At 41.0% G+C, this 285,284-nt stretch overlaps 12 protein-coding genes, 52 non-coding genes and 2 pseudogenes across 66 annotated transcripts; 61 read left to right on the top strand and 5 right to left on the bottom strand.

Annotated features, from left to right (window-relative positions):
* The first annotated feature begins 1,585 nt into the window (after positions 1–1,585).
* On the top strand, positions 1,586–6,351 carry LOC146380116 (cell adhesion molecule 3-like). Its single transcript, XM_084939922.1, has 5 exons — positions 1,586–2,023; positions 2,465–2,725; positions 5,681–5,768; positions 5,926–5,965; positions 6,136–6,351. Exons 1-5 carry the CDS (start codon positions 1,630–1,632, stop codon positions 6,349–6,351), a joined length of 999 nt encoding a protein of 332 aa, XP_084796048.1. The 5' UTR covers positions 1,586–1,629.
* A 23,024-nt stretch (positions 6,352–29,375) lies between these two features.
* Positions 29,376–33,421, top strand: LOC146380115 (myelin-associated glycoprotein-like). Of its 2 annotated transcripts, none has more exons than XM_084939007.1 (6): positions 29,376–29,421; positions 29,670–30,053; positions 30,378–30,683; positions 30,787–31,062; positions 31,379–31,460; positions 33,340–33,421. In XM_084939007.1, the coding sequence occupies exons 1-6, from the start codon at positions 29,379–29,381 to the stop codon at positions 33,419–33,421; spliced, it is 1,173 nt and encodes a 390-aa protein (XP_084795133.1). In that variant the 5' UTR covers positions 29,376–29,378. The 2 variants fall into 2 exon arrangements, with proteins under 2 accessions (XP_084795133.1, XP_084795132.1); XM_084939006.1 differs by having other exon boundaries at positions 29,379–29,421; positions 30,787–31,056.
* Positions 33,422–48,914: 15,493 nt separating this feature from the next.
* Positions 48,915–53,100, top strand: LOC146380114 (B-cell receptor CD22-like). Its single transcript, XM_084939004.1, has 7 exons — positions 48,915–49,241; positions 49,450–49,515; positions 49,703–50,086; positions 51,051–51,356; positions 51,476–51,736; positions 51,924–51,999; positions 52,124–53,100. The coding sequence occupies exons 1-7, from the start codon at positions 49,229–49,231 to the stop codon at positions 52,242–52,244; spliced, it is 1,227 nt and encodes a 408-aa protein (XP_084795130.1). The 5' UTR covers positions 48,915–49,228; the 3' UTR covers positions 52,245–53,100.
* A 4,221-nt stretch (positions 53,101–57,321) lies between these two features.
* On the top strand, positions 57,322–64,892 carry LOC146380113 (myelin-associated glycoprotein-like). The gene is made up of 8 exons (XM_084939001.1): positions 57,322–57,390; positions 57,684–58,067; positions 58,364–58,669; positions 58,749–59,009; positions 63,725–63,985; positions 64,184–64,271; positions 64,423–64,462; positions 64,605–64,892. The coding sequence occupies exons 1-8, from the start codon at positions 57,348–57,350 to the stop codon at positions 64,851–64,853; spliced, it is 1,632 nt and encodes a 543-aa protein (XP_084795127.1). The 5' UTR covers positions 57,322–57,347; the 3' UTR covers positions 64,854–64,892.
* Positions 64,893–73,277: 8,385 nt separating this feature from the next.
* LOC146380112 (myelin-associated glycoprotein-like) lies at positions 73,278–76,157 on the top strand. Of its 2 annotated transcripts, none has more exons than XM_084939010.1 (6): positions 73,278–73,317; positions 73,439–73,822; positions 74,556–74,861; positions 74,971–75,231; positions 75,887–75,968; positions 76,076–76,157. In XM_084939010.1, the coding sequence occupies exons 1-6, from the start codon at positions 73,278–73,280 to the stop codon at positions 76,155–76,157; spliced, it is 1,155 nt and encodes a 384-aa protein (XP_084795136.1). The 2 variants fall into 2 exon arrangements, with proteins under 2 accessions (XP_084795136.1, XP_084795135.1); XM_084939009.1 differs by having other exon boundaries at positions 74,971–75,252; positions 75,899–75,968.
* Positions 76,158–91,534: 15,377 nt separating this feature from the next.
* Positions 91,535–106,352, top strand: LOC146380111 (B-cell receptor CD22-like). The gene is made up of 8 exons (XM_084939921.1): positions 91,535–91,607; positions 91,960–92,343; positions 92,704–93,009; positions 93,079–93,336; positions 93,561–93,630; positions 93,778–93,817; positions 93,944–94,182; positions 106,163–106,352. Exons 1-8 carry the CDS (start codon positions 91,535–91,537, stop codon positions 106,350–106,352), a joined length of 1,560 nt encoding a protein of 519 aa, XP_084796047.1.
* Positions 106,353–109,622: 3,270 nt separating this feature from the next.
* LOC146380110 (myelin-associated glycoprotein-like) lies at positions 109,623–121,788 on the top strand. The gene is made up of 7 exons (XM_084939920.1): positions 109,623–109,734; positions 119,153–119,536; positions 119,870–120,175; positions 120,286–120,546; positions 120,647–120,734; positions 120,884–120,923; positions 121,078–121,788. The coding sequence occupies exons 1-7, from the start codon at positions 109,623–109,625 to the stop codon at positions 121,318–121,320; spliced, it is 1,434 nt and encodes a 477-aa protein (XP_084796046.1). The 3' UTR covers positions 121,321–121,788.
* Positions 121,789–132,591: 10,803 nt separating this feature from the next.
* Positions 132,592–264,874, top strand: LOC146380052 (myelin-associated glycoprotein-like; annotated as a pseudogene).
* Positions 139,527–144,384, bottom strand: LOC146380109 (sialic acid-binding Ig-like lectin 6). Its single transcript, XM_084939003.1, has 7 exons — positions 144,118–144,384; positions 143,504–143,887; positions 141,500–141,805; positions 141,159–141,419; positions 140,914–141,001; positions 140,714–140,753; positions 139,527–139,787 (listed from the first exon to the last, which is right to left on the bottom strand). Exons 1-7 carry the CDS (start codon positions 144,188–144,190, stop codon positions 139,527–139,529), a joined length of 1,413 nt encoding a protein of 470 aa, XP_084795129.1. The 5' UTR covers positions 144,191–144,384.
* On the bottom strand, positions 155,972–157,849 carry LOC146380108 (myelin-associated glycoprotein-like). Its single transcript, XM_084940389.1, has 4 exons — positions 157,768–157,849; positions 156,950–157,333; positions 156,313–156,615; positions 155,972–156,225 (listed from the first exon to the last, which is right to left on the bottom strand). The coding sequence occupies exons 1-4, from the start codon at positions 157,847–157,849 to the stop codon at positions 155,972–155,974; spliced, it is 1,023 nt and encodes a 340-aa protein (XP_084796515.1).
* Positions 168,814–171,265, top strand: LOC146380107 (uncharacterized; annotated as a pseudogene).
* LOC146380106 (cell adhesion molecule 3-like) lies at positions 180,180–181,224 on the bottom strand. Its single transcript, XM_084939011.1, has 2 exons — positions 180,729–181,224; positions 180,180–180,652 (listed from the first exon to the last, which is right to left on the bottom strand). Exons 1-2 carry the CDS (start codon positions 181,183–181,185, stop codon positions 180,231–180,233), a joined length of 879 nt encoding a protein of 292 aa, XP_084795137.1. The 5' UTR covers positions 181,186–181,224; the 3' UTR covers positions 180,180–180,230.
* On the bottom strand, positions 184,705–188,193 carry LOC146380105 (myelin-associated glycoprotein-like). The gene is made up of 3 exons (XM_084939012.1): positions 187,813–188,193; positions 185,691–185,996; positions 184,705–185,607 (listed from the first exon to the last, which is right to left on the bottom strand). Exons 1-3 carry the CDS (start codon positions 188,138–188,140, stop codon positions 185,306–185,308), a joined length of 936 nt encoding a protein of 311 aa, XP_084795138.1. The 5' UTR covers positions 188,141–188,193; the 3' UTR covers positions 184,705–185,305.
* trnag-ucc (transfer RNA glycine (anticodon UCC)) lies at positions 197,487–197,558 on the top strand. Its single transcript has one exon. It is a non-coding gene; the product is annotated as a tRNA-Gly (tRNA).
* On the top strand, positions 198,134–198,215 carry trnas-aga (transfer RNA serine (anticodon AGA)). Its single transcript has one exon. It is a non-coding gene; the product is annotated as a tRNA-Ser (tRNA).
* trnag-ucc (transfer RNA glycine (anticodon UCC)) lies at positions 199,581–199,652 on the top strand. The gene has a single exon. It is a non-coding gene; the product is annotated as a tRNA-Gly (tRNA).
* On the top strand, positions 200,228–200,309 carry trnas-aga (transfer RNA serine (anticodon AGA)). Its single transcript has one exon. It is a non-coding gene; the product is annotated as a tRNA-Ser (tRNA).
* On the top strand, positions 201,668–201,739 carry trnag-ucc (transfer RNA glycine (anticodon UCC)). Its single transcript has one exon. It is a non-coding gene; the product is annotated as a tRNA-Gly (tRNA).
* Positions 202,315–202,396, top strand: trnas-aga (transfer RNA serine (anticodon AGA)). Its single transcript has one exon. It is a non-coding gene; the product is annotated as a tRNA-Ser (tRNA).
* Positions 203,755–203,826, top strand: trnag-ucc (transfer RNA glycine (anticodon UCC)). The gene has a single exon. It is a non-coding gene; the product is annotated as a tRNA-Gly (tRNA).
* On the top strand, positions 204,402–204,483 carry trnas-aga (transfer RNA serine (anticodon AGA)). Its single transcript has one exon. It is a non-coding gene; the product is annotated as a tRNA-Ser (tRNA).
* Positions 205,842–205,913, top strand: trnag-ucc (transfer RNA glycine (anticodon UCC)). The gene has a single exon. It is a non-coding gene; the product is annotated as a tRNA-Gly (tRNA).
* Positions 206,489–206,570, top strand: trnas-aga (transfer RNA serine (anticodon AGA)). Its single transcript has one exon. It is a non-coding gene; the product is annotated as a tRNA-Ser (tRNA).
* trnag-ucc (transfer RNA glycine (anticodon UCC)) lies at positions 216,358–216,429 on the top strand. The gene has a single exon. It is a non-coding gene; the product is annotated as a tRNA-Gly (tRNA).
* Positions 217,005–217,086, top strand: trnas-aga (transfer RNA serine (anticodon AGA)). The gene has a single exon. It is a non-coding gene; the product is annotated as a tRNA-Ser (tRNA).
* On the top strand, positions 218,452–218,523 carry trnag-ucc (transfer RNA glycine (anticodon UCC)). The gene has a single exon. It is a non-coding gene; the product is annotated as a tRNA-Gly (tRNA).
* On the top strand, positions 219,099–219,180 carry trnas-aga (transfer RNA serine (anticodon AGA)). The gene has a single exon. It is a non-coding gene; the product is annotated as a tRNA-Ser (tRNA).
* Positions 219,441–219,512, top strand: trnag-ucc (transfer RNA glycine (anticodon UCC)). Its single transcript has one exon. It is a non-coding gene; the product is annotated as a tRNA-Gly (tRNA).
* Positions 220,088–220,169, top strand: trnas-aga (transfer RNA serine (anticodon AGA)). The gene has a single exon. It is a non-coding gene; the product is annotated as a tRNA-Ser (tRNA).
* Positions 221,535–221,606, top strand: trnag-ucc (transfer RNA glycine (anticodon UCC)). The gene has a single exon. It is a non-coding gene; the product is annotated as a tRNA-Gly (tRNA).
* trnas-aga (transfer RNA serine (anticodon AGA)) lies at positions 222,182–222,263 on the top strand. Its single transcript has one exon. It is a non-coding gene; the product is annotated as a tRNA-Ser (tRNA).
* Positions 223,629–223,700, top strand: trnag-ucc (transfer RNA glycine (anticodon UCC)). Its single transcript has one exon. It is a non-coding gene; the product is annotated as a tRNA-Gly (tRNA).
* Positions 224,276–224,357, top strand: trnas-aga (transfer RNA serine (anticodon AGA)). Its single transcript has one exon. It is a non-coding gene; the product is annotated as a tRNA-Ser (tRNA).
* On the top strand, positions 224,618–224,689 carry trnag-ucc (transfer RNA glycine (anticodon UCC)). Its single transcript has one exon. It is a non-coding gene; the product is annotated as a tRNA-Gly (tRNA).
* On the top strand, positions 225,265–225,346 carry trnas-aga (transfer RNA serine (anticodon AGA)). The gene has a single exon. It is a non-coding gene; the product is annotated as a tRNA-Ser (tRNA).
* On the top strand, positions 226,706–226,777 carry trnag-ucc (transfer RNA glycine (anticodon UCC)). Its single transcript has one exon. It is a non-coding gene; the product is annotated as a tRNA-Gly (tRNA).
* Positions 227,353–227,434, top strand: trnas-aga (transfer RNA serine (anticodon AGA)). The gene has a single exon. It is a non-coding gene; the product is annotated as a tRNA-Ser (tRNA).
* Positions 228,793–228,864, top strand: trnag-ucc (transfer RNA glycine (anticodon UCC)). The gene has a single exon. It is a non-coding gene; the product is annotated as a tRNA-Gly (tRNA).
* trnas-aga (transfer RNA serine (anticodon AGA)) lies at positions 229,440–229,521 on the top strand. The gene has a single exon. It is a non-coding gene; the product is annotated as a tRNA-Ser (tRNA).
* Positions 230,880–230,951, top strand: trnag-ucc (transfer RNA glycine (anticodon UCC)). Its single transcript has one exon. It is a non-coding gene; the product is annotated as a tRNA-Gly (tRNA).
* trnas-aga (transfer RNA serine (anticodon AGA)) lies at positions 231,527–231,608 on the top strand. The gene has a single exon. It is a non-coding gene; the product is annotated as a tRNA-Ser (tRNA).
* On the top strand, positions 232,967–233,038 carry trnag-ucc (transfer RNA glycine (anticodon UCC)). Its single transcript has one exon. It is a non-coding gene; the product is annotated as a tRNA-Gly (tRNA).
* Positions 233,614–233,695, top strand: trnas-aga (transfer RNA serine (anticodon AGA)). The gene has a single exon. It is a non-coding gene; the product is annotated as a tRNA-Ser (tRNA).
* trnag-ucc (transfer RNA glycine (anticodon UCC)) lies at positions 235,054–235,125 on the top strand. The gene has a single exon. It is a non-coding gene; the product is annotated as a tRNA-Gly (tRNA).
* trnas-aga (transfer RNA serine (anticodon AGA)) lies at positions 235,701–235,782 on the top strand. The gene has a single exon. It is a non-coding gene; the product is annotated as a tRNA-Ser (tRNA).
* On the top strand, positions 237,148–237,219 carry trnag-ucc (transfer RNA glycine (anticodon UCC)). The gene has a single exon. It is a non-coding gene; the product is annotated as a tRNA-Gly (tRNA).
* Positions 237,795–237,876, top strand: trnas-aga (transfer RNA serine (anticodon AGA)). Its single transcript has one exon. It is a non-coding gene; the product is annotated as a tRNA-Ser (tRNA).
* On the top strand, positions 239,235–239,306 carry trnag-ucc (transfer RNA glycine (anticodon UCC)). The gene has a single exon. It is a non-coding gene; the product is annotated as a tRNA-Gly (tRNA).
* trnas-aga (transfer RNA serine (anticodon AGA)) lies at positions 239,882–239,963 on the top strand. Its single transcript has one exon. It is a non-coding gene; the product is annotated as a tRNA-Ser (tRNA).
* Positions 241,329–241,400, top strand: trnag-ucc (transfer RNA glycine (anticodon UCC)). Its single transcript has one exon. It is a non-coding gene; the product is annotated as a tRNA-Gly (tRNA).
* trnas-aga (transfer RNA serine (anticodon AGA)) lies at positions 241,976–242,057 on the top strand. The gene has a single exon. It is a non-coding gene; the product is annotated as a tRNA-Ser (tRNA).
* trnag-ucc (transfer RNA glycine (anticodon UCC)) lies at positions 243,416–243,487 on the top strand. Its single transcript has one exon. It is a non-coding gene; the product is annotated as a tRNA-Gly (tRNA).
* On the top strand, positions 244,063–244,144 carry trnas-aga (transfer RNA serine (anticodon AGA)). Its single transcript has one exon. It is a non-coding gene; the product is annotated as a tRNA-Ser (tRNA).
* trnag-ucc (transfer RNA glycine (anticodon UCC)) lies at positions 245,510–245,581 on the top strand. Its single transcript has one exon. It is a non-coding gene; the product is annotated as a tRNA-Gly (tRNA).
* Positions 246,156–246,238, top strand: trnas-aga (transfer RNA serine (anticodon AGA)). Its single transcript has one exon. It is a non-coding gene; the product is annotated as a tRNA-Ser (tRNA).
* trnag-ucc (transfer RNA glycine (anticodon UCC)) lies at positions 247,604–247,675 on the top strand. Its single transcript has one exon. It is a non-coding gene; the product is annotated as a tRNA-Gly (tRNA).
* On the top strand, positions 248,251–248,332 carry trnas-aga (transfer RNA serine (anticodon AGA)). Its single transcript has one exon. It is a non-coding gene; the product is annotated as a tRNA-Ser (tRNA).
* Positions 249,691–249,762, top strand: trnag-ucc (transfer RNA glycine (anticodon UCC)). The gene has a single exon. It is a non-coding gene; the product is annotated as a tRNA-Gly (tRNA).
* Positions 250,338–250,419, top strand: trnas-aga (transfer RNA serine (anticodon AGA)). Its single transcript has one exon. It is a non-coding gene; the product is annotated as a tRNA-Ser (tRNA).
* On the top strand, positions 251,785–251,856 carry trnag-ucc (transfer RNA glycine (anticodon UCC)). The gene has a single exon. It is a non-coding gene; the product is annotated as a tRNA-Gly (tRNA).
* On the top strand, positions 252,432–252,513 carry trnas-aga (transfer RNA serine (anticodon AGA)). The gene has a single exon. It is a non-coding gene; the product is annotated as a tRNA-Ser (tRNA).
* On the top strand, positions 253,872–253,943 carry trnag-ucc (transfer RNA glycine (anticodon UCC)). The gene has a single exon. It is a non-coding gene; the product is annotated as a tRNA-Gly (tRNA).
* On the top strand, positions 254,519–254,600 carry trnas-aga (transfer RNA serine (anticodon AGA)). Its single transcript has one exon. It is a non-coding gene; the product is annotated as a tRNA-Ser (tRNA).
* On the top strand, positions 255,959–256,030 carry trnag-ucc (transfer RNA glycine (anticodon UCC)). Its single transcript has one exon. It is a non-coding gene; the product is annotated as a tRNA-Gly (tRNA).
* trnas-aga (transfer RNA serine (anticodon AGA)) lies at positions 256,606–256,687 on the top strand. The gene has a single exon. It is a non-coding gene; the product is annotated as a tRNA-Ser (tRNA).
* A 199-nt stretch (positions 264,875–265,073) lies between the features above and the next one.
* pck2 (phosphoenolpyruvate carboxykinase 2 (mitochondrial)) lies at positions 265,074–277,687 on the bottom strand. Its single transcript, XM_084939000.1, has 11 exons — positions 277,224–277,687; positions 271,107–271,319; positions 270,821–271,005; positions 269,884–269,954; positions 269,556–269,691; positions 269,259–269,446; positions 268,936–269,098; positions 268,640–268,855; positions 267,487–267,624; positions 266,736–266,831; positions 265,074–266,613 (listed from the first exon to the last, which is right to left on the bottom strand). Exons 1-11 carry the CDS (start codon positions 277,253–277,255, stop codon positions 266,144–266,146), a joined length of 1,908 nt encoding a protein of 635 aa, XP_084795126.1. The 5' UTR covers positions 277,256–277,687; the 3' UTR covers positions 265,074–266,143.
* Between the last annotated feature and the right edge of the window lie 7,597 nt (positions 277,688–285,284).

The following is a 285,284-nucleotide window of genomic DNA, read 5'->3' as shown; positions in this document are numbered from 1 at the left end:
ACGTCTTATCTATTACAGGATATCAGCAGAACTGAAGAGTTTTTCTCAGAGGCATCGAGTGACGCCTCCAGCAGCTTTGTGACAAACCGACTATTTTGCACTTTCTTAAACAAGTTCTCTTTCTGTACTTCCTTCTTTCCAACATCGGCTGGGCGACACGGTCCACTGTAATTCTTCTAAAAGTGCAAAACAATAATTCTACACTTGGGATTGTTTGGTAAGGAAACTTTTATTGCTTTTATTCAATAACTTTTTACTTTTCTTTCACTGCACTGACAGGCACATGTAAAGTAATCTTATTTACTGATGTTCAAGTTTTATATGAACTGCTTTGTGTTACATTTTTTATATTTCACCATGTTTCAAAGCAAAATCCTACAAGAAAATAAAAACAAGAACTGTATGAATGAAGAAGAAACATTTTTATGATAAAACAGCTTTAAAAATATTAAGTACAGTGTTAGAGCTCCGTACATGAAATTGTCTTTTTTTAATCCAGGCAGTAGAGTAGTCTGTGTGTGAACATGGAGACAGTCAGCATGTTACTGATTGTCCTGTTTGTTTCAGGTGAGTATTTCAGTATTTCAGTCATTATTGGAGTTATTTTGCAACGTAAACTTCATTTACTAACAGAGTGAACATAGACCTACTTTTTGTACTGACTTTAAGTTAAAATGTTTTTGTACAAAATGTTAACACCTAAGGAACAAAAAACTTTGGTGGCACTTTCAAGCATTACACTAGACAGTTTTTGAAACTCTGATTATGAAGATTTCCATCTTACATCCAAACAGCAGATGGTGGTGGAAATGTTCCTACCATCTCTGGAATATCAGCTAAATGTTTAATTTAAAATGAAAATATGCAAATCATTTTTTTTTTCATGCTAACTAAAGTGTAGCAAATAGTTTAATCAGAGATGAGAGTTTTGTTTGGGAGTAGAAAAACATGTAGTTATTTTGTTTAATACTGATGTGTGAATGGATTAATCATTAAATGTATTTACAGGTGCTTTGGCTGGTTATTCCTATAAAGCACACCTTTTCATAACTGCACCAAAGCAGCTGGAAGCACTGAGTGGATCTTGTTTGCAAATCCCATGTAGGTTCAGACCCAAAGAAGAACAGAAATTTAACAGCAAAAGTGAAATTTTTGGAGTATGGATTAAAAATAATCCCGAATTTGCCAACGAGGCAAACAATGTGATCTTCAACAGTAGTGGAGCAGTTAGCATCTATCCAATAAGTATTACTGGGAACCTGAGTCAGAGAGACTGCACCACTCTGTTTTCTAATTTAACCACCACAAACACAAACAAATACTTCTTCAGAGTAGAGAATGAAACATTCAAGGCAACAGCTGCTTGTGATCCTCTTCAAATAACAGTCAGAGGTAATAGTATGTTTGTTTGTTTATTTTTTGTTTATGTATTACATTAACATTAAACTAACATTTAGTACTGACTATCTAATCTTTGATCTATTGTTTGATTATAATCAATATCACTTGAGCAAATCTTGTATTAAAGTTGTAATGATTGTCCCAGCATGACACTCAGAAAATTGTTTCTTATTATAACGTCTGCTCCACTTTTATGTTCAAGACTTGATTACATTTATAAATCAAAGTATGAATTTAGAACAGGTTTTGAAAGCATTAGGTTTGCAGATTTTAATCAGTGGTGCAAAGAGTAGTGTGATTTTATGTGAAACCACAGATTCTCCTTGGAGACCAAATATCACCATCTCAGGTGACCTGAAGGAAAAGAAGTCTGTCACTATAACCTGCTCAGCTCTCACTCCCTGTCCACACTCCCCTCCTCAACTCACCTGGAATCTCCAACAACACTCTCACAACAAAATAGAGGAAAACACAGATGGAAGCTTTACAACTAAAATCCAGCAGAACATCACTCTGTCAGACACACATGATGGAAAGAAGTTCAGCTGCTCTGCCAGATATCCTGTGAACCAAGGAAAAGACACCAAGACAGCAGAGACAGAAGAGACTCTCAGTGTTTCATGTAAGACAATCAGAGTTTGTTGTTGAACTGAATCCTTCAAGACACACGTGTCAAACTGCAGTCCCGGAGGGCTGGTGTCCTGAAACCTTTCCATGTATCCCTGATGCAACACACCTGAATCAAATTAGTAGGTCATTTGCAAGACTATATGGAACTTGACTGCATGCTGAGGTGGCGATTCAGCCATTTGTTTCATGTTACAGCAGCACATGAGTGAATGAACATGGTGCAATAAAATTACTTTTAGAAGTACATTTTTCCAAGCACTTACATTTACTTAAATTTACTTGAGTAGGGTTGGGATTGCCACCTCAGCATTCAGTCAAGTCTTGCTAATGACCTACTAATTTTATTCAGGTGTCTTGCAGCAGGGACACGTGTAAAAGTTTCAGGAGACCAACATGATTTATGGGATAATTCTTTCCATTTTTGTTTCTCCAGATTCTCCTAAAGACACCTCAGCATCCATCAGTCCATCAGGTTTGGTGTCAGCAGGCAGCTGGGTGAACCTGACCTGCTCCAGCAGAGCCAAACCTCCAGTCAGCAGCTTCACCTGGTTCAAGAAGAGCAGAGATGGAGCTGTGAAAGTATCTGAAGGAGAGATTTACAGCTTCAATGTAACAGATGGAGGAGTTTATTACTGTGTGGCCACTAATGATCTGGGTAATCAGACATCAGCAGAGATTCGTTTGACTGTTGGAGGTAAAATTACTCAGCACTAAGTTTCAAAAGCTGTTTTTTTAATCATTTTTTGTCGTATTCGTTAAAAGTGAGTTGAGAAGGAAGTACATTTAGCTTGATGAAGTTCAAATCTTGTACTTTATCCTACAATGTGTGGTTGTTCATGCGTTAGACTTGAAAATATTTATTCACCTTAAATTGTCTTACTTATTATTATTATTATTATTATTATTGTTATTATTATTATTTCTTTAGGTAATGTTGTCTTCTCTTTGTTTATTTATTTTTGTTTTCCCTTATTTTGTTTCTTTTTTTCTTAACAGAGCTGTTAAGAACCGATGACTTGCTTTTCTCCTCTTTTGTCATGGCTCTGAGTCATTTGTCCCAGCATTTTGATTTTATTGTGTTTTGTGATTTCTTTGTGTTGTCATGTTTTAGCTTTCTATTTTTTAGCTTGGAGGTTATTGGGGTTTTGTGCCTTTGCATTTTTAAGACAGGTTACGTTTTAGTGTTACAGTCAGCCTAAAGTTTAGTTGACTCTGTGTCTGAAAATTTGTCTTCCCGTTCATGTATGTTTCTCTCTCATGTAGGTGTTCCCCTTTGCCCCCGTCTCCTGCATCATATATCTTCTCCCCAGCCCATCTTGTCTCTCTCTCCCTTAGTGTCACTCACTCTCTTCCTCTCTCTCTCTCTCTCACACACACACTCCTTGTGTCTTGTCTTTCTTAATTGTTTCCATGTTTCCCTCTTTCCCCAGTCTGTCTCGTTCCCCTGTGTGTTCCTTCCTCCTGGCCCGGTGTCTAGTGATGTGCGGATCGATCCTTTAATATCGATTCCTCTGATACCAATCATTTATGTTCTAGAATCGATTCTCACATTAAAATATCGATATTTTAGTAGTTTAGGGTAAATTTGTAGTTTATCATTAACAGGAACACAGTGGAAAGAAACTATATCATTCGGATTGTCTACATTCAAAGGAACTACTTCCTCTTCCGCCTTTCATAGTCATGTGCGAAATACGGCCGTATAAATGTCTGGCAGCCGCTGGCGTGCGCACTCACAACAATGGCTGAGTGTAATTGGAGTAATTTGTGGACATATATTACATCCACAAACAGCCGAGATGTGGTTTGCGATACATGTGGCAAAAAGTGAGGTGTTGTGGGCATACTTGCCAACCTTGAGACCTCAGAATTAGGGAGACATTCAAAAAGGCTGTTGGGGGGGTTGATAAATACATTTTACAGTGTTTATTTATCGGATAAAATACGTTAAATATCACCATTATTATTGGCCAGCCCGGAAACAGCAGGGATGTCCAAATTCAGAGGCTGCTTCCACTTGAGGACCCGGCCTTCGGGGTCTAAAGAAAGCCGGGTTGTACGTCGCGAGCTCCCTCGGTGGAGTGAAACTGCCGTCTGCTCCTTGCTATCTAAAATATAACCGGGCGCTGACTTAAACTCTCGACCGTCTCACACTTCTGTTAAATCAGTTTTCTGTTTGACGTTTATTCAGCTGTGTGAAAACCCCGGAGGAACCCTCCCGAGGGATTAATAAAGTTAAATTTAGTCGAATCTAATAACTTAGATCTAATAACTCAGCCAAACCGATTTACTCGCGAACAAATAAAACACTGAAAAAGCCAAACAATAACATTTTTAAGTTAGCAAAGTGACTTATCTATGATGTTTAACCCGAGTAGTGAAAGACCGCGGGGGTTTGAAAACGATGTGTCGATCGGCTCAGATATTTGAAGTTTACACAGCTACATTCTCACCTGAAAATATGTTAAAAGTTTTTTTCGACCCAGAAAGAGAAATAAGAGTAATATTAAAACTAAGTATCTGGAAACTGGAATTGGCTGGGCTGCGTTATGAATTCTGCGACATGGTTTTTCAATTTTGTTGTCCGGGTGGAAAATCGGGAGAAATTCGGGAGAATGGTGGCTCCGGGAGATTTTCGGGAGGGGCACTGAAATTCAGGATTCTCCCGGAAAAATCGGGAGGGTTGGCATGTATGGTTGTGGCAACATCACTAACCTCGTCAAACACCTCAAAGTAAATCATATCACAGAATATGACGAGCGTATGTTGAGGCAAACTGAAGAGGAGGAGAGGGACAGGTGACGTCTCTCACGGAGTTCTTTAGTGCTGCAGGCTGGCAAGGTGTTCAAATAGGCACAACTTCAGTTTTTTTATTTCTATATGATGAACTCTGCATTATTAAGTGATAAGAACAAGAAATCTGATGTCCTGTAATCATTATGACGCTATAACTTGAGATCCAATAAATAAAATAAATTTTTGTACAAAGTATCGGTATCGGATCAGTATCGTCGATACCACCCTGAATATTACTTGGTATCGGATCAGAAAGGAAATCAGTGGTATCGCACATCACTACCGGTGTCTAGCCACGTGTTTTTAGTCTGCATCTTAGTGTTTCCTGTTTTACTTTGACAGGGTCGTGTCAAAGTAAAACAGGACTGTCTTGTCATTATGTTTCATCACCCCGGCTGTGTTCCCTGTTTGTTTCCTTTTCCCTCATCACCCTCTTTTGTTTTTATGTTGTAAGTTGTCACTCATTCTTGTCTTTCCTTGTCTCTCCAGGTTTCATAGTTTTCTAGGTTCCTTGTAGTTTTCCAGTTTAGGTTACTTTTGTGTTCTAGTTTTCTCTTTAGTTTGTGTTCTTGTGTTAAGCCTAAATAAACGTCTCACCCTTGGTTAAATTTAAGTTTGTTTCCACACCTCGTTTTGTCTATATTTGGGTTCTCATCAAAAGCAACACAGTCTATAGCCACAGACCTTGGCGCCCTTTTCTTCTTGACTGGATGCTTTTACTTATTTTTCAGTTACATTGCTACACTGAAACTTAAAGATGATGTGAAAAAACTTTAGCAATGGCTGTATCTCTGTGTCTAGATTATTATACAATGTTTGACTCACATGGTGTTTCATATTTATCTTGTGCCAGGAGAGCAGAATGATCACTTCACACTGGGCCTAGTTCTTGGAGGAATCACTGGGGCCATCTTACTGATTTGCTTGACAATATTTCTTTGGCAAGTATCACACATGACAGTAGGAAACATGATATTTTGTCACTCATATTTTAGCTGCACAATAAAATGTGTTTTTTTCCCCCCATCAAGCTTAGATTTACTCACACATATATTTAGTATAAAAATATTTTATTTTATTGCCTCTTATGTTGTCCAGGTGCTTAAAGTCAATGCGTCAAACTATACAACACACTCAGGTAAGAAGATACTAAATTTTTTCAATCACTTTACCTGCCTGTTTCCATGAATATTTACTTCTGTATTTCTATAACAGCCACAGTCACATGCTTTCAAATTTCTAAAAACATGATTAAGAATGGACTCAACAGGTCTACATCACAGATTTTCTTATTTGTTTTTTTAATAGATTCAACCTCATGAAGAGCAGGCTGTTGAAGGGCCAGCAAATAACACAGAAAAAGAGGAAGAAAACATCCATTATGGAGAGGTCGGCTTCTCTAAGCTGGGATATGAAGCATCCTCTGACTCAATGCAGGACAGAGGGCAGCAGCAGGATACGGTGTACGCACAGGTGAAAGTCAACAAGCCAGAAAACAGCTTAACACAGAGAGTTAATGGCTAAGAGGAACTCTACGCTGAGGTGAAGAAAAAATGAGAAGTATCTGTTTACAGTCTATGAAGAATAAAATATAAATGTGGAGCATTTACATGAAAATATGTCGTTGTGACTGCCAACAGTTCCTTTTCCAACTTACCAAGAATTTCTTTAATAGGTCATCTGGCTTTTCATTTAAGTAGACACAGACAGCTTTTAGAATGCATTCCCGTCAAACATCAATGCTAGTATTCTGGTGGAGATAAGAACTCAATGTGAGACAAGATTTTGGTTCTTTTCCACCTCTTTCCAAAACAAAGTCAAAACTATTAACGGATGCGTGATTAATGATGAGTAATTACGCAATGTTTGATAACTCACTTTAGTGACATTCAGTGAGGCCCATGATTGGTAAGACACCGACTCTTCTGAGTCAGAGCAACAAATATATGAACCCCAAACTAGAAGCTTTTCAATTTTGACAATACATGAAAGCTTTCACTTTTGCTTTAATCAATTCTAGACTGTTCAACAATATAATTAGTAATCGTACCCCGAAAAATATTAAAATTAAATAGAAGATTAGAACTGGGCAATATGGACTTAAAATCCATTCACAATATTTTCTGGTATTGATAACAATAACAAGAGTTACGATAAAAGATAACCTCAACCACATCTGAGCCACTTTTATTGCATCTATTGACAGACAGAACGAGCTGACCAACCTAAAATGAAGGAGGGAACACACAAATTGCCACTCTGATAATCACTGGAAACTGATACAAGGAATTAAATACATTACATGTAACTGTATTACACATAATGCCACACTTTAATTGCAAAAGACGAATACATGTCTTATATTTTACAAATAAAATTGTTAACCGCCTAAATCAGTGACATTGACACTAAACCAGATATCAACAAAGGGTAGAATTCCATCAAACAATGTAGCAACTTATTTGATGCATGTTTCTAAAATACACTATACATATATTTCATTCTTCAAACGGACAGGATTGCTGGGGCTCCCAGTGGTCATTCCTGATGCCAGGGAGCATGCGCGGTAGATGTTGGGAGTAATTTTAGAACTGTCGTTCTTAGTAGGCAAGACTAAGCTTAACATGAATCGTAAAACATTTTGGGAAATTACACCGTGGGCCAAATAATATTTGTTAAATGCCTGAGATGTGTGAGAGGTATACAAGCTAGAGTGTTAAAAATTTACCAGACATCATTTGTACTCCCGAAAAGTGTGGGGTGTTTATTATTTAGTATACATTAACCAAATTTGTCATTCTTAAATTGTTGTACTTACCAAATAATCTACAAATGGAGACAGATTCTATCCAGGCTACTGAGCACGATGCAAGAAAATGAAAATGGCAGTTGTTCAAACTTCCATACTGCACATGTGCAAACTCAGAAGTACGGAGAGCCTATTAGGACAATCCTATTCAAATTAAAGTACTGTTCATTTTAAATGAACTTTTTACGTTGGACTTAATGTACTGCATTTTGTTGTATTGAAATATCATGTTGTTAATTAAAATCAAAACAATATCCTTGTGTTTAGAGTTAAAAATCAATTGGTGACATTCATTTTAACACAAAACGTTTACAAAATGGTACCAACATCAGTGTATCATTTCTCAAAAAATATAATATTTTTAAGTTTGAAGTTTAAAGAAACGAAGTGTGTAAAATGATCACTCTTTATTCAGGTTTGTACATATAGATGCCTTTTTTATGTCTGAATGAATCAGTTCTAATTTGTGTGTGACTCTGGATGTGCATTTGTAAAGTTACTCACAAATTCCTGTACATATTTCTATATCTTAGTTTACACTTGTGAGTCATATACACATTTATCAACCTTTGGGGACAAATTTCTCTCCATATTCATTCCTGTTTTCTTGTTTGTGTAATTATTACCAATTTATTGGTGTTGGTGATCTAAATCTTGTCCTCCACCCCAGCTTCAGCATGTCAAGAGGCTTTTTAACTCTCTCCTTCACTTGCTCCAACTTTCTGAATGAAGTGGGATGTCAGCTCCATGAGCATGTTGAATATCTGTCTTTAGTTTTGATGTCACTATCTTGTGGCAGCAAGTTGCATTTAAAAAAATAAAACGTAATATAATTAGTAAGTTGTAATTATTCTGCAGAAAAATGCTCTCGATGAGTGTTAAACAGACTATGCAAATATTAAAGGTGAACACATTTTAAACACTGTATAATCTCTTAAATGTCCACCATCATATTCTACAAATCCTATTTGTGTGGTGGCTTTCTTGTAAGTAATGCATATCTCTTAATAAAAACAACAATAAAAAGGTGACTTCTATGGGTTTTTTTTAAACAATCTTTTGAATGAATAAAACAAATTAAAGTGTTCTGTCCTGAAGTTTTGAATTGTCCAGCCTGAATTCTCCTTCAAAGTTTGTCATAACCCAAACAGGTGTACTGTAGGGTAATTGTCAGTGTGCAGACCCTTTTACCTACTATCCAGGTAGAGCTCTCCACTGTAGTATGGTTTGCGTCTGGTAATCTGGTGAGTAGTCATGAAAGAGCGATAAAAGGTGAGACAAGGTAGTTTGCTATTAAAGTGTACAAAACACAGTGGTGGCCTGCACTAACTGTAGTTAGCTGAGAATCTGGCAAAGAGTGGTTGAGTGTGGTGGCCTTTAAAGTCCACAGCTTAATTACCCACAGGTGAGAGCAATGAGCAGGAACACGGTGGCTCCTCCGAGAAGTTGAACTGCCGGCTCAAGAGATAAACACTGGCACTCACCCAGACCATGACAGAAAGAATATCAGCTGCTCTATCAGATATTCTGTGAACCAAGGAAAAGTCAGCAAGACAGCAGAAACAGAAGAGACTCTCAGTCTTTAAAGCAGTTGTTTTTTGATGTGAGGCACAGAGGGACGTCGTAAGCCCTACAATAAATTGGGGTTTTCACCCTCAGGATGCCAGCATCCTGGCACCTCCAGCAATATCTCCTTAGATCTGTTGCATTGCTGCCAAAATAACATGGCATGCAGGTGAGGTTAGACAATGGTGTTGGTGGTGGTAATGCTGAGGCAGCAGCAAAGTCCAGCATCTCCTTGGCAAGCTGCTCCCGAAACATTTTTTGTGTCATTGTCTCCTTACCTTGCCTCTTGCATAACTCCATATGCAAAAGAAAACTGTTAACAACAGCAATGTCTAAGAAATGATAAAACAAAGTTTTATACCATTTCATAGTTTTATGGAGGACAGTGTAATAACCAATCAGAGCATCGGACAAATCAACACCACCCATGTTCTTGTTGTAGTCCACAACACAATCTGGAACAGGTACAGCCTTTGTTGTCCAACCTGCAGCCTCCTTCACTTTTTGCTTCACAGTCTTCCCGCTGAAGGCCTTGTGCACTGTGGAGCACATTGTGACCTCTCGAGTGTCAGTCCACTTCACAAACGCCAGTTCGCCTTTCCTTATCCAGCGCACATCTCCCCTCTCAGCCTTCTTAGGAAAGTCATTTTTGCGTGTGCGCAGAAAGCCAGTCCGTTTTTTTCTAATAGTGCCAAAACAGCCATATTTTTCTTTATATAGGTCACTGAAGAGTGTAGGGCTTGTGTAAAAATTGTCCACATACAAAATGTAGCCCTGCCCAAGCAATGACAGATGTAAAAGATCCATAACAGCTGAGTAGCTAAGCCCATATGTTGTGCTGACCTCACTCTTACTGGTGTAGCCAGTGTCTGAATCAGCCAAGACAAACAGTTTATATCCCCACTTTGTGGGCTTGTCCTTCATAAACTGTTTCATTGATATCCTACCCTTATATGCCACCATTCTCTCATCGATGCAAATGTTTTTATATGGCTGGAAAAGGGCTTTGCAGGCAGTCACAATCTGGTTGTAGAGTGGCTTTATTTTGGAAAGCCGGTCGTATTCTGGGGTGTTTCTTTTATTTTAATTGTCCTCGTCATCTTTTGGGCTGCTAAGGTGCAATGACCACAAGATGGCTTCAAAATGGTTTCTTGACATAGTGTCACGGGGGAAGTGAAAGTTATAAGGCCATTTTTTTCTCCAATAGTCAGCTCTGTGGTGTACACTTACAAGGCCTGTGTAAACAAGAATTGCCAAGAAGATGTAAAATTGCTTCACCATGAGAGCAGTCCATGGAAACTTGCTGCCAGCCCTCCTTTTCTTTGCAGCATTGGCATTTGTGTTCTCAATAATTTTTCTGACAACGTTCTCACAAAAGAATAGCTGGAACAGCAACAGAGGAGACCATGCTGTTGTGGTGTTAAATGTAGGGCCTGGGTCCCTTGCTGGCTTAAACCTGAAGGGGTTGGGATTTCTGTCCTCCTCACCCCTGTCTTTCCACAGTTCTTCCACCTCAGGAGACCCATTTTCCTTGAACTTTGGTTTAGCCTTTCCAGTTTTCACCTTTTTGGCCTGCTTGGGTGTGAGAGCTGCTGCATGTCGCCATGTAGAGGATGAGGGCCGTCGGGGCTCATAGTCTTCATCCTCAATAAAAAAATAAACAAAATAAAATCAGTGAGAAGAAGATTTTAAAAAATGTGTGTGCATATAATAAATACAATTATAACATATAATAACTCAAAGCATGCTCAGTCATCCAGGTATGGTTGTGTTTTCAATGGGAGAAAGTTTCATCATTTATCCAAGTGACTTTGTCAGTCTCAGATCACAAACAGCACCACCAACAGTGGGATGTGGTCAGTTTCATTGGCATTGTTTATTCCATACCGTCAATATGCAAAGCTGAGACTGAGGAAGTCATCTAGATGAGTGCTGAAATTTTATAACAAAAACGTATGTTTTTGGTAGCACACACAGCAGGGAATGAGGGAGAACGCAACGACGAGCAGAGAAAGAGACAGACACTAAATAAGAGAAGGGAACAGGGCAAAGAGGAAACCCCGGGAAACACAGCGGATGCTAATCACACAGGTGAGACGGTAGTGATGGGATTTCCGGCTCTTTTTAGAGAACCGGCTCTTTCGGCTCGCCTCACTAAAAAGAGCCGGCTCTTTCGGCTCCGAACCGGCTCTTCATGTTGTTTTGTTGCTTTAATTAATTTATTATTAACAATAATATAAAATTATGCACAAAAGGAATTACAAATGTAAAAAAAAAAAGTGGTTTTATTTATATATGTTTATATATAAATATATGCGGTGGCCCCTAGAGACAAAACACATACAAACTCCAAAGCACATTCCCAGAGTTAACTGAACTTCCAAAACAGAGCTACCTAGATCACTTAAATTACACAATTGAAAGCATATGTGTATTTATACACAAGCACTCATATATATTCAAATAATAATAATAAAAATGTTCATTTGTCATTGGTACTTGCTGGCTTGTGTAGCCACTAGGTAACAAAAGCTCAACACTGCGCCTAGCATTCTGGAGAACTTCTGTTGTGTTTTGTACGCGCTTCAGAGTTTGTACGTGTTTTGGAGTTTGTACGTGTTTTGGAGTTTTTACGTGCTTTGTCTCTAGGGGCCACCGTAAATATACTTTTATTTATTCACTCCACATAAAATGTAATAAATATTCATATAATACAAAAACCAACTAGTCACAGTTCAACTTTTAACTATTTAAATGTTCAGCTTTTTCCTTTTAAACCAATTTAAAGTGAAACAACACAAAACACTGCAAACCACAACACAATTAAATATAAATTAAAATATGAAAAAAAAAAAGAAGATGCATATTCTCTGTCATATGGAGCTGCATGAATAAACTTTCTGAATCCTTTATCATCTGCAACTGAAAATAGTTGTGGATGATTACTATACCTTTCTAATGTGACGTTGTTGTCCCAGACTCCCCGGCTCTCTCTCTCCCGCTCTGTTCCTGTGCTACTGCCAGTGTGACTACCGCCCCTCCCCCCTCTGCCCAGTGCAAAGCACAAAGCTCGCATGCGGAGTGAAGCGGAAAAAAGTGTGAGAGAGGGTGAGATAAAGGGAAGAAAAAAAACAAAAACCCACGGCTCGCGATAAGGAGCCGGCTCGCGTTGTTCAGGTCAAAGATCTGGCTCTAAGAGCCAATTTGTTCGTGACTGACACATCACTAGTGTGCAGTATGTGGCGAGGGCATACGACAGCCAGCGAGCGAAAGGCAGAGGAAGCTGTGCTGCTGCTGGAATAGCTGGAGGCCAGAGGACGCTACGGTGGGGAATTAGTTGGCAGCAGGACAGCGCCCTACCTCCCATGGCGAGACCATAGTGCTGGCGTGCTACAGAAAAGCAACTGAGCCACTGTAAAAAACAATGACCGTCGCTGCCCCTCTCTGTCCAGCACCTCCTAGCGGAGAGACTGACAGGACGGCCGAGGTCGCCGCCGGGTTTTCCTTGCCCCGCCCCGATTGGCTGGATTTTAAAGTTGTGGCTGACGCCACCAGACTTTTAATGTTTATGTTTTATTGATTTTAATTGTGTGTTCTCCCTGGCCAGGGTTGTTTTAATTTCTTTTGCATTTTTAACTGTTTTTGTATAATAAATTACATTTTAGTGATACAGTTTTTATATCCTTCTATTCCCTTGGCTTTTTTGACCGTTTCCCTCCTTACGGTGTGTTCACACCGAACGCGATGGACGCGAATAGAGCGTCAGGTTTACATGTAAAGTCAATGGAAAAGCGCAATGACCCGCGATTGCGGCTCCCGCGAAAATTCGGAAGCAGATTTGCATCACGAAAACGCCAAAACGCCTGAAACGTGCGTCAGTCTAGCGCGTTTGGAGCGTTTGACTCACGAAAAAAACCACGCGCGTGAGTTTTTGTGTTGCATTTTGTGCATACGCGCGTTACGCGTCTACCGCTCGAGTTGGAAAAATCTGAACTCCAGCGTCAAATCGCGCCGCGACAACCAATCAGGAGCCTGGTGATGTCACCAGTGACCAATGTTCATGTTTGTGGGGAAAAAAGTGTATAAAGTGCGTGGCAAGGGGCTAGTTATTCTGAGAACCCCTGCAATAAATGAGGGACCACTGTCTACTCTATGATTATTATATTCAACCTGTTAACATTTAATACTGTATTGATAGAGCCAACTGATTCTGCAGCAGAGCATCCCCTGTTGCTTCTCCTGGCTCCCCAGTCCCTGAGCTCCTGCTGCTGCACCCACAGGTATGTACAGCAGCACTGATAGCTTTTTACTCGGTTGGATTCCCTTGTGATCACCTGTACTAAATATCTACAACCAATCTGATTATATCCTGTTTTTGTTTTTTTCAATGTTGAAATTAAAATCTAGTAGCAGCCTTCTCATTTCTTTGTGTTTTGTGCTGTTTTACAGGCCCACAGAGGAGGACCGCTCCGAGGCAGATGACGAACGGGTCCCAGGACGGTCCATCGGCGGTGGAGCTGGCCATCCTGGAGTCCCTGAAGAGGCCACACCAGTCTCCAATGGAGCATTTCCTCCTCAGCCTTGTTCCTGCTCTGGAGAGCAGCTGGGTCCTTTTTATTCCTGTCTCTCTGTAAATACTTATATTTTATATATTTATGTTTAATGTTTTTCTGTTTGAGAATGTTTATATTATTTCAAATAAATTTTTATAATGACTAATGTCTCAGCTCTACTACACAGCAAATGTTGGCACACAACTTGACACATGTAGAATTTATTTCATATTATACTAATGACAAAATATACTAATACAGTGGGATGCAAAAGTTTGGGCAACATTGTTAATAGCCATCATTTTCCTGTATAAATCGTTGGTTGTTACAATAAAAAATGTCAGTTAAATACATCATACAGGAGACACACACAGTGATACTTGAGAAGTGAAAAGAAGTTTACTGGATTTACAAAAAGTGTGCAATAATTGTTTAAACAAAATCAAGCAGGTGCATAAATTTGGGCACCACAAAAAAAGAAATGGAATAAATATTTAGTGTATATCAATGTGTGTGTCTCCTATATGATATATGGGGTGCCTTTGTCTGGACGTGCTTCCCATCCAGAGCTCCACAGCAGAGAGGAAAGTTCCAGCGCTCCTGGAATCCCTCTGTGATGGACCGCCAGTCTCCAGGTGAAGGCACAGCCATGAAGTCGTCCACTAGACAGTCCCAGATGGCCGTCGCTACCTGGGGGGTGATCTGGCACACCATGGACACACCGACTCTGTAACTGAACGCTTGGTCCTGAAGGAGTCCCCGGTGGCAAGGAACCTGGACAGAATTGTTCAATATTAGTATTATGTGTACTGCAGTTACAAAATACATTATTCAAATTCCAAAAAACTTTTGTGATGTCAGATTTAAATTACAAAATCGTACATAAAACATTTTGTAATTATAAGGATAATTACAAAGTGTATATTAGATAATATCTAAAACAGTTGTGTTTTGTTTTAACTTTAACATATCATAATTTGATTGGTAGCAACTTTTACAACTACAGTGTGCCAATCACTCATAATTCCTAAACATGTCAATCAGGTAGGAATGAAGTAAGACATTAATAGAAATAAAGAGTTGTATGTTGACATGTAGCCCTTTCCTTGCTTAAATCATTAATATTTTTGAAAAATTAATCTGTGATAAGACATAGCTTATCAAGATAGAACCATGTAACTAAAGATGAACCAAACTGTTCACAGTTTTATCTAACTCTGTTTTAATAAAGGCTGGTGACCCCTGTTATAGAGTCTGACAGCTGCAGGGATTATATACAAATATTCAACTATCCCAGAATTAAACCAGGTCTAAATAAAAAGGAGTGAGTATCACTACAAAGGTTAACTCAGTGGTCCTAATGCTACAGTTTGATATCAGCAAACACCGAGCGCATACATTGATGTGACACCACAGCCATGCTATCATTGCAAACACTGATAACAGCATAAATCGAATTAAATCGGGACTTGATGAGACCTTCTGAGTATCACTAGAAATATTATAAACAGTCGTCTCCGTACCACAGTTTGCTATCAGTAAACACCGAGAGCATTCACTGTTAGCATAGCACATCCATGTTAGCAGTGTTTAAATGGATAGTTTAGCACAGCGGTCCCCAACCTTTTTTGCGCCACGGACCGGTTTGTGCCCGACAATATTTTCACGGACCGGCCTTTAAGGTGTCGCGGATAAATACAACAAAATAAAACTAGTACCGGTACCGAAAAAAATAAGATTTATTCATAACACACGTGAAAAGACCCAGGAAAACTGAGTTAACGAAAAAACGATAACAAAATAACGCTAAAAACCGATAAAACCCCTGAAAACCATACATTTCACACCCGAGTCTCACTCTCACGGCCCTGTACCGGTCCGTGGCCCGGGGGTTGGGGACCGCTGGTTTAGCATATATTAGCACAGGTATCAATAAAGGACTACCGTATTAAATACTTTTACTAACCTCAGGCAGATGGACAGGCGCTCTGCAGGTGGGATTGAGCGCCTGTAATTGGTGTCTAGGCGGGCGATTCTGGGACCGACGCGGGAAAGCAGGTCCTCAAACTGGCCGAGTGAAAGACGGCAATATCGCTGGAATCGGCCGTCATCCAGGCGATGACTTTTACGCCGCTGCTCTGCTCTCCACAGTACATAGAGAAGGGAGACTCTCTCTTCAAGTGCTAGCTCGACAGCTGCCATCTTGCAAAGATACTGTCTGGCAGAACTTCCTCCCACATTTCCGGTTCACTTTGACGCGCTATGGGCGTTTTGTTCGCGTCCATCGCGTTCGGTGTGAACACACCGTTAGAATAACACCTGTTAATCCACCATTACAACTGCATATACCTTTGTACACTGAAAGATGAAGGACAGGAGGACAAAGATGGATTCAGATTGTTGGGCTCAGAATTTCTGTGGAATGATTTGGTGTGTGTTGTAAAGGAGTGGCGTATCTGCCTTTTGACTAGCAGCTGGGTGTGGTGCCAGTTTTCTGGGTGAAGGATCTGTGGATTTTATAAATATTAGTTGTTATTATAATAGATGATTACTACTGATTGATGGTGCTTGTTTTTGTTGTTGGACATTTCAGTGTGGTCACATAGTTTATGCCTGAATTGGTTGAGATTTGAACCAACTGAGAATGAAAAACTTTGATTTTTGGGATGTTGATATTTATATTGTGTGTGTGTGTGTGGGGGGGATTTTTATTTTTTTTTTAAATGGACAACATTTTGTTTGTGTTCAGCAGTGACTCTTTCTTCTTGTCCTTCAGCTCAGCCATGTAGGGCTATCACATCAAAACATCTGGGTGCTTATCTTGTAAGGGCAGAGTAACTTCCTTTATTTTGATCACTTCCTTCAAAATCTGCTTCATGTGATATACATTTCTAATTTTGCTCGAGTATTGATGCCTAACTTGTTTGCGGTGGGTGTATGTGTGAACTGAATGTAGTTCCTTCAAAGCTTTGGTGTGATCATTTACATTGCAAAAACAGTTATTGTTTGCTGATTTGAAGTTACAGCTTAGACATTTACTGAAGATTAGCCCTTTTTATGTCCTGGTGCTGTTTGAGGTGTGTGTGTGTATATATATATATATATATATTTATATATATATATATATATATATATATATATATATATATATATATATATATATATATATATATATATATTAGGGCTGCACGATATTAGGAAAACCTGCGATGTGCGATAACTGTGATCAATACTGCGATAACGATATGACTTGCGATAAAATAAATAGTAAAAAAATAAACAAAAAACGAATACATAATTTCCGTTTTACTGCAACAGTTTTATTTAATGAAAGCTGCTGTATTAGCAGTGTAACAACAAAGTGCACTTTAACATTGAAACATTGCCCCCATAAAAAAATTTCTGAGGCTTGAATTCTGAAAGACATCCTTCATGGTCTCTAGAATTAGTTTTAAATAAACATAACTTAAATTATACTGCAAATTATCTCAGTGCAGCTGTTCATCATTTTACCACTCACCAAGTAGTTATGATGTAAGTCTAAACTGGAGAGGAAGCTTTACTGTAGTGCTTGCGTAGTTTTCAGCTTGGCTCAGTTCAAACGTGATGGTCTTCCGGCATGTTTCGTACATTTGTGGAATGGCGACATGGGAAAAGTAGTTTCGTGAGGGGATGCGGTATCTCCAGTCCACTTTATGTATCAGACTGGTGAAGCCCTCTCTGCTAACTGTATTTATAGGCATCATGTCTTTGTCAAAATTGTGTAATGGCCTTTGTTATTTCTTTGTACCGCTTCGACGTTTTCTCATAAGGAGTTCCACTTGAAAATTTCGGATACAGAGACGGCTGTTGGACTGCTGCGCTCTTTGTCTTAACATTAGCAACCTTTGTTTGGCTAGCCCTGTCTTTCTGGAACTCTTCAAACAGTTCTCTGTGGTTGTATTGAAGATGATGGTGGAGATTAGTCGTGTTTCTTCTGGTGGTTGCCACGAGTGTTCGGCAAGTTTTGCAGAGTACCTGTGTTTGGAGAACGTCGTCTTTATCAAATCCAAAGTACCTCCAAATAAGCGAGGTACTATTTTTTTTAGGCACGAGTTCATAGTCAGTAGTGTTCTCGTTATGCGTCTCGCTCTCAGCCTTTACAACTCTGACTCGTTGCTGCAGCGTTGTTCGCTCCCCACCTGCGTAGGAGGCGGGCCTCTAATCCATTTGATTGGTTAATGCCGTGAAGGGCTCTATTCGACTGGTCAAATGTATAAAGGGGTTTCTTTGATTGGTAAATTCTTTAAAGCACATGTGTAAACATTTTAAGGTACGCAATTATCGCAGTTTACGTCGTCTTTTGCGATGGGCCCATCGCGCAGGCTGATATCGCGATGACAATAAATTTTCGATTTATTGTGCAGGCCTAATACATATATGTATATATACACTAGGGGTGCAACAATACTCATATTGATATTGAACCGTTCGATACGGTGCTTTCGGTTCGGTACGCATATGTATCAAACAATACAAAATTTTTTCATTCATTTGATCAACTTTCCTTTTGACGATGCTGTTTGTGTTGAGCGCTCAGTGGATCTGCGCTCGACAGTGCAGCCTAGGCGGAGTAGTCGAACGCAGATTCACTGAGCGCAGGGAAAGCTAGCGAGACAGAAGTTAAGCTCTCCTTGCAACATGGCAAATTGAACCTCCCCCACCCTCACTCAGATGTGGCGTTTGGAACTATTTTGGTTTTCATGTGACGTATGACCCTGAAGGTAAGCGCGTCATGGACTAAAGTAAAACAGTGTGTCTGATGTGCCACGCAATGCTCAATTACATGGTTGGGAACTACTGCGTTAGCGCAGTTGGCTTGTTAACGTGTTGACGCCGTCCAGCCCCACGCACGGGGCGATCCGCGGTAGCTCGTTAACGGAGATTTGCCGTGTTGTGGCGTTAACATCATTTCAACGAGATTAACGCTGACAGCACTAGTGGGAACACAACGAATATGAATGCACATTTACTCCGACAGCATCCTAGTGCAAAGACAAGTGGAAGCAGACAAAAACAACAAGCACGCATGCTACAAACTTTACCCGAGTCATTTAGACAGCCGTTAGCACATGATTCTCCTTATGGGGACCTGATATGTTTAATATGCTGCTGAGAATATAGCCCAGAAGAAGCGTATAGTATAGCTTTTATTTTGGAAAGAGCCATTTCTCTGTAATAAACTCTCTTTTCCAAAGATGAGTGATTCCTCGATCAGATAGATTTATTTATTTTTATTACTTTGTTGTTTCAGCAACATTAAATTTAAAAACTGTACTTTTGAGTTAAAATATATATTTATAATTTTAATAAATGACAAATTAAAAAGGCATGAACAAATTCACGGTATCGAATCGAACCGAACCGAACCGTGAATTTTGTGTATCGTTGCACCCCTAATATACACACACACACATATATATATATATATGTATATGTGTGTGTGTGTGTATATGTAGCGCTTTGTTATTAAATGTATCAGACTCACTCAAATTGTATCCTCAGTAATTGGTGCATAATACTCAGAAAAGTATTTCTGATTTGAATTATTCTCCACTGCTAAACATGAAGTTTCCTTATGTATAACACTTATAGATCCTAGGACCTGCCGGACATCACATCGTCATACGATTGTTGGGTTTCTCTCTGTTTGTATTACTTTAGGGTCTATGATACAATATAAAGCACCTTAAGGCAACTGATGTTATGATTTCATCAGTGTTGGGCAAGTTACTTTGAAAAAATAATGAATTATAGTTACTGGATGGAAAACATAGTAGTATAATGGCAGTGTTGGGAAGGTTACTTTTAAAATGTATTCCACTACTGATTACAGAATACATGCCCCAAAACTTATTTTGTAACATATTCCATTACGTTAGGCAATGAGAGTAATGTATTCAGAATACTTTGGATTACTTAATTCTGGTGCTGTCAATAGAGTTAAAAAAACAAACAAAAAAAACCCGTATTAATCTCACAATTTTCTGTAATTAATCGTGATTAATCGCATTTACTTGATCAATAGCCTGGTTGCAATTACATTTTCTCAACTTTATATTTAAACTTGTAACTGACATTTATGCAATATAATGTAGTAAATGTAGAATAAACACAAAGAATGTATGCTTGAATTTGAATAGGTCTTTTTCTTTCTTTTAACACAGGTTCGCTCCTGTGAAAATACAACTTTTTAAAAAACCTATATATTAATAGGTACTCAGGACCTCAGGCTAATACACTAATATATAATATATTAGTGCTGTCAAACAAATGGTAAATAGCCTGCATTTGTATAGCGCTTTACTTAGTCCCTAAGGATCCCAAAGCGCTTTACACATCCACCAATTTTTAATATTTTATAACTATAACTATTTTATTTCATCACAGGGTTACTGTGAATTAATTTTGATTAATCACAATTAAATATAATTTATTTTATATTATATATTAATCGCATTTCATTTTCCATGAGCAAACAGACTCAAGGGAAAAAGGAAAAATGTATGCACTTAACTCTCTTAACATTCATGTTAACAAAAAAACTTTAAACATTTATCTACTCTCTCTCTCTGTCACTATTGGGGAGGCCCTTCAAGTCCTTGAAACAAGGAACCAAAGCTATGTAAAGAGCATGTTCTCAATGATATTAATAGGTCTGCAGTTTGTCGCAATTGACTTGGCAATTGGTTCAATCAATATTTCCGAGGTAGACTTACTGAGTTCCCGATGCTCCTTGAGTGGTTTTTCGCAAGCTTGGTGACGTGTTAGCCAAAGTCCTAGCAGCATCCCATGCTAACGTATGCTTTGCGTCAATGTGATATTTTAAGCTGGAAGTGCTTCGGTGAAAAGAAAATTCCTTCTTGCACAATGTGTCGTTGTTGGCCGACTGGTCCGTCTTGTTAATTTCTTTTTTTTTTTTTTTTTTAAATACTCAAATTTCCCATCAAGAGGGCCAATCTGCATTTATCATCATATTGAGTTGATTGGTTCAGCTGCCCATCACTACCAGATCAACTGCCCGTTTGCGCATGTACGAAGGTAACTCTACTTGGACAAACTGCCGAAATGCATTGACAGAAACATTTCAGGGATTTTGTGTCACTCTGCACTCCAGATGCATTAATTGCATTAAAAAAATTTAATCGTGTTGACCGTGATGGCGGGCTAATTTGGGTTAATGCGTTAATTTTGACAGCACTACTTAATATATTATCAAGCTTTTTACAACTACATGAATATACTATTGCTGTGTGATGTATTACTATTACTGAAGGATACTCTATACCACCATACCATTAGCAACTAGATTTTTAAATCATAATATAAAATGAGTAACAGTAGGGTGGACATTAGGGCTGCCACAAACGATTATTTTGATAGTCGACTAGTAACGGTTATTTTTGCGATTAATCGACTAATCAGATCATCAGAATCAGAATCGTGTTTATTGGCCAAGTATATGTGCAGACACATACAAGGAATTTGGTTCCGGTAGATGGAGGCTCTCAAGCACAACAATGTAAATCTCACACACACACACACACACACGTGTCTATATATACATTACACATGCATACACATACATACACAAAGCTGTGTAAACCAACTATAAATAACTAATCTAAACTTATATACATAAAATACAGAAATGAATGAGGTGGAATGAATACTACAGAATGTACATAAGGTGCAGTTGCAGTCTGGCAGTGGGAGCAGTGTGACAGGTCAACTGTTTAAGAGGGAGATGGCGAGGGGAAAGAAACTTTTCCTATGTCGGGTGGTCCTGGTCTGCAGGCTTCTGTACCGTCTGCCAGAGGGCAGCAGATCAAAAAGTCTGTGTCCAGGGTGTGAGGGGTCTGTGATGATTTTCCCTGCACGTTTCCTGGTTCTTGAGAGGTACAGATCCTGGATGGGGGGCAGGGGGGCGCCGATGATCCTTTCTGCTGCCCGTACAGTCCGCAGCAGTCTGTTCCTGTCCTGTTTAGTGGCTGCACCATACCAGACTGTGATGGAGGAGCGCAGGACAGACTCAATGACTGCAGTAGAACTGGATCAGCAGCTCCTCTGGAAGACTGTACTTCCCCAGTTGTCTCAGGAAGTACATCCTCTGCTGGGTCTTTTTGAGGATGGAGGAGATGTTGGTCTCCCACTTCAGGTCCTGGGAGATGGTGATACCCAGGAACTTGAAGATCTTCACAGTTGACACAGGGCTGTCTGATATGGTGAGGGGAGCAGAGTTGAATGAGGCCAATGACAGTGGTGTCATCTGCAAACTTTAGGAGTTTAACAGCCGAGTTTTTGGAGGTGCAGTCGTTAGTGTAGAGGGAGAACAATAGTGGTGAGAGGACACATCCTTGAGGGGCACCAATACTGAGGGACCGAGTTTCAGAGGTGATCTCCCCCAGCCTCACTTGTTGCTTTCTGTCTGTCAGGAAGCTGGTGATCCACTGACAGGTAGCTGGTGACACGCTGAGCTGGGAGAGTTTGGAGGAGAGAAGTTCAGGCACAATGGTGTTAAAAGCCGAACTAAAGTCCACAAACAGGACCCTGGCATAAGTTCCCGGGCGGTCGAGGTGTTGCAGGATGTAATGCAGCCCCATGTTCACTGCATCATCCACCGACCTGTTTGCCCGGTAGGCAAACTGCAGAGGGTCCAGCTGGTGGCCTGTAATGTAAAGATGGGAGCCAGCTGTTCAGCACAGGTTTTGAGGCAGGAGGGTGAGACACAGTCTGGCTTTCCTGGGCTTCTGTTTCTGGAATAGTCGGCTCACATCCTGAGTGTGTATTCTGAGTTTCAGGGAGGAGGAAAGGGGGGTGAGAGGTGTGGTGGAGGTCGTTGAGTCTGGATTGGAGAGGGTGGTGGTGGTCGTTGGGTCTGGATTGGGGAGGGTGGGGGTGGTCGTTGAGTCTGAGAACTATAGTGAGGCGACTGCCTGATGTTTAGCAGTTGATCTCTAGAGAAAGTGATGTGGTCTGAGTGACCAAAAGCGCAGAACATAAACAGAAACAAGAAAAGTGCGAGAGAGCGCTGTACCGAGGCTGCCATCCGCAGCGCCATCTTGAATCATGCATCCATTGGACATAAAACGTACAGCTTATTGCACCAGCATGCATCTGCTCTTATATAACTATCATTAGCTTACAACTTTAAGTGTTTAAGGTCTGTGCTAACTAAAAATAAAGACAAGATGATAGTTTATTAAATTTTAATGAAATTTGCACATTGTTTCAGTGAAGTTTAATAAACTCCTTGCTATCTAAAATATATCAGGACACTGGAGTATATTCTCGAGCATCTCACACTTCTGATAATCAGTTGTCTGCTTGACGTTTATTCAGCTGTGTAAAAACTATAACTTTAATCTCAGCCAAACCGATTTACTCAGGAACAAATAAAATACTAAAAAAAGCCAAACAATAACATTTTTAAGTTATCTAAGTGACTTATATATGTTTAACCTGAGTAGCGAAAGACGGCTGTGGGTTTGAAAACGATTTGCCGGAGTCCGGTGTTCTCACGGCTCTAGTGAGCCTCGCCCCCGGCTAGCTATCGAGCTAGTGGGTAACAGACGTCTCCGAAAACGTAGAAGCGCTTTTGCAAATATGCGATATTTTGATAAACCGAGCAGATATTTGAAGTTTACACACCCACATTCTCGCCTGAAAATATGTTAAAAGTCTATTATGTGACCCAGAAAGAATAATAAGAGTAATTTTAAAACTTAGTAGCGGCCGCCATTGCCGGAAACTGGAGTTTGGCTGGGCCACGCTATGAATTCTGGGATATGGTGGGCCACGAAGGACACACCCGACCCATCCTTCAAATTTGGGGAAAAGGAGGACGCATTGGTCAGCCTTCGGCGCGTCACTGTGACGTAATCGGTCTACAAATACGTCCCCGGGAGGATGCAGCCCATGAATTTGGACACCCCCAGTAATTACAATCGCGGTCTTTGCAAACTACTTTCCTTCCTTGATGGAAAAGAAAATGGACGTCAGACGATTTATTATTATTATTATTATTATTATTATTATTTTGAGAAATGAGAGCGGCAATCCTTAAGTTGTGGTGGCTCTGCTTCTGGGTCAACACATAAAGCAGGTAAACAAACTTAAATCCTGTATGTCTTTGAAATTCTATGAACACTGGGCAGATCATTCCCAACAGCCGTGTTTTAAAACTCTTAAAAAACAGCTGTTGCATCCATCTGCGTCTCCCCATTGATCTTCACTGTAGCTCATCATCCCGGAGAGCTCACTGAAAGCTTTCTCCCAGCTGTAACTGGCGGCTTTGTTTTAGCAGCACCAGAACTTTCTGAAAAAGCTCTGAAGCATGCTTGCTTGTATTTAAAAATGTGCGCGGCAGTAGTCGCTTGTTCTGTCATGCAGATACGCTCCCGTATCTGCTTCATAATCCACTCAGCTGTTCGCACTGCGGGGAAACACTGGGACACAGAAGCATCATGAACTCCAGCTATAGGGAGATTTTTCAGCAGCAAAACAAATAAAGCCAACGTGAAACGATCAGTAAAAAACAAAGACTGCTCTGAGAGTTTGAATTATTAACTGTATTTATTGATGTGTGGTTAAAGAGTATGTTACGTATCAGTAAGTAGGGGCAGGTCTCGCCTTCCTCACCTCTGATTGGATAGAAAGTCTCTCCTACTTACTGATGATTATGATACTCGCTCACGGGGCGGGACAAGTGTGTCTGAGAGAGGGAGGGCGTCTCATGAGACCATTAGTGTTGCCAACGGTCTCTGACAGAAAGTAGCTGAAGTTGCCCCAGGGTGTCACACCAAGATAAAAGCAGGGGGGGTAAAGCTCCCAGCCTGAAATGTTGTCCCAGTCCAGGCATGTGCATGACTGTCTGACTGCTTGTTTTAAGTTTAAAAATTAGTCAATGCTAGCTTTTTCTAAAATATTGAAATGGCAGATGTTAAAAAATAAAACAAAGTACTACTGTATCCCACTAGTATGTGTGAAAATACCCACTGTTGCTGCACCTAAGTTTTTTTTTTTGGAATTGTGGGATCAAGTAAAATATTTTTGAATTTATTTCATATTATATTGGGTAGTGTTAGAACGTCAGTGCTTAATAATTGTTTTCATAATCATACGTCCCCAATTATTCAGCGGGCCACATATAGCAACCTGGTTCTTTTAAACACCTGGGGTCCAAATTAATTTTGAATATTATATGTCTGGGCTATAATTTGGAGAAATACGGCATGTTCTGTGAAGCATATTACATCTCTGAATATGATCTATGAAGCTAATTTCATGAAGCATGAATATTAATCTATGCAATTGCAATGCCTTTATTTTAGTGAGGTAAGTACACAATCTGTGATTTCTGCATAACAGACCCTTGTTAAGTATAACAAACAGACAGACTTCTCAGATAAGAGGAGCAAAGAAAAACTGAAGAACAATATTCACCTTATGTTTAATTTCTACCTTCATTAAAGAGACTCAGGTTGATAAATAACTTGTAACCAGGTACATGTCTGAAAATTTATTTTGTGTAATGTATTTTCTTATTTTTGTTGCATGAAGAATCTGTGTATGTGGACACTCAGTATTTGCCCTCTTTTTCAGGTCCTTACGTGTGTCCTTTACAAGCAGAGACTCACTGATAGACGACTCTGTTACCAGTTCTAGGGCTGACGCACCCACCCACGTCCCCACCCCCGGTGTATCCTTTACAGGTATGCAAGTTTCTAAATGAAATAAATCACATTGACCTTGAAAATGTGGTTAATCTTAACCAAAGTCCTCAGTTATGTGAAAATGAATTGGAAATGCAAGTTGTGCAACTTCACAACCACAAAAAGATTAGACCTGCTGAAACACATCAGGCTAATACATGGGCATTTTGCTCGAGTCCACTCCATACCCTGCCTTCATGCAGATTGCCCTTGCACTGTCAAGACATGGGGTGCATTGAGGACATATTTGTCAAGGCATCATTCATAGTCATCCTAGCCAGGCAACATCCTTTCGTTCACATGTATTGTCTGTAATTCATGCTCTTTTGAGAATGAGAGGCAGTTTTTTGAACATCTTGGTGCCCATCTAAAAAAGTTTGAAACTGTGCCATGTGTTTTTGAGGATTGTGATTATCTTTTGCAGCTTATGCATGCCAAAGGAGGAGCTGCTGGTTCCAAGATGAGACCTCTGCTGGACACTTTGAATGACCTATGTTATTTGACTTTTTTCACAAATATGTAATTATGGAGGGCTGCAGTGGGTAGCAAGAAGGTCCTGGGTTCAAATCCTGGCCCAGGGTCTTTATGCATGGAGTTTGCATGTTCTCCCTGTGCATGTGTGGGTTCCCCCCGGGTACTCCGGCTTCCTCCCACAGTCAGAAAACATGACTGTTAGGTTAATTGGTCTCTCCAAATTGTCCTTAGGTTTGAGTGTGTGCGTGCATGGTTGTTTATCCTGTCTGTCTCTATGTTTCCTTGTGATTGACTGTCCAGGGTGTACCCAGCCTCTCACCTGTTGAAAGCTGGAGAGAGGCATCAGCCATGTTTTTGTTTTTAAGTAATTCAGTCTTAACGTATGTAAATCACTCCACTTAGTCTTTTCACTAAATGGTATCTCCCTACAGACACAGAGCATTGAGAAGAAAAGGGATCTCCTTATCTGCTGCCTCATTAGCTACCTCGGGGAAAGACAAGAAGATCTTTTTCATGACGGCCAGGTTTGTCATATTGATAACAGATTACTTATTAATTCAAGGGATCCTAATGTTCTTCTCTCCTGTCCTCTCCTATCCCCTGTTCTCCCCTTCTCCATTCATCTTCTGTCCGCTCCCCTCTTTAGATAAACTGAAATATATTGAAAAAGCATCTTAAATAAAATAAAACGTGTATGCTTTTTCTTTCTTTCGTTTTAACACGTAGGAATGTGAGGATTACACAGACAATATGATGATGGTGATCGTGATCCACAACATCATGGCTGAGGAGGATCCATCAGATGTGTTCATTGTGATTGAGGGAAACCAAGTGATGGAGGGATGTGGAAGCCAAACAAAGGCACGTGTACTGCTGATGGGACTGATATATGTCCTCAACCTCGAATATCCGAAGGAGCTGAAGAACACATCTGACACTTTTCAAAAACTTTTTTTGGAACTTGACGGTACGAAACTACTGAAAAGGGTCCACGGCCTCAAAAATAAGCTTATGCAATGCACACACATTTCCCCTTTTGTTCCCAGAGGATATTTTGTCCAGACATAGCTTGATGGAGCTGACAGCAAGCACAGAAACTATTGAATGTTGGTGTTAGTGTTCTGTTCTATCTATACATATGTTTGATAACGTACATGCACAGAAACAACCTCGTAGAGTTTCTGTGCTTTTGGCTTTTAAAATGGACTAAGTGGCCTTTTAAAGTGTTGTCTGCATTAGCTGTTGTGTTGCACTTTATTCTGTGTTTTTATGGAATAAAAACATTGAGATGATGACCATTTGAATATTTTTTTTTTTTTGGGGGGGGGTACATTTTACCTTATATGAATAGGTAATGTTTATCAACTGATAATAATTAAATTTTATTAGTAATTATCAGGTATTACCAACTAGCAAACAAGAGATAATTTTACCTAATTTCAATGAGTAAGTAGCTGTTGAATGTATACATAAATATGGGGTAAATTTTACCCAATTTAATTAAGTATTTCATAGCTTTTTATTGAAGCTATTTTATACACAATATATTGAACTAAATCTACCACAAAAAAGTCTATGCAAATTGTTACCTCAGATTTATTGGGTAAATTCTATAGATGACTTCTTACAGTGCACACAACCCAGGATTCAAATCATGAATAGACAATGGGCTTGGATTTACATCACTATGAATGAAATGTGCTCTATTTGGAAGCAGCCCCCCCCCCCTTTCGACGGGTTGTGTGTGAGACTTTAAATCAGCAAACTGTAAATTATAAAATTTAAATTGTTATTGATCCCTTTACCCCGAGTCCTAAAGTGTATATTTATTTTCTTACTCTTCTTATATTTATTGTTTGTTTACTTGCACTACTGTAACTGGAGCCTCGTCGTCTCGTCTCTCTATATACTGGACTGTATGTAGCGGAGATGACAATAAAGTTTACTTTGACTTCAGCAGCGAGCAGGTGCACCGAGGGCTCTCGCGCTCACGTTTCGCGTACAGAATTTCGAAAAAACATCGGTGCAAATTATAAATCTGTATCATGATGTCTGGTGTTTTCGTGTTTATTGTTTTGTTTTTATTTTGTTTTATTTTGCGAGTTGGTTATTAGATGCTGCTCCAGCCACCAGTGAATCCCTCACCGCCCCGCCCTCTCCTCCCTGTGCCGCAAGCAGCAGGCGCACCTCGCAAACGGAGGGCGCCCTTACGCCCAGCAAATGGGCGATAGAAAACCGATAGGTGCCTATGACATTCCCAATATGCGCTGGCTGAATGAGTATGAGCAATTTATTTTTGTTTTTTTGCCGATGCCCGTGATGCCGCCCCCCACCACGATGCCGCCCCGGGCAACCGCCCGTGTTGCCCGTATCAAAAACCGCTACTGTTCTTAATTTATAAGAACATATTTCACTTTGCATCCCAAAAAAACTGCACTTTTCTAAACAGCATGTACGTTGTCTGTTACTTTTTGTGCAGTTCTGTTAAAAGGTTAAACTTACAAATGAGTGGCAGAAAAAAAGACTGCTACAGTGACTTCCTCTTTTGCTGAACATAATCAGGAAGGACAAGAAACTTTTTACATTGTTTTAGTCTTTGGGTGTTTCATTAGTTCTTCTTCTGACATTGGCAGCAACTAGTTCATGTTTTATTGTAATTCTGCTTCATTTCATTCTACAGTTACAAGACTTCACTTGAGCTCCTTAGGTAAGAGATCCTTTCGTGTTTGGTTTTTTCCTTCTTAAATTAAATTTTAAATTTGTAATTCATCTAATACAGATACACAGTATCGTTAGCCAGAAATCATGTTTAAAACAGTAGTATTATTTCAGAGGAAGAGACATTTATGACTGCAGTATATATTGAAAGCAGGGAAACACATGTCTTTTTTTTTTAAATACATTTGATTCACAACTGATTTGGTTACTAAATGGTTGTTTGTCTAAAGATAAACACTTTAAAATCATTATTGATTATCTACATGCAGATTCTGGGCCTTTTTATTAATCGGGCCTTTTGTTTAATGGTGAACTTTACATGTATGTAGGAAACTTTTTTTTTTAATCCAGTTTCATGCACCTTAATGAAGCCACTGTCACAAACACCACCTGTCTCTCAGAATAAAGATTTACTTTCAGTAACATCCAAGAAAAGTTACAAAAACATGTTAAGCAGACATTAAACTTACTGCTGTGCTATTTTGGTGTCGGCAAAAGTTTGATTTTGAAGCTGTTTTTCAACCAAGACAAGAAACAAAAGAGGGTCAGCTGATGGCTATTCAGCATCAACATGTTTAGTGGGTATTTATTGGTGTTTTGTTATCTGTATGAATTCAGTTTTCTGTGCTTTGTTATTGTTTTTCAACGCACACAGCTCCACTGAACTTCAATCTGAACATGATGACAGTTGGTATGTTACTGATTGTCCTCTTTCTTTCAGGTGAGCTGTTTTATATATGATCACTGTCTTTAATGTTTGTTACTCTGAGTTTTTACAAAGAATCCAAAGTTTTAAATGGTGGAGGATAAATGCCTGTCACCTCAGGAATATCTGTTAAAACTTTACATTTGAAAATCTCAGTGACTTACTAGGATGTATAAGTGTAGTGTACTTTGATGAACATTTAATAATGTTTAAAGAAGAAGAATGAGGGTGTTAATGTAATAATTATTCAGTTGTATTTACAGGTACTTTGGCTGATTGTCCTGATGAAACAGCAGTCTTCATAAATGCATCAAAGAAGCTGGAAGCACTGAGTGGATCTTGTTTGCAAATCCCATGTAGCTTCAGACCCAAAGACGAACAGAAATTTAAGAGCCCAAGAAAAATCTCTGGAGTGTGGATTAAAAATCGACCCAAATTTGGCATTTATCCAAACAATGTGATCTTCAACAGTAGTGGAGCAGTTAACATCTATCCAATGAGTATTACTGGGAACCTGAGTCAGAGAGACTGCACCACTCTGTTTTCTAATTTAACCACCACATACACAGACACATACTTCTTCAGAGTAGAAAGTGAACCATTCAAGGCAACAGCAGAATGTGATCCTCTTCAAATAACAGTCAGGGGTAAAGAATTTTCAAGTTTATTTTATAAGATAATTATACAATATAGTTACACGCATTTAAAAACTTACTTTTAATAGTTTAATTTTCATTAATATTATCAATGAAAATTAAACTCAATTTGATAATTGTATATTACACTTTAACCTGAGTGGACATTTCTACTTTCTTATTTCAGTTTGTGCACTGTTATTATTCTGAGTACTTGATTACATTTCTAAACATCTGAATTTAAGAGTAACATTTTACAGATTTTTAAAGATTTTAAAAGCTGGTATGAGGTGCAGTCTGCTCTGTAGTATTGATGTTTGTGTTGTCAAACCACAGATTCTCCTTGGAGGCCCAATATTACAATCCCAGGTGATCTGAAGGAGAAGGAGTCTGTCACTATAACCTGCTCAGCTCTCACTCCCTGTCCACACTCCCCTCCTCAACTCACCTGGAATCTCCAACAAGACTCTCCCAACAAAATAGAGGAAAACACAGATGGAAGCTTTACAACTAAAATCCAGCAGAACATCACTCTGTCAGACACACATGATGGAAAGAAGATCAGCTGCTCTGCCAGATATCCTGTGAACCAAGGAAACGACACCAAGACAGCAGAGACAGAAGAGACTCTCAGTGTTTCATGTAAGACAATTAGAGTTTGTTGTTGGATCCTGTCAACATATCATGATTTATGGGAAGTCAGCTCTTTGTAACAAATGTAATCTGTGTCACTCCTTTTCTTCAGATGCTCCCAAGTACACCTCAGCATCCATCAGTCCGTCAGGTTTGGTGTCAGCAGGCAGCTGGGTGAACCTGACCTGCTCCAGCAGAGCCAAACCTCCAGTCAGCAGCTTCACCTGGTTCAAGAAGAGCAGAGATGGAGCTGTGAAAGTATCTGAAGGAGAGATTTACAGCTTCAATGTAACAGATGGAGGAGTTTATTACTGTGTGGCCACTAATGATCTGGGTAATCAGACATCAGGAGTGATTCATCTAACTCTTACTTACTGTGAAGGTAAAAGTCAGTCACAGCTAACATTTAGCTTGATTTTTTTTTTAAATGAATTCAATCATCAAAGTGTATAAAGTGTTTATTTCCCCCCCCCCCTTCTTGCTAAATTGTCTTTGCATCATACCTTACCACAGTGGAGAGAAGGAAATGTGTTTAAGTGAGACTGAATTTAGTTTAATGAACTTTAAAGATCCTTCTTCGTGGGTTTTTTCAGCCTTGTTTCAAAATTATGATTTTGATTCACTTTAAAAACTTTTATTTACTGTTAATCAGTTATTCTGTCAATTACAGTTTTTCTTTGCTCTACAATCCTGTTGCATTACAGCTGAAACACTGGATGGTATCTACACTATAGTGAAGACTGTGGGAATCATAATGCTCGTGAGCACACTGGGCATGTTTGAGTGGTAAGAAAAATGTTTCTATGATACACCAATTTGCAGAGGTGTCAAAAGCACAGAGATTCTTTGCTTATGTAGACGTAGTAAGAAGTACTCAAAGTAAGAATGTAAAATGAACTCCTAGAAGAACCTTTTTACTACCTATTTTTATGCAAAGCTAAATGAACCATGTGCTATATTAATGTAATAATAAAATTATATTGGTAAATAGCAATACAAACTTTATTTCAGTCTTGGTATTAGACTGAAATAAACTATCTCTGCTAGTATCAGTTACGTAGAACATGAGCAGAGAAAAAGAAGGAAAATTAAAAATAACTCAATTTTCAGTTGATCACATTGTAACCGGTGGGTTTACCTCTAAACAGGAAAATGAGCACATTCAGGGGTTAAAGTCAGATTCAGAGGGTGGGGGAACCCTAAGGAGTGGCTCAGTGTGGGGGGAAAAAAATCATCAACAGAATAATTTCTATTGAGAGCTCCAGTAGATTTAACTGCTGCTCTGAGGTTTACTGTTTTTTGTGGATTTACACAACTAAATTTAAACAGATGTATGTCAACGTTTCATGAGTTGTCCTGACTGATTTCCATCCTCTATACTGACAGTACACTGTTTATGCTGTATTTATATTATGCCATATACTGTTGGTATGAAGGTGGAATTCATTATCAGCCATAATTCATATTAATCTCGGCTGTCCTTTATGTAACCTAATGCTGACCATGAGTACTGTAGTCTGTGCTGTGCACCAGTCACACATACTTTAAATCCATCACAACACAGCAAACTCGTCAGTTTATCTTGCACTGAACTGAAGAGTTATTCTGCCATAGTTTGTTTTGTATAATATTGTTACGTCCCCACGAAGGAGGTCTAGGGGTGTGAGTGTGGGGACCGGTAACAAATGGGTCCGGAACAGAATGAAAAAGAACCAGACAGAGGCTTTCAGTACATAATATGGCTTTATTACAAATAATCGTAATCTAAAGAGCCGGCAACGCTGTTTTATCAATAATGCCAAAAAAACAAAGGAAGCAGTCGCAGCTACGGAGGACGAAAGTCCCAAACAAATAAACGAGGCACTTCCCACTTCACTCCTCACCACGGGGAGACACTTACGGAGCCCACAGGCCCGTCTACTCACTCAATTTAACGCCACAGGCAGACCAAACATGTAATTGGACCTTTCCGACACCTAGAAAGATAGTGTAGAATCACAGGACAAAAAACAACCCGCACCACACAGTTCTTCCCCAGCCTATATAACTTCCGAGGTGATTGCTGACTGGGTCGAGGTGCCAAACGAGGGTGATGAACAGCAGGTGCGTCCTGGAGAGATGGCAGAGTGAAAGAGAGACAGAAGGGTGGGAGGAGCAAGAGAGGAGGAGGCATGGAGAACAACTAAGTTGCAGCCTACTTTAACCTCTGACTATGCCACGTGGTTTTATAGTAGTAGAAAGTACAGATATTTATTGTAAAATTTAGGGAGTAAAAGTAAAAAGATTTAATTAAAAAACTACTTAAGTAAAATACGCACATACATAAATAGTTGCACTTCATTATTTCCCACCTCTGCTCATTTAATCAGAATCAGAATACTTTATTGATCCCTAGGGGAAATTATTTTTCGTTACAGTGCTCCATTATAAACAAACATTAACAGAGACAGACAATACACTAACTAAGAATAGCACAATATATACAGGCATATATATATATATACATAAAAGTCACTTATTAATAAATAGCTGAAAAAGAACATATGCAAGAAGGGTGTAACTGTTGCAGTAAACAGTGTGTTAAGTGCATGAGTTGTACAAGGGAGATTTAAAACTATATACTAAGTAGTTATTGCTTCTCATTTGTTTTGTTTTTATCCCTCAGCTGGTTCAGATCAAGACGCTCCAACAATCCAGAGACAGAAAGCAGTCAGATGAGTAGAGTCACATCACAACACATCAACTAAAGTGTCTGCAGGACAAACTCCACTGTAAAATATCACTTAATTCACTGCAATGTTGTAGAATTAGTAGAATCTTTTACATGTTTGGATATTTCTTTATAGTTTGTTTGTTCAACAGCTGTACATGACCATCATACTCTGAGTACAGAGATGGTGCTGTCTTCCCAAAATTGAACTGTTCAGTTTTGCATCTTTAGAGCGAGATTTACTAAACAGAGCAAAATATCATGCCCAAATGTTTCTGATAGGTCTGGTTAGTTTTACAGGCACATTCAGTTCATTTCAGTATGACATGTCTGATCTGCCAGTCACGCAACTTAGCTTAAGCTCATAAACTAACTGGGGATTAATCCTTCAGGGAGAAATTAAGATGTAGCTACATTATAACAATTATCTGGAGATCATGAATCAAACAATTTTATAAGTCCATTTGTGTACTTGATTCAAATATTGTACTTGCTATTTTACGCTTTCAGTAAGGAATTCCCTGAAATTAATATTCAAGAGGGTTGGTGTAGAAAACCACTGACCACTCTTTGTCTAATAGTCTATGTTCATCTTTTCTCTTAAAGCTGTAATAGTAATATGTAATTAATCCTTTCTAGCTGTCATCTTTAAACCACATATTGATGAATAAATTATCATTTATACACAATTTTCTGAATGTATTTTGTGAACATGGGAGGTAGATACCGTCTCTCTGTAAATATTCCACTTGCTTTAAAAAAAAAAAAAAAAAAAGCGCATGCAGACTGCTGTCTGTGCTGTTGTTTGACCTCTCTGCAAAGGTAAATAAAACTTATAAAGACAACCTGTTTGTGTGAACCTCAGTTTAATTTAGATTTCAACAACAAGCTTTGAGTCAGAGTAATCTCCTCTCTGATTGGAAATTGGATGTGAGATGGAGAGTGACTGAATACTGGAGGGGGAAAAAAAGAAAATTGATTGTTTCTTTGTCTTCATGTCTGATCTAGAGAATATTCATTACAATTTGATGAAATTGGTCCACCCCAAGGATCGGTTCCCCCCGTCACAAACAGAGTAACATAGTTTAGGCTGTGAAGTACCAGGAGGATTGCCAGGATTTATACGTCGGGGAAACCAAACAGCCTCTGTAATGGTCTCCAGTCAAGGAGGCCAATACATGAAAACGGAAAGACCATCTCTGAATCGAGGAGGGGGCCTAAGGGTACATCTTTCGCCATCTTTCAATGCTGTGATTGCAGCCATTCTCCAACTCTCTGTGAATGGTACTCATGGCCTTTGATCAGTGGGCTTTGGTCAGTGGTTGTTGATCAATAGTCATGAAAATTTGCATAATTATGCATAGGGATGGGTATCGAAAACCGGTTCTTGTTGAGAACCGGTTCCCACTGTTTCAATTCCTTGGAATTGTTTGCCATTTTTGCAAACGATTCCCTTATCGATTCCAGTCGCCCCGAATGATGTCACCACGTTGCGGAGCGTCATTTATCTGGCAGGAAACATGGCGGCTCAAACGCTCAAAAGTTTGATTATACTTTACGAGAACGGATGACAACAGGGCAACTTGCAATACTTGCAAAGTGGATAGTTCATTTAAGGGAGGAAACACTACGAATATGCAAAAGCATTTGCTCACAAAACACGTGATGACCTTAAATGAATGTCGTGTTTTTAATTCCGCTCCGGACTCATGAATCTCAACCCAGCAGCAGCGGTAACGTTTGCACGTCCTCTCCCGTTAATGCGGCAGGTAAATAATCAACTAACAGTGCATATTATGTTAGCGCGATCTGCCTTATTACAAAACCTGCCATTACTGTGCATTTAGGTGACCATGATGAGAGAGACAGACAGAGTCTGGCTGGCTCAGATGCTGGCAGTTCTCACTGCAGTCTACCGGTAGCGTCTCCTTTCAGGCCAGGATAGACGAATGTCACCGAGCAGTGACTAAGTTTGTGGTCAAAGCCTTGCACCTATTTGCCACAGCAGATGCCCTCGATTTTCGGTAAGTGAATGTGTTTAATTGTAGGCAGGGACATTACTGGATATTCTTGTGTAATTGCTACAGAATAATTTATGTTATACTTTGTTATTGCTACAGAAGAATATTTATTTTATTATTTTACATTTACAATTTTTTTTCCTGGGGACCCTGTGACACCCCATTGAAGAGCCGTAGGCTGGATCTCTTAAGATCTCACTGTTGGGTTTGTAAGGCCATGTTACTCCTAAATTTCTATCTTGTTCAAAGAGAAGATATAAAACAAAGTTCTAAGCTAATCGACCTTAGTGTTCACCTTTTTTAAAAACAATCGATAAGAGAATCGATAAAGAATCGAATCGTTAAACAGAATCGAAAATGGAATCGGAATCGTGAAAATCTTATCAATACCCATCCCTAATTATGATGAAGGAACTGACCTCCCAGCCCATTGTTCCTCAGTGGTGATAGTTTCAGTCATTATGCAAATGTACTGTTTATAAGATTGGGGAAACCTGCAGTCAGCTGAGACTGAAGAAGTCACTTGGATGAGTGACGAAACGTTTCTTCCACTGAAAACTCTACGTCCAGATGAACAGAATCATCTTTTGGATTTTATTTACATGGATGATTGAGAATGCATCAAGAAGATTTATTTATTATTGATATTGTGCAGTCTGATGGTGAGTAAATGCACTGATATTTCCCTCTGATGTGCATTAACTGGTGTGTGTTCTGAATGGAAAAAAAAGTGGGTATTCTATTCTTTTTCTAAAACATGCTTATTTTAAAGGGTACATATTTTAAAGGGTACATTTTTTTAACTGTTTACTGAGTCTGATAACTTTAAAATGCAGTCCCAGCATTTCTGTAGTATTTAAAGCACAGTAGAAATCCTACCAGGATGTAGCAGAAATGTATTATTATTATTAATCGACTTAACAAGTCACCATGATACACAGAAATACTGTGCCACCTGGTCATGGAGAGTGGTGTTGCCTCTCCCTATACCACTACGTGCTGCCCTTTCCTGGGATTCGGGTACTTGTTGGATTGGGGGGCGTGTTGCTGGAAGTTCTGGCGTGACCCATTGTCTTTGGCGTGGTACTTTTCAATTTCCCTGCTACATTCTATTTTTTGTTGTTGTTGTTGTTGTTTTTTGCTCCTGATTATGCCCCAAATTATGAATCATTTTTATTTTTAGTGTGTGGCTCCTGGTATTGGCAACCTTAAAATAATTATGCCAGATGTGTCAAGGGCGGTGTGGATGCAGGACTGAAACACAGGACTCTGAATTTATTTACAGTGAATGACAATGATGATAAGTAAAACAATCCTCCATGTGTGAGTTTCTTTTTCCCCTTGTGCTTGCTCCCTATTCCTGTGCTGTGACTTCTCTAGTGTAAGTGGTGAGTTTCCTTCCTCCTCGTGGTGTATATGTACAAAGTGCTTAACTCCCTCTACTTGTGTCGGCACACTCTGGAAAACAACAAGCAACCGGTAAGTACATGCCACACTTCACTCCGGAAACACTATCACTCACTTGCTGGGAACTGAACTAAATGATTTCTCTTAACGATCCAGCATCGACTGAGGCTCAGCTCCTCTGTTAAGGAGCTCCTCAGAAGAGGCTGATCAGCAACAGATGACTGTCATGGTCTTCCACGTGTGGCTGGTTTAATGGCAGGAAACCCTCAGAGCCAGATACCTCTGGGAAACCCCAACACCGCAGACGGCCACAGTCCACTCATCCAAGCAGAAACGAGAGACAGGGAGAGAAACGACAACAAAAACAAACATGGTCACACAGCAGGGACTGCTTCCATGACAAGATGAGTGTTTTTTTCTTTCTTTTTTTTAAATAAAAAAGTTAACCTGCAGGGGATAGGACCAGCAAACCTTCCACCAAATAAGTATATGAAATATATTTAATAACATATATCTGCACTTTTAATATATAAGGAAAGTGAAATTGAAAATGTTAGTTTTCAGGAACTCTGAATCTTACTTATTTCAACATCATTTGTGTTTGCATAGCTTGAAAAAAACTCAAGTGAGTAAAAAGGTCTTTGATAGTGTGTAGGTAATTTGCATCTTTAAATATGTGTCAGATTTCCTCTTTCACAGAACATTAACAGAACTGAAGAGTTTATTTCAGCAGCTTTGTGATAAACTGACTTCAATGCACCTTCTTAAAAAGCAAGTTCTGTCTTTGTATTTCCTTCTTTCTAACATTGGCTGGCCAACACAGTTCACTGTAATTCTGCTAAAACTGTTAAGGGATAAGACTACACCTGGCCTTGTTTGGTAAGCAAACATTGTATTGCACATATTCAATAACTTTGATAAAGGTAGCGTGGCAGAAAGGAGTGATTCCGAAGGCTTGGCGAAGAGCAGGAGGTATTCTGATCCCTAAGGAGAAGAACTCCTTAGCCAGTTATCAGCCAGTTTCGCCAGATCAGCCTGCTGAACGTAGAGGGAAAGATCTTCTTCAGTGTCTTGACCCAAAGGCTATCTACTTTCCTGCAAAGAAATGACTATATTGACACATCAGTGCAGAAGGCTGGCATCCGGGGCTTCTCGGGATGTCTGGAGCATGCCAGCATCATCTGGCACCAGATTCAAACTGCCAAGAAAGAACGAAGAGACCTTCATGTGGTCTTTTTAGACCTTGCCAATGCCTTTAGGTCAGTTCTGCACAAGACCTTGTGGATGGCCTTCAGCTATTTCAGCGTACCAAACCACATTACAGGACTGGTCAAGACCTACTTTCAGGATTTACAGTTTTGTGTGACAGCTGAGAACACCACCACAGTCTGGCAGCACCTGGAAATTGGAGTTATGGCAGGCTGCACGATTTCCCCTCTGGCATTTATCACGGCAATGGAGTTGGTCATGCGGGCATCCCGGTGGGTAGTAGGAGGTGAGAGACTCAAGAGTGGCCTTCGTCTTCCTCCCATTAGAGACTACATGGATGACATGACCATCGGTACAACAACAAAACCATGTACTAGGCGATTGCTACAGAAGCTCCAGAAAAAAACATAGAATGGGCAAGAATGGAGTTTAAGCCAAGTAAATCTCGCAGCATCTCCATCGTAAAAGGAAAGCTGACAGCCGAGCAATTCTATATCAGTGGAGAACCAATTCCAACAGTCTTAGAGAAGCCCATAAAGAGCCTGGGACGGTGGTATAATGCAGACCTCAATGATACATGGTAACTAGAACCACTAAGGCAGAACTTGGCTGATGACCTCAAGTGGATTAACAACACTGCACTCCCAGGGAAACTGAAACTCTGGTGCTTCCAGTTTGGGTTATTACCCAGACTACTGTGGCCGTTGACAATGTACGAGGTCTCACTCAATCATGCCAATCGACTAGAGAGGCTAGTGAGCTCCTACGTTAAGAAGTGGCTCGGACTTCCCAAATGCCTCAGCAGTGTTGGACTCTACAGCAACGGTATACTGTCATTGCCTGTCCCTAGCCTGGTTGAGGAGTTTAAATGTGCAAAAGTGAGGCTTGAGATGTCACTCACGGACTCCCGGGACCCCATAGTGAGAGGCACTGATCCCACCCTAGCAACGGGGAGGAAGTGGACCCCAGCCACATCTGTGCTACAGGCGAAATCCGCTCTTCGGCATCTTAACGTGGTGGGTCACGTCCAACAGGGCAGAGGAGGATTTGGTCTTGGCGCAGTAACACCTCGGTGGCAACAGGCATCTGTACCCGAACGTCGAAAAATGGTGGTGGAGGAGGTGCGTCGACAGGAGGAAACAGCCAGACATGCCAGAGCCGTGGCACTGGCCAAACAAGGTTGCTGGGTGAATTGGGAGAGTGTGGAAAAGAGGAAACTCTCATGGAGTGAAATCTGGGGCATGGAGTCTAATAGACTAAGTTTCATCATCCGAGCGACATACGATGTGCTACCTTCCCCAATAAATCTGCAGCTGTGGTTTTGAAAGGACCCATCTTGCCCCCTGTGTACAGTCCCAGCAACATTCAAGCACATCTTGGTTGGTTGTAGGACTAGCCTTACTCAGGGCAGATACACATGGAGACACAACCAGGTTCTCAGGTCTCTAGCTGAGAAAGTGGAGTGCAAAAGAAAATCCATCAACTGAACCTTTCAAGAACCAAGAGGAGCGTCAGTTTTCTTCAACATTTGTCCGGGAAGGAGACAAGCCAAGGACAAGCCCCTCAACCTCAGACCTGGGCCCGCTGAAGGTTGCCAGGGATTGGCAGATGCAAGCGGACTTGGAACAGAGGCTAATTTTTCCCACAGAGATCGTAACAACAACTTTGCGACCAGACCTCGTCCTTTGGTCTAACTCCCAAAAACTCATTAGCCGTCATTGAGCTGACGGTACCATGGGAGAAAGCAATTGAGGAAGCGTTTGAGCATAAGAAGCTGCGGTATGCCAACTTGGCAGCTGAGGCAGAGGACAGAGGCTGGAAGATCAAGGTGCGCCTGGTGGAAGTGGGGTGCAGGGGCTTTGTTGCCAGCACAACAGCAAAGCTGCTTAGAGAGATTGGGATCTGAGGACAAGTGCAACGGCAGGCTATAAGAGAACTAGCTAACACTGCTGAGAGGACCAGTCACTGCTCCATAAATGCTAAAGAGGTAAGTGTTATATCTCAGTTGCAGTAAATAGAAAAATAAACTGTAGGAAACTAAACAGGAGAAAGAAGAAGAGAAATAACAAGTTAACATAAACCAGTGACACACTCCAGGGCCTGATCAACCCTGGCAGGGCCTCCTTGGATGAGGGTGTCTAGTGATAATGGCCGAAACACCCGATGAATCGAAGGTCCACTGCTGACGATGTGTCCCAAACTGGTAAAGTGTCTGGGCTGCCTTTCCTCATAACAGCCATCCCTCAAGATTTTCTCCATTTAAAGCAATGCATTATCAGGGACTGTAACATCTAGTCCTTATTACTGAATTAACTTTTCTTTACTGCGCTGACAGGTACATGTAAAGTAATCTTATTTACTGATGTTAAAGTTTTGCATAAACTGGTTTGTTTTATTTTTTTTTATATTTCAACATATTGTAAAAAGAAAGAACTGCAAGAAAAAAGAATGTATGAATGGACAAGTAACATTTTTATTATGAAATTGCTTTAAAAATATTAAGCACAGTGTTACAGCTCCATACGTGAAATGATCTCTCTTTTTTTAATCCAGGCAGTAGAGTAGCCTGTCTGTGAACATGGAGGCAGTCAGCATGTTTCTGATTCCCCTGTTTGTTTCAGGTGAGTATTTAAGTATTTCAAAGTCATTATTGGAGTTATTTTACAACATGAACTTTATTTAGAAACATATCTGGCATGTGTTACTGTGTGCGGCAGGCAGGATTGTACCCAAATGCTAAACTCAAAGGCAGAACTAAACTCAAAACACAGCTTTATATCTGGATGAAAAAAGAACTAGAAACTAAGGTACAGGCAGAAAACACAGTAGGGAATGAGGGAGATCGTGACGCAGGACAAAGGGAGAAGCTGACATAAATACACATATGGGCAAATGAAGGGACGCAAACTCACAGAGAGGGACACAGAGCACAAGACACAAGGGGAACCTAATAAACAAGGAACTAAACTGATTACAATTAAACTCAGAGACTTAATAAGAATTAACTCAGAACTAACCAGTTTAACTGAAATCATAATACACAACAGTCACCAAAACACAAGTAAACTCAAAACTCTGGGTCAAATGACCCGGAACCACGACAATATCCTGATTTTAAATTAACATGTTTTATGTACAAAATGATAACAGCAGCGGAAACATGATGTTTCTTGGCACTTACAAGCATTACAATAGACATGTCAGGTTTTGCTGTGGCTGGCAGGGCAGAAATACAGTCTTAAGAGCTTGGAAAGAAAAGCATCTGGACTTCTTTAAGTTGCTTAAAGATGTTTCACCTCTCATCTGAGAAGCTTCTTCAGTTCTAAGGTCAAATGGTGGAGAGTCCCAGATTTAAATCCCCGCCCCACCTTCTCACTAACTTCTCACTTGTCCTCCTGCCAAAAATAGCAGGTGCAAGGTCAGGTACCGGCCATGGGCCGGTCAGGGATCTGGCGATATGCAGATTGACCATCTGCAGAGGGCAACCTTTCATTAACCCAGGTGCTCATACAGCAAGTGGCATAATCTTATGATATACGTGTGAATAATACTTGACCTAATGATATAGATCATTCAAATATATAGGTTAAACACTTTTTCTCGTGTATACCAGTGTAGGTTTATAGTGTATGTGTGTATATATAATTATATAGTATTGTAATGATACTTAAGTTGACTTTATTGTGATGTGTTCAGTATCTGTGTTACAGTGTTACTGTTTTTTTAAGAGACATGTTTTGGTAGTGCTGAATGAAAAGTGTTGTGTGTACTCTGGGGGAGTTAGTTACTGGAGCTGGAGAGTGAGGTGTTTGGAAGGACTCTCCCTAGCATTAACTGCCCTGGTACTGTACTACCTTAATAACCCATGGTAAGGGCAAAACATGTCGTGCTTAAGAGTCTACGGGAACGTTATAGTATGTATGTTCACTGCAGATAGATATATAGTGTATACAGGTATATAGGTATACATGTTATCCAAAAAGGACGATCTGATATCCTCGTGTTGGTGTTGTTCCCACATCATCATAATAAATGTTGTTCCAGGTTCAACATTGCAAGTGACCAATCACATTGTTGTGACGTCCCCCTTTTGTGCCTTTGAAAAATACCGCCTTAAAAAAATATACTTCACTTGCGAGAAGAGAAACCGCTTCTGTCCGCCGATCCAGGAACTTGAATTCTTTGCATTTCAGGATACCTTTCTTTAATAAATGGTAAGCATTATACATATTGTCCTTACAGAGGCGGTTTCTCTTCTCGCAAGTGAAGTAGATTTTTTGAAGGCGTTTGTTTTTTTCGAGTTAGCAGATGACGTCAGGAGAAGGTGATTGGTCACTTAATAATAATAATACTACTACTACTAATAATAATAATAATAATAATAATAATAATAAACTTTATTTATAAAGCACACTAAAAAACCAAGGGTATACCAAGGTGCTTGACAAAAAATAAAATAGGAAAAAGGAGATGGAAGGGAAAAGAGAAAGGACCTGGCATGTATCAATTATAAAACCTTGACAATCATAATATATAAAAGTAGTTAACAAGCATAACGGATAAAAATGTACCAACGCACACCAAATGTTAACTAGGTGGAAAAGCAAGATTAAATAAATAAGTCTTCAGCCGTGATTTAAACAGTGGCATAGAGTCAGACGCCTGGATAGCAACAGGAAGATTGTTCCATAAGACTGGGGCAGCTACAGCAAACGCACGGTCGCCACGAGATTTCAGCCGAGAACGAGGTTGCTCCAGAAGAAGTTGGGTAGCAGATCTAAGTGCTCTGACAGGAGTGTGTAACCTAAGAAGCTCATTGAGGTAGCTCGGCGCCAAATTATTAAAAATTTTGTAAGTGAAAAGTAGAATTTTAAATTGAAAACGGTACTTAACTGGCAGCCAGTGCAAGCCAGCAAGAACAGGAGTGATAGAAGAAAACTTCCTGCTACTTGTCAAAAGGCGTGCCGCCACATTCTGGACAGTCTGCAATCTAACGAGAAGGGAGGAGGAAAGGCCAATGTAAAGAGAGTTGCAGTAGTCCAACCTGGAAGTCACGAATGCGTGAATAAATTTTTCCAGGTCATTGTGCGGAATATAGCGCTTTGCCTTAGAAATGAGGCGCAGCTGATTAAAACTAGACCTCACAACAGCAGACACTTGCTTGTCAAATTTAAACGAGCTATCCAGTAATATGCCCAAATTACTGGCATAATCAGAAGGGGAGCTAGCAAAAGGCATCAGAGCAGCACACAATTGGTCGCGGGGGATTTTACTATCGAACACCACGATCTCCGTTTTCTTTTCGTTCAGGACAAGAGAATTACTCTTGAACCAATCTTTAACCTCACGCATGCATTCACGAAAATAGTGAATCTCAAAATCTCAAAATAAATCTGTATATCATCAGCATAGCAATGAAAGGCAATATTATACTTCTCAAAAATTGCTCCAAGAGGGAGCAGATATAGTGAGAAGAGAATAGGTCCTAATACAGATCCTTGAGGCACACCACAGCGTACAGGTACCGAGGAAGATGAGAAGTTGCCCAAATTAACCGAGAAACCGACCTGTCAGCAAGATAAGATTTAAACCAGTTGAGGGCAGCGCCTCTTATACCCACAGTATGCTCAAGTCTTAGTAAAAGAATGTTATGATCGACCATATCAAAAGCAGAGGAAAGGTCCAATAAAACCAGGACCACAGAGCGTCCAGAGTCAGTGCTTACAAGAAGGTCATTGAGAACTCTAAGCAAGGCCGTTTCAGTGCTATGCCGTGGCTTAAAGGGAGACTGAAATTTCTCTGCAATGTTGTTCGCGTCTAAATACGCCTGAAGCTGAGAAAGAACTAGTCGCTCCAGGATCTTGGACAGAAACGGAAGCTTAGAGATTGGTCTATAGTTCAAAAGATCATAACAATCAAGATTCTTTTTTTTTCAGAATAGGCTGGACTACAGCATGCTTAAAGGCCAGTGGGACAGATCCAGAGAGTAGAGAAAAATTCATTAAGAATAGAATGCTCAGTCCAATTACATCAAAGCAGCCCTTAATAATGAATATCAAACACAGCATTGGTGTTTTTCAGTTGATCAACCAGCTGCTTCAGAGTCTAAAGTAACACGGGCTCAAATTGATGAAAAGTTGAATTACACTCAGAGGAAAAGGCGGGATAAGAGGCAGACGAAGAGGAAAGCTTAAGGGATGAAACCTTATCTAAAAAAAGAATTTGAAAACGCTCACAAAGAGCTTGTGAATACAGTAAAGGCATATCAGGACAGGGATTAACAACAGAATTAAAAATTTTAAATAGCATACGGGGGTTGTGACCATTAGCCAGAATGACTTTGGAAAGAAAAGATGCCTTAGCCATTCTAGCAGCAGTTTGAAACTGTGAGCGGCTAGTCCGTAACATGTCATAACATACTCTTTTTTCCACCTCCTCTCATCGCGGCGACAAACACGTCGTAAGGCATCATTTTGATGGGAGCAACAGAATCAAGAATAGAAGAACAAAAAGATAACAAGATATTAGCACAACCATCAACTGAGCAGAAAGAACAATCATCAGGTACAGCCAAATCAGGGGTAGATGAAAATAATGATAACAAAATATCAGCATAACCATCAGATGAGCGAACTGAGCAGCAGTCAGGAATCATAAACGCCAAATCTAGAAAAGACACAGCAAACTTTGACACAGCTTCAGAGCTGAGTACACGTAGCGGACGAGAAAGAGCTCCAGACTGCGGTCCAGCGGCAGATAAGCCAATATCAAAGGAAATAGGAAAATGATCTGAAATCCCAGCGTCATTTATATCCTTAATACAGATATCCAGGCCATATGTAAAGACCAAGTCCAAAATATGGCCTTTAACGTGGGTTGGTTCATTTACCCACTGAAGGAGGTTAAAAGAGTCCATTAAAGCAAGAAAGTCTTTAGCAAGTAGGTCATCCTTACAACAAATGTGTATGTTCTGTTTATTTCACGTGCTTGTTTAAAAGAAAACAATATCCTCTCTCTTATCATAATTTTTGATGTGGATTTTGAAGACCAAGATAAATTATCCAAGCATTTAATCACTGGAATCCAAAGTGTAATCAATTCATCAATCAAATATTATATAGAAATAGCAATAATATATAAATACCTATTTTGAATGTTTACTGGCATAAAGATGAAAGAAAGCGAGAAAGAGAGACCAGTAGGTGATCTCCATTCACTCATATCAGCAGTGAGGGAGCAGTACGCTGTGCTGTGTGCTCATTAAAATAGCTCTATAAAAATAAATACAGGTGACCTATTTCTTATCAATTTTCATGGTGTAGTGGGGTAGATTTGGTAGAGGTTGGTCCATACATGGTGTCTGTGAACACAGCATGAACATTCACCCATACCTTAGCTGTTAATCAGAGGTTATTATAAGGAACAGCTGTGCTCCACTCTGCAGCTTTCGCAACTTGCACTCATTCTTGTTCAAGGTGGCAAAGATCACAGGCTGTATGGTGTTCTAATTATTTTATGTTTTAATTTAGAATGTGCAAGACTGTAAAGGTATTCTTCTAGGACCTCCGAAGTGGCAGGCGGCCACGAGGTAATTTTTGTTGTTAAAGCACAAGTGTTACTTTTGATAGACTGAAGCGCTTAAAGCCTTTGTGTTCTATGTTTGTAGTTTTCACGGCGTTCAATAAATGCAGCGAAGCGCCCGTCTTGAAGAAGCCGTGCCTGTGTTGTCATTTCAGAGTTACACACACACATATGAAGAGAGAGAGAGTATGCAAACGGCTACCAAACTGCCATCATAATTCATCATACAATGAGAACAGGACAAATCAACAATTGCCAATGACTAATTAATATTAAAATCTGTAACATAATGTATTGTTTGGAGTTTAGTCTGTTACTGTCGCTATTTTTACCATTTCTTCTTGGAGCAACTGTAACCCACATAATTTCCTTAGGGATTAATAAAGTATTCTGATTCTGATTGTTTCAGGATGACCTGCCATTATCCAATGACACATCTGCTTACCTGCATCTTTTGCTCGTTTCTTCTCCTCTTCTTTTCTATTTTTTTCTAAACTGAGCACCTGATGGCTTTGAACTTTTCTTGTCCATCTTCCATTGGTTTTAATTTTGCACTCCAGTATGAACACAAATCCCCCAACTTGAGGATCACCACAACATAACCTAATAGACCTATACCTTAGTTCTCAGATTTACTTTGTTGAGGGTGTATTTCAAATCATGAATACATAATGGGCTTGGATTTACATAATTATGAATGAAATGTACTCTATTTGGAAGCAGTTGGTCTCCCTCACCTTTCGACGGGTTGTGTGTGAGAATTTAAATCATCAAACTGTAAATTATAAATTTTTAAATCTTATTGATCCCTTTACTCCGAGTCCTAAAGTGCATATTTATTTTCTTACTCTTCTTATATTTGTTGTTTGTTTACTTGCTCTGCTGTAACTGGAGGCTCGTTGTCTCGTCTCTCTATATACTGGACTGTATGTAGCGGAGATGACAATAAAGTTTACTTTGACTTTAGCACAGCAGCAAGCAGGCGCACCGAGGGCTCTCGCGCTCACTTTTCGCGTATAGAATTTTGAAAAAACATCGGTGCAAATTATAAATCTGTATCATAACTGGTGTTTTCATGTTTGTTGTTTTGTTTTTATTTTGTTTTATTTTGCGAGTTGGTGCCGCCCCAGCCAGCCAGAGAATCCCCCGCCGCCCCGCCCTCTCCTCCCTGTGCCCGTGATGCCGCCCCCCATTACGATGCTGCCCCGGACAACCGCCCGTGTCGCCCGTATCAATAACCGCTACTGGTCACTATAACCTGCTCAGCTCTCACTCCCTGTCCACACTCCCCTCCTCAACTCACCTGGAATCTCCAACAAGACTCTCACAACAAAATAGAGGAAAACACAGATGGAAGCTTTACAACTAAAATCCAGCAGAACATCACTCTGTCAGACACACACGATGGAAAGAAGATCAGCTGCTCTGCCAGATATCCTGTGAACCAAGGAAACAACAAGACAGCAGAGACAGAAGAGACTCTCAGTGTTTCATGTAAGACAATCAGAGTTTGTGGCTGTAGTGCCTGATGCCTTATTACTCTTATGACCTACAGTTGTTTTCAAATGTGAAGTTCATTTTTACCCAAAGATTTTGTTTCCAGCCCATTGTGGTGTGAATGCAGGCTCCAGGCAGAGCAAGGAGTTAAACAGACTTGACATGAAAACCACACTGATTTCATTTCCTAACACAGGTTTACAGGCCTGGAGCGAAGCTACTCCAGAGGATAAGCTCTGATATTGCCTGACAAATAACAGAATAATAATGGAACGGAATAACTTTTGTTATTTTCCTAGTTATGGTGAAGTGACACATGGGAAGGACCATGTGTCAAAAGGAGGGATATAGTCTAAAACTATTTAGCTATTTCGCTTTTCAATGATTTTTCTATGATTTGTGTGACTAAAAACCCTAATAATAATAATGGATTGCATTTTATATAGCGCTTTTCGGGGCCCTCAAAGCGCTTTACAATTCCACTATTCATTCACTCTCATATTCACACACTGGTGGAGGCAGCTACAGTTGTAGCCAAAGCTGCCCTGGGGCAGACTGACAGAAGCAAGGCTGCCATATCACGCCATTGGCCCCTCTGGCCAACACCAGTAGGCGGTAGGTGAAGTGTCTTGCCCAAGGACACAACGACCGAGACTGTCCGAGCCGGGGCTCGAACCGGCAACCTTCCGGTTACAGGACGAACTGCCAACTCTTTGAGCCATGATCACCCTACAGGTGGTACACAGAAGCTTTTGATGACCCATAACTAAAGTTCACGGAACAGAAAGTAAAATGTTGTTTGATGATGGTTGATATGCTTTCAAAGTGGCTAGATTTTTCCTTCCAGTCAAGTGACAAACTATGCTGGCTGCCCCCTGTACCGCTCAAAATATTGGCTGTCACCCCTCCCTGTTTATCTGACCGGATGGCTTAACGACGCGGTGCCACAATAACACAGATGGAAGAGGGTGGAATCTAACTGCGGCTGTGCGTGCATGAGCGCAGGTCGGCTGTCTGCGGTCCGGGACAGTGTAGTTCTGTCACAATGTCAATTGGACCTCTTGGGTTCGATGGGTAATGTCAGCTAGATGGGTGCCATTTAAAGCAGCCACGTGCAAAGGCTCAGCGGGAGAAACTAACAGCACACCCAACCTTTGAGCTAGGTTCTCTTCCAAAAAACTCTGGAGTCAGCCCTGGAGTCAATGAGAGCTTGGCAGGTAAATGTGATTAATTGGTGGGACAATTTAGCTGAGCAGGCTGGGTGTGGAGAAGCATTTTGAGTCCCACACACCTTTATATCTGCGAGGAGCACGTGTCAATGACCTTTTTTGGCCACAGGCTGAATACTCACCCGCCTGACGTCTTCTTCTCTGACCTGATGGGCTGAGACGGGCCTGTTCCAGCTGCATGGGCTCCACCTCGTCTGCCTGCGTGCTCTCCATCCGTCTCCACTTCCAGGGAGGAGACTTCGCCCAAAACCCCCCAGACTTTCTTCCATTCCTCCATACTTGTGCATGTGGTCATCTAACCTAATACACATATTAATTCATTCATCTAATTATTTTGGTAAGTCCTTTATTGCCAACTCACATTTCAGGCTGTTCAAAAAGGCTCCTCGGAGCCTCTGCCTGAAAATGAGAGCACATTGTGTCAGAAATCCTCCGCTCTTGTCCAGCTCTTCAGAAAACTTGTCTGGAGCAGGTACAGGGTGCTCGTGAGGCAGAAGAGGAGGGGAGGAGGGAAGAGGGCAGGCAGCAGCGGGGAGGCGTGTTGCTGGCAGCCCCGAAAGAGGATAGCAACATACATTTTAATTCACTCACAACCTGTAACAGGGCTCTCTGCACCTTGGTTTTATGCTGCAGCATCTTCAAATGCCGCTCCAGCAGGTCTGCTGTAATTATAATTCCCGCTGCACCAGGTTTAACTTAAGGGCATTTAAGGAGTCTAAAATGTCTTGCAGGGTGGACAAGTCATTTTAGACTCTGACTTCCTCTTTTGCATGTTAAGCAGGAAGCATAACACTGACTGTTTCACACTTGTTGACAGTGAGTATCTTTATACTTCCTCATTTCTGACATGACAAAAAGTAGTTCACTTGGGTTATTAGAATTCTGCTAAAAAGACCTGACATGAACTCGTTAGGTAAGAAAATATTTTATGCTTTTATTTCTTAGTTTTGTGATACTGAAACTTATTCTGTTGTTTTTCTTTTACCGTACTGACAGAGACATTATTGTGTTTACTAGTGCTTTACTTGTAGTCACGAAAACATGAGTTATTATAGTTTCATTTTTATTTATAGTTTTTGTGTAGTTATATTATTAAATTAACAAGTTTTTTGCCAACCCAGGGAACAAGATTCTGTCTATGAACATGGTGAAAGTTGGCATGATACTGATTGTCCTCTTTGTTCCAGGTGAGCTGTTTATTCAGTTATTCAAAGATATTATACGGGTAATTTATACTCTACATTAATTTAGAATTATGCCGAAAGACCATTATAGATGGAGCCATCTGCTCATTCCCTGATTGAAAAATATCAGCACACACTGTTAAACAGAGGGGAAAAATGTCTGCTGCTAAATATGATGCTGTATTTACAGATGCTTTGGCTGACTGCCCTGATGAAGCAGACCTCTTCATAACTGGACCAAAGAAGCTGGAAGCACTGAGTGGATCTTGTTTGAAAATCCCATGTAGCTTCCGACTCAAAGAAGAACAGAAGTTTAAGAGCACAAGAAAAATCGTTGGAGTGTGGATAAAAAAGGATTCCAGAATTGTCATTTATCCAAACAATGTGATCTACAACAGTAGTGGAGCAGTTAACATCTATCCAATGAGTATTACTGGGAACCTGAGTCAGAGAGACTGCACCACTCTGTTTTCTAATTTAACCACCACATACACAGACACATACTTCTTCAGAGTAGAGAGTGAACCATTCAAGGCAACAGCTCATTGTGATCCTCTTCACATAACAGTCAGAGGTAAAGATTTTTTTTAATTAGTTTATAGTTCAATATTTTAATAATCGCTCTTCATGAACTGGCATATATGTCTGTGGAGACCAAAATTAACAATACTATCATAATGAGTATCCAGACTGACAGCTGAATATACATATATTTATATTTCCATAATTCCATCAAAAAGCTGTAAATAAAATTAGAATGAAATGATCTGCAAAACATTTACATCCTTTATTTAATTAATGTGACGAGAGGAAAAAAAAGTTACTTTAAAGTAATATTCTTGGGTTTTTGGGTTTTTTTTGGTTTGTTTCAGAACAACACAGGCTTAAACTGTAGCAGTTAAGCACTTTTTTGCTACAGAGACATTCTGTTATTGCACTGTTTAGACACTGTGGTTTGACATTTTCATGCTGAAAAGACCATTTAGTGCAACCTATGTTTCTCCAAAGAAAGTTAAGCATGTGAACAGGTTAGAGTGTAGCACAATTGTAGTCTGTACTGGTAGGGCACCTATGAAGAGTGGAAATGTGGCCGGTTCAGATACCTGTGCAGGTATGGAGATGTCTAGGAGAAAAGACAGCTGAATTTTTAAACTGATTCTTTATTACAATCATGGAGACTGAGAGGATGCCTAAGGAGAACAGGAGATAGAGATAGGTGAAAAAGATAGAGCCAGCAAAATAAAGTGGTTTTCAGAAGTGTTCCTGTGCCTATGCCATTAATGATTATTAGAGAAATTAAGAAACTAGAAAACCTTCAGTATTTAAAGTAAAGATTACTTCCAATTCATTGCATGGTGTTTTTCCTTTGCATTCTCTAGAGCATTTCTGTTTTTTTGGAAAAAGGTTTGTGATTTTTCTGCTGCTGTTATATTCATACCCACAGACTTCAGTGTTCACATGTCTTACAAGAGCTAAATTACCTCTTCGTGACTTGATGATCTGTGTTGTTTATATAGATATATCATTTCAAACCACAGATTCTCCTTGGAGGCCCAATATTACAATCCCAGGTGATCTGAAGGAGAAGGAGTCTGTCACTATAACCTGCTCAGCTCTCACTCCCTGTCCACACTCCCCTCCTCAACTCACCTGGAATCTCCAACAAGACTCTCACAACAAAATAGAGGAAAACACAGATGGAAGCTTTACAACTAAAATCCAGCAGAACATCACTCTGTCAGACACACATGATGGAAAGAAGATCAGCTGCTCTGCCAGATATCCTGTGAACCAAGGAAAAGACACCAAGACAGCAGAGACAGAAGAGACTCTCAGTGTTTCATGTAAGACAATCATAGTGTTTTTATGGATTCTGTGAGTAAACAATGAGTAATGGAATATTGAATGTTTATAATGGATAATAGGAATCCGTGTTAGAGCTATTTCCCCCCTTTTTTTCCAGTGCTTCCCAAAGAAACCACAGCATTTATCAACCCATCAGGTTCAGTGCCAGCAGGCAGTCAGGTGAACCTAGCTTGTTATAGTAAAGCCAAACCTCCAGTCAGCAGCTTCACCTGGTTCAAGAAGAGCAGAGATGGAGCTGTAAAAGTATCTGAAGGAGAGATTTACAGTTTCAATGTAACAGATGGAGGAGTTTATTACTGTGTGGCCACTAATGATCTGGGTAATCAGACATCAGCAGAGATTCGTGTGAATACTGAAGGTAATGTTAACCAGTATTCATTCAACTGAATGCAAAGAGGCATTTTGCATTCCTGTTTATGAATTATTGTTGTCTTGTCTATGACACTCTTAAAGAATCTTTGTGATTGCTGATTGTTCAACTTTTTTTACTTCACACAGTATTCTTCAGGAAGGCAAACTTTAAAATCTTTTGTTTGAACATTCAGGTGGTATTGGTCTCTTTGCTCTACTGCAGACTGCAGGAATCACATTGCTTGTGATCACACTGGCCATCTTTGAGTGGTGAGACAAATCTTTCTGTGATATTCCCATTTTTAGTGTGTGTGGGCTATATCTTTATCGTTCATCACTGCCAAACCAAACAGCAACTAAAGCTTTTTTTATTGTTTGTTTGTTTTTATTTCAGCTGCTTCAGTTCAAGACGCTCCAACAAATCAGAGATAGGAATTTGCCAAATGAACACTTACTTAACAACTGAACAACTAAAGTCTATGCAAGTCACAAGAGGAGGGAAAACTCCAGTTTAAAATACAATATGAAACTATTTTTTAACGCTTAAGAGTTGGTTAACAAGAATTTAGGATGTTTGTAGATTTCTTTATAGTGTGGTGTTCAAATATTTTTAGTCAAATTATTAAATAAAATAATGGCCATACTGGCTCAAAATGTATACCACCAGAGCTTAACCGGTTGCTTGTCTCACTCAGATTATTCATATTAGGAAAGCATGCTTTTAGACCAGATCATACTAGAACTGCCTCAGCACATATAAGGGATCACTGGTTAATAAATATAGATGATAGGAAACTAGACAGGGTTGTGTTTTTAGATGCTACTGTGTTCAAGGTCACTGACAACAGTGTTTTAATAACAAAATGAAATGTCTATAATGATGTGTGTGTGTGTGTGTGTGTGTGTGTGTGTGTGTGTGTGTGTGTGTGTGTGTGTGTGTGTGTGTGTGTGTGTGTTTATGGTTGTGTGGATTTGTCACGTGTGTTGTGTTTTACTTTTTTGTAATACTTTTATGATCTTCTGCATGTAATCTGCCAGGCCCTACAGATGCAAATGATCTTAAGCTAACTCTGGTACAAAACATTGAATCACAACACTTGTGTTAATATTGTGCATTTTTCCTTTTCAAATAAAATCAATTAATAATAATAATTGAACATAGGTGTTGTTGTATCTCAGATGAACAACTGTCTTTCTGGGTGATGGTGAGCATTTCTAAATAGCAGCTTTTCTGACAGTATGGAAAAATCTTGTGGCGTTCCAAAAGTGAATTGTTTTTTTTAATGATTTGCCAGCTGAGGTGGTTATATACACTGATGATCCTTTTTTTTTTTTGAGCATGACTAAAAATAGTAGAATTTCAATGTTGTGTTGAATAACATTACAAATGTTGTAATAAACAAACTAATTACACAATTAGAACTCAAATAAACTGTTATTCTGGGTCGATCACACCAATTACCTAGATCATACTAACTCCATGATGGCAACCCCCCCCCCTCCCCCCTAATTTAACACTTTGAGTATAAATTAGATTCAGGTCTTCTCTTGTTCTTGCACAACTTGAAAGATCTGGCATACTTCTTTTGTCATAAACCAGTGCATGCGAGGGTCCTTGGCTTTCTGGCTGATCAGTGAGGTTGAAAATGTAAGTAAGTTGCACATGAGCTGCACTGTGAGTGTCACAACACATTTGTGATGTTACTATAGGAGATACTAGCAAGTCCAAAGACCAGCCAAGGATTGGTTAAGGCCCAGCTGGGAGCCCATCACAGATCTGCTGTCCATTTTAAGTTGCTGTATCTGTACTATAGTAGCAAAACATGACATGTAATGCATGTGAGACAAGGTGGAAGCTGGTCTTCTTCTCAATTATATGACTATAAAGCACCTGTTAGCTCAGTGATCTGCCATCAGCAACAGGAAGCAACTATTAAAGATAACAACAGGCTACAATACAAGGGAAACAGCACTGACCAGTATGGACTTAATGAGTAAATCCTGGTATATGTCAAAAGTCATAACTCCAGTGAACACGTCTCCATTGCATTGAGTCCAGTGGTGGTTTGCTTTATGCCACTGTAGTCCATGCTTTGCATTGTGCTTGGTGATGTAATGATGAAGCTGCTCAAGCATGGAAACCCATTCCATGAAGGTCTCTACATGAATGGTGTCAAACTCATTTTACATCGCAGGTCACATATAGCCCTCTTTGATCTTAAGTGGGCAGGACCAGCCCCACGCCCCTGGTACGGGGGGCAAAAGGGAGAAGATCATGTTTAATCGGTTATAACAGCGGTCCCCAACCCCCGGGCCTCGGACCGGTACCGGTCCATGAGTCGTTTGGTACCGGGCCGCGAGAGTAGAGGCTCAGGTGTGAAATGTATGGTTTTCAGGGTTTTTATAGGTTTTCAGCGTTATTTTGTTATCGTTTTTATCGTTCACTCGGTTTTCCTGGGTCTTTTCACGTGTGTTATGAATAAATCTTCTTTTTTTTGGTACCGGTACTAGTTTTATTTTGTTGTATTTATCCGCGACACCTTAAAGGCCGGTCCGTGAAAATATTGTCGGGCATAAACCGGTCCGTGGCGCAAAAAAGGTTGGGGACCGCTGGGTTATAACATGGGGTCAGAAACAGTCCTGACATTTATGGTATCCACAGAAACCTCTGAACCTCAGCTAAAATCTCATATAAACCATATAAAAGAGCAGTTACGGAAATGCACAAAAGTCCACTGAACAAACAAAACCAAACCAGAAATTCTCCAGACTTAATGTAACTGGCTAAAGAAAGCCTAGTTAGCTATCACGGATTCCTCACACCAAGTTTTGCCACGCTCTGATCATAATTCACTGAAGGAGCTGCAAAAGACAACCACAAATGTGCTAAGACAGAAATTGGCTTACAATCTCGATTTCCTCCGTCATTTTTGCCGGTTGCCGATAGCCTTATTATTATCACCACCTACCATGGCTAACTAGCTGCATCAGAGCCACTTCCGTCAACAAACTCCATTTTAGACCCAGCTACAGACACGTGACTGGATAGATGCCACATGCAGTAAATTTGGGCCCCCGTGGGGTTTGGCCTTGCAACTTCTAATTGGTTGAAGTGACGTGAACCTGGCATTATTACTGTGATCCTATTGGCTCAAACGATTAAAAGGAGGTGTCAATCATGCAAATTGGCCAAAAGAAACCAAAGTTACAGCCCCTCAGAGTTTAAAGGGCCAGAGGCCAGTTAATTGCTCTATGTGCACGGCACAAAAGGCCCATTGCCAAGTGAATGTGTAGTTGTTGGAGTGATTTTGTTAAAAGTTGTGATTGTTGTGTTTACAATTTGTAAACCTTGTCTTGAACTGCACGATTAGATATTTTTCGGTTAATCCCTACATGTAGGATGTTGGGGGAAGCTATTATCTATAGTGTTTAACTGCAGGAACATTGCATGAAATATTCTGGTTTCCTTATTTAGTAAGGAATGTTTACTTCCTGCCATTTATGGGCTCACCTGTGCTTGTATATGGTGGACCGTTAAATGGGTTAAGCCATATATTGGGTGAGGGCAGATGACCCTTTTATGACTAGAGATGTTGTTAAAATGGTTGTAACCAGGAAGTCACGCACATAGACACACATGCACACACGCATGCACTCACATGCTCGCACATGCATGCACACACACACACACACACACACACACACAGTGGCTTAGCTTTTACGACACACCATATTTGTTTTACAATGGGGTGTTTGTGTAACTGTTGTCACTGAATAAAAGTTGGAGGGGGGGGGCTGTTTTTTTGAAGTTGGCTTGGATCACCTGGGGAGCTTGTAGCTCCAAGATCCTGATAATAAACTTAAATCATTTCTGCTCTTTAATACCTGAAAAATTCAACTGACATGTTGTCCATTGTGTGCCGAAACTGGTCATTTCTGTACAAAGTCTGGGTATTTATGTATTGACAGTGCTGTCATTTTTCACTGTTTCACTTCAGAAACATAAATCTTTGAACAGATGATGTTTATATGTTAGTTACTGAATTTCTGGACTATGTAATGTAAAGTGAAGAATATTTTTAAAAGGGTTATATGCAAAAATAAATAAATAAACAAATTGGGTGAGGAAAAAATTGACTTACTTTTTCTGTGTTCCAGTGTTAGTAGCTTTGACACACTAACATCTTCTGCAATATTTACACCTCTGATGGAATTTCACAAGTGTTAGCTTTATTTTGATACCAAGATTATAGACACAGGGATTATAATTGCAGAGAAATAATCAATTAATTTTGGGTGTTTCATTTTTGAGCAGGAAGCTCAGAAAAACCCTTGGGGGCTTAAGAGGTTAAGACAAAGACCATTACATTCACTGAGATCTGATTTTGAGGAACAAACCAATTCTGTTTTAGATTCTATTAAATAAGTCTACTAGATGAACTAATTACAGGTTTATAATCATTTTGCATTTAGACCAGTTAAATTAGAAATGATTTCTCGTTGAGTGTATCTAGAAAAACTTCGTTATATTAGATGGTGGGGTTTAATAGCTTATATTTCTTATGTCATATTAATTATTATTTTAGCATCTATATTTGAATTCATGGCTTAATTAAAAATGGCTGAACATTTATTGAGCTATAAAATTCTTTTTGTCCACAACTAAACTCATGTGTCATTTCTCACACTTTGTGGTTTATTTTAGTTCTGATGCAGTTGCTGCAGATGTGCTACAAGATAAATGTAAATGTAAGTGCTTGTGACAGAGGGACTTCACTGTGACTGGATTTTGAGGAAGTTGGTCAACAAAGTCTTTTGTGTCGATTCATGAGAGTAAATATCAGCTAAAAATTTCCACCAAATGAATATATGAAATGTATTTAATAACATAAACATGCATTTTTAATGGAACAAGGAAAGTGAATAAAAAAAATCACTTTTCAGGAAATTGTTATCTTACTTATTCTTTTCAGCATAATTTGTGTTTTCTACACACATGTGTATATAATTCCTGGTAATCATGAATTATTTCATGTTGATAAATATATTCAAAGTTTGCAAGCTTGAAAAAAAAAAAACTAAAGTGAATAAAGAGGTCTTTGAGGGTGTGTAGGTAATTTGTGTCTTTAAATATACTGTCTGCCTTCCTCTATCACAGTATGCAGCAGAACTGAAGACTTTTTCTCAGAGGCATTAGGTGACGCCTACAACAGCTTTGTGACTTTAATGCACTTAAACAGCTTGTTCTCTTTCTGTACTTCCTTCTTTCTAACATTGGTTGGGCAACACAGTTCACTGTAATTCTTCTAAAACTGTAAAGTGATAAGACTACACTTGGGCTTGTTTGGTAAGGAAAAATTTTATTGCTTTTATTCAGTAACTTTTTATATTTCTTTTACTACACTGACAGGTACATGTAAAGTAATTTTATTTACTGATGTTTTAGTTTTACTGCTTTGTGTTACATTTTTCTTTATTTCAACATAGCACTACAAGAAAAGAAAACAAGAGATGTACAAATCGAAAACACTAAAAAAAAAAAGGTACAGTGTTACAGCTTCATACGTGAAATTGTCTTTTTTTTTTAATCCAGGCAGTAGAGTAGTCTGTGTGTGAACATGGAGACAGTCAGCATGTTACTGATTGTCCTCTTTGTTTCAGGTGAGTATTTCAGTTATTTTAAAGGCATTATTAGAATAATTTTACATCATGAACTTCATGTAGTAACAAAGAAAACATGGAGCTACGGTTTGTGCTGACTTTAAATTAAAATTTTTTAAGTGGAAAATATTAACAAAGTGTTGGCACTTTCAAGCATTACAATAGACAAGTGTATTCACATACAAAAATATTAACTCATTAAATTGTTTGTAAAGTTGTGTTTGGGCATAAAGAAACATGTAGTCAACTAAGATTAATTTGTGAATTGATTAATAATTAAATTGTATTTACAGGTGCTTTGGCTGATTGTACTGGTGAAGCAGCACTCTCCATAAATGCATCAAAGAAGCTGGAAGCACTGAGTGGATCTTGTTTGCAAATCCCATGTAACTTCAGCACCAAAGACGAACAGAAATTTAACAGAGCAAGAAAAACCTTTGGAGTGTGGATTAAAAATAAATCCCAATTTGGCAGTAATCCAAACAATGTGATCTACAACAGCAGTGGAGCAGTTAGCATCTATCCAATGAGTATTACTGGGAACCTGAGTCAGAGAGACTGCACCACTCTGTTTTCTAATTTAACCACCACATACACAGACACATACTTCTTCAGAGTAGAGAATGAACCATTAAAGGCGACAGCTGCTTGTGATCCTCTTCAAATAACAGTCAGAGGTAATAGTGTTTTGTTTTTGTTTTTCCAGTATTTTGTTTTGCCTATTAATGAACCTTCATTCAGGACTTTGATGTATTGTTTGATTATAATCAATATCTGTTGAGCAAATTTTGTGTTACAGTCGTAATGACTGTCCCTGCATAACACTCAGAAGATTGCTTGTTTTTTATAAATTATTTTAAGGACTTGATAACATTTATAAATCAAAGTATGAATTTAGAACAAGTTTGCAGATTTGAATCAGTGGTACAAATGTCAGTGTGATTTTATAATGAATATGTATGTGAAACCACAGACTCTCCTTGGAGGCCCAATATTACAATCTCAGGTGATCTGAAGGAGAAGGAGTCTGTCACTATAACCTGCTCAGCTCTCACTCCCTGTCCACACTCCCCTCCTCAACTCACCTGGAATCTCCAACAAGACTCTCCCAACAAAATAGAGGAAAACACAGATGGAAGCTTTACAACTAAAATCCAGCAGAACATCACTCTGTCAGACACACATGATGGAAAGAAGATCAGCTGCTCTGCCAGATATCCTGTGAACCAAGGAAACGACACCAAGACAGCAGAGATAGAAGAGACTCTCAGTGTTTCATGTAAGACAATCAGAGTTTGTTGTTGCTGAACTGAATCCCATCGGACAACATGATTTATGGGATATTCTTTTTTCTCTAGATGCTCCGAAAAACACCTCAGCATCAATCAGTCCATCAGGTTTGGTGTCAGCAGGCAGCTGGGTGAAGCTGACCTGCTCCAGCAGAGCCAAACCTCCAGTCAGCAACTTCACCTGGTTCAAAAAGAGCAGAGATGGAGCTGTGAAAGTATCTGAAGGAGAGATTTACAGCTTCAATGGAACAGATGGAGGAGTTTATTACTGTGTGGCCACTAATGATCTGGGTAATCAGACATCAGCAGAGATTCGTGTGAATACTGAAGGTAATGTTAACCAGTATTCATATAACTGAATGCAAAGAGGCATTTTGCATTCCTGTTTATGAATTATTGTTGTCTTGTCTGGGTAATCAGACATCAGCAGAGATTAACATGACTGTTGGAGGTAAAATTACTCACCAGTTATTTTTAAAAAATTAATTTCATTTATTTATTTAGGACAGTGCATGTTAATGAACATACATGTAAAAAAAAATACATGAATGTAAACATACCAGATTATAGCCAAGGGCTAATTTCCATCTGTTGTCAATAAAACATAAAAAAAATAGACATAATAATTCATAAAAAATCATAATTCATTCATAATAAAAACTCCATCACCAAACTCACACATACACACCCTTCTATTCCCAAATAAAACATTAAAACTATAAAACTTATACATGATCACACACCTGATTTGTCCATAACCAGTTTTTAACCTGTGCCTTAAACAAGTTGAATGTCAAGCATTCTCTAATGGGTTGAGGAAGACTGTTCCACAGATGGCCACCCTGGACAGAAAGGACGTTCTGCCCAAATGATGTCCGTCTGTGGGGTATAAACAAGTCTCCTCGGATTGTAGCTCGAGTGGTCCTGTCTGAGCTTTCTTTATGCCTAATGAACTGCTTTAGTGGTGGTGGAGCAAGGGAGTGTAAGACTTTATATATTAAACACACTCTTTTAAGTTTCACTAAGTTATTGAAGTTCAGTAATTTATGTTTTTTTAACACATGACAGTGGTGGTGGGAAGTCGGTTTTTTGTCAAGTAGTTTTAAACTTCTTTTATAAATGTTTTCAATAGTTTTAAGTGTTGTTGGACAAGCAAGTGACCAGGACGTCAAACAATAGTCCATATGAGAGATGATCATTGAGTAAAAATAAGTTTTTGCGACATTCATATTTAAATTATTACGTATATGATTAAAATTTCGATTATTAAATTTAAGTACCTGGGACACTTTATTTATGTGACTCTTGAAGGATAATGTTGGGTCTAGAATGACCCCAAGATATTTAAGTTCTGGAGGTAATTCAAGCTCTACTCCATCCAGGAATGTGTTTGACTGCTTCAAGTTTAAGGGGCGTTTTGAAAAATACATGCAGACAGTTTTTGAGGTGTTCAACATTAGGCATGAGTCCTCCAGCCAGCTATGCATTAATGCTAAAGCAGCTGTAAGATCTTTTGCCACCTGCTGGACACTATTTGCAGTATCTGTGGAGTGATGTGCTCGAAAGCCAAACTGCAGTGGATGTAATGAGGGTTGGGTGTTTTCTAGGTGAGCAGTGAGGAGTTTAACCACCCACTTCTCAGCTATTTTAGATATGACCGGGAGTATGCTTATGGGGTGATAATTAGCCATGTCAGTCTTCACACCTGCTTTGAAAATTGGTGTAACTGCAGCAATTTTCCAATCTGTTGGAACAATGGAGTGTTCGAAAGACATATTCAAAACATGAGTTGCTGGACATGCAAGCAAATTCATATGTTCCTTTAGGAAATTTGTGTTAATACCATATACATCAAGCGCTTTAGATTGTTTTAAACCTGTAATCAGTTTAGCAACTTCAGTGTCTGAAATATGAGTAATGGTGAACAAATTTTGACCAGCATCATTCATACTATCAGAGCACACGACTGAGTCAAAGCTCTGACTGAGCTCCTTAACAGATGAAATAAAGAAAGTGTTTCAGTTACTGGCAATAGATAGAGGCTCTCTAACAATAGAGTTATTTACATAAAGTTCAATTGTATTTTTGCTTTTGTTTGAATGACGGCCAAGTAATTTATTTAGGTGTTGCCAGATAATTTTACCATTACCTTTGGCTCTTTCAATTACATTTATAAAAAAATTTGCTTTGGCTTGTCTCAAACTTCTTGTTACTTTGTTCCGCATTGAAGTAAATCTCTGTCTATCCAGAGTTAGACCTGTTTTCAGGAACTGTTTTAGTAATTGATCTCTTGTTTTCATTAGATTCTTGCACTCTTTGTTTAACCCTCTCAAGGCAGGCGTTGCAGATTTGCAACAAGTAAAAGCTAACAACCTGATTACCCCACATCCATATTTTATGAGTTTTTTTTACTCAGAAGTACCACTGCAGGTATTCTTTTGTGCATTAGCAACAAAAACTTAATTTGAGCCTGAGAGAGTTAACCAGGGCAGATTAGATGTTGTCTTTATTTTTTGTCGACCTCTAATGGAGTATGTCGATATAACATCCTTGACAATGTCAGTGAAGTGACTGCTGCAGAATTGTGGATCATCACTACACAATAAACGCTCCCAGTTAGCTGATGCTAATGCTTCTGCTACTTTTGTTACTGACTTCTTGGTATAAATTCATAAAAGGATCTCCTATTAGATGAACTATAAAAGTGATTCTTAACCCGTGATTTTAAAAGTTTTCTAGAATATAATATACAATTGTGGTCTGAAATACCAGTGATAAAATTATAAGATTTAATAATTCGCTTGGGCTTATTGCTGAAAACCAGATTTATTTTAGTTCTAGAGTGTCTCGTTATTCTTGTGGGTTGTTCAATGTGTTGAGTAAAGTTCAAAGTCTCCATTATGTCCTTGAGTGTTTTTCTGTTCTTTTCACAGTCCCAGTTGACATTAAAATCTCCCATTACAATTATTTCATTAGACTTATTATTTATAGTATGATATTTAAGTAATATCTGTAGTTGTTCATAAAAAATATTCTTTGCGGAAGGAGGGCAATATAAACAGATCAACGTAAATGACATTTCTGGGGAAAGAGTGATTTTAACAGAAATATGTTCTATTTCAACATCTATTGGTGAACTAAGTAAAGAGCAATCCAGGTGTGTTTTTTACATACATAAGTATTCCTCCTCCTCTTGTTCCAATTCTATCCCTTCTGAATACTGTGTACTCTGGAAAGACAACCGCAGACTCAGGAGAAGAACTTGTGAGCCAAGATTCAGAGATACCCAAAATAGAAATATTGGAATTGCTTATAATATGTTCCAGTTGCTCATGCTTTAGTAACATACTGCGAATGTTAATGTGTCCACATAGAAGCCCCTTTGGTTTAATTTTAGTGTCCCAGATTACTTTAGCCTGATTAAATGTCTTGCAAATCTTTGTTCCTCTGTAACTTTTAATAGCAGGATTTCTTGTCCTTTTGTTGACAATGCTATGAGCATTTAATGATGAGAAACCCTTTACCGGAGACTGTAGTTGGGGTACAGCAGATGGGGGCCCAGGCAGCCGAGGTGGAGGCAGGTAGCTGAGGTGGAAGCCCAGGCAGCCGAGATGGCGGCCCAGGCAGCTGAAATGGAGGCCCAGGCAGCTGAAATGGAGGCCCAGGCAGCCGATGAAGAAACCCAGGCAACTGAGGCGTAGGCCCAGGCAGCCGAGGCAGAAACACAGGCAACTGAGGCGTAGGCCCAGGCAGCCGAGACTGAAACCCAGGCAGCTGAGATGGAAACCCAGGCAGCCGAGATGGCGGCCCAGGCAGCTGAAATGGAGGCCCAGGCAGCCGAGGCAGAAACCAGGCAACTGAGGCGTAGGCCCAGGCAGCTGAGGCAGAAACCCAGGCAACTGAGGCGTAGGCCCAAGCAGCTGAGGTGGTAACCCAGGCAACTGAGGCGGAGGCCCAGGCAGCCAAGGCGGAAACCCAGGCAACTGAGGCGTAGGCCCAGGCAGCCGAGGCGGAAACCCAGGCAACTGAGGCGGAGGCCCAGGCAGCTGAGGTGGTAACTCAAACAGCAGAAGCGGAGGCCCGGACAACAGGGGCGTAAACACTATTAGTTGCAGATGTAGCCTTACTAACTGGGACGGTGGTTGGAGCACAGTTAGTTGAGGTGGGAAGCAATGCAGAGATAGCTGTGCCCATAGGCTAACTAGCCTAATTAGCTGTAGCCAGTCCAAATCACTGATGTTTGAATTAGGTCCAGGATTTAGTTCTATATCACCAGCCAAAAGTACCATCAGAACAAGTTTCAGAATCTCCAGCGACAATTGTTGTGTATTTAATTGTTCATGTTTACCTGGGGGTGGTCTAGCATGACCAAAATCCAAGAATCTTGTAAACAAAAGATGTTGACTCCATTCGGCTGGGAAAATGGTATAATTATCCTGCTTTCTTGGACATGTCGAACTCCACAGAAGATAAAAATGTATAAAAACAAGTTGATGTCAATATCCAGGGGTTTTTAGATGGTTTTTTTTTAGATGTTTTTTTTTTTTTTTTTTGGAAAAAGCACCGGACCTGCCAAGCTGTGTGTCTGCACCCTAGCAGCCATCTTGAATGCTCTAAATTCCATTTTCCTTCTTTTCTAGTTTTCTTTGTGATATACTTTATGAGAGAGGATAAAAAGAAGTTTGCTTTATAAGATACTGAATTTTATTTTATAAAAATCAAGATTATACTTCATCTCTCACAGTGCATTAATTCAGCTTTTAAACATTAAAGATACAAGTTTTTTACTGCAACATCCTTCATACTGTTGTTTAAAAGTAAACATTTCCATCACTTTGATTCGTTTTAAATGGTCTTATTTATTATTAAACATTTCTTCTGTTACTTCAAAAAGTTTTCTTTGCTCTAATTTCTTGCATTACAGAAATCTGGTTGGTGTCTGCACTATAGTGAAGACTATGGAAATCATAATGCTTGTGAGCACACTGATCAGTGTGAGTGGTGACAGTCAGAGTTTGATCTATGGAATATTCTTTTTTCTTCAGATGCTCCTAAAGATACCTCAGCATCCATCAGTCCATCAGGTTTGGTGTCAGCAGGCAGCTGGGTGAAGCTGACCTGCTCCAGCAGAGCCAAACCTCCACTCAGCAGCTTCACCTGGTTCAAGAAGAGCAGAGATGGAGCTGTGAAAGTATCTGAAGAAGAGATTTACAGCTTCAGTGTAACAGATGGAGGAGTTTATTACTGTGTGGTCACTAATGATCTGGGTAATCAGACATCAGCAGAGATTCATGTGACTGTTGGAGGTAAAGATAAAGGCTGAAGCCACTAATGCCATGCTTTTCTCCCATTTATCTTTTAGGTTTTCCTTGTTGATCTATTAATAACATTGGTACACTGAAACTTGACGATAATGTAACCAAAACAACTTTAACAAGGGTATCTTTAACTCCACATTATTATATATTGTTCGACTCACACAGAGTTTATTTTTCATGTACCAGGAAAGCAGAACAATCACTCCACACTGGTCCTACTTCTTGGAGGAATCTCTGGGATCATCTTACTCATTTGTTTGATAATCTTTCTTTGGCAAGTATCAGACATCACATTAGAAGACATGATATTTAACTGTGATATTTTAGCTGCACTTTAAAATGTTTTTTTTCCATCAAGCTGAAATCTACTCACACATATATTCAACATAAACAGATACATTTTTATTGCCTCTCATGTCGTCCAGGTGGTTAAAGTCAACGCGTCAAACTCAACAACAGACTTGGGTAAGACAATACTGAACTTCTTTGTAGCTGTTTACATGATTGTAAACAGCCACCTAGTCACATGCTTTCAAATGTCTAAAAACATGATTAAGAATGGACTCTATAGGTCTAAATCACAGATTTTACTTTGCTTATTTTATAGATTCAACCTCACAAAGAGCAGGTTGTTGAAGGGCCAGCAAATAACACAGAAAAAGAGGAAGAAAACCTCCATTATGGAGAGATGAGCTTCTCTAAGCTGGGATTTGACGCATCCTCTGACTCAGTGCAGGACAGAGAACAGCAGCAGGATACGGTGTATGCACAGGTGAAAGTCAACAAGCCAGAAAACAGCTTAACACTGAGAGCTCATGACCAAGAGGAACTCTACGCTGAGGTGAAGAAAAAATGAGAAGTATGCGTTTACAAACTGTAAAGAATGAAATATGAATGTGGAGCCTTTACATGAAAATGTGTCATAGTCACTGCCGAACAATTCAGTGAAGTAAAAAAAAAAGCTTTTTTTATGTTCACCCTCCTGTAGTAATTTCATACTGCTGGTTTCAGATTTTGATCTCTTATGATATTAAATATGCGTAAATAGAAGTTGCAGCAGTTCAGCAGGGAATGGTAAAGTCACTGGTACTTATATACAGTGTTGGTCAAGTTACTTGAAAAAAATAATTAGTAACTAATTACTGATTACTTCCCCCAAAAGTAATCCCATTACTTTACTGATTACTAATTTTCAAAAGTATTTAGTTACTTAGTTACTTTTAAAAAAATTATACTCAACCTGAATAAAGCAACAGAACTTTCAGACCAATTATGTTTTTTATGCATAATCTATCATATAAAATTGAATCAAATGGAAAGCCTCTTTTTAAAAATAGTTTTATGAGTTTTAATCTTTTAATCTTATGCACATTGCATTAAGCAAAAATTTAATTATATGCAACTGTCGTTGACTTAAAGACATTTAAACCCATTTTCTGCATATTCTATGTCATGATCCTGGTCCATGTTGGCCCAGCATTCTTAGTTTCATGTATTTTTGTATTTTATTCCTTATTTGATTTCCCCTTGTGACTTTTACCCCCTGTGTGCCCCTCTGTGTATCTGTGAGCGCTCGTTTCCCCTCGTGTTTTATTCCATGTTTTCCCCAGCCCGTTATGTCTGTGCTCTCCCCGTGCTCCCTCTCTCCTCCTGTCTGCGCCTCTGTGTACTTCCTGTTTTACTTTGACAGTCTCCCGTCAGTATGTGTCATGTTGTGTTGCTCCTGCCCTGTCTCGTTATGATTATCTGTGTCAGCTGTGTTCCCCGTGTGCTCCCACCTCCCTCGTTAAACCTCTGTGTATTTATGTCCGCGTCTCCCTCTGTTCAGTGTCGCATTCTCCCTCATTCATGGCCGTGTGTTTTTCTGTGTGCTAGTGTATTGCTTCCCAGTGTAGTTTCTTATCAGTTTGTTTCGCTGTTTCCCTCCAGCAATAAAGCTGTGTTTTGAGTTCATTCCTGCCTCTGTGAGCTTGCGTTTGGGTCCACTTCCTGCCTGCCACACAGCCGAATCATGACATTCTAGCATATAAAATAAAATAATGTTTTGTGTCTACATGCGCTCTTTCTAGTAGATGCAAGTAAAACACAGCAAAAAATAAATAAAATCAAAGATTGAGTGGCACTAAGTCCTGTCACTCTTAAGTCTGTTTTCACGTGTTTAGCAGGAGTGGGGGCCAGTGGAGGTTTTCCCAGTGCTGCAGTGGGGATGTCAGCAGGAGGATCCGGGGGTTTCTCTGTGAATTCCTTGTGCTTGCTCAGAATTTAAGTTTAATTTTTGCTGTAGAAAGAAGTTTTCTTCCCACACGTGTACAGTGGATGCTAATGTTTTTGTCACTTTTTACGGACTAAAACTTAAAGTTATGTCAGTACTTCCACGCTTTAAATCCTGCACGGTCGTACTCTCTCCCGCTCTCCATATTATCCATTGTTGATACACACTTCTGTTGCTGCCACAGACGTCACATAATAGTTTCAACTCTTTAGTGAAGGCTTTCCACAGGTTTAGGAGTGTCTTCTTCCAGACACACATTTGTGAGGTCAGACACTGATGTTGGATAAGAAGGCCTGGCTCGCAGTCTCCACTCGAATCCATCCTAAAGGTGTTCGATAAGGACTCTGTGCAGGCCAGTCAAGTTCTTCCACACAAAACTCGCTCATCCATGTCTTTAATCCACGATTCTCCTTGCAACCACCAAACCCAGATTTGTCTATCAGACTACCAAACAGAGAAGCGTGAATTGTCTCTTCAGAGAACACATCTCCACTGCTGTGGTGTGCAGTGGCAGCATGCTTTACACCACTACAGCCAGCACTTTGCATTGTACAAATGTTTGGAAACACAGTCTGCTTGCCTAGGTGCTTGATTTTTTACACCTATCACCATGAAAGTGATTGAAACACCTGAATTCAATAATCTGGATGGGTGAGTGAATAATTTTGGCAATATAGTGTACATATATAGCATTTCTCTATGCACACAGTTACATATATTCAGGCTCTGATGGATGAATAAGGAACAACTTGGAGTCGAGCATCTTGGTCAGGATACTTTATCATGTGGAGAAAGCAATCAATCCACTGTCCTTCCAATTGGTTGATGACCCACTCCTCGACCTGAGCAAAGCGATCTTTTTCATTACTATTATTTTACTTGTTACCAAATTAATGCAGTATTGACACATTGACATGCTCTTGTGCGATTTGTTATTTATTTAGCAGGCTTGTTAAAATCAATGTCCCATGTAGGGAAGCTAACACAAAAACACATCTGCAAACATTTTCAGTTTATAAATTATTTATTTAAATATAAATATTTTATCTTAATTGATAAAAGTGTCAGATTTTCAGATTATTTGTGACGCAAATTATTTTGCTCTACATTATGTCTGATATGAAACAAAGAAATTGCAAAGATACAGTAGGAAGTAAAAAAGATCATGTTTGAAGTTTAAAGTGTGTGAAATTATCACTGATTGTTCAGCTTTGTACATATAAATGCATTTGTAAAATAATTTTATGTGTGATTGAATCAATTTGAATTTGTGTGTGGCTTCAAACATGCATTTGTGAAATTACTCACAAACATTTGTATATCTCAGTTTAGGCTTATGGGTTATGTATCATAATATATTGTATGCATTTATCAACCTTTTAAGAAGAATTTATCTCCATATTCATTCATAAATTTGTTTCTTGATTTATTTATTAACATTTTATAATTCTTGGTGAGCTTGGTGATCATGGGCTTCCTGTCAAGAGGCTTTTAAACTCTCTCCTACAGTGTCTTCAGCTCAGTCTTCACCTTCTCTGACAGGTCAGCTCCAACTTTCTGACTGTAGTATTTCTCAGCTCTATGGGCACGTTGAACATCTAACTTTAGTGTTGATGGCGCCATCTCGTGGCAGCCAGCCAACAATGCCATTTTGTTGCCATTTTGCAGGAAATGTTCCCAATCAGTATTAAATGGATTTTTTTTTTAAGTATTTTTTATTTTTTTTTATATATATTTTAAGTATTCATCTTTAGGCATTAAAAGATGAATGAAAACACTTAAGAAAAAAAATCCAGATTGAGGTGCTGAAAGTGTTGGCTGAGCATGCACCTGTTGCTCGTTCCATTAGACCAGACATGGTAAGAGCTGCTGTCCTTTCTCCATCAGTGTCAGAGTTCTGGAGTTCAGTGTTCAAGAGACTGAGCAGGTTACTGTGAGAGGGGAGAGGTAGTTTATCCCAGGTGTACCCATAAACAAAAGTTCCATGGAGATGATCAGATGGACCACTTGGACAGTGAGTGAGATTGCCTAATTTGACCATTTAGAGGTAAGGGGATGGAAACAAGACAAAAGACATGCTGTGGAAGACAGTATGAACTAGTTTTTCGGCACTGGTCTGAGACAGGATGTTTCTAATTTTGAACATATTGCACAAATAGAAGAAAGAAGTCTTACAAGTAGCCTACATTTAATATATGTGTAGAAAGACATAATCTGGTCAAAAACACCTCCAAGATTCCTCACTGTATTACTGGAGGCTAAGGTCATGAAATCCAGAGTGAGCGTCTGGTTAGATGCCTGGCTTCATGGATAGACAAATAAATAAAAACTAGTTCACAAGCAACCCCAGGTCAAAAATATACATAAGAAATAAACTATACATATAAGTTATTGTATATTTTATATAAATGGTCCACTGGTTAATTACATGAGCACATAAAGGCATGGACTCACACCACAAGCTTGCTCCCAACCTATAAAGAAATTCTTTATTATTCAAATAGACATAATGTTCAAAGCACCAAAGTTTTAGCCTGCTATTACAACTGTCACGTGATGTTAAACAGAAGCTTTAGCTCAGCTCTGCAGAGCAGGTCATCATCATGAAGCAGTCCAGTTCAAGTTTTTAGGATTAAGCTGCTCTTCATACTTTTGACCACCAGATGTCACCAAAGAGGACACCGTTAGACTCTCTATGGTGTGAAAACGAGTTACTTTCTGAATTCCTGTTTGGGGTTTTTTTTGTATTTTTGTCACACTTACATGTTTCAGATCTTTTTTTTTTTCAGAATTCTGAAAAAAAAAAAGACGTGCCCACTTTTTCTTGTTTTTTCTTCCAGGGACCCTAACCCTCTTCCATACTAAATGTAGGTGTTTATGATTAAGGGGGAAAAAAATCCAAACCTACATGGCTGTGTGTGAATAGGTGATTGCCCCCTAAACCTAATAACTGGTCGGGGCACTCTTAGCAGCAACAACTGCAATCAGGCATTTGCGATGACTGGCAATGAGCTTTTTACACCTCTGTTGAGGAATTTTGGCCCACACATCTTTGGAAAATTGCTGTAATTCAGCAACATTGGAGGGTTTTCAATATGAACTGTTTTTGAAGTCATGCCACAGCATCTGATTCAGGTACAGATTAAGACTTTGACTAGGCTGATCCGAAGTCAGCATTTTGTTTTACTTAAGCCATTCGGAGGTGGACGTACTGATGTGTTTTGGATCTTGTTCCTGCTGCTGAACCCAAGTGCGCTTTAGCTTGAGGTCTCAAACAAATGGCTGAACATTGTCATTCAGCATTTTTTAGTAGACGGCAGAGTTCCCATATCATCAGACTACCACCAACATATTTTACTGGAAGGTGACTAAGGTAAGTAAAAGCACTACTAATGTTAAGCCTTAGATTAATTGTATGTTTTACCAGTGGCTGTCAAGCAGTAAGGAAAGCATTTTGAGGAAGCCAGTGTGTTTCAGGCTGATGAAATAGCATTTTTAAAATACCACAGTGATACACTCTCATTAACATCTTCATGTATTACTAAACCACTTCATTTTTTGTAGAGCGTGTGTCTGTGTAGCAGACAGTGAGCAAGAGTATGTGACAGAGAGGAATACAGAGCAGAGGAAATGACGGTTACCCTGAGGCTGATGGGAAGGGGAAATGACTTAAATTTGAATTATTAATATTTATTCATGTGCTGTTGAATCATCACAGAGTGGGGCAGAAGAGCTGATTCTTTGTTTTGTGTTTCCACAAGTAATATGTGTCTCTACTGAACTCTTGTACAGTTGTCTGTAAGAAGCCTTTTCTCATTATGTGAATCTGTGTTTCCTGAGTCTACTTCAGGACGTCCTTCTAGTAGAACATGTCTTCCTGTTCCAGCATCACTGCACTCAACATAAATAGCTCACCCAGAGTCCTGATCTCAATCATACAAAGTGATTATGGACTACAATGTTAATGTGTTAATATGTAAGAGATGATGGCTGACATTTGGTTTGGTGTCAGCAACTTCACCTGGTTCAAGAAGAGCAGAGATGGAGCTGTGAAAGTATCTGAAGGAGAGATTTACAGCTTCAGTGTAACATTATTGTGTGACCACTAATGATCAGGGTCATCAGTAGAGATTGATGTGACTGTTAAAGGTAAAGTTAGTAATAATTATTTTACTGAGTTCAATCTTTTCATGATTTACCTCTTTTCTTGGTAGTATGCCTTGCAAGGTAATGGAGACAGTGTTTTGTCTAAATGTTTATGTTTTAGGAAGTTTTAGGCTCAAACTTCTTTTACCTTTGTTGCATTACAGGTGAACATATTATTATGAGATATTATTTGGTGTCCTTCATATACTCAAGACATTAGTAGTCTTAATGCTTGTGAGCATGTCTTTGAATTGTGAACAAAGGACAAATCTACAGATTAACTTGTCTGCAATAAGTCAAAAAAGGAAGTTTTTTTTTTCATTTCTGTCAGATGGTTCAGATCAAGACACTCCAACAAACCAGAGAGAAAACTGATAGAAGAGTAGAAGTAAGGACAATGTGTCTTAAAATAGCAGTTTATTTACTGCAGAAAGGTTTTTTTCATTTTAACACATTTAGTACATTCTAATTAAAATAATAATTTCTTGATTTCGTTCAAGGAATATTTAACAGCAGAGGATTTCTTCCAATATTATTGGCCATAACTGAAAATTAGTTTGTCAGCTAAAATTTAATTTAATTTTGAATAAATGTATTAATGTCTCTTGTCTTTTGTTTAAATGTATTAAGGAAACACCAAATATTCAAAAAGCAATTTGTCTTCTGGTTCTAATTGTCAAGTAACCTTTGAGTGGAAATATTTTGAGTGATATTTTGTGTTCACTCAGTATACAGCTGTGCTTTGTAATGAGGGCAGAAATGTATGTTTTGCTTGCTGCTTTTAATATAGATGAAGTTAAAAATGATGGTGAAACAGAGCAGGTTGAGTTTGTCAGAAAATAATATCATGAGCAGAAGAAGAAATAAATTAAGCTCAACCTCAGTATCATTCTCAACCGAGATTCCTCCTGCAACAGTTTAGCCTATCAAATCTAACTGTCAGATACTAACCACATCTATGTGACTGATTAGCAGCTGAACCCTTTGTCTTTAGCCATGCATTTAGAAAAATAATCTAAACATGAGAGAAAAAGAAAACAAACCTCGCAGCTTGTTTCATGAGTCAGTGCTCAAACACTTTCGATGAACAGTTCTCAAAACAACCAGCAGCACACTCGTCTGTGCTGTAGAAAAAGAAGTGCTTGTACAGCAGTTGAAGAGAGGAGAGATAGGAGCTTTCTATCACGTGTTGCTGCTCCACACACATGACCAGGGACATTTACCAGAATGAATGATCTTCTATGATCTCATCTTACAACTGAAAGATTTTCATTAGTATTTCCTACTTTGATTATCAAACATAAGCCAACTTCCAAATTTGGACTGCAGTAGCGGGTTGCCTTCCTAAATATTATTACGGGATGTATTGAGTTCAGTGCTGCATTGAAGAGCCTGATATCCACTTACGAGGACATTATACTGCTACTGTTCTATCGAAATTTTAAACTAATATCCTCATATGTTGCTCTCATTTTTCTTAGAAACAAAAATCAGGTAAAAAAAAAAAACCCAAAAATCAGGTAATTCTTTGTTTTTACATTCATCGGGTCCCAATATGCCCAAATATCAAAGAGAAATTAAAAATGCATGCTGTGGAAGAGTTCGGGTCTTAGGAGGTTAATGTTATTATTAGTGCTTGTAGAATTACCCTCTGAGGATGTACAATGCTTTCATGATTAAACCATGGTGCACATAGGAAAGTAAAATAGTAATGGCCTAAAGTGTGATACTTCAGAGGAGCCACAGTGTTACAGACAAATAATCCTGGTGGGGATGCTTCATGATCAGAGTGCCCTGGCTTGTGTTAGCCAGCAGCTTCCCAATCGGGGCAAGCCTCCAGTAACAGTCCCCAGCTTAAACAATCAATGCTACACAAGACTACCTAACTCAAAAATATGAGTGTCCGTGTCAGATGTTGGGGTACCAGAACACTTATGAGGAGTGGGAAGGAAGAAAATACACACACAAGGTCAAGGAAAAATAACTTAGGGTTCCAGTGGGCCCTTTGAGCCTTTCAGTGTTAACATATGGGCGTTAAACTTCATACTTTCTGTCTGTGTGTTGTGCACTTACTGTTACCGTGTAGTTTCTCATGTTTAGTGTCTAATTGTGGCACTGAAAGAGCCACTCGAGACATGATGAAAGTTAAATAAATTCCAGTATGTGCATTTGGTTGAATGTCTCGACTGAAGCACAAAGTAAAGGAAGAAATATTTACTACACTGAGGAAATTGGTCAACAGGTTTCTACAACCTGTGTGTGTACAAAGCTGTAGACACACAGCTTTCTTCAACACAATTTCTTCATTTGGCCTCTTTATTACTTCTTTTTGTGTGATGTTTGCTTTAAGATTGTTTTCTCTTAAGCATTGATTTATGTCAAAGTAACACACACATGGATGCAAGAACCCAGCAGCACATTGCACTGTGAGATCAGTGATCAGTGTTATTTACTTCACGCATCTATGGTTTTAATCCTGTGTCTACATGAGATATTGATAAACTCAGGTAAACTATAAATTAATCACAAACACAGTTAAAATGCATGATGGGAACATCAGACGTCTGTTTGCTTTGACATTACAACATCCAAACAGAGAAGTGTTTCACTCACTTTGCTTCTGCTGAAATCACACGTTGACTTTTATTTTGTCGTCTCTCTGCTGAAGCAGTCTGATCATTTGGTAAGAAAACACATTTGCAGTTTTGTTTGTTTATATCAGACTGTGATATTGTGTTTCTATTTTTAATAACAAATTACTTTTTAAAAGAATTTACATGTTCCTTATTCATCACTGGATTCATGTATTTTTTCATATTTTTCCAGGTGACGAGTTTTGTGACAGTCCAGTTTGTGAACATCATGACGGGCATCATGTTACTGAGTCTCCTCTTTATTCCAAGTGAGCCGTCTCATTTCAGTCATTTACATTCAGTTAACTTTATATTGAAGATGTTGAGCGGACAGGAGAAAAAAATTGAGAGATTTCAACATTTTAATGATAAACTCTGTTTTTTTTCCAGAGCCTTCGACTGCTTGTCCTGAGTATTCAGACCTCTTCATCACTGCACCAACAGAGATGGAAGCTCTGAGTGGATCATGTTTACAAATCCCATGTAACTTTAGTGCTGCTGGACCAGTAAAGTTTGACATCAGAAGAGCTATCTTTGGAGTGTGGATTAAAAATCACTCCAATGTTAATACATTTCCAAACAATGAGATCTTCAAAAGCAGTGGGACAGTTAACATCTATCCAATGAAGATTACAGGAAACCTGAAGGAGAAAAACTGCACCACTCTGTTTTCCAACTTAACCACAACTTATACAAACACATACTACTTCAGAATGATGAACTGGCCATTCAGAGCAACAGCTGTTTGTGATCCTCTTAAAATAAAAATTAAAGGTAAGATACATTTCTTTCCATCAGTCGATGCAATTTTTATTGAAACAAAAATATAAAGTTAAATGCAGCCTTGTTTTAACCAACAAAAAACAAATCCAACATAACAAAGTCCAATATAACAAAAATATGTTTCTGTAATTGTTTTGTATTTAGATGATTTTTTGTGTTCTTTATTGTGAACAATAAAAGGATTTAGTCAAAAATAAAAAAGGTTTTCATTTCAGCATAAATGTTGTTTAGTAAAGTTTGTAAACACATACGAAACACAACCTGACTGCACAATGTTAACATACATAGACATATGGACTATAGTCTGCATTATGCAAATACCAAGACTCCATCAAAACTGCAAGAAACAGAAAGAGAAAAATAAACCCTAAAAGACATGAAACTGTGCAAAAAAGTAAATAAGTAATTAACAATATTTAGAGGATATATGACATAAACATATTGTAAAAAAAAAATTAAATAAAATATATTCCTTGAATGCAGCAAAAGTCCCACATTACTCTCTGTGTCTTGACTGTATTTCCTGTATTATCACAACACTAATCCAGAGCTCAAACATGTCTGCTACTTTCTGCAAATAATATAATCTGAATACATTTTACATTTGTTTTCGATTGTACAGTACATGTATGAGGACTTTCAAACACCTACACTGAGCTCTGTCTGTATTTGCTGTATTTCTCTATTATTGATTTACAAATACGTTTGTGATGTGAAACCACAGATTCTCCTTGGAGGCCCAATATTACAATCTCAGGTGATCTGAAGGAGAAGGAGTCTGTCACTATAACCTGCTCAGCTCTCACTCCCTGTCCACACTCCCCTCCTCAACTCACCTGGAATCTCCAACAAGACTCTCACAACAAAATAGAGGAAAACGCAGATGGAAGCTTTACAACTAAAATCCAGCAGAACATCACTCTGTCAGACACACATGATGGAAAGAAGTTCAGCTGCTCTGCCAGATATCCTGTGAACCAAGGAAAAGACCCCAAGACAGCAGAGACAGAAGAGACTCTCAGTGTTTCATGTAGGACAATCAGAGTTTGTTGTTGAACTTAATCCTATATACAATATATATAGTATACAATATACAATATAGTATATGGGATATCACTTTCTCTCTTTTATTTCTCCAGTTGCTCCTAAAGACACCTCAGCATCCATCAGTCCATCAGGTTTGGTGTCAGCAGGCAGCTGGGTGAACCTGACCTGCTCCAGCAGAGCCAAACCTCCAGTCAGCAGCTTCACCTGGTTCAAGAAGAGCAGAGATGGAGCTGTGAAAGTATCTGAAGGAGAGATTTACAGCTTCAATGTAACAGATGGAGGAGTTTATTACTGTGTGGCCACTAATGATCTGGGTAATCAGACATCAGGAGAGATTAACATGACTGTTGGAGGTAAAGTTACTCACCAGTTATTTTTAAAATTTTCCGTTTTTCTAATTTTCTCTGTGATACGCTTCATGAGTGAGGAAAAAGAAATGTGCTTTATAAGAGACTGAATTTCATTTTATAAAAATCACATTTGTACTTCATCCTTCACAGTGTGGTCGTTCAGCCTTTAAACATTAAAAAGAAAAGTGTGATCCTGCAGCAGCTTTTACACTTTTGTTTAAAGGTAGTTGTCATCTTCACTTAAATTCACCTTAAATTGTTTCATTTACTATTAAACATTTATTCTGTCAATTCATACAATTTTCTTTGCTCTGAAATGTCCTTGCATTACATACAACTGGTTGGTGTCTACACTATAGTGAACTGTGGGAATCATAATGCTCAGTGATCATACTGATCATCTTTGAGTGGTGACAGTCAGAATTTGATCTATTGGATATTTCTTTCCCCAGATGCTCCTAAAGACACCTCAGCATAGCTGTTGTTTTTAATCATTTTTTGTTGTATTCCTAAAAAATGAGTTGAGAAAGAATTAAATGTAGCTTTATGAAGTTCAAATCTTGTAATTTATCCTACAACATGTGGTTGTTCATGTTTTAGACTTGAAAACTTTTTTTTTCACCCAAAACAATCTTGTTTACTGTTTTCTGCATTGCAGGTGGAAACCGGGTTGGTGTCTACACTATAGTGAAGACTGTGGGAATCATAATGCTCGTGATCACACTGATCGTATTTGAGTGGTGAGACAAATGTTTCTGTGATACACGCATTTGAAACCAACTAACTCATCTGTAGTAAAATAAAATAATTCATTCTTTGTGGTTTATTTTTTTGTTCTTTTCTTCAGCTGGTTCAGATCAAGAAACTCCAACAAATCAGAGACTAAACGCTGTCAGATGAGCAGAGTCACATCGCAACACATCAACTAAAGTTTCAACAGGAGGAAAAACTCCACCTCAAAATATCATTAAATTCACTGCAGTGATGTTCAACAGTTTGTTCATGACCATTTTATTTTGAGTGTAAAAACCAGTGTTGCACGAATGGAAACATTTACTCTGTGGATAATTATATATCATTGTTTCACTGCCCTGACTCTATTAAACAGGAGCTCCTTCAACCTGACCATTTTATTGTTAATAGTTTATCCATGAATATTGATCAAACATCACACTTCTGTAAGACTGATTCAGCATATTGTTTGGAAAATGCTGTAATTTTACAATCTATTACAGTCTTGTTCCTTGTTCTTGCTATTACTATTAAATAAGTGTTAATAGCCTGAAGTGTTCAGGCTGTGTTGGGGGAATAGCAGTGATTTACAAGTGCAACTTTAGTTATGACCCATTTACTCTGAGCTCATTTCATTCCTTCAAAGTTAAGTCCAGTTTGCTGCATTAATTCAATTCAATTCAATTTTATTTATATAGTGCCAAATCACAACAAAAGTCGCCTCAAGGCGCTTCATAGATACAGAGAAAAACCCAACAATCATATGACCCCCTATGAGCAAGCACTTTGGCGACAGTGGGAAGGAAAAACTCCCTTTTAACAGGAAGAAACCTCCGGCAGAACCAGGCTCAGGGAGGGGCGGCCATCTGCTGCGACCGGTTGGGGTGAGAGAAGGAAGACAGGATAAAAGACATGCTGTGGAAGAGAGACAGAGGTTAATAACAGATATGATTCAATGCAGAGAGGTCTATTAATACATAGTGAGTGAGAAAGGTGACTGGAAAGGAAAAACTCAATGCATCTTGGGAATCCCCCGGCAGCCTACGTCTATTGCAGCATAACTAAGGGAGGATTCAGGGTCACCTGGTCCAGCCCTAACTATATGCTTTAGCAAAAAGGAAAGTTTTAAGCCTAATCTTAAAAGTAGAGATAGTTTCTGTCTCCCGAATCCAAACTGGAAGCTGGTTCCACAGAAGAGGGGCCTGAAAACTGAAGGCTCTGCCTCCCATTCTACTTTTAAATACTCTAGGAACAACAAGTAGGCCTGCAGAGCGAGAGCGAAGTGCTCTAATAGGGTGATATGGTACTACAAGGTCATTAAGATAAGATGGGGCCTGATTATTTAAGACCTTGTATGTGAGGAGCAGGATTTTGAATTCAATTCTGGATTTAACAGGAAGCCAATGAAGGGAAGCCAAAACAGGAGAAATATGCTCTCTCCTTCTAGTCCCTGTCAGTACTCTTGCTGCAGCATTTTGGATTAGCTGAAGGCTTTTCAGTGAGTTTTTTGGACATCCTAATAATAATGAATTACAGTAGTCCAGCCTGGAAGTAATAAATGCATGAACTAGTTTTTCAGCGTCACTCTGAGACAGGATATTTCTAATTTTAGAGATGTTGCGCAAATGGAAGAAAGCAGTCTTACATATTTGTTTAATATGTGCGTTGAAGGACATGTCCTGGTCAAAAATGACTCCAAGGTTCCTCACAGCGTTACTGGAGGCCAAGGTAATGCCATCCAGAGTATGAATCTGGTTAGATACCATATTTCTAAGATTTTCAGGGCCGAGTACAATAACCTCAGTTTTATCTGAATTAAGAAGCAGAAAGTTAGCGGCCATCCAGGTCTTTATGTCTTTAAGACATTCCTGCAGTTTAACTAATTGGTGTGTGTTATCTGGCTTCATGGACAGATAGAGCTGGGTGTCATCTGCATAGCAGTGAAAATGTATGCTATGTCTTCTAATGATGCTGCCTAAGGGAAGCATGTATAATGTAAACAGAATTGGTCCTAGCACTGAACCCTGTGGAACTCCATAATTAACCTCAGTGTGTGAAGAGGACTCTCCATTTACATGCACAAATTGGAGTCTATTAGATAGATATGATACAAACCACTGCAGTGCAGTACCTGTAATACCTACAGCATGTTCTAATTGCTCTAATAGGATATTATGGTCAACAGTATCGAACGCTGCACTGAGGTCTAGCAGGACAAGCACAGAGATGAGTCCACTGTCAGAGGCCATAAGAAGATCATTTGTAACCTTCACTAAAGCTGTTTCTGTGCTGTGATGAGCTCTGAAACCTGACTGAAACTCTTCAAATAAACCATTCCTCTGCAGATGATCTGTTAGCTGTTTGACAACTACTCTTTCAAGGATTTTTGATATGAAAGGAAGGTTGGAGATTGGCCTATAATTAGCTAAGACTGCTGGGTCTAGAGATGCTTTTTGAGTAAAGGTTTAACCACAGCCAGCTTGAAGGCCTGTGGTACATAGCCGACCATTAGAGATAGGTTGATCATATTTAAGATCGAAGAATTAATCAATGGCAGGACTTCTTTGAGCAGTTTTGTAGGAATGGGGTCTAAAAGACACGTTGATGGTTTGGAGGAAGTAATTATTGAAGTTAACTCAGAAAGATCAATTGGAGAAAAAGAGTCTAACTTAACATCAATGGTACTAAGAGTAGCTGTAGATAATATTACATCTGTGGGATGATTACTGGTAATTTTTTCTCTAATGATAAAAATTTTATTTGTGAACAAGTTCATGAAGTCATTACTAGTTAACGTTAAAGGGATGGTTGGCTCAACAGAGCTCTGACTCTTTGTCAGCCTGGCTACAGTGCTGAAGAGAAACCTGGGGTTGTTCTTATTTTCTTCAATCAGTGATGAATAGTAAGATGTTCTGGCTTTGCGGAGGGCTTTCTTATAAAGCAGCAAACTATTTCTCCAGGCTAAATGATGATCCTCTAAATTTGTGACACGCCATTTCCTCTCCAGATTACGAGTCATCTGCTTTAGGGTACGTGTTTGAGAATTATACCACGGAGTCAGGTACTTCTGATTAGAGACCTTAGTTTTCACTGGAGCTACAGTATCCAGAGTCGTACGTAGTGAGGAGGTGAAATTATTAACAAGATAATCGACCTCTGTTGGGGTAGCGTTCAGATAGCTGCTCTGCTCTGTGTTGGTACAGGGCATTGAAGATGATAACAGTGGGTGGATTATATTCTTAAACTTAGTTACAGCGCTTTCAGAAAGACATCTACTTTGATAAAATCTACTCTCCACCGCTGTGTAATCAATTATTGTAAATGTAAATGTTATCAGGAAATGATCAGACAGGAGAGGGTTTTCAGGAAACACTGTTAAATGTTCAGTTTCTATGCCATATGTTAAAACAAGATCTAGAGTGTGATTAAAGTGGTGGGTGGGTTCTTTTAAATTTTGAGAGAAGCCAATTGAGTCTAATAACAGACTAAATGCCATGTTGAGGCTGTCATTTTTAGCATCTACATGGATGTTAAAATCACCCACAATAATTATTTTATTTGAGCTCAGAACTAAATTAGATATAAAGTCTGAGAAATCAGACAGAAACTCTGTGTAAGGCCCAGGTGGACGATAGATGATAACAAGTAAGACTGGTTTCTGAGTTTCACAGCTGGGGTGGACAATGTTAAGCATCAGGCTTTCAAATGAATTAAAAGTCTGTCTTGGTCTTTCATTAATTAATAGGCTGGTGTGAAAAATTGCTGCCACACCGCCCCCTCGGCCTGTGCTTTGAGGTTTCTGGTAGTTAGAATGACTCGGGGGTGTTGATTCATTTAAACTAACATAATCATCCTGCTGCAACCAGGTTTCTGTAAGGCAGAGTAAATCAATTTGTTGATCAATTATTAAGTCATGTACTAACAGAGACTTGGAGGAGAGAGACCTAATATTTAATAATCCACATTTCACTGTTTTACTCTTTGGTTCAGATGTGGATACTGTATTGTTCTTTCTTTTTGATTGTTTATGTTTAAGTTGTTTGTTGCTGGTTTTTAGTTTGTTTTTTGTCTTTTTGGAAGCTGACACAGTCTCTATGGAGATGGGTTTTTGGGGGGGTAGCAGGAGGAGAGAAGCTGCAGAGAGGCGTGTAAGACTGCAACTCTGCTTCCTGGTCCCAACTCTGGATAGTCATATTTTGGGGGGTTTAATAAATTTGTCCATATTTCTAGAAATGAGAGCTGCTCCATCCAAAGTGGGATGGATGCCGTCTCTCCTAACAAGACCAGGTTTCCTCCAGAAGGTTTGCCAATTATCTATGAAGCCCACATCGTTTCTGGGACACCACTCAGACAGCCAGCAATTTAAGGAGAACATGCAGCTAAACAGAGGACAACAGCAGGATTTGGTGTATGCAGAGGTGAAAGTCAACAAGCCAGAAAACAGTTCAACACAGAGGAACTCTGAGGCGAAGAAAATATGAATGTCTAAAAGGAGATCACATTACAGAAACGTGTTAACAAAGAAAAACACACGTGCTAACACAGCCCAGCAGCCAGACCCAGAACTTCATCAGGTAACAAAGCGATGAGCAGCCTTTTTTTCTACATGTTGAAGTTTCTAAAGTAGCATCCCTGTGGAGATCACTTTGAAGTCTCTTTGGGCTGATGTTCATTTTTGCTGTTGTCGACTTTGTGTTCATACATACAAACTAAAAGAAAGATTGTATGTGTGTCTTCATTAGGGCGACACACATTGTGTGGGTGTGTGGGCCTGTAACCTTTAAGTTTTTATTGTTAACTGCTAATTATGTGACAGTGTCAGTTTTTAGAGTGACAGTGATGTAATGTAATGAGTAGTGTAACAATTTACTTTCTCCAGTGAGTAATTAAGTAACATAAAGCATTAATTTTAAGAAAAGTAACTGGTAATGTGTAATACATTATTTTTCTTTAGTACCAAGCCCAATACTGTTCTCTGGATCCAACTGTTTCACAGGAAATCTAATTCACCCCTAGAGGGAGAAAAAAACACAAAAATAAACTGTGCTGTTATTTTTTGCCTCTATTTTGAGCACATCTAAGAAAATTGGCAAGTCTAATGTTACATTTTGAGGAGAAAATTATTTTTGAGCAAAGAATAGTTTAATTTGAGCAAGAAATGTATTTCACACACACAATAGCAGCCTCTCTTGCTCAGTTGTTGGCATTGGCTCATGCTCAGATCTCTGATCTGTGTGCTGACAGACCATAATAGACATCTGTGGACCTGCTCTCAGTTTCACTCTTGCTCTCCACATCTCTGCTCCCTGCACCCTTAACTCTTTCTATACACGTTATAAGTGTGCCACTAACCCAACCAATTACAGATTTGGATGCAAAAATTCTTATTAGCTGTTATGGTCTCCAATCAGCCCTCTAGCTACTGCATTCTTGAAACATGGTCCAGAATTTAGCTAAATCCATTTTCGGCTAGTGTGTTTAATTCTTTTGTTTTAAAATATATAATTTTTTAAGACCATTGTTGGTTTTAATCTAGTTTAAACCAAACCACTCCACTGCTTTGGTTTAAACTTTATTGTATTTTTCGGACCATAAGGCGCACTGGATTATAAGGCACATTAAGCGAAACAAATCAGTCAGATAAGTCAAACTTTACACAATTCATTCTTCTTGCTTCCTCCAATTGATTTATTAATCCTGAATTCTCTTGCAGCTGCTCTATTCCCATGTTGTTGAAATATATTAATGATTAACCTCATATAGGGCTTTGGAGCGTGATGTCACGGGAGGGGGCGAGGTCACGATCATCACCGCCATCATAGGCTACGTTCACACTGGAGGCAAAAGCGCATCAAATCTGACTTTTTTGACCCTATGTGACCCATATCCGATCATGGTATGACAGTGTGAACAGCACAAATCCCATCTGGGTCACTTTCGTATGTGGTATTGAATCCGATACATATCTGATGTTTTAAAAAGCGACTGCTGTTTGAACGGTCATGTCTTTTACATCACTGACACAAAACAGACGCCAATTATCAGCGCCCGAGAAGACATCGTGAACGCTTCCTGGCCATCCAGTGTAGATGTTAGTGAAACTGTTGGGAAGACAGCATTGGAGAAATGTGAACATTTTATTTGCACTGTATAATCTGCAGATTCTGACAGAAATCTGCAACTATCCTTTGAAGCACCACTCCTCTCTAAAACAGCAATAAGGATAATTATTAGGCCATATGTAAATAACAAAATAACTTAAAGCGCAATTGGGGAACGTAAAGTCCGAAACAAGTCTTTATATTTAGGTCCATCAGTCAAACAATACTGTTTGGTCTGAGTCTGAACGGAATGCGTTGTGTGTGACATCTGCTTTTGCGCATGCGGGCCGCTTTGAGGGTTCACTCTAGAGCGTGTTTGATGTCATATTTTATTTGTAGTGTGAACGAGCAGACAAAAAAATCGAATTTGATCAAAAAATCGGAATTGAGCATTAAGACCTGCAGTGTGAACGTAGCCTTAGTAGGCCAAACAAAGGGCTACAGGAGCGAAAGCACACGGAAACATCAGCTATGGCTCGTACTTGCTGTGTTGTCAGTTGCAATGTTAGATCGCACGATCGGGAAGGGAATAAGCTGGAAAATGGACTGGAAAAGAAACGTGACAGAGCTCATGTATCTGATGTTACCAAACGAAGACGTCAGGCTTGGATAGCAGCAGTGAGACGAGCTGATATCGAGTTCTCTGCCATCATTTTTTGTGCTCCCGACATTTTCATTCCAGTAAGCATCAAAGTTCTGATGCAGCAGAACTATCTTCTGTTTATGGAGTAGTTTATCGGTCACTGAGTTTTTTGCGGACGGTGTGTTTATGTTTTCATCTAGAGCAATTTTGGGGCAGCTGCTGAGGAGAAGTCAATGTTATGTGCAGCCTTTGGCTGTATCTTGGTCATATGGTCAACGTACTCGCTACGTGGAGGCTTAAAAATTGACAAATTTTGCACCCAGCCAATTAAATGTGTGCCTCCAGGGATTTATAATTCCTAAATTGATTCGCAGTGTATGCGCTGACTCCACAGACAAGGTAAGCGAAGAAATCAGGATAGGACAACGGCGGTAGGTGGTCTGGGATTTCGCTCCTCTGCCTTATTTCATACGGGTCCACATTACCGATGAACGGTATTTTTTCCAAGTATCGCAATCGGTCACGATACAGTCCTTTGTCTTTTACGCTGATTTAAAGCATGGTTCTAGCAGTCCTGCTTCCAACACAGTGTGTTTGTTTTGATTCGTGGCCCTCTAAGATCTAAGACTGCTTCCACAATGCATTACGGCGTGACATCAACTCTAAAGCCTAGTGACAGCACTCAGAACAAAGGGGGCTGAATAATTACGCACACCCCACTTTTCAGTTATTTATTTGTAAAAAATGTTTGGAATCATGTATGATTTTCGTTCCACTTCTCACGTGTACACCACTTTGTATTGGTCTTTCACGTGGAATTCCAATAAAACTGATTCATGTTTGTGGCTGTAATGTGACAAAATGCAGAAAAGTTCAAGTGGGTCAAATACTTTTGCAAGCCACTGTATCACACAAAAAATAGCTTTTTATATTTTTTTTGGTTGATTTCTGTGGCGGAGGAGTGGTGCAGTGACCTCAACGGGGCGGTGCTGGAGAGGCAGGTGAGACACAGCTGATGGAGTTCGGGCTGATGGTGGTTTCCTTCCCCTTTTTAGTGAGACGAAAGTGGAGTGGAGGGGAAGCTGGGATCAGCCGGGACGGGAGCTGTCCAGATGGCGGACTGTCAAATAACGCAAAGAAACTCTAAATAAAAGTGACAGCTGGCAGTCACAACTGTGTGTGTGTGTGTGTGTGTGTGTGTGTACGTGGGTGGAGTGCATTCCACAAGTGGTACTGAAACCCTGTTTACGTGGGGATGTCTGACCCACATCCTGCGCCGCCCGCCCAGCCGTTGCAGTTCCTAATAGTGAAGATGAGCCAGGCGGCTGCCCAGTGAGAGCACCTGGCGAAGCTGCAGGAGCAGGCGGACCGGCAGACCCAGGTTCTGGAGCGGCTGATTGGAGCCACTGCGCCGCCGAAGGCCCCTCCTACGGTGGCCCCTAGACACAAAACACATGCAAACTCCAAAACACATGCAAACTCCAAAACACAATGGAAGTGCTCCAGGACGCTAGGGGCAGTGTTGAGCTCTTGTTACCTAGTAACTACACAAGCCAGGAAGTACCAATGACCGGATTTGGTGTGTGGTAGTAACAGGTAAATTAACATTTTTTTAATTATTTGAATATATATGAGTATGGTTGTTCTATCTTTGTAGGTGTTTTCCACCGGTATCCAACTCCATGGCTGTATCCCAAAGCCGCATTTTAAGGTACAATTCAAACGCTGCTCGAAATGCAGTGGCCGAAGAGTAAACTTGTAAAAGTACTTAATATTATGTCACTTAGTTTTTTGCAAATGTTTAATAATGAAGAACATTAAAACATTACTGTTGGCTAAATGTCGGGAAAGTTATGTGTCATTAGCGATGTTTGTACTAACTTGGTTTTAAAGCCTTTACTTCAAAATATACGCCGTTCAATAGTTGACCTTAATCTTACAGAGAATGTGATGATTTTATGGATAATTAAAGTCAGTCATATATCCACAAACACAACAAGCTGTAAGTCAGTGATGCTGCTCGGTTTGCAGTCCTGAATATCACGGCACAAGCAGGATTCACTGCACTGTTAATGTTAGCTATGTTATATTGCTGCCTCTGTTCGGTGGTGTCGAGCCAAACGGACTTTAACGTGTGTTTGAACGAGCTGACGGTTCACTCGTTAAGCTGAAAGAAAGATGCTTTAATCACAGGAGTCACACATGTGTCCACTGTACCATGTGGGAACTCTTCTTGTTTAGCACCCGCAATAACACAAACACTAAATCCTCCTTCTCTTGTGCTGTTTTGTAGCAGTGTGTACACCTGAGACTGTCACCTGTCTGTCTGTCCTGCACTCTCTCTCTGTTTCTTTCTCTCTGATTGTGGAATAAAAGTATGAACATGTATTTATAAGTTACACTTGTGTTTGAATCCTGCAGCTTCTCACACATTTGATTTCCATGTGTGACAACCGCAAGTTGGAGGTTAGGTCAGATGGTTGCATCATAACCTGGGAGAAAACAGAATGCTGATGAGGGGTTTTCAATGAGTGAGCTGATTGTTGAGCTTCTAGTGTGTGAAGAAGTTTTAACATAATAATAATAATAATGGATTGGATTTATATAGCGCTTTTCAAGGTACCCAAAGCGCTGTACAATGCCACTATTCATTCACTCTCACATTCACACACTGGTGGAGGCAAGCTACGGTTGTAGCCACAGCTGCCCTGGGGCAGACTGACAGGAGCGAGGCTGCCATATCGCGCCATCGGGTACACATAGATGAGAAGAAACGTATTATGTAATGAGACAACAGGGTTATGCTGTATGTTGTGTGTGGTGTGGCTGATTGGATGAATGTTTGAGATTAAACTGGCTGTTGATTTGTCTTTTATTACTAAGTTGAGCCTGCCAATTGGGTTTGGTATGATTTATCCCCCTGAGATGAAGAACACGTGTCATGATTTAAGAAGGCCTTTCCTTTCCTTTCTTTTATTCTTTTTATTTTGTTACTTTCACAGTGCACTGAAAGTTTTGTTTAATATTCTTTGTCATTAAGCAGATCTGAACATTGAATAGGAAGAACTACACACCATGTTGTTGCGAACAGTTGCAAAGTGAGTTTCTCCAAAAAGAGAAAGCCACTTATTTGGGACAATTAAGGAAACAAGTCCCTGTCCAAAAGGATTCAGCGAGGCAATCCAATCTAAAATTCTTCTTTTGTCGTCATTTTGCTGAGGGTGGAAACGAAATGCGACGATAATTTCCACTATCAGCAAAAGAAAGAATCAATGAATGAATGAATGAGTGAAAATTAAAAAAAAATGGGGAACTGACTGACTGGTAAAAGCTGGTTAAAGCTGACAAGACTGACTTAACACCACTGTGTGAAGTTAACCCCCATCCACGTGACAAAGGTGTGGATGTATCTGTGTGTGTCTCTGTTGCAGGAGCAGAAGGAGACCACAGGAGGAAACTTGGGTTACATGACTATGTGAACTCAGCAAATTTAACCTTTTTAACTGTAATTTGTCTGTATGTTTTTGAATTTACACACAAGGTAGTGTTATTCACTACCTTGTGTTGCTCACAGAGAGAACTGTGAGAAAGAGTGTATACACCTGCGCAGCGATAACATTTACATTTCTTTTCTACAACAGAGGGTTAATCATGTGATTTGATCATGTGATTTACAGCAGGACACAACTTAATGTTTTTCTACCACAGGATTACTGAGATTTTGTGTGAAGGAAACTGTGGTTACAGGCTATATGTTGGTGATGAAATTACACTGTATTGTTGGAGAAAATGTTGGAGAAAATGTGAATGTTACAGGGGAAAAAGTGAATACAGCGTGATACTGTGTTTGAAACTAGTGTTGCTTCTTTTTACAGCAGAGTGTTAACTTTATGACCTTTTACAGCACCTCTGGAATCTGGATGACCGATGCCTCACCACCAGGATGAACCGTGTGTTTGGCTAATGTTTGTTTTCCTTTAAGAGTGCTTATAGAGGATTCAGCACAGACAGACAAGTGACAATTGAACAGATGTGCAGTGGTTACAGAATAGTTACATGGGGCTCATTGTCTGACCACTATTGGGCTCATGGTGAGTGACAAACTTAAGGGAAGTCACTGATTATAATGTGGAAAGACGATGAGATGTTCAATGATTTGGAGCAAATTATGGAAAAAAAAAAAGTAGGGGTTTAATGAGTTTAGAATAAACCTGCAATGATACTTGTCTCTGTGATGCTGAATACTTTATTACACTTATGAGTTGCAGTTGGTTGCAAATGTGAGTTGTTTTAACTTAAAGACTTCTAGGATACAGGCTCCGGGTGGAGCTGGGAGTTAAACAAGCTAAACATTTAATTGCTGACTAATGTTTATACACAGGGTTACAGGTTGGAGTGAAGCTGCTCCAAAGGACAAACCCTGGAGAATTGTTTTTAGAGAAAATGTGCAACATTCTTGTACATGTCTCATTGGGGAGTTGACACATGGCGCGAGCCATGTGGCACAAGAGGAGTGTCAGGTACCATGAGAAGAAACGAGTAAGGAAGAGAGTCGACAAGATGGAAGCTGAGGACCCAACAAAGTGCTTTTTGTGCTGGGGTGTTTTTTTTCTGTTCTCAAACTGTTCTCCTGTTAGGAGTCTGAGTGGAATATTTTTCTCCTCCTCTCACCTAATGTTATGTATTTCATTGTTTTTTTACTATCAACCTACCTCTCTGACATTGTGATGCCAATGTGATGCCTGTGTAATGGTCAGAAGGTTCCTTTGTAAGTGCGCATGCGCCATTAGTGTGCTGCCTGCTGTAACCCATAATTTCCTTCGGGATTAATAAAGTATTCTGATTCTGATAATGAGGACGCTGTTGGGTCATGTGATGTGTTCTTCCTGTGACGTCCTTTTAATAAACATTCAAACAGTCATTTCATCTCTTGTTGCTGGACATTAGTTTTTTTAGTTAAATTCATGTGGAAATGTGTCATTTGTGACGAACTCTTGTGATGTCACTTCTTTGGATCTGAGAAACTTCAGGTTCAGCTTCTGTTCTTCCTTCAGTCTGTGAAGAGGAACAAAAATGAAAATGAAATAGAGTAAAATTATTCCAGACTGCTGATTTAGAAATAGATTTGCGTTTGACTTTTTCCAACATAAACTCTGGCTAGTTCTGGGAGAATCAGGTGTCTTCAGTTTAGCTTTCTGAAAGGTTCATCCAAGAGGCGATAAGGCGTTATCATATTTTTTTTTTAAACAGCTTGTTGGAATTGATATTTCTTATATTGTCATTTGTGCTTAGAAACATATAATCATTTGTATGCTGATAAGAATCATATCCTTATTAGGTCTGATAAGATTCTGTGTGCACTTGTGTACCATGAGATGACAGGAAGCAGCCTCGACGTTATAATTCCATTATAGCTTTTAATACCAAACCTTTCTGTTTCTTGAGGTGCAAGATTTCACACCTTTAAATGTGCATCTGAGATATGACCTAAATTCCTGCTTTTATAGTTTAGCAAAACGTTTACTTCTGCTTTTCTGCATACCTCATACACACAGTTTAAGTTCATTGTAAGGTCATATGTCTTTGTATAGTATGGCTGGAAGCACACACACACATGCACCTACACACACCCACACACACAGAATACGGCTTTGGAGTTGACGTCAACCCACAATGCATTGTGGGAGCGCGGCGCTGTCATGGTCCGGGTGAGTGATGGGTTTTCCTGCGTGCCAGTAAATCCATCACTGGGCAGAGTCACCACACCCCTCGTTTGTGGCACCTGTGTGTAATTTGCTGGGAGGCTCTTAAGACCAGCGTTCTCAAACATTCCTCGCCGGAACGTCATTTAACCCACGTTAGTGAGAGTCATAGCTCGGGAAACCCTGTTTTGTTGTTTTCGTCACGCTAACCCTGTCTACTTACTTCTGCAGCTTCACAGTGGATTGGATCTTGCTGCCTGTAACCACTCAGCTCCCCATCGCTGGCCTGCTACTATTCTCGGCGCTATTCACCTGCCTGCCTCAATGCCCTACACTTCACAGTGAGTGTACACGAACTGGTTTAGCCTCACTTGGACCACTAATCCCCTCCTAGCCTCGCCGTCAACCCAGACAAGTAAGACTGTCTTTTGTTGCCACCACTTCTTGGACTGCTGCGAGGGGCACGCATTGACTTTCATTACAGTGACTCAGAGAAACCCTGTGACCCTGTACCTTGTATGCCTGCTCCGGAAAATCCCAAATAACGTGCCCAGCCAAATAAAGAGACTATTTCCTTTGGACTTTGCTGCTGCACACGCAGTGTGATTCTTGTTTATTGATTTAACAATTATTTTGGAGATGGTCTAGCCAAGACTTGTTTACCTTCTCAGCATTCCTGGTAACAGCTTATCTGCTAGCCCTTGCTAATCACAGTGTTGTTTGTAGCTACAGATTCTTAGTATCATAATCAGAAACTTTATGTTAGTAGGTAGCCGATGTTCAGAGGTCTATGTTTTCCCTCTCGCCCTTAGTTCACGTATAGCATTTTTGTTTCTTTTACCTCCTTCATGGTGTGCCATTTTTTTTTTTTTTTTTGAGTGCCAAATAAATTGTTCGTTTGCACTATACCTCCAAGTCTCCATGTGGTGTCTGCATTTGAGTCCACTTACCTGTGTCTGGCCGCCCCATCGTGACAGGCGCCATCTTCCTGGGCCACGAATCAAAGCAAACACACTATGTTGGAAGGATGGTTGCTATAAACATGTTTAAAAGGAAAAGCAGTTTAATGCAGAAAGTAGCGTGCATTGGAAATGTGGACCCATACTAAGGACCCCAAAGCGCTTTACGCATCCACCCATTCACACACTGGTGATGGCAAGCTACATTGTAGCCACAGCCACCCGGTGGCTGCCGGCCACTGGCGCCACCGGGCCCTCTGACCACCACCAGTAGGCAACGGGTGAAGTGTCTTGCCCAAGGACACAACTACCAAGACTGTCCAAGCTGGGGCTCGAACTGGCAACCTTCCGATTACAAGGCGAGCTCCCAACTCTTGAGCCACAATCGCCCAGTGATTTGAACATATTTAGAACTTACTGGAATGAAAATGTCTGGAGCACACCAACAGATATTTGGAGATGAAAGAAAACTGGATATCAGCTTGTCTTACAGCGGCTATCCAGGCTAGACGACTTCTTTGGGTCTGCCATGGTCTTTTACAGTGGTGCCAAAACCCAGGAAGGGAGGCACGGCAGATCCAGGACTGGGCCAGCAGAGGGAGGACCTGACGAGAATGGTGGCCGAGCTGGCGGCCACGCAGTGGAAGCAGGCGGCGGTGGCTGGGCGTCAGCAGGAAGAACTACGGGCGCCACTGCCGCGCCAGCCAGGAGCAGAGGAGGAGACTCTCCAGCCGAAAGCGGCGATGGGTTGTTCGAGCCAGCAGCAGCAAACGGCCCTGACTCATCGAGGTATGGACTCCACAAAACTGCTGAAGGTGGGCTGAGGTATCGGCACCAAGATGCTTTAATTTGTGTAAATTGTGAGGTGGGGACTTCATGGATAGGACTTGTTTCTTCAGTACATCCCACAGTTGCTTGATTGGATTAAGATCTGGAAAATCTGGAGGGCCTAGTCAACACCTCAGTCTCATTGTTGTGCTTGTGAAACCACTCCTAAATGATTTTTACTTTGTGTAGGGCGCATTATCCTACAGAAAGAGACCACAGCCATCAGGGAATACAGTCTCCATTAAAGTGTGGACATGGTCTATAATAATGCTTATGGAGGTGATACATGTCACAGTAAGATACACATGACTGGTAGGACCCAAGGTTTCCCAGCAGAACATTGGTTCATCACACGGTCTCTGCCAGCTTCCCTTATTTTCATAGAGATTCCTGCTACCAGGTGTTCCCCAACTAAGTGATGCATCCAGCCATCCATATGATGTAAAAGAAAATGTGACCCATCAGGCAAAACCACCTTCTTTAATTACTCCATGGTCTAGTTCTGCTCATGTGCTCAGTGCTGGTTCATCAGCGAACAGACGTCAACATAGGCAGCCTGACTGGTCTGCATCTTTGCAGCCCCATACACAATAAACTGCAATAGACTGTCTATTCTGGCACCTTTCTTTAGTTTTGCTGTCTCTTTGTCAGTAATATTCTGTTTATTGTGTTTTGTTTTTCCAACTGTTTTCTTCTGTCCATAATTACCTTCTCTCAATATGCGATTATTTTGGTGCTGAAGGAAACACACTACAAACAGTAAATATAAAAACATTTAGACACCTGCTATTGAGCCGAGTGGATCAACTGAAGAAGGAATCATTAAATAAAAGCAGAAAGATCTAAACACATCGAGGAAGTTGATCAACACAAAGCTGTAACCTGTGTGAGTACAGACACACACAGAGACACAAAAAGAAGAACAGAAAAGCTAAGACACAAATACTAATATTAATGAGAGAATGAGGAACAGGTTAGTGTGTGAGTGGGGGGTCAAGTGTATCTATAAACAGGCAGATGGAAGTGGTGGCTACTAAACTGACAACATGTGCATAATGGGAACATAAAAGGCAGACTGACTGAAAAAGAAAGACAAAAGCTTCACAGGTCTGTTTGCTTTGACATTACAACATCTAAACAGAGAAGTGTTTCACTCGCTGTGTTTCTGCTGGAATCACACACGGACTTTTATTTTGTCATTTCTCCTCTGTAGCAGTCTGATCATTAGGTAAGAAAACATTTTTTACATCTTACAAGATTTTTATATCACAATAAAAAGAACTGCTTTATTTTTTTTGTCTGATTTAAAATACATGTAGATTTTGTATTGCTCTATAAAACAATGCAAGTTCCTGATTTGATCAAACCTTTATGTGATCTTATGTTTTTTTTATACAGGTGATGAGTTTTATGACAGTCCAGTCTGTGAACATCATGACAGGCATCATGTTACTGAGTCTCCTCTTTATTCCAAGTGAGCCGTCTCATTTCAGTCATTTACAGTCTGACAGATCAGTGCAGATAGAGATACTTTAGAGAAAAAAAACATCACTCCGTGCAATACTGTACTAACTGCCACTCAAAAAGTTTGTACTGCTCAGTTTGTGCTGCTGCTCACTCCAGCCACTTTATCTCATGTGCAATATTCCATTTGTCTTGTGACTTGTCTTCTGCTCGTCAAATACATTTCATTGCAATGTTGACCATGTGCTAACTTGCATATGACAAATAAAACTGAAACTGAACTGCAACACACGTCTAATAAACTCAGTGTATCATAATTATGTTTCCCATCATGTGTATGAATTTGTTTTGATTTTTTCCAGGTACTTTGGCTGCTTGTCTTCAAGATTCACACCTGTTCATCACTGCACCAACAGAGATGGAAGCTCTGAGTGGATCTTGTTTACAAATCCCATGTAACTTTAGTGAAACCGGAACAGAAAAGTTTGACAGCACAAGACCTGTGTTTGGAGTGTGGATTAAAAATCACTCCAATGTTAATACATTTCCAAACAATGAGATCTTCAACAGCAGTAGGACAGTTAACATCTATCCAATGAATATTACAGGAAACCTGAAGGAGAAAAACTGCACCACTCTGTTTTCCAACTTAACCACAACTTATACAGACACATACTACTTCAGAATTATGAACTGGCCGTTCAAAGCAACAGCTGTTTGTGATCCTCTTAAAATAACAATTAAAGGTGAGAAAGTTTTCATTTTATTGTTGATAATAAAAAAAAATCTGATTTGAATATTAACAGCTAAGATATAAATGTACTAACTTTATATTTGGCAGTTAAAAATGTGTGTTGTCCAGTTTTCTTTGTTATAAAATCTATAAGTGCAAAAAAAAAAAAAAAAAAAAAAGTTTGCTGATTCCAAAGCTCAGGTATTTCTCCTACATGGAGGAAATAATAAACTCAGAATAAAATAATTTCCTGACTGAACAGCATGAACATGTAAAATTAAGACTTTAACACAACTACACTGATCTTCATCTGTTACTTGACTGTGTTTCCTGTATTATCAGTGTAAAAATTGAGCTTGATGTGAAACCACAGATTCTCCTTGGAGGCCCGATATTACAATCCCAGGTGATCTGAAGGAGAAGGAGTCTGTCACTATAACCTGCTCAGCTCTCACTCCCTGTCCACACTCCCCTCCTCAACTCACCTGGAATCTCCAACAAGACTCTCACAACAAAATAGAGGAAAACACAGATGGAAGCTTTACAACTAAAATCCAGCAGAACATCACTCTGTCAGACACACATGATGGAAAGAAGATCAGCTGCTCTGCCAGATATCCTGTGAACCAAGGAAACGACACCAAGACAGCAGAGACAGAAGAAACTCTCAGTGTTTCATGTAAGACAATCAGAGTTTGTTGTTGAACTGAATCCTATAGGACAACATGATTTATGTTTTTTTCTCCAGATGCTCCTAAAGACACCTCAGCATCCATCAGTCCATCAGGTTTGGTGTCAGCAGGCAGCTGGGTGAAGCTGACCTGCTCCAGCAAAGCCAAACCTGTCAGCAGCTTCACCTGGTTCAAGAAGAGCAGAGATGGAGCTGTGAAAGCATCTGAAGGAGAGATTTACAGCTTCAATGGAACAGATGGAGGAGTTTATTACTGTGTGGCCACTAATGATCTGGGTAATCAGACATCAGCAGAGATCCTCGTGGCTATTAAAGGTAACGGCTCATGCCACTGAACAGTTTTATGCTATTATCTAACTTTTTCTTCTTTGTTTATTGAGTAACTCATTAAATCTCTTGAAGTGTTTTGTTTTTTTCTAAATAGTGCTGTACAAAGTGTAACATTAAACATCATGGTAATATAACGGAAAAGAAAAAGAAGAACCTCATGATCTGTTTAACTCTTGTGTTGTTTCATATTGATATTGGTTTTCTACCAGGATTCCCACTGTGGTCATTTCTTGGAGGAATCCTTGGGATGATGTTACTTTGCTTGATCATCTTTGTTTGGTAAATATTACATCACATTAGAAAACATGATCAGTTACTGTCACTGACATGGTAGCTGCACGTTAAAATATCTGTTTACTCACAAATATATTTAACCTAAAACAGAGGATAGTTAAGTCATATTTAACAGCCTCTTATATCTTTCAGGTGCTTAAAGTCAAAGCATCAAACTCAACAACAGACTTGTGTAAGAAAATACTCAACTTCTCTGTAATTTACTGAACTGTGTTCAGAAAGTTACTTACTCTTGTACCTCCACCAGAGTCTGCTCACTAGATTCAAATGAACCTTTCTATTTGTTTCTATTTTATAGAATCAAAACAGTGAAGAGCTGGTTGTTGAAGAACCAGCAAGTAAATCAGAAGGAGAAGAAGAAAACATCCATTATGGAGAGATCAGCTTCTCTGTGCTGAGAAATGAAGCATCCTCTGACTCTGTGCAGGACAGAGGACAGCAGCAGGATACAATGTACGCACAGGTGAAAGTCAACGAGCCAAAAAACACAGAGCGTGCTGATGGCCAACAGGAACTGTATGCTGAGGTCAAGAAAAAGTTATAACATTACATTAACACAGTGTATTAAAGAAACACACACACAAAAATCAAAATTTTTATTAACTTAAAAAAAAAACCATCGAATTACATCCTGCAGCTTTTTATGTTCAACTTTAATTTCACTGCAGTCCAATAAGGAACTAATTCACATGACAGCAGAGAAGACTGAACATTAAAAACTTTTACATAGTGTAGCTATTTTTTATTATTATTTTAGTTATTATCATGTTCATACAGTATTTGAATGCTGGCATGCTGTGTGTGCTCTTGTATGATTTAATATTTACATTGTAGACATGTAATTTGTTTAAATGACTGCAGGGAAACTGGCATCAAAACATGTCTGTAAATTTATTAAACACATTAAATAAAATGTGTTTATTCAATGTAACGTGTTTTTGTGTGATATTTAATATAATAATTGTAAAAGTTTACTCTGTTTTGTTAATGATATGAAATGAGGGATGTCTTTTTCATATCTAAATAAGTGGATAAGAAATTTATTAAATCTTCAAATTTCACTCTTTTTTTTATATATTAGGGTCGACACTTTTTGTAGTGGCAGTTTCTCTTTTAATGGATTTGTTTTATTGTTTGAGGAGGTTTTTTTTAAAAGAAAAGCTGGTCTATAGGTCATATTTATTTATTTACTAAGAGTTCACATGAAAAGAGCTGCATCACAGTCTAATAATTAAAGTGTCTGCAAGAAGAGAACACACATCTCAGAGATCAGCAGTGTTAATATCTGCATGCTGACACAAACATCTGTATAGTACTCAAGTAATGTTAACATTTGGATGTGAATCCTATTGCTAACTTAGTTAACATGTTAGGATCCAAATCTCTGACTGGCCTTAACATTTGCTGATAGCAGATATAAAATAATCACTATGTTGGGGTTTTATCAATAATCAACTGTCTGCTGCACAAAAACCACACTGTGGTGTTACTGTGAATGTTTTGTGCTGAAGGCACCACTCCACATGAAAGATAAAGTGCCTGTTTGTGGCTGATTTACTTCACTGGTGAAGAAGAACTGATGAGTTAATTTATTTAAACAAATGGAGACATTTGTGTTTCATGCTGTGTTTTCATAGGTGATGCAGCCTGTTCGGTGATGAGTTTTGTGACACTGAAATCTGTGAACTTAACTTAACAAATATTTTAGTCTCCTCTTTATTGCAAATCTCTTTTCAGTCATTCACAGTCTGACAGATCACTGCAGACAGAGATACTTTACAAAGACACATTTACACTTAACCTGTTGACACTAATGAGAAAAGGAGAAGCCAATATATTGAACCACAAAAGTCTGGCTTTCAAGATCTGCTTTTAAATGAGCAACATCAAACATTTAAAAAAACAAAGAAAGATCTTTGAAATTAAACTGCTCATTGGTTGCATTTTAGAAATTGCAATGTTTTAATAATTTGGCTGAAAAGCAACATCTGTACAAACATTTTTTTTTTAAAAAAAGAATCCCTTTTATTATATTTACATGACATATTAAAAAAAATAAGAAAAAATGTTCTTAAATGGAAAAACAGTACGGTAAAAACGAACAGCAATGTCAAATAAAATAAGATTGACATGCAATCTTAACTAAAGAATAAAATCACAGAGACCTTACTTTGTCTTCTTGGTAGAAGGTAAAAGAAAAGGGCTGATAGCGTTCATTCTCCTGGATGAGGCAGATTGTGTGTTTTTTGTGTGTATTTCTGCATGTTTAAGGGCGCCAGTAAATGGGTGAGTTTATATGTGGTGAAATATCCGGCGGCTGCAGTGAATAAAGGTGAGAATATCAATGTTGTGTTTGCCCTGGGCTTCAATGCAGAAAACAAGATGTTATGATTATGTAGATGTTAATAATAATATTATTGTTGTTAATAATTCAGTGTCTGACAGCCCCAGCTCAGTGGCTCAGATATTAGCCCTGCCACTCGAGAAGGTACTCCCCTATATAATTAATGAGGATCAAACAGGTTTTGTTAAAGGCCTCCATCGTTAAATCCTCTGATAACATGAGGAGACTTCTCAATGTTATTCATCTTTCACAAAATTCTGATGAGCCATTCCTTGTTCTCTCTCTTGATGCAGAAAAAGTGTTTGATCGCGTTGAATGGTCATATCAATTTTTTTGCCTTAGAGGAATTTGGATTGGGTGAAATCTTTGTAAATTAGGTGAAAGTTCTCTATAACTCCCCAGTCGCAACGGTTATAACTAACAGGATGCACTCCAGCAATTTTGCTCTCCCGTGTGGAAATAGGCAGGGCGATCCTCTTAGTCCTCTACTCTTTGACATAGCCATAGAATGTCCCCTGTTTAATTTATTTGTTAAAGAGATCAGTGAAGTCAAAACACTCTCCAACAATCCTATTACCCTATGCTCTGTCAAGGCCTAGAGGTCTGTCCGTGCTTTGGAGGGTCGGGCCCATTTGACATCCTCCCTGGCTCCTGTTATGAATGGCCCTTATTTCTTGCCTGGATGTCTGGACCGGGGTTTTGTGGTCTGGTCTAATCTGGGGCTGGTTAACTTGGGTGATCTGTTTAGAGGCCGGACCCTTCTTTCCTTTCAGCAGCTTCAACAATGTTTTGGCATTCAAAATGTGGAATTCTTTAGATACCTGCCACTGAGGCACTTTATAATTAATGACACCACCCTATTGTTGGACCCTACTAGGTCCGCAGTGGAGGATGCTTTGTCCTCCCAACAGTCTGGAAAATCCTTCCTTTTACAAGGTTCTTAACTCTAGCTCAGCCCCTCGCTTCCTGGCTGCTAAACAGGCCTGGGAAAGAGGCCTAGGCTGCTCAATAAATGATCCAGACTGGCACGAGACTGGGCCTGTGCCTCTAAGATATCTGTCTGTAATTGGGCTAAATCTATTCAGTTAAAAATTGTTCATCGGGCATACATCACACCCTCTTTAAAAAGTAAAATAGATGTAAACTCCTCCCCTTTATGCTGGAAGTATAATGCAGAGAAGGGTGACTTTGTGCATTGTTTTTGGTCATGTGTGAAAATTCAATATTTCTGGTCGGATGTTGCAAAGGTATGTCGGCGTGCTGACGCCTCTCCCGATCTTTTTATCTACTTGGTGAAAAACCACAACGAACAACTCGAGACAGACTTCTTCAATAAATCAACTTCTTTATTTCAACCCCTGCGCAGAAGCTCAGCATAAAGCGTCTTGCAGATTCCAAGGGCAGTCCTTCGAACTGTTACATTTATAATATTCCAAAGTTCCTTATTTACCTCCCACCTTTCCTGTTATTCTGTTATCACGTTCGCCTATACGTCATACACAGTTTCAATCAAAACAGCTTCTTCCTCATCTATCGTCTTCTACCTTTCCTTTTAAGGTCTGGCCCTACCTTTAACCCCTTTCTTAATTGCATATCTTAATTGTGAATGTGTGTGTGTGATGTACATGTCTCTGTCTGCAATGTGTGTATGTTCCTGTCTGCACTGTAGGGGTGTGTGTGTGGGGGTCATGTCAAGTGTCATGAGTGTGCGCTTTGTAGGTGTCAAGTGTGTGTTGTGCCGGGCGTTTACGCTCTCCTCCTTAGTTCTGCTTTTAGTCTATACTTACCTAATGTGTTAGACTGTTCTTAACGCTGCCCTTTTGCCCCCCTCTTATCTATTGCAACTTCTGGGCTATTTCTATGCATATTTTTTCTGTAATGTTGCTTCAACTATTCTTGCTCCCAAGGTCACACAGAGGCCTGCTTAAAAGTATAATGTTTAAACAGTATAATGCTAAAAAGCTATATAATTCTATATAATTCCACAGGTACTTTCAGTTATTTTCAACTATGTTGTTCCTCTGGACCCTCTCTGTCTTATACTGGGAGTAATGGACAATCTGATTATCAAAGGCAAGCACAAGAGACTGTTCCAGCTGTTATCTTTCGCGGCCAGGAAGAATATCCTGCTCCTCTGGGGCAGGCCAGCAATCCCAACTAAGAAATCCTGGCATAACATTGTTATGGACTGTATTCCCAATGAATATATTGTATTTGTATGCTCAACACCACCTTGGACTCTTTCCACAGAACCTGGGACCCATATCTGAAATACGTTGGACCTGTAGGCCTACTGTCATCCTCACTCTAAAAACTAAAACTGACATTGACTGTCAAAAAACTGACAAAATTTTTGAGGCAACACTTTTACACTTAAAAATAATGAGTAGATTGGAAACCAGTCAAATCTGTTCAATATAGCTGATCAATTGCATAACTAAAGATTAAACACATTAAGTTGAAATGAATAATTGTAGTTGTTACACAAACATGAAAACATTTAGTAAATAACACTGACATGCTTGGTCAATGTAACTAAAATATAGATGGTCAGTTAATCCAAAATTTTGTTCCATTTACTTAATATTGTAAACTGAACGTAATCAAAATTGTACTTAATATTAAATATGATAAATGGCCTGTATTTGTATAGCGCTTTACTTAGTCCCTATGGACCCCAAAGCCCTTTACACATTCAGTCACCCGTTCACACACTGGGGATGGCATGCTACACTACAGCCACAGGTGCCCTGGGGGCCACTGACAGAGTCGGCCAGTAGGCGATTGAGACTGTTGGCGCCGGGGCTCGAGCCGGCAACCTCCCGATTACAAGACGAACCGCCAACTCTTGAGCCACGATTGCCCCCTAATGTTCAAACATGAATGTTACTGTATTTCACTGGTAGTCTAAGTCTAAAAACCCAAACAAACTATGTTGTTGTGTTTTCATATTACATGTATGAAAAATGACCACATGTTAACATTTTTCCAAATGAAATTTTAATTTCCATAAACATGGCAATAACTCAAAATAAACAAGCACTAAAAAGAGAAGAGCCTTTTCCCTTTTAGCTCAAAGCCTTACATACTTGAAGGATAAACGGCAAACCAGGTTTCACCAATTTGATCCAGTATTTTGAGTTGTTATGTTTTGGTTTATTTTTGAATGATGGATTGTTCTTTATGTTTCTCTGGTGCTTTGTTGGTTTTTATGATGAATCTGTGTTTCAGTTATTCTGGTATGTTTCTGCATTATGATTAAGGTTCGGGTTGTATTTTGTTATTATCGCCAGTTTAGTTCAGTGTCTAGTCTGTCTCACTCTGTCAAGTCAGTGTCCTAGTAAAGTGTGTCTTGTTTCCTGTTTTACTTTGAAGGTTCATGTTCCTGTCTTATGTCAGTGTGTGCAGCTTTGCTCCTCCTGTCTCGTTAGTCCAATTTCTCCCAACTGTGTCTCCCTCCTGTTGCCCATTCCCTGATTACCACCCTGTGTATATTAGCCCTGTGTTTTCATGTGCTCAGTGTCGCGTTGTATCATCAGATTATGCCTGTGTGTTTCTGTTCTCAGTATTCAGTGTTCACTTCATGTTTTGTTTTCGTGCCAGCAATGAAGCTGAGGTTTTGAGTTGTATTCTGTGTCCGAGTCTCGCATTTGGATCCTCCTCTCCATCCGCCTGCACACAGAGCCCTGACACCAGGAAAGCAAACACAAAAGCTCAGAGTATTTAAAAAGCAAAATGAACAAAACAATGAAAAAGGCTCATGGTACTCAACCATTCTATCGTGTTTTACTTACACTTTTTTAGCTATAGTTGCTAACAATAAATAATACTAGTACAGGGAGTGCAGAATTATTAGGCAAGTTGTATTTTTGAGGAATAATTTTATTATTGAACAACAACCATGTTCTCAGTGAACCCAAAAAACTCATTAATATCAAAGCTGAATGTTTTTGGACGTAGTTTTTAGTTTGTTTTTAGTTTTAGCAATTTTAGGGGGATATCTGTGTGTGCAGGTGACTATTACTGTGCATAATTATTAGGCAACTTAACAAAAAACAAATATATACCCATTTCAATTATTTATTTTTACCAGTGAAACCAATATAACATCTCCACATTCACAAATATACATTTCTGACATTCAAAAACAAAACAAAAACAAATCAGCGACCAATATAGCCACCTTTCTTTGCAAGGACACTCAAAAGCCTGCCATCCATGGATTCTGTCAGTGTTTTGATCTGTTCACCATCAACATTGCGTGCAGCAGCAACCACAGCCTCCCAGACACTGTTCAGAGAGGTGTACTGTTTTCCCTCCTTGTAAATCTCACATTTGATGATGGACCACAGGTTCTCAATGGGGTTCAGATCAGGTGAACAAGGAGGCCATGTCATTAGTTTTTCTTCTTTTATACCCTTTCTTGCCAGCCACGCTGTGGAGTACTTGGACGCGTGTCATGGAGCATTGTCCTGCATGAAAATCATGTTTTTCTTGAAGGATGCAGACTTCTTCCTGTACCACTGCTTGAAGAAGGTGTCTTCCAGGAACTGGCAGTAGGACTGGGAGTTGAGCTTGACTCCATCCTCAACCCGAAAAGGCCCCACAAGCTCATCTTTGATGATACCAGCCCAAACCAGTACTCCACCTCCACCTTGCTGGCGTCTGAGTCGGACTGGAGCTCTCTGCCCTTTACCAATCCAGCCACGGGCCCATCCATCTGGCCCATCAAGACTCACTCTCATTTCATCAGTCCATAAAACCTTAGAAAAACCAGTCTTGAGATATTTCTTGGCCCAGTCTTGACGTTTCAGCTTGTGTGTCTTGTTCAGTGGTGGTCGTCTTTCAGCCTTTCTTACCTTGGCCATGTCTCTGAGTATTGCACACCTTGTGCTTTTGGGCACTCCAGTGATGTTGCAGCTCTGAAATATGGCCAAACTGGTGGCAAGTGGCATGTTGGCAGCTGCACGCTTGACTTTTCTCAGTTCACGGGCAGTTATTTGGCGCCTTGGTTTTTCCACACGCTTCTTGCGACCCTGTTGACTATTTTGAATGAAACGCTTGATTGTTCGATGATCACGCTTCAGAAGCTTTGCAATTTTGAGACTGCTGCATCCCTCTGCAAGATATCTCACTATTTTTGACTTTTCTGAGCCTGTCAAGTCCTTCTTTTGACCCATTTTGCCAAAGGAAAGGAAGTTGCCTAATAATTATGCACACCTGATATAGGGTGTTGATGTCATTAGACCACACCCCTTCTCATTACAGAGATGCACATCACCTAATATGCTTAATTGGTAGTAGGCTTTCGAGCTTATACAGCTTGGAGTAAGACAACATGCATGAAGAGGATGATGTGGACAAAATACTCATTTGCCTAATAATTCTGCACTCCCTGTATTATCTAGTGGCTCAAATAAAGAATGACTCATTAAATACGAGCAGAAACATTTAAACAAAATGAGGAAGTTCATCAACAGCAAGTTGCAGACACATTTTCTGTAACCTGTGTACGTACAATGTACAATGTGTATGTATGTTTCTGCAGGACAAAGAAGAACACAGAAAATCTGAGATACAAATACAAATGTGAATGGGAAAAAGGTTAGTGTGTGAGTGGGTCAAGTCAATCTAGAGGAGGTAGGAAGGCAGAAGCGGATGCTTCTAAAGTGAGAGCAGAGTGCATGATAGGAACATAAAAATCAGACTGAGTGAATAAAAAAAGACAGAAAACCAAAAACATCACAGGTCTGTTTGCTTTGTCATTGAAACATCTAAACAGAGAAGTGTTTCATTTGCTCTGTTTCTGCTGAAATCACACACTGACTTTTACTTTGTCTTTTCTCCTCTGTAGCAGTCTGATCATTTTTTACATTTTAATAATTGTATATATATATATATATATATATATATATATATATATATATATATTTAAAACTAAACCCCTTATAAAAAGAGAATTTCTAGTTTGATCTTATATTTGTGTAATAATGGATTTCTTTTTATATATATTTTTCCAGGTGATGACACTCCAGTCTGTGAACATCATGACAGACATCATGTTACTGAGTCTCCTCTTTATTCCAAGTGAGCCGTCTCATTTCAGTCATTTATAGTCTGACAAATCAGTGCAGATAGAGAAACTTTACAAAGTCACACATTGTATACTGAAGGAAAACTGTCTACTGTTGAGGAAAAAATAAACACGTCCTAAACTCATTTGTCATAATTATGTTTAAATATACATTTATGTTCCTGATTGTAAACAATTTCAATATGTTATGAAACTTTCAACAATCCACACTGAGCTACATCTTTTCACATTATTGATTTATCAAACTGTGTTTGATGTGAAACCACAGATTCTCCTTGGAGGCCTTGGAGTTTGTTGTTGAACTGAATCCTATAGGACAACATGATTTGTGGGATATCACTTTCTTATTTTTTTCTCCAGATGCTCCTAAAGACACCTCAGCATCCATCAGTCCATCAGGTTTGGTGTCAGCGGGCAGCTGGGTGAAGCTGACCTGCTCCAGCAGAGCATAACCTCCAGTCAGCAGCTTCACCTGGTTCAAGAAGAGCAGAGATGGAGCTGTGAAAGTATCTGAAGGAGAGATTTACAGCTTCAATGTAACAGATGGAGGAGTTTATTACTGTGTGGCCACTAATGATCTGGGTAATCAGACATCAGCAGAGATTCATGTGACTATTAAAGGTAACGACTCATGCCACTGAACTGTTTTATGCTATTATCTAACTTTTTCTTCGTCTTTTATTGAGTAACTCATTAAATCTCTTGAAGTGTTTTGTTTTTTCTAAATAGTGCTGTACAAAGTGTAAAATTAAACATCATGGTAATATAACGGAAAAGAAAAAAACAGAACCTCATGATCTGTTTAACTTTTGTGTTGTTTCACCTTGATATTGGTTTTCTACCAGGATTCCCACTGTGATCATTTCTTGGAGGAATCCTTGGGATGATGTTACTTTGCTTGATCATCTTTGTTTGTTAAATATTACATCACATTAGAAAACATGATCAGTTACTGTCACTGACATGGTAGCTGCACGTTAAATTATCTGTTTACTCACAAATATAATTAACCTAAAACAGAGGATAGTTAAGTCATATTTAACAGCCTCTTATATCTTTCAGGTGCTTAAAGTCAAAGCATCAAACTCAACAACAGACTCATGTAAGAAAATACTCAACTTCTCTGTAGTTTACTGAACTGTGTTCAGAAAGCTATTTACTCTTGTACCTCCACCAGAGTCTGCTCGCTAGATTTAAATGAACCTTTCTATTTGTTTCTATTTTATAGAATCAAAGAAGTGAAGAGTCGGTTGTTGAAGAGCCAGCAAGGAAATCACAAGGAGAAGAAGAAAACATCCATTATGGAGAGATCAGCTTCTCTGTGCTGAGAAATGAAGCATCAGATCAGGACAGAGGACAGCAGGAGGATACAGTGTATGCACAGGTGAAAGTCAACATGTCTGCTTTCACATCTTTTGTTTTTAGGTAACTGTTAAAGTGTATAAATAGATGTCGCAGATGTCCAATAACGAACTAGTTTACATGAAACTCAAGAAGTTTCAGCAGAAGACTCAAAACCTCCACATACTGTAGCATTTTTAAAATTAGTTTTCTTATCATCATGTTCATACACTATTTATCTACTGGTGCCCTGCCTTGCTATAGGGTTTTTTTTTCCGAAAAGTAGTACTTTGGGGTTTGTTATTCCTGATCTGTCTTGTAATTAAAGCTGATTTTAAGTTTGTTTCTTGTTTTCTGAGTCCTGCATGTTGGCTTCAGTCTGCCAACTTTGACAATAGCCACCAAAATTGGGTTGCTCGGTTGTTGAACTACTACGTGCTTTGTGTTTGCAGTACAGTCACAGAATTCTTACTAAGGTTTTTGTGACACAGTAAATCCTGGGTAGGTGTATTACAAAGGGTAGTGTGGTATGTTGAGCTTAAAGTCAGTTTTCAGTGTCTTGAAGATGATGTTTTATTCTGCCCAGATCACCAAAGATATTCATGGTTAACATAAGCTGGTCCACAGTGGGTTAGGTTCAAAGTTTTGGTCTAAAATTGTGTGAATGTTTCATATGTTCACTAATTCTTGAAACATTTGTATGTGATACAGATCACAAAAAATGCCTGGGATGGCCTCAGAGAGCTGAAAGAGTCAGAGCCCAAAGCAAAATTAGTTTTGCCTGTTGATAATACGGAATAATGATCATTCACACTCCTATTATAAACTTATTTCATTTTCTAAGTTGTAAAATTGTAATACACAGTCATGAAAGCATACAACAGATGTGAAAAAAAAATTAATAATGTTTAAAAAAAATTGAAGCAATTTCCCTAACAGAAAAGTGATGCATAAAACCTCAAAGTCAATTGTCAGCCTGGAAAGGTTTTTACCCATCTCTGGTTTTTAATCTAAAATGGTAGTAAAGTCAGCTACAACTTGGATAATGAATGTCACTGGCTCACTAAATGTAACAAAATACACAAACATGAAATAGATAAACTTCTTTGTCTTTTTTAGTTTTAGATAATCAGAATCGGGATACTTTAATAATCCCAAAGGAAATTATGTGGATTACAGTAAATTAATACAATATATTACAAAGTTTAAACATTTCAGAACATTTCAGTACAAATCGCTCAATTATAGCTTTCAAGAATATTACAGAGGTGAAGTAGGCCTTGTGGATCAGCTTATTGAGTCCTTTGGCATCTGCAACTCTTAACCCTTTAAGACCTACCATAGAACCAAGTCCGCCAGAGCTTATATTATATTTTTACATGCTGTGGAGCCATTTTTGGGAGCATTTCAAGTTGCTGTACATCAATACAACCATTATAGCCCAAATTTTAATAGTATGTATGCATTAAGTGCATAGTAATTACATACATTGCAAAAAAGTGCAATAAACTACAAAAAAATTGAAAATCGTTTTTGTTTTTTTGACATGTATTTCTAGTTACAGAAATTTAAGAGGTTTATCCCTCAAAACTGTAAATACAAAAAAGTTGCACAAAATAGTTTCCCACCACAGGAAATTTATTTTAAGTGTCTTCATAGTTTTATTTTTTAAATACACCAATTTTTATATACTGCAGGAAAAACGAAAATAAATATTATACTGCAAATTTGCAAAAAAAACAGCATGTGCATCAAAATAAACTATTTCCAGCAGTGTAATTTGACTTCTAAGCATCCCAGAAACGACACAGAAAGTCATAAAGTCATAAAGTCAAACATAACCTTTAAAAACACCAGTATATGCTTGTATAGGCCCTGAAGGTAAAAAAAACTACATTTCCGCAAAAAATGACGTCACTTCCAGTGACGGACATGCGATAGTTCGCGCTGACGTCTATTCCAACATAGGAAGTGTTACGAACAGCTGATCGGATGGCAAAGCGTATTTCTGGAATATTATGTTTTTGTTGCTGCAAGTGCTTTTTATGCAATTTTTGCAAAGCTATATGTGGAAGGAAACCGTGACCTAGGACAAGCTGATGGCATAAGATGTAAGTACAACTCCTCCGGTTTCATATGCAAAAAAAATTATTGCGCTAGCTTATATGGTTGCAGTTCTACCGGGATTTAAAAATAGTTACGCAAAATGGAGCGTGCCCGCTTTGACCGGCTTTAAAGGGTTAACTTGCTGCCCGAGCATGCAACAGCATAGAGGATGGCACTGGTCACAACACACTCATAAAATATCCTGAGCACTGTCCAACAGATGTCGAAGGACATCATCCGCCTCGGAAAACATGGTAATGTTTACCTCCACAATGTAAAGTGTGTACAAAAAGTGTAATTGCAACAATAATGTGTAGAAACAATAATTTAATTCAACAAGTGAAAACAAGTGAAAAATGCTTGAGAATATTTGAAATTACATGTATTTGACTAAAATCAATAAGTTCCTTGGTATATGAGTATATCTTATTATATTATAATTAGATCATATGAACAGAAATTAAATTTATACATGTGACAGTTTTTTCCTCACCTGATGCATTAGCCTAGGCTGAGCCTGAGGAGGAAAATTACCCTGTACTGATTCAAACAATCAAATTTGGTGCTCTGATATTAATTCGTTTTTCAAGCTACTTTTACCTTTAGATTTTGTCTTTTGTCCTGCCCAGCAGGACCTCAACTCGGCTGACCAGCAAGGAGCCCAAGGGCAAAGAAGATGAGGCCAAGGTGCCAGGCCATGAACAGAAGGGCAAGAATGATAATACAGAGGAGCAGGTGCTGTTCATGGGGGAGGACCAGATGGACCCAACACTGGGCTCCAAGTCTCAAACCCAACCCAGGAAAGATGAGGGAAGAGGATGAGAAGATGCCTCAGCATCAAAGATCTGTCAGCAATCACTAGAACATGGCCAAAATAAAACATTAATGAGACATCTACATCTTTCCATTAAATCTGAATAAATATTGAGTGTAAACATCTGAAATAACTGCTAAGCCTCCCTTCCTTTCAAGACAAACCTCCCCAACTGACAAAATGAAGTACACTTGTGCAGTCCACCAGTTTACACAGACACAGCAGGTCAATGCAGAATAAGCTGCATATATTTTGCAAATAGCACATAACAGATCAAGTTAACTGTGGTCTTTCGAACACATATCTGCATTTTTAGAAGTACTCTGACAAGATGCTTATAAGATGAGTAATAATTGTTCGTTTTCCCCTACACTATCAGAAAATTACTTAAAAATTAAAATGACTTACGCAGTACTTAACATTACTTACAGTTCAATAATTTCCTTATTTTCTGTAATTGCAAATGAAAATTGCAAATGAAATGCACTGAAATTCCATTTAATTACAGGGGAAGTACAAACTTTATCATTGGCCACAAGTGTTTCAAAACTGTCCAGTTGCTCTGTAAATTTGTCTAAATCTGCAGTTTTGCAATTTTTTTTAGATGAACAGGATTTGGCAGTCTTGGTATTACCTGCACATGTTAAAAATCTACTAAACATACAGTAAACATTTCACCAAGCTGTCAGTTATTCAGTCTTAATTCCATTACACAAAGGGGATTTAAATCTCGTGGCGTTATATCATAACACAGTAACTAAAGAATCCGCAAGAGAAGATAATTATTGTTTGGAACTCTTAAGCTCAGGTATCAACAATCAGCTGTCTGCTGCACAACAACTTAATTGTATTTACTGCAATGTTACTGTATAGTTTTCATTCTGACCGAACCACTCCAAGTGATAAAGTGCCTGCTTTTTGCTGATTCACTTCACTGATGAACTGCTGACAGAGTAAAAAGGGAACATTTAAGTACATAGGGGAAGTTGGTCAGTGGGGTTCAGACACTGTTTGTAGGTGCTGTGAGAAAGCAGACACACAATATTTTGCAAACAAATGTCTTAATTATGTGGCCTACTATCTATTAAGCAACTACAAAAGTTACAGGACCTGAGGCATTGTAGCATAAAATTACACTGGAACAAAATTATTCACCTCTCAGTGGTTTCAATTTTGTGTCTGATTGATGTGAATTCTGCCGTCAGTAAATGACGAATACAGTTTTTGTTGAATCACTTAATCAATTAACAAGATAACGTCATTAACAATTAAAGTACTCTTTAGATCTTTATGTCAATTAAGTGTATTAAAGTCCTAAATATGTGCATAATAATTTTATACACAGATTAATACAATAATAACAATGACAACCGTAAGTATTTGAATAAGCATCTTGTAGGCCAGAGTAAAAATCGTAAAAATAAATGTAAAAAAAACACTTGAGTTTGACTCAAGACACAAAGTATTTATTTTGGTAAAGCTTAAGAAGCAAAACATGCAAGGACAGGAATATGATCAAGATCAGAACGGGTAGGGGAAAAGCTGTGGTTCCTCCTGTGGTTGACATGCTCTGCTAGGCCTTTACTGCAGCCACCTTCAACTGCTGCTTGTTTGTGGGTCTCTTATGCCTTCAGTTTTGTATGTAATAACTGTAAGCATGCTCTGATGGCTTGACTAGCTCGGCCTTTCTTATCTCATTTCTTTGTTTTCAAGAAACTTGTATGTTCTATTTGCAGTCACATTGTCAATAAATACTAGAGATGCAGTTTCATGCTACACCTAAACCATACCATTGCCCCCATCATGGTTGGCAGATAATCCTGTATGCATCTTAAGTTATTATCTTACCTTTATCCATACTTTTGCCTCATGATTGTGGTGCAAGTTCATCTTGGTTTCATCTGTCTGAAAATATTTTATTTCGAAAACTGTGCATATTTTTTAACCTAATCTGGCTAGCCTAATCTAGTCTAATCGGGCCATCCTGTTCTTGAGGGTAACCAGTGTTTTGCACCTCGGTGGAAACTTTCTGTATTTCCATTCGAGTCTTTGGGTTCCCACTTTAACACTGATATAAATTTCCTCCATAGTATTCTTGTTCTTTTTTGTATGCCGTGGAGGGTTTTTCTTTTCTTAATTATATCATATTACAGCTCTCTATATATTAGTCCTTAGATGTATAAGGGATTCTTTCAAATGAAAAGTTGTTATTATTTCATATTTCAGCTAGTCTTCAAAAGCATGTTATTAAAATCAGGCCATTTAAATTTTTCGACTTATCTTTTATAAATCTGACAAAATTGCTGTTTTTGTATTACTACCCTGAACTTCTATAAGTGGTTTAAAAATGACCCACATTTATTTCCTATGAAATTTCATGTGAACCTTTAATTCTTATCAGTTGTGACTGTCAATAGTATGGATTTTGTTGACCACAGTGTCTCACAGAGTTATTTTACACAGCAACAATAAACAGATAGCATTCAGAGAGCAATTCATCTGTGATTGTGTCACTGCAAACAAACAGCTTGCACCATCGGGAGGGAAGTGAAAGTTTCTTCAGTACATGCCAGACAAGCCCTAGTATGGCCTTAAGATCCTCTGGGTTTGTAACACACACATGGTCAATGCAGGAAACGCAATGGGAGCTGACAGTGCAATAAGGAGAGATCGTTAGAAGGAATTGAACATGATTTATTGATGTAAAGAATTCAGCAGAAAGATGACTGGAGTAGTGATCTCACAATCGGCTTTACAGTGTCAGAAGGTGGAAGTGATATAAATCTTAGATTAGCCACAAACACCTGGGAAGCAGAGATGAGTGACTAAAGATCTTATTAAACGTACGCATTAGCTTCACTACATGCCATCTTCTGGTTTTGTGATGCACACATCTCCTATGCAATAGATGGAATGGTTTATATGGGAATATAACCAGGAGAAAAGGTTCAGAACTATCAGAGGGGAAATATTGTCCAGAGGTTGTGCAGTAGATTCAGAAACACAGGGCATAACATCACCACAGATAACTTTGTTTTTGTTGTGCCTTTATGCCGTCTCCTGGAGAAGGATCCTCACTCTACACCAGAGTCCCTACAATAGTAGTAGTAGGGATAATTAGATTCATTGGCAACTTTACAATGGTCAGCTATGTCACATAGCTGTTGTATTCCTGAGCATGATGTGTCACAATAAAATGGTTGATGAAAATACCAGAAAGGAAAAAAAAAACAAGAGTGATCACATTCTACCACAAGGGCAAAGAGGGTGTACACATCATGGAGCAGATGGTTGGTACCTACATCCGCAAGTATCAAACACAGAGTGGACCCATGGTGCTGTGGTACATTCTTGACATTGCCACCCTTAATGCCTACACCTTTTTCAGGGGTCAGCACCCTCAAATCAAGAGTAGTGTCACCAGTGCACGATGTGTCTTCGTTAATGAGTTCTCACAGGAGCTTTTCACATCACACATGAGAAGTTGACTAGAAGGTTGCTGCAACTGCAAACCCAATCACTGAAGCAATGGAAAGGTGTATGATGATAAATGCCACAACTCGGCCACAGAAAAAAAAAAAAAAAGCAGAAGGGTTGAACAAAGAGATGGAAGTATCAGATGTGTCCAAGCAATCCACAATCTGTGGGAAAAGTACATGTGTGCAGTGATTAGAGCTAGAAACAGAAGCAGCAATTTAGTCATTTGTCAAACTATATACAGTGAGGAGATAAGGCAAGAAAACATATAGGAACTTTCTGGACAGTTACACAAACATGAACACACATTGTTATGCTGTAAGTTTTATGTAAAAAAAACAAAAGAAAAATTGAAAATATTTTAAACATTCAATGTGTTATGGTCTGGGTGAGTGCCAGTGTTTTTCCACAGAGCCGGCAGTTCCTGTGTTCCTGCTCATTGCTCTCAACTATGGGTAATTAAGCTGTTGACTTATAAGGCCAGCGCTCTCAACTTCTCTTGGCCAGATTCTCAGCTAACCACAGCTAGTGCAGGCCACTGCTGTGTTTTGTAAACATCATAGTAAATTGCCTTGAATTACATTGTACCTCTCATTCATAGCTACTCACCAGGTTACCAGACACAAATCCTCGCCATAGAACCTGCATTTGGGCGCTGGAGCTATCGACAGTCTTCATGGTCATGGTTTTTGCTCACTCCACGCACCTGCCTGCCTCCCTGCCTCAACATCAGGAGATTTGGATTTCTTACCACTCATCCAGACCACTCTCCACTCTACTGATACACCTGTGGCAAGTAAGCAGCTTAAAGGAAAATTCAGAGTCAATATCTACCAGCATTCTCTTGGAACCATACCTGAACTTGTTTACTCTTGTTTCAGTGTCTCTGACCCCCCATCCGGTCTCTCCCTTTGGCCCCAAAATCACAGAACTGCAGTTTCCACAGTTGAAATCTCACTTGTTGTTTGCATAGCTCAGGTTGCCATAGTTTTGGCTTTGTTCACGGCACAAGTTTGAACTCACTGCTCAGTTCACAGTTGAATAGCTTCATTGCATACACTTGTATTGTGCATGAACTTTGTCACTTAAACGTTCCTTGTGCTCCATCTGTGTCCTGCATTTGAGTCCTTTTCTCTCGAGTGAGCTACAACCGTGACAAAAGGATTCTTGTGTGGACCAAAATGTAAAATAAGTGTCATAAAAACAGACTGATTTTAAAATGTGTCATGTTTGACTCACTTATGGAAGAGTGTAGGGTTCAGTCATGCATCTAAGGGTTAGGTCGATTGGTAGCACTTCAGAATCAGAATATCTTTATTGTTATTGTAACAAGTACAACAAAATTAAGTGCAGTCCCTGCAGTGTCAATAGGGAAAAGTTTAAATATAAATACAAAACAATAATATAAAAAAGAAGTAGAGAACAGTCATTCAGTACATAAATAAAACCTTATTGCACAAGATGTCACCCACTGCAGTGTACTTCTCAGGTTGAACAGCTACACGGTAGAAACTGCTATTCTGTCTATTTGTTTTTGATCGTCCTGTATCCTATGCCTGACAGCAGTTGGAACAGATCATGAGCGGGGTGTGTGGAGTCATTCACGATATTTCCTGCATTCCTGAGGCGGCGAGAGCTGTGCAGTTTGTCCAGTGAGGCTAAAGAACAGGTGATCATCCCCTGGGCAATCTTTAAAAGTCCCTGAAGTGTTTTCTTCTGTGCTGTTGTGCAGTTGGAAAACCAGACACAGAAACAATAGCACAGGATGCTCTCGATAGAACGTAAATAGAAGGACACCAGCAGCTTTTGAGGGATGTTATTTTTCCTAAAGACTCTCAGGACGTACAGTCTCTGCTGAACCTTCTTTCCCAGCTCTGCTGTGTTCACACTCCCAGGGGTCCTTATATAATGATGTTCACTATTACAACAACACAACAACAACAAACTTTATTTATATAGCACATTTAAAAACCAGTGGAGTACCAAAGTACTTAACATACTTAACATATTAAGCCTTATTAAGGTATTAGTATGGTAGTAGCAGGTGTGTAATTTATCATTGATAAAGCTTTACTCATCTTCATTATGTTATCTATAAATACAGATATATTATTATAGCTGTGATCATGATTATTTAAATCCAAGAAGACAGTAGTGAGGAAGGAAGGTATGAAGTACTTCCAGGGTCCTTAATCACCAGAAAAGCTTGATGGCTAATATGTGTTTACAAGTAAATGAGTTAGTAATGTCTGTTTAAAAGCTTTCATGTGATTATTTTCATGTTGGATTTCAATAAAATATCTCCCTCTGCTGTTACTGCAGATTACTGCAACTTACTGCAACATCTGAATGAGGGTCCGTTTCACACTTCACTCAACAAATCATGAAATAGACAGGGTGGATCAGTGTGTCTGTTACACGTTTTGCTGTGATCCTGGGTTAAACTAGAGCAAGGAATCTCACATTACCCAAATTTTATTCTCTTTTTATTGACTTTTGGTGATTTTAAAATGTGTTTTAAAACTCTCACACTTAAATAAACAGCACTAAATGGACGAAATCCAGACGGCTTAACTCAACTTGACCTCACTGCTGCTTGCTGTCTCTGCTCAGAATCTATTTAATTTGTTGTTCAGCTGGAAGCTCTCAGTGGATCTTGTTTACAAACCCCATGTAACTTCAGTGAAACTGAAACAGAAAAGTTCCAGCATTAGATCTGTCTGTGGATTGTGGATGAAAAATCATTCTAATGTTTTTAAACATTTACAGAAATTAGATCTTCAACAGCAGTGAGACAGTTAACATCTATCCAATGAAGATTACAGGAGACCTGCAACAGAAAGACTGAATCACTCTGTTTTCCAATTCAATCACAACTTACACAAACACATATGACTTCAGCTGTTTGTGATCCTCTTAAAATAACAACTGAAGGAGAGAAAGTTTTCATGTTAATATAATATGTCAGATGTTACAGAGATCAGACTGTTTAAATGTTTTCTACATATAGTTCAGGTTATTCAGCAATTTCTGCACCACTGTGATCATAGTGGATGGAAAAAATTGGCACTTACTGCATTTACTGACTTTACACCTGTCAGGTAAAAGAGTGAATCCTGAATGACCAGTTTTCTCTGTTATGATATAGCAAGCATCAGAGGCGTTTGGAATGGGGGAGGGAGGTGAGTGTACATCTGTGTCAGTTTGCATGCGTATGCAAAGATGACACAAGTGCTTTACAGCATTGACATCTATGGTTGCTAATTGTGACACTGGTGTAAATATTCATCTTATATTAGCAACATCTCTCCAGAGAAAAATTCATTTTTGTTCCTGAGGATTCCAAATAAGCGGCGAAACAGTAAGCATATCAGCATTTTTACTCACCAGTGATTCTCAGCCTTTCACAACAAAAGTGATGTTGTGATGGTGACGAGTGAAACCAATATGTAAATAAAACTTCTCAAAAGAGTTTTTTCAGTTTATGTATAGCAAATCTATTAAACTGTTAATGGAGAATATAGTGGTAAAAAAAATATCTACAGGGAGTCCAGTTTGTGCTTTTCCCAAAATCTCCTAAAGTTTGTATACTGTATTTAAATGAAATTCATTAATCCTTTTTTTCTCATTTGAAGTCAAACTTTTGACATTTCACATTTAACTATCACAAATGAAGTCCAGCTGTAAAGTTACAGCAGTACTACTGTAACTGTGGACTTGAATGTGGAAACAGCTGTTTCTGAAAAATTTAAATGCTCATCACATCTGTTAATATTGAAAAAGTGAAGGCAGCATTTATTTCATGTGATTTAATTTGCTGACTTGATGAATATAAAATATGGAATTAATAATTCTTCACTTTATGGTTTTATATTTAGTTTATGTATTACTTGTGCCGTCTCTTTGTTTTGATTTTATTCCAGCAGGGTGAGCTGTTGGTGCACTACATAAAATAACATTTACAACTCACAGCATACAAGTATATCATTTAAGGATGTAGATAATTTAAGTAGAAATCATACAACAACAAAGTAATATCTTCTTAATATTTATTTTTAAATGAGATTAAAAAATAATTAAACTAAAAATTAACCTTTATGGAGTCTTTTATCATTTTATCAGCAGTGAAAACACAAAAACAAACAACATGACAACGAATCTTAACAATGTAGAGAAACAGTGGTCACAGTGTGTCTCTGACCAGCAGTCAGTGACGTTTTCAATCAATCCTTATCATGATCTTTACCTTCCTTGTCCTGTAATTCACTTTCCAACCATATCTACATCTTATAAAATGCCTTTGTGTAACCTCTCCTGTAAACTAAACCAAGCAGCAAAGGACAAGATAAAATATAAAGCATGTAAAAAATAAGAACATTGAAATGCATTAAGAACAAAACTCCTCACATTAGTGACCTCTTTTTTCTTCACAGTTTTCTTTTTCTTTTACAGAAGAGTCTACTTCAAAATGCTTGACATGTAAAGAGAAGGAAACATGAAATGTGTCACTTATGCAAGTGAAGGAGAAAAAACTATGACGGCTAAAAAAAATTTAATTTAATTTCAGTTCATTGTTATTTCTATAGAACTAATTCACAATAACAGTATAGATGTATAGTATCGAGGTATATTGCAAATATTAGACAGATAACCCCAACAATCAGTGATCCCCTATGATCAAGTACTTATAGGCAACAGCAGTGAGGAAAAACACCCTTTCAACATGAACAAACTGCCAGCAGAACCAGGCTCAGGGAGTAACAACATCTGCCATGGTTGGTTTGTGGATGAAGGGAAAGAGAAGAGTGAATTGAGGTTATAGAGAGAGAACAAAAAGTAAATGGCATGCAGTAGTGGTATATAAACATACTCTGACCAGGGGTGACATGTTTAGTCACATGTTCTTCTTAAAGTGCTGGCTGTCTTATTGGTGTCCAAAAAATAACTTGGACTCCCTAAAACATGAGTTGAAAACTGCAGCTTCTCTCCTCCTGTTATCCCCCCCAAACCCATCCTCTTTGAGAAAGTGTCTGCTCCTAGACCCCAAAAAAAACAATTTACACATAAAACAAATGACAAATATAGCATCCTCAGCTCTACCAATATTGTGGGTGTTTTTAATTACAGCCTCAACATGACATTTAATCTATCATTAGACTCAACTGACTTCTCTAAAATATTAAAGACCCCACCCACAATTTCAATTACAGTGGTTCTTATGGTATAGAAATTTGAAAGTGTTCCCTAAAATGGTGTTCCCTTAAATTTGTCTTATCATTTCTTATAAATATTTAAATGAGATGTATTTCAGAAAATTATGTAACTAAATTTAAGGATATAATACTTCCACTATTACTCTTTTCAGTACTATGTGCAAAAACAGTACACACACAAAGATTAGTTATCTCATTAATAGTGTTGCATCCTCACTGTATATGACTCTGGGTACCCAGGTATAACTGTCAAACACTCTCCTTAAAACAATTACCTTCAACACTGCTGATATTTGGAATCACCCTCTCTGATTGATGCTTCTGAGCTTACTTCAGTAATTACTGCCTCTAAATGATCAGTGTCTATTAGATCATATTCCTTTAAGACTGCTAAAAGAAGTCATACCATTTTTAATGCTTCAATCTTAAATAAGATCAAGCTATCTCTATTATTGGGCTATGTACCACAGTTAAACTGCAGGAATGTCTTAAAGAAATAAAGACCTGGATGACCTCTAAATGCATGCTTCTAAATTCAGATAAAACTGATGTTATTGTACTTGCCCCTAAAAAAATAGTCACTATCCAGATGTTTACTCTGGATGACATTAACTTGGCCTCCTGTAAAATTGTGAGGACCTTCTTCTGTGGAATCAGCTCCCAGTTTAGACACAGGAGGCAGACACTATCTCTACTTTTAACATTAGGCTTAAAACTTTCCTTTTCACTAAAACATATAGTTAGGGCAGGAACAAGTAACCCTGAGCCCACCCTTAGCAGAGATGGGCTGTAATCCAATTACTTTTTCAAATAATGATTAAAATAACACTGACACTATGACATCCCGAACCTCCTCCTCCTCCCCCTCGACTGGTGGAACTGACGTAACATCTTATAGAGCGGCTCTTCCTCAACCTCCTCCGACCACAGGTACAACATGCCCAGGACCCACTACAGTTCGCGTACAAGGCAGATGCCATCTTGTACCTCCGACACAGAGCCCACTCACACCTGGACAAGGGAAAAGACACGGTCAGGATCCTGTTTCTTGACTTTTCCCATGCCTTTAATACAATCTGCCCCTGTCTGCTTCAGGAAAAACTAAACAGGATGCAGGTGGACCCCTGCCCGGTTGCTTGGATCTCCGACTACCTCACTGACAGACCACAGTACGTCAGGCTGAAGGACATCATGTCTGACACTGTGGTTAGCAGCACAGGAGCACCACAGGGAACTGTGCTGTCCCCTCTTCTCTTTACCCTGTACACCTCTGACTTCTGCTACAACTCTGAATTATGCCATATTCAGATGTTTGCAGACGACACAGCCATCATGGGGTGTATCTAGGATGACCAGGAAGAGGAGTACAGAAGTCTGGTGAGGAACTTTGTCACATGAAGTCACACAAACCACCTGCAACTCAACACCTCAAAGACTAAGGAACTGGAGGTGGAGGTGGTCAACACATACAAGTACCTCAGGCTGTGGGTGGACAACAAACTGGACTGGTAATGTAACATGCAGCCCCTTAATAAAAAAGGCCAAAGCCGACTGTACTTCCTCAGGAGGCTGAGGTCTTTCAACATCTGCAGGAAGCTCCTGAGGATGTTTTACTAGTCAGTGGTTGCAGGAGTACTTTTCTATGCAGTGGTGTGCTGGGGAAGCAGCACAGCAAAGATGGACTCGTGCAGGCTGGAGAAACAAATCAGGAAGGCTCCCTCTGTGATCGGCATGAAGATGGACACTCTGGTGACAGTGGCAGAGAAGAAGGACATTAAAGGAACTGCTGGTCATTATGGACAATGCTGGGCATCCTCTGCACATGGGCGTGAAGAATCAGAGGAGCCTATTCAGCGACAAGTTGCTTCTCCCAAAGTCAAAGCAGACCCAAACAGACTTAAAAACTCCTTTGTCCCATCAAACTGTTTAACTCCTCACTGGAGGGGATAGGGAGGGGAAACAGGGGGACAAGGAGGACAGGAACAACTGAGCTGTAGTGCTTTTTTACACTGTGCAATATTTGCAGTATTTTTTTTCTTATATTCGACTGTGCAATATAGTCACTCAAATCTGCAATCCTATTTATACATATTATATATTCTCTATTTATATATATATGTATATGTGCATATTTATGCTTACATCCTTACTCTCATTCCCCTTATTGTGTCTGTAACATGCAACTTCTGTCGATGCTGTGCTACTGGAAGCTGAATTTACCGGAGGAACCCACCCGAGGGATTAATAAAGTTTCATCTATCTATCTATCTATCTATCTATCTATCTATCTATCTATCTATCTATCTATCTATCTATCTGTCCATCTGATTGTCTGTCTGTCTGTCAAAAGTAATAAAACAAGTTTTAAAAATATACTTTTTCATTTGATTCAATTTTATATGATGGATTATGCAGAAAAAGTAGAATTGGGCTAAAAGGCCTACTGCTTTATTATGTACTCAGTTGTGTATCATGTTTTTAAAAAGTAACTAAGTAATAAAGTAACTAATTACTTTTGAAAATATTCAGTGAAGTAACAGGATTACTTTCTTGGAGAAGTAATTAGTCAATAATTACTATTTTCAAGTAACTTGACCAGCACTGTTCCTCAGTTAAGTTGCAATAGCTTAGGTTGCTAAATGTTTCTTCTCACATTTTTCACTCACTATGTGCTTATACACCACTCTGCTTTTAATTATGAGTCATTAAGTTCTGGCTCTCTTCCACAGTGTCTTTATCCTTTCATCCTTCCATCACCCCAAATGGTCACAGCAGATGGCTGCCTCTCCCTGAGCTGGAGGTTTCTTCCTGTTAAAAGAGAGTTTTTCCTTCCCACTGTCAAAGTTTAATTGTTTGGGCTTTCATTCTATTATTATAAGGTCTTTTCCTTACATAATAAAGCATCTTGAGGCGAGTGTTATTGTGATTTGGCAGGCCTGGAGTTGGACACCCCTGTATTAGGCGATTGATGACCCCTCTGTGTGAGAGCACTGTAACATCATGATATCAACAACACTGGACGTTCTATCCTGTACTGGCATCAGTAGACAACTTAGGAAAATATAACATTTGATGACAATGTTAGTAAATAATACTAAGATGCTCTGTGATTACTACTATAAATATAATTATTTTTAAGGGTCCTCAAATTAAATTTCCTCTAGCACAACCAAAATGGTTTAAACTCACTTATAGTTGTGATTAAAACTTTCAGGTTTAAGGAAATCATAATTTCCCTCAATTACTTGTGTTTTCATAGCTCCACAAGACCTGTGCAGCTACTTGCCTGCTGTATGATACTCTGAGTTATACAATCTGTAAAAGTCTGCAAGCTTGGAATAACTCAAGTTAGTGAAAAGTATTTGCGTGTGTGGGTAATTTTGACAGGTAATTTTAAACTTTAAAAATCTTTCGCCTGACTTCCTCTATCACAGGATATTAGCAAACTGATTGTACTTCCACAGAATATTTCTCAACACCTATAGCAAATACGATCAAGCAAACTGACATTGCACTTTATTAAACTGTATGTCCTCTTCTGTGCTTCCTTATTCTAACAACAGTTAGGCGATGTGTTCCCCTGTAATTCTGGTTAAGAAATTATGTTCACTGTAAAAACCTCTCCTGAGCTGTGTGTGAACATGGTGATAGTCGGCATGTTACTGATGGTCCTCTTTGTTTCAGGTGAGCTGTTTGTTCACTATAAAGGCATTATTGGATTCATTTAAATCATTATCAGCTTTAAGGAACAAAATTAAAAGGCTGATGGAGATAAAGCTTTGTTTTTCATACTGTTCATAGTCTGACAGGTAATTGAAATACTTTTTGTTACCAACAGAATCAAAGACATGTTGTTCATGTTACAATAGATTATATTTCAAGCAACAACTATGTAATTTAGCATCATTAATCAAAAAGGGCAGATGGTGAAAATGTGACTGTCACTTCTGGATGATCTATTATAAATTTAATTTTACATAAACAATTATTTAATTTTAGGAGTACTTTGATTAAAGTTTATATCTTAAGTCCTATGGAGGACAAATTAAAATAAGACAAGTTAATGTTTCTAATAAAATGTATTAATTAATAGGTTAGGTGTGACACTGTATTTACAGGTGCTTTGGCTGAATGTCCTGATGGAGCAGACCTCTTCATAAATGCATCAAAGAAGCTGGAAGCACTGAGTGGATCTTGTTTGCAAATCCCATGTAGCTTCAGACCCAAAGAAGAACAGAAATTTATCAGCACAAGAAAAAGTATTGGAGTGTGGATTAAAAATAAATCCCAATTTGGCAGTAATCCAAACAATGTGATCTTCAACAGTAGTGGAGCAGTTAACATCTATCCAATGAGTATTACTGGGAACCTGAGTCAGAGAGACTGCACCACTCTGTTTTCTAATTTAACCACCACATACACAGACACATACTTCTTCAGAGTAGAGAGAGAACCATTCAAGGCAACAGCTTCTTGTGATCCTCTTCAAATAACAGTCAGAGGTGAGTGATTTTGAGTTTTTTATTAGAATTATATTTTTACTTTATTGGGTTTATTTGACTTGCCTTCAGTTAAGTTTCATCAGCATTTGTTGAAGAAATATTACATTTCAGTCATAATGATTGTCCCAGAATACAGTTTAATATTGGTCGAATGTTTTATTATTAAGCTAAAAAAATACTTAAATAAATAAATACTCAATAAATCATGACTTTATGAAATTAATAAAGTTATATGTAAATGTAAGATAAGATGAGTGGTTTAGAGATTTTAAACACTGGTATAAACTGCAGTGTGCTCTGTAGTGTTAATATGTCTGTGATGTGAAACCACAGATTCTCCTTGGAGGCCCAATATTACAATCCCAGGTGATCTGAAGGAGAAGGAGTCTGTCACTATAACCTGCTCAGCTCTCACTCCCTGTCCACACTCCCCTCCTCAACTCACCTGGAATCTCCAACAAGACTCTCACAACAAAATAGAGGAAAACACAGATGGAAGCTTTACAACTAAAATCCAGCAGAACATCACTCTGTCAGACACACATGATGGAAAGAAGATCAGCTGCTCTGCCAGATATCCTGTGAACCAAGGAAACGACACCAAGACAGCAGAGACAGAAGAAACTCTCAGTGTTTCATGTAAGACAATCAGAGTTTGTTGTTGGATCCTGTCAACATAGCATTTGATTCATTGGGAGGTCCACTGTTTAGAATGAATAATGGTGATTTCTGTCAATCTTTTTCTCCAGATGCTCCTAAAGACACCTCAGCATCCATCAGTCCATCAGGTTTGGTGTCAGCAGGCAGCTGGGTGAACCTGACCTGCTCCAGCAGAGCCAAACCTCCAGTCAGCAGCTTCACCTGGTTCAAGAAGAGCAGAGATGGAGCTGTGAAAGTATCTGAAGGAGAGATTTACAGCTTCAATGTAACAGATGGAGGAGTTTATTACTGTGTGGCCACTAATGATCTGCGTAATCAGACATCAGCAGAGATTAACGTGACTGTTGCAGGTAAAAGCCATTGATGTGTTACATGCTCCTGTTTCTTTTTATCCATTCAAACTCCAAACTTTAAAAACAACTTCAGGTAGTAACCTTTGTATTTCTTTAGGAGACACACTGTGGCTACTTCCTGGAGTAATTATTGGGATCATTGTACTCTTACTCTTAATTCTCCTCTGCTTGATCATCTTTGTTTGGTAAGTATCACACATCATAGCAGAAAAACACAATTAGCTACTCTCACAGATAATTTAGCTACACATTAAAAATTTCTGTTTCAAGCTTAACTTTATTCACATATATTTACATACACAGAGTTAATTTTACTGCCTCTTGTGTCTTCCAGGTCATTAAAGTCAAAGCAACAAACTCAACAACAGATTCTGGTAAGGAACTTACAAAAAAAAAAAAAAAAAAAAAAGGTTACCTGATTGTTTTGCCGATTACAGCAGTAACTTCATCAGAGCAGTCTATTTATTTAATAAAACATGAATAAGAATGGACCTAATTCACAGAGCTTTATGTTTTTTAACTCTATAGATTCAAACAAATGAAGAGCAGAAGGTTGATGAACCAGCAAGTAAAAAGGAAGAAGAGGAAGAAAACATCCATTATGGAGAGATCAGCTTCTCTGCACTGGCATATGAAGCATCGTCTAACTCAGTGCGGGACAGTGGAGAGCAGCAGCATACGGTGTACGCACAGATCAAAAAGCGAGAAAAGAGTTTAAAACAAAGGGCTCACGGCCAAGAGGAACTCTACGCTGAGGTGAAGAAAAAATGAGAACTGTTGTGAAATAATTTTACATTATCATAGAAATACACACATGGTGCCTGTAAATGTGTCATTTTCACTGCCTACAGTTCAGTGAAGTAAAACACCTAAAATCCCATTCCATGGCTTTTTTATGCCCTATTTTCCATGCTAACTTCACACGGCTGTTTTCAGATGATTTACTGTGTTCATGGTAAATGTGACTAAACGAGTAAGTGAGAAATTGCAGCACTCCAACAAGGAACTAGTTTTACACAACAACAGATGCTGTTCTGCAAAACTAAAACTTAAAACCTCAACATACTGTCGCTTTTTTTTTAAAGTATATTTTAAGTTATTATGTTCCTAAAGTATCTGCATGCTGCTACGCTGTGTGAGCTGTTGTTTGATTTTGTCAGTTGCATTTTTGAAGTTCTGCTTCAAAAAATTTTTTGTGGCACACGCCCTGAACTAACAGGTCAAGATGGCAGCACTGAATCTAAACAGAATTAAAACTGCAAACTTTGAATCTGAACTGCCATTGTTCTGTATTTTGTCTCACTAAATAAGCCATACGCAGAGCATTGATCAGGCTCTATCCGTTAAGGTGTTTTTAAAGTGTCAGGGTCCTGGGTCTCCTGACCCAGCATGTTTAGTTCTTTGTGATTTTTGTATTATTGTACTTGGGTGAGTTATTCTATGGTTTCTAGTTTCGATCCCTTGCCCTTCATGTTTCTCTGTGTCCCCTCTGTTCTGTGTAAGTCTGTGTCTGCATGTTTGAGTTTCCCTCTGTGTCTTTCGGTTCTTAGAGTCCTCTGCCTTATTGGTTTATGTGTTTCTTAGTTGCTGTCTCCACCGTGTCAAGTGTCAAGTGTCATACTTCCTGTTTTACTTTGAAGGTCCGTGTCTTATGTGAATGCGTCCTGCTTTGCTTGTCTCGTCAGTCCTGATTTCTCCCAGCTGTGCCCTCCTTCTGTGTCTCATTCCCCTCGTTACTTCCCAGTGTATTTAAACCCTGTGTTTCTCTGAATCAGTGTCGTGTCATCCCTCAAGCTGTGTGTTTCCTCGTGTGCCCCTCTGGCAAGTGTAAGTTTACATTTTCCCATTTTAGTTTTTTATGCTTTTCCCCTGTCAGCAAATAAAGCTGAGTTTTTTGAGTTCATCCCTCGAGTCTGAGTGCCTGCATCTTGGGTCCTACTCCTGCCTGCCACACAGCGTTTCATGATAAGAAGTGTTATGCTGCATCACTCCAGATACACATCACTCTGAGTTCCCAGATGTCTAAAATGCAGCACTGGAACCACAAGCCAGTATTCCCATTCATGTTGGTGGGCATTTTCTTTTGGCTGCTCCAGAGTAAGTTTAACACTGCCGATCTGCATCAGGTAATCTAAATGTTCTCCTGGAGAGTTGGAAAGGCAAAGAGGAAATGGAAATGCACGCAATAGGAGTGTCTTTCTCTGGCCTTTCCATGTATAGTTATCAGTTTTCACTGCCAGGGTAGTTACAGCATAATGCAAAAATGTTCAGTGCAAAACCTTTTGTTCCCCACTACCAGAACATGGCATTCAAATTAAAATTCCACTAAGCTGCTGTGAATTAAAGAGGCATTTAGCAGCCTCACCCTCTTAGAGAGCAAAGTCAAAAACCTTTTTAAACTCTACAATGAACTGGTTTTGGTAATCATTGGATTTGTGCTCAGGCAATGCTCGGGTCAGTTTCAGTGCAGAAGTGCATTTCAGTGTTTGTGTAGCACTGTTCAGCAGGTCTGGACATCAGTGCTCAACTAACAACCTGTGACTCTGCTAGTACTTCACAACACTGATGTGTAACAGCTGTGTGTACAGCTAACGTTTGGGCAGATCACTCTGTCATAATCCCAGTAAATATGAACCCAAATGCACGACTCAGACACCGGAAACAATTTAACAGTTTATTTTTGGAAAACTAAGAACTTACAGAGTCTGGGCTTCTGAACTGTCGAGAAAACAGGAAACCAGAAACAGAAAAACTCAATGTGAATCTATGTGAAAAATAGTTAAAGATTAGACTATTTTTATCTGTTCGCCACCGGTCCATTCATCCATTCCAAGGGTTTTGTTTGGGGTTTTTTGTATATTGCAATGTTTTGGTTTAATCAATAAAAAATGACTATCCATTATGTTCAATTGTTGGTGAATTCATCTTATTTAAGTATTTAACATATTTTATCATATGGTCCAGTGTTGTCTTTGTTACTATAACATAAATATAATGTAATTTACATGGCATGTACGGACTTTGGCTCTGACTGCTGAAAACGGGAAGTGCTCAGTAATGTTATCTTTAATACTTTCTTAAAAATGTCTTTTTAGCCATTAAAACTGGATAAGTGAAAAAAAATTTTTAAATCCTTTCAGCGTTGGGTTACTAGAAAGGGGAAAAACTCAAGAAAAGCATTCATTCTTTATTATTGTCTTATCTGTTGTTTAATTTCTTCTTTTGTTTTGTTTTAATGTTGAGTTAAGTCAATGTGACAATGTGTTGTTTGTTTTGAAGAGTTAAAAAGCTCTTCATATCCATCTTTGATGTCACTTTTTGGATTTCAGTGCCATCTGCTTCAGTTCTTCATTCAGTGTGTAAAGAGGAAGCATGAAGACACAGAGCTTTCTACATGATGTTGACTGATTTTGGTAGATTTATTTTCTATCAGAGCCAAATGATATAGGTTTGAGTGTTGGGAAAACGGCCATTAAGCTGCACTCTGGGACTGCAGGAAATTTTCCTTCTCAAAAACTGTACTTATGCATCCTAATGAATTACTAAACAGATGTTGTATATTTTTGTATTTCTTTTTGCAGCAACTGTCTTTAAGACAGCAAAGGATTACACAATATCAGGCACCATGTAACATTTCAACAAATACTGTGATGTAATGCAGTGAGACTGAATTTGAGTGCTCTGAATTTGATTAGAGCGTTCAAGTATGTTTATGAAAGGCTGACTAAATCATTCAGAGATCATATTATGGCTTAAATGGGACCCCCCCAAAAATGCTCATTTAAAAAAATGAGCATTACTTTCTTTTTTTTCTTCACTTCTTTAGGCAGTATGGTTTCATGAGAGTTGTTCCCTGCCTGAAGGGTTTTGGTGAAAAGTCATTAAACAGCCAGCAGATGCAGCAGTGTGCTTTTCTGTGTGGTCGATGTTGCAAAAATACTTGTACAGCAGTTGAAGAGCGATGAGAGTGAACAGGACTTTTCCATCACATGTTATGCTGCTCCACATGACTGACCTGTGTGGCATGTTTGCCAAAGTGAATGATTCTCTATGCTATTCTATGCTATCCTCCTTTCAAAAATAAGCTAACTTAATTTGAGCTGTAGCATTCAGGTTAGCTCCTTAAATATTGTTATTGGATTTATCGAGTTAAGTACTGCATTTCATCCATCCCTCTCTTTGTATGTGTGCGCAATGATGTAGTTGTGGTTGTGTGGGACGTTTCTGCACCTCTTTGTGTGATGCATCCAGCTGATTTGTATTTGTGTTAATTTTAATTTTACAGTTAATGATACAGAAGTAATGTTTATGGAGAAGGCACACTACTCCTGTAGTGAAAATAAAATAGGAAACAGGAAAAATTTTAGAAGAATGAAATTGTTAAAATCAGGAAAATGTACTTAAGTATTAAAAGCAAGAATTACAATAATACTGCTGTCGTTGATGAAACAATGAGACATTTCTCTGTTTAGATGTTTTAATGTCAAAGCAAACAGACCTGTGATGCTTTTGGTTTTCTGTCTTTCTTTATTCAGTCAGTCTGCTTTTATATTGCCATCATGCACTCTGCTGTCATTTTACTAGCTGCCACTCCCACCTACCTTTCTCTAGATTCACCTCACCTGTCCCTCCACTTACATAGTAACCTGTTTATTATTGTAGGGTCTACCTTACAATGTAAGGTGCCTTGAGGTGACTGTAGTTGTCATTTTTCACTGTGTAAATAAAATTGATTTTTTTCCACTTTCCTCATTAGGTATATAGTATTTTTAGCAGCTTATTTCCTCATTTCCTGTCTCCTGCATTATTGCTGTGCCTCAGCTTTCCAGTATTTTGCTTTATGAGTTAATGTTGCCATGCTCATGAACTTCTTCTTTGTTTGTCTGTATGAAATTTTTGTTTTGTTGTATTTTCCCTAATTAAAAACTCTTTGCTTTTTATATCCCTCTCCTGAGTCGTGCTCTCCTATCACAAACCCGTTAATCTCATTAAATTGATGTTAACGCTATAACTGCATTAACGCAAGTTAATCAGTTAATCAGTCATTTAAACCAAATAAACACAACCCCAAATGTGACTGCTGCAGCTATTGTAAGAGGGGATAATACACAGAATGGCAGACCACATGACTGGGTAATTTTATTACAGGAATTTGTTTGTCTGAGAAGCTTCCTGTTGACGAGCTTCCTCAATGTGTTTAAATGTTTCCGCTTTTATTTAATCAGTCCTTTATCATAAATCCATTTTAATGTCAGCCAAAATCTGACACTTAGTGTAAATGTACTCCTTTGCGAGCCAAACTAGGGCTTACAAAGAACCAGTCTTGACATGTTGCAAATCTATGTTTTAATTCTTAAGTAGTAATCGTCGAGGTGAACTTCACTAGAGCTGGACAAAAAAACCCAAAAAAACAAATTGGCACCCCAGGAAATGTTATCTGATATATGAAAACACAGACATGTATATTAACTTATCATATTATTATTTTTAAATAAACTCAGAGCTCTCTGATGTGAACCGAAGCAGTAGTGATGATAATTCAAGCTCTCTTATGGCTCAGCTCACTGAAAAGAGCTCACTCTTTTGCTTCCCAAACAACTCTTCACATTGTTTTTTTTCGTTTCATTTAAAAAGAATTAGTAGTGACAAAATATGCATTATATCAAAGATGTATTATTTACATGGGTTACTATACTGAACATCTAACAAAAAAAATGAACATCCCAACTTTCCAAAGTTTTCCAAAAATTCCAGTGTCTATGAAGAATTTTTTTTTACCACTTACCTCAACTTTAATATTTTTTTTCTTAGCCATTTATTCTGAAAAGAAATAATCATGTTACAAGGACATATATAGACAGTCTCGATACGATGCACAATGCAGAGTACATGAATGAGAAATCACGGTAGGAATTCCTCCTCTCTATACTTACACTCAATGAGCTCCTCCCTAACAAATGCCAGGTTATTTTCTCCATACTGTTTATATCCATCCATCCATCCATCTTTATCCGCTTTATCCGAGGCTGGGTCGCGGGGGCAGCAGCCTAAGCAGAGAGGCCCAGACCTCCCTCTCCCCAGCCACCTCCTCCAGCTTATCCGGGGGAACACCAAGGCGTTCCCAGGCCAGCCGAGAGATATAATCTCTCCAGCGTGTCCTGGGTCTGCCCCGGGGCCTCCTCCCGGTGGGACATGCCCGGAATACCTCACCCAGGAGGCGCCCAGGAGGCATCCTTGTCAGATGCCCGAACCACCTCAGCTGGCTCCTTTTGATGTGGAGGAGCAGCGGCTCTACTCTGAGCCCCTCCCGGATGGCCGAACTTCTCACCCTATCTCTAAGGGAGAGGTCAGCCACCCTTCGGAGGAAGCTCATTTCTGCCGCTTGTGTCCGCGATCTCGTTCTTTCGGTCACTACCCATAGCTCTTGGCCATAGGTGAGGGTAGGGACGTAGATCGACCGGTAAATTGAGAGCTTCGCTTTTACACTCAGCTCCCTCTTCACCACAACGGACCGGTGCAGCGTCCGCATCACTGCAGCCGCAGCCCCAATCCGTCTGTCGATCTCCGGCTCCCTTCTCCCATCACTCGCGAACAAGACCCCGAGATACTTGAACTCCTCCACTTGGGGCAGGAACTCATCCCCGACCCGGAGTGGGCACTCCACCCTTTTCCGGCTGAGAACCATGGCCTCAGATTTGGAGGTGCTGATCCTCATTCCCGCTGCTTCACACTCGGCTGCGAACCGCTCCAGTGCGAGCTGGAGGCCATCACCCGATGAAGCCAACAGAACCACATCATGATGAGATTCTGAGGCCACCAAAAGTGAAAAGCCCTCCGCCACTTGGCTGCGCCTAGAAATCCTGTCCATAAAAATTATGAACAGAACCGGTGACAAAGGGCAGCCCTGGTGGAGCCCATCACCCACCGGGAACGAGTCCGTTGTTTATATGTGCGTGTAATTTCATCGCAAAATCCAACATCGGTGTACTCAAGTGCATAAGATGGAACACAATTAATTCTGAAAAAATACAAACCAAGAGTTGTTTGTTGACAGTATAGTATTCTTTTTTTACCTCTTACCACCCACCGGGTCCCTGGTGACAGGCTAGCCATGTCAGATGCCGGTCATTTAAGGGACCAATAATTTTTTGGAATTTAAATTGTGCTGACTCACTTTGTTCAGCACAGCCCAGAGTAAAATGAAACATAAAACATAGTAGAACTTATTTTGTTAGACACAAGAACAACTCGAGCATCTTTTTTGGGAGCTGAACTCAGGCTTACAAGTTTTGCCGTACCCCTGGGACCAGCGCGAAGTTGTGTGGCAGATCCTGGCATGGAAGCTGAGGGTCCAGCCAGCCAGAGAAAAGACTATGGGCTCAAATTGTGGTCATAAATATTTTGTACTTGTAAATCAGTTTTTGTACTTGTAAATCAGGATTTGTATGTGTAAAAAGAATTTGTGTGTGTGTAAAAAAGATTTGTATGTGGACATGGCCAAAAAATACATGTGAAACTCTGCACTCAAGTACGAATTTTGAGCAGATTTTTTTTCCTTTCATCTGATTGGTCAATGTCATGTCAATCACAAATTTAACTATCCAATCAGAGAACAGATGGGTTTGGCTGTCGGAGGGGTGCTTTTTTGAACTGCAGGTCCTTGAAGGGTAATACAGTTTGAAGCTGGAGGATCTCTATATAAATATCCGATAGAAGCTAGGTCCCCTAACTTTCAGTAGCTGTTGAAAAGATAAAGTTCTGGTATATCAGTGATTAGAAATAACATTATTACTTTAGGATTAGTTTAACACAAAGTCAGTGCTGACCCGGGACCATTGCTGTGAGTCACAGTGCGCAGCATAAAGGTCCTTTCACATCGGAGGCAGCATGTGCTGCTAATGCTAACTAAAAGCCAAGGATCCAGAATTTGTTGCGCTGGCTGCTGAGCTCTGTGGGTTTTTGCAGCAGCTCTACCTGAACTAGATGCACCTGCTCCTTGTCGTTTCTACCTCTGACTTTACGTCCTCTACAAGAGTTTCTGGATTTTTTGCTAGTTCTTCAAATGTTCAATAAAAACATGTCTTTGCTACCCGCACAGAGCGTTTCAGGTGTTGCTTATGCAAAAAGAGAATTGCAACAATACAGCGTGTTTCTCTGCTCCAAGACACCCGCAATCCTTTCACAGGGTAAGCATGTCTGTTATAGCCTGCGCTTCATAAATGTCTGTCTGATTATTCAAACCTGGTTTAAAACGTGACTCATTTGTTGTCCAAAAACATTTCCTCTTGATATGGAAAGTTTCAGTAACTGAACAAAGTGAGTCAGCACAATTTAAATTCCAGAAAATTATTGGTCGCTTAAATGACCATCAGTCAGTTAAACCTTTGACGTATGTAGAATATTACAAGATAACAGAGTAGGATAGTATGAGTAGAAGCAACAGGATCACTGCAGTAGGAACTAAGCAGAGCAATGCCAGTCTTGTCAGGTCCCAGTTTAAAGTTGCCTCCTCCAAGCTCCAACTAATGGCCAGCTGCCACCTACACTTACTTAACAGAAAACATAGAAAAAATTGACAGAAGCAGGCTAACTACCATGATCAATCTGTGTCTATAAGCAGCCATATGTGCTTTGACCGAAGATTCTGATGCATCCCTGATCTGGTGTATTACAGAACAGTGATGCAACAATGCCTCAGGAATGCCTTACTCTGACGTATCTGCATCAAAGAAAACGTCCATTCTTCAGAGTTTTAATGGGTTAATGGGTTTTTTAGTGATGCAAGCAGTCAAATGTGTCTGTATATAGTGCATTGCTTAATTAGCAGCCCAGGTCTAGATTTTTTTTCTTTTCTTCTGTGCCTCAGGTGTCATCACAAACCTGCCTTTTATTCATTTATTCTGCATAGTTAAGATGCACACAAATTCATCAGTCTGAGAGGAGAGGCCTCGTCACGTGCCTGGCACACTTCTGGTCATGCTTCGCTGCACACTTCAAGTCAGGTAACAGGTGGGAAAGTCCCAAGGTCAAAGGCATCAATCAAACTCAAAGTGACACATGCTATATACCTATATCTATCCAGCCAAATCTCTCCAGAGTACCTGGGTTCTACCCCACCCAAAAGGTCTACTGCAGGCATGCTAGTCACATGCCTGAACTGCCTCAACTGGCTTCTTTTGATATGGTGAAAAAGTGGCTCTACACTGAGCCCCTCTTGAATGGACACACTCTTTGCCCTATCTCTAAAGAAGAAGCCAGCTACCAGAGCTATCAGAGACAGCTAATTTCTAGGAATCAGTCACTACCCAAAGGGCACAAGTTGTTTTCCCAAGTGGAGATTAAAAACCAGACTTGAGAAAAGTGAGTGTCCTGCAGAAACAGTCAAAATGTGAGATATTGTCTCAAGATGGGAACAAAGAAAAAAATGCTCTCCAGTCCCAGATAAAGAAGGAGAAATTCTCTCTGGACTTCCAGGTGGTAAAAGCTAAAGCATCAAGCTAAACAGACTTCTCTCTTCAGATCGTTTTTTTTACTATAGTACCTGTACCTGAGCAATCTGTTCTTTTACTTTAAAATATCTAACAAGTGTTTAAAAAATTAGAAGGTCTATATGATAGATCATCTATGATTTATTTTCTTGTATGAAATAAATGAAGAGCAGGTTACTTAAGAACTGTCAATTAAAAAAGAAGCAGAGGAAGAAAACTATGAAGAGATCAGCTGCTCTGTGCTGGGATTTGACTGCCACAGGACAGAGGAGGATAGAAGAAGATGGAAATAAATGTCTTAAATAACAAGAAACTTGTCCAAATGACTGCAGGGAGGCTAGCATAAAAAGCACCTCTGTAAATATATTAAAAGTGTGATGGGTTTACTAGGACAGTATGATAAAACAGTTACACAGACACTAACCACTGCCTCACAGCGAGAAGGCCGTGAGTATGAATCCACCATCCAGCCAGGGCCTGTCTGTGAGTTCTTTCTGGGTACTCCAGCTTCATTACACAATACAAAGACATGCAGATAGTGTAGACCAGTAGATTAACTGGTGATTTAGATAGCTGTGAATGTGAGCCTGAATGGTTAACTGCCATGTGATAGACTGGCAGCCTTTGCAGGATGTACTCACATACTTTAGTGTAATGGACTTGAGTTCGCTCTTTATTATTCACAGAAAAGTGAGACTTTTATTTTATTGTCTTAAGTGATCAGATCTATGGACTAAGAGTACAACTCAGGAGTGGGATATAAAATGAAAAGTCTAAATTTACGTTATTAAACAAGTATGCAAAGGTCAAAGTAGCCAGTGGTCACAGAAAATGAAGCTCAGAATTGGCAGGAATAAAAAAAATTGGAAATCTTTGGACATCTTTGGAAAGCTCAGACAAAGACAAGTAAAAAGACAACTGATGGAAATGAGCGGCTTTATGTATGAGGGACATTTTGAGGGAATGAGGAACACGTTAAAATGTGAGAGGAGGGTCAGGACAGGTGACAGGTGGGAGTGGCAGCATCTGAAGTGTCAGCAGAGTGCATAGAATAGAATAGAATAGAAAACTTTATTTGTCAATTTCTTCAAATGTACTTGCCATACAAAGGAATTGAAATTACGTTTCACACTGTCCCATGCGTAGACATTGACAACAATAAGTGCAGATGCACAACAAAAAGCCCTAACAATAAGGTAATATTAAATAGGTAACAGGATAGACAAGACCTAAAAATAAATAAAATAAAGTGTTCCAACAGTGTTCCCTGGAAAATAGTATACTAGTCTACTTGAGGTAGTCCCAGGTTGTGGTTGGTAGGGGTTTTTGTTTTAATGCAGCATAAGACTATAGCAGCAGTAATAGTAATATAATAATATAAATAGTGCTAAAAGAAATACTAAAAATATATAGCAGCAGGTGTGCAATTGCAATGCAGAGGTAGTTGTTTCCAGTCAGGAATGTTTTCCAGTTCTTGGTTCAGAGAGTGTTTCCTTGTTGGAGAGTGTGCGTGGATGGGGGGTGGGTGGGGGGGGTAGAGTCCAGTCTGTCTTCCTATACTTCTGCCAATCTGGTGATTCTGCTGGCTGGGAGCCGGGAGGGAAGAGAGTTCAGCAGTCTCACAGCCTGGTGGATGAAGCTGTTGGTGAGCCTGGTAGTGCGGGAGCGGAGACTTCTGTATCTCTTTCCAGAGGGCAGGAGGCTGAACAGACAGTGCGCGGGGTGGGTTGCATCGTTGACAATTGTGATGGCTTTGCGGGTGAGGCGAGTGGTGTAAATGTCTTGCAGGGAGGGGAGTGGTACACCAACTATCCTCTCAGCTGTTCTCACAATGCGTTGTAGAGCTTTCCTGTTATAGTCAGTGCAGCTACCGCCCCACACAGTGATGCAGCTGGAGAGGATACTTTCAATAGTTCCTCTGTAGAATGTAGTCAGGATGGGTGGTGGAGCACTTGCCCGCTTGAGTTTGCGCAGGAAGTAGAGGCGCTGTTGTGCTTTCTTGGCCAGTGATGCTGTGTTGGTGGTCCAGGAGAGGTCCTCACTGATGTGCACCCCCAGGAACTTGGTGCTGCTCACCCTCTCCACCGCAGCGCCGTTGATGGTCAATGGGGGGTGACAGGTGTGGCCTCTCTGGAAGTTGACAATAATCTCCTTGGTCTTACATGATGGTGCATGATGGGAACATAAAAAGACTGACTGAATAAAGAACGACAAAAAGCCCAAAGCATCGCAGGCCTGTTTGCTTTGACATTACAACATCTAAACAGAGAAGTGTTTCACTTGCTCTGTTTCTGCTAAAATCACACATTGACTTTTACGTTGTCGTCTCTCCTCTGTAGCAGCCTGATCATTTGGTAAGACTTTGTTTTTTTTTACATATAGTAATTATATAAAATTGTATAATACTCTAAAAAGTAACTGCCTAAATTTACTCCTTAGGTTTAGAAATTTGTGACATGATTTTCTGTTTTAATCTTTTATTTGTGTAATTATGGCTTTTTATATTTTCTTTATACAGGTGATGAGTTTTGTGACAGTCCAGTCTGTGAACATCATGACAGACATCATGTTACTGAGTCTCCTCTTTATTCCAAGTGAGCCGTCTCATTTCAGTCATTTATAGTCTGAAAGATCAGTGAAGATAGATATACTTTACGAAGTAAATCCGTGGCTCTTGGAGTCGATTTTGTCATTATAAATTTTATCTTCATTCAGATTTGCACATTTTAATTTAGCTCTTACCTTTTCCAGGCACTTTGGCTGCTTGTCCTCAAGATTCACACCTGTTCATCACTGCACTAACAGAGATGGAAGCTCTGAGTGGATCTTGTTTACAAATCCCATGTAACTTTAGTGAAACTGGAAAAGAAAAGTTTAACAGTACAAGATCTGTGTTTGGAGTGTGGATTAAAAATCATTCTGATATTTTTGCACATCCAAACAATGAGATCTTCAACAGCAGTGGGACAGTTAACATCTATCCAATGAACATTACAGGAAACCTGAAGGAGAAACACTGCACCACTCTGTTTTCCAATTTAACCACAACTTATACAAACACATACTACTTCAGAATTATGAACTGGCCCTACAGAGCAACAGCTGTTTGTGATCCTCTTAAAATAACAATTAAAGGTGAGAAAGTTTTCTTTCAATTTATTAAGAACATAAATCCTAAACAGCTACAACTTTTGTGTAAACAACACAAATGTGGTCAAATGTGCAAATCAACCTGTTTAATTGATTTGTAATGGAAAATTGTAACTTCATTTCATGAGAAACAAAGACATGGGGGATGAAAAAAAAAACCCAATTCATAATGTGTTCAACAGTGCTCTACACCATAAAAAAAAAAAAAATCCTAAAAAAAAGTAATATTCCGGCAGCTGGGGCGCCAAAATAATACCAGAAAATAACAGAAAATAACTTTCTCATAAAAATACGGTTATTTTCAGTAATGACAATACAGTTTGTTGCCTAATTTTACATGGGATTTTGCCTTTTTCAAGTGCTTTTAAACATTAAATTAAGAACATTTTAATGTGATTAAACAATGAAATTACCTATAAACAAGGTCAATGAATGCGGCAATATGAATAATAATACTGAAATGTACAGTTAACTTAAATAATAATGGATTGCATTCATATAGTGCTTTACAATTCCCCTCTGGCCATCACCAGTAGGTGGTAGGTGAAGTGTCTTGCCCGAGCACACAACGACCGAGAGTCTCTGAGCCGGGGCTCGAACTGGCAACCTTCTGATTACAAGGCGAACTGCCAACTCTTGAGCCACGATCGCCCTAAATGGCAATAATAATAATAATAATTTGATGTAAAAAAAGTTCATAAGAATCATTTTATATATTTTTCCATAGCATTACATTTGAATTTAACAGTTCAATCTTTCAAATAACAGACAAATATTTGTGAAATGATGATACATTTGTGAATGCATTTTAACAATCTAAATATGCATATGTACAGACAAATACATTTAAAAAACAAGAAAATTATGTTTTATTACATTTACAGTGATTTTACGTGAATTTACATTTGATGTGTAAAATCACAGTCTATTGATGTAAATTTAATGATGTTCTAGAAGAACAGTACAAAACTGTAAAATACACAGTAAAATACTTTTATATTACAATTTCTTTTACAGGGTATAGTAAACACAGTTTTTAAAACCTAAAATACAAACTATATTTCACACTGTTAACAAACAGATATATTTACCACATATTATCCAAACCTCACAGAGTTCAATAACCACATTGTTCAGAAGACCTTAAGCTACTTGTGCAAAGCCCCTAAAAATGAACAAGCCTCCAGCAAAACTGCAAGAAAACAGAAAATTAAAAATCCAAAAAATGATGCAAATGAAGAAAAAACTCTTAGTGGCTCCTTCTAGTAAAACTCAAAGCAACAAATTAAATTATCAATTACCACTATTGCCTGTGCTTACAATGAGATACAAAAAGAGCATTGTTCTCTGACAGCGATTGAAAATTATAACATAGTTTGCAATGGTATTTTGTACAATATCTTATTTACTTTTTTACACACCTTTTTTTAGTTCTTCAAACATATTTAGAGAACCACAAAAAACATGTTAAAAATGTATGCAAATACTTTTTGTCCACTACATAGGGTGTATATTTTTTATTATCCAATGGTATCACTCCATCTATTTCTTGACTCTATTTCCTGTGTTATTGGTGTAAAAACATGTTTCATGTGAAACCACAGATTCTCCTTGGAGGCCCAATATTACAATCCCAGGTGATCTGAAGGAGAAGGAGTCTGTCACTATAACCTGCTCAGCTCTCACTCCCTGTCCACACTCCCCTCCTCAACTCACCTGGAATCTCCAACAAGACTCTCACAACAAAATAGAGGAAAACACAGATGGAAGCTTTACAACTAAAATCCAGCAGAACATCACTCTGTCAGACACACATGATGGAAAGAAGATCAACTGCTCTGCCAGATATCCTGTGAACCAAGGAAAAGACAGCAGAGACAGAAGAGACTCTCAGTGTTTCATGTAAGACACTTGGGGGGTTTTGTTTGTTTGTTTGTTATATCCTGTCATTAAAAAAATATTTACAGGACTTCATTTTTTTTCTCTTCAGATGCTCCTAAAAACACCTCAGCATCCATCAGTCCATCAGGTTTGGTGTCAGCGGGCAGCTGGGTGAAGCTGACCTGCTCCAGCAGAGCCAAACCTCCAGTCAGCAACTTCACCTGGTTCAAGAAGAGCAGAGATGGAGCTGTGAAAGTATCTGAAGGAGAGATTTACAGCTTCAATGTAACAGATGGAGGAGTTTATTACTGTGTGGCCACTAATGATCTGGGTAATCAGACATCAGCAGTGATTTGTGTGGCTGTTGCAGGTAACAGCTGTAGCCAAGATCTGTTCTCAAATGAGTTTTTCTTTGTGTCCATGCAAAATTAATTGTTGTTACTTGATCTTTTCTTTAGGTCTCATTTCATCTGGAGTCACACTGTGGCCACTTATTGGTGGAATCATTTGGACTGTTGACCTCTTACTTCTGTAATGTTATTCTGCTTAATGATTTTTGTTTGGTAAGTATCACACTTCAAAGCAGAAAACAGTAAAAAAGTTGCTGACACAAATATGTTACCTGCACATTAAAAATATTTGTTTCCAATCACATTTAATTTTTCTCAAATCTAAATTAAACACAATCCATACTGTACTCAATTTAACTGCCGTTTATTTCTTCCTGGTGATTAAATATAGCTCCTTTGTTTATGATCATGTTTATACAGTTTTTCCATGCTCAGATGCTGTGTGTGCTCTCCTGTGATTTATTTGTATGTTAGATATCTTGGTATAAATGTCTCAGAGTTAACAAAAATGTTGTTCAAATGATGTCCAAATGCAACAAAACCATCCTGAAAGCAATTCTGTAAAGATTAAATGTGGTACTGTGATACTTCATTCATCACACAATAATAAACTAAGTCCAATTTTTGACAAAGTGGGATTTTGCCAAAATGTTAGTGAAAATTAAAGGGTTGCCATTAAAGCATGTTTTATTAAAAAATATTAAATTAAGAACTCTGCCTTATCAAATAGAATAGAATAGAATAACCCTTTATTTTAATTGTATATGTACGATGCAATTATGAAATTAAGCAGTTAATAAGTTGTATTTTGTGTTCTTTACATTTGCAAATGTGAAGTGGCAATACATTACAACAACTGGAATTAATGTAATTATTAAATCTTTTATTCAAATTCTTGGATTTTATTTGCTTGATGTTGTGGAAAGCTTTGCTGACTAAAAAATGCCTAAGACACACGTGTTAAATTTATAAGTGTTTAACTACAAAGTCTGACATTCATCAACATCTTCTTCACTGAACTTTTTTACACTCTGTGAATAAACTCTGTGAAAGAACTTCCTCAGAGTCAAGCTGTCCTACAAATACAAAGAATTCCAGTAATTCCACATATCATCAGGGTCTTTCAGTCAGAATACAAAATAAAACAGCGACCAATGATTCTGCAGTGGGTTTGGGGTTATTTTATTTATTTACTTTGTTCCAGATTATAAATGGTAGGCAGTTTTACTTATTAAAGTAAGACACATATGGACTAACAAGGTGTTACAATATTACATTTTATTTTTCAAATCTCATTAATTCTTATGTGCCACAAAGCAAGACATACAAAATAATTATCCTAAACACTCATTCAACACAGTGAGATGCATTTAACATCGAAGGATTAATGAAAAGTATCAAAAAGCTGCAAATGTGTCAAACACTTGGATAAAAAGTGTAGCAGAGATGTCAACTCATCACCACCTGGTGGTGTGAATCTGCAGTATTTATTTTATTAATGCAGCATGCTGACTTTTTTAAAATGCTGAAGAAAAGGGATTAGAATCATTTAATCCTGGAATTCATGGTAATTCATCCAGCCTTTTATGAAAGCAATCAACAAAACTCACAGAGTGGTGCAGATCATGTATGTTTTAAGTACTTTTCCATTATACAGGGAGTGCAGAATTATTAGGCAAGTTGTATTTTTGAGGAATAATTTTATTATTGAACAACAACCATGTTCTCAATGAACCCAAAAAACTCATTAATATCAAAGCTGAATGTTTTTGGAAGTAGTTTTTAGCTTGTTTTTAGTTTTAGCTATTTTAGGGGGATATCTGTGTGTGCAGGTGACTATTACTGTGCATAATTATTAGGCAACTTAACAAAAAACAAATATATACCCATTTCAATTATTTATTTTTACCAGTGAAACCAATATAACATCTCCACATTCACAAATATACATTTCTGACATTCAAAAACAAAACAAAACAAAACAAATCAGCGACCAATATAGCCACCTTTCTTTGCAAGGACACTCAAAAGCCTGCCATCCATGGATTCTGTCAGTGTTTTGATCTGTTCACCATCAACATTGCGTGCAGCAGCAACCACAGCCTCCCAGACACTGTTCAGAGAGGTGTACTGTTTTCCCTCCTTGTAAATCTCACATTTGATGATGGACCACAGGTTCTCAAAGGGGTTCAGATCAGGTGAACAAGGTGGCCATGTCATTAGTTTTTCTTCTTTTATACCCTTTCTTGCCAGCCACGCTGTGGAGTACTTGGACGCGTGTGATGGAGCATTGTCCTGCATGAAAATCATGTTTTTCTTGAAGGATGCAGACTTCTTCCTGTACCACTGCTTGAAGAAGGTGTCTTCCAGAAACTGGCAGTTAGGACTGGGAGTTGAGCTTGACTCCATCCTCAACCCAAAAAGGCCCCACAAGCTCATCTTTGATGATACCAGCCCAAACCAGTACTCCACCTCCACCTTGCTGGCGTCTGAGTCGGACTGGAGCTCTCTGCCCTTTACCAATCCAGCCACGGGCCCATCCATCTGGCCCATCAAGACTCACTCTCATTTCATCAGTCCATAAAACCTTAGAAAAATCAGTCTTGAGATATTTCTTGGCCCAGTCTTGACGTTTCAGCTTGTGTGTCTTGTTCAGTGGTGGTCGTCTTTCAGCCTTTCTTACCTTGGCCATGTCTCTGAGTATTGCACACCTTGTGCTTTTGGGCACTCCAGTGATGTTGCAGCTCTGAAATATGGCCAAACTGGTGGCAAGTGGCATCTTGGCAGCTGCACGCTTGACTTTTCTCAGTTCATGGGCAGTTATTTTGCGCCTTGGTTTTTCCACACGCTTCTTGCGACCCTGTTGACTATTTTGAATGAAACGCTTGATTGTTCGATGATCACGCTTCAGAAGCTTTGCAATTTTGAGACTGCTGCATCCCTCTGCAAGATATCTCACTATTTTTGACTTTTCTGAGCCCGTCAAGTCCTTCTTTTGACCCATTTTGCCAAAGGAAAGGACGTTGCCTAATAATTATGCACACCTGATATAGGGTGTTGATGTCATTAGACCACACCCCTTCTCATTACAGAGATGCACATCACCTAATATGCTTAATTGGTAGTAGGCTTTCGAGCCTATACAGCTTGGAGTAAGACAACATGCATGAAGAGGATGATGTGGACAAAATACTCATTTGCCTAATAATTCTGCACTCCCTGTATTTTCGACAACAGCATGTTAATCCCACAGCTGAACCATGGGAAAAATCACACTGCTGCTATTGAATCTAATTGTCATGAAGTTTCTGCCTTGTGTAAAGAACTCTGTGAATGCAGATTAGCTGTATTCATTGTTCAAAGTGTGTTTAAGGCTGTTTAGAGCAGGACTGTGGAGACTAAATGTAGGGACGATGACTGGTAAAGGGAGAGAGTTGGCTTATATGATGAAGGCAGATATACTGTGTTTGCAGGACACCAGGTGAAAGCAAGGTCAAGAGCACTGGAGGTGGATTCAAGCTGTTCTACCATGATGTAGATAAGTGAAACAGACTGGGGGTAATGCTGAAGGAAGAGTGCTGGAATACTGTTGTAAAAACAAAGAAAATGTCAGAATCATGAGTTTGAAGATGGAAATCGAAGGTGTGATGTCTTGCTGTTGTCCCCACAGGTTGGATGTCAGTAGAAAAAGAAATTCCCATGACTTATTAGGTGAAGTTAAAAAGGGCTATGAAGAGATTTGGGGTAGGTATGGTCTTAAGAAGAGAAGGAGAAATAGTGGATTTTATGAACAGGACTGAAATAGCTGTGGTTCACATCTACTTCAGGAAGGAGGAGGAACATAAGATGATGAATAAAAGTGGAGGAAGTTGTACACAGGTGGACAGAAGTTGCAATCTGAAAAGAGACAGGAGACAGTGAGGTGGTGTCGGGGGAGAATGTAGGTAGGCAGCATCATTGGGTAGTCTGTAGGAGGACTTTGGAACTCAAGAAGATGGAAGGTAGAGGGGAGGATTAAATGGTGGAAGCTAAAGTAGGGACGAACGTTACCCAGAAATCAGAGTAACAGAGTTTCCTTGCAGTCATTTGGACGAGTTTCTTCTTCTTGTTATTCCACTACAGTTCTCAATTTTTCTTCAGGAAAAAGTTCCTCTTGGCCATGAGCACTCTGTGTTGAGCTGTTTTCTGGCTTGTTGACTTTCACCTGTGCGTACACCGTATCCTGCTGCTCACCTCTGTCCCGCACTGAGTCAGAGGGCACTTCGTATCCCAGCGTAGAGAAATTGATCTCTCCATAATGGATGTTTTCTTCCTCTCCTTCTGTTTTACTTGCTGGCTCTTCATCAACCCAATGTTCAGTTATTTGAATCTGTTGAAATAAAACAGCAGAAGGTTCTATGATTCTGTGAGTTGGGTCTATTCTTATTCATGTTTTTAGACATTTTACATTAACCTTCCTTTTTTCCTTGTTTCAAAAACGGCATTAAAATGTGTTTAACAACAGAAAACCCCTTAGATGTTGGTTTTTCAAATTCAAATGGTATAACAAAAAATGGCAAGATAACATAATCCACACCATCATATGACAACTAGGGCAGCATGGCACCACTAAATGTCACAGAGATGACTCTACAACCCAAAATATATGCAGTTTCCCCTTTTGAGTAAATTGTCCAAACATTTCACCTGGTAATCTCACTACCTATCAGAAAACAAACATGCCATTCTGGAGATGGCAGATATGGATCAATCCATTTAGGAATAAGGCTGTAACATGACAAAACGTGTGACAAGCGAAGCATTGTAAACACATTCCAGATATACTAATGCCCTGCCGTAAGAGAGGTCTGGGATAATTGAGTGAAGTGGCTGCCATAACTCTACAACCCTAGCACTGAAGTAACACCCAACAGGCAGCTGGTTCCATTCAGACATAAATGTTTGTTATGTGTTGCTGTAGAGCAACACATAATATGGCAGCTTTCTTAAGATAATAATGAGTGGTTGCAACTGGATGAATGCAGTCATTCTGCACTGTGAAAAAGGAAAACTCTGATATTCACATATAGGTTTTTTTCATGCAAAATGGTGTTGGCATTTAAAACTAAATGGCTTTATTTTAGATCTTTGGTGATAATGGGACAATTCTGACCCTGAGAGCAACAGCTATATTATAGAATGTGAAGACAACAAAAGGGTTAAATAGTTAGACTGCTCTGATAGAAGTATTACAATAAATACTTATCTGAAGAGTCAGGTAACACTACAGGTAGTGTTGTGTTTCAGTTTTCTTACCTGAGTCTGTTGTTGAGTTTGATGCTTTGACTTCAACCACCTGGAAGACGTCAGAGACAGTTGTATTAACTATATTCTGTTTTAGTTTAAATATATGTTTGAGCAAAGTCAAGTGTGATGGAAAAAACAGTCTTTATTATAAGGTAAAAATAAAATTAACTAACTGACTCATGTGTTTTGCTTAGATAGATGATACTTACCAAACAAAGACAATCAAACAGAGTAAGATTAAGAGTACAATGATTCCAATGATTCCTCCTATACGTGGACACTGGGATGAAACATGACCTACAGAAAACAGCAAGTAAAAACCAAATAAAGCATGATTTAATGTTGACACATTGATCCAGGCTGTTCTTGTTCACAACCTGAAGTTAGATGAAAGAAAAAGAAAAAAAGGAACATTTTGGAGAATATCTAACACATTTATGACTTTAGCCTTTACCTCCAACAGTCACATGAATCTCTGCTGATGTCTGATTACCCAGATCATTAGTGGCCTCACAGTAATAAACTCCTCCATCTGTTACATTGAAGCTGTAAATCTCTCCTCCAGATACTTTCACAGCTCCATCTCTGCTCTTCTTGAACCAGGTGAAGCTGCTGACTGGAGGTTTGGCTCTGCTGGAGCAGGTCAGCTTCACCCAGCTGCCTGCTGACACCAAACCTGATGGACTGATGGATGCTGAGGTGTCTTGAGGACCATCTGGAGAAAAAAAAAGACATATCCAATAAATCATGTTGTCCTATATGATTCAGTTCAACAACAAACTCTGATTGTCTTACATGAAACACTGAGAGTCTCTTCTGTCTCTGCTGTCTTGGTGTCGTTTCCTTGGTTCACAGGATATCTGGCAGAGCAGCTGATCTTCTTTCCATCATGTGTGTCTGACAGAGTGATGTTCTGCTGGATTTTAGTTGTAAAGCTTCCATCTGTATTTTCCTCTATTTTGTTGGGAGAGTCTTGTTGGAGATTCCAGGTGAGTTGAGGAGGGGAGTGTGGACAGGGAGTGAGAGCTGAGCAGGTTATAGTGACAGACTCCTTCTCCTTCAGATCACCTGGGATTGTAATGTTGGGCCTCCAAGGAGAATCTGTGGTTTTACATTAAACACAGTTTGTACACTGATAATACAGTCAAGAAAAAGATAGAAAAACGTGACAACAATGAATAAAAACAATACAAGATGTGACAATTACTGATTACTCCCAGATGTGTGCTCCTCAAACAGCAGCACATCATTCCATGATTTAAAGACCCAGCTGAGAAACAAAGTCATTGACATATTATAGGCTGAAAGGATTACAAAAGCATTTGTGATGCCGCATGAACCACACTGAGAACCATTATCCACAAAATGGAGAAAATCTGGAACAGTGGTGAAGTTTCTTACCAACCTTCCAAAATTACTCAAGAGTGTATTTATGATTCATCCAGGAGTTCACAAAAGACCCCAGAACATCATCCAAAGAACTGCAGGCCTCCCTTTTCTCAGTTAGGGTCAGAGTTCATGATTCAAAAATAAGAATAAGCAACTGGGCAACAAATGGTCTCCATGGGAAAGTTTAAGGAGAAAATAAATAGAGCCAACAGAACACAAAGGCACAACTTACATCTGCCAAAAATACTCTTTCGAGTAACAAGATGAAACTTGAAATTTCCTTTTACAACGGGCATAAAAATAACAAAGCATTTCATCAAGAGAACATTATACCAACAATCAAACATGGTGGTGGTTGTGTGACAGTCTGAGGCTGCTTCAGGATGATTTTCCCTAATTGATGGAACCATGAACTCTGATCTCTACCAGAAAATTCTGAAGAAAATCTCCAGCCAATTGTTTGTGCCCTGAAGCTCACTTGGGTTATGCAGCAGGACAAAGATCCAAAACGCACCAGCAAGAAGAAAAAAAAAAGAACAAACAAACTCAGGCTTACATCCCCCAAAAATGTAATGCTTTGGTCTTGCTTGGAAAATTTTTGGAAAATGTGGTTGTGATGTGTTTTTAAAGAAAGTGCCATTTTTCATACAGGGTCAGATAGGTCTGCCTAAACCCTGGATGTCCCCAAATACATAAAATGACCATTAAAAAGTGAATGTTTGAATTTACTTAGGTTATATTTGTTTAATCGTGAACTTTATTTCATTTCAAACATGCAGAAGTGACAAATACGCAAAACCTATTTAAGTTTTTAATCACTAACAGAAAGGATTTCTCCTTTTGCGTCCCCTCTAAGTGCAGGGAATGTTGGGAAAGAGATGTAAAGATAGATTTGTGTCAGGAAGTTAGTTTGTGTTGATGCAGCAGTAACTTGTGAAGGAGTCACTACTTATTCATTTGAATGATTTCTTCTCTTTGATTTTTAATTTTCAGTTTTCTTGCAGTTTTGCTGAAGTTGTGTTCATTTTTAAGGGCTTTGCACAAGCTGATTAAGATCTTCTGAACAAGCTGGTATTGACCTCAAGGAGGTTTGAGTAATATGTGGTAAATATATCTGTTGACAGTGTGCAGTACAGATTTTTAAAACCTATGTTTACTGCAGAGCACTGTTAAATACTTTTTAAACTTATTTTTGACTGAATCCCAATTTTACTGTTCACAATAAAGAATACAAAATATAATATTATTATAATATTATCATAATATTCTGCATTCCAGTTCACTTTACAGTTGTGGTCAAATAAACAGACTGATATCAGCCTCTTTATTTGACCATAATGCTTTTTGATGTTTAAACTGCTAATGATTGGACTTTATATTCTTAATAAGAATGAAATGAAACTCTCTTACCTTTAATTGTTATTTTAAGAGGATCACAAGAAGCTGTTGCTCGGAACGGCCAGTTCATAATTCTGAAGTAGTATGTGTTTGTATAATTTGTGATTAAATTGGAAAACAGAGTGGTGCAGCTTTTCTCCTTTAGGTTTCCTGTAATATTCATTGGATAGATGTTAACTGTCCCACTGCTGTTGAAAATAACATTGTTTGGATGTGCAAAAATATCAGAATGATTTTTAATCCACACTCCAAACACAGGTCTTGTGCTGTCAAACTTTACTGGTCCAGTTTCACTAAAGTTACATGGGATTTGTAAACATGATCCACTCAGAGCTTCCATCTCTGTTGGTGCAGTGATGAACAGGTTTGAATCCTGAGGACAAGCAGCCAAAGAGTCTGGGAATCCAGAGAGCAAAAAATAAAAGTTGAAAATCTAAATGAAGAGAAAATTCATATTTACAAAACTGACTTTAAGTGTCATGGGTTTGCTTTTTTCTCCTGTTCTTTCTACACCTTCGGCACAAAATGTTTCACTTAACTTACAAATATAAAATGTGTGACTTTGGAAAGTTTCTCTATCTGCACTGATCTGTCAGACTGTAAATGACTGTAATGAGACGGCTCACTTGGAATAAAGAGGAGACTCAGTAACATGATGTCTGTCATGATGTTCACAGACTGGACTGTCAAAAAACTCATCACCTGTATAAAGAAAATACATAATTACACAAATAAAATATCAAACCAGAAATTATCTTTTATAAGGTGTTTGGGTTTTTTGTAACATGCACAATTGCTCAAATTTTAAAACAAATGTCTTACCTAATGATCAGACTGCTACAGACGAGAGACGACAAAGTAAAAGTCAATGTGTCATTTCAGCAGAAACAGAGCGAGTGAAACACTTCTCTGTTTAGATGTTGTAATGTCAAAGCAAACTTTTAGTTTTCTGTCTTCTTTATTCAGTCAATCTGCTTTTTATGATCCCATCATGCACTCTGCTGACACTTCAGACACTGCCACTCCCACCTGCCTGCCTCTACATTCATCTGTGCTGACCCTTCACTCACATGCTAACCTGTTCCTCATTCCTTCATTATGTCCCTTGTACTCAGAGCTGATCATTTCAGTTGTCTTCTTACTTTGTTTTGTCCCATCACTTTTTTCTGTCCTACAATCTGATCTTCATTATTTGTGACTATTGGCTGCTTTGACTTTTTGACCTTGCATTTTTCCCTTAAATAAAGACTCTTAAAATCTTGCATCTCACTCCTGAGACATGCTGTTGGCTCACAATCATTCTGTAACATAAATGTATTTTTTTAACAACTGTTTTTGTAGACAAACGTGTTATGACACAGTATCATGACTTGTATTACCCAAGACTAGCACTGCTTATTTCAAACTTCTGTTGTTTGTGCATTCAAGGCAGTGGTGGGAAATTTTTCATGTGTGTTTCCCACACTCACTGAAATAATAGCTCAGGTGCCAATTTAATCATTTGAGCCCCCAAACCCCCTTTTTGATATGTTTCTTCTCAGTTTGCTGGCTCGATTTACACAGTGCTTTTCTTCTCTTACTGAACATTCTGATCACTTTTAACAACATGTCACACTTTTTGTATACATCCATAGCCTACAGCATTTCACCCAATGGTAGCTGGACATTTATTTCAAGATTTCAAGCTCCCATATGAATAACAAATCCCATAAGAAGATACAAAACATGTTGGCAGGAACATAAAGACTCAAATTTAAAAAACTGAAGTATGTGGAGATTACATTTTGCAGAACTATTTATGTTTTTGTGGAAAAAAGAGTTCCTCCTTCAACTTCTGCTTCTTGTTATAACCACAAGAAATCACCTGAAAACAGTTATTACAGGTGAAGTTAAGACAAAAACTGAACTTAAAAAGTGGCAGGATGTTGTTTGCGTAATTTCACTAAACTGTAAAAGAGACACATTTATAGGTTTCATATTTCTTGTTAATGTAATGCTACTTCACTACAGTTCTTGTATTTTCTTCACCTCAGTGTAGAGTTCTTTGTAGCCTTCACTCGTGTTTACATATCCTGCTCTCCTCTTGGGTCATAGAAAAAACCACTCCAGATTAATAGAGAAACCAATTTATATGGCAGCTTTTGGCTGACATGTAAATCTATTTATCAACCAATAAATGACTGATTAACTAAAAGCAGAAACATTTAAACACATTAGGGAAGTTTGTTATCAGTCAAAGTTTCTGCCACCTGTGTGAGTACAGGCACGCAAATCTCTGTGACAAACCTTTGCAATTTTCTTTCTTCCACACATGATGTCATCTAAATATGATCTCTAGTGATTTAGTCAGCCTTTTATGCACATATATGAACACACGAATCAAACTCAGAGCTCTCTGAAGAGAAGAAAACTACTGAAGTGTAATGTTCATCAGTGATAAAAGTATGGTCTATATTAATCATCAGATACATCATATACAAACCAGTTACATCTATATAAAGGTCTAAACGACATTAAAGTCTAATATCCAAACTAGAGATGGACCGATCCGATATTACATATCGGTATCGGTCCGATACTGACATAAATTACTGGATCGGATATCGGAGAAAAATAAAAAATGTAATCCGATCCATTAAATATCAAAAAAGCACCTCACAAAACTTGCGACACGGCGTAACTCGGCTCATAACCGTAGCACCTCGGAGCAGTGTGTTCACGTGATAGAGCGGCTGTGTGTATTTGTAGCCTCGCTACCAATCCGGCATTTCATCTCCGAGGAAGTTATCCCAGAGAGAAGTAAAGCAAGTGTGTAAGTTCATCTCTTAATGTTTGTAAAGCATTCCCACGTTAAGCTTAACAACCGATATATGGAGTGACCGCCTCTCTCTCTCCCTCTTCTGCTGCTACTTCAATCATGAAACTGATTAATGATCGGCTGATCGGCTTTTCTGTGGCGAGTCCGTCTCTCTTGTTTGTTTATTGCCCACTTTGCACCAGAAAGAGGAAACCAGCGGCTGAACAACAGCAGCACGTTTAACCTTGATAAGCTGTTGTTGGAATTTATTTAATATTACTTTCTACACCAGGATCTTTTTCTACGCAGCTGACGGCTGGTAACTGTGCAGGGGCGGATCTAGCAAAGTTTAGCCAGGGGGGCCGATAGGGCATTAACAGGGAAAAGGGGGCACAAAGACATACTTTTCTTTCTTGTTCTCATTTAAAATGTCTAGCTTTTAATAAATAATTATCCGAATCTTACACCCAAAGTTTTTATCTTGTGTAAAATATATAGAAGTCCATTACTGTATATAGTAACTGTTAAGTCTAATATACCCTAGTAAGCTATACTACCTTTTCCTTTGGGAAGATACCATCTGTGCAGTCTGCAATTCTGTAGAAGAAAGATGTTGAATCTATTTAATTATTCTTGAAAAATAATTTATTTCTGTGCATTTTTTTTCCACACTGCATCAAATTAGAGTTGATTACGTCGATTAAGCATCATGAGGTGGAGGGTGGGTGGTTCCCTTTTTTTTTTTTGCTGGAGTTTGCAACCCTATTAGTTAGGTTGCTTAATATTCCTGCTAAGTACTCTTTAAAATACCAGAATAGGGAGGATGGAGTAGGTTTAAGTTTATTAGATTGATCAGTATTGCTGAACTATGAAATATTTTGTTGTATTTTTTACATACAGGTATAACAGAATAGCTTTAGTGTTGTTGTTTATTTAAACTTGAGTATGAACTTATACAAAATGCAGCAAGATATTAAAAAACAGTTTTATTGATTAAAAAACACACTATATCGGATTCATATCGGTATCGGCAGATATCCAAATTTATGATATCGGTATCGGTATCGGACATAAAAAAGTGGTATCGTGCCATCTCTAGTCCAAACAGGATTTAAAGAAGTTTTTCTAACTAACATTAACATAGTAATACCTGCAGCAGGAGCAGGGTTTGTTTTTCTTTAGAGAAAGGATCACACCCAAAGAGAGACAACTGAAAATATGTGGAGGCGATATGAAATGCCAGAGGTGTGTGATGCTTTATATTAATAAATAAAACTAAAAACCTAAAAATTACAGAAGGGCAGGAAAAAGTTTCTCTCACAATTTCCTATATAGGGTTAGACCCCTGTTAAATCTTCAGATACTTCAGATTCACAGCTCCATCTCTGCTCTTCTGAAGTACAAAGTCTGGTCATCTGTTCATGACCTCAAGCTGAAGCACACAGGTTTTGCAGCAGGGCAATTGTCAAAAATAAACCATCAAGTCTGCCTCTGAATGGCTTAAAAGAAACAAAATAAAGAGCTTTTTAAGGCCTTGTCAAAGACTAAACTCAATGACACTGAGATGGTGTGGCATGACCTTAAACAGACAGTTCATGCTCAAAAACCCTCCAATGTGACTGAATTGGAACAATTCTGCAAAGATGAGTTGGCCAAAATTCCTCCAAAGCTTCATAAAAGACAACTGCTAAAGGACATTGCTAGTTATCACAAATGCTTGATTGCAGTTGTCGCTGCTAAGGGTGGCCCAACCAGCTAATATATTTAGGAAGATTTTCACACAGGTAGGTTTGAAATTCTTTTTTCCCCTTAATAATAAACACCTTCATTTAGAAACTGCAATTTGTGTTTACTTGTGTTATCTCTGTCTAATATTTACATTTGTTTAGTGATCTGAAACATTTAAGTGCGACAAACATACAAAAAATTGGAAATCATGAAGGGGGGAAACACTTTTTCACAGCGTTTTATACACCGCTCAAAAACATTAAAGGAAGATTGAAAACATATCAGAGTTTAATGGGGGAAAATATCAAACTGATATGGGCTAGTTATGTGCAATACAAAGCAAAATTCAAGGTGGTATCGACGATAGTGATCTGATTCTGATATTTTGTACATACATTTAATGTGTTATTACTGTATTTTAAATTATAGCTCCATAATTATTAGAGGACATCAGACTACCTGTTCTTATTGTTTAATTATGAAGAATTGTAATATAGAAATAAAGAACCTGAAGCTTTCTGTTAATTGATGTCATTATATCTTGTTATTTAAAATGTATATACTTGCCTGGACATTTAAAAAAAAAAATCAACATTCACACTTTCCCTCATTCACAGCAGTGCTGTGCCACATTACAAATTTTTGGTTTTGATCCAATACCAAGTAAATACAGGGCCAGTATTTAGGCAGCTAATTGAGGGAGAGTAGTGTGCCATTACTTATGAGATGAATTCTCAATTTGCAAATTCTGAACACAGTTTAATCACCACTATATCACAATTGTTATTTTCTACAATAATTAGCTAACACAACAAAACACACCTTTCAGGTTTTAATGTGTTTTGAAACTGGGGTTTTTTCTGTCTCTATAGCACACAAAAAGGTTCCGCATTTTTCATAGTGCATGTTTGAGGTTTCTTTTTTGCAAAGAAATAATTAACACAGTTCAGCAGGCTACATACTGACCTTGAAGGATAGAAGCAAAGTATCGATGCAGTGGTGCTAGTATCGATCCAATACCAATACTAGTGTTGGTATCGATAATATTGATATTTGGATCGATCCATTCACCTCTAATATCAGCCAAGTACTGGGTTAGAGACAAAGGAAGCCACATTGTTTGATGGAAGTTAACATTTTCAGCCTACACAGGGATTAATTCAAAGAAGCCCCACAAATCAAAATAGAAAAAATGATGCAGCAGGATATTTTTGCTCAAACTTCATTGCAGCCACTCAAAATGGTACTCAGTAGTTTGTATGGCGCCCGTATGCTTGTTCTCATGCCTGGCAATTTGGGGTATGCGCTTAATGAGACAGTGGATGGTGTCCTGGATCCCAGATCTGGACCAGGTCATTACTGAGCTCCTACATAGTCTGGTTATGTCAGATGGACTGATACATAATGTCGCAGAGGTGTTCCCTTGGATTTAGATCAGGTGAGCGTGGGGGCAAGTAATTGCCTACATATCTTTGCCACATGGCATTCTCGTGCACCAGGAGAAACCGATGACCCACTGCACCAGTGTAGAGTCTGACAATGACTCCACATTATTCTTCCCAATACGTAATGGAAGTCAGGTTACTGTTGCCTGGCCTGTTTAATCTGTAGCTCTGTTGTCACCAAGTAAATGTAAAGTTTCACTGGCACAGACCTGCAACAGAAACGTTTCAAGAAGCACACGTGTCAATTAAAAGTATGACAATATTAACCTCATGCAGACCCCACTTTTTAAACAAAAGGACTGACAACAAAACAGCAGCAGTGATGATGTTGTAATCATTTAATGTGGACCCGAAGTCTGTCGGCCAACACAGCGAGCTCGTGTTAATTGAAAGAAAATATTTTTTAAGTGTACGAAAGAAAACACAGCGCTGTTTATGAAAGTACTGTTAAACCTTTTACTTGGACAAAGCTAGCGAGAGTCCTTCATCAAACCATTTGATCAACAAATGTGAAGAAAAGCAAACTTTGTAGCTGCTCCATCCAGAGCTCTTCAAACTGAAAACTCTGCAGTAAACCTACAGATGTTACATTAAAATATGAAGATGAACTGTTAATCTTATTATTAACTGTAGTTTACTTTGAAGTCCGAACTTTCAACACAAGCTGAAATAGAGACTCAGCGTGGTTGCAGCTTGTTGCTATGTCAGCTTAATTGCATGTCGGTCATGTGATTTGGAGATGCGGCACACAGAGTGTTAATAACACTCACCTTCATTCTGCTTTCAAAGTGTTAATGCTATCTTATCTTAATAAACAACACTTTCAAATGCAAAACTAGAGTGGCACTAGGGGTGGCAAAAGATCATTTCAGGGTGGCGCATGCCACCCCATGCCACCTCTCTAGATCCGCCCCTGTGCCGGTCCAGTGTGTGAGGCCAGCCAGGGCAAAGTCTACCTCTGCACCAGTACCCACCTTGCAGGTGGGAGCGACTGGTGCTCAGCAGGTGCCTGCACCCGTTCCTGCTCCCTGGAGGAAAGCAGCCAAGCAGGAGAGGTCGGGGGGCACAAGGGAGCTGCTTAGAGGGGTGACAGTGGGAGATGACACACGTAATGACAATGTAATGCTTGTTAATGTAATGCTACTTCACTACAGTTCTCGTATTTTCTTCACCTCAGTTTCTTCACCTCAGAGTTCTTTGTAGCCTTCACTCGTCTTTACATGTCTTGCTCTCCTCCTGGGTCTGTCACGGCCCGGAGGATCAGCAGGCCGCTGATTAGTGGTTTTGTCTCTCTCTCTCTCTCTCTCTCCCTCTCGCCTTCTCTATCTCTCTCTTGCCAGGGCAGAACTCACTGCGGGTTCACGCCCTCGGCCCACGCCCCTCTGAAGAGGAAACACCTGGGCCTCATCAGTGCAGGCAGAATTTAAGCCAGGGAGTGGCTTCTACTCTTCGCTGGATCGTTGCGTGTGACTCGCATCAGTGCAGCCTAGCTCAGAGCAAGTTCACTTTTGTTTCTCTGCGCAATCCTTCTAACGTGTGTTTGTTCTGTACATAGATCCCCTGGATCGACCTTGTGTTCCCTGATTGGATTCCTGTTTTTGCGAGTGCTTGGAGAGAGACTGATTGCAAGTGGAGATTGTCTGAAGAGGAGCAAGTGTCTTTTTCCCTACCTGGATTCCCCCCGGAACCTTTTTCCCTGTCACCACTTTGTATATAGCACCACCCCTGGACTACTTGTATATACACCTGGTGGAACTGTAATAAATCTCTACATTGTGCCTCTAAGCTTCTGAGTCCTGCATGTGAGTCCTCAAGCGAACTGTGACAGGGTCATAGTGCCCCAGGTTTTGTTTTTTTTGTTTGTTAGTTTTTGTGTTTAGTTTTTGTCCAGTTGTAGCATATTCACCCCTCTGATTTCCACTTCCGGGATAAAAATATAGATGTGGACACATGCGTCATACTTCAGTTTACTAACACATGAACATGCAAATCTGTGATGTGGTTTAACATCTCCTGACAGCAGATGTAAAATAATTAATTGTAACTATTAAGCTCACCTGATGTCACTGCACAACAAACTGTCGTTATTGTGGTGAAGCTTCTCACGATATATGATTTATTGTTGGCACTGAAAGAACCACTCCAGACACAGCAGAGAAACCCATTTATATGGCAGCTTTTGGCTGACATGTAAATCTATTTATCAACCAATAAATGACTGATTAAATAAAAGCAGAAACATTTAAACACATTGGGGAAGTTTGTTATCAGTCAAAGTTTCTGCCACCTGTGTGAGTACAGGCACACAAATTTCTGTGACAAACCTTTGCAATTTTCTTTCTTCCACACATGATGTCATCTAAATATGATCTCTAGTGATTTAGTCAGCCTTTTATGCACATATATGAACACACGAATCAAACTCAGAGCTCTCTGAAGAGAAGCAAACTACTGAAGTGTAAATTTCATACCATATCAGTCATCAAATACATCATATACTAACCAGTTACATCTTTATTAAAGTCTAAACAACATTAAAGTCTAATGTCCAAACAGTATTTAAAGCAGTTTTTCTAACTAACAGTAACATAGTAATACCTGCAGCAGGAGCAGGGTTGGTTTTTCTTTAGAGAAAGGATCACACCCAAAGAGAGACAACTGAAAATATGTGGAGGCAATATAAAATGCCAGAGGTGTGTGATGCTTTATATTAATAAAGACATTTACTTCATAAATAAAACTAAAAACCTAAAAATTTGTGTATAACAGTTCACAGAAGTGCAGGAAAAAGTTTCTGTCACAATTTCCTATACAGTGGAACCCCGACTTACGAAATTAATTCGTTCCCGAGGGTCTTTTGTAAGTCGAAAGTTTCGTAAGTCGAAGCACCCATCGTGCCTTTTGAGTGAACGATAGGCTATAGGCTAATTGCTAACTGCAACAACAATACATCGTTCAAGTGGAACAGCGAAGCACAAGTTCGAAAGCCAAGGGGGTTGTCACATGATTCGGAAGGCGTTGTGGGCATTGTAGGCATTCTGGGCTCAGCCAATCAGAGCCAGCGGATTTCGTTACGCGGGCAGAAATATTGCCCTTAAGTGCCTTCATAACTTGAATTTTTCGTTAAATGGGGTATTCGTAAGTCGGGGTTCCACTGTATAGGGTTAGACCCCCTTTTAATATTCCGATACTTCCGATTCACAGCTCCATCTCTGCTCTTCTGAAGTACAAAGTCTGGTCACCTGTTCATGACCTCAAGCTGAAGCACACAGGTTTTGCAGCAGGGCAATTGTCAAAAATAAACCGTCAAGTCTGCCTCTGAATGGCTTAAAAGAAACAAAATAAAGAGCTTTTTAAGGCCTTGTCTAAGACTAAACTCAATGACACTGAGATGGTGTGGCATGACCTTAAACAGACAGTTCATGCTCAAAAACCCTCCAATGTGACTGAATTGGAACAATTCTGCAAAGATGAGTTGGCCAAAATTCCTCCAAAGCTTCATAAAAGACAACTGCTAAAAGACATTGCTAGTTATCACAAATGCTTGATTTGCATTTTGTGTTTACTTGTGTTATCTTAACACATTTAAGTGCGACAAACATACAAAAAATTGTAAATCAGGAAGGGGGGAAACACTTTTTCAGAGAATTTTATACACTGCTCAAAAACATTAAAGGAAGATTGAAAACATATCAGAGTTTAATGGGGGAAAATATCAAACTGATATGGGCTACTTATGTGCGATACAAAGCAAAATTCAGGGTGGTATCAACGATACGGATCCGATACCGATACTTTGTTGTATTTCAAATTATAGCTCCGTAATTATTACAAGACATCAGACTACTTGTTCTTATTGTTTAATTATGAAGAATTGTAATATAGAAGTCAAGAACCTGAAGCTTTCTGTTAATTCATGTGATTTGAACATGTATATCTTGTCATTTAACATATATATACTTGCCTGGACATTTCAACAAAAACATTCAACATTCACACTTTCTTTCATTCACAGCAGTGCTGTGCCACACTACAAATTTTTGGTTTTGATCCAATACCAAGCAAATACAGGGCCAGTATCGTTTACACTTATCTGATACGATGTTTAAAGTGGTAGCTTGCTGACATCAACCACCTCACATTACAATCATACTTGGAGCAGGCAGGGGTGGATCTAAAGGGGAGGATTTGTTGTACTGACCATATTTATTTTAAGGCTTCTGGAAAATCGTGTGTGTCTCTTGTCTCATACTCCTGGAATTCACGCTGTCTCAAGTCTCAGTTTTTCTCAGGTTTATGTGTCACACAGTGGAAATTTGTATTTGTTTTATGGTTTGTGTTGTCTTGATCTCACGGTGTATTGGTGCGTACAGTATATTTATTCCTGTCAACAGAGACTTTAGCATACAGAGAATGTTTTTATTGCACAAGTATCTTTTAAAATTGTGTTTGTTAATTCCTTTTTTTCTTCCTTCTCTGGAATAAATGGTCTGTTTAAGACCTGCTCAGTCTCTGTGCCCTGAGCTCTGATTCACTTGCTCCCCTCCTCCTTGTAGGCAAAAGAATTTTCTGGGGTGACATTTAGACCTACCAGCTTTAGTACACAAAGCACTAGTAGCTGCACATTCCATGTCTGGCTTTAGCTTCACTAGTTCGGTGGTATAGTTTATTTGTCGCCATTGCCTTTTTGTTTCTACATTTTTTTAACAGCCAGAATAAAAGGCTCGCTTTTGGGTCTGCTCCTCAAACACACCGGCCACCCAGGTCATAACAAATGCATTATCTAAACTTAGCAGGTAGCTAGCATCCAACACAAATAAAATGTCTTTTTTATTTTATTGGTCAGAGTTCTGGTCCTAATAAAAGAGTGGCTTCTTAGCCAGTTCACAGATTGTCTGTCACAAAACTCCTCACTTATGGAATCAAAAGATTAAATAATAAAATAAATAAATTGACCCAAGTAACCACGCTAAACTGTTCCTCGTTTGTTTAAAGAAAGTTTTTGTGTTTTTATATGAACACAATCATTCATGACAAATTTACCAGGAACTGTATTAGTTATCAGTGTTGGGGAGTAACGGAATACATGTACCGCCGTTACGTATTTAAAATACAAAATATGAGTAACTGTATTCCATTACAGTTATTGTTTAAAAAGGTGGTATTTAGAATACAGTTACTTTGTTGACATAAATGGGTTACACGGCGGTACTTTCCTGTTTAATATTGTCACGGGTCAGGTGTCACGGTTCTGGGTCGGTGCGACCCAGTATTTTGAGTTCTAACACTATCTCTACTTTTAAGATTAGGCTTAAAACTTTCCTTTTTGCTAAAGCATATAGTTAGGGCTGGACCAGGTGACCCTGAATCCTCCCTTAGTTATGCTGCAATAGACGTAGGCTGCCGGGGGATTCCCATGATGCATTGAGTTTTTCCTTTCCAGTCACCTTTCTCACTCACTATGTATTAATAGACCTCTCTGCATTGAATCATATCTGTTATTAACCTCTGTCTCTCTTCCACAGCATGTCTTTTATCCTGTCTTCCTTCTCTCACCCCAACCGGTCGCAGCAGATGGCCGCCCCTCCCTGAGCCTGGTTCTGCCGGAGGTTTCTTCCTGTTAAAAGGGAGTTTTTCCTTCCCACTGTTGCCAAAGTGCTTGTTCATAGGGGGTCATATGATTGTTGGGTTTTTCTCTGTATCTATGAAGCGCCTTGAGGCGACTTTTGTTGTGATTTGGCGCTATATAAATAAAATTGAATTGAATTGAATTGAATTAATGTTTTGGTTTATTTTTGAATGATCGTTTTGTTACTCTTGTCCTTTGATTATTATTAGAATTCTATGTGTCTGTTTATTCATGTTAAGGATTTATTCTTCGGTTGTGTCTGTGTAGTATAGTTCTAGTTCCATGTGTCATTTTCAGTCTGTCTCTCAGCGTCGAGTCTGCACTGTGTCTGACGAGCCCAGTTGTAAGTAAGCTATTAAGACTCGACTGTACTCTGTGTTCGTGTTTTCCTCTGAAACAATAAAATCCGTTGGAGCAGCCTTTCAACGCCTCTCTTCTTGTCCTTGTTGTGAAGTTGTATTGTCATGTCTGCTTTCCATTCTGTTTCCTGTTTTATTTTGAAGGTCTGTGTCCTATGTCAGTGTAGTCAGCTTTGCTTCCTTTGTCTCGTTATGTCAGATTAGTGTCAGTTGTTTCCCCATGTGTTTCCACTTCCCCTAATCACCCTTGTGTGTATTTAGTCTGTGTGTTTCTGTTCATTCTTTGCCAGGTCATCTGTTGTTCACTTCATGTTGTCCACGCTATGTTTTTAGGTTTCATGTGCAGGTTTTTCATGTTGTTTGTTTAGTTCTCCCAGTTTAGGTTAATATTAGTTTTACTTCTATTTGCCTTGCTCTTTGTTTATATCTTTCTTTCTTTACAAGCCTCGTGAGCCTCAGCCTCCTGATTCAAATTTTGTTCTGCGTTCCATTTTGTATGCATTTTGGGTCTTCTAAGTCACTCTACACAGTCTGCCTCCACCAGACTGTCACACCCAGATCATTAGTGGCCACACAGTAATAAACTCCTCCATCTGTTACACTGAAGCTGTAAATCTCTCCTTCAGATACTTTCACAGCTCCATCTCTGCTCTTCTTGAACCAGGTGAAGCTGCTGACTGGAGGTTTGGCTCTGCTGGAGCAGGTCAGCTTCACCCAGCTGCCTGCTGACACCAAACCTGATGGACTGATGGATGCTGAGGTGTCTTTAGGGGCATCTAAGAAAAAAAACTAAGAAAGACATATCCCATAAATCTTGTTGTCCTATAGGATTCAGTTTAACAAACAAACTCTGACTGTCTTACATGAAACACTGAGAGTTTCTTCTGTCTCTGCTGTCTTGTTGTTTCCTTGGTTCACAGGATATCTGGCAGAGCAGCTGATCTTCTTTCCATCATGTGTGTCTGACAGAGTGATGTTCTGCTGGATTTTAGTTGTAAAGCTTCCATCTGTGTTTTCCTCTATTTTGTTGTGAGAGTCTTGTTGGAGATTCCAGGTGAGTTGAGGAGGGGAGTGTGGACAGGGAGTGAGAGCTGAGCAGGTTATAGTGACAGACTCCTTCTCCTTCAGATCACCTGAGATTGTAATATTGGGCCTCCAAGGAGAATCTGTGGTTTCACATCACAGACATATTAACACTAAAGAGCACACTGCAGTTTATACCAGTGTTTAAAATCTCTAAACCACTCATCTTATCTTACATTTACATATAACTTTATTAATTTCATGAAGTCATGATTTATTGAGTATTTATTTATTTAAGTATTTTTTTTAGCTTAATAATAAAACATTCGACCAATATTAAACTGTATTCTGGGACAATCATTATGATTGAAATGTAATATTTCTTCAACAAATGCTGATGAAACTTAACTGAAGGCAAGTCAAATAAACCCAATAAAGTAAAAATATAATTCTAATAAAAAACTCAAAATCACTCACCTCTGACTGTTATTTGAAGAGGATCACAAGAAGCTGTTGCCTTGAATGGTTCTCTCTCTACTCTGAAGAAGTATGTGTCTGTGTATGTGGTGGTTAAATTAGAAAACAGAGTGGTGCAGTCTCTCTGACTCAGGTTCCCAGTAATACTCATTGGATAGATGTTAACTGCTCCACTACTGTTGAAGATCACATTGTTTGGATTACTGCCAAATTGGGATTTATTTTTAATCCACACTCCAATACTTTTCCTTGTGCTGATAAATTTCTGTTCTTCTTTGGGTCTGAAGCTACATGGGATTTGCAAACAAGATCCACTCAGTGCTTCCAGCTTCTTTGATGCATTTATGAAGAGGTCTGCTCCATCAGGACATTCAGCCAAAGCACCTGTAAATACAGTGTCACAACTAACCTATTAATTAATACATTTTATTAGAAACATTAACTTGTCTTATTTTAATTTGTCCTCCATAGGACTTAAGATATAAACTTTAATCAAAGTACTCCTAAAATTAAATAATTGTTTATGTAAAATTAAATTTATAATAGATCATCCAGAAGTGACAGTCACATTTTCACCATCTGCCCTTTTTGATTAATGATGCTAAATTACATAGTTGTTGCTTGAAATATAATCTATTGTAACATGAACAACATGTCTTTGATTCTGTTGGTAACAAAAAGTATTTCAATTACCTGTCAGACTATGAACAGTATGAAAAACAAAGCTTTATCTCCATCAGCCTTTTAATTTTGTTCCTTAAAGCTGATAATGATTTAAATGAATCCAATAATGCCTTTATAGTGAACAAACAGCTCACCTGAAACAAAGAGGACCATCAGTAACATGCCGACTATCACCATGTTCACACACAGCTCAGGAGAGGTTTTTACAGTGAACATAATTTCTTAACCAGAATTACAGGGGAACACATCGCCTAACTGTTGTTAGAATAAGGAAGCACAGAAGAGGACATACTGTTTAATAAAGTGCAATGTCAGTTTGCTTGATCGTATTTGCTATAGGTGTTGAGAAATATTCTGTGGAAGTACAATCAGTTTGCTAATATCCTGTGATAGAGGAAGTCAGGCGAAAGATTTTTAAAGTTTAAAATTACCTGTCAAAATTACCCACACACGCAAATACTTTTCACTAACTTGAGTTATTCCAAGCTTGCAGACTTTTACAGATTTTATAACTCAGAGTATCATACAGCAGGCAAGTAGCTGCACAGGTCTTGTGGAGCTATGAAAACACAAGTAATTGAGGAAAATTATGATTTCCTTAAACCTGAAAGTTTTAATCACAACTATAAGTGAGTTTAAACCATTTTGGTTGTGCTAGAGGAAATTTAATTTGAGGACCCTTAAAAATAATTATATTTATAGTAGTAATCACAGAGCATCTTAGTATTATTTACTAACATTGTCATCAAATGTTATATTTTCCTAAGTTGTCTACTGATGCCAGTACAGGATAGAACGTCCAGTGTTGTTGATATCATGATGTTACAGTGCTCTCACACAGAGGGGTCATCAATCGCCTAATACAGGGGTGTCCAACTCCAGGCCTCAAAGGCCAGTGTACTGCAGGTTTAAGATGTGTCCTTGATCCAACACAGCTGATTTAAATGGCCAAATGACCTCCTCAACATGTCTTGAAGTTCTCCAGAGGCCTGAACTAATCATTTGATTCAGGTGTGTTGACCCAGGTTGATATCTAAAATCTGCTTATTTTTATTTGTTCACCAAATAGTGTTAAAAGCGTTAGCTAATGTATCTTAAATCACTAGAGATTATTAACTAATTTGAACCTTCTGATCCACTAGTCTGCTGTTATATCGCAATTTGCCACCAAGGAGCTGATGTGCTTTAACTAAGCAGTGTGTTGTAAGATTAGGCCTCTGTTTTGATAGTTAGTAGACAGTTAGTAAACTAATAATACAGTCAAGAAACAGATGGAGATCAGCCAAAACAATGGATAAAAGAAACCAAAATGAGGTATTGTCCTGAAACGCTTCCTGAAATCCTGCATATTTGTCATACATAAAAGTTTCAGATAAAAAATAATTTTAATATTACACAAAGATAACCTGAGTAAAAGTGCACTTCTTATATGATGATTAATTCATAAAGGGAAAAGAACTACTCAAACCAACCTTGTCCTGTGTGAAAAGGTAATTGTGATTAACTGAGTATGATTATTGCCAAATGTGTGCTGCTCAAACAGCAGTGCACAAAAGAGGGGGCAGAAAATGACATTAAGGACAGAGTCAAAGGAGAAAACCACTGCGGAGTAAATGATCACAAAGGCTCGACTCACATTTGCCAAAAACATCTTGATAATCCCAGAGACCTTTGGGAAAATTTTCTGTGAACTGACCAGATAAAACTTTTTTGAAATTGTTTAATAATAATAATGGATTGGATTTATATAGCGCTTTTCAAGGCACGCAAAGCGCTTTACAATTCCATTATTCATTCACTCTCACATTCACACACTGGTGGAGGCAAGCTACAGTTATAGCCACAGCTGCCCTGGGGCAGACTGACAGAAGCGAGGCTGCCATATCGCGCCATCGGCCCAACACCAGTAGGGTAAAGTGCCTTGCCCAAGGACACAACGACCAGGACAGAGAGCCCGGGGATCGAACCGGCGACCTTCCGGTTACAGATGCGCTTCCCAACCTCCTGCACCACGGGGCGACCGTGGTGCAGGTCACAACACAGCTGGCACAAAACTAACTAAGCATTTCACCAAAATAAAGTGTAATGCTTTGATTTTAAACAGGCTGTTCATGCTTGGAAAATGTAGCTAAATTAATTAAAACAATTTTGCTAAGAAAAGGGGAACAATATTCCTCCAGATCGATGTCAATGACTCATTGCCAGCTATCAAAAATTCTTCATTGCAGTTCACCATTCAAAAAACTGCATTTTAAGTGCAGGTTATCTTTGTCTTATCATAAAACATTATTTGATTTCAAACATGCAGAAGTGACAAATATCCAAAAGCTGTTTTAGTTTTAATCACTAAGAGACAGGAATTCTCCTTTAAGTGCAGTGAATGTTGGGGAATTTCTTCTCTTTTATTTTTTATTTCCTGTTTTCTTGCAGTTTTGCTCAAGGCTTGTTCATTTTTAAGGGCTTTGCATCAGCAGTGGTAGTGAACAAGGTGGTTGTGAACTCTGGGAGGTTTGGATAATATTTGGTAAATATGTCTGTGTTTGTTAACAGTGTGTTTGTATTTTACATAGTTAACTGTGTTTACTACCATTTTTTGACGGATTCCCAATTTTACTGTCCACAATAAAGAACCCAGAAGATAACCTATTATCCTGAGCCATCTTAATTTTCCAAATTTCCATCTAAACACAAAACACTTAAATATGCTGATTTCTTTTACATTTGACCGGAATTTCTTTTTTAGTTTTTCAACAAAAGCTCCAGCTGATTATTCTTTATTCTTTTTAGAATGAGAGGAAACTTTCTCACCTTTAATTGTTATTTGAAGAGGATCACAAACAGCTGTACATCTGTAGGGCCAGTTCACAATTCTGAAGTAGTATGTGTTTGTATAATCTGTGGTTAAATTCGAAAACAGAGTGGTGCAGTTTTTTTTTTGTCAGGTTTCTTGTAATATTCATTGGATAGATGTTAACTGCCAAACTGCTGTTGAAGATCACATTGTTTGGATAGCTGCCAAAGTTATGATTATTTTTAATCCACACTCCAAAAACAGGTCTTGTGCTGTCAAACTGAATGACGGTCACTCTATAGTCACTAAAGTTACATGGGATTTGTAAACAAGATCCACTCAGAGCGTTCATCTCTTTTGGTGCAGTGATGAACAGGTTTGTAGGATCAGGACAAGCAGCCAAAGTGTCTGAAAAATCAGAATATCATGAAAATATACAAATATAGATAAAGAGAAAATTGCATGCCACAGTTGGCACGAGAAGGGTTAACTGACGGCATGACCATAGCTGGACTGACCGGGCATTTGCTCGGTGGCCTGGTGACTTTTTTTTTTTTGTAACGGTATAAACAATGAAAGGTGGTGGATTGCCCAGATGCTGGCCAGTGTGTAAAAATAACTCAGTTGTTTGGTGGTGGCATCACGGAGCTTCCACCGATTCAGTAACATTAGCAAGTGGTGGAGGCCAGCAGGTGGATGAGAGAAAGGGGAGGCAGGAGGAGGAGAGACCTGAGGCGGCCGCCTGTCCGAGTGTCAGGTGAACTGAACTTCAGGTAAGAAGTTATGACCTGCAGTGTATCTGGGTCAGATATAAACCAAGTTTAGGTGGAGTTTATTTTCGTTGTGCTGACTTTTTACAATCAGTTACAATAACTCGTACTGCGTACTAGCTAGCATGACGGAGTTTATATACAGCTGGGTGGGTGCTATGATGTTACTGATAGTGAACTTTATTTAATTCATAAGGTTAGTTAGTAGAGTTGCCAACCGTCCCGTAAAAAGACGGAATCGTGAGAAAATATTACACGTTTCGTGTTGAGGTGAAAAAGGAACAGTTTGTCCCGTACTTCAGCTAGAATGGAAAAAGACACAAAGCTGGATTTATTCTGTCGTTACGCTGCACAGCTGTCTCTTCTTCTCTCATGCTCTCCCCCTCCCTCTCCTGTTTCTTCTTCAATCATGAAACTGATCAATGATCAAAGAGGAAGCCGGCGGATGTCGCGCTAAACAACAGCAGCACGTTTAAGCTTGATCAGCTGTTAGAATGTATTTAATATTACTTTCTAGTATCAGCTGATGTTTGCTGGAGCCACAGTTGTAAAAGCTGCTGGTCATGATATCGGTTTGTATATCTGGTGAGAGGGAAACATGAAGCTGGAACGAGTAGATGTCCTTACTGAATCATCAGAGCTGAACAGGTGATGGAGAAACAGGTTTACCTTTTAGGTGACATGAATGAGTTGAAGGGAAGTTATGAACTGTTTCTGAGAGACCAATAACATCAGGATCCTTTTTTTCATGTAGCTGACAGCTGGTAACTGTGCAGGGGCGGGTCTAGCAAAGTTTTGCCAGGGGGCCAGGTAGGGCATTAACAGGGAAAGGGGGGCACAAAGAAATACTTTCTTATTCTCATTTAAAATGTCTCGCTTTTATTAAATAATTATCTGAAGCTTACAACCAAAGTTTTTATCTGACGGAAAATGTATAGAAATCATACATATAACATCGAAGCAGCTGGAATCCACAGCTGTGCATGTTCATGGAGCTTGCATTTTCACCTGCTGGACATCACTACCTGAAAAGTTTAACTGTCTTCAGAACATTGCAGAGGCCTTATTGACAGTATTTGGCTCTACATATCTGTGTGAGCAGATTTTCTCTCACATGAGTGTCCTCAGGTAGCCGTCTGAATGCTGGACACTTGGAGACCTGTGTCTCTGAGTGGGAGACCAGAGATCAGAGTATATTAACAAACATGCCATATTGGCCCAGTTTATTTTTCTTATCATTGTTGTAAGGACACCACAAATAGCATTTGCATTTTCTATTGTACAGTTCATTTGCTGTTATGGAGTTCTTGTTATGGATAAAAAGTGTCTTTTTTTTTTTTTTTCAAAATAGCTGATAACTATTCGCTAATAGCTGCCAACATCTGCAAACAAATATAATTCTATAAAGTGGTTCTATATAGTGTGTAACCGTTAATATAGAGCGTTATTAAATTTATTGCTAATGCAATCATATGGCACACTGACTTCTGAGGAAATTTTAGATGGCACTCCTCATCAGAAAGGTTGCTGACTCCTGCTCTAGAGTCACCTGTCCTTAGCCTCCTCTCACATTTTAACCTGTTCCTCATTCCCTCATTATGTCATTTATACATAAAGCTGCTCATTTTAATCAGTTGTCTGCTCACGTGTCTTTTTTTTAGCTTTCCAGTGTCATACCATGCTTTATTTTCCTATCATCTTGATATTCTTGCATTATTCCCCCTAAATAAAGACTATTTAAATCTTATATCCCACTCCTGAGTCATGCTGCTGGCTCATAGTCATTCTGTCAATGTAACAATTGTTGTTAGAGACAAATATGTTGTTAGACAGTGTCATTACCTGTTCATTTTACATTCATACATTCTACACACAACATTTAACCGAACATGCATGTCTTTGGACTGCAGGATGAAGCTGTAATCCCAACAGAAAGGCCCTAACTTGTATTGGAACAAATAACCTTCTTTCTGTGGGTGAAACTGCTATCAAAGCCTCAGTTTGCCCTTGGCTTTTTTACTATTCAATATATTTTGAGATTCTCTCCATAACCCTTTAAACATGAGCAGCTGCTCATCTGTACAAAAACCTGAGGAACTGTTGTGATAACAAGCTTGTGCAAGAATGTCAAGGTAGTCCTTCAGCTTCCTCTGACCAATATTTCATTGATGTGACCCAAACCGATGGATCTAAAATCCATCTCAACAGATATGATTTACAAAAGAGTTACAAATGTAAGCAGTGCTTTCTACAGCACTCATTCTCCAGCTTTGAAATAACCTCATTTGATGTGAGTCACACAAACCCAGTTTTCTGCACTGTCATCAGCCCACCAGCTCACCCTCATCTTCACCAGAATCTTCAACCTCTCACTGGATCAGGCAGCCATCCCATCCTGTCTAAAATCAGCCACAATCATCCCAGTGCCGAAGAAGTCAACCCCCACCAGTTTGCATACCGCACAAATAGATCCACAGAAGACGCCACGCCATAGCCCTCCACTCTGTGCTGAGTCACCTAGAACAGCGGCAGACCTATGTCCAAATGCTCTTTGTGGACTACAGGTCAGCTTTCAATACAATCATCCCAGACATCGTCATCACCAAACCGGTCACTCTTGGCCTCCTCCCTCTCACATGTGCCTGGATAAAGGACTTTCTCACAAACCGGCCCCAGACTGTAAGACTCGGCCCTTATCTCTCCTCCACTCGGACACTGAGCACCGGTTCCACACACAGCTGTGTGCTGAGCCCCCTCCTCTATTCTCTCTACACCCACAACTGCAGTTCGACCCACAACAACAATCTCATCATCAAGTTTGCTGATGACACCACGGTAGTCGGACTCATCTCAAAGGGAGCTGGGGCAGACTACAGAGAGGAAGTCCTGAAGTTGACAGCATGGTGTTCAGAAAGCAACATGGCACTGAACACTAAGAAAAACAAAGAGGTCATTGTCTACTTCAGGAGGCACAGCACTGACTTAGCCCCCTTTACACCACACCTTCCGGTTCCTTGGTGTCCTCGGCTGCCTGATGGACATTTATTCCTCCCTCTGCCTCAGCAGAGCAGCAAACACCATCAAGGACAGAAATTTTTCTGAGCGTAGGCCAGTCCGTCCTTGACGTTATTAACAGCAGTCTTTCCTCTGGTATCGTTCCTGAACATTTCAAACATGCAGTAGTGCAGCCCCTGCTTAAGAAACCTGGCCTTGATCACGCAGTATTAGCTAATTATTATTATTAATCAATTAAATGATCTAGTGGCCCTCCACTGGAACCTTCCTGTCATGATCGCGTGTTTGTGTCAAATCTGGCCAATTTCCAACTTATATTGTGTTTTACATCCAATTGCCTCAAGGCTTTATGACATACTACATACTTTGCCATGCCTGGACTTCTGTAACTCACTCTATGTGGGGGTCAGTCAGGCGTTGCTCTCACGCCTGCAGCTGGTTCAAAATGCTGATGCATGACTGCTAACAGGAACTCGTATATAACCCCTCTCCTGGCCTCACTGCACTGGCTCCAATGTTCTTTAGAGTTCATTTTAAAATTCTCATGTTTGTTTTTAAATGCTTTCACGATTTTGCCCCACCTTACCTCTCTGAGCTTTTACATCCCAACACACCCTGTCGGTCTCTTAGGTCAGCTGACCTAAGAAGTGCCGAGATTCAGGAGGAAGCTCAGAGGGGACAGGGCCTTCTCTATCATGGCTCCTAAATAACTTGCCCGTGCACGTTAGAGAGGCCCTTCAACCTTTTTAAAACACATTTTTACTTTTTCGCTTTTGACCTCAGTGAGACTTAGTTTCTCTTGCATTTAAATTAGTTATTAACTAATTAATTATTTTACTTTTTCTTTTATTTGGCTTTTATTTATATCTTATGTAATTTTATTATTTAGTTCCAATCTACAGCACTTAGCATCAACTGTGGTTGTTTTAAAGTGCTTTATAAATAAAGATGATGATGATGATGATGATGATATGTCAAGAGATAGAAATTTGACCATAACAACCTCATAAAAACAAAAAACGAACATGCACGTATTTAAAACATTGTCATTTTGGGGGGTTTTGAGTTATTTTAGCAAATGTCATGAAACTTGATGATAATGAAATTTAGGGTATTTGTGGAGCCCTGTGACAGACTAGCAAGGTAAACAGGTAGACAACCTCTTGCGCTATGGTAGCTGGGATCAGCTCCAGCTATCATGGAAAAGGATGGATGGATGGTATTTTTGCTGCTGTTACAAATAAACTAAAGGAGATTCAAACTGAGCAGCATGGTAGCTGTATTTGTTAGTTAGTTTGTCCGGGGTTTACAGTTTAAAAAAAAAAAAAAACACAAGTAATGCAAAAATGTAAAGAACACAAAATATTAAATGATAAGACTTCCTTAAAACAATGTGTCCTAACCAAGATAAGAAATTGCAGTGAGTTTATGAACCTAGGCAGACAGATGAGGTGGTCCTTGTCCTGCTACTTTAAATCTGAAAGATCACACAGAGAAAGTTTTAAGTGAAACTTTACACGTTTAATGTTTGCAGAGGTGTTGTGATGCCAACTTCACTGCAGTCATTTGGATGGGTTCACTGTTTGAGCTTTGAGGTATTTGTTTAAAAATATCCACCATATAAGTAACAATTCATACATGACCATACATAGCATGTCAGCATGCAAATACTATTTGAAAAAAACAAAGAAGCTACTGCATCTGTAGGATATAATTTTCAGTTTTACAGAACACAACATCAGCTTTAATTTCAAACCAGTTCCCAAAGGAATTGTGCAACTTCTGTTTATTCAGATTTTTTATCAACACAAGAAAATGAAAACAGAGAACATAAAACGTGCACGGTGTGGTTTGGAGCTTTGAGACATTTATTTCAAGATTGCTCCAAATTAAATAAAAAATTCCTCAAGAGCACAAAAAGCATGCTTTTATAGAAATCCTATATGAACATGATGACACAAATTTAAACAGCTGAAGTATGTGGAGACTAAATTTTGCAGAACTATTTGTTTTTTGTGAAAATCAGTTCCTGATTCAACTTCTGTTTAATCAAATTACATATGACCACAAGGAATCACCTGAAAACAGTTGGATGAAGTTACTACAGAAAACTAAGCTTAAAAAGCGGCAGAATGTTGTTCGTTTAATTTTGCTAAACTGTAAAACACATTTTGTCACGGCACTGGAACTGGTGACCCAGTCTTTGTGTTCTTGGTTTAAGTTATATTCTTTGAATTATTGTTTTTTGTTTGTATTGTATTTATAGTTTCTGGTTTCTAGGTTTTCTGTTCAGTTTCTATGCCTCCCCTGTGTTCCTGGTGTCATGTCTCTACAGGGTGGGCCATTTATATGGATACACTGTAATAACATGGGAATGGTTGGTGATATTAAAGTCCTGTTTGTGGCACATTAGTATATGTGAGGGGGCAAACTCCTCAAGATGGGTGGTGACCATGGTGGCCATTTAGAAGTCGGCCATCTTGGATACAACTTTTGTTTTTTCAATAGGAAGAGGGCCATGTGACACATCAAACTTATTGGTAATGTCACAAGAAAAACAATGGTGTAGGACTTGCACCTGCCAAATGAAGCTTTAAAACTTTACGTCAGGATGTTTTCAATTGTGCCTCTGTAGAAAGTTGTGAGATGAAGTGTGCAGAGTCCTGCTTTCCTAAGTCTCCAGAGGGAGTGGAGACGCTTTAGTGCTTTTTTGATAACTGCTGTGGTCTTAATGGAGAAGGACAGGTCATCAGCAAAGTGTACACCAAGGAACTTAACACTGCTGACCCTCTGCACAGCAGCACCATCTATGGTGAGGTCGGTGTGGTGATCTCTGCCAGCCGTCCTGAAATCGATCACCATCTCTTTTGTTTTGTCCACATTGATGGTGAGATTGTGGGATCTGCACCACACTCCAAGCTGCTCCACATCCATTCTATAGGCAGACTCATCGTTGTCAGTGATGAGACCAACCACAGTTGTGTCGTCTGCAAACTTCAACTCTCCTTAGTGCCGCGTTTAATGGACACCATAAAGGCATTCTCTGAGGTGTCAGGTTATACTATTAACTGGGGAAAGTCTGAAGTAATGCCACTATCCCCACTATGTTATCCATACATGGTAGAAAAATTCAATTTTAAATGGGTACCTAGAGGGATGAAGTATCTCAGGGTTTGGCCAAGCCCAGTTATGGAGGTCCTACCCCAACTCAATTTTGACTGAGTACGACTAAAAATAAAAACAAATATAGAAAAATGGGGCAAATTAAAAATCTCATTGAGGGGCAAAACTGGTTAATTACTCGGGAAAAAATCAAGCCGGACAGGAATGGTTAAGTATAGAGTCTGAGATTTATACTCCTCTCGATTCAAAAAGTATGCTCTCTCAAAGCCGCACTTCAACTAACCTAATTTTGCTTCACTCTAGCCATGTATGGCTCAATATACATAGAATTCTTAAAATATCACCTCGTGTGCAGTTTTACTTATCTCTTTGGAACAATCCAGCTATTTGTATAGGGGGAAAAAAACAAACTGTGTTTTGGAAATTGTGGAAGTCTCATGGCATAAATGTTGTTGGTGACTTATTTAAAGATGGAATTTATGTCCTATATAGATCTTGTCCAAACATACAAATTGGAAGGGGAAGGAAAATTTTTGGAGATATTTGCAAATTAGACACTGTTTGTTAGGAGACCGTTCTCATATTCCAAGATTCATAATAATATTCATAATAATATTTTTACGGTTGTTAAGGTTGGACTGGTAACTGCATCGAGGATTATCCTTAGGCACTGGAAGACTACAGTACGTCCTGAGCTGAAAGACTGGATTAGAACTGCTTCCTATGAGTCCATGCTGAATAAACTTAAAAATGATACAGAAGACAAAGATAAATATTGGGACTAATTTTGGAGCTATCTAAAACAACCAGGAAATCATGACCCTAATTTCATAATCTGAAGGATTATTATCTGTGACCACCGGTCCAAATGTTACTTTACTGTCATTTTTATTTGCCCACTGTAAGTGTCACAGTCTGGCGGAGGCAGACTGTATGGAGTTACGAAGAGGACCCAAAATGCAGACACGAAAGGAACTTGGAACCAAAACTCGGGTATTAACAAAAGGCGAGCTGTTTTAATGAGGCTGGTAAAAAGGGTACAAACAAAGGGCAAGGCAAACTAAAGAAAAACTAACATTAACCTAAATGTAATGTAACAGTAACCTAAATGGGTGAACTAAACAAACGACAAGAAAAACCTGGACATGAAAGTTGGAAACATGGCGTGGAGAACATAACGTGAATAACAGACGACCTGACAAAGAATGAACAGAAATACACAGGCTGTGTCCCAATTTAGAGACCGCACGCTTGAAGTACGCTCAGTACGCGTACTACGGACGGTGCGTACTATAAGTACGGGAAGTGCGGAAGTGAGAGGCTCGTGAAATGGGACGGTCTACCCTTTGAATTCGCGTCACCAGCTGTGCCTGCCCGTACCACCCCTCCCGATCGGCAACATGGACACAGACCACGTCCTTGCGTGTGTAATTTTCCTGCTAATGGAATAGCCCCAACAACCCACCCGTCACAGATGAATAATGCTGTTGCGACTACGGGACAACCACGTGCAGGTACAGTGATAAATACATGGCAACATTCCTCCCCCCTGAGATATTTGACGTGTGTACCCGTGTACTAGCGTAACACCCTGATATATGCCACTGTAGATGTGAGTCCCAAATAGGAGTGTGTGCGCCCGCAGCCAGCACACTGCAGCAGCACAGCCCAGGACATGTCACACACGTGCAATTAACCAAAAACCCAAATAATGTCACCACAAGCACAGTGTCCACTGCCTGCGAAAATAAGAACAGCAACAGTCAGAATAATAACTAGAATAAAAGAACGTTTGTCATGTCCTGTATTTACTTTCACCAGACCAGACCCCTGTACTGCAGGATTAACCTGAGTGTCCCAGTCCTGGACAGATTCTTCAATAATGAGGACACCAGGACACCGCTGTCACGGACTCCCTGCTGAGTCCGTGACAGCGCTGCTGAATCTACTGAACCAGGAACGGGGACATGGTTGGGGTGCCCCGATCAAGGCCCTTGTGTTCCTCTTCTGGCTGGCGAGTGGAGCAGCCTACAGGGTCGTGGCCAGGGTGTTCATAATGCCCCGTTCCACTGTCCACCGCATTGTGCACAGGGTCACAGAGGAGATGGTGGCCACTCGCCACCAGGTCATCCACCTCCCATGGACCCCAGAAGACCTAGATGCCATGTCTAATGGGTTTGCACAGCTGGCAGGCCACAGGGCCTTTGTGAAGGCTGCTAGTGCAATTGACTGCTGCCATGTCCGCATCAAGCCGGTCAGTGCTACAGGAACAGGAAGTTGTTCCTGTCCATAATCCTGCAGGTGGTATGTGACCATCAGGGCCGCTTTGTCGATACACATGTGGGCTGGCCAGGGTCAGTGCATGACTCCAGGGTCCTCCGCCACAGCCCACTGTACCGACAGGCCCGCTACCCTGCCCCAGGTCATTTCATCCTTGCAGATGGAGGGTACCCATGTCTCCAACATCCACTCCCCCTCATCACCTACAAGAGATCAGTCCACGGTGCGGGAGCCCAGCGCTTTAACGTACATCACTCCAGGGCACGCTCTGTCATAGAGCGTGCCTTTGGAATGATGAAGACGAGGTTCCGTGTCATCTTCCTGCAAGCGCTGGAGGTGCACCACACCTTCGTGCCACATGTACGTCACGCTAATACGAGCATCATTGTTGTTTGTCGAATCATAATGGCAACTGTAGTGTATAATCTGGCATGTACACTGTACTTACAAGATTAAACATCTGTCGCAGGTCATAACAGCATGTGCCGTGCTGCACAACATCTGCATCGGTGCTGGTGACATTGTGGCCCCAGATGAGGAGCCCGAGGATGATGCCCAAGATGAGGGGGAGACTGGTGTGGAGGCAGTCAGTGGTGCACACTGGCGGGACCAGCTATCTGCTGAGGTGTCTGCCCTGGAGCAAGTAGCCCTTAGTGGTGCATCTGCACAGTGCTGGGATTTCACGTGACAGATCTGTATTAACATGCTTGTTGTTACCATGTCGTTTTCCCACCGCCATGATTACAATCCAGTGACATGGCAGCTGTCAGTTTCACCAGCCCTGCAGACCCAAGTGGAGGATGATGTGGTGGACAGTGGGAATGAGCATGCCTGAGCAACATCTGGGGACGCCTATGTGGGATGCTCCACTCAGTACCTGGCTATGCGAACCGGGGGTCTTACCTGTGGCACCTCCCTCATCTCTCTGGTCCTGGTCCAGTGGACCAAGCAGCACTGCCCGTGACTCCCTGCTCAGGCAAATGTCAGGCCTGGTTGATGATGTATGTGCATGCTGGCACACTCAGGTTTATCCTGGACCACAGTGGGCAGTGCATTTCCCACAATCATGTTGTGTTTTACGTTGCACTGTTTTTATTTTCACAATTTGGCGTGTGCAATAGGTCAGGCCCCCCGAAATTGTGTTATGTAGTTTGTGACAGACATGCACTCACAGTTGGGATGTTCTGGCTGTTTTATTTACACAACTGAAATAATCATGTTTGTACAAAACAAAGGTTGGGGTGCCAGCATAAATAAAGTGCAACTATGTACAGTGGCTGTCTGTGGACACGACTCAGTCCTTTTTCTGCTCCACTAGCTTTTCGAGGACACCTATCAGCCTGTCCATCCTCTCGGCTCTCCGTTCCTCCATTTGGCGTTGCTGAGCCATGTCCTCTTTTATTAGGGCAATGAGCTCATCCTCCCCGTCCCCCTCCTTTTCGCCATCCGTGCCTCAGGCGGCTCCTCATCCTCCTGCCCCTCCTGGTGTGGGAGTGGGCTGGTGTGTCCTCCTGGATCGAGGAGATTAGGACAGGTGGCCTGGTGGAGGGCCTCTGTCCTAGCACCTCATCCATGGCACCAAACCAGGGCCATGTTGCGGCAGTGGGCTTCCCACTTGCGCCCTCACCCGTCGCTGGATACTTGCACTCCTGAGGGCAGAGTACATCACAAGTGGCAGTTGGCTACAACAGCAACATTGCAGGTTTACATAGGTGACTTCTCAGTGTTCCGTGTGGAGTTACATCTGTCACTACCACTGTACATACTTTGTATTTCCTCTTCAGGTTCTCTCATTTGCGTTTGGCCTGCACAGGGGAGATTTTCCCTGCCAGATCCATCTTCTCCACGATTTCTCTGACAGACGAAATATGAGAGCACATGTATATCAGGTCATTTTGTTTATGGCATCCACAGCAGGATGTACTGGATTGGGACCACAGGGCAGACAGTTCACTGTCCCTTGTGCCTCGATAATTGTAAACCTCATACTGTTGCTGTACCTCAAACCCACTGCGGCTGAGTGTTTCGCACCCGTGAACAGGTGCTTATTGTCACGGCGGAGTCGGATGAGGTCTGCCGTCTGCTCCTTGGCCCCTGTAATGCAGCATGACATTGGATTACATTCCCCACCATCCTGCACTTCTGTTTTAGCAGTTCTCCGTTTGCCGTCTGTTCAGCATATACAGCTGTATGGGACATACACACTGAAATGTCAGGCAAAACGGTTTATTGCGGGACGGGAGCAGCACTGACTGGGGCAAAACATTTACTTTATCAGGCCCTAGGTTGGGTTCTCTGTCATATTTTTAATTCAATTCAATTCAGTTTTATTTAGATAGTGCCAAATCACAACAAAAGTCGTCTCAGGGCGCTTTAAAATATCCCCTTTAAAATATTTGACATGGCAGGTGTGATAACCGTTGCAAATGTATATGCGGGCGATCGTGGCTCAAGAGTTGGGCGTTCGCCTTGTAATCGGAAGGTTGCCGGTTCGAGCCCCGGCTTGGACAGTCTCGGTCGTTGTGTCCTTGGGCAAGACACTTCACCCGTTGCCTACTGGTGGTGGTCAGAGGGCCTGGTGGCGCCAGTGTCCGGCAGCCTCGCCTCTGTCAGTGCGCCCCAGGGTGGCTGTGGCTATAATGTAGCTTGCCATCACCAGTGTGTGAATGTGTGTGTGACTGGGTGGATGACTGGACATGTAAAGCGCTTTGGGGTCCTTAGGGACTAGTAAAGCGCTATATAAATACAGGCCATTTACCATATGATTTGCTGCGGACACAGCTACATTCCTGCCTGGTATATGTTGACATTTCTGTTTGCGGCTCAGGAAGGGTCATATTAGTACAGTTGATTGCACTTGTAGTGGTGATACTTCTATTCATACTGCCCTCCGTCTGGTACAGGATTCACAGCTTTGCGGGTCTGTGCATTTACGGTCACGTGGGTCCGACAGGTGTCACATGATTCACCTTGACATTTACTATTAACCTTCCATTAACTTTTACATCTTGGCATTTGTTTCGCTCCTTCACACATATATTACATTTGCATTTGAAGTACACTTCGCATTGGGACAGCTGTCATCGTGTGGCGGTGACGTAATCGCACTCAAAATGCGTACTCCAAGCGTGCGGTCTCTAAATTGGGACACAGCCACAGACTAAATACACACAAGGGTGATTAAGGGAAATGGAAACACCTGACACAAGTCTGACATAACGAGACAAAGGAACCAAAGCTGACTACACTGACATAGGACACAGACCTTCAAAATAAAACAGGAAACATGAGACACAGACAAGACAATATAAACTTGACAACATAAGACATGCAGCATGAAACACGTGAGGGAGAGGGAAACTTAAATACAGGGGAAGAAAACACAAGGAGTCTAATAACCAAATGAACTTCACTAATCTAATGAATTTAAACATAAACAACATCCAAATAAACTAAAACTTAAAACGCTGGCTCAACAGACCCAGGAACATGACAGTAAGTTAGTTTCTCTTTCCTTTCTCTTAGACTTTTAAGAGGAGGGGTGCACATCAGCAGTTTTCTTGTGTTTTTGTTTGTTTGTTTTTTGTTGTGTGTTTTTTTTTCTTTATTAATGATAGGTTTGTAGCTTAAACCTATTCGCTGGAACGTTCAAGACAGTTTAATTACACAGCAAAAGCAAGACACAAGTAGGCAAGTTCTTTATGTTTCTCGTGCACGGGAGAGAACTGGACAAACGCCGTTCCTTCGCTTAACCCCTGTTGCTCTCATCCGCTCCCCCGTAACACTGCTCTTTTATAGAGATTGACAGACCACGTGACTTTCGCGCATTGCATGCAGGGTACTCGTGGCAAAACAATCAAAGCAATACATCAAATGCAAGCATTTGCAGCACTGCAAAACGTTCATTCTCCGGTTCCAATACCTTCTTGCTTTTTCTTTGTCCCCCAAAAAAAGTTATGTACAAAACGAAGGAGAACAATGCCGGTCCGTACAAAGACAGACTTGATGAAAAGTCAAAGAAAAGATACGAGGAAAAAATCAAAGGAGTGAAAGGGTTAGACCCTTACGAGCACACAGCGTGGACAAAAGACGTTAGCGTGCTGCCCAACTTTCACCACGCTCATATTTATAATTATACGGTTCTTGGAGTGAGTGCATACACTCATGAAGTTTAGTAACTTCAGGTAACTGCAACATGCCCAGGTACAGTTTACCGACGGATGGGTACAGGACCTTGAAATGCACCGTGTAGAACGAAAGACCATCGTACGTATCATATGTTTACCAGTCTCACAAATCGTCTTCATAAATACACATTCGTTAACCGTTTATTAATAGGATTCACTATTTATGCACAATAAACAAAGGAGCATAGCGTGACAATTTCTGTTCAGCGCCAGACTTGCTTGTAACCTATATCACCAATTATGTTATGAAAAATGACGTATTAACTACTACAAAACACTGACACATTTGTGGAAATGCTTGGAGCAGACTAACATGTGAGCTGGAGTGTTCTGGGATGTTATATTTGGTCTTTGAATGGCTGCAATCCAGGCCATCCGTCGGCTCTTTGTTACTTCGAAAACATGGCTCGAACAATTTCTCTTCCACGACGTAATCCGATAACAACTGATCTCTTTACCCGTCGGCTTCCCGTGGCTGTCATGCGACCGGCTATTGCAGTTAATAATACAACAGCTTCTTGCCATTTTTTGTGTTTCTTTTTATTGCTGTGTAATGTAATTTTAATTGAAAGCCTGCGTGCGCTAGTACCTCTTGCCACGAGTTCCCAGAATCCTTTGCGGTTTTACCCCTGAATGACATCACATTTTCAATCTCTATAGAGGTTACATGAATATACATAGGTTCATTAACATATGATGTCTACATACAAACAAAGAGTACCTTGCCTGTGCGTTGTGTAAGTATGTGTGTGTGTGTGTGGGGGGGGGGGGTCAGAGTGTGACCCCCATAAAGACTTCCCTAAACCTGCTGGTCTGGAAGTCCAGCAGTTCATCTAAACAAAAGGCACTTAGCCTAAAACAGACATAGATACGTTTATCCTACCACAAAACAATAAGAGAAGGTACGACATCTCCCATGCTCCCAGGATGTGGGTGTGAATGCCAGAACACTCTGGAATGCACACAAAGTCTCCACAGACTACTAAGGATCAAACCTCTACCAACATGACATTGATTATACAACTCTAAGCATATAATCAACAATACAAATCTAACACTTTCCCTCTTATACAGGTTTTAGTATATGTTTTCAAAAAACTTGCAAAATCAATAAAAACCTAAATGTCAAAAAAAAAAACCACACACAGCAATAATACAGATGGATAGAAGATAATGAAGTTTCGCTCATTTTTCTTATGAAGTGGTGTTGGAAATGCATTCCTGCCTGTGCACTGCTGGCTCTGGGTCCATTGTGTTACTGACAACACCAACATTAACAGGACGCTTACATTAGAGCCTTTATTGTGTGTTTTGTTTGGGTTTCCAGCAATCAGAGAAACTATATTAATCCCAGATGGAAATTTATTTTAAAAATTTTTTAAAAAGAGCTGCAGGCCGTACGCTCTCAGCCTTGCGATATATGACTACATGCTCAGCCAGCTGAGCGAAAACCTGTGCCCAACTGCATTATATCACCAGATTTGTAGAAGGCATAGAGATGGGAAGCCTAACACATGAAACACAAAATGACCACCGTGTATTCTATTTATTTCAACAAAGTAACTGTATTCTGATTACCACCCATTTAAATGGTAACTTTAACGGAATACAGTAACTCATATTTTGTATTTTACATGTATTCCATTACTTCCCAACACTGGTAGTAACAACAGAGAATGCTCGGGCTGACAAGAGCTGTTACTTTGCAGAGATGATCATGAAACAGTGGACTCCAGGGTGGAGTAGGTTGCACAGTGTCTAACTACCTGTCCATGCCAAACAGCCAAAGTGAAGATTGGCTCTCAACTTGTTTACAGCCAAAGTACAACAGAGTCGTGGGGTGCCAGGATGCAGGTTTTAGAGGAAAAGTAGTCACTGCAGAAAACAACCTGTAAATATTGTTTATATTGATTGTTTGTATGGATAGCACAACCCAGTGGAGAAAACTGTGTAGTTCTAGCTTAAAGGAAACAGCCTACTAAACATAATATTGTTCTTTCAATATTATGTAACCATATCACAGCCACATGTGCTTCTACTCCTGGTGTTAGTCCAAAATAGCGAGGGTTGCATCGGGAAGAGCATCCAACGTAGATGCTATGCAAAATAAAACATGTGGATATAAAGAATGATATTTCAATGCAGATCAGCTCAAGCCTAGATTAACTCCCCCTGTTGATATTGTTCAACATGGTGCGTGTGGAAAGGAAAAGGAAAGGGGAAACATGTTGAGAGCCAGGGTCAAAGTATAAACGGAGGAGTGTGGAGGTAACAGTCGGGACTCTAAAGGGTCTAAAGGAAGCAGCTGAAAGAAGAAGAAGATGACTTAAAATAACTATGTCAGAAATATTTCACATAAACAGTCCAGGGTTTGTACGGGTGCTTGAAATCCTTGAAAATGTCTGAATTTTAATATTGCCTTTTCAAGGTTTGAAAAGTGCTTGAATTTCAGATGTGGTGCTTAAAAGTGCTTGAAAGTGTAACTGTATTTCATTCACCACAAATAACTATCTGATTGAATAGTTTTCTTATCAGATAGAGAAATAAAATGAGTCGCAAAATGTAAAAGCAAAATTTCCCTGCCTGGGCTGCCTTGTCTGTTTCAGCGTGTGACCCCGCCCCTCCCTCGGACACTCGGGGATGAGTGCGCTAACATACCTGTAGGTTGAGTGTTTGATGGAAAACGACAATGGCGGAGTCACATGATAGGCGAGTGCTAGTAAATAATTTTCCAGTAGGTGTCGTTACACATGCTATTTTTTAAAATTATGATGATTATTTTGCTATCAAACTTGCTGGAGAAATGATTGAAATGCACTGAGTGTGATGCAGTATGGCAACGCTATTATGGAATATGCTGTGAACTTAGGTAACATTACTTAGCAGTAATATGAGTTAATTTACTCAAGTGAAAGCTTTAAACATTAGCCCGACACATAACTAGCCAACTTAAGGCTTTCTGATTAACCCTCTGGGGTCGATGGACCAAGAGTCTCCATTTCAACTTCGGTCGAACGTGCGGACTTCAAACTATATACCAGTTTTTAAATTGTGTTGATAGGCCACATAAAACTGATGTTTTGTTTTTTCTGAATAAAACAGTGGCGTTTACTCCGGGAAGAAACGGTATAAACGGCGTTTTCTATGGAGAGCGCTAGCAAACGCTTTGCTTGTGAGTGAAAAAAGAGAAAGAAAAAACACTTCTTCTCTATTGGTGGAAAAATGTACCATTTCGACCAATCAAAAAATGATATGGCAACATGTGGCATTTGGTTACTTGGGAAGAGGTAGAAGTTTTAGGAGTGACCGGCGACAGAGAGCGAGTGAGCGAAAGAGAGAGAGAGGGTTTTGATACGTGAGAGATTTGTGACGTTTACCATGTTTGGAGTCTCAAGTTAGTGTGTTGTCTTGTGTAGTTAGTGTGTAGTGTAGTCGTTGTTTTGTTCTACTAGTGAACGTCACAGTTGCTGCAAAAAAGCCACCAAAGGCAGGTTGCAGTGTAAACGCTGAGTGACACACCTGCTGTCAGACCTGCAGGATTTATCCCTGTGCTGTTCTCATCTGTGTTACAGTGGACACAAACTATTTTTTGGAGTTGCATAAATAATTTGTGTGCCTTCTTATTTAATGCAGAACACCTGATTGTTCTGTAAATAGTTTGAAATGGTTATATAAAAAACGCCTTGGCCGTATTTTTAAGTAAATAGTACCATATAACTTTGTTATTTGCAAAACTTTTTTTTTAAAAATGTACAATTTCTATTTGCATTTCAAGTTATGAAAATGATTCGTTAAACATGCTTGTGGTTTTTACAGTCAAATATATCACTTTCTACTCGTATTTTAAATTTTGTCTGAATTTAAATAAATTGTGCTGATACAGTTTGACAAAATGAGAAAATAACAGATTGGCAAGATAAACAGTTTTTAAAGGTGAAATATAGAGGCCAAATCACAATTAGTCAAAAACGGCCAGTTATACCCTGGACCCCAGAGGGTTAAAGGCTAAAAGCAAAGTTGTCACCAAGTACTGTTTATATTTGTGGGTATTGCTGCAGCTTTTTTGAGTATTAACTTGGTGCCTTTGGGTGAAACAATGGTAATATGAGGGACCGATCCATATGGTCACAAAGAATAGCCACTTGTTTCTGTGCTACCAAAGTTCCCCGGCTTTCATTCAAATGTGTTTCTGGTCAGCACCTGCACATTAAACTACTTAAACATTATAAATGTCTTCAAGCTCACACTGAGGCCTGTGGGGCACAATCAGCCACTCAGACAGTACACACATTTATATGTGTATTTGTACATGAATATTTCATACTTTAAGGCTTTCTGATTATTTAAGGGAGATGAACAAAATACATTGGAATTGTACATAATAATATCACAGATGATAAATTCAATAGATTTTAAGTAGATGCTTGTGCATTCTTAAAGTCTTATATGTTGAATTGAACTATGTGATCTGTTCAAAGCCTCCCAGTCAGTGCTGTTCTCCATGTTCTCCTGTCTGACTGTACATGATGTTATTAGCACAAACACTTCAAAGGTGATCATTTAGGACTCCAGCAATAATACAGACAGCAATGTAGTTAGCAATAGAACAGTTTTATTGGGAATTAACTTAAAAAACAAACAAACAAACATATGTCTCCTATTTTTTGTCACACAGGAAAGAAGCATCAGTATCTGATGAGAAGACTTATTTATTTAGTTTTTTTTTTTCAACAGGAGAAGAAAATCTCTAACAGTTGATTTGTTCACATTTTCACATCTTAATTTTTAAGTGAAATGTGCATTTCGAGTTTATACACTATGTATATAAGAGGACCGTTTCCTTTTGCAGTATTTTTGTGTGGTGCATTTTTAACAAAAGGGGAACAAAGGAACAAAGTTCACCTAGGATGATTTGTTTAAATGGTCTTACTGAGGTGATGCAAATTGAAACATGCATTTTAACGGGGGGGCTGGAAAAGCTTGAAAAGGGACGTTGAAAGTGCTGAACATGCTTGAATTTGATCCTGAAAAAGGCATATGAACCCTGACAGTCCGATGCATAATGACATCAGCTGTCCTCTCTTTAACAAAAAGCGAGCCGGCTGGTGAAAAAATACAAAAGCAAATGGCAAAGGTGCACAAAGCTGAAAACTAAACTATTACCTATACTGGGTGAACTAGGACTAGACTTGAGAAACATGAACATGATGAGACTTGAGAATTCCAGTGACATGACACAAATAAAAACAGATAAACAAAGGGAGACAGAAGATTGAAATACACAGAAGGATAATGGGGGAAGTGGAAACAGCCGATACAAATAAACATGATGACACAAGGGAAGCAAAACGAAACACACTGGACTTGGAACACAAGAATGTTAAAATAAAAGAGAGGCGTAGACTGGGAAACGTGAGCTTGACACAAGTGTTGAGTGCAGAGTGCAGAAAAAAACTCCAACAAAAAAAAAAAAAACTCAAACGAAGCTACAGCATGTGTAGTTTTTGATTTTCAGTTTTACAGAACAGAATCAGCTGACATGTGAAACCAGTTCCTTATTGAAGTGCTGAAACTTCTGTTTATTCTGATTTTTCATGAACACAAGAAAATGAAAACAGAACTTGAAAAGTTGCAGGGTGTTGTTTCTTTGTTTAACATCACTGAACTGTGAAAATGACCCACTGAAAGGCTCCATGTGTGTATGTCGATGCTGAAGTAATGTCATTTTACAACATTTAAAATTTTCTTCACCTCACTGTAGAGTTCCTCCTGGACATGAGGACTCTGTGTTGAGTTGTTTTCTGGCTTGCTGACTTGCACCTGTGCGTACTCTGTATCCTGCTCCTGTCCTCTGTCCTGCACTGAGTCAGAGGATGCTTGATGCTTGGAAATGTTAATCTCACTATAATGGATGTTTTCTTCAACTTCCTCTGTTTTACTTCCTGGTTCTTCAACAACCTGCTTTTCACTTATTTGAATCTATGGAATTAAAATAATAGAATGCTCTTTAAGCTGACTCTGTTATTTTTTTGTTACATTAAATGATCAGACTGCTCTGACAAAGATGCTACTGTAAATAATCACTAGAACAGTCAGTTATCCTGCAGATAGATTTTTTTGTTTTGTTTTAATTCCCTTACCTGAGTCTGTTGTTGTCTTTGATGCTTTGATTTTAACCAGCTGGAAGACACAACAGGCTGTTAAATTAACTCTATTAAATATAATTGTGAATAAAGTTAATCTGTTGGAAAAAAGATATTTGAATTTGCAGCTAAAATATCTTTGACACTAACAGTATGTGTTTTCTACTTTCATGTGTGATACTTACCAAACAAAGATTATCAAGCAGAGTAAGATTAAGAGTAAAATGATCCCAATAATTACGCCAATATGTTGCCACAGTTTGTCTGTTGAAGCACAATCAACAGAAATCATGAAGTAACAAAAACAAAAAATGATTTTATGTTGACATATTGAATCAGGCTGTGCTTCGTTACTACTTGAAGTAGTTTTTTTTTAAATGGAAGATATAATAGATACAAAAAAGTTTTTAAAAAATGATGGGAGCACATACTTTCCTCTTTACCATTGCCTTTAACAGTCACACGAATCTCTGCTGATGTCTGATTACCCAGATCATTAGTGGCCACACAGTAATAAACTCCTCCATCTGTTACATTGAAGCTGTAAATCTCTCCTTCAGATACTTTCACAGCTCCATCTCTGCTCTTCTTGAACCAGGTGAAGCTGCTGACTGGAGGTTTGGCTCTGCTGGAGCAGGTCAGCTTCACCCAGCTGCCTGCTGACACCAAACCTGATGGACTGATGGATGCTGAGGTGTTTTTAGGAGCATCTGGAGAAAAAAAGACATATCCAATAAATCATTTTGTCCTATATGATTCAGTTCAACAACAAACTGATTGTCTTACATGAAACACTGAGAGTTTCTTCTGTCTCTGCTGTCTTGGTGTCGTTTCCTTGGTTCACAGGATATCTGGCAGAGCAGTTGATCTTCTTTCCATCATGTGTGTCTGACAGAGTGATGTTCTGCTGGATTTTAGTTGTAAAGCTTCCATCTGTGTTTTCCTCTATTTCGTTGGGAGAGTCTTGTTGGAGATTCCAGGTGAGTTGAGGAGGGGAGTGTGGACAGGGAGTGAGAGCTGAGCAGGTTATAGTGACAGACTCCTTCTCCTTCAGATCACCTGGGATTGTAATATTGGGCCTCCAAGGAGAATCTGTGGTTTCACAACACAAACACAGTTTGTAAACTAATAATACAGTCAAGAAAAAGACAGAAAAACGTGACAACATTGAATAAAAACAATACAAGATGTGACAATTACTGATTACTCCCAGATGTGTGCTCCTCAAACAGCAGCACATCATTCCATGATTTAAAGACCCAGCTGAGAAACAAAGTCATTGATATATTATAGGCTGAAAGGATTACAAAAGCATTTCTAAGGCTTTGTGATGCCGCATGAACCACAGTGAGAACCATTATCCACAAAGTGGAGAAAATCTGGAACAGTGGTGAAGTTTCTTACCAACCTTCCAAAATTGCTCAAGAGTGTATTTATGATTCATCCAGGAGTTCACAAAAGACCCCAGAACATCATCCAAAGAACTGCAGGCCTCCCTTTTCTCAGTTAGGGTCAGAGTTCATGATTCAAAAATAAGAATAAGCAACTGGGCAACAAATGGTCTCCATGGGAAAGTTTAAGGAGAAAATAAATAGAGCCAACAGAACACAAAGGCACAACTTACATCTGCCAAAAATACTCTTTCGAGTAACAAGATGAAACTTGAAATTTCCTTTTACAACGGGCATAAAACTAACAAAACATTTCATCAAGAGAACATTATACCAACAATCAAACATGGTGGTGGTTGTGTGACAGTCTGAGGCTGCTTCAGGATGATTTTCCCTAATTGATGGAACCATGAACTCTGATCTCTACCAGAAAATTCTGAAGAAAAATCTCCAGCCAGTTGTTTGTGCCCTGAAGCTCACTTGGGTTATGCAGCAGGACAAAGGTCCAAAACGCACCAGCAAGAAAAAAAAAAAGAACAAACAAACTCAGGCTTACATCCCCCAAAAATGTAATGCTTTGGTCTTGCTTGGAAAATTTTGGGAAAATGTGGTTGTGATGTGTTTTTAAAGAAAGTGCCATTTTTCATACAGGGTCAGATAGGTCTGCCTAAACCCTGGATGTCCCCAAATACATAAAATGACCATTAAAAAGTGAATGCTTGAATTTACTTAGGTTATATTTGTTTACTCGTGAACTTTATTTCATTTCAAACATGCAGAAGTGACAAATACGCAAAACCTATTTAAGTTTTTAATCACTAACAGAAAGGATTTCTCCTTTTGCGTCCCCTCTAAGTGCAGGGAATGTTGGGAAAGAGATGTAAAGATAGATTTGTGTCAGGAAGTTAGTTTGTGTTGATGCAGCAGTAACTTGTGAAGGAGTCACTACTTATTCATTTGAATGATTTCTTCTCTTTGATTTTTAATTTTCAGTTTTCTTGCAGTTTTGCTGAAGTTGTGTTCATTTTTAAGGGCTTTGCACAAGCTGATTAAGATCTTCTGAACAAGCTGGTATTGACCTCAAGGAGGTTTGAGTAATATGTGGTAAATATATCTGTTGACAGTGTGCAGTACAGATTTTTAAAACCTATGTTTACTGCAGAGCACTGTTAAATACTTTTTAAACTTATTTTTGACTGAATCCCAATTTTACTGTTCACAATAAAGAATACAAAATATAATATTATTATAATATTATTATAATATTCTGCATTCCAGTTCACTTTACAGTTGTGGTCAAATAAACAGACTGATATCAGCCTCTTTATTTGAACATAATGCTTTTTGATGTTTAAACTGCTAATGATTGGACTTTATATTCTTAATAAGAATGAAATGAAACTCTCTTACCTTTAATTGTTATTTTAAGAGGATCACAAGAAGCTGTTGCTCGGAGCGGCCAGTTCATAATTCTGAAGTAGTATGTGTTTGTATAATTTGTGATTAAATTGGAAAACAGAGTGGTGCAGATTTTCTCCTTCAGGTTTCCTGTAATATTCATTGGATAGATGTTAACTGTCCCAGTGCTGTTGAAGATCACGTTTTCTGGATGAGCATTAATGTTGTTATCATGTTTAATCCAAACTCCAAAAACAGATCTTGTACTGTTAAACTTTTCTGTTCCAGTTTCACTAAAGTTACATGGGATTTGTAAACATGATCCACTCAGAGCTTCCATCTCTGTTGGTGCAGTGATGAACAGGTCTGAATCCTGAGGACAAGCAGCCAAAGAGTCTGGGAATCCAGAGAGCAAAAAATAAAAGTTGAAAATCTAAATGAAGAGAAAATTCATATTTACAAAACTGACTTTAAGTGTCATGGGTTTGCTTTTTTCTCCTGTTCTTTCTACACCTTCGGCACAAAATGTTTCACTTAACTTACAAATATAAAATGTGTGACTTTGGAAAGTTTCTCTATCTGCACTGATCTGTCAGACTGTAAATGACTGTAATGAGACGGCTCACTTGGAATAAAGAGGAGACTCAGTAACATGATGTCTGTCATGATGTTCACAGACTGGACTGTCAAAAAACTCATCACCTGTATAAAGAAAATACATAATTACACAAATAAAATATCAAACCAGAAATTATCTTTTATAAGGTGTTTGGGTTTTTTGTAACATGCACAATTGCTCAAATTTTAAAACAAATGTCTTACCTAATGATCAGACTGCTACAGACGAGAGACGACAAAGTAAAAGTCAATGTGTCATTTCAGCAGAAACAGAGCGAGTGAAACACTTCTCTGTTTAGATGTTGTCATGTCAAAGCAAACTTTTAGTTTTCCGTCTTCTTTATTCAGTCAATCTGCTTTTTATGTTCCCATCATGCACTCTGCTGACACTTCAGACACTGCCACTCCCACCTGCCTGCCTCTAAATTCACCTGTGCTGACCCTTCACTCACACACTAACCTGTTCCTCATTCCTTCATTGTGTCCCTTGTACTCAGAGCTGATCATTTCAGTTGTCTTCTTACTTTGTTTTGTCCGATCACTTTTTTCTGTCCTACAATCTGATCTTCATTATTTGTGACTATTGGCTGCTTTGACTTTTTGACCTTGCATTGGGTGGCCCAACCAGCTAATATATTTAGGAAGATTTTCACACAGGTAGGTTTGAAATTCTTTTTCCCCTTAATAATAAACACCTTCATTTAGAAACTGCCTTTTGTGTTTACTTGTGTTATCTCTGTCTAATATTTACATTTGTTTAGTGATCTGAAACATTTAAGTGCGACAAACATACAAAAAATTGGATATGAGGAAGGAGGGAAACACTTTTTCACAGCGTTTTATACACCGCTCAAAAACATTAAAGGAAGATTGAAAACATATCAGAGTTTAATGGGGGAAAATATCAAACTGATATGGGCTAGTTATGTGTGATACTGATTTCCTTTTCGATCTGATACAAAGCAAAATTCAAGGTGGTATCAACGATAGTGATCTGATTCTGATATTTTGTACATACATTTAATGTGTTATTACTGTATTTTAAATTATAGCTCCATAATTATTAGAGGACATCAGACTACTTGTTCTTATTGTTTAATTATGAAGAATTGTAATATAGAAATAAAGAACCTGAAGCTTTCTGTTAATTGATGTCATTGTATCTTGTTATTTAAAATGTATATACTTGCCTGGACATTTAAAAAAAAAAAATCAACATTCACACTTTCCCTCATTCACAGCAGTGCTGTGCCACACTACAAATTTTGGTAAATTTTGCTAGTATCGATCCAATACCAATACTAGTGTTGGTATCGATAATATTGATATTTGGATCGATCCACTCACCTCTAATATCGGCCAAGTACTGGGTTAGAGACAAAGGAAGCCACATTGTTTGATGGAAGTTAACATTTTCAGCCTACACAGGGATTAATTCAAAGAAGCCCCACAAATCAAAATAGAAAAAATGATGCAGCAGGATATTTTTGCTCAAACTTCATTGCAGCCACTCAAAATGGTACTCAGTAGTTTGTATGGCGCCCGTATGCTTGTTCTCATGCCTGGCAGCTTGGGGTATGCTCTTAATGAGACAGTAGATGGTGTCCTGGATCCCAGATCTGGACCAGGTCATTACTGAGCTCCTACATAGTCTGGTTATGTCAGATGGACTGATACATAATGTCGCAGAGGTGTTCCCTTGGATTTAGATCAGGTGAGCGTGGGGGCAAGTAATTGCCTACATATCTTTGCCACATGGCATTCTCGTGCACCAGGAGAAACCGATGACCCACTGCACCAGTGTAGAGTCTGACAATGACTCCACGTTATTCTTCCCAATACGTAATGTAATGTTGCCTGGCCTGTTTAATCTGTAGCTCAGTTGTCACCAAGTAAATGTAAAGTTTCACTGGCACAGACCTGCAACAGAAACGTTTCAAGAAGCACACGTGTCAATTAAAAGTATGACAATATTAACCTCATGCAGACCCCACTTTTTAAACAAAAGGACTGATAACAAAACAGCAGCTGATTACCCAGATCATTAGTGGCCACACAGTAATAAACTCCTCCATCTGTTACATTGAAGCTGTAAATCTCTCCTTCAGATACTTTCACAGCTCCATCTCTGCTCTTCTTGAACCAGGTGAAGCTGCTGACTGGAGGTTTGGCTCTGCTGGAGCAGGTCAGCTTCACCCAGCTGCCTGCTGACACCAAACCTGATGGACTGATGGATGCTGAGGTGTCTTTAGGAGCATCTGGAGAGAAAAAAGAAAGTGATATCCCATACATCATTTTGTCCTTTAAGATTCAGTTCAACAACAAACTCTGATTGTCTTACATGAAACACTGAGAGTCTCTTCTGTCTCTGCTGTCTTGGTGTCTTTTCCTTGGTTCACAGGATATGTGGCAGAGCAGCTGATCTTCTTTCCATCATGTGTGTCTGACAGAGTGATGTTCTGCTGGATTTTAGTTGTAAAGCTTCCATCTGTGATTTGCTCTATTTTGTTGTGAGAGTCTTGTTGGAGATTCCAGGTGAGTTGAGGAGGGGAGTGTGGACAGGGAGTGAGAGCTGAGCAGGTTATAGTGACAGACTCCTTCTCCTTCAGATCACCTGAGACTGTAATATTGGGCCTCCAAGGAGAATCTGTGGTTTCACATCAAAGACAGTTTGTAAACTAATAATACAGTCAAGAAACAGATGAAGATCAGCCACAACAATGGATTAAAAACCAAAGTGAGGTATTGTCCTCCTTCCTGAAATCCTGCATATTTGTCTCACTTAAAAGTTTCGGATTAAAACTCAGTTTAATATTAGACAAAGATAACCTGAGTAAAAGATGGTGGTGGTTGTGTTATGGTCTGTGACTCAAAAAAAATAACAAATAAAAAAAACCTGAAGGTGACGTTTACCACATGAAATCCAAAATTAAATGTAATGCTTTGATTTTAAACAAGTTGTTCATGCTTGGAAAATGTAGCTGAATTAAAATTATTAAGCAAAGAAGAGGGAACCAAAATTCTTCAACAGCACTGTGAATGACTCATTACCAGCTATCAAAAACACTTGCAGTTCTTGCTGCCAAGACATTTAAGTATTAACACAGGAGCTTGGATAACATTTTTCCTTAAAAATAAAATCACCATTCAAAAACTGCAATTTTTATTCAGTCAGATTGTCTTTGTCTTATCATAAAATATTATTTCAGTTGAAACATGCAGAAGTGACAAATATGCAAATGCCGTTTTAGTTTTTAATCACTAACAGACAGGATTATTCCTTTTATGTCCCCTGTAAGTGCAGGAAAGGTTGGGGAAGGGATGCAGAGAGAGACTTGTGTCAAGACGTTAGTTTGTTGAACAGTAACTTGTGAAATTTCCATGGAAACCAGACTATTTATGTCATGGTACTAGGTCATGTGACCCAGTATATATGTTGTTAATGTGTCATTTTGTATTAATTTGTGTTCTAGTTTCAGTTTAGCTCATCCAGTCAATTTCTAGGTTGCCATTAGTCCTTTGTTTCTTAATTTCTTTGTGTCATCTTTCCCTGTGTTAAAACTCCCCTTGTTGTTTATTGTGTGTTATTGGTCATGTTTCTTGCCTGTCTGGTTAATGTTGTCAAGTTTGTGTCATGCCTGCGTCTTGTCATGTTTTCCTGTTTATTGTGAAAGTCCAGTTTCCATGTCTTTGTGTTTTTGGTTTACATTTCCTGTGCATCATTATGTTCATCCTAGTCAGCTGTTTCCTCATGTGTCTCCACTCCCTCTAATCACATTATGTGTATATTTAAGTCCTTTGTCTCTTACTGTTTTTTGTCAGGTCGTCTGTTATCTTTGCCACAGGTTTCACAGTTTTCCCCTCATTGTTTCAGCGTGTTTCATAGCATTCCTAGTTACTCTGTATTCATAGTATTTCATAATCTTTTCACAGAGTGTCATTGTCTTTTAGTTTATACAGTGTTCGTAGTCCCCTTAGTTTTCCCAGTTTTAGTGTGTCTCTAGAGTTGTTCTCATGCCATCAGCCACAATAAAGGCTCGCTTTATTTTTGGAAACTTAGTTCTGTCTTCACCGTGTCTGCTTTTGGATCTACCTCATCTACACACCGGCACACCCTGCCGTGACAATTTAAACATAACAAAAAATCATAAATATGCTTTTAAACAGTGACTTTTTCTTTGTATGCAGGATTTCTTCTCTTTTATTTTTTATTTTCTGTTTTTTCTGTCTTTACTACACTTTTTTTTTTTTACTGATTCCCAATTTTACTGCTCACAGTAAAGACCCCAGAAGACTAATTATTGTCCTGAGCCATCTTAATTTTCCAAGTTTCCAGCTGAACACAAAACACTTAAATGTGCTCATTTCTGTTACATTTGTTCATAATTTCTTTTTTAGTTGTTTTGAATAAAAGCTGCAGCTGATTATACTTTGTTTATAGAAATTAGAGGAAACTTTCTTACCTTTAATTGTTATTTGAAGAGGATCACAAACAGCTGTTGCCTTGAACTTCCAGTTCATAATTCTGAAGTAGTATGTGTCTGTGTAGTTTGTGATTAAATTGGAAAACAGAGTGGTGCAGTTTCTCTGTGTCAGGTTTCCTGTAATATTCATTGGATAGATGTTAACTGTCAAACTGCTGCTGAAGATCACGTTTTCTGGATAAAGTTTAAAATCAGTATGATTTTTAATCCACACGGCAAACACAGGTCTTGTGCTGTCAAACTTTCCTGGTCCAGCATCACTAAAGTTACATGGGATTTGTAAACAAGATCCACTCAGAGCCTCCATCTCTGCTGGTGCAGTGATGAACGGGTTTGTAGAATTAGGACAAGCAGCCAAAGTGCCTGAAAAAACAGAATATCATTAAAATATAGAAATGTAGATAAAGAGAAAATTCATGATGAACAATCTGACTTTAAGAGTCGTGGGTTTGCTTTTTATCCCTTGTTCTTTCAACATCCTCAGATACTTGACTTTGTAAAGTATCTGTCTGCTCTGATCTGTCAGACTGTAAATGACTGAAATGAGATGGCTCACTTGGAATAAAGAGGAAACTCAGTAACATGATGTCTGTCATAAAACCCATCACCTGGAAAAACATGAAGAAAAGAATCATTACACAAATAAGACACAAAAACAGGAACTTGCCTCATTTTGTAAAGCACTTACAAAACAAAAACTAAAAAAATCAAATAAAGCCTTTTTTTTTTTCATTGCAATGCAGAAAATTAATAAACTGTATGAATGTTTTCTTACCAAATGATCAGTCTGCTACACAGGAGAGACGACAACGTAAAAGTCAATGTGTGATTTCAGCAGTGCGAGTGAAACACTTCTCTGTTTAGATGTTGTAATGTCAAAGCAAACAGACCTGTGATAATTTTGGTTTTCTGTCGTTCTTTAATCAGTCAGTCTGCTTTTTATGTTCCCATCATGCACTCTGTTGACACTTCAGATGCTGCCACTCCCACCTGCCTCTAGATTCACCTGACACTCCACTCACATGCAAACATATTCCTCATTCTCTCAGTAGTTCCCTTCCATGTACGCCTCCCTTGGCTTTGTCTGTTCTGCGTTTTTTGAGACTGACCTTAGTGTCCGTGTGTTTGTTTTATTTTATTTGCTATATAAGGACATTTCATTTTTATTTTTATCTAAAAATATTTTAGATATATTGGGGGGGTTTTTCTTACAGCAACAGAATAATTGCCAAAGAGCTATTACCCAAAAACATAGTATCTACATGGTGTACACTGTATTTTCCACACAAAAAAAGAAAGAAAGAAAAATAGAGGACAACAGTCGCAAAAATCTGCAGCACTTTCACAAAAGATTGCCAAATTAATGTCCATGTGGCAGGGGTGTGGTCTCTGGCCTGCTGCTGCTGAGCTCATGGGGCAGTGCTGGGATGTCAAAGTGGACAGGTGATTTTGATGGGATTAGTGACTCTCTTCCCAGAGGAAGACTGGCAAGAGGTGAGTGTATAAGTATAACAATCAAATCATTTTCATTGTACTTGTGTTGTGTAAATATCGACACTTCACCAAGTTCTTTTAATTCCTCAGAGGCATCCGATGGAAGACAAAACACTGCTCAGTTGACCATTTAACTCTTTATTTCTCTTTCACATTACTTCTAGAAGTATTCTGAGGATTACCCAGAATCCCATGCCCTTTGTGAATGTTGCAGGGTGACTTTTTCAACAGTAGGTGGCGCCAATGTCCCATTTAGCGGGATTTAACTTCAACTCTATTTAACTATGTTACACACACCCCCCTTAAATCCTGCTAAATTGGGGCATGACAACAGAAAAACAGGAACTTCCAATGCATAAAACATAACAGTGTGACCGTGGGAGCACAATATAGTTCAAGTCAGTTAAAAAAAAAAAACTTTCCATATGGAATAAGGCGAGCAAGAGAGCGGCCAATTCCCCTGCCAACCCAGACATGAAAGATGCCGTATACACCTCCCATGATGTGAACATTGCTCCAAGCAGGTATTACCCAAAACGTTCTGAGTAACAGCACATTTGCAAAACGGCTAGTAATCTATCCTGAAAACATATTTCGCACAAATGAAAACAAGGAGTCAACTGTCGACACTGAATCATCAACCTGTTGTTCATTGATCTCACAAATGAGACGTGTTGGAGGTTTCACAGGTCTACCCGATCTAGTACAAAGACGTGGTGGCTGTGTACGCACTACATGGTCCTCTGTACTCAGTCGTGTGTCAGTCACAAGATCAGGGGAAAGGACATGTTGAGCATCTCCCGCCAGAAGCTGCGAGGAGGCACTCCGGGACACAACAGATTCAATAGAGGGGGCAGGGGAGGGCAACCGGGAAACCAACGGGTCACACACAGCAGGCGGAGCCACAGTCGATTCTGCCTCAGAGGTTGGGACGCTGAAAGCCGCACCAAGAGAACAACCAGGTTGACCAACCGCAGAGTCCCTGTCACTTGCTTGGTCCATCTGCATGAGCCAGCGAACCGTCTTCGTCTCACCATCCTGCACATCACCTGGAAGTTCTGGTTCACCTTGTCCACTATCCGCAACCGAGGGGCAGGTTGACACTGGTATGCACTCGTTTCCTGCAGGAATGAAACTCACAGGAAGTAGGAGGTTTCGATGAACAACTTTTTCCCTGAGTGTCACAGGGTCTCTGATGTGGTACACATTGATGTCAGGTTTCACAGATGCCACCTCAAAAACTGTGGATTCCCATTTGTCAGCGATCTTCCTCTTTCCTCTCTCACCACGATTAGCAAGCAAGACTCTGTCACCGACTGAGAGGGGCGCACCCTTAGCCTTGCGGTCATAATTCTTCGCCTGGCGAGCCTGGCATTAGCTCGAGCATAGCCTGGGCCTTGAAGCAGCACCTTCTCTAGCATGCTGATCAACCTCTCAATAGCAGAGCCATCCTGACTCACAGCTGGCCTCTGCTCATGGTCAGCCAAGCAAGGAGTAGCATCTGTGCTAACCTCTGCCTTATTCACAAAGACACAGTTACCCTTCTGTGGAGGAGACTGAAACCCCTTACCCAGGTGATACTCATCCAGTACCTCCTGAACTTCACGAGCTGACCATTTATCACATGTTATGGTTCTAAAAATAAGAGCCAAGTCTCTGCAGGGGCAGTGTCTGATGAACATGCGTGCAACCTCCACACCAGAGTTCTCAAAAAATTTCCCCTGCTCCTTAAGACAGTTGCCAACAACATCAGCAGCCTTGTTCAGCCTCAGCCAATACTCATATGGATCCTCTCGGTCCTTCGGCAGGGTGGAATAAAAGTCAGCCAGGGGCACAGACAAGCACTGGGTGGAACTAAAATGTGTGTGCAGAAGTCTGTAGATAGCTTGTGGATTATGCTGGACATCAATTCCACCATTCCTCACACCAAATTTCACAACATCTTTTGCCCTGCCTCTCAGATGCATCAAAATCTCCTCAGCTTGGTTTTCTGGAAGAATGCCACTCTTCTTTATGTAACTCTGCATGGCTTCCTGCCACTCATCAACAGACAATGAGTCCGAACTCTCCCCCCGAAACACAGGTGGGTCTTTAACCTGTCGTGGAGCCACCAGCTGGACTTGAGAGAGATCTAGTGAGCGGCTGGAGGGGAGAGCTGTTGTTTCATGCGCCACCTCAGGACATGTATATGTAGCAGATGCAGGGCTCGAAGTGTGTGGCGTAGTCAGGTGTGACAGAATGCTATCAGCCAGGCGTTGCCCAATTTGCTGCACAATGTCGCTCATTTGGTCGACTAGACTCACATCAGTTATTGGGGGGTCTGAGGTAGATGACTTAGTGCACTGTACTGACTGCGACTCAGCCACAAGCTCACAAGAACTATCTGCTGCTCTATGCCCCACCCGACAGTCACCCAGTGAAAAAGGAACAGTTGTGAACCCTCTACCCCTACCCACAACAAGGGGAGTCACATTTGGGGTGTCATCAGAGTCACTTAGATCCATATCTAGCAGGATATTAATAGAGCTAAGGTGGGCTTAATACAATATGGCAATATACAAAGCCAATATAAAAGTATGTCCAACAGTCCCCAAAGTTTGATTCCGTTACCCAACAGGCTAAACAATAAGGAAGCTGATGCTCCACGATGATGCTGCGACGAGAAGACACCAGCCCGATTCAGCAGCGTCACGAACGAGTCACGGCACCAATGTGACCTCTGTGTAGTGTCTTCTCTGGTCTGCATTCACAACAAAAAGGCAATGGTTAGAATGCTCTCTTTTTAATGTCGTGGGCAATCAGCACAAAATCTCGCAGGAATCCTCCATTATTCTGAGGATTACATTTCCACTTGCAGTGTGATCGTATAGTGGTAAATTTATACAACCAAAATAGAAAAACTTCAACACCATTAACATTGCATGTTAAATTTCCCAAATGAAAGGAATATAGAAATATATTTTAAAGCTGTACATGAAACAATGTAAATTCTCTAAACAGTGTGGCACAGTCACATACCTGCATTCACAACAAAAAGGCAATGGTTAGAATGCTCTCTTTTTAATGTCGTGGGCAATCAGCACAAAATCTAAACGGGAAAGCAACAACAGAGTTAGCTAACTATGCTCCCATTTTGTTTCCTCTCCTCCCAATAAATAAATCTCACATAAACGTGCACTCAGTTCAACATAAAGACTGGAGAAATGACCCGCAACAAATGATGTATAAACAACAAAAATAATCAGGTCAGACTGTATTACTTTAACAGCCTGCGATATGATTTTTCCTCCCCACGACATTTGCGCATTCCTTACCTCGCAGGAATCCTCCATTATTCTGAGGATTACCCAGAATCCCTTGCCCTTTGTGAATGTTGCAGGGTGACTTTTTCAACAGTAGGTGGCGCCAATGTCCCATTTAGCGGGATTTAACTTCAACTCTATTTAACTATGTTACAACTGCAAATTATTTAATCCCAACAGTTGCTAACCTACTCTGAGCTAATACTGATTTTATTCTGATCCTTTGGAGGAGAAAGTTTGGAGAACAAAGCAAACCAAATCCAAAGATGCACGTATCACTGTGTCCTGAGTTGATGATGATCACCCAATAAGAAAGCAGCATCCCCTGGGCATTCAGTGGAAGTATGATGCAAAACAAAATCCTTCTAAATTAATCATCTAACTCAGCAAGAATTGAGAGGATAAAGCAAAAAATATACTAAACAAATTTGCAAGTTCACAGTTTGAACAGCGGTTGATCCCTCTGGTTTCTCTGCTGGAATTTTTAGCTGTGAATGTGTGAACAAGCAGCTTTCTTTCAGATTAAGCTCTGGAGCCGGGGAGCATGTTGGTCCAACAAATCATAAAAGTGGTTCTTCAGGTAAAGGTGTGTAATCCTGTGGAATTATGCACAGATGTGAACACACAGGATAAATTTACGTTTACAAGTTTCAATTAGTCTACAAATCTTTGCAAAATACATCAAAATCCTTACACTACAAAGGAATAACTTGTTCAGACAGGCCAGATAACAGAAGTCAATATAAAATACATCTTGTTAGATACATCTATATACATTCTTACCTGAGACTCCAATTTCAGAGTAAGCCAGCGATCCAGGATCTGACTCACTGGTAGGTCATCACTGATAATCTCTTTGAATCGCAAGGCCAAAGTGGTGTGCATCAGCTTTGTAATCAGGACAGGATTCTTTTTACTTTTCTTGACTTCATCTATAATCTGTAGTCTTAGCTGGTCAAGGCGAACAGCAACTTCACCCCAGAAAATTTACTTCTGCCCTGGCATGGACATAACAGTAAAACACAGAAGACAAGACAGACTAACCAGAGAACATAAAAGACACATGACCAGATAGACGTAGATGAAATATAAGTGTGAAGTAGTGCAGCAGTGCAGCAGTGCACATTGATTCAACAATTTATCCACAAGGCAGTTTATAATCTGCAAATCCAGAAACGCCTTCTAAAGACTTTTAAAATAGTAAAAGATTAGAAAAGTAAGAGCAGCACCTCTGCTGGGACTAATAATGTGTTATACTAAATGTCTTGATGCATTCTCAATCATCCAGGTAAATAAATCTCCAAAACACCAGAAGTTGATTCTGTTCATCTGGACGTAGCGTTTTCAGTGGAAAACGCTACGTCCAGATGGAAAATGAGTATAACAGAAGCAGCTGACTCACAAAAGCTGCAGCTGATTATTCGTTATTCTTTTTAGAATGAGAGGAAACTTTCTTACCTTTAATTGTTATTTGAAGAGGATCACAAACAGCTGTACATCTGTAGGGCAAGTTCACGATTCTGAAGTAGTATGTGTTTGTATAATCTGTGGTTAAAGTGGAAAACAGAGTGGTGCAGTTTTTTTTTTGTCAAGTCTCCTGTAATATTCATTGGATAGATGTAAACTGTCCCACTGCTGTTGAAGATCACATTGTTTGGATTATTGCCAAATTCATAATTATTTTTAATCCACGCTCCAAACACAGGTCTTGTGCTGTCAAACTTTTCTGGTCCAGCAGCACTAAAGTTGCATGGGATTTGTAAACAAGATCCACTCAGAGCTTCCATCTCTGTTGGTGCAGTGATGAACAGGTTTGTAGGATCAGGACAAGCAGCCAAAGTGCCTGAAAAAACAGAATATCATTAAAATATAGAAATGTAGATAAAGAGAAAATTCATGATGAACAATCTGACTTTAAGAGTCATGGGTTTGCTTTTTATCTCTTGTTCTATCAACATCTTCAGTATAAAATGTGTAACTTTGGAAAGTATCTCTTTCTGCTCTGATCTGTCAGACAGTAAATGACTGAAACTAGATGGCTCACTTGGAATAATGAGGAGACTCAGTAACGTGATGTCTGTCATAAAACCCATCACCTGGAAAAATATGAAGAAAGAAATCATTACACAAATAAGAAACAAAAACAGGAACTTGCCTCATTTTGTAAAGTACTTAAAAAAGAAAAAACAAGAAAAAAAACACCATTAAGTAAAGCCTTTTTTCATTACAAGGCACAAAATTAGTAACCTGTATGAATGTTTTCTTACCAAATGATCAGACACAGAGGAGAGACGACAAAGTAAAAGTCACTGTGTGATTTTTGCAGACAGCGAGTGAAACACTTCTCTGTTTAGATGTTGTAATGTCAAAGCAAACAGACCTGTGATTGGATTTCTGTCTTTCTTTATTCAGTCAGTCTGCTTTTTATGTTCCTATCATGCACTCTGCTGTCATTTTAAAAGCTGCAACTCCCACCTGCCTCTAGATTCATCTGTTCTGAACCCTCCACTCACATGCAAACATATTCCTCAATCTCTCAGTAGTTCCTTTGAAGCAGTTTATGTACTCTCCTTTGGCATTGTCTGTTCTGCTTTGTTCTTATCAGTTCTGATATGCGTTTTCTGAGACCAGTGGCTATTTTGAGCTTTCTGTCCATGTTTGTGTGTTTTGTTTTTTTTTTAATATAGAAGTTAGGACTAGGGATGGGTATCGTTTAGGTTTTATCCGATACCGGTGCCAAACCGGTACTTTTGAAACGGTGCCGGTGCTCAAACCGGTGCTTAAAGAATGGAGAACACCAACTTTGTCCAAAAACCTCTCATGTTCAGCTGTTTTTTTGTAAAAAGATAACAATGTTAGCCTTTTCTGCAGCTATGGGGCATATATGGTATCACTCTTGGCTGGAAGCAGTGCTTAAACAATGGAAAAAACACAAACTTTATCCAAAAACCTCTCATGTTTAACTGTTTTCCACTTTTTCTTTGGTCATTTTAGCCTTTTTGGCCAGGGTGAAGGGAGTATCTGCCATCAAACAAGAAGACAGCCGCATGTAGCTATGATGATGTTTGCTAGTTCACCTTACATGCATTAATGTAATAACGTGGTTAGCCTACTCAACGTAAATTACACACGAACAACATTACGCTACTCACGCAGAGAAGAACGGCTGCGGCTGCCATCATCATCCGTCATCATTTCTGCTACACTGGCAGGGCTAGGGGCCAGGACTCTATTCTTCGGGTTTTTGGGGGATGTTGCTCCGGGTCCGATAACTGGCAACCCACCCGCAGTAGATGTGCACGGAGTGAGGTCTCGCAGCAAGCTATCAAATACGGCGCATTTCTCGGCTTTTAAAAAAAACGCTATGCGTCGCCAGGTGTTTCATCGGATTTGAGGTGTTACCTCCTTTGACAGTATCACCTTAAAGCACTTGTTGCAGGCTGCTGAGTTTGCATATTTTGCTGTGAAGTACAGCCATACATTTGACCGGTCCTCCTTGGGGATATTTAATCCGTAGCTCTGCTCTAAAAGAACGTACGTACCTGGACCCGCCTACTATCCTCGGAAACGTAAAATGATTGGCTAGAATCTAAAGTGTATCACAGCTCAGGAAAAAAAAGCACCGAAATAAAGCACCGAAATGTGCGCTGCTTTTCGGTCTGGTTACTACCGTTTATATCAGAACCGGTGCCATCATGGCACCGGATACCGGTACCCATCCCTAGTTAGGACTCTGCATTTTTATTTTTATTTTAAGGAATAGTTTTTTGTTTTGTTTTGTTTTGTTTTTCAGCAACAAAATAATTGCAATAGAGCCAATTACCCAAAAACATAGTATCAATTCAGTGTATGAACCCCCCCCCCCCCCTTCCCCCAAAAAAGAAAACAGAGGACAAAGTGGCACTTCAAAAAAAAAATCTGTAACAGAGGGGAAAAAATTCTCCCTTTACGATTTCACGATTTTTGATGGGACTAATGACTCTCTCCCCTTCTTATTGTTACGCAGGAGACTGGCGAGAGGTGTGTGTAGTGGAGAGTGCTTGTGGTAAAAAGTAAAGCTTAAAGCCACTGTGTGGGTCCAGTCATTTCACAGTTTACAGGTAGAAATTGTATTGATGCACTTTAGCAGGACCAACGCAAAGTATAACAACCAAATAATTTTAATTCTACTTAGCTAACTAACCTACTCTGAGCTAATAGTGATTTTATTCTGATCCTTTGGAGGAGAAAGGTTGGAGAACAAAGCTCTCACACAGCCCTCACACACAAGGTCTTGAATAATCACCACCAATTTTGTCTACAAGATCTCACAGTGCCATATCATCCCAACAGAGTGCTTTGCTCTCAGACTGCTGGCTTCCGAGGGGATTTAAAAGTACAATGGAAGGCAGAGCCATCACTTTTCAGGCCCCTCTCTGTGGAACCAGCTCCCACTTTGTATTCGGGACACAGACACTTGCTCTCATTTTTTAATTAAGCGTAAAACCTTTTTGCCAAAGTCCAATAACTTGAAAGAGGAGCCAAAGACGTCCTCGTCCCAGATTCGTCCCAAGACAGATTCACACCTATGCGCACCTTGTCTGCTGTGACCTGAAGAACTCCCGTGACCATTGCGACTCTCAAGGTGCTAAAAATCACGCAAGAGTTTAAATGCGTGAGAGGTCACACTTGAGTAGCAAAGAAGCTTTGCTGATGAGATTAAATGTGCAGTTGCATGAAAGCACTAGTCTTTTTAGTGATCCACCTTTTGACCAGTTTAGAACCTGACAAGCGAGTAATCACAATGCCCACCTTGTTAATTGTCCTGAAAAGCTTTATAAGACGGACAATGAATCAGTGATGTTGCAGTTTTTCACAGCGATGGTGGTATAGTGGCGAGCATAGCTGCCTTCCAAGCAGTTGACCCGGGTTCGATTCCCGGCCATCGCAGTTGCCACTCGCAGTGCTGTTCAAGCATGTGGGCTGCGTACTGTTTTACACTAAAAACGTTCTCCGCTCTTTCTGCAAATGCTTACAATGTCAGGCCAGGTGCATTCTTCATCGGCCTCGCTGCTACCGTTTGCTGTGGAAAGACACTGTTCACACAGGCTTTGAGTTCTCATCACTTCATGCCTATGCCTTCTTACATGAAACTGGGATTGGACACGCTACTTCTTCATAAAGACACCCAGTCCCACTTTAAATATTGTGCTGAATGTTTGGAATGAAGATAACATTTTACTAACCATGTACTGATCAGCTCTTTGCGGTGGCAAAATCATCAGCTGTGTGTGTTACTGTTCATGCAAACAAGCAAGCTAATGTCAGCCAGCTAGCTTCAACCGCAGCTGTGCTGCACCGATCTCACGGAACTGCAAAACCACAAGCTTTCGCACCAAAGTCATGCAGCTACCGCATTTACAATCCAGCGTGGCCGTTGTTGTGAACATCCTACTTGAAAGACGTGTGGCGTAGGACTTGGAAGACGTATGTCTTTCAAGTATATAGTTCCACAGCCAAATGTGGTTGTTGTGGCCGAGCGGTCAAGGCGATGGACTAGAAATCCATTGGGGTCTCCCCGCACAGGTTCGAATCCTGTCGACAACGGTCAGCTGTTTTGCGGCAGTCCAGACGTTGATTTGAGAAGAAGCCACGGCATGGAGATCACCTGAGAAGGTGCCAGGAAAAAGAGCCAGGCCTTTGCTTGTGAAAATAGAGCACGCAGAAGCAATGGATCCGGCTATGTCCTGACAAAATTAAGCACATATTCAGTAAACATGCCATCCTTCAATTGGTCTCTTAGCCACCCCAGACGTGCCCCCGTGTAGTCGTCCAGGATCCTGTCTGAGTACCACTGATGCGTCTGACAAATGCTGTTTGCTTTGCAAGTGGACTGGGATCGGGATTGGAGGGACAGCGGATTTCACCGGGAATGGGACAACAGCAGAAATAGCTTCAAACATCACACATTACTGCGTGAAAAGCACAAAGAGTGGACACATTTCATTGTTTGCAACACTGCTTTTCACTTCAGCTCTTTGCATGTAAAAACTTTGCTCTTCTCCACAGCTGGCTGACGGACACGCAAAAGCGCAAGCAAGAGTGGCCACAGACCCACTATGCCGGCCTTTGTACACTCTCTCCATCTAATGATAGAGAGGAAGGATACATTCACTACTTCTAGCCTCCACTATTCAAATTCAGTATTTTCACAGTGTCCTAAAAGCTTCCTGAAAAGCCTTTACACTATTTTCCAAAACGCTGCATCCAGAGCACAGTCAGGGACTGGAAGGAGAGAGTAGATTTCCCCCATACGGACTTCTCTCTTCATTGGCTCCCAATTAAATCCCAAATAAAAATCCAAATACTTGCCCTCACACACAAGGTCTTGAATAATCACCACCAATTTTGTCTACAAGATCTCACAGTGCCATATCATCCCAACAGAGTGCTTTGCTCTCAGACTGCTGGCTTCCGAGGGGATTTAAAAGTACAATGGAAGGCAGAGCCATCACTTTTCAGGCCCCTCTCTGTGGAACCAGCTCCCACTTTGTATTCGGGACACAGACACTTGCTCTCATTTTTTAATTAAGCGTAAAACCTTTTTGCCAAAGTCCAATAACTTGAAAGAGGAGCCAAAGACTTCCTCGTCCCAGATTCGTCCCAAGACAGATTCACACCTATGCGCACCTTGTCTGCTGTGACCTGAAGAACTCCCGTGACCATTGCGACTCTCAAGGTGCTAAAAATCACGCAAGAGTTTAAATGCGTGAGAGGTCACACTTGAGTAGCAAAGAAGCTTTGCTGATGAGATTAAATGTGCAGTTGCATGAAAGCCCTAGTCTTTTTAGTGATCCACCTTTTGACCAGTTTAGAACCTGACAAGCGAGTAATCACAATGCCCACCTTGTTAATTGTCCTGAAAAGCTTTATAAGACGGACAATGAATCAGTGATGTTGCAATTTTTCACAGCGATGGTGGTATAGTGGCGAGCATAGCTGCCTTCCAAGCAGTTGACCCGGGTTCGATTCCCGGCCATCGCAGCTGCCACTCGCAGTGCTGTTCAAGCATGTGGGCTGCGTACTGTTTTACACTAAAAACGTTCTCCGCTCTTTCTGCAAATGCTTACAATGTCAGGCCAGGTGCATTCTTCATCGGCCTCGCTGCTACCGTTTGCTGTGGAAAGACACTGTTCACACAGGCTTTGAGTTCTCATCACTTCATGCCTATGCCTTCTTACATGAAACTGGGATTGGACACGCTACTTCTTCATAAAGACACCCAGTCCCACTTTAAATATTGTGCTGAATGTTTGGAATGAAGATAACATTTTACTAACCATGTACTGATCAGCTCTTTGCGGTGGCAAAATCATCAGCTGTGTGTGTTACTGTTCATGCAAACAAGCAAGCTAATGTCAGCCAGCTAGCTTCAACCGCAGCTGTGCTGCACCGATCTCACGGAACTGCAAAACCACAAGCTTTCGCACCAAAGTCATGCAGCTACCGCATTTACAATCCAGCGTGGCCGTTGTTGTGCACATCCTACTTGAAAGAAATGTGGCGTAGGACTTGGAAGACGTATGTCTTTCAAGTATGTAGTTCCGCAGCCAAATGTGGTTGTTGTGGCCGAGCGGTCAAGGTGATGGACTAGAAATCCATTGGGGTCTCCCCGCACAGGTTCGAATCCTGTCGACAACGGTCAGCTGTTTTGCGGCAGTCCAGACGTTGATTTGAGAAGAAGCCACGGCATGGAGATCACCTGAGAAGGTGCCAGGAAAAAGAGCCAGGCCTTTGCTTGTGAAAATAGAGCACGCAGAAGCAATGGATCCGGCTATGTCCTGACAAAATTAAGCACATATTCAGTAAACATGCCATCCTTCAATTGGTCTCTTAGCCACCCCAGACGTGCCCCCGTGTAGTCGTCCAGGATCCTGTCTGAGTACCACTGATGCGTCTGACAAATGCTGTTTGCTTTGCAAGTGGACTGGGATCGGGATTGGAGGCACAGCGGATTTCACCGGGAATGGGACAACAGCAGAAATAGCTTCAAACATTACTGCGTGAAAAGCACAAAGAGTGGACACATTTCATTGTTTGCAACACTGCTTTTCACTTCAGCTCTTTGCATGTAAAAACTTTGCTCTTCTCCACAGCTGGCTGACGGACACGCAAAAGCGCAAGCAAGAGTGGCCACAGACCCACTATGCCGGCCTTTGTACACTCTCTCCATCTAATGATAGAGAGGAAGGATACATTCACTACTTCTAGCCTCCACTATTCAAATTCAATATTTTCACAGTGTCCTAAAAGCTTCCTGAAAAGCCTTTACACTATTTTCCAAAACGCTGCATCCAGAGCACAGTCAGGGACTGGAAGGAGAGAGTAGATTTCCCCCATACGGACTTCTCTCTTCATTGGCTCCCAATTAAATCCCAAATAAAAATCCAAATACTTGCCCTCACACACAAGGTCTTGAATAATCACCACCAATTTTGTCTACAAGATCTCACAGTGCCATATCATCCCAACAGAATGCTTTGCTCTCAGACTGCTGGCTTCCGAGGGGATTTAAAAGTACAATGGAAGGCAGAGCCATCACTTTTCAGGCCCCTCTCTGTGGAACCAGCTCCCACTTTGTATTCGGGACACAGACACTTGCTCTCATTTTTTAATTAAGCGTAAAACCTTTTTGCCAAAGTCCAATAACTTGAAAGAGGAGCCAAAGACGTCCTCGTCCCAGATTCGTCCCAAGACAGATTCACACCTATGCGCACCTTGTCTGCTGTGACCTGAAGAACTCCCGTGACCATTGCGACTCTCAAGGTGCTAAAAATCACGCAAGAGTTTAAATGCGTGAGAGGTCACACTTGAGTAGCAAAGAAGCTTTGCTGATGAGATTAAATGTGCAGTTGCATGAAAGCCCTAGTCTTTTTAGTGATCCACCTTTTGACCAGTTTAGAACCTGACAAGCGAGTAATCACAATGCCCACCTTGTTAATTGTCCTGAAAAGCTTTATAAGACGGACAATGAATCAGTGATGTTGCAGTTTTTCACAGCGATGGTGGTATAGTGGCGAGCATAGCTGCCTTCCAAGCAGTTGACCCGGGTTCGATTCCCGGCCATCGCAGCTGCCACTCGCAGTGCTGTTCAAGCATGTGGGCTGCGTACTGTTTTACACTAAAAACGTTCTCCGCTCTTTCTGCAAATGCTTACAATGTCAGGCCAGGTGCATTCTTCATCGGCCTCGCTGCTACCGTTTGCTGTGGAAAGACACTGTTCACACAGGCTTTGAGTTCTCATCACTTCATGCCTATGCCTTCTTACATGAAACTGGGATTGGACACGCTACTTCTTCATAAAGACACCCAGTCCCACTTTAAATATTGTGCTGAATGTTTGGAATGAAGATAACATTTTACTAACCATGTACTGATCAGCTCTTTGCGGTGGCAAAATCATCAGCTGTGTGTGTTACTGTTCATGCAAACAAGCAAGCTAATGTCAGCCAGCTAGCTTCAACCGCAGCTGTGCTGCACCGATCTCACGGAACTGCAAAACCACAAGCTTTCGCACCAAAGTCATGCAGCTACCGCATTTACAGTCCAGCGTGGCCGTTGTTGTGAACATCCTACTTGAAAGACGTGTGGCGTAGGACTTGGAAGACGTATGTCTTTCAAGTATGTAGTTCCACAGCCAAATGTGGTTGTTGTGGCCGAGCGGTCAAGGCGATGGACTAGAAATCCATTGGGGTCTCCCCGCACAGGTTCGAATCCTGTCGACAACGGTCAGCTGTTTTGCGGCAGTCCAGACGTTGATTTGAGAAGAAGCCACGGCATGGAGATCACCTGAGAAGGTGCCAGGAAAAAGAGCCAGGCCTTTGCTTGTGAAAATAGAGCACGCAGAAGCAATGGATCCGGCTATGTCCTGACAAAATTAAGCACATATTCAGTAAACATGCCATCCTTCAATTGGTCTCTTAGCCACCCCAGACGTGCCCCCGTGTAGTCGTCCAGGATCCTGTCTGAGTACCACTGATGCGTCTGACAAATGCTGTTTGCTTTGCAAGTGGACTGGGATCGGGATTGGAGGGACAGCGGATTTCACCGGGAATGGGACAACAGCAGAAATAGCTTCAAACATTACTGCGTGAAAAGCACAAAGAGTGGACACATTTCATTGTTTGCAACACTGCTTTTCACTTCAGCTCTTTGCATGTAAAAACTTTGCTCTTCTCCACAGCTGGCTGACGGACACGCAAAAGCGCAAGCAAGAGTGGCCACAGACCCACTATGCCGGCCTTTGTACACTCTCGCCATCTAATGATAGAGAGGAAGGATACATTCACTACTTCTAGCCTCCACTATTCAAATTCAGTATTTTCACAGTGTCCTAAAAGCTTCCTGAAAAGCCTTTACACTATTTTCCAAAACGCTGCATCCAGAGAACAGTCAGGGACTGGAAGGAGAGAGTAGATTTCCCCCATACGGACTTCTCTCTTCATTGGCTCCCAATTAAATCCCAAATAAAAATCCAAATACTTGCCCTCACACACAAGGTCTTGAATAATCACCACCAATTTTGTCTACAAGATCTCACAGTGCCATATCATCCCAACAGAGTGCTTTGCTCTCAGACTGCTGGCTTCCGAGGGGATTTAAAAGTACAATGGAAGGCAGAGCCATCACTTTTCAGGCCCCTCTCTGTGGAACCAGCTCCCACTTTGTATTCGGGACACAGACACTTGCTCTCATTTTTTAATTAAGCGTAAAACCTTTTTGCCAAAGTCCAATAATTTGAAAGAGGAGCCAAAGACGTCCTCGTCCCAGATTCGTCCCAAGACAGATTCACACCTATGCGCACCTTGTCTGCTGTGACCTGAAGAACTCCCGTGACCATTGCGACTCTCAAGGTGCTAAAAATCACGCAAGAGTTTAAATGCGTGAGAGGTCACACTTGAGTAGCAAAGAAGCTTTGCTGATGAGATTAAATGTGCAGTTGCATGAAAGCCCTAGTCTTTTTAGTGATCCACCTTTTGACCAGTTTAGAACCTGACAAGCGAGTAATCACAATGCCCACCTTGTTAATTGTCCTGAAAAGCTTTATAAGACGGACAATGAATCAGTGATGTTGCAGTTTTTCACAGCGATGGTGGTATAGTGGCGAGCATAGCTGCCTTCCAAGCAGTTGACCCGGGTTCGATTCCCGGCCATCGCAGCTGCCACTCGCAGTGCTGTTCAAGCATGTGGGCTGCGTACTGTTTTACACTAAAAACGTTCTCCGCTCTTTCTGCAAATGCTTACAATGTCAGGCCAGGTGCATTCTTCATCGGCCTCGCTGCTACCGTTTGCTGTGGAAAGACACTGTTCACACAGGCTTTGAGTTCTCATCACTTCATGCCTATGCCTTCTTACATGAAACTGGGATTGGACACGCTACTTCTTCATAAAGACACCCAGTCCCACTTTAAATATTGTGCTGAATGTTTGGAATGAAGATAACATTTTACTAACCATGTACTGATCAGCTCTTTGCGGTGGCAAAATCATCAGCTGTGTGTGTTACTGTTCATGCAAACAAGCAAGCTAATGTCAGCCAGCTAGCTTCAACCGCAGCTGTGCTGCACCGATCTCACGGAACTGCAAAACCACAAGCTTTCGCACCAAAGTCATGCAGCTACCGCATTTACAATCCAGCGTGGCCGTTGTTGTGCACATCCTACTTGAAAGACGTGTGGCGTAGGACTTGGAAGACGTATGTCTTTCAAGTATGTAGTTCCGCAGCCAAATGTGGTTGTTGTGGCCGAGCGGTCAAGGCGATAGACAAGAAATCCATTGGGGTCTCCCCGCACAGCTTCGAATCCTGTCGACAACGGTCAGCTATTTTGCGGCAGTCCAGACGTTGATTTGAGAAGAAGCCACGGCATGGAGATCACCTGAGAAGGTGCCAGGAGAAAGAGCCAGGCCTTTGCTTGTGAAAATAGAGCACGCAGAAGCAATGGATCCGGCTATGTCCTGACAAAATTAGGCACATATTCAGTAAACATGCCATCCTTCAATTGGTCTCTTAGCCACCCCAGACGTGCCCCCGTGTAGTCGTCCAGGATCCTGTCTGAGTACCACTGATGCGTCTGACAAATGCTGTTTGCTTTGCAAGTGGACTGGGATCGGGATTGGAGGGACAGCGGATTTCACCGGGAATGGGACAACAGCAGAAATAGCTTCAAACATTACTGCGTGAAAAGCACAAAGAGTGGACACATTTCATTGTTTGCAACACTGCTTTTCACTTCAGCTCTTTGCATGTAAAAACTTTGCTCTTCTCCACAGCTGGCTGACGGACACGCAAAAGCGCAAGCAAGAGTGGCCACAGACCCACTATGCCGGCCTTTGTACACTCTCTCCATCTAATGATAGAGAGGAAGGATACATTCACTACTTCTAGCCTCCACTATTCAAATTCAGTATTTTCACAGTGTCCTAAAAGCTTCCTGAAAAGCCTTTACACTATTTTCCAAAACGCTGCATCCAGAGCACAGTCAGGGACTGGAAGGAGAGAGTAGATTTCCCCCATACGGACTTCTCTCTTCATTGGCTCCCAATTAAATCCCAAATAAAAATCCAAATACTTGCCCTCACACACAAGGTCTTGAATAATCACCACCAATTTTGTCTACAAGATCTCACAGTGCCATATCATCCCAACAGAGTGCTTTGCTCTCAGACTGCTGGCTTCCGAGGGGATTTAAAAGTACAATGGAAGGCAGAGCCATCACTTTTCAGGCCCCTCTCTGTGGAACCAGCTCCCACTTTGTATTCGGGACACAGACACTTGCTCTCATTTTTTAATTAAGCGTAAAACCTTTTTGCCAAAGTCCAATAACTTGAAAGAGGAGCCAAAGACGTCCTCGTCCCAGATTCGTCCCAAGACAGATTCACACCTATGCGCACCTTGTCTGCTGTGACCTAAAGAACTCCCGTGACCATTGCGACTCTCAAGGTGCTAAAAATCACGCAAGAGTTTAAATGCGTGAGAGGTCACACTTGAGTAGCAAAGAAGCTTTGCTGATGAGATTAAATGTGCAGTTGCATGAAAGCCCTAGTCTTTTTAGTGATCCACCTTTTGACCAGTTTAGAACCTGACAAGCGAGTAATCACAATGCCCACCTTGTTAATTGTCCTGAAAAGCTTTATAAGACGGACAATGAATCAGTGATGTTGCAGTTTTTCACAGCGATGGTGGTATAGTGGCGAGCATAGCTGCCTTCCAAGCAGTTGACCCGGATTCGATTCCCGGCCATCGCAGCTGCCACTCGCAGTGCTGTTCAAGCATGTGGGCTGCGTACTGTTTTACACTAAAAACGTTCTCCGCTCTTTCTGCAAATGCTTACAATGTCAGGCCAGGTGCATTCTTCATCGGCCTCGCTGCTACCGTTTGCTGTGGAAAGACACTGTTCACACAGGCTTTGAGTTCTCATCACTTCATGCCTATGCCTTCTTACATGAAACTGGGATTGGACACGCTACTTCTTCATAAAGACACCCAGTCCCACTTTAAATATTGTGCTGAATGTTTGGAATGAAGATAACATTTTACTAACCATGTACTGATCAGCTCTTTGCGGAGGCAAAATCATCAGCTGTGTGTGTTACTGTTCATGCAAACAAGCAAGCTAATGTCAGCCAGCTAGCTTCAACCGCAGCTGTGCTGCACCGATCTCACGGAACTGCAAAACCACAAGCTTTCGCACCAAAGTCATGCAGCTACCGCATTTACAATCCAGCGTGGCCGTTGTTGTGCACATCCTACTTGAAAGAAATGTGGCGTAGGACTTGGAAGACGTATGTCTTTCAAGTATGTAGTTCCGCAGCCAAATGTGGTTGTTGTGGCCGAGCGGTCAAGGCGATGGACTAGAAATCCATTGGGGTCTCCCCGCACAGGTTCGAATCCTGTCGACAACGGTCAGCTGTTTTGCGGCAGTCCAGACGTTGATTTGAGAAGAAGCCACGGCATGGAGATCACCTGAGAAGGTGCCAGGAAAAAGAGCCAGGCCTTTGCTTGTGAAAATAGAGCACGCAGAAGCAATGGATCCGGCTATGTCCTGACAAAATTAAGCACATATTCAGTAAACATGCCATCCTTCAATTGGTCTCTTAGCCACCCCAGACGTGCCCCCGTGTAGTCGTCCAGGATCCTGTCTGAGTACCACTGATGCGTCTGACAAATGCTGTTTGCTTTGCAAGTGGACTGGGATCGGGATTGGAGGCACAGCGGATTTCACCGGGAATGGGACAACAGCAGAAATAGCTTCAAACATTACTGCGTGAAAAGCACAAAGAGTGGACACATTTCATTGTTTGCAACACTGCTTTTCACGTCAGCTCTTTGCATGTAAAAACTTTGCTCTTCTCCACAGCTGGCTGACGGACACGCAAAAGCGCAAGCAGGAGTGGCCACAGACCCACTATGCCGGCCTTTGTACACTCTCTCCATCTAATGATAGAGAGGAAGGATACATTCACTACTTCTAGCCTCCACTATTCAAATTCAGTATTTTCACAGTGTCCTAAAAGCTTCCTGAAAAGCCTTTACACTATTTTCCAAAACGCTGCATCCAGAGCACAGTCAGGGACTGGAAGGAGAGAGTAGATTTCCCCCATACGGACTTCTCTCTTCATTGGCTCTGTGGACAAGAGATATTTTATTTTGTATTCTTATGGTGACAATTTATAATCAGAACTATCATGGATCAATCATTCATCATTGTTGAACCAGTTGACAGAATAATCTCTGAATTATATCTACGGTAATCTGAGCAAAATATTGATGTATGTATATTATCATCACTTTAATTAGTCTATTGTTGTTCTCTATCCTTCTTTCTATCTGCTTAAGCTGTTGCAAATGGTATCCATATCATTGTATTCACACCTCTCGAAGCTGTGGGTCCAGTAGGGCCTTCTACATTCACTTACACACAGATTCAGGCCCACACCAACATGCACATAGAGAGTCATGGAAAGTACGCACGTTCACTCCTGCACGTACTAAGAACAGGGAGGTCGTCTCAGGACAATCTCTCGGTTGGACACACAGTCTCACAAAATTGCACAACATATCACAAACTTGTTTGTTTCGAAAGTAGTATCGGATGTCTATATAAGGAGAACTTTGGAACTGTTATCATTTCCAGTAAGATCTGGCTGTGATGTCATCAGGGTAATATAAGGATGGGGAGCGGGCTGCTCGAGAAGATTGGAAGATTGTAGGGTGGCTGTTGCAAGTTTCTTCTCACACTGTACTGTGTGTTTTAATAAAATAATTTGTGTTGACCCACTATGGACTTCCAGTCGTATGTCTCTTCCTCAAAAAATCGAACCACGACAGTCTTGGTGCCGAAAACCCGGTTTGAGGAGGGAAAAATGGAGTTTGGCTGAGGTATAGTGGTGTCAAACAGACGGACAGTCAGGAGGTCGACTGAGTGATGGGCCCCGAAATAGGAGGTAAGCACCACCTGTTGATTCAAGAAATATCCAAAGGTGCTAAATTGGAAATTAAGCTAAATTAAATGTTCACTCAGTAGAGCTTCTGGTCTGTGTCCGTGGTGATTTTGGGGTAATTAGTGATAAAAGTTTGGGGAATATTGGACTGACTAAATTTATTGCTGTTTATTTTGGGGGTGAATTTTGAGTTAAGAGGTTATGTGTTTAAGTCAATACGGTGTGTGTTTAAAGTGATGAGGGTTGACTGGGGAGGCCAGCCAGCCAACCAGTAGTTTAGGGTATTCGGTCTGATTGATCAGCAGAACGCGGTTCGGGCGTCGAAATAACCGCGGGCTAAGACCCCGCAGTGATGCTTATAATACACTTGAATAAATTGTCTTAGGACTGGGGCGCGGCCCCTAAGAGTGCAGTTGCTCAGCGTGTGGCGGCGACCCCTGATCGTGGACGCACGGTCAGGTTAAAAGCTCGGGTGGTACCCGGGGGATTTCGAGCCCCCCTTAAAAACTAAAGTGATCAAGGGGATCACTTTCCTTACTGCGCTGTTTGATTGACAGGGTGCGACCCGGCTGCGACTATTCAACGTCGGGGACTTGTGAACTTTAAGTAAAGCCAAAAGCGTGAACTGTGATATTTCACGTGGCTGGTGGAGGTCCTTGTTGCCTGGCGGGAAGCAGTTATAAATTAAGTAGGGCTTAGGAATCTGACCGCTCTCGGCGGGGGCGTCCTCGAAGCGGGTTTAATTGATTAGCAAGGCGTGGCCCTGGGCTGAAAGATGCTTTTAAATTAGTCGAAAAACTTAGGAACACCGGTAGAGAAATGAAGAAGATAAGTTGTTCTGGCATATGGTGTTTTCATACGTTTATACGGGCCCGTGTATGTAAATAGAATGTAAATTACCCGTGTATGTAAATAAAGTGTAAATTACATTGAGAGCGCTTATATTGTTTAAAAGCTTGCATGTACAGGCTTGCTTTTGTTTGTGGTAGAGAAAAAAGGAAAAGCGTCTCTCTCTATCTGTCTCAAGAAGCTGCAGAGAGGGGGGCTTGGTGAAGTGCATGAGAGCTGCGTGGCTCTGTGTTCCTGAAAGAAAGAAAAGGTGGGGGCTGTGTGTGTGTGTGTGACAGGAAGTTTGCATGCCCATATAAGGAGTGAGCACCCAGAGAGGAAAACAGAAGAGGCAGACTCTGGCCACATGAAGCAATGGAGGCTTTAAGGAAAGAAATGAAAATGATATTAATGCTATGGTTTAGTGTGTCAATATATATAGGCCCCAAATAGATAAAGGTGGACTTTTCTCAACCTAGAATTGTGAGCATAGCAGCAAAACCATAGAGTAACATAATTGGGAGAAAACAAGCCAAAGTTTGGTTTAAAATTTTACAGCTTGACCTCCCACTTGTCCCCATCCTGAGGAGAAGCTCAAAGGACAGTTAATCTTCTGATGAAGACCAACAGAACATCGTGGATTTGGGAAGAATTAATAGCAGGCAAAAGATAGTGCAACTGAACCGTTAACACTGAAACCAAACTGACGGGACCAGCAGCATGGAAGGAACTACGAGATGGAAACGTGCACTGTGAATGACAGGCTGGACAGTTGAACGGTGGGAAAGCACTGGACACTGATTGTCAGATTTGCCATGCTTGGAGTAATCTTGAAATAGACGACTGAAAGGATCAACAGAGAAGAAGAAACCACGTGATGAAACATGGACGGCGAAAGTGCAGGCTGTTCTTACCCTCCTCGACTAAATTGGTTTCAGTTATGTACTGAAATATAAGAATGGACACTAGAGGCTTCTTTCAAAGAAAAACTCAGGCTGGGACTTAATCCAAAAGGAAAATACTGAAGAGAAACAGAGAAGAAACGGACTGTGTTTGCTGGAGACTTCAAGACAACAAAAGGACACTGAGAAAAGAGGACGGGGACCAGTGAGAGGTGAAGCCGGACGAGTTCGACTGCAAGAATACAGGGTATAATTGGATTGAAATGAAACCCTGAACTCATGATGGTGTTTAGAGATGTCCACCAGAAAAAAGGGAAAATGAAGAAAGAAAATAACTGACAACTACGTGAATGAATGGAAAACACACATACACAAAGTGTTACATGTGAAATTATTTCTGGAAAGAATCAGAAGTGAGATAGTTTTGAATTAAGAAATCAGTGAAAGGATGTGTGAATTAAACCTGATTATAACATACAGAGGCAATGAAGAAAGCAGCTTACACTCACTGAACATTAACAAAATACATAGGAAAAGCAATGAAGACCTGCTTACACTTATACACATGACATAACCTGGTATTTCTGACCAGAGAGAGGGAAACGGGTAGTTTAAGTACTCACGATAATAATAAAATGTCTCAGTTGTGTTTCGTCGAAACAGACCTGGATCAATTCTCCACGTGCAGCGGTCGGAAGAAACCTATAGGTTAACTTGACTGGATATGATAAGGCAAGTTTCTGGTTGAATTGTTCACAGCGCCATGTCTCCATAGACCTGACAAGTGGGCCCTAACTTCTGGCTGAGGACCAGGAATGCTGTTAATAAGGTGGGAACTTAAAATTTGGGTTAGCAAATTTGGGTAGGAAAACTGACGGCTTAAGTGGAGAAATGTGCAGGAGTCTGAAACACTGCAAAAGCAACATATGCAAATTCACATACACAAGCAGAAGATGCATTAGCCTTACAAGGACAAGCTCATAATGATTAATGCATAGACATTGATTAAACCTGGCTACGAACACAAACATACGCAATGAAGAACAGCTTGCTGTTTGTATGAGTGATGGAATGGTGTGAATGTTTAATAGAATACATTTGAGTTTGAAGTAGAGGAAATTCAAAGAAGCTATATGACAAAGGGAGTGAGTTATGAACAAAGAAAAAGTGATTAAAGTAGTTTTAAGCATAGCAGACAGAAGAGGAGTGCAGATTTGCATAGGAAACTTATAGTTTGGTGATTATATGTTGTCGTAAGGGGGTGATTGTTGTGTGCAAATTGTGTGGTTTTAACAAGACTTTCGGTGTATTGAGGAGGTGTAATTATGTGAGTTGACCCGGGAGTGTCAGGACTGCGGGGTCAATATTTGTGTGTGTAAGGTTGTTGAGGTTGTGGTGATGGGGTGATTCTGTCAGTGAGGTTCGGGTTGTTGTTGTTTTTGTTTTTAATAGAGGGAGTTTTAGGAAACATGGACATGTCTGAGAGGGGCCCATTATTTTTGTAACAGTGCACTTAGAGAAAACCTGTCAGGTGATTTTGTTTTGTGTTTTCATGAGCTAATAATCAGCTCTCTTTTTATTCCTCATTTTTGTTCTAAGCAGGCCTGTAACAGTGGATAACAGCGCTGATAAATTCTCGGGAAGAGCAAATATAAGGTGGGCTTTCCAGATTACAACTGGCCAAGGGGAAAGCTACCTGTGGGGATCTGATCAGGTCGTAAGTCCCTGTCGAAAAGGATTGTAGCGATTCAATCCAGTCCAAAACATAAGGAATTAGTTTCCTATCGAAAATAAAAATGAATGAGCTAATTTTGCTGAGGGTGGAGAATCTGACGCGGGAGGCTCCACTATTAGCAAAATATGGTGTGATTACAGGTCAGTGAATGTGTGTCAAAATAAAGGGGGAATTTAGGGTTTAATAATTTAATTGTTAAAGAATTTAGGATCATTTTATGACTTTTGGGTTTTTTGGTCATTTGGATATGGTAAACAGAAACTGTTATTTTTATGTTAAGGTTAAAGGATTAAAGTGAACTGAATCCTGTTTAGAAGATACAATGCCAGTGTTTTAAAGCTGTGTACAAATTTTAGAGGGAAATTGTGGGACATGTTGACAAAGGAAGTAGTGGTTATAATTTAGGCTTACACATACAGATATTACATAGATTTATTTTTAGGATAAAGGGGAGAGCTTATAAGTAGAAATGATTTTTATACATATTGCATTCTGTGCCTTTAAAGGAGTTGTGGCTCAATTCGTCTCTTGAGGGTCACGAGCTTTTGGCTAGCGCTATGATTGGCCAATCTACTGTGAGGAGGATATGAGTTATTGAGGGATTGCACACGCTTACAGACACAGAGTCCAGAAACACACATGAGAGTATTGATTCCAGGCAAAAGGCCTGAAATTCGTTTAGCTTTTAACTGAACTTAAAGACGGACCAAAGAGGAAGGAAAGCATATATTTTGGTTACAGCTGATAAATTAGAATTAGAAGGTATTTTTACATTAGAAGGAGCAAAATGAAATAAAAAGAGTTATATCAAAACAGGTTATAACATAGGAAATGTGAGGGTAAAGGGAAGTTAGTGTCAACACACAGGAGTTGTGTCTAGCCAGCATTTAGCTCTGATCAAAGTTATGCAGGAGTAATTGCTTATATGCTTAAACTCAATTGATTAGAGGGGAAATGGGGTTTTGTTTCCTTTGCAGAAGATCTCTGGACCACGAGAGAGGGTCAGAGCGAGGACACAATGTATTGCGACCTCTGGTGTTCCAGAGGGCGAGAGAGGGAGTGTGGAGCAGGGAAATTATTTTACTGCTATTGCTAAATAATAATCATCATCACCATTGCATTAATAATATAATTTACAGCACAGATATTGCATTCGGAGATTTATACAGTGTGTGTCTTTCAGAAAGACTAAGTTGCATTCTTTTACTAAGCTCTTAGTAGGGGTTCTTTTAAAGTTTTACTGTTGATTTTTGTTTTATATTTTGAACAGTGCACTGATTTTTGTTTGAGAGTCTTTTCTTTAAGCAGATCTGCACATTGGAAATTACAAGCATTACACGTCGGCGAGAAAATTGTTGCAAGTGAGTTTCTCCACATTAAAATGGGCTCTGGAGAAAGCCACTTATTGGGACAATTAGAAATTAAGGGTCCCTGCCTAAAAAGGATTCAGCGAGGTAATCCGATCTAAAGTTCTTGTTTTTCTTTTTGAAATGACGTCATTTTGCTGAGGGCGGAAATCTAAATGCGGCGATGGTTTCCACTATCAGCAATGAATGAATGAATGAATGAATGACTGGAAATAAAACAAACTGACTGACTGACTGGTAAAAGCTGACAGGACTTGACCACGACTCAAGGTTAACCTCCACCTAGATAGGAAAAAAGGGTGGATGAATTTAGGTGTGTTTCTTTTTACAGGAGCAGATAGATGACAGCGACATCTGAGGTTGCATGACGATTCAACTGTTAAATACTACTTTCGGTGTTCGTGAACCTACCAGGGTGGTTGTTCAGGGGTTTGTGTTGTGTTGCTCACAGAGATAACTGTGAGAAAGTGTGTACACACCTGCGCAGCGTTAACATTTGCATTTTCTTCTTTTGAAACAGGGTGATTCTTTTTACAGGAAATGTTTTACAGGACCTCTGGAATGTGGATGGCTGACGCCTAACCTGAGATGGTCAAATGTGGTTTGCTAACGTTTGTTTTGGCATGTGGAGGATTCAGTAGAAAACAGACAAGTGACATGAGAAAACAAATAAGGGATGCAGTTTCTATGGAACAGTTTAATAGGGGGTTCGTAGGGATAAAGCAAGTGGAGTGACATTGCTTAAGGGAAGTCACTGATTAAATTGGGGATAAAATAAATTGCAGCAATAATAGTGATGTAATGATTTGGGAAATCCTGAACGTGATACTTGCCTGTTGTGCTGAATACTTTATCACTTTCGTGATCTATAGTTGGTTATAAATAAGATGTTTGATTTAGCAGATTTGTTTTCCAGGATACAGGTTCCAGGTGGAGCTGGGAGTCAAATGAGCTTAACCTGTAACTGCTGACTGATGTTGTTACACAAGCTTACAGGTTGGCAGGAGATTGTTTTAGAGAAAATGTGTAACGTTCTTGTACAGGCCTCAGTAGGGAGTCAACATGTGGGAGGAGGCCAGGAAGGCCCAAGAGGAGGTGGCCCCGGAAGAGAGCTTACTCGAGATAAGCTCCACCCCAAGTAACACGGGGGGGAACATAGAGGCAGAATAATCCTCTCCCCCTGTGCCGCGGTTCTCCCCAGCAGTCTACCTGGGGACACGAAGAAAGAAGAGGAGCGTGACATGCCAAGCATTAATTCATTCCAGGCTCCTAATAGGCTAGGGCTCTAGTCTAAAGTATTTGATAGTTTAAAGGAATCGTAATAGTTTTGTACGGTTTTTACTTTTATACTCATAACGTTATACTCTTATCACGAAGTAAAAGTAAAACGAGCCTGGGAACAGTGATCATGAAATTGTGGGAAAATTGGAAAATAACGGGGATGTTGGGGATAATAAGTATTATAATGTGTTTGTTTGTTTATTGGCAGACAGGCGAATTGCCCAGACGCAGAGGTCTATCCGCTCCAGAGTCCAAACCGATCGAGTCGTCGAGGAAATTCAAGCGCGAGGTTGGCTCAGGGGGGAACAATTAGGTCCGACGTCTTTGATGGGAGTCCAAAATCGAATGGCTCTGGACATGTTGTTGGCTGAGAGAGGTGGAGTATGTGCAATGTTTGGTGACATGTGCTGCACCTTTATTCCCAACAATACTGCTCCGGACGGAACGGTCACTCGGGCGCTTGAGAATCTGAAAACGTTATCTAGAACCATGCATGAGCAATCAGGCGTGAACACGGGGCTGGGAGACTGGATCACGTCTGTTTTTGGGCAATGGAAGGGTGTGTTTATGTCTGCCCTGTTTTCTCTTATAGTTTTTCTAGGTATATTGATGATCGGATGTTGTCTCATTCCTCTGGTAAGGCGAGTGTTGGTAAAACTGGTAAGCAGGGCCCTAGACTCTGGTTCAGCTGGTTCAGCTGGTCCGGGGTATATGATGCCGTTGCGAGAAGCCGCCTGGACGGAGGAGTGAAACAAAATTCGGGTAAAGGTTGGCCGATGGCCAAAGAGGAGGAGTGTGGACAAGAGATATTTTATTTTGTATTCTTATGGTGACAATTTATAATCAGAACTATCATGGATCAATCATTCATCATTGTTGAACCAGTTGACAGAATAATCTCTGAATTATATCTACGGTAATCTGAGCAAAATATTGATGTATGTATATTATCATCACTTTAATTAGTCTATTGTTGTTCTCTATCCTTCTTTCTATCTGCTTAAGCTGTTGCAAATGGTATCCATATCATTGTATTCACACCTCTCAAAGCTGTGGGTCCAGTAGGGCCTTCTACATTCACTTAAACACAGATTCAGGCCCACACCAACATGCACATAGAGAGTCATGGAAAGTACGCACGTTCACTCCTGCACGTACTAAGAACAGGGAGGTCGTCTCAGGACAATCTCTCGGTTGGACACACAGTCTCACAAAATTGCACAACATATCACAAACTTGTTTGTTTCGAAAGTAGTATCGGATGTCTATATAAGGAGAACTTTGGAACTGTTATCATTTCCAGTAAGATCTGGCTGTGATGTCATCAGGGTAATATAAGGATGGGGAGCGGGCTGCTCGAGAAGATTGGAAGATTGTAGGGTGGCTGTTGCAAGTTTCTTCTCACACTGTACTGTGTGTTTTAATAAAATAATTTGTGTTGACCCACTATGGACTTCCAGTCGTATGTCTCTTCCTCAAAAAATCGAACCACGACAGCTCCCAATTAAATCCCAAATAAAAATCCAAATACTTGCCCTCACACACAAGGTCTTGAATAATCACCACCAATTTTGTCTACAAGATCTCACAGTGCCATATCATCCCAACAGAGTGCTTTGCTCTCAGACTGCTGGCTTCCGAGGGGATTTAAAAGTACAATGGAAGGCAGAGCCATCACTTTTCAGGCCCCTCTCTGTGGAACCAGCTCCCACTTTGTATTCGGGACACAGACACTTGCTCTCATTTTTTAATTAAGCGTAAAACCTTTTTGCCAAAGTCCAATAACTTGAAAGAGGAGCCAAAGACGTCCTCGTCCCAGATTCGTCCCAAGACAGATTCACACCTATGCGCACCTTGTCTGCTGTGACCTGAAGAACTCCCGTGACCATTGCGACTCTCAAGGTGCTAAAAATCACGCAAGAGTTTAAATGCGTGAGAGGTCACACTTGAGTAGCAAAGAAGCTTTGCTGATGAGATTAAATGTGCAGTTGCATGAAAGCCCTAGTCTTTTTAGTGATCCACCTTTTGACCAGTTTAGAACCTGACAAGCGAGTAATCACAATGCCCACCTTGTTAATTGTCCTGAAAAGCTTTATAAGACGGACAATGAATCAGTGATGTTGCAGTTTTTCACAGCGATGGTGGTATAGTGGCGAGCATAGCTGCCTTCCAAGCAGTTGACCCGGGTTCGATTCCCGGCCATCGCAGCTGCCACTCGCAGTGCTGTTCAAGCATGTGGGCTGCGTACTGTTTTACACTAAAAACGTTCTCCGCTCTTTCTGCAAATGCTTACAATGTCAGGCCAGGTGCATTCTTCATCGGCCTCGCTGCTACCGTTTGCTGTGGAAAGACACTGTTCACACAGGCTTTGAGTTCTCATCACTTCATGCCTATGCCTTCTTACATGAAACTGGGATTGGACACGCTACTTCTTCATAAAGACACCCAGTCCCACTTTAAATATTGTGCTGAATGTTTGGAATGAAGATAACATTTTACTAACCATGTACTGATCAGCTCTTTGCGGTGGCAAAATCATCAGCTGTGTGTGTTACTGTTCATGCAAACAAGCAAGCTAATGTCAGCCAGCTAGCTTCAACCGCAGCTGTGCTGCACCGATCTCACGGAACTGCAAAACCACAAGCTTTCGCACCAAAGTCATGCAGCTACCGCATTTACAATCCAGCGTGGCCGTTGTTGTGCACATCCTACTTGAAAGACGTGTGGCGTAGGACTTGGAAGACGTATGTCTTTCAAGTATATAGTTCCACAGCCAAATGTGGTTGTTGTGGCCGAGCGGTCAAGGCGATGCACTAGAAATCCATTGGGGTCTCCCCGCACAGGTTCGAATCCTGTCGACAACGGTCAGCTGTTTTGCGGCAGTCCAGACGTTGATTTGAGAAGAAGCCACGGCATGGAGATCACCTGAGAAGGTGCCAGGAGAAAGAGCCAGGCCTTTGCTTGTGAAAATAGAGCACGCAGAAGCAATGGATCCGGCTATGTCCTGACAAAATTAGGCACATATTCAGTAAACATGCCATCCTTCAATTGGTCTCTTAGCCACCCCAGACGTGCCCCCGTGTAGTCGTCCAGGATCCTGTCTGAGTACCACTGATGCGTCTGACAAATGCTGTTTGCTTTGCAAGTGGACTGGGATCGGGATTGGAGGGACAGCGGATTTCACCGGGAATGGGACAACAGCAGAAATAGCTTCAAACATCACACATTACTGCGTGAAAAGCACAAAGAGTGGACACATTTCATTGTTTGCAACACTGCTTTTCACGTCAGCTCTTTGCATGTAAAAACTTTGCTCTTCTCCACAGCTGGCTGACGGACACGCAAAAGCGCAAGCAGGAGTGGCCACAGACCCACTATGCCGGCCTTTGTACACTCTCTCCATCTAATGATAGAGAGGAAGGATACATTCACTACTTCTAGCCTCCACTATTCAAATTCAGTATTTTCACAGTGTCCTAAAAGCTTCCTGAAAAGCCTTTACACTATTTTCCAAAACGCTGCATCCAGAGCACAGTCAGGGACTGGAAGGAGAGAGTAGATTTCCCCCATACGGACTTCTCTCTTCATTGGCTCCCAATTAAATCCCAAATAAAAATCCAAATACTTGCCCTCACACACAAGGTCTTGAATAATCACCACCAATTTTGTCTACAAGATCTCACAGTGCCATATCATCCCAACAGAGTGCTTTGCTCTCAGACTGCTGGCTTCCGAGGGGATTTAAAAGTACAATGGAAGGCAGAGCCATCACTTTTCAGGCCCCTCTCTGTGGAACCAGCTCCCACTTTGTATTCGGGACACAGACACTTGCTCTCATTTTTTAATTAAGCGTAAAACCTTTTTGCCAAAGTCCAATAACTTGAAAGAGGAGCCAAAGACGTCCTCGTCCCAGATTCGTCCCAAGACAGATTCACACCTATGCGCACCTTGTCTGCTGTGACCTAAAGAACTCCCGTGACCATTGCGACTCTCAAGGTGCTAAAAATCACGCAAGAGTTTAAATGCGTGAGAGGTCACACTTGAGTAGCAAAGAAGCTTTGCTGATGAGATTAAATGTGCAGTTGCATGAAAGCCCTAGTCTTTTTAGTGATCCACCTTTTGACCAGTTTAGAACCTGACAAGCGAGTAATCACAATGCCCACCTTGTTAATTGTCCTGAAAAGCTTTATAAGACGGACAATGAATCAGTGATGTTGCAGTTTTTCACAGCGATGGTGGTATAGTGGCGAGCATAGCTGCCTTCCAAGCAGTTGACCCGGATTCGATTCCCGGCCATCGCAGCTGCCACTCGCAGTGCTGTTCAAGCATGTGGGCTGCGTACTGTTTTACACTAAAAACGTTCTCCGCTCTTTCTGCAAATGCTTACAATGTCAGGCCAGGTGCATTCTTCATCGGCCTCGCTGCTACCGTTTGCTGTGGAAAGACACTGTTCACACAGGCTTTGAGTTCTCATCACTTCATGCCTATGCCTTCTTACATGAAACTGGGATTGGACACGCTACTTCTTCATAAAGACACCCAGTCCCACTTTAAATATTGTGCTGAATGTTTGGAATGAAGATAACATTTTACTAACCATGTACTGATCAGCTCTTTGCGGTGGCAAAATCATCAGCTGTGTGTGTTACTGTTCATGCAAACAAGCAAGCTAATGTCAGCCAGCTAGCTTCAACCGCAGCTGTGCTGCACCGATCTCACGGAACTGCAAAACCACAAGCTTTCGCACCAAAGTCATGCAGCTACCGCATTTACAATCCAGCGTGGCCGTTGTTGTGCACATCCTACTTGAAAGACGTGTGGCGTAGGACTTGGAAGACGTATGTCTTTCAAGTATATAGTTCCACAGCCAAATGTGGTTGTTGTGGCCGAGCGGTCAAGGCGATGGACTAGAAATCCATTGGGGTCTCCCCGCACAGGTTCGAATCCTGTCGACAACGGTCAGCTGTTTTGCGGCAGTCCAGACGTTGATTTGAGAAGAAGCCACGGCATGGAGATCACCTGAGAAGGTGCCAGGAGAAAGAGCCAGGCCTTTGCTTGTGAAAATAGAGCACGCAGAAGCAATGGATCCGGCTATGTCCTGACAAAATTAGGCACATATTCAGTAAACATGCCATCCTTCAATTGGTCTCTTAGCCACCCCAGACGTGCCCCCGTGTAGTCGTCCAGGATCCTGTCTGAGTACCACTGATGCGTCACAGCGATGGTGGTATAGTGGCGAGCATAGCTGCCTTCCAAGCAGTTGACCCGGGTTCGATTCCCAGCCATCGCAGCTGCCACTCGCAGTGCTGTTCAAGCATGTGGGCTGCGTACTGTTTTACACTAAAAACGTTCTCCGCTCTTTCTGCAAATGCTTACAATGTCAGGCCAGGTGCATTCTTCATCGGCCTCGCTGCTACCGTTTGCTGTGGAAAGACACTGTTCACACAGGCTTTGAGTTCTCATCACTTCATGCCTATGCCTTCTTACATGAAACTGGGATTGGACACGCTACTTCTTCATAAAGACACCCAGTCCCACTTTAAATATTGTGCTGAATGTTTGGAATGAAGATAACATTTTACTAACCATGTACTGATCAGCTCTTTGCGGTGGCAAAATCATCAGCTGTGTGTGTTACTGTTCATGCAAACAAGCAAGCTAATGTCAGCCAGCTAGCTTCAACCGCAGCTGTGCTGCACCGATCTCACGGAACTGCAAAACCACAAGCTTTCGCACCAAAGTCATGCAGCTACCGCATTTACAGTCCAGCGTGGCCGTTGTTGTGAACATCCTACTTGAAAGACGTGTGGCGTAGGACTTGGAAGACGTATGTCTTTCAAGTATGTAGTTCCACAGCCAAATGTGGTTGTTGTGGCCGAGCGGTCAAGGCGATGGACTAGAAATCCATTGGGGTCTCCCCGCACAGGTTCGAATCCTGTCGACAACGGTCAGCTGTTTTGCGGCAGTCCAGACGTTGATTTGAGAAGAAGCCACGGCATGGAGATCACCTGAGAAGGTGCCAGGAGAAAGAGCCAGGCCTTTGCTTGTGAAAATAGAGCACGCAGAAGCAATGGATCCGGCTATGTCCTGACAAAATTAGGCACATATTCAGTAAACATGCCATCCTTCAATTGGTCTCTTAGCCACCCCAGACGTGCCCCCGTGTAGTCGTCCAGGATCCTGTCTGAGTACCACTGATGCGTCTGACAAATGCTGTTTGCTTTGCAAGTGGACTGGGATCGGGATTGGAGGGACAGCGGATTTCACCGGGAATGGGACAACAGCAGAAATAGCTTCAAACATCACACATTACTGCGTGAAAAGCACAAAGAGTGGACACATTTCATTGTTTGCAACACTGCTTTTCACGTCAGCTCTTTGCATGTAAAAACTTTGCTCTTCTCCACAGCTGGCTGACGGACACGCAAAAGCGCAAGCAGGAGTGGCCACAGACCCACTATGCCGGCCTTTGTACACTCTCTCCATCTAATGATAGAGAGGAAGGATACATTCACTACTTCTAGCCTCCACTATTCAAATTCAGTATTTTCACAGTGTCCTAAAAGCTTCCTGAAAAGCCTTTACACTATTTTCCAAAACGCTGCATCCAGAGCACAGTCAGGGACTGGAAGGAGAGAGTAGATTTCCCCCATACGGACTTCTCTCTTCATTGGCTCCCAATTAAATCCCAAATAAAAATCCAAATACTTGCCCTCACACACAAGGTCTTGAATAATCACCACCAATTTTGTCTACAAGATCTCACAGTGCCATATCATCCCAACAGAGTGCTTTGCTCTCAGACTGCTGGCTTCCGAGGGGATTTAAAAGTACAATGGAAGGCAGAGCCATCACTTTTCAGGCCCCTCTCTGTGGAACCAGCTCCCACTTTGTATTCGGGACACAGACACTTGCTCTCATTTTTTAATTAAGCGTAAAACCTTTTTGCCAAAGTCCAATAACTTGAAAGAGGAGCCAAAGACGTCCTCGTCCCAGATTCGTCCCAAGACAGATTCACACCTATGCGCACCTTGTCTGCTGTGACCTGAAGAACTCCCGTGACCATTGCGACTCTCAAGGTGCTAAAAATCACGCAAGAGTTTAAATGCGTGAGAGGTCACACTTGAGTAGCAAAGAAGCTTTGCTGATGAGATTAAATGTGCAGTTGCATGAAAGCCCTAGTCTTTTTAGTGATCCACCTTTTGACCAGTTTAGAACCTGACAAGCGAGTAATCACAATGCCCACCTTGTTAATTGTCCTGAAAAGCTTTATAAGACGGACAATGAATCAGTGATGTTGCAGTTTTTCACAGCGATGGTGGTATAGTGGCGAGCATAGCTGCCTTCCAAGCAGTTGACCCGGGTTCGATTCCCGGCCATCGCAGCTGCCACTCGCAGTGCTGTTCAAGCATGTGGGCTGCGTACTGTTTTACACTAAAAACGTTCTCCGCTCTTTCTGCAAATGCTTACAATGTCAGGCCAGGTGCATTCTTCATCGGCCTCGCTGCTACCGTTTGCTGTGGAAAGACACTGTTCACACAGGCTTTGAGTTCTCATCACTTCATGCCTATGCCTTCTTACATGAAACTGGGATTGGACACGCTACTTCTTCATAAAGACACCCAGTCCCACTTTAAATATTGTGCTGAATGTTTGGAATGAAGATAACATTTTACTAACCATGTACTGATCAGCTCTTTGCGGTGGCAAAATCATCAGCTGTGTGTGTTACTGTTCATGCAAACAAGCAAGCTAATGTCAGCCAGCTAGCTTCAACCGCAGCTGTGCTGCACCGATCTCACGGAACTGCAAAACCACAAGCTTTCGCACCAAAGTCATGCAGCTACCGCATTTACAATCCAGCGTGGCCGTTGTTGTGCACATCCTACTTGAAAGACGTGTGGCGTAGGACTTGGAAGACGTATGTCTTTCAAGTATGTAGTTCCGCAGCCAAATGTGGTTGTTGTGGCCGAGCGGTCAAGGCGATAGACTAGAAATCCATTGGGGTCTCCCCGCACAGGTTCCAATCCTGTCGACAACGGTCAGCTATTTTGCGGCAGTCCACACGTTGATTTGAGAAGAAGCCACGGCATGGAGATCACCTGAGAAGGTGCCAGGAGAAAGAGCCAGGCCTTTGCTTGTGAAAATAGAGCACGCAGAAGCAATGGATCCGGCTATGTCCTGACAAAATTAGGCACATATTCAGTAAACATGCCATCCTTCAATTGGTCTCTTAGCCACCCCAGACGTGCCCCCGTGTAGTCGTCCAGGATCCTGTCTGAGTACCACTGATGCGTCTGACAAATGCTGTTTGCTTTGCAAGTGGACTGGGATCGGGATTGGAGGGACAGCGGATTTCACCGGGAATGGGACAACAGCAGAAATAGCTTCAAACATCACACATTACTGCGTGAAAAGCACAAAGAGTGGACACATTTCATTGTTTGCAACACTGCTTTTCACGTCAGCTCTTTGCATGTAAAAACTTTGCTCTTCTCCACAGCTGGCTGACGGACACGCAAAAGCGCAAGCAGGAGTGGCCACAGACCCACTATGCCGGCCTTTGTACACTCTCTCCATCTAATGATAGAGAGGAAGGATACATTCACTACTTCTAGCCTCCACTATTCAAATTCAGTATTTTCACAGTGTCCTAAAAGCTTCCTGAAAAGCCTTTACACTATTTTCCAAAACGCTGCATCCAGAGCACAGTCAGGGACTGGAAGGAGAGAGTAGATTTCCCCCATACGGACTTCTCTCTTCATTGGCTCCCAATTAAATCCCAAATAAAAATCCAAATACTTGCCCTCACACACAAGGTCTTGAATAATCACCACCAATTTTGTCTACAAGATCTCACAGTGCCATATCATCCCAACAGAGTGCTTTGCTCTCAGACTGCTGGCTTCCGAGGGGATTTAAAAGTACAATGGAAGGCAGAGCCATCACTTTTCAGGCCCCTCTCTGTGGAACCAGCTCCCACTTTGTATTCGGGACACAGACACTTGCTCTCATTTTTTAATTAAGCGTAAAACCTTTTTGCCAAAGTCCAATAACTTGAAAGAGGAGCCAAAGACGTCCTCGTCCCAGATTCGTCCCAAGACAGATTCACACCTATGCGCACCTTGTCTGCTGTGACCTAAAGAACTCCCGTGACCATTGCGACTCTCAAGGTGCTAAAAATCACGCAAGAGTTTAAATGCGTGAGAGGTCACACTTGAGTAGCAAAGAAGCTTTGCTGATGAGATTAAATGTGCAGTTGCATGAAAGCCCTAGTCTTTTTAGTGATCCACCTTTTGACCAGTTTAGAACCTGACAAGCGAGTAATCACAATGCCCACCTTGTTAATTGTCCTGAAAAGCTTTATAAGACGGACAATGAATCAGTGATGTTGCAGTTTTTCACAGCGATGGTGGTATAGTGGCGAGCATAGCTGCCTTCCAAGCAGTTGACCCGGATTCGATTCCCGGCCATCGCAGCTGCCACTCGCAGTGCTGTTCAAGCATGTGGGCTGCGTACTGTTTTACACTAAAAACGTTCTCCGCTCTTTCTGCAAATGCTTACAATGTCAGGCCAGGTGCATTCTTCATCGGCCTCGCTGCTACCGTTTGCTGTGGAAAGACACTGTTCACACAGGCTTTGAGTTCTCATCACTTCATGCCTATGCCTTCTTACATGAAACTGGGATTGGACACGCTACTTCTTCATAAAGACACCCAGTCCCACTTTAAATATTGTGCTGAATGTTTGGAATGAAGATAACATTTTACTAACCATGTACTGATCAGCTCTTTGCGGTGGCAAAATCATCAGCTGTGTGTGTTACTGTTCATGCAAACAAGCAAGCTAATGTCAGCCAGCTAGCTTCAACCGCAGCTGTGCTGCACCGATCTCACGGAACTGCAAAACCACAAGCTTTCGCACCAAAGTCATGCAGCTACCGCATTTACAATCCAGCGTGGCCGTTGTTGTGCACATCCTACTTGAAAGACGTGTGGCGTAGGACTTGGAAGACGTATGTCTTTCAAGTATATAGTTCCACAGCCAAATGTGGTTGTTGTGGCCGAGCGGTCAAGGCGATGGACTAGAAATCCATTGGGGTCTCCCCGCACAGGTTCGAATCCTGTCGACAACGGTCAGCTGTTTTGCGGCAGTCCAGACGTTGATTTGAGAAGAAGCCACGGCATGGAGATCACCTGAGAAGGTGCCAGGAGAAAGAGCCAGGCCTTTGCTTGTGAAAATAGAGCACGCAGAAGCAATGGATCCGGCTATGTCCTGACAAAATTAGGCACATATTCAGTAAACATGCCATCCTTCAATTGGTCTCTTAGCCACCCCAGACGTGCCCCCGTGTAGTCGTCCAGGATCCTGTCTGAGTACCACTGATGCGTCACAGCGATGGTGGTATAGTGGCGAGCATAGCTGCCTTCCAAGCAGTTGACCCGGGTTCGATTCCCAGCCATCGCAGCTGCCACTCGCAGTGCTGTTCAAGCATGTGGGCTGCGTACTGTTTTACACTAAAAACGTTCTCCGCTCTTTCTGCAAATGCTTACAATGTCAGGCCAGGTGCATTCTTCATCGGCCTCGCTGCTACCGTTTGCTGTGGAAAGACACTGTTCACACAGGCTTTGAGTTCTCATCACTTCATGCCTATGCCTTCTTACATGAAACTGGGATTGGACACGCTACTTCTTCATAAAGACACCCAGTCCCACTTTAAATATTGTGCTGAATGTTTGGAATGAAGATAACATTTTACTAACCATGTACTGATCAGCTCTTTGCGGTGGCAAAATCATCAGCTGTGTGTGTTACTGTTCATGCAAACAAGCAAGCTAATGTCAGCCAGCTAGCTTCAACCGCAGCTGTGCTGCACCGATCTCACGGAACTGCAAAACCACAAGCTTTCGCACCAAAGTCATGCAGCTACCGCATTTACAGTCCAGCGTGGCCGTTGTTGTGAACATCCTACTTGAAAGACGTGTGGCGTAGGACTTGGAAGACGTATGTCTTTCAAGTATGTAGTTCCACAGCCAAATGTGGTTGTTGTGGCCGAGCGGTCAAGGCGATGGACTAGAAATCCATTGGGGTCTCCCCGCACAGGTTCGACTCCTGTCGACAACGGTCAGCTGTTTTGCGGCAGTCCAGACGTTGATTTGAGAAGAAGCCACGGCATGGAGATCACCTGAGAAGGTGCCAGGAAAAAGAGCCAGGCCTTTGCTTGTGAAAATAGAGCACGCAGAAGCAATGGATCCGGCTATGTCCTGACAAAATTAAGCACATATTCAGTAAACATGCCATCCTTCAATTGGTCTCTTAGCCACCCCAGACGTGCCCCCCGTGTAGTCGTCCAGGATCCTGTCTGAGTACCACTGATGCGTCTGACAAATGCTGTTTGCTTTGCAAGTGGACTGGGATCGGGATTGGAGGGACAGCGGATTTCACCGGGAATGGGACAACAGCAGAAATAGCTTCAAACATTACTGCGTGAAAAGCACAAAGAGTGGACACATTTCATTGTTTGCAACACTGCTTTTCACTTCAGCTCTTTGCATGTAAAAACTTTGCTCTTCTCCACAGCTGGCTGACGGACACGCAAAAGCGCAAGCAAGAGTGGCCACAGACCCACTATGCCGGCCTTTGTACACTCTCTCCATCTAATGATAGAGAGGAAGGATACATTCACTACTTCTAGCCTCCACTATTCAAATTCAGTATTTTCACAGTGTCCTAAAAGCTTCCTGAAAAGCCTTTACACTATTTTCCAAAACGCTGCATCCAGAGCACAGTCAGGGACTGGAAGGAGAGAGTAGATTTCCCCCATACGGACTTCTCTCTTCATTGGCTCCCAATTAAATCCCAAATAAAAATCCAAATACTTGCCCTCACACACAAGGTCTTGAATAATCACCACCAATTTTGTCTACAAGATCTCACAGTGCCATATCATCCCAACAGAGTGCTTTGCTCTCAGACTGCTGGCTTCCGAGGGGATTTAAAAGTACAATGGAAGGCAGAGCCATCACTTTTCAGGCCCCTCTCTGTGGAACCAGCTCCCACTTTGTATTCGGGACACAGACACTTGCTCTCATTTTTTAATTAAGCGTAAAACCTTTTTGCCAAAGTCCAATAACTTGAAAGAGGAGCCAAAGACGTCCTCGTCCCAGATTCGTCCCAAGACAGATTCACACCTATGCGCACCTTGTCTGCTGTGACCTGAAGAACTCCCGTGACCATTGCGACTCTCAAGGTGCTAAAAATCACGCAAGAGTTTAAATGCGTGAGAGGTCACACTTGAGTAGCAAAGAAGCTTTGCTGATGAGATTAAATGTGCAGTTGCATGAAAGCCCTAGTCTTTTTAGTGATCCACCTTTTGACCAGTTTAGAACCTGACAAGCGAGTAATCACAATGCCCACCTTGTTAATTGTCCTGAAAAGCTTTATAAGACGGACAATGAATCAGTGATGTTGCAGTTTTTCACAGCGATGGTGGTATAGTGGCGAGCATAGCTGCCTTCCAAGCAGTTGACCCGGGTTCGATTCCCGGCCATCGCAGCTGCCACTCGCAGTGCTGTTCAAGCATGTGGGCTGCGTACTGTTTTACACTAAAAACGTTCTCCGCTCTTTCTGCAAATGCTTACAATGTCAGGCCAGGTGCATTCTTCATCGGCCTCGCTGCTACCGTTTGCTGTGGAAAGACACTGTTCACACAGGCTTTGAGTTCTCATCACTTCATGCCTATGCCTTCTTACATGAAACTGGGATTGGACACGCTACTTCTTCATAAAGACACCCAGTCCCACTTTAAATATTGTGCTGAATGTTTGGAATGAAGATAACATTTTACTAACCATGTACTGATCAGCTCTTTGCGGTGGCAAAATCATCAGCTGTGTGTGTTACTGTTCATGCAAACAAGCAAGCTAATGTCAGCCAGCTAGCTTCAACCGCAGCTGTGCTGCACCGATCTCACGGAACTGCAAAACCACAAGCTTTCGCACCAAAGTCATGCAGCTACCGCATTTACAGTCCAGCGTGGCCGTTGTTGTGAACATCCTACTTGAAAGACGTGTGGCGTAGGACTTGGAAGACGTATGTCTTTCAAGTATGTAGTTCCACAGCCAAATGTGGTTGTTGTGGCCGAGCGGTCAAGGCGATGGACTAGAAATCCATTGGGGTCTCCCCGCACAGGTTCGAATCCTGTCGACAACGGTCAGCTGTTTTGCGGCAGTCCAGACGTTGATTTGAGAAGAAGCCACGGCATGGAGATCACCTGAGAAGGTGCCAGGAAAAAGAGCCAGGCCTTTGCTTGTGAAAATAGAGCACGCAGAAGCAATGGATCCGGCTATGTCCTGACAAAATTAAGCACATATTCAGTAAACATGCCATCCTTCAATTGGTCTCTTAGCCACCCCAGACGTGCCCCCGTGTAGTCGTCCAGGATCCTGTCTGAGTACCACTGATGCGTCTGACAAATGCTGTTTGCTTTGCAAGTGGACTGGGATCGGGATTGGAGGGACAGCGGATTTCACCGGGAATGGGACAACAGCAGAAATAGCTTCAAACATTACTGCGTGAAAAGCACAAAGAGTGGACACATTTCATTGTTTGCAACACTGCTTTTCACTTCAGCTCTTTGCATGTAAAAACTTTGCTCTTCTCCACAGCTGGCTGACGGACACGCAAAAGCGCAAGCAAGAGTGGCCACAGACCCACTATGCCGGCCTTTGTACACTCTCTCCATCTAATGATAGAGAGGAAGGATACATTCACTACTTCTAGCCTCCACTATTCAAATTCAGTATTTTCACAGTGTCCTAAAAGCTTCCTGAAAAGCCTTTACACTATTTTCCAAAACGCTGCATCCAGAGCACAGTCAGGGACTGGAAGGAGAGAGTAGATTTCCCCCATACGGACTTCTCTCTTCATTGGCTCCCAATTAAATCCCAAATAAAAATCCAAATACTTGCCCTCACACACAAGGTCTTGAATAATCACCACCAATTTTGTCTACAAGATCTCACAGTGCCATATCATCCCAACAGAGTGCTTTGCTCTCAGACTGCTGGCTTCCGAGGGGATTTAAAAGTACAATGGAAGGCAGAGCCATCACTTTTCAGGCCCCTCTCTGTGGAACCAGCTCCCACTTTGTATTCGGGACACAGACACTTGCTCTCATTTTTTAATTAAGCGTAAAACCTTTTTGCCAAAGTCCAATAACTTGAAAGAGGAGCCAAAGACGTCCTCGTCCCAGATTCGTCCCAAGACAGATTCACACCTATGCGCACCTTGTCTGCTGTGACCTAAAGAACTCCCGTGACCATTGCGACTCTCAAGGTGCTAAAAATCACGCAAGAGTTTAAATGCGTGAGAGGTCACACTTGAGTAGCAAAGAAGCTTTGCTGATGAGATTAAATGTGCAGTTGCATGAAAGCCCTAGTCTTTTTAGTGATCCACCTTTTGACCAGTTTAGAACCTGACAAGCGAGTAATCACAATGCCCACCTTGTTAATTGTCCTGAAAAGCTTTATAAGACGGACAATGAATCAGTGATGTTGCAGTTTTTCACAGCGATGGTGGTATAGTGGCGAGCATAGCTGCCTTCCAAGCAGTTGACCCGGGTTCGATTCCCGGCCATCGCAGCTGCCACTCGCAGTGCTGTTCAAGCATGTGGGCTGCGTACTGTTTTACACTAAAAACGTTCTCCGCTCTTTCTGCAAATGCTTACAATGTCAGGCCAGGTGCATTCTTCATCGGCCTCGCTGCTACCGTTTGCTGTGGAAAGACACTGTTCACACAGGCTTTGAGTTCTCATCACTTCATGCCTATGCCTTCTTACATGAAACTGGGATTGGACACGCTACTTCTTCATAAAGACACCCAGTCCCACTTTAAATATTGTGCTGAATGTTTGGAATGAAGATAACATTTTACTAACCATGTACTGATCAGCTCTTTGCGGTGGCAAAATCATCAGCTGTGTGTGTTACTGTTCATGCAAACAAGCAAGCTAATGTCAGCCAGCTAGCTTCAACCGCAGCTGTGCTGCACCGATCTCACGGAACTGCAAAACCACAAGCTTTCGCACCAAAGTCATGCAGCTACCGCATTTACAATCCAGCGTGGCCGTTGTTGTGAACATCCTACTTGAAAGAAATGTGGCGTAGGACTTGGAAGACGTATGTCTTTCAAGTATGTAGTTCCACAGCCAAATGTGGTTGTTGTGGCCGAGCGGTCAAGGCGATGGACTAGAAATCCATTGGGGTCTCCCCGCACAGGTTCCAATCCTGTCGACAACGGTCAGCTGTTTTGCGGCAGTCCAGACGTTGATTTGAGAAGAAGCCACGGCATGGAGATCACCTGAGAAGGTGCCAGGAGAAAGAGCCAGGCCTTTGCTTGTGAAAATAGAGCACGCAGAAGCAATGGATCCGGCTATGTCCTGACAAAATTAGGCACATATTCAGTAAACATGCCATCCTTCAATTGGTCTCTTAGCCACCCCAGACGTGCCCCCGTGTAGTCGTCCAGGATCCTGTCTGAGTACCACTGATGCGTCTGACAAATGCTGTTTGCTTTGCAAGTGGACTGGGATCGGGATTGGAGGGACAGCGGATTTCACCGGGAATGGGACAACAGCAGAAATAGCTTCAAACATTACTGCGTGAAAAGCACAAAGAGTGGACACATTTCATTGTTTGCAACACTGCTTTTCACTTCAGCTCTTTGCATGTAAAAACTTTGCTCTTCTCCACAGCTGGCTGACGGACACGCAAAAGCGCAAGCAAGAGTGGCCACAGACCCACTATGCCGGCCTTTGTACACTCTCTCCATCTAATGATAGAGAGGAAGGATACATTCACTACTTCTAGCCTCCACTATTCAAATTCAGTATTTTCACAGTGTCCTAAAAGCTTCCTGAAAAGCCTTTACACTATTTTCCAAAACGCTGCATCCAGAGCACAGTCAGGGACTGGAAGGAGAGAGTAGATTTCCCCCATACGGACTTCTCTCTTCATTGGCTCCCAATTAAATCCCAAATAAAAATCCAAATACTTGCCCTCACACACAAGGTCTTGAATAATCACCACCAATTTTGTCTACAAGATCTCACAGTGCCATATCATCCCAACAGAGTGCTTTGCTCTCAGACTGCTGGCTTCCGAGGGGATTTAAAAGTACAATGGAAGGCAGAGCCATCACTTTTCAGGCCCCTCTCTGTGGAACCAGCTCCCACTTTGTATTCGGGACACAGACACTTGCTCTCATTTTTTAATTAAGCGTAAAACCTTTTTGCCAAAGTCCAATAACTTGAAAGAGGAGCCAAAGACGTCCTCGTCCCAGATTCGTCCCAAGACAGATTCACACCTATGCGCACCTTGTCTGCTGTGACCTGAAGAACTCCCGTGACCATTGCGACTCTCAAGGTGCTAAAAATCACGCAAGAGTTTAAATGCGTGAGAGGTCACACTTGAGTAGCAAAGAAGCTTTGCTGATGAGATTAAATGTGCAGTTGCATGAAAGCCCTAGTCTTTTTAGTGATCCACCTTTTGACCAGTTTAGAACCTGACAAGCGAGTAATCACAATGCCCACCTTGTTAATTGTCCTGAAAAGCTTTATAAGACGGACAATGAATCAGTGATGTTGCAGTTTTTCACAGCGATGGTGGTATAGTGGCGAGCATAGCTGCCTTCCAAGCAGTTGACCCGGGTTCGATTCCCGGCCATCGCAGCTGCCACTCGCAGTGCTGTTCAAGCATGTGGGCTGCGTACTGTTTTACACTAAAAACGTTCTCCGCTCTTTCTGCAAATGCTTACAATGTCAGGCCAGGTGCATTCTTCATCGGCCTCGCTGCTACCGTTTGCTGTGGAAAGACACTGTTCACACAGGCTTTGAGTTCTCATCACTTCATGCCTATGCCTTCTTACATGAAACTGGGATTGGACACGCTACTTCTTCATAAAGACACCCAGTCCCACTTTAAATATTGTGCTGAATGTTTGGAATGAAGATAACATTTTACTAACCATGTACTGATCAGCTCTTTGCGGTGGCAAAATCATCAGCTGTGTGTGTTACTGTTCATGCAAACAAGCAAGCTAATGTCAGCCAGCTAGCTTCAACCGCAGCTGTGCTGCACCGATCTCACGGAACTGCAAAACCACAAGCTTTCGCACCAAAGTCATGCAGCTACCGCATTTACAATCCAGCGTGGCCGTTGTTGTGAACATCCTACTTGAAAGACGTGTGGCGTAGGACTTGGAAGACGTATGTCTTTCAAGTATGTAGTTCCACAGCCAAATGTGGTTGTTGTGGCCGAGCGGTCAAGGCGATGGACTAGAAATCCATTGGGGTCTCCCCGCACAGGTTCGAATCCTGTCGACAACGGTCAGCTGTTTTGCGGCAGTCCAGACGTTGATTTGAGAAGAAGCCACGTCATGGAGATCACCTGAGAAGGTGCCAGGAGAAAGAGCCAGGCCTTTGCTTGTGAAAATAGAGCACGCAGAAGCAATGGATCCGGCTATGTCCTGACAAAATTAGGCACATATTCAGTAAACATGCCATCCTTCAATTGGTCTCTTAGCCACCCCAGACGTGCCCCCGTGTAGTCGTCCAGGATCCTGTCTGAGTACCACTGATGCGTCTGACAAATGCTGTTTGCTTTGCAAGTGGACTGGGATCGGGATTGGAGGGACAGCGGATTTCACCGGGAATGGGACAACAGCAGAAATAGCTTCAAACATTACTGCGTGAAAAGCACAAAGAGTGGACACATTTCATTGTTTGCAACACTGCTTTTCACTTCAGCTCTTTGCATGTAAAAACTTTGCTCTTCTCCACAGCTGGCTGACGGACACGCAAAAGCGCAAGCAAGAGTGGCCACAGACCCACTATGCCGGCCTTTGTACACTCTCTCCATCTAATGATAGAGAGGAAGGATACATTCACTACTTCTAGCCTCCACTATTCAAATTCAGTATTTTCACAGTGTCCTAAAAGCTTCCTGAAAAGCCTTTACACTATTTTCCAAAACGCTGCATCCAGAGCACAGTCAGGGACTGGAAGGAGAGAGTAGATTTCCCCCATACGGACTTCTCTCTTCATTGGCTCCCAATTAAATCCCAAATAAAAATCCAAATACTTGCCCTCACACACAAGGTCTTGAATAATCACCACCAATTTTGTCTACAAGATCTCACAGTGCCATATCATCCCAACAGAGTGCTTTGCTCTCAGACTGCTGGCTTCCGAGGGGATTTAAAAGTACAATGGAAGGCAGAGCCATCACTTTTCAGGCCCCTCTCTGTGGAACCAGCTCCCACTTTGTATTCGGGACACAGACACTTGCTCTCATTTTTTAATTAAGCGTAAAACCTTTTTGCCAAAGTCCAATAACTTGAAAGAGGAGCCAAAGACGTCCTCGTCCCAGATTCGTCCCAAGACAGATTCACACCTATGCGCACCTTGTCTGCTGTGACCTAAAGAACTCCCGTGACCATTGCGACTCTCAAGGTGCTAAAAATCACGCAAGAGTTTAAATGCGTGAGAGGTCACACTTGAGTAGCAAAGAAGCTTTGCTGATGAGATTAAATGTGCAGTTGCATGAAAGCCCTAGTCTTTTTAGTGATCCACCTTTTGACCAGTTTAGAACCTGACAAGCGAGTAATCACAATGCCCACCTTGTTAATTGTCCTGAAAAGCTTTATAAGACGGACAATGAATCAGTGATGTTGCAGTTTTTCACAGCGATGGTGGTATAGTGGCGAGCATAGCTGCCTTCCAAGCAGTTGACCCGGGTTCGATTCCCGGCCATCGCAGCTGCCACTCGCAGTGCTGTTCAAGCATGTGGGCTGCGTACTGTTTTACACTAAAAACGTTCTCCGCTCTTTCTGCAAATGCTTACAATGTCAGGCCAGGTGCATTCTTCATCGGCCTCGCTGCTACCGTTTGCTGTGGAAAGACACTGTTCACACAGGCTTTGAGTTCTCATCACTTCATGCCTATGCCTTCTTACATGAAACTGGGATTGGACACGCTACTTCTTCATAAAGACACCCAGTCCCACTTTAAATATTGTGCTGAATGTTTGGAATGAAGATAACATTTTACTAACCATGTACTGATCAGCTCTTTGCGGTGGCAAAATCATCAGCTGTGTGTGTTACTGTTCATGCAAACAAGCAAGCTAATGTCAGCCAGCTAGCTTCAACCGCAGCTGTGCTGCACCGATCTCACGGAACTGCAAAACCACAAGCTTTCGCACCAAAGTCATGCAGCTACCGCATTTACAATCCAGCGTGGCCGTTGTTGTGAACATCCTACTTGAAAGAAATGTGGCGTAGGACTTGGAAGACGTATGTCTTTCAAGTATGTAGTTCCACAGCCAAATGTGGTTGTTGTGGCCGAGCGGTCAAGGCGATGGACTAGAAATCCATTGGGGTCTCCCCGCACAGGTTCGAATCCTGTCGACAACGGTCAGCTGTTTTGCGGCAGTCCAGACGTTGATTTGAGAAGAAGCCACGTCATGGAGATCACCTGAGAAGGTGCCAGGAGAAAGAGCCAGGCCTTTGCTTGTGAAAATAGAGCACGCAGAAGCAATGGATCCGGCTATGTCCTGACAAAATTAGGCACATATTCAGTAAACATGCCATCCTTCAATTGGTCTCTTAGCCACCCCAGACGTGCCCCCGTGTAGTCGTCCAGGATCCTGTCTGAGTACCACTGATGCGTCTGACAAATGCTGTTTGCTTTGCAAGTGGACTGGGATCGGGATTGGAGGGACAGCGGATTTCACCGGGAATGGGACAACAGCAGAAATAGCTTCAAACATTACTGCGTGAAAAGCACAAAGAGTGGACACATTTCATTGTTTGCAACACTGCTTTTCACTTCAGCTCTTTGCATGTAAAAACTTTGCTCTTCTCCACAGCTGGCTGACGGACACGCAAAAGCGCAAGCAAGAGTGGCCACAGACCCACTATGCCGGCCTTTGTACACTCTCTCCATCTAATGATAGAGAGGAAGGATACATTCACTACTTCTAGCCTCCACTATTCAAATTCAGTATTTTCACAGTGTCCTAAAAGCTTCCTGAAAAGCCTTTACACTATTTTCCAAAACGCTGCATCCAGAGCACAGTCAGGGACTGGAAGGAGAGAGTAGATTTCCCCCATACGGACTTCTCTCTTCATTGGCTCCCAATTAAATCCCAAATAAAAATCCAAATACTTGCCCTCACACACAAGGTCTTGAATAATCACCACCAATTTTGTCTACAAGATCTCACAGTGCCATATCATCCCAACAGAGTGCTTTGCTCTCAGACTGCTGGCTTCCGAGGGGATTTAAAAGTACAATGGAAGGCAGAGCCATCACTTTTCAGGCCCCTCTCTGTGGAACCAGCTCCCACTTTGTATTCGGGACACAGACACTTGCTCTCATTTTTTAATTAAGCGTAAAACCTTTTTGCCAAAGTCCAATAACTTGAAAGAGGAGCCAAAGACGTCCTCGTCCCAGATTCGTCCCAAGACAGATTCACACCTATGCGCACCTTGTCTGCTGTGACCTAAAGAACTCCCGTGACCATTGCGACTCTCAAGGTGCTAAAAATCACGCAAGAGTTTAAATGCGTGAGAGGTCACACTTGAGTAGCAAAGAAGCTTTGCTGATGAGATTAAATGTGCAGTTGCATGAAAGCCCTAGTCTTTTTAGTGATCCACCTTTTGACCAGTTTAGAACCTGACAAGCGAGTAATCACAATGCCCACCTTGTTAATTGTCCTGAAAAGCTTTATAAGACGGACAATGAATCAGTGATGTTGCAGTTTTTCACAGCGATGGTGGTATAGTGGCGAGCATAGCTGCCTTCCAAGCAGTTGACCCGGGTTCGATTCCCGGCCATCGCAGCTGCCACTCGCAGTGCTGTTCAAGCATGTGGGCTGCGTACTGTTTTACACTAAAAACGTTCTCCGCTCTTTCTGCAAATGCTTACAATGTCAGGCCAGGTGCATTCTTCATCGGCCTCGCTGCTACCGTTTGCTGTGGAAAGACACTGTTCACACAGGCTTTGAGTTCTCATCACTTCATGCCTATGCCTTCTTACATGAAACTGGGATTGGACACGCTACTTCTTCATAAAGACACCCAGTCCCACTTTAAATATTGTGCTGAATGTTTGGAATGAAGATAACATTTTACTAACCATGTACTGATCAGCTCTTTGCGGTGGCAAAATCATCAGCTGTGTGTGTTACTGTTCATGCAAACAAGCAAGCTAATGTCAGCCAGCTAGCTTCAACCGCAGCTGTGCTGCACCGATCTCACGGAACTGCAAAACCACAAGCTTTCGCACCAAAGTCATGCAGCTACCGCATTTACAATCCAGCGTGGCCGTTGTTGTGAACATCCTACTTGAAAGAAATGTGGCGTAGGACTTGGAAGACGTATGTCTTTCAAGTATGTAGTTCCACAGCCAAATGTGGTTGTTGTGGCCGAGCGGGCAAGGCGATGGACTAGAAATCCATTGGGGTCTCCCCGCACAGGTTCGAATCCTGTCGACAACGGTCAGCTGTTTTGCGGCAGTCCAGACGTTGATTTGAGAAGAAGCCACGGCATGGAGATCACCTGAGAAGGTGCCAGGAGAAAGAGCCAGGCCTTTGCTTGTGAAAATAGAGCACGCAGAAGCAATGGATCCGGCTATGTCCTGACAAAATTAGGCACATATTCAGTAAACATGCCATCCTTCAATTGGTCTCTTAGCCACCCCAGACGTGCCCCCGTGTAGTCGTCCAGGATCCTGTCTGAGTACCACTGATGCGTCTGACAAATGCTGTTTGCTTTGCAAGTGGACTGGGATCGGGATTGGAGGGACAGCGGATTTCACCGGGAATGGGACAACAGCAGAAATAGCTTCAAACATCACACATTACTGCGTGAAAAGCACAAAGAGTGGACACATTTCATTGTTTGCAACACTGCTTTTCACTTCAGCTCTTTGCATGTAAAAACTTTGCTCTTCTCCACAGCTGGCTGACGGACACGCAAAAGCGCAAGCAAGAGTGGCCACAGACCCACTATGCCGGCCTTTGTACACTCTCTCCATCTAATGATAGAGAGGAAGGATACATTCACTACTTCTAGCCTCCACTATTCAAATTCAGTATTTTCACAGTGTCCTAAAAGCTTCCTGAAAAGCCTTTACACTATTTTCCAAAACGCTGCATCCAGAGCACAGTCAGGGACTGGAAGGAGAGAGTAGATTTCCCCCATACGGACTTCTCTCTTCATTGGCTCCCAATTAAATCCCAAATAAAAATCCAAATACTTGCCCTCACACACAAGGTCTTGAATAATCACCACCAATTTTGTCTACAAGATCTCACAGTGCCATATCATCCCAACAGAGTGCTTTGCTCTCAGACTGCTGGCTTCCGAGGGGATTTAAAAGTACAATGGAAGGCAGAGCCATCACTTTTCAGGCCCCTCTCTGTGGAACCAGCTCCCACTTTGTATTCGGGACACAGACACTTGCTCTCATTTTTTAATTAAGCGTAAAACCTTTTTGCCAAAGTCCAATAACTTGAAAGAGGAGCCAAAGACGTCCTCGTCCCAGATTCGTCCCAAGACAGATTCACACCTATGCGCACCTTGTCTGCTGTGACCTGAAGAACTCCCGTGACCATTGCGACTCTCAAGGTGCTAAAAATCACGCAAGAGTTTAAATGCGTGAGAGGTCACACTTGAGTAGCAAAGAAGCTTTGCTGATGAGATTAAATGTGCAGTTGCATGAAAGCCCTAGTCTTTTTAGTGATCCACCTTTTGACCAGTTTAGAACCTGACAAGCGAGTAATCACAATGCCCACCTTGTTAATTGTCCTGAAAAGCTTTATAAGACGGACAATGAATCAGTGATGTTGCAGTTTTTCATAGCGATGGTGGTATAGTGGCGAGCATAGCTGCCTTCCAAGCAGTTGACCCGGGTTCGATTCCCGGCCATCGCAGCTGCCACTCGCAGTGCTGTTCAAGCATGTGGGCTGCGTACTGTTTTACACTAAAAACGTTCTCCGCTCTTTCTGCAAATGCTTACAATGTCAGGCCAGGTGCATTCTTCATCGGCCTCGCTGCTACCGTTTGCTGTGGAAAGACACTGTTCACACAGGCTTTGAGTTCTCATCACTTCATGCCTATGCCTTCTTACATGAAACTGGGATTGGACACGCTACTTCTTCATAAAGACACCCAGTCCCACTTTAAATATTGTGCTGAATGTTTGGAATGAAGATAACATTTTACTAACCATGTACTGATCAGCTCTTTGCGGTGGCAAAATCATCAGCTGTGTGTGTTACTGTTCATGCAAACAAGCAAGCTAATGTCAGCCAGCTAGCTTCAACCGCAGCTGTGCTGCACCGATCTCACGGAACTGCAAAACCACAAGCTTTCGCACCAAAGTCATGCAGCTACCGCATTTACAATCCAGCGTGGCCGTTGTTGTGCACATCCTACTTGAAAGACGTGTGGCGTAGGACTTGGAAGACGTATGTCTTTCAAGTATATAGTTCCACAGCCAAATGTGGTTGTTGTGGCCGAGCGGTCAAGGCGATGGACTAGAAATCCATTGGGGTCTCCCCGCACAGGTTCCAATCCTGTCCACAACGGTCAGCTGTTTTGCGGCAGTCCAGACGTTGATTTGAGAAGAAGCCACGGCATGGAGATCACCTGAGAAGGTGCCAGGAGAAAGAGCCAGGCCTTTGCTTGTGAAAATAGAGCACGCAGAAGCAATGGATCCGGCTATGTCCTGACAAAATTAGGCACATATTCAGTAAACATGCCATCCTTCAATTGGTCTCTTAGCCACCCCAGACGTGCCCCCGTGTAGTCGTCCAGGATCCTGTCTGAGTACCACTGATGCGTCTGACAAATGCTGTTTGCTTTGCAAGTGGACTGGGATCGGGATTGGAGGGACAGCGGATTTCACCGGGAATGGGACAACAGCAGAAATAGCTTCAAGCATTACTGCGTGAAAAGCACAAAGAGTGGACACATTTCATTGTTTGCAACACTGCTTTTCACTTCAGCTCTTTGCATGTAAAAACTTTGCTCTTCTCCACAGCTGGCTGACGGACACACAAAAGCGCAAGCAAGAGTGGCCACAGACCCACTATGCCGGCCTTTGTACACTCTCTCCATCTAATGATAGAGAGGAAGGATACATTCACTACTTCTAGCCTCCACTATTCAAATTCAGTATTTTCACAGTGTCCTAAAAGCTTCCTGAAAAGCCTTTACACTATTTTCCAAAACGCTGCATCCAGAGCACAGTCAGGGACTGGAAGGAGAGAGTAGATTTCCCCCATACGGACTTCTCTCTTCATTGGCTCCCAATTAAATCCCAAATAAAAATCCAAATACTTGCCCTCACACACAAGGTCTTGAATAATCACCACCAATTTTGTCTACAAGATCTCACAGTGCCATATCATCCCAACAGAGTGCTTTGCTCTCAGACTGCTGGCTTCCGAGGGGATTTAAAAGTACAATGGAAGGCAGAGCCATCACTTTTCAGGCCCCTCTCTGTGGAACCAGCTCCCACTTTGTATTCGGGACACAGACACTTGCTCTCATTTTTTAATTAAGCGTAAAACCTTTTTGCCAAAGTCCAATAACTTGAAAGAGGAGCCAAAGACGTCCTCGTCCCAGATTCGTCCCAAGACAGATTCACACCTATGCGCACCTTGTCTGCTGTGACCTAAAGAACTCCCGTGACCATTGCGACTCTCAAGGTGCTAAAAATCACGCAAGAGTTTAAATGCGTGAGAGGTCACACTTGAGTAGCAAAGAAGCTTTGCTGATGAGATTAAATGTGCAGTTGCATGAAAGCCCTAGTCTTTTTAGTGATCCACCTTTTGACCAGTTTAGAACCTGACAAGCGAGTAATCACAATGCCCACCTTGTTAATTGTCCTGAAAAGCTTTATAAGACGGACAATGAATCAGTGATGTTGCAGTTTTTCACAGCGATGGTGGTATAGTGGCGAGCATAGCTGCCTTCCAAGCAGTTGACCCGGATTCGATTCCCGGCCATCGCAGCTGCCACTCGCAGTGCTGTTCAAGCATGTGGGCTGCGTACTGTTTTACACTAAAAACGTTCTCCGCTCTTTCTGCAAATGCTTACAATGTCAGGCCAGGTGCATTCTTCATCGGCCTCGCTGCTACCGTTTGCTGTGGAAAGACACTGTTCACACAGGCTTTGAGTTCTCATCACTTCATGCCTATGCCTTCTTACATGAAACTGGGATTGGACACGCTACTTCTTCATAAAGACACCCAGTCCCACTTTAAATATTGTGCTGAATGTTTGGAATGAAGATAACATTTTACTAACCATGTACTGATCAGCTCTTTGCGGTGGCAAAATCATCAGCTGTGTGTGTTACTGTTCATGCAAACAAGCAAGCTAATGTCAGCCAGCTAGCTTCAACCGCAGCTGTGCTGCACCGATCTCACGGAACTGCAAAACCACAAGCTTTCGCACCAAAGTCATGCAGCTACCGCATTTACAATCCAGCGTGGCCGTTGTTGTGCACATCCTACTTGAAAGACGTGTGGCGTAGGACTTGGAAGACGTATGTCTTTCAAGTATATAGTTCCACAGCCAAATGTGGTTGTTGTGGCCGAGCGGTCAAGGCGATGGACTAGAAATCCATTGGGGTCTCCCCGCACAGGTTCGAATCCTGTCGACAACGGTCAGCTGTTTTGCGGCAGTCCAGACGTTGATTTGAGAAGAAGCCACGGCATGGAGATCACCTGAGAAGGTGCCAGGAGAAAGAGCCAGGCCTTTGCTTGTGAAAATAGAGCACGAAGAAGCAATGGATCCGGCTATGTCCTGACAAAATTAGGCACATATTCAGTAAACATGCCATCCTTCAATTGGTCTCTTAGCCACCCCAGACGTGCCCCCGTGTAGTCGTCCAGGATCCTGTCTGAGTACCACTGATGCGTCTGACAAATGCTGTTTGCTTTGCAAGTGGACTGGGATCGGGATTGGAGGGACAGCGGATTTCACCGGGAATGGGACAACAGCAGAAATAGCTTCAAACATCACACATTACTGCGTGAAAAGCACAAAGAGTGGACACATTTCATTGTTTGCAACACTGCTTTTCACTTCAGCTCTTTGCATGTAAAAACTTTGCTCTTCTCCACAGCTGGCTGACGGACACGCAAAAGCGCAAGCAAGAGTGGCCACAGACCCACTATGCCGGCCTTTGTACACTCTCTCCATCTAATGATAGAGAGGAAGGATACATTCACTACTTCTAGCCTCCACTATTCAAATTCAGTATTTTCACAGTGTCCTAAAAGCTTCCTGAAAAGCCTTTACACTATTTTCCAAAACGCTGCATCCAGAGCACAGTCAGGGACTGGAAGGAGAGAGTAGATTTCCCCCATACGGACTTCTCTCTTCATTGGCTCCCAATTAAATCCCAAATAAAAATCCAAATACTTGCCCTCACACACAAGGTCTTGAATAATCACCACCAATTTTGTCTACAAGATCTCACAGTGCCATATCATCCCAACAGAGTGCTTTGCTCTCAGACTGCTGGCTTCCGAGGGGATTTAAAAGTACAATGGAAGGCAGAGCCATCACTTTTCAGGCCCCTCTCTGTGGAACCAGCTCCCACTTTGTATTCGGGACACAGACACTTGCTCTCATTTTTTAATTAAGCGTAAAACCTTTTTGCCAAAGTCCAATAACTTGAAAGAGGAGCCAAAGACGTCCTCGTCCCAGATTCGTCCCAAGACAGATTCACACCTATGCGCACCTTGTCTGCTGTGACCTGAAGAACTCCCGTGACCATTGCGACTCTCAAGGTGCTAAAAATCACGCAAGAGTTTAAATGCGTGAGAGGTCACACTTGAGTAGCAAAGAAGCTTTGCTGATGAGATTAAATGTGCAGTTGCATGAAAGCCCTAGTCTTTTTAGTGATCCACCTTTTGACCAGTTTAGAACCTGACAAGCGAGTAATCACAATGCCCACCTTGTTAATTGTCCTGAAAAGCTTTATAAGACGGACAATGAATCAGTGATGTTGCAATTTTTCACAGCCATGGTGGTATAGTGGCGAGCATAGCTGCCTTCCAAGCGGTTGACCCGGGTTCGATTCCCGGCCATCGCAGCTGCCACTCGCAGTGCTGTTCAAGCATGTGGGCTGCGTACTGTTTTACACTAAAAACGTTCTCCGCTCTTTCTGCAAATGCTTACAATGTCAGGCCAGGTGCATTCTTCATCGGCCTCGCTGCTACCGTTTGCTGTGGAAAGACACTGTTCACACAGGCTTTGAGTTCTCATCACTTCATGCCTATGCCTTCTTACATGAAACTGGGATTGGACACGCTACTTCTTCATAAAGACACCCAGTCCCACTTTAAATATTGTGCTGAATGTTTGGAATGAAGATAACATTTTACTAACCATGTACTGATCAGCTCTTTGCGGTGGCAAAATCATCAGCTGTGTGTGTTACTGTTCATGCAAACAAGCAAGCTAATGTCAGCCAGCTAGCTTCAACCGCAGCTGTGCTGCACCGATCTCACGGAACTGCAAAACCACAAGCTTTCGCACCAAAGTCATGCAGCTACCGCATTTACAATCCAGCGTGGCTGTTGTTGTGAACATCCTACTTGAAAGACGTGTGGCGTAGGACTTGGACGACGTATGTCTTTCAAGTATGTAGTTCCGCAGCCAAATGTGGTTGTTGTGGCCGAGCGGTCAAGGCGATGGACTAGAAATCCATTGGGGTCTCCCCGCACAGGTTCGAATCCTGTCGACAACGGTCAGCTGTTTTGCGGCAGTCCAGACGTTGATTTGAGAAGAAGCCACGGCATGGAGATCACCTGAGAAGGTGCCAGGAAAAAGAGCCAGGCCTTTGCTTGTGAAAATAGAGCACGCAGAAGCAATGGATCCGGCTATGTCCTGACAAAATTAAGCACATATTCAGTAAACATGCCATCCTTCAATTGGTCTCTTAGCCACCCCAGACGTGCCCCCGTGTAGTCGTCCAGGATCCTGTCTGAGTACCACTGATGCGTCTGACAAATGCTGTTTGCTTTGCAAGTGGACTGGGATCGGGATTGGAGGGACAGCGGATTTCACCGGGAATGGGACAACAGCAGAAATAGCTTCAAGCATTACTGCGTGAAAAGCACAAAGAGTGGACACATTTCATTGTTTGCAACACTGCTTTTCACTTCAGCTCTTTGCATGTAAAAACTTTGCTCTTCTCCACAGCTGGCTGACGGACACACAAAAGCGCAAGCAAGAGTGGCCACAGACCCACTATGCCGGCCTTTGTACACTCTCTCCATCTAATGATAGAGAGGAAGGATACATTCACTACTTCTAGCCTCCACTATTCAAATTCAGTATTTTCACAGTGTCCTAAAAGCTTCCTGAAAAGCCTTTACACTATTTTCCAAAACGCTGCATCCAGAGCACAGTCAGGGACTGGAAGGAGAGAGTAGATTTCCCCCATACGGACTTCTCTCTTCATTGGCTCCCAATTAAATCCCAAATAAAAATCCAAATACTTGCCCTCACACACAAAGTCTTGAATAATCACCACCAATTTTGTCTACAAGATCTCACAGTGCCATATCATCCCAACAGAGTGCTTTGCTCTCAGACTGCTGGCTTCCGAGGGGATTTAAAAGTACAATGGAAGGCAGAGCCATCACTTTTCAGGCCCCTCTCTGTGGAACCAGCTCCCACTTTGTATTCGGGACACAGACACTTGCTCTCATTTTTTAATTAAGCGTAAAACCTTTTTGCCAAAGTCCAATAACTTGAAAGAGGAGCCAAAGACGTCCTCGTCCCAGATTCGTCCCAAGACAGATTCACACCTATGCGCACCTTGTCTGCTGTGACCTAAAGAACTCCCGTGACCATTGCGACTCTCAAGGTGCTAAAAATCACGCAAGAGTTTAAATGCGTGAGAGGTCACACTTGAGTAGCAAAGAAGCTTTGCTGATGAGATTAAATGTGCAGTTGCATGAAAGCCCTAGTCTTTTTAGTGATCCACCTTTTGACCAGTTTAGAACCTGACAAGCGAGTAATCACAATGCCCACCTTGTTAATTGTCCTGAAAAGCTTTATAAGACGGACAATGAATCAGTGATGTTGCAGTTTTTCACAGCGATGGTGGTATAGTGGCGAGCATAGCTGCCTTCCAAGCAGTTGACCCGGGTTCGATTCCCGGCCATCGCAGCTGCCACTCGCAGTGCTGTTCAAGCATGTGGGCTGCGTACTGTTTTACACTAAAAACGTTCTCCGCTCTTTCTGCAAATGCTTACAATGTCAGGCCAGGTGCATTCTTCATCGGCCTCGCTGCTACCGTTTGCTGTGGAAAGACACTGTTCACACAGGCTTTGAGTTCTCATCACTTCATGCCTATGCCTTCTTACATGAAACTGGGATTGGACACGCTACTTCTTCATAAAGACACCCAGTCCCACTTTAAATATTGTGCTGAATGTTTGGAATGAAGATAACATTTTACTAACCATGTACTGATCAGCTCTTTGCGGTGGCAAAATCATCAGCTGTGTGTGTTACTGTTCATGCAAACAAGCAAGCTAATGTCAGCCAGCTAGCTTCAACCGCAGCTGTGCTGCACCGATCTCACGGAACTGCAAAGCCACAAGCTTTCGCACCAAAGTCATGCAGCTACCGCATTTACAATCCAGCGTGGCCGTTGTTGTGCACATCCTACTTGAAAGACGTGTGGCGTAGGACTTGGAAGACGTATGTCTTTCAAGTATATAGTTCCACAGCCAAATGTGGTTGTTGTGGCCGAGCGGTCAAGGCGATGGACTAGAAATCCATTGGGGTCTCCCCGCACAGGTTCGAATCCTGTCGACAACGGTCAGCTGTTTTGCGGCAGTCCAGACGTTGATTTGAGAAGAAGCCACGGCATGGAGATCACCTGAGAAGGTGCCAGGAGAAAGAGCCAGGCCTTTGCTTGTGAAAATAGAGCACGCAGAAGCAATGGATCCGGCTATGTCCTGACAAAATTAGGCACATATTCAGTAAACATGCCATCCTTCAATTGGTCTCTTAGCCACCCCAGACGTGCCCCCGTGTAGTCGTCCAGGATCCTGTCTGAGTACCACTGATGCGTCTGACAAATGCTGTTTGCTTTGCAAGTGGACTGGGATCGGGATTGGAGGGACAGCGGATTTCACCGGGAATGGGACAACAGCAGAAATAGCTTCAAACATCACACATTACTGCGTGAAAAGCACAAAGAGTGGACACATTTCATTGTTTGCAACACTGCTTTTCACGTCAGCTCTTTGCATGTAAAAACTTTGCTCTTCTCCACAGCTGGCTGACGGACACGCAAAAGCGCAAGCAGGAGTGGCCACAGACCCACTATGCCGGCCTTTGTACACTCTCTCCATCTAATGATAGAGAGGAAGGATACATTCACTACTTCTAGCCTCCACTATTCAAATTCAGTATTTTCACAGTGTCCTAAAAGCTTCCTGAAAAGCCTTTACACTATTTTCCAAAACGCTGCATCCAGAGCACAGTCAGGGACTGGAAGGAGAGAGTAGATTTCCCCCATACGGACTTCTCTCTTCATTGGCTCCCAATTAAATCCCAAATAAAAATCCAAATACTTGCCCTCACACACAAGGTCTTGAATAATCACCACCAATTTTGTCTACAAGATCTCACAGTGCCATATCATCCCAACAGAGTGCTTTGCTCTCAGACTGCTGGCTTCCGAGGGGATTTAAAAGTACAATGGAAGGCAGAGCCATCACTTTTCAGGCCCCTCTCTGTGGAACCAGCTCCCACTTTGTATTCGGGACACAGACACTTGCTCTCATTTTTTAATTAAGCGTAAAACCTTTTTGCCAAAGTCCAATAACTTGAAAGAGGAGCCAAAGACGTCCTCGTCCCAGATTCGTCCCAAGACAGATTCACACCTATGCGCACCTTGTCTGCTGTGACCTGAAGAACTCCCGTGACCATTGCGACTCTCAAGGTGCTAAAAATCACGCAAGAGTTTAAATGCGTGAGAGGTCACACTTGAGTAGCAAAGAAGCTTTGCTGATGAGATTAAATGTGCAGTTGCATGAAAGCCCTAGTCTTTTTAGTGATCCACCTTTTGACCAGTTTAGAACCTGACAAGCGAGTAATCACAATGCCCACCTTGTTAATTGTCCTGAAAAGCTTTATAAGACGGACAATGAATCAGTGATGTTGCAGTTTTTCACAGCGATGGTGGTATAGTGGCGAGCATAGCTGCCTTCCAAGCAGTTGACCCGGGTTCGATTCCCGGCCATCGCAGCTGCCACTCGCAGTGCTGTTCAAGCATGTGGGCTGCGTACTGTTTTACACTAAAAACGTTCTCCGCTCTTTCTGCAAATGCTTACAATGTCAGGCCAGGTGCATTCTTCATCGGCCTCGCTGCTACCGTTTGCTGTGGAAAGACACTGTTCACACAGGCTTTGAGTTCTCATCACTTCATGCCTATGCCTTCTTACATGAAACTGGGATTGGACACGCTACTTCTTCATAAAGACACCCAGTCCCACTTTAAATATTGTGCTGAATGTTTGGAATGAAGATAACATTTTACTAACCATGTACTGATCAGCTCTTTGCGGTGGCAAAATCATCAGCTGTGTGTGTTACTGTTCATGCAAACAAGCAAGCTAATGTCAGCCAGCTAGCTTCAACCGCAGCTGTGCTGCACCGATCTCACGGAACTGCAAAACCACAAGCTTTCGCACCAAAGTCATGCAGCTACCGCATTTACAATCCAGCGTGGCCGTTGTTGTGCACATCCTACTTGAAAGACGTGTGGCGTAGGACTTGGAAGACGTATGTCTTTCAAGTATATAGTTCCACAGCCAAATGTGGTTGTTGTGGCCGAGCGGTCAAGGCGATGGACTAGAAATCCATTGGGGTCTCCCCGCACAGGTTCGAATCCTGTCGACATCGGTCAGCTGTTTTGCGGCAGTCCAGACGTTGATTTGAGAAGAAGCCACGGCATGGAGATCACCTGAGAAGGTGCCAGGAGAAAGAGCCAGGCCTTTGCTTGTGAAAATAGAGCACGCAGAAGCAATGGATCCGGCTATGTCCTGACAAAATTAGGCACATATTCAGTAAACATGCCATCCTTCAATTGGTCTCTTAGCCACCCCAGACGTGCCCCCGTGTAGTCGTCCAGGATCCTGTCTGAGTACCACTGATGCGTCTGACAAATGCTGTTTGCTTTGCAAGTGGACTGGGATCGGGATTGGAGGGACAGCGGATTTCACCGGGAATGGGACAACAGCAGAAATAGGTTCAAACATCACACATTACTGCGTGAAAAGCACAAAGAGTGGACACATTTCATTGTTTGCAACACTGCTTTTCACGTCAGCTCTTTGCATGTAAAAACTTTGCTCTTCTCCACAGCTGGCTGACGGACACGCAAAAGCGCAAGCAGGAGTGGCCACAGACCCACTATGCCGGCCTTTGTACACTCTCTCCATCTAATGATAGAGAGGAAGGATATATTCACTACTTCTAGCCTCCACTATTCAAATTCAGTATTTTCACAGTGTCCTAAAAGCTTCCTGAAAAGCCTTTACACTATTTTCCAAAACGCTGCATCCAGAGCACAGTCAGGGACTGGAAGGAGAGAGTAGATTTCCCCCATACGGACTTCTCTCTTCATTGGCTCCCAATTAAATCCCAAATAAAAATCCAAATACTTGCCCTCACACACAAGGTCTTGAATAATCACCACCAATTTTGTCTACAAGATCTCACAGTGCCATATCATCCCAACAGAGTGCTTTGCTCTCAGACTGCTGGCTTCCGAGGGGATTTAAAAGTACAATGGAAGGCAGAGCCATCACTTTTCAGGCCCCTCTCTGTGGAACCAGCTCCCACTTTGTATTCGGGACACAGACACTTGCTCTCATTTTTTAATTAAGCGTAAAACCTTTTTGCCAAAGTCCAATAACTTGAAAGAGGAGCCAAAGACGTCCTCGTCCCAGATTCGTCCCAAGACAGATTCACACCTATGCGCACCTTGTCTGCTGTGACCTGAAGAACTCCCGTGACCATTGCGACTCTCAAGGTGCTAAAAATCACGCAAGAGTTTAAATGCGTGAGAGGTCACACTTGAGTAGCAAAGAAGCTTTGCTGATGAGATTAAATGTGCAGTTGCATGAAAGCCCTAGTCTTTTTAGTGATCCACCTTTTGACCAGTTTAGAACCTGACAAGCGAGTAATCACAATGCCCACCTTGTTAATTGTCCTGAAAAGCTTTATAAGACGGACAATGAATCAGTGATGTTGCAATTTTTCACAGCGATGGTGGTATAGTGGCGAGCATAGCTGCCTTCCAAGCAGTTGACCCGGGTTCGATTCCCGGCCATCGCAGCTGCCACTCGCAGTGCTGTTCAAGCATGTGGGCTGCGTACTGTTTTACACTAAAAACGTTCTCCGCTCTTTCTGCAAATGCTTACAATGTCAGGCCAGGTGCATTCTTCATCGGCCTCGCTGCTACCGTTTGCTGTGGAAAGACACTGTTCACACAGGCTTTGAGTTCTCATCACTTCATGCCTATGCCTTCTTACATGAAACTGGGATTGGACACGCTACTTCTTCATAAAGACACCCAGTCCCACTTTAAATATTGTGCTGAATGTTTGGAATGAAGATAACATTTTACTAACCATGTACTGATCAGCTCTTTGCGGTGGCAAAATCATCAGCTGTGTGTGTTACTGTTCATGCAAACAAGCAAGCTAATGTCAGCCAGCTAGCTTCAACCGCAGCTGTGCTGCACCGATCTCACGGAACTGCAAAACCACAAGCTTTCGCACCAAAGTCATGCAGCTACCGCATTTACAATCCAGCGTGGCCGTTGTTGTGCACATCCTACTTGAAAGAAATGTGGCGTAGGACTTGGAAGACGTATGTCTTTCAAGTATGTAGTTCCGCAGCCAAATGTGGTTGTTGTGGCCGAGCGGTCAAGGCGATGGACTAGAAATCCATTGGGGTCTCCCCGCACAGGTTCGAATCCTGTCGACAACGGTCAGCTGTTTTGCGGCAGTCCAGACGTTGATTTGAGAAGAAGCCACGGCATGGAGATCACCTGAGAAGGTGCCAGGAGAAAGAGCCAGGCCTTTGCTTGTGAAAATAGAGCACGCAGAAGCAATGGATCCGGCTATGTCCTGACAAAATTAAGCACATATTCAGTAAACATGCCATCCTTCAATTGGTCTCTTAGCCACCCCAGACGTGCCCCCGTGTAGTCGTCCAGGATCCTGTCTGAGTACCACTGATGCGTCTGACAAATGCTGTTTGCTTTGCAAGTGGACTGGGATCGGGATTGGAGGGACAGCGGATTTCACCGGGAATGGGACAACAGCAGAAATAGCTTCAAGCATTACTGCGTGAAAAGCACAAAGAGTGGACACATTTCATTGTTTGCAACACTGCTTTTCACTTCAGCTCTTTGCATGTAAAAACTTTGCTCTTCTCCACAGCTGGCTGACGGACACACAAAAGCGCAAGCAAGAGTGGCCACAGACCCACTATGCCGGCCTTTGTACACTCTCTCCATCTAATGATAGAGAGGAAGGATACATTCACTACTTCTAGCCTCCACTATTCAAATTCAGTATTTTCACAGTGTCCTAAAAGCTTCCTGAAAAGCCTTTACACTATTTTCCAAAACGCTGCATCCAGAGCACAGTCAGGGACTGGAAGGAGAGAGTAGATTTCCCCCATACGGACTTCTCTCTTCATTGGCTCCCAATTAAATCCCAAATAAAAATCCAAATACTTGCCCTCACACACAAGGTCTTGAATAATCACCACCAATTTTGTCTACAAGATCTCACAGTGCCATATCATCCCAACAGAGTGCTTTGCTCTCAGACTGCTGGCTTCCGAGGGGATTTAAAAGTACAATGGAAGGCAGAGCCATCACTTTTCAGGCCCCTCTCTGTGGAACCAGCTCCCACTTTGTATTCGGGACACAGACACTTGCTCTCATTTTTTAATTAAGCGTAAAACCTTTTTGCCAAAGTCCAATAACTTGAAAGAGGAGCCAAAGACGTCCTCGTCCCAGATTCGTCCCAAGACAGATTCACACCTATGCGCACCTTGTCTGCTGTGACCTAAAGAACTCCCGTGACCATTGCGACTCTCAAGGTGCTAAAAATCACGCAAGAGTTTAAATGCGTGAGAGGTCACACTTGAGTAGCAAAGAAGCTTTGCTGATGAGATTAAATGTGCAGTTGCATGAAAGCCCTAGTCTTTTTAGTGATCCACCTTTTGACCAGTTTAGAACCTGACAAGCGAGTAATCACAATGCCCACCTTGTTAATTGTCCTGAAAAGCTTTATAAGACGGACAATGAATCAGTGATGTTGCAGTTTTTCACAGCGATGGTGGTATAGTGGCGAGCATAGCTGCCTTCCAAGCAGTTGACCCGGGTTCGATTCCCGGCCATCGCAGCTGCCACTCGCAGTGCTGTTCAAGCATGTGGGCTGCGTACTGTTTTACACTAAAAACGTTCTCCGCTCTTTCTGCAAATGCTTACAATGTCAGGCCAGGTGCATTCTTCATCGGCCTCGCTGCTACCGTTTGCTGTGGAAAGACACTGTTCACACAGGCTTTGAGTTCTCATCACTTCATGCCTATGCCTTCTTACATGAAACTGGGATTGGACACGCTACTTCTTCATAAAGACACCCAGTCCCACTTTAAATATTGTGCTGAATGTTTGGAATGAAGATAACATTTTACTAACCATGTACTGATCAGCTCTTTGCGGTGGCAAAATCATCAGCTGTGTGTGTTACTGTTCATGCAAACAAGCAAGCTAATGTCAGCCAGCTAGCTTCAACCGCAGCTGTGCTGCACCGATCTCACGGAACTGCAAAACCACAAGCTTTCGCACCAAAGTCATGCAGCTACCGCATTTACAATCCAGCGTGGCCGTTGTTGTGCACATCCTACTTGAAAGACGTGTGGCGTAGGACTTGGAAGACGTATGTCTTTCAAGTATATAGTTCCACAGCCAAATGTGGTTGTTGTGGCCGAGCGGTCAAGGCGATGGACTAGAAATCCATTGGGGTCTCCCCGCACAGGTTCGAATCCTGTCGACAACGGTCAGCTGTTTTGCGGCAGTCCAGACGTTGATTTGAGAAGAAGCCACGGCATGGAGATCACCTGAGAAGGTGCCAGGAGAAAGAGCCAGGCCTTTGCTTGTGAAAATAGAGCACGCAGAAGCAATGGATCCGGCTATGTCCTGACAAAATTAGGCACATATTCAGTAAACATGCCATCCTTCAATTGGTCTCTTAGCCACCCCAGACGTGCCCCCGTGTAGTCGTCCAGGATCCTGTCTGAGTACCACTGATGCGTCTGACAAATGCTGTTTGCTTTGCAAGTGGACTGGGATCGGGATTGGAGGGACAGCGGATTTCACCGGGAATGGGACAACAGCAGAAATAGCTTCAAACATCACACATTACTGCGTGAAAAGCACAAAGAGTGGACACATTTCATTGTTTGCAACACTGCTTTTCACGTCAGCTCTTTGCATGTAAAAACTTTGCTCTTCTCCACAGCTGGCTGACGGACACGCAAAAGCGCAAGCAGGAGTGGCCACAGACCCACTATGCCGGCCTTTGTACACTCTCTCCATCTAATGATAGAGAGGAAGGATATATTCACTACTTCTAGCCTCCACTATTCAAATTCAGTATTTTCACAGTGTCCTAAAAGCTTCCTGAAAAGCCTTTACACTATTTTCCAAAACGCTGCATCCAGAGCACAGTCAGGGACTGGAAGGAGAGAGTAGATTTCCCCCATACGGACTTCTCTCTTCATTGGCTCCCAATTAAATCCCAAATAAAAATCCAAATACTTGCCCTCACACACAAGGTCTTGAATAATCACCACCAATTTTGTCTACAAGATCTCACAGTGCCATATCATCCCAACAGAGTGCTTTGCTCTCAGACTGCTGGCTTCCGAGGGGATTTAAAAGTACAATGGAAGGCAGAGCCATCACTTTTCAGGCCCCTCTCTGTGGAACCAGCTCCCACTTTGTATTCGGGACACAGACACTTGCTCTCATTTTTTAATTAAGCGTAAAACCTTTTTGCCAAAGTCCAATAACTTGAAAGAGGAGCCAAAGACGTCCTCGTCCCAGATTCGTCCCAAGACAGATTCACACCTATGCGCACCTTGTCTGCTGTGACCTGAAGAACTCCCGTGACCATTGCGACTCTCAAGGTGCTAAAAATCACGCAAGAGTTTAAATGCGTGAGAGGTCACACTTGAGTAGCAAAGAAGCTTTGCTGATGAGATTAAATGTGCAGTTGCATGAAAGCCCTAGTCTTTTTAGTGATCCACCTTTTGACCAGTTTAGAACCTGACAAGCGAGTAATCACAATGCCCACCTTGTTAATTGTCCTGAAAAGCTTTATAAGACGGACAATGAATCAGTGATGTTGCAATTTTTCACAGCGATGGTGGTATAGTGGCGAGCATAGCTGCCTTCCAAGCAGTTGACCCGGGTTCGATTCCCGGCCATCGCAGCTGCCACTCGCAGTGCTGTTCAAGCATGTGGGCTGCGTACTGTTTTACACTAAAAACGTTCTCCGCTCTTTCTGCAAATGCTTACAATGTCAGGCCAGGTGCATTCTTCATCGGCCTCGCTGCTACCGTTTGCTGTGGAAAGACACTGTTCACACAGGCTTTGAGTTCTCATCACTTCATGCCTATGCCTTCTTACATGAAACTGGGATTGGACACGCTACTTCTTCATAAAGACACCCAGTCCCACTTTAAATATTGTGCTGAATGTTTGGAATGAAGATAACATTTTACTAACCATGTACTGATCAGCTCTTTGCGGTGGCAAAATCATCAGCTGTGTGTGTTACTGTTCATGCAAACAAGCAAGCTAATGTCAGCCAGCTAGCTTCAACCGCAGCTGTGCTGCACCGATCTCACGGAACTGCAAAACCACAAGCTTTCGCATCAAAGTCATGCAGCTACCGCATTTACAATCCAGCGTGGCCGTTGTTGTGCACATCCTACTTGAAAGAAATGTGGCGTATGACTTGGAAGACGTATGTCTTTCAAGTATGTAGTTCCGCAGCCAAATGTGGTTGTTGTGGCCGAGCGGTCAAGGCGATGGACTAGAAATCCATTGGGGTCTCCCCGCACAGGTTCGAATCCTGTCGACAACGGTCAGCTGTTTTGCGGCAGTCCAGACGTTGATTTGAGAAGAAGCCACGGCATGGAGATCACCTGAGAAGGTGCCAGGAAAAAGAGCCAGGCCTTTGCTTGTGAAAATAGAGCACGCAGAAGCAATGGATCCGGCTATGTCCTGACAAAATTAAGCACATATTCAGTAAACATGCCATCCTTCAATTGGTCTCTTAGCCACCCCAGACGTGCCCCCGTGTAGTCGTCCAGGATCCTGTCTGAGTACCACTGATGCGTCTGACAAATGCTGTTTGCTTTGCAAGTGGACTGGGATCGGGATTGGAGGGACAGCGGATTTCACCGGGAATGGGACAACAGCAGAAATAGCTTCAAGCATTACTGCGTGAAAAGCACAAAGAGTGGACACATTTCATTGTTTGCAACACTGCTTTTCACTTCAGCTCTTTGCATGTAAAAACTTTGCTCTTCTCCACAGCTGGCTGACGGACACACAAAAACGCAAGCAAGAGTGGCCACAGACCCACTATGCCGGCCTTTGTACACTCTCTCCATCTAATGATAGAGAGGAAGGATACATTCACTACTTCTAGCCTCCACTATTCAAATTCAGTATTTTCACAGTGTCCTAAAAGCTTCCTGAAAAGCCTTTACACTATTTTCCAAAACGCTGCATCCAGAGCACAGTCAGGGACTGGAAGGAGAGAGTAGATTTCCCCCATACGGACTTCTCTCTTCATTGGCTCCCAATTAAATCCCAAATAAAAATCCAAATACTTGCCCTCACACACAAAGTCTTGAATAATCACCACCAATTTTGTCTACAAGATCTCACAGTGCCATATCATCCCAACAGAGTGCTTTGCTCTCAGACTGCTGGCTTCCGAGGGGATTTAAAAGTACAATGGAAGGCAGAGCCATCACTTTTCAGGCCCCTCTCTGTGGAACCAGCTCCCACTTTGTATTCGGGACACAGACACTTGCTCTCATTTTTTAATTAAGCGTAAAACCTTTTTGCCAAAGTCCAATAACTTGAAAGAGGAGCCAAAGACGTCCTCGTCCCAGATTCGTCCCAAGACAGATTCACACCTATGCGCACCTTGTCTGCTGTGACCTAAAGAACTCCCGTGACCATTGCGACTCTCAAGGTGCTAAAAATCACGCAAGAGTTTAAATGCGTGAGAGGTCACACTTGAGTAGCAAAGAAGCTTTGCTGATGAGATTAAATGTGCAGTTGCATGAAAGCCCTAGTCTTTTTAGTGATCCACCTTTTGACCAGTTTAGAACCTGACAAGCGAGTAATCACAATGCCCACCTTGTTAATTGTCCTGAAAAGCTTTATAAGACGGACAATGAATCAGTGATGTTGCAATTTTTCACAGCGATGGTGGTATAGTGGCGAGCATAGCTGCCTTCCAAGCAGTTGACCCGGGTTCGATTCCCGGCCATCGCAGCTGCCACTCGCAGTGCTGTTCAAGCATGTGGGCTGCGTACTGTTTTACACTAAAAACGTTCTCCGCTCTTTCTGCAAATGCTTACAATGTCAGGCCAGGTGCATTCTTCATCGGCCTCGCTGCTACCGTTTGCTGTGGAAAGACACTGTTCACACAGGCTTTGAGTTCTCATCACTTCATGCCTATGCCTTCTTACATGAAACTGGGATTGGACACGCTACTTCTTCATAAAGACACCCAGTCCCACTTTAAATATTGTGCTGAATGTTTGGAATGAAGATAACATTTTACTAACCATGTACTGATCAGCTCTTTGCGGTGGCAAAATCATCAGCTGTGTGTGTTACTGTTCATGCAAACAAGCAAGCTAATGTCAGCCAGCTAGCTTCAACCGCAGCTGTGCTGCACCGATCTCACGGAACTGCAAAACCACAAGCTTTCGCACCAAAGTCATGCAGCTACCGCATTTACAATCCAGCGTGGCCGTTGTTGTGCACATCCTACTTGAAAGACGTGTGGCGTAGGACTTGGAAGACGTATGTCTTTCAAGTATATAGTTCCACAGCCAAATGTGGTTGTTGTGGCCGAGCGGTCAAGGCGATGGACTAGAAATCCATTGGGGTCTCCCCGCACAGGTTCGAATCCTGTCGACAACGGTCAGCTGTTTTGCGGCAGTCCAGACGTTGATTTGAGAAGAAGCCACGGCATGGAGATCACCTGAGAAGGTGCCAGGAGAAAGAGCCAGGCCTTTGCTTGTGAAAATAGAGCACGCAGAAGCAATGGATCCGGCTATGTCCTGACAAAATTAGGCACATATTCAGTAAACATGCCATCCTTTAATTGGTCTCTTAGCCACCCCAGACATGCCCCCGTGTAGTCGTCCAGGATCCAGTCTGAGTACCACTGATGCGTCTGACAAATGCTGTTTGCTTTGCAAGTGGACTGGGATCGGGATTGGAGGGACAGCGGATTTCACCGGGAATGGGTCAACAGCAGAAATAGCTTCAAACATTACTGCGTGAAAAGCACAAAGAGTGGACACATTTCATTGTTTGCAACACTGCTTTTCACTTCAGCTCTTTGCATGTAAAAACTTTGCTCTTCTCCACAGCTGGCTGACGGACACGCAAAAGCGCAAGCAAGAGTGGCCACAGACCCACTATGCCGGCCTTTGTACACTCTCTCCATCTAATGATAGAGAGGAAGGATACATTCACTACTTCTAGCCTCCACTATTCAAATTCAGTATTTTCACAGTGTCCTAAAAGCTTCCTGAAAAGCCTTTACACTATTTTCCAAAACGCTGCATCCAGAGCACAGTCAGGGACTGGAAGGAGAGAGTAGATTTCCCCCATACGGACTTCTCTCTTCATTGGCTCCCAATTAAATCCCAAATAAAAATCCAAATACTTGCCCTCACACACAAGGTCTTGAATAATCACCACCAATTTTGTCTACAAGATCTCACAGTGCCATATCATCCCAACAGGGTGCTTTGCTCTCAGACTGCTGGCTTCCGAGGGGATTTAAAAGTACAATGGAAGGCAGAGCCATCACTTTTAAGGCCCCTCTCTGTGGAACCAGCTCCCACTTTGTATTCGGGACACAGACACTTGCTCTCATTTTTTAATTAAGCGTAAAACCTTTTTGCCAAAGTCCAATAACTTGAAAGAGGAGCCAAAGACTTCCTCGTCCCAGATTCGTCCCAAGACAGATTCACACCTATTCGCACCTTGTCTGCTGTGACCTGAAGAACTCCCGTGACCATTGCGACTCTCAAGGTGCTAAAAATCACGCAAGAGTTTAAATGCGTGAGAGGTCACACTTGAGTAGCAAAGAAGCTTTGCTGATGAGATTAAATGTGCAGTTGCATGAAAGCCCTAGTCTTTTTAGTGATCCACCTTTTGACCAGTTTAGAACCTGACAAGCGAGTAATCACAATGCCCACCTTGTTAATTGTCCTGAAAAGCTTTATAAGACGGACAATGAATCAGTGATGTTGCAGTTTTTCACAGCGATGGTGGTATAGTGGCGAGCATAGCTGCCTTCCAAGCAGTTGACCCGGGTTCGATTCCCGGCCATCGCAGTTGCCACTCGCAGTGCTGTTCAAGCATGTGGGCTGCGTACTGTTTTACACTAAAAACGTTCTCCGCTCTTTCTGCAAATGCTTACAATGTCAGGCCAGGTGCATTCTTCATCGGCCTCGCTGCTACCGTTTGCTGTGGAAAGACACTGTTCACACAGGCTTTGAGTTCTCATCACTTCATGCCTATGCCTTCTTACATGAAACTGGGATTGGACACGCTACTTCTTCATAAAGACACCCAGTCCCACTTTAAATATTGTGCTGAATGTTTGGAATGAAGATAACATTTTACTAACCATGTACTGATCAGCTCTTTGCGGTGGCAAAATCATCAGCTGTGTGTGTTACTGTTCATGCAAACAAGCAAGCTAATGTCAGCCAGCTAGCTTCAACCGCAGCTGTGCTGCACCGATCTCACGGAACTGCAAAACCACAAGCTTTCGCACCAAAGTCATGCAGCTACCGCATTTACAATCCAGCGTGGCCGTTGTTGTGCACATCCTACTTGAAAGAAATGTGGCGTATGACTTGGAAGACGTATGTCTTTCAAGTATGTAGTTCCGCAGCCAAATGTGGTTGTTGTGGCCGAGCGGTCAAGGCGATGGACTAGAAATCCATTGGGGTCTCCCCGCGCAGGTTCGAATCCTGTCGACAACGGTCAGCTGTTTTGCGGCAGTCCAGACGTTGATTTGAGAAGAAGCCACGGCATGGAGATCACCTGAGAAGGTGCCAGGAGAAAGAGCCAGGCCTTTGCTTGTGAAAATAGAGCACGCAGAAGCAATGGATCCGGCTATGTCCTGACAAAATTAGGCACATATTCAGTAAACATGCCATCCTTCAATTGGTCTCTTAGCCACCCCAGACATGCCCCCGTGTAGTCGTCCAGGATCCAGTCTGAGTACCGCCGCTGCAAGCCAATGACTGATGCGTCTGACAAATGCTGATTGCTTTGCAAGAGGACTGGGATCGGGATTGGAGGGACAGCGGATTTCATCGGGAATGGGACAACAGCAGAAATAGCTTCAAACATCACACATTACTGCGTGAAAAGCACAAAGAGTGGACACATTTCATTGTTTGCAACACTGCTTTTCACTTCAGCTCTTTGCATGTAAAAACTTTGCTCTTCTCCACAGCTGGCTGACGGACACGCAAAAGCGCAAGCAAGAGTGGCCACAGACCCACTATGCCGGCCTTTGTACACTCTCTCCATCTAATGATAGAGAGGAAGGATACATTCACTACTTCTAGCCTCCACTATTCAAATTCAGTATTTTCACAGTGTCCTAAAAGCTTCCTGAAAAGCCTTTACACTATTTTCCAAAACGCTGCATCCAGAGCACAGTCAGGGACTGGAAGGAGAGCTTCCAGTGATTCAAAACGAGCTGTTTATTGTATTGCAGGTTGTAGGAAGCAAAGTGTAGAAAACGAAAAAGGAATGGATCGACCTCCTTAACAGAAACAGACTCATTAAATTAAGACTTTTCTGCTTTGGATGATCAAGTTCCCCCTTTCATTGTTTTTTAGACCAGTGGTTCCCAAACTTTTTTTGCTAGGCCCCTTCGCGCGCACCTCCCGCCGTCCCCGCACAATCACATCCTTTTAAACTGCTAACTCTTTTATGCTACGTCCGCACCTACACGGGTATTTTTGAAAAAGCAGCTGTTTCGTCCACGGCGTTTCGAATTCCCGAAAACGTAGATTTTTTAAAACTCCTTTTTTGCGTTTACATGTGGACAAGGAATACAGAGTTCGTCATGCAACGGCAAAGCTATGTGCCTTTTTTCACGTCACGCTGTGCGCACATTATTGTTTACATGAGATGAATTGTTAATCTGACTATCTGCAGTTTTTACACGCTTACATATACACACGCAGTTACTGTCCCTCCATTTAGAAAGGCAGATGCGTCACCGTGTAATTATTTTACGTGTAGTGGTTTTTTCCTGTGTAATTGTTAGGTTTTGTATTGTTGATTGTCATTTATGCTTAGAAATATCTACTTATATATGCTTAGAGTTTTATAATTAGTTGTAGATTGGTAGAGGTTTGATCCTTGATAGTCTGCAAACTTTGTGTGCATTAGAGAGCACTCTGGGAGCATGGGAGAGGTCGTACCTTCTCTTATTGTTTTATGGTAGGATAAACGTGGCTATATCTGTTTTAGTCTAAGTGCCTTTTGTTTAGATGAACTGTTGGACTTCCAGACCAGCAGGTTTAGGGAAGTCATTTATGGGGTCACACTCTGACCCCACACACACACACACACACACACACAGGCAAGGTACTCTTTGTGTGTATGTATACGTCGTATGTTAATGAACCTATGCATATTCATGTAACCTCAATAAAAGAGCAGTGTTACGGGGGAGCGGACGAGAGCAACTGGGGTCAAGCGAAGGAACGGCGTTTGTCCGGTTCTCTCCCGTGCACGAGAAACATGAAGAACTTTGCCTACTTCGTGTCTTGCTTGCTGTGTAATTATATTGTCTTCAACGTTCCAGCGAATAGGTTCAAGCTACAAACCTATCAGTAATCATATTTGACATTGCTATCAAAACATTTTTCAAAAAATGCCTCTTTGTGCAAAATGGGTTCAAAAACATAAACAGCTGTGGGATACTGTTTTGTACTGTTTGGAACAAATCGTGGCAGGAACGGCCTGATGTTATTTGTATCCCGCTGTAACTTTACTATATAAAGAAGTAACATTTCCAAAATGTCAGGAGTAGTCAGTCATTACAACAAGTGTTTGTGAAATAAAAATCAAGAATGTGGGATACTGTTTGCCCCTGATTTGGAGAGCCCAGCGCTGCTCTCGACGCAGGGAAAACCAATTCTGCAGGGGAGACCTACCTCGGCACTTGTGCAGGTGGTGCCAAAGGGAAGATATGCTTCACCATATTTTTTAGTCTTTGGCTTAGAATAAAGTTGGTTTGGAAACATATTCAGCTATGCTTCATCTCCTGCTTTGCGTTTGTGTGGGAGTCCCGTCAAAAACCTGTCCATTATGCTAGCAGTGTCCAAGCATTCTTTTTTTTTTCCCCCCCCTTTTCATACCGCGGGCCCCACGCTTTGGGAAGCTCTGTTTTAGACAATGAAAGGGAGCCTGCATGTGAGGTCCCTCTGCCTCCAAGTCCTCAACCTTCTGATGCCTGGTTTCAATCACAGGACACTCATAAGATCATGCACCCAGATTTGAAAAATGAATTTTGCTCCCTGGACACGCAACTCTGTGAAAGTGACTGAAAATGCTAGTGTGGACGTGTAGCGTTTTCAGACAACAACGCTGTTTTCAAATCTTCAAGATTAACAATGAGGTGGAGTTGTTGCTGCGAATAACAGAAAAGTACAAAGTTGCAAAAGCGAGTGAGATTTAAAGAATTTGAAGAAAAGCTATCTGGAGCATGTACAAACTGATATTAATCTTTAATAGGGCTGTCAAAATTGCGAGCAAACAAAGCAACTGCTGTTTAATGCCCTCCGCTATCTTAGTTTAATTGGCCACATGACTGCATCATATGACTAACATGCATCATTGATTTAGAAAGTCTCCGTTTTCGCTGTCCACACTGCGACGCGAAAGCACCGTTTTGAAATGTATGCGTATTTCAGAGCATTTTCAAAACGCTGCATTTTCCATCAGCGAAAACGGCGTCTCAGTGTGGACGGGAGGCCAAAACAGAGAGAAAACAATGCATTTTCAAACAAAAACACATTGGTGTGAACGTAGCCTCTGTGAGATGTTTCAGTCATCTCCTACTGCACAGGTGTCGAACTCCAGGCCTCGAGGGCCGGTGTCCTGCAGGTTTTAGATGTGTCCTTGATCCATCACAGCTGATGTAAATGGCTAAATTACCTCCTCAACATGTCTTGAAGTTCTCCAGAAGCCTGGTAATGAACTAATCATTTGATTCAGGTGTGTTGAAACAGGGTGATATCTAAAACCTGCAGGACACCGGCCCTTGAGGCCTGGAGTTCGACACCCCTGTCCTACTGGGAGGATATCCCAGGGTAGGCTCAGGGCATGACAGAGTGATTATTTCTTTTACCTGGCCTGGGAACACTTTGGTGTTGTATGGTTGTATGATTTTCAAATATTGATGATAAAATAAGAAATAGCCATGAAACATGCATAATATTTACTTTTTAAGTTGACTAACATTGGAATCTGTGACGTGACTTAAAATTTCCTGATAGCAGATAACAAAGCAGAGTTAGGTTGTTCCTGCCCAACAACCTAACTGTGCTTATTGTGGTGTTACGCTGAAGTTTCTCGTGATACATGATTACTTTTGATGCTTTTTTTCAGAGGGAAAACTCCAGATATGATGAAAGAGAAATATATTTAGATGTCTGCTTTTGGCCAAGTGGCTCAACTGATAAATGAGTCATTAAATAAAACAAGAAATGTTTAAACAAATTGAGGAAGCTGGTTTCCACAACCTGTGTGAGTACAGACAGCTTTCTGTAATAAAATTACTCAGTCACGTGGTCTGGCATTCTTTTTGTTAGTACCTCTTATAATATTTGCATCAGTCATATTTGCTGTTGTGTTTGTTTGGTTTGAAATGATAACTAAATGTCACATTGATGTCAAAGTAACATCAATATGGATGTCAAGGGCCGGCAGAACGTCACACTGTAACAAGATGATCAGTGTTATTTACTTCACTGTAGCTGTGACTTCAGTATTACTGTTGTGTGCTGAACAGAAAACCTTTCTGTATGATGTAAGGCTGCATCTTGCTTTAGCTTTGTGTTTATAAATTTTTAAAAAAATGAATTGTACTATATATTTGTAAAGTTAAAATACTGATAAATATAACAGGCAAATAGGATAAAACCTGAAGGCCTGGATGAAAATGTGAAATTGAAAATGTAATCATTACTTTAATTATTTTATTTGCACCCTGATGAGACTGAGCTGACTTCCTTATTCACAGGAAGGTTTGTCTGTTCCAAAAGGTTGATTCTATTTATCTGGATAGAACAGAATTAACCTTTTTGGATTTATTTATCTGGATGACTGAGCATGCATCCAGACAACTTTGTGTATTTTTACAGTATTGAGAGTGCAAGTCTGAAAACCAAGAGCGAAAACCAGGAGTTATATAAAAATGCAAAGAAGACATTTTTGTGAGCAAAGTACAAAAATCCAGATCAAAACAGGCAGGAGAAAAAAACTGTGGAAAGCTGAGACACAGTCTCTGGTGGAAACGAGCTACTCTATGTGCAAAAATGTTAATGAGAGAATGAAGAACAGGTTAGTGTGTGAGTGGAGGTTCAGGTCAGGTGAATCTAGAGGCAGGCGGGTGGGAGTGGCAGCATCTGAAGTGAGAGCAGAGTGCACGATGGGAACATAAAAAGCAGACTGACTGACTGAATACAGAAAGGCAGAAAACCAAAAGCACCACTGGTCTGTTTGCTTTGACATTACAACATCTAAACACAGAAGTGTTTCACTCGCTGTGTTTCTGCTGAAATCACACATTGTCTCTCTCTGTAGCTGTGTGATCATTTGGTAAGAAAACATTTTTTATATCTTACTAAATTTTTATATCACACACTTTTAATTTGATTTCAAATACATGTAAATTTTGTATTGCTCTATAAAACAATGCAAGTTCCTGATTTGATCAAACCTTTAAGTGATGTTTTTTTTTTTTTCCAGGTGATGAGTTTTATGACAGTCCAGTCTGTGAACATCATGACAGGCATCATGTTACTGAGTCTCCTCTTTATTCCAAGTGAGCCGTCTCATTACAGTCATTTACAGTCTGACAGATCAGTGCAGATAGAGAAACTTTACAAAGTCACACAGTTTATACTAAAGCTGTTGAGAAAAAAGAAACACGTCTGCTAAACTTAGTTTATCATAATTATGTTTTTGCTCATGTGTATTTGTGTATTTATCTTTTTTTTTCAGGTACTTTGGCTGCTTGTCCTTCAAACACACACCTGTTGATCACTGCACCAACAGAGATGGAAGCTCTGAGTGGATCTTGTTTACAAATCCCATGTAACTTTAGTGAAACCGGAACAAAAACGTTTGACAGCACAAGATCTGTGTTTGGATCTGTGTTTGCAGCAGTGGGACAGTTAACATCTATCCAATGAAGATTACAGGAAACCTGAAGGAGAAAAACTGCACCACTCTGTTTTCCAACTTAACCACAACTTATACAAACACATACTACTTCAGAATTATGAACTGGCCGTTCAGAGCAACAGCTGTTTGTGATCCTCTTAAAATAACAGTTAAAGGTGAGAAAGTTTTCTTTTCATTGTCCAGGTTTTCTGAAAACTAAAATGAGTAATCAGATGCAGCTTTGGGTTAATCGACAGAAAGAACTAAAAGTTCAATTATTACAGAATTCAGTCTGATTATTCTGTATTTATTATTATCCCAGAATGTCTGTACTACCCTAATGATATCACAGAGAGAATAAAATACTACATCTTGTTTGATGTTTGACAGTTTAAAAAACAGCAAACAACATTAATGATCCATTTTTTCTTTTCTAACAGAGTGAAAAAACATGATTTTTTTTCTACTGTATTTAATGTATTATCAGTGTGCAAAATGTGTTTGTGATGTGAAACCACAGATTCTCCTTGGAGGCCCGATATTACAATCCCAGGTGATCTGAAGGAGAAGGAGTCTGTCACTATAACCTGCTCAGCTCTCACTCCCTGTCCACACTCTCCTCCTCAACTCACCTGGAATCTCCAACAAGACTCTCACAACAAAATAGAGGAAAACACAGATGGAAGCTTTAGAACTAAAATCCAGCAGAACATCACTCTGTCAGACACACATGATGGAAAGAAGATCAGCTGCTCTGCCAGATATCCTGTGAACCAAGGAAACGACACCAAGACAGCAGAGACAGAAGAAACTCTCAGTGTTTCATGTAAGACAATCAGAGTTTGTTGTAACTGAATTGTTGTAGGACAACAAGATTTATGGGATATGTCTTTCTAAAAAAAAAATTAGATGCTCCTAAAGACACCTCAGCATCCATCAGTCCATCAGGTTTGGTGTCAGCAGGCAGCTGGGTGAACCTGACCTGCTCCAGCAGAGCCAAACCTCCAGTCAGCAGCTTCACCTGGTTCAAGAAGAGCAGAGATGGAGCTGTGAAAGTATCTGAAGGAGAGATTTACAGCTTCAATGTAACAGATGGAGGAGTTTATTACTGTGTGGCCACTAATGATCTGGGTAATCAGATATCAGCAGAGATTCATGCTGGTAAAGACAAACCACATCACCAACGTTTTACACACACAACACACATTAAATCATATCTTTGATTACTGTTTAATATCATTCTTTTTTTTCTATCAGGACAACAGAATAATGGTTCTTTACCACTGGGTCCACTTCTTGGAGGCGTCCTTGGGTTCATCTTACTGATCTGTTTGGTTATCTTGGCTTGGTAAATATCACAGATCAAAGCAAGAAACATGAGCTGCTTTCCCATCAAGCTCAACTTTACTCACATATATATATATATATATATATATATATATATATTTAACCTAAAGTTATCTAATATTTAAATGTCACTCATGTCTTCCAGGTGCTTAAAGTCAAAACATCAAACTCAACAACAGACTCGGGTAAGAAAATAAAAATTTTAAAAAACTAATTGTAGATTACCTGACTTTTCAAGTGATTATTTACAGTAGTACCTGCATCCGTGCAGTCTGCTTACCAGATTTATATATATATATGTTACAGAACTTTTTATTTGATTCGTTTTACAGACTGAAGAGCTGGTTGTCGAAGAGTCCACAGGTAAAACAGAAGAAGAGGAAGAAAACCTCCATTATGGAGAGATCAACTTCTCCACACTGGGATATGAAGTGCCCTCTGGCTCAATGCAGGACAGAGGACAGCAGCAGGATACGGTGTACGCACAGGTGAAAGTCAACAAGCCAGAAAACAGCTTAACACAGAGAGCTCATGGCCAAGAGGAACTTTATGCTAAAGTGAAGAAAAAATGAGAAGTATCAGTTAACAACCTCTGAACAAAGAAAGAAACGTGGAGCCACGAGTTCACTGAAATAGAACCAATTACTTTGTGCAGTCTGTTTTATGTCCATGCTTCTGTACCATCTTCAGGCAGCCGTTTGCAGAGGATTTCCTGTGTTCACATTAAATGCATGAGCAGAAGCTGCACCAGTCAAGGAACTAGTTGACTGGGCCACACGAGTATTTCTGAAAAGGAGAAACTCAAAACCTCCTCATATTGTATGTGTTTGTTGTAGGACTTCATAATACAGACCGTACCTTATTACCTAACCTGTTTTATTGCCTCCCGACATTTACTGAATTTCACGTGTAATTTTTTACCAACTAAAAGTACTTCCCAGTAGATAGAGTAGAGCAAGGGAAGTAACAGGAGGTTATAAAGGAAGAAAAATATTATTTAGTAATAAGAACCTTTAGGGTATCTTACTGGAATGAACAATGTTCCTCTTATTACATTGTAATGACACAGTATTATCAGAGGTGTAGTCTGCATCAGATGTGTTTACAGATGGAGATGGCTTCTAAAGCGAGGAGCTTTGAAGTGCTAAAAGCACGTACCTCAGACCTGACAAGGCTGGAGCCTAAAGGGCCTGACTCTAAATAAAATATATGAAAAACAGCAAATATAAAGACTTGTTACCAGTAACATGGTGTTTTCATAGCTGAATCCTAGTTCTGATACTACGTTTGTGGCTCTGAATATTTTGCCTGTTATTTTTAGCTCTTCAGTGTGTAACTAAACTGTCAGTTGTAAAGAGTTCTTTGCTATTTAGCATTCAGTTCAGTCCTGTTGAAAAGATGATGTTACCTTTTGTGGTAAGTACTTTTATCACGTCTGAAGTGTATGCATCCAGCGTTATTCATGCTGTTCACAGTTCAGTGACCAAACTTTCTACTTCTCACACTAATGTATCTGTGTTGACATTGTGAGTGTGAAATACTCTGCATGTAATATTTGTCAACATTTTTTAAGTGTTAGACTTATGTACTGTGGGGAAAAAATACACCAGCCATTGTGTCTGCCTTGAAAGAGGTTTATTCACTGCACTGTAATAAAATCCTCGGCATACAACTTCTACCTTATAATCTCAGTGACTTGAATTGGTCCAACGTTTCACGTACTGCAAGTAAACGTCGCTTGAAATCATAAATCATGCGAGTGGCGAGATGAATAATGCATAGTGATCTTTGGCCTCAGTGAAAACCCGCTAAACTTTTCACTTTTGAACAGCTAATGCATTTTTAAGGGTTTTTTTTTTTTTCATTTGAACATTAAAATGACATTTCATGAGAGCTGGATAATGTATGTGCATTTAGTGTATTTAACACCATCCCCGCCAATGATTAAATAACCCAGCAGTGAGTGTTTCAAATCATGTATAAAACAAAATCCTTTCTTCTGATGTGTACACGTGTATACATATATATTCATATATATATATATAGACGTGTTTTTATAACAAAAGCATTATGGGATGTCTTGAATGATTAGTGATTCATGAGTCAGTCCTGGAAGGGATGTTAAGTGTTAAAAAGTGGTGATAAAAATAATCCTTTAAAATGTTATTTTAATGAATTAAAAATGTTCTGACTGCATCTTCTTTCTAAAAAAAAAAAAAAGAAATCTTTGGGCTTCAGCCTGTAAACATTAGCAGCCTGAACTCATTATTGTTAAAAATCTTAAAAGGCACCGTTGGTTGCACTCCAGTACAATGTTCCACCTACCAACCCAGCAGCAGCCTCAAGTGTTATAGCAACAGTGTAAAATGATGTCCAAAAACAGAAGGTGTTGTACTGAGAATCTCACATCTCAATTCTCTTTGCAAAGGGACAGGCAGGAGTCACTGACTGCGTTTTCATACACAGGGAAAGTTTGATATTCACATTATTGCTGGTTTTATGACTGAATCCTCAACATAAGATTCATTCTACCCATTTTTTGTTTATTTATTCATTTATAAATTTCTGTATATGTAAACTCGGTCACTAGTTCTGATTACACCTTCATGATGTGAATTCTGCTTCCTGAGTACCTCCCTCCCTGCTTCTTTGTTTACTTCCTGTCAGGAGGCTTTTTAATTGTGTACTCTATCCTCCAGTGCCTTGAGCTCAGCCTCCACCTGCGCTGGCAGGTCAGCGCCAACCTGCTGAGTAAAGTAGGCTTTCAATTCCTGGGTCTCCTTCTGCCAGAAAGGCTTGGGCACGTCAAACAGTGCGCCCATATCCACCTTGCTGCCCAGACCTTTAGTGTCGATGGCGCCATCTTGTGGCACCCAGCCGATGATGCTCTTTTTGGCTGCCTCGTCCTCTCTCTCTCTGCCGCAGCGTTTGAAGATCCACTCTAGCACGCGGGCGTTCTCACCGAAGCCAGGCCACAGGAAGGCGCCGGTTGCCGGGTCCTTTCTGAACCAGTTGACGTGGAAGATCTTGGGCAGCTGAGTGGGGGCCTTACGGCTCTGCATGCTCAGCCAGTGAGCGAGGTAGTCTCCAAAGTTGTAGCCGAAGAACGGCCGCATGGCGAAGGGGTCGTGCATGATCACCTTGCCTGGAGGGAAAATGGAAAAGCAACTTCCTCATTATTTCATTATGTGAAAAACAGCAAAGGTAAAGAGACAGCTCCGGAGAGTTTCACAGAACTGCATCTCAGAAACAGGTGAGGATCCGTACCTTTATGCTCAGCAGCTGCTGTGGCCTCGGACCTCATTGCAGCTCCAATAAATACTCCGTGCTGCCAGTTGAAAGACTCGTAGACCAATGGGACTCCTGACAACATCAACATCATGTGATCAGATTCAGTGCAAGCCTACTTTCTGCTACAAGTTATACTGCGCTCCAATTATTTAAAAAAAAAAAAAAAACAACTTTATGCTGTTGTAATACACTCAAAAGAGAAAATACATCGTACTTCAAGAACCATAAACTGCAATCAATGCTTGACTATTTCAAGCACTGTGAGTCCTATCTTGTGTCTCTATTAAAACAGTGACTCCCAACCTTTTAAGTCAATGTACCCACACAAGCCAGACCCATGTACCCGCTTTAATTTACCAATAAGTGTAAACCAGTGAAATACAGAGCTACCATATTCTCTTAATTTACATATGGCATCTTGAGTCAGTATGTACCCCGACTGATCCAACAAAACAGACAGGAGTGTAATATATAATACATCTATAATTTCTCAAAAAAAACATTTCATTTCACTAAAGCTGAAAATGTTATTGATGAATGGTAAATGGCCTGTATTTGTATATGCTGTATATTGTATATGTTGTATATTTGTTCATGTTGCCCATGAACATCAAGACTTCACCGTTTCATTTTAAATGTGTTGTGGGTGTTTTTGTGTGGATGAACAGCCAAAATGTGATAATATGAATCCACCGGGGTACAAAGTGTGTTTAAACTTGGCACCAACCTTCTGGCCTCCTCCCACCAAAGATGATGGCATCAATGGGGACACCCTCCTCACTCTCCCACTGGGGGTCAATGATGGGACACTGAGCCGCTGGTGCACAGAAACGGGAGTTGGGGTGGGCGCAGGGTGTTGAGCTTCCTGTGTACAAAGAAGAAAAACTGCTTGTTTGTTTGTTTGTTAACAGCTCGTGTTTTTAATGTCATGGTTAATGGTTAACTGTGTCTACTCTTGACTCTCGCAGTACTCTTGACCTACCAAAGTCAAGAGTACTGCAACCCCTGGAAAAAAACTGAAAATCTCATGGGGACACCCAATTATAAATCTTCACTCTCAAACAAAGAGAGCCATGCATTTCCTTGAAAACTGCATTAAAAACCTAAACAGAACACGTGTTGTTGCACAGTCATATGCAAAGTAGTATAACACCAATATGCGATCCACCTGCAACTGAGTAATATCACAAACTAGCCGCCTCCTATTACCAGTTTGAATTCACATTTTTTTATAAATGTGTCACTCTACAGATTTGTGAGTAATTTCAAACTGAATTTCTGAGAGGCGGATGTTGTCCAAGATAAGGACAATGCTGGATAAAACCTCCCACCCACTCCATGGCTTGCTGGCTAATCACAGAAGCACATTCAGTGACAGACCGAGATTACTAAAATGCACCACTGAATGACACAGGAAATCTCCCCGTACAACTCCAATACCTACACCCTTTTGCACATGCTATACGGTAAAATAACAAATTATGACGTTTCACAGATTAGAGTTAAATATCAATCATATAAATTTAACCTCTGTAATATTCTTGATATTTATAATTGAGCAATTTGTATACATATATACATTGTGCTATTTCTTAAATTTGTAAACATTGTAGTAAATTGTATTATTTAATTAGTTTAGTCTGTCGCTGTTACTTTCTTGGAGTAAGTGTAACCCACATAATTATCTTATTAAAGTATTTTGAATCTGAATGTCAGTTAATACTGCTGCCCACCTGCAGTACCTTTGCAAACCACCAGGGGGCCCGGGAATCACTACTTCAACCCAGTTCTAAATTTGTGACTTTGCTTTGGTTTACCAGCAGATGGTGCTGTATACGCTTTGACTGTTAAGTACACTGATACACAACAACTGATGTCACCTTGTTTCCAGGTTTTGCCATGCCAATCTGTGAGCGCCATGTCAGCAGGAGGGGGGTCGAGTCCTTCCCACCACACCCCCCCATCGCTGGTTTCACCAACATTGGTGAACACAGTATTTTTAACAATAGTAGCCATTGCGTAGGGGTTGGTCTTGTTGGAGGTGCCCGGGGCCACGCCAAAGAACCCGTTCTCTGGGTTGATGGCCCTCAGTTTACCTACAGAAAGATTAGAGGGCTTTTTTTAGTAACTACAGATTATTTTTGGATTAATAAAATGAAGTGAGTGCTTCACTCACCTTGGCTGTCAAACTTCATCCAGGCAATGTCGTCGCCTACACACTCAACCTTCCAGCCTGGTAGAGCTGGTTTCATCATGGCTAGGTTGGTTTTACCACAAGCGCTGGGGAAGGCAGCTGCGATGTATCGCTTCACACCCTGAGGACTGGTGATTCCTAGGATCTGAAGAGAGAAAAAAGAGGGAAATACTAATATTAGCAAGAATATAACTCCACGTTTTTAGTAAATGTGGAAGGTGTAGGCTTGTAGTGTTAATGTTTTTAATTAAAATAAACCCTCTTTAATTCAGACTCAGGTCATAATCATTACATAGCATTCTAACCAGCATGTGCTCAGCCAGCCAGCCTTCATCTTTGGCGATGCGGGAGGCGATGCGCAGGGCAAAGCACTTTTTCCCAAGGAGAGAGTTCCCTCCATAGCCACTGCCGAAGGAGAGGATCTGCCTGGTGTCGGGCAGGTGGGATATCAGCACCTTTTCTGGGTTGCAGGGCCACGAGTTCACCAGAGGAGCTGGAAATAAAAAGGAGGGAACAAATAAAAGGCAGGAAAATGTATAAAATGTTGCAAAAACGGATACAAATTACAAATAAAACTCGATTCAGGCTCTTGGAATCTGCACCTTTGAGAGGTAAAGGTCGCCCCACGGAGTGCTGACAGCGGACAAACTCCACTCCCTCAGCCAGTTTATTGAGAACAGGAGTGCCCATACGCGTCATGATACCCATACTGGCCACAACATACGGGGAGTCCGTCACCTTGAAGAAAAAATAAACTGATTATTATGCTGACCTATAACTTAGGAAGCCCAGTGATTAAAAAAAATAAAAATAAAAAGTACACACAAAATAAATTACAGCAATTCACTGGAAGAAAGCAGCACAGCAGGCTCACGTGTTTACTGCAGGTTTTTGCTGAGTATGAACTAGTGAGAGAACAATAGCTTTTACCTGGACACCATATTTGGTCAGAGCTGAGCCTACGGGACCCATGCTGAAGGGGATCACATACATAGTCCGACCTACAGTGAGGACACAGATTAAAAACAACACATTGATGCAGTTATTTTTAGCTGCTGTAGCAAACAAGCTTCAAATCTAAAAGCTGAAGGTCAAGTAGATCAAGCAGCAGCACCGATATAGTTAAAGGTTGTAAACACGTTTTCCTTGAGATCTTTGTGATAATAATTGTGAGCTATGCAGACTGCATGTCTAATATGATCAATAAGGTACACTTTTCTATACCACAAAGAAAAGTTGTTACACTGGCCAAGAATCCAAGCACACACTAGCTGAAAGAGTACAACATGTTTTTAGTGACCTGCAGGTGTTTAAAGTAGCCCCTCCCCTCATAAATACTTATGGGTCAGCTGCAGGTTAGCACACAGAGTGAGCAAGCAATCACACACCACTATAAAGACTAAAAATCCCTAAAAAATAAATAAATATATATGGATCACAGATGTTCGCCTATTACCTCACCTAAACCTTGAGGTTAAGGTGTGTACCTAAAAGCAGGATTTATAACACTGCAACAAACGTGGAAGCTAATCCTGTTCTAACAGGCAACAAACTCAACAGTGACAAGAAAAAAAAAATCTGAAGCAGGCCTCACAGTATTTCTTTTTTTCTTTTTTTTTTTTTTAAACACCTCTGCTTATTTAAAGTTCCTGATGTTAAGTTGCTTTTAAAATCCTTCCTGTTTTTTTAAAAACATTTTTCAAACTATTCTTAAAACAGTTTATTAGCATTAAAATGAAAATATCCCTTTTTAAATAGAATCCTTTAACGAGGTGAATGTGACAGTCAATTAAAACAGAGGAAAGGTGAAAATGCTCGGTCTCCTGGCAACAATGAACAAACATTTGACTTCCATCCAATTACGTACCGGCCATGCTGCCAGGGAAACGCTCCTCTCTGGCTTTCTGCCAGTCAGACTCACTCATCCAGCTACCCAGCTGGCTTTTCACCCCTGCAGCAGGGATGGGGATCGTGTCTCTCTGCTTCTTGGTCACTATCACAGTCTTGCTCTCCACTCGGGCCACATCTTTTGGGTCTGTACGTGCCAACCAACTGCCAAATAAAACGTTTATTATTGAAAGCTCTCACAGCATGTTTCCAAATAACTACTTTAGGTGATTGCTTTGTTTTGTATGCTGTTCCATTATCTTTACCAGTTCTCATATTTGGGAAGCTTCTTGACCATGCCATCCCTCTCCAGACCTGCCAGGATGTTGGCCGTCTCTTCCAGCGTCCCAGTCACGACGTGTACATTGGTAGGCTTACACTCCTCCACAGCCCCCTTCACAAAGTCGGCCACTGCGGGTGGCAGCGAGGGGATTGAGGCCAGAGATCGAACCCCGACGCTCGCCCCAACACCACCCTTCCTGAAAGAGAAGGACAATTTAAAATCACTCTACTGGCGACTAGAAGAAAAATCCAACAAAACAGACTAAACACAACTCCAACTTGAAGAGATCAGAACTTCTTTAACAATAGTATTTGTTGGACTGAAATCCAATGTTTTGTCTTTTGCCATACAACGCATAAAATAAATAACTGACCAAGCTTAGAGCAGTGAATTTGCCAGGGGACAGCTGAGAGACATATCTATAAAGCAATCAAACGTCTTCCTTCTTTCATTCTTTAGAGTAAATTCCTGCAAAAACCTGCCACAAGAGACTAATACAAGGTGAGTCTCCTCATGTAATCTAGCTATTCATCCATTTTCTTCCGCTTATCCAATTCATGATCCAGGGGATGGGGGCGAACTACAGTGGTCCCTCGCTATATCGCGGTTAACCTTTCACAGCCTCCCTGTTTTGCGGGGGATTTTTGGGTGTGCAATTTTGCATGCTTTTTTTTTTTTGTAACAGTGCATTGTGTTCTGCGTCCTGATTGGCTGTAGACCATTGTCAATTAATCTCCATGTCCGTGTCTCCTGTACAGTACAGAATACGTTCAGCTTGTCAAATTTACATAAATCTTCTATGGCTAGCAGTGTGACTCTGAAGTGCTGTACTGTATGTTTATATGTTTTCTCCCAAACAAACACAACAATGTCGACAAAACATTTTGCACCATCAAAGGCGCCTGCAGTAGCACCCAAAAGGCAGAGGAAGACGCTAACCATCCCACAAAAAGTTGGACTTCTGGACATGCTAAAGGAAGGTAGAAGTTAGCGTACCGGATTATGAGGCGCATTAAGCGAAACAAAACAGTCAGACATTTCAAACTTTACTCAACTCATTCTTCTTCCTTCCTCTACTTAATTTCCCCTAAGGATCAATAAAGTATTCTGATTCTGATTCCGTACTATTGATTCATTAATGCTGAATTCTCTCACAGCTGCTCTATTCCCATGTTCTGGACCTGAAAACAATGTTTGATCTTTGGTTTCATTCTATAATACTGGATAGGGCTGGGCCATATTATACCGTTTACGGTAATACCGGTACAATGTCAGGCAGCGATAAGAAAATGAAATATCAAGATAGAATATGGGTAAAACGCGCATGCGCAGTGCCTTTGTTTTCATACGCACATGGCTGAAAAAGCATGGCGGCAACGGAGAATGAGAAGGGAGAAAGCGGATTGTTGAGTGAAATGGATGAACCAGAATTAGTTTGTAAAAATGGTGCCACTGCAGTGATGTGGAACTAGTTTGGTGTTTGTCCGTCAGTTTCCGCGCAGAAACAATGGGTAGAATGGTTTGTCAGGTAGGATGGATTCCCAGAACACCGTATTTGTTGGACTAAGGTGCTCGTAAATCTGGGAGTAATCTGGGTCCTAAACTCTGTCCGTTTCATGTCCCAAAGTCAAACGAACACTGCAGCATCACTGAGAGAAAAACTGTCTAGATTCTTTCATCTTTAATAAAATGATCAGCATTGCTGCTTTACCAGGTGTAACTATGAAGTTTAACATCCAGGCATCCATGAAAACAGAATTTATTACAGTTAACGGAGTTAAAAGCAAGCAGGAAGTTAGCGGAAGTTAGCTCGCTAGTTTCGCTAGTTACCTAAGCATGACATAGCATGTTCTAACTGAGATTTCTGAAAAAATTCAAACATAAAGCTCTGCTATCACTTCCAACATAAATGAAGACAGGAAACTAAACAGCAGTGACATTTGTAGGGTTACTGAAGTTGGACTAGGTGGTATATAATGATGTGCTACGTGATCGCTAGCGACACAGCTATGTTAGCATAACATAAACAGTAAAGCTGGAGGAATCAACGCTAACACTTTTCCACTTGATAAAAGTTAACGTGAAGGTTCCTGATGGTTAGAGACAAATGCAATCGCATGGCAGGATGCTGTAAACGGACCAAACTTCAGTCAGGAGAACAACTGAGATAATCCATCCACAATAGAAGTCAGTCAGTAATATACTGCAAGAACACAGGAATAGAGCAGCTGTGATAGAATACAGCATTAATGAATCAATGGTACAGAAGTGGAGGAAGCAAGAAGAATGAGTTGAATAAAGTTTGATTTATCTGACTGATTTGTTTCGCTTAACGTGCCTTATAATCCCGTGCACCTTATGGTCCGAAAAATACATATTTGCCTTTTGGCACACCGCAGTACAATGTTGCAAAGCACCTCTTTTTAACTTCAGTGGATATTATACATGGTTATGCTCATGATATGTCAGCCCATTTCAACTGGAAATTCCTTTTGGTTAAACTTTCAGCAAGGAATTTGCATTAAATGCGTTAAATTTTTATATAGCTTTAATGCACATAAAAACAGCTGCTTGCTTAAGTGAAAATAAATGGATGGGGTTTTTTGGCACTAGCAAAGTTGTGGAGTTGTATTTTGTTTCGCGTCAATTATATTGTCAGTTATATCGTTATCGCAAATTTTCAAATATATATCGTGATAAAGATTTCTGGCCATATCGCCCTGCTCTAATACTGGACTTTTTTTTCTACAAAGGTTTGAACTTTGAGAGTGTTTAAACAAGAGAGAAACGTGTGAAAATGTTCATGACTGTCTGAGAAAAGTGTATGAAGTGTGTAGTGAGGGGTTTTACAGCCTTAAAACATCTATAATAATTGTAAAAAATAAAGTTGGCTACTTCGCAGATTTCACCTATCGCGGGTTATTTTTGGAAAGTAACTCCCGCCATAAATGAGGGGCCGCTGTATTCCAGATATTACAGGGAGTAAGATAGATGACGTGTCCAGGGTGTACACCATTTATCACAGGGCTAACACAAAGAGACAAACAACCATTCACGTTCACATTCACACCAATGGCCAATGTAGAATAAACAGTTAACCCAAACTCATGTCTTTGGACTGAGATGTGGGGAGAACATGCAAAAGCCTGGATTTTTTGCCAGGGCCTTCTTGCTATGACGCAATTGTGCCACAATACCACAGTGCCCTCCCAATCTAAATGTACCAAATGCTGCAGTGCATTGTAAATGTACAGACAGGTGTCCTTGTTGTTTGATGTTTGACAGTAATACTGAAGTGTGTGGTGCTCTTTGTCTGTTGGCAGCATTTTTAAATATTTGTTGTTGTTTCTGGTCTTCAGTCACTCCGTACGGCCCCCTCATAAACAACTTGTTTTTTTGTTTTTGTTTTTATGTATGAACTTTAGTATCTTCACGTATGACATTTTTCCAAGATGTAACCTTTAAAGGACACAGGATGGTTTCAAATGTGACACTTGAAAAAAAGCAAGTTAAAAAGTGTCAAAGTTTAATCCACCTTATTGTACTTAGAGTGCCACAGACAAGCTAAAACACCTTTTAAAGCCTCAAAGTATCACTTTGCAGCAGCAGTGATAATGAGGTGTCTTTGTTGTTGTTATTAGAGAAACCTAAAAGCCTCAAGCTGACCTTTCCACATATGCCGAGAGGTCTGTGGGTGGGTGCAGGGCCCTCTGTTTGTTAGCAGCTTGATATTCACAAACATAAGCCACTGAGAGTCATCATGTATGCAGTTACAACACAAGCCTGCGGGTGTCTGCATGCGTGTCCCTTGCCTGTCTCTGACAATAGAACATACAATGCATGTGCTTTGTGTCTGTGGACACTATGGCTGAACCCCATGACCTCTTTAGAAAAAAGTGAAATTCATGTTCTTTATGGTCACATGAGAGGCCCGGTTTTTTTAAAAGGAGCAGCTAATAACTGCCAAAACAAATCACACACATTCACTTTGTTTCAAAGATCAATACATGAAGTCAGCTGCAGGCACGTGGCTCCAATTGGCAGCAGTCGGTGGTTCATTATACATACATCATGTACACACACACACGCACGCACACATGTGCTCGCTTTCACTGATGCATGCACACATACACATTAGTCTGGTCTGAATGTACAAAGGGTGTGAGCAGCAGGCACAACAAGAAGTTCATGATGAGCAAGGCATCACATGACCCAGCAGTGTGAAGGCACAGAGCTGAGGAGTAAGAACTACTGTCACACTCGAGGCCAACTTTAAAGCAGCTTTCAGACACAGTGCGTTAGGTTTGAAGCTGACTTTTCAACTGAATGTACATTTTCTTACCAGTAAAGTGTACCCACAGTTTGGAGCAGCTGCAGCTCATTTGGTGTATTTGAGAAAGACACTAAACCCGTTTCTTGACGAGATAATCATCTACAAACAACACTATCTGTGTCTGCAGCTTTTGACTGATTGGCTGTCGTTCTATTGGGCAACAAGGCTGTGGCTCTACAGCAACGGTAACAGACAACTATTATTTGACCTTTGACCCAAAAATGACGACACTTTGTTTAGGCTTATCTGTGACTTCCGATAAACCGGTCCCTTTGGTCAGCTCTGCAGACTTTTAGACCCTTTACCCCCTCCACAGTAAATCAATTACCTATGCTCCCAAACATCATTATTGTCACACTGCTGATGATAATTAACAAGGGTGGTGCTGAATATTATCTCCAGTGTGACTGAGATTAGGATGAGCTGGATTGAATTTGAAGTGAATTAAACACGAGCAAATGTTTTAACTGTTCATTTTCTTGCTAAGGAACTCATGGGAGCTGGGAGAAGAGATTAGCAGTTTTGCTTTTCCTTGTCTGCAACAGAGAAACTGTGATATTTTTACATTTTTTTAGAAATCCTGTAAAGACTTTGATGACTCATCCAACTTTCCCTGCAGTCAACCATCTGATTATGCCACGTCTTCGCCTCCTGCTTGGTATATTGTTGCATAGATTTATCCAGACATAAGCCATCAAGGGAACAACTATTCAGCAGGACCTGGTCTAATGTTTAAGGATTAATATTTTTCCGACCAAACACTTTCAAAGAACTCATCACTCGGCTCTGTTATTGATTATCCTAGATAAACAACTTGTTCCACTAACACACCTCCAAGTGAGTAAGCCAATCCTCACACACCACAGGCCGACACGCCTACAGTCCACCTTCAAAGCCCTGACAGATCCTGGTCAAAGGCCTCTTTAAGGAGGAGTCTAATCGTCAAGCAAAGACAAGTCAGCACATCACTTCAAGGAGCATGCACACATGCTGCATGCATTAGTACTCCTACTGTGGTGAATACACAGTAAAATACTCTGGGACATTCAGTGATGCCTCCGGGCATGAGCAATCTCTCAAGTGGAAATACAAACAAAATCCACAGGTCACTGAGTCACTAATTCACCCACTCTCTAACATGCATCCATGATAGCAAAATAAATGCGCAAACACACACACAATGTCACTGAGTGCTCACTTTGAGTCTTGTGTGATGTTGGCTTATCACAAATCCTGGAGGGGTAAAAGCAGCAAAGATTAGATGGCAAATTATCCTGATGTGTTCCTTCAGTCATAAAGACATGAAACTCTATTTGTGTCATGAGTGCCAGCAAATAACTTCATTATCCAGTATCAACTATCAGGTCAAACGAGATTTTTCAGCAGTTAACAGAACAGCTGTCAAACAGGAAGAGTCACAGTAAGGTGAAACTGTTTCCAGGAACTCCTTAAAATAGTTTGGGAATATGTAAATCTGTAAATCTGTTACAATAAATGAAGACTGCTACAGTGTCTCAACTCTTACTTCAAAATGGTCTATCTTTTTTAGTTTTCATACAAAAAATGGTCTTAACGAATTCAGTTTTCATGCTTACTGTCATTTTCTTTTCAAAATAAAAGCATCGAAAATACAGTGAAGGGGTGACTGTTGCCCGCGCGTTTATCGTAACTTAAACAGCAAGCAAAACACTTTTAAAACAAAAGAAGTTAGAATAAACCAGACACACATTTAAATCGCAGAAACACTAGAAAGCCGCGATAACTCACCTTCGTATGACTCCCAGTAAAACGCACGACATCTTTGGTTTAAAAGTTAAAATAGCTTATATAAAAAAAAAATCACAGTGTAAAAAGGCACATAAAAGCTAGCTGAGAGGGAGACACGAGGAGCAGCAGTCGCTAGAGTCGGTCAGAGCTCATATCTGTACGTGCACTGAGGGGACCTTGCACTTTGCTCAACGTGTACATTTACACGGAGACACCTCCACACCGGCGAACTGGATGCTCCCGTGCGTCTGCCGCGCGACCTCAGCGAGTCCCCGCGAGTCCTCCGTCCGTCTGCTGCTTTGTACACTCAACTGTGACCGGCCGACTCACATCTGGGGGAGGCGCTTCCTCTGGAACAATTAAATATTCTATAGGTTATTTCTGTCGTGCCCATTTATGTTCGGCTGCTGTTTTGTCCCCCCTCCTGGATGATGCAAGTTTTCACAGTGCTTGAGTACAAACAGGCACGGAGTACCAGCGTGGAGGGGAGTAACCGGAAGTTCGAGCGAGGGCGCGGAAATACATTCTCACCGATTCTCACTTCGTTTAGATGGGAGCGCAAGACGTATGGAAAGGGTGTAAACCTCGGGTGGCAAACATACGGACCGCGAGCCAGAATCGGCCCGGTCAAGACTCCAATCCGGCCAATTGGAGGAGTTTGGAAAATTTGATGCAGGACATACATTTTTGAATTTTAACTGTATTTTCACAAGTTTAACAGTTTTCCCCACTGATAAATACCTCCACCATGTCCATTCATACTACAAAAGTAATTACTAATAGATTTATTACATATTTATTTCACAAAGAGTGATGCTGGCATATTTCATTCATTTAATAAAGCAGTATTTGTTTATCACGTAGATAAACTGAGATGTACTATTGAAATTGTGCTTCTTCTTGTTATATTAACCTAACTGATTTGGTTTGTATCCAGAACATAAGATCAGCATGAGCTGTATGTGGCCCACCATGTAAAATGAGTTTCATATTCCTGGTGTAAACCTGTGGAAGTAGCCTACACAAAACTGAGAATGAAAACTGAAAACAACATAAAGAAAAACAACTGCAGAACGCCCTAAAAGTAAACTGCTGATGCTGGAAATAGGTTTCAAGTGACAGCTCATTTCTCACGAGGCCAGGCACCTTTAGTTTTCCTACATATATAAGGCTTTCCACAGGTCCACTCGATCGATTATAAATGGAGAATGGGTGGAATCTTCTCCACCTCTTGGGTGTCTGGGCACCCATATCTCCGCTGATCTCACTTGGACCCACAACACCAACGGCCACTCACCTGACTAATCAGAGCCATGGTTAGAGAAACCCCATAACTCAGGCCACTCACACTTGTTGTACATGTACAATGACAATAAAGGGCTATTCTATTTTATTCTAATCACATTTTTGGAAACATGAGTTCAGCTTCATGAGCCACACCCAGGCCTAATTACTACCAGGCTGGTTGAATCAAGATAGAAAAAGACTAGAAAGGTGAAGTAGGCTAAAAGATCTCAAAACGCAACACATCACACCAGGATCTAAAGAAACAGCCAATAAATAAAGTCACTGGCATCTGCCAGTCTGGAAAAGGGTTACAAAGCCATTTCTAAGGCTCTGGGACTCCAGTGAACCACACTGAGCTGGACTGAAAGACAGCACAAAGGCACTAACCATGCCAGCACAGGAACAAGGTATAAGCACAAGATTGATAGACATTAAAGATTCTTCTGAGACAATCCAGCAAATAACAGCAGGATGCAAGATGCTAGCAGGCAGGGCCATAACCAAGTCATAGTATGCAGGAACATCTGTACTGAGTATGGCCTGGAAGTCCCGAGGTCAAAATGGGAGACCTTTTGACTTTTGGTGGTTTTGAATAACTGAGCTAAGATCCTGTGGGACTTCCAGATACAGATGGACAAAATGATGACGGCTAACCAACCGGACATATTAGTGGTGGACAAGCAGAGGAAGACGGCTGTAGTGATAGGGTTAGAAATGTAGCAATACGAAAAGACAGCAACATCAGGAAGAAGAAACATAAGAAGCTTGAGAAACACCAAGGGCTCAGAGGAGAGCTCGAGAAGATGTGGAGGGTGAAGGCAACAGTGGTTCCAGTGGTATGGTGGTGTAATGACCCCCCAGAACTGGCCAAGTGGCTCCAACAGATCCCTGGAACAACATTCAAGATTTCCGTCCAGAAGAGCACAGTAGTAAAGAACCATTGTAGGAAATAAAGAAAAGCCATAACCTTTCAGGCTGAAAACCTGACACCCGGTAATTAACTTTCTGTAAGCATTGGTGAATACAAAGAGCAGTTAGCAGGTTTGAGATTCAACACCCTGAAACAGGGCACAAAATTGGATTTCATTCAAACCAAGAAGTGAAAATCATCACATCATTTGTCTCTGAAAGAAATGTAAATGAAGGATTTGCAGATATGACACTATAATAAATGTTATTTGAGTGGTGCGACAAATTCAAAGCTGCTGAGTTTTTAGGTTTTATTTATAATGTTTAATGGAATATGGCTGTAATTATCACTTTTCACTACACCGATCGTATTTATAAGCCACGGCACAGCTGTAGACGTTATCCTGTTACATTTCCCTCTCTCCGGGAACTTACACACACACAAATGAAGCCGTGAGAGAGGGGCAAGTAAAAGGGTGGGGTTGGACACTGGGAGATAAAGAGAGACACAGCAATCCAATATGTCTGGTTAAACTTTACCCCTCATGTCTCATGTTGTCTGATAGGGCTTGCAGAGTCAGCAGACAACTGATATAACACACACACACCTTTCCTGTGGATTACAGGTATGCTCTCCCCATGCAAACACAAAACCATTTCAAGTTCTGACATCTTTAACATGCTAGAAGCACGGCATCTCTGAGCTGCAGCATCAATTATATGTGTACACGAGTGTGTTGTAACTTCTGTCAGGCACATTTTGTCCTGCTAAGGTGTTTTCATCATGTTGTTGTGGCCCAAAAGCCTCACCAGTAAACTCAAAGTCCAAAAAAACAAGAACAGGCTGGGATGATGGTGTGGTTTCTTTTTTAGGGTTGTGAGGGAGTGGCAAAGCAAATTAAGAAAATTACAATGATTTATTTGAAAGCTCTGAAAACATAATCCTTTACTCTTCTCAGTCTGCATAAATAATGGTTTGCAAGAACTTCAAAGGCTCAGCACTGCATGCTTTCTTTCTGACACACATACACCATTAGTGTTAATATGACAGGTCTGTAAATAAAGTCGTTTACATCACGCCAGCCACTCATGAAGCCACCTCTCTCTTTCTACACTCCTGTTCAGTTGCATGAACTTTGTCTGGATCATTTCTCAACGTCCTCCCCAAACTGAATAACACAGTGCAGACCTTTAATCGCTCACCCAGTCAAAATCAAAGCTGCAATAGCTAATGGAGTTCAGTCGAGTGCAGCCGCCGCCCTTTGCTCTGAACTGTCACCTCGTGTCTGCTGAGTGATTGTTTTTCTAGTGTTACATTTTATGGTGCCATATACTACAGGTGAAGAGAAAACAACAACATAGTTATGTACGCTCCAACACTCCAACAGTGGGCAGGAAATAAGAGAAGGATTTAACAAAGTAGTTAAAGCTGTGTGGTGTTTTTACTGTCTTTTTGTCATTAGACGTGATAGGTTTACCTGATAATGTCCCAACTCAGAGTGTGCTGGCACAGGATGACCTGTAGTTGGACGGTATCCTGTATACAGTGGGAGGCTCTGACGTGTCGTCTCTTCACTCAGGTATCTTTATTTGTTCTACTCTTTACACTGACTGGATCAGCCCATGCCTCTGTCCACACAGCTCCTGATGAAAGAGCTATTGTGACAGCAGAATATTAGTGTAGCAGCAGAGACACTCATCAATAATGAGTAGTGCTCTTTTTCTTTCTTTTTTTTCAAAAGTTTGTCACTTTTCCTTTTATTCCTGTAGTTTAATCCAGCAAAGATTTAAAACATAAAATCAAATCTTAGAAGCATCTTTCAGGTTCATTTGAGATTTGTTTGATGATTTGATGTAGATGTAGGCCAGAATCCTGAGATCAGAGAGCACGGGGTGGAACATAAAGGTGCAAAAGGTCAGAGAGTTATGAAGGTGCCAATCCATTTAAGACCTTGTAGGTGAGCAGCAGGACCTTAAAATCTGTTGAACCTGACAAGGTAGCATATGAAGAGGTCTCAGTACAGGGGTAATGTGCTCAAATTTCCCAGTTTTCATTAAAATGCGAGCAGCTGCATTTTGCACCATCTGTAAACCTCTAAAACTTTTCTTTGGTAGCCCAGAAAGAAGAGCGTTACAATAATCGATACATGAAGACACAAATGCATGGACAAGAACCTCTGCAGTGTCGCTTGACAAAACGTCTTTAAATGATTAAAGGTGGTCTTTGTTGTCTCTTTTACATGAGACTCGCGGAGAGCACCCTGTCAAACCACACGCCCAAGTTTTCAACCTTGTCCCTGCAATTTCAAGTTGAAATTTTGGGATAAGTACTGAAATTTTTGTGGTCCAATGACCATCAACTCTGTCTTATCAGTATTAAGGAGCAGGAAATTATCCAATAACCAGTCCCTAATTGCATATAGACAAGACTGTAGTTTAGACACTTCAGCACAATTTCCAATGGTTAGAGGAACATAAAGCTGTCGTTTGTCTTCATAATCCTTTTTCTTTACTCCACACTGAACAACAGCACCCACCAGTGGAAGCACTCATAACTCACAGACTGGGCTGGTAAAGAATTTGTTCACACATCTAACATCTAACACACATAACTGAGAGGACAGGAATATGTCTTATGGTCAATCTAAGCATTAAACTTGATTTAAGATTGATTTTTTTTTTCTAAATTATTTTTCAGATATTGCTCTGATTTTTAGGTTGGGTTAATGGGTGCAAAGATTTTTGCTTTTACAAAAACATAAAGAAGAGGAAAAAAGAAGACAAAATAAAATAAAATAAACCGAGTATTAAATATTACAATATATATAATAGTTATGGACAAAAAAATTGATATATAGTACTATGCAAAAGTCTTGAGCCATTTCTTCATATGTTTCTTCATAAATACAGAATATATCAGAATATGAGACAATATGAGACAAAAACAGAGTTTGTGCAATCTAACGAGCTTTAGTCAGCATTTGTAAGATCCACACAGCCTGAATTCTATTTGACAGCTTTCTTCTGTAGTCTTCAGGAATAGTTGTCCAGGTGCTTTGAAGGACATCACTGTGATTTAATTTTTGTGTAATCTCAGCTTTTCCTCGTTGTTCCCCCTTCTTTACGAGAGGCTTACTGATGTTGCTGTTCTGGGCCCCGGTCCGGATGGGCCTGGGCCCCCTTTCCCTGGCGGGTTGCGGAGTATGGGGGTGCCTACTGGGGTCAGCGGGGGAGCTGGCCCCAGGGAGGGGTCACTTGCCCCTCCCTTCCTTCCCTCCCCATCTCCAGCTGCCTCCCTCTTCCCGCTCCACCACAATCACCCACACATGCAGGGCCTTGGGGTAAAGGTGTGTCACCAGGGTGCAGGGGAGGCATCCCCCCCTCTGTCCCCTTCTGGCTTCTTGTGCCTCAATTTTATCTCACAACTTAGACATTTACATTACTCACACTCTCATAACACATACATATTCAATTCAATTCAATTCAATTTTATTTATATAGCGCCAAATCACAACAAAAGTCGCCTCAAGGCGCTTCATAGATACAGAGAAAAACCCAACAATCATATGATCCCCTATGAGCAAGCACTTTGGCGACAGTGGGAAGGAAAAACTCCCTTTTAACAGGAAGAAACCTCCGGCAGAACCAGGCTCAGGGAGGGGTGGCCATCTGCTGCGACCGGTTGGGGTGAGAGAAGGAAGACAGGATAAAAGACATGCTGTGGAAGAGAGACAGAGGTTAATAACAGATATGATTCAATGCAGAGAGGTCTATTAATACATAGTGAGTGAGAAAGGTGACTGGAAAGGAAAAACTCAATGCATCATGGGAATCCCCCGGCAGCCTACGTCTATTGCAGCATAACTAAGGGAGGATTCAGGGTCACCTGGTCCAGCCCTAACTATATGCTTTAGCAAAAAGGAAAGTTACATATAGCACATATAGCATCTTGGGGGTGGGCACGCTACACGGACTCCAAAAGACCATCAGGGTGTACACCTCACCCCTGGGGTTGTTGCCCACCTCTCAATTTTAAATACATGTAGACATCGAGGGCTATCAGGAGGGACTATGCGCTTACCTGCTGCTCTCTGGCAGGTAGCTCCATGCGCTCCTGGGTTTTAAATGCACCTTAGAACACACATGCATCAACACTACATATGAGCGGGCGGAGGGAGGTTTGGAGTCTTCTCACACCCCCGTTCTCTGCGGCCTGTTGGAGCGGGGGGCCAGGAGGAGGAGTTGGCCGTCCGACTGGGGTCTGGAGTGTGGGGCCTCCCTGCTGCTGCGGAGTCGGGGCGGTCTGCTTCTCCCCACCGCAGGGAAAAGGGTAACACCACCTGGGTCTGGGTGCAGTTTCCCCCTCCAGGGGCAAGGGTACCTAGACCCGGTTCTTAGAGTATGCTTGGGGAGTGTGATTGTGTGTACAGTGTCTCTCTATGTCTGTCTCCACGTTGGTTGCGTGTTGAGTAATTGCATATGAGAGCATGAGGGTGGGAATGGATGTTTGTATCTGTGTGTGCCTGTATGTCTGCGTCTATATGTCAGGTTGGGTATCAGACGCCACCTCTCTGGGGACATCTCAGGCCCTCTAAGGTATGGAGGCCTATCTCCCCCCACCACTTCCCCTGCAAGTGGCAGACACCCTCAGACATCGGTACGTTGGTGGTTCTTGGTGTCCGGGGGTGGGCGCCCAGGTACACACCGGCTCACTCCTTGGTGGCTGCTTATCGGGGCCTGGAGCCTGGGGCTCGCTCGGGCCACTTCGGGGGTGGGGTGCCCTCGGCCTCTCAGCCTGGGGCTCGGTCACTCTGGCGCAGCTGGCTGCCGGCGGAGCTCACGGGCACGTCACTGCAACCCCCCCTGGCTTCTGCTCCACGGCTGCTGAGTGACCCCTCATCTGGGACTCTCCTCAGCTCTTTCTGGGATAGTGGTGCGGCTGCCCCTCTGTTGGTCTTCCTTGGTCTCTTGTGTTCTGAGGGCCTCTGGATGTCTGGAGTCTTGATCTCCTCCATACCTGCTTCATGCCCTGGAGGACGGGGCTGTGGCTCCCCACACCCTCTAACAGATCATTACATGAAGGAACCTTTTAAAACAAGCACATTCATGCTCACAGGTGTACACACGGGTGCTCACACACACAAACTACACCCTTTTTTGCTCCTACCTTAAAGCACACTGTGAGCTGTCGATCTTACGTGCTGCACAATAATGTTTAATATTTAGTATTTACTGTTATATTCCCATAGATCATTGTGATGTTGTTTATTGTATTGCTCTCGTTTTCTTCTGCTTGTTTTCTTTTTTCTTTTTCAACAGGTGATCCAGGTGATTGATATATGTTTTTTTTTTTTTGTCTGCTTATTTAGTTGGTTTTTGGTTTTTTTTGCCCTTTATCCTCGTCCCTCTTCCCCGCTGTTTTTTCCCCCTCTTCCTTTCTCCCTTTTCTTTTCCTAATTCAAGTCTGTCCCGTATCTAGCAAGTGAAAATAAAAAATAAAATAAACAATAAAAGGTGAATCAAATACACCATTACGGCAAGGCTGGGATGGTCAATTTGGTAAAGTAAATCCGTTGGGCATCTTTCCTCGTCTTTAGACAATAATTCTGATGGCAAAAGAACCAAACGGGACAGGCAAAAAAAAAGAAAAAAGAGAAAGGCTTACTGACAGCCACTGAGGCCATTTCTGACCAGGCTTCAGTGAGCAATAGATGAATAAAAGGTCAGATGCGTCTCTCAGGCCCTGTGTCAGGTTTTTGATGTATTGTTTTTCCTGCTTCTAAGGACATGACTTTCAGATACTGTTCTTCTGCTGTAGACAGTTTTTAGGTCTATCTATTTTTAGGTTTATCATCCTGTTTTTGA

Source organism: Perissodus microlepis, chromosome 9, assembly GCF_051167445.1.
Source record: "Perissodus microlepis isolate ML-2025 ecotype Zambia chromosome 9, ASM5116744v1, whole genome shotgun sequence".
Classification (NCBI taxonomy): domain Eukaryota; kingdom Metazoa; phylum Chordata; class Actinopteri; order Cichliformes; family Cichlidae; genus Perissodus; species Perissodus microlepis.
This window is presented reverse-complemented; position numbering and strand designations above follow the sequence as displayed.

Coding starts and splice junctions, on each gene's coding strand:
- LOC146380116 (XM_084939922.1), top strand. CDS start 1,630: ATGAATTTAGAACAGGTTTTGAAAGCATTAGGTTTGCAGATTTTAATC. Junction 2,726..5,680: donor GATTCGTTTGACTGTTGGAG/GTAAAATTACTC, acceptor ATCTTGTGCCAG/GAGAGCAGAATGATCACTTC. Junction 5,769..5,925: donor TGCTTGACAATATTTCTTTG/GCAAGTATCACA, acceptor TATGTTGTCCAG/GTGCTTAAAGTCAATGCGTC.
- LOC146380115 (XM_084939007.1), top strand. CDS start 29,379: ATGATGACAGTTGGTATGTTACTGATTGTCCTCTTTCTTTCAG. Junction 31,063..31,378: donor TACTTACTGTGAAGGTAAAA/GTCAGTCACAGC, acceptor GTTGCATTACAG/CTGAAACACTGGATGGTATC. Junction 31,461..33,339: donor ACACTGGGCATGTTTGAGTG/GTAAGAAAAATG, acceptor TTTATCCCTCAG/CTGGTTCAGATCAAGACGCT.
- LOC146380114 (XM_084939004.1), top strand. Junction 49,516..49,702: donor GATTGTCCTCTTTGTTCCAG/GTGAGCTGTTTA, acceptor CTGTATTTACAG/ATGCTTTGGCTGACTGCCCT. Junction 50,087..51,050: donor TCTTCACATAACAGTCAGAG/GTAAAGATTTTT, acceptor TTCAAACCACAG/ATTCTCCTTGGAGGCCCAAT.
- LOC146380113 (XM_084939001.1), top strand. CDS start 57,348: ATGGAGACAGTCAGCATGTTACTGATTGTCCTCTTTGTTTCAG. Junction 57,391..57,683: donor GATTGTCCTCTTTGTTTCAG/GTGAGTATTTCA, acceptor TTGTATTTACAG/GTGCTTTGGCTGATTGTACT. Junction 63,986..64,183: donor GATTCATGTGACTGTTGGAG/GTAAAGATAAAG, acceptor TTCATGTACCAG/GAAAGCAGAACAATCACTCC.
- LOC146380112 (XM_084939009.1), top strand. CDS start 73,278: ATGACGGGCATCATGTTACTGAGTCTCCTCTTTATTCCAA. Junction 74,862..74,970: donor AGAGACTCTCAGTGTTTCAT/GTAGGACAATCA, acceptor TTATTTCTCCAG/TTGCTCCTAAAGACACCTCA. Junction 75,969..76,075: donor ACACTGATCGTATTTGAGTG/GTGAGACAAATG, acceptor TCTTTTCTTCAG/CTGGTTCAGATCAAGAAACT.
- LOC146380111 (XM_084939921.1), top strand. CDS start 91,535: ATGAGTTTTATGACAGTCCAGTCTGTGAACATCATGACAGGCATCATG. Junction 93,010..93,078: donor AGAAACTCTCAGTGTTTCAT/GTAAGACAATCA, acceptor TTTTTTCTCCAG/ATGCTCCTAAAGACACCTCA. Junction 94,183..106,162: donor TATGCTGAGGTCAAGAAAAA/GTTATAACATTA, acceptor CCTGCCCAGCAG/GACCTCAACTCGGCTGACCA.
- LOC146380110 (XM_084939920.1), top strand. CDS start 109,623: ATGGAGCAGATGGTTGGTACCTACATCCGCAAGTATCAAACACAGAGT. Junction 120,176..120,285: donor AGAAACTCTCAGTGTTTCAT/GTAAGACAATCA, acceptor CTTTTTCTCCAG/ATGCTCCTAAAGACACCTCA. Junction 120,735..120,883: donor TGCTTGATCATCTTTGTTTG/GTAAGTATCACA, acceptor TGTGTCTTCCAG/GTCATTAAAGTCAAAGCAAC.
- LOC146380109 (XM_084939003.1), bottom strand. CDS start 144,190: ATGAGTTTTTTGACAGTCCAGTCTGTGAACATCATGACAGACATCATG. Junction 141,002..141,158: donor GATTCATGTGACTGTTGGAG/GTAAAGGCTAAA, acceptor TGTTTTCTGTAG/GTCATGTTTCATCCCAGTGT. Junction 139,788..140,713: donor AAACTCAACAACAGACTCAG/GTAAGAAAACTG, acceptor TTATTTCAACAG/ATTCAAATAACTGAACATTG.
- LOC146380108 (XM_084940389.1), bottom strand. CDS start 157,849: ATGTTCACTGTAAAAACCTCTCCTGAGCTGTGTGTGAACATGGTGATA. Junction 156,616..156,949: donor TCTTCAAATAACAGTCAGAG/GTGAGTGATTTT, acceptor GTGAAACCACAG/ATTCTCCTTGGAGGCCCAAT. Junction 156,226..156,312: donor AGAAACTCTCAGTGTTTCAT/GTAAGACAGTCA, acceptor TTTTTTTCTTAG/ATGCCCCTAAAGACACCTCA.
- LOC146380106 (XM_084939011.1), bottom strand. CDS start 181,185: ATGATGTGCTGCTGTTTGAGGAGCACACATCTGGGAGTAATCAGTAAT. Junction 180,653..180,728: donor AGAAACTCTCAGTGTTTCAT/GTAAGACAATCA, acceptor TTTTTTCTCCAG/ATGCTCCTAAAAACACCTCA.
- LOC146380105 (XM_084939012.1), bottom strand. CDS start 188,140: ATGGAGGCTCTGAGTGGATCTTGTTTACAAATCCCATGTAACTTTAGT. Junction 185,997..187,812: donor TCTTCAAATAACAATTAAAG/GTAAGAAAGTTT, acceptor GTGAAACCACAG/ATTCTCCTTGGAGGCCCAAT. Junction 185,608..185,690: donor AGAGACTCTCAGTGTTTCAT/GTAAGACAATCA, acceptor TTTTCTCTCCAG/ATGCTCCTAAAGACACCTCA.
- pck2 (XM_084939000.1), bottom strand. CDS start 277,255: ATGTCGTGCGTTTTACTGGGAGTCATACGAAG. Junction 271,320..277,223: donor TTACTGGGAGTCATACGAAG/GTGAGTTATCGC, acceptor CTTCTCTTTCAG/GAAGGGTGGTGTTGGGGCGA. Junction 269,447..269,555: donor GCGACCTTTACCTCTCAAAG/GTGCAGATTCCA, acceptor TTTTATTTCCAG/CTCCTCTGGTGAACTCGTGG.